At 44.8% G+C, this 237,410-nt stretch overlaps 2 protein-coding genes and 1 non-coding gene across 9 annotated transcripts in view; 1 reads left to right on the forward strand and 2 right to left on the reverse strand.

The window, feature by feature from the left end:
- The first annotated feature begins 24,443 nt into the window (after positions 1–24,443).
- LOC135460425 (ubiquitin-conjugating enzyme E2 R2) lies at positions 24,444–145,262 on the forward strand. 2 transcript variants are annotated; one of them, XM_064737242.1, is made up of 6 exons: positions 24,444–24,707; positions 29,077–29,181; positions 102,987–103,073; positions 133,217–133,314; positions 140,754–140,888; positions 142,291–145,262. In XM_064737242.1, the coding sequence occupies exons 1-6, from the start codon at positions 24,531–24,533 to the stop codon at positions 142,508–142,510; spliced, it is 822 nt and encodes a 273-aa protein (XP_064593312.1). In that variant the 5' UTR covers positions 24,444–24,530; the 3' UTR covers positions 142,511–145,262. The 2 variants fall into 2 exon arrangements, with proteins under 2 accessions (XP_064593312.1, XP_064593313.1); XM_064737243.1 differs by lacking the exon at positions 29,077–29,181.
- A 2,382-nt stretch (positions 145,263–147,644) lies between these two features.
- The window catches only part of LOC135460424 (ubiquitin-associated protein 2-like), a 211,888-nt gene continuing 122,122 nt past the window's right edge, over positions 147,645–237,410 (reverse strand). For 3 of the 6 annotated variants that reach the window (XM_064737240.1, XM_064737236.1, XM_064737237.1), the window contains 16 exons: positions 235,924–236,195; positions 234,659–234,831; positions 232,711–232,918; positions 224,579–224,618; positions 213,921–214,104; positions 209,559–209,625; positions 208,076–208,262; positions 206,736–206,827; positions 205,771–205,821; positions 156,259–156,337; positions 154,601–154,815; positions 152,079–152,178; positions 151,888–151,995; positions 150,372–150,439; positions 149,471–149,659; positions 147,645–147,986 (listed from right to left, as the gene is read on the reverse strand). In XM_064737240.1, coding sequence (XP_064593310.1) covers positions 147,894–147,986; positions 149,471–149,659; positions 150,372–150,439; positions 151,888–151,995; positions 152,079–152,178; positions 154,601–154,815; positions 156,259–156,337; positions 205,771–205,821; positions 206,736–206,827; positions 208,076–208,262; positions 209,559–209,625; positions 213,921–214,104; positions 224,579–224,618; positions 232,711–232,918; positions 234,659–234,831; positions 235,924–236,195 — 2,126 coding nt within the window. In that variant the 3' untranslated portion in view covers positions 147,645–147,893. The remainder of the gene's footprint in view (positions 147,987–149,470; positions 149,660–150,371; positions 150,440–151,887; positions 151,996–152,078; positions 152,179–154,600; positions 154,816–156,258; positions 156,338–205,770; positions 205,822–206,735; positions 206,828–208,075; positions 208,263–209,558; positions 209,626–213,920; positions 214,105–224,578; positions 224,619–232,710; positions 232,919–234,658; positions 234,832–235,923; positions 236,196–237,410) is intronic. The other 3 variants (XM_064737239.1, XM_064737241.1, XM_064737238.1) reach the window with 3 other exon arrangements.
- LOC135460427 (small nucleolar RNA SNORD121A) lies at positions 235,140–235,222 on the reverse strand. Its single transcript, XR_010443232.1, has one exon. It is a non-coding gene; the product is annotated as a small nucleolar RNA SNORD121A (small nucleolar RNA).

Consider the following 237,410-nt stretch of genomic DNA (forward strand, 5'->3'; position numbering starts at 1 on the left):
TCAAAAGGAATATGGTCCACACAGTCCATATTTCCGTGACCTTTAAAATTCTGAACTAAGTAAGACTGTGGTAATCCCACATGATTTAAAACAGCTTTTTTCCTGCCTCATGACCTCCACGGAATTCAAATTATGGGAAGTAGCATGGAAACAACTGCTAAAACATGCTCTCCCAGGCTTACACGCTGATCCAAACACAGCAAAAGACAACAGTGGTAGCCCTATCACCATTGAGCACCTCTGTGGTGAGGGTCAATGGTCTTTGCCCTCAATCGAAGCTAATGCAATTCCTGCAGAAACACTCGAGAAAGTAAAAGAAGCAGCTGAAAAAGCATTCTTTTCCTTCCACCCTGAGGGGCCTTTTGAGCCCTATAGTAAAATCAAACAGTTACCATCAGAGCCCTTTTTGAAATTTGTAGAAAGGTTAACTAGAGCCATTGAAATACAAGTTAAAAAAGTGAATGCTAGGGAAGCGATTTTGGAGGAAATGGCGTTTACAAATGCAAATGAACAGTGTCAAGCGGCAATCCTGAGCCTTCCTATAGAACCTCCCCTACACTAAAAGATATGCTTCTAGTCTGTAACAGGAAAGTGCCTCTGATGAGTGTGGCTGAAGACACCAGACCAAGGCTGCTGCCAAGACCACCTCAGCGTGTCACCGTTGCCAGCCCTGCGCCTTTTCCCTCAGCACAGCAGTACCCTGGGCAGCAGCAGAGACCAGCAATGGTTGAGCCCACAAAACCATGCCTGCTTTGTAACAACCTTGGGCACTGGAGTAATCAATGCCCCCTGAAAAAGCAATTTGATGAATTCAGAAATGGCAGGGAAGGAGAACTACAAGCCCTCCCTGGGGGTCAACAACAACAAAAAAACTGAAAATGGAGCGCCCGCCTGCCAGGCGTGCAGACATAAAAAGAGCAGGCCAAGGGAAAAAGGGTAGCAAAACAAGTCAAGTGCACGATAATATTAATATTTGTGTAAGTGAAGCAGGTGCTTCAAAGACCAAGTCTGCCGGTCCACTGTTGAAAGTGAAACAAAATAACCTTTGTTATGATTTAGGTGATCCTGTGTTAACCACGTCTTCTGTCAATGAGCCTTAGAGGTTGCAGCTGACAGAGTCACTCCACCTGAAGGACACTGACTGGCATTTTGTCTCTGTAAATCCTGAACAGAAGGGTACTTGGAACCGAATTCGTTGTAAGTACATCGTCATTGAGGACACCAAACACACACCACAAGAGATCGAGATTGCTCCAGGAATGACAACATCAGATCCCGAGCAATTTGTTCTCGGCCTGCACTGTTTCCACCCACCCCTGTTTCTTCCCAAGGGACAAATTGTTGCACAAGCTATCCCTGTGCCGTCTTTACCTGAAAGTACTGAAAAACAAGGGCCCACAGTTGCCCGGGTCCAAGTTATTGGGAAAGATAAACCTAAATTATGGTGTAACCTCAGTGGGGGTGGGGAGTCAAAACGCATTGAGATGCTTGTAGACACAGGTGCAGACTGCACAGTGATTCCAGTACAAGACTGGCCAGCACATTGGCCTTTGCAAAATGTTGCCGGTCACCTTCGAGGTGTAGGAGGTCTGCAATTGGCAAGACAATCTAAAAGCATTGTTCAAATCGAGGGACCAAATGGACAATTGAGTAATATCCGTCCGTTTGTGTTAGATGATACGGAACCTTTGTTAGGGAGAGATTTAATGGCCCAGTGGGGTGTCACAATCGATATTCCAGACTCTCCACAGCATCTTTGTGCAGCAGTCATTGAACAACAGCGCCCCATCCAAAAACTAAAGTGGAAAACAGACAAACCAGTTAACGTGAAACAGTGGCCACTCAGTAAACAAAAAATAAAGGTGCTTGAAGAACTAGTAGAAGAGCAACTAAAAAAGGGCCACATTGTGGAGACCATGTCCCCATGGAACTCTCCAGTGTTTGTCATCCAAAAAGCTGACAAAAAGAGATGGAGACTTTTTCACGACCTCCAACAAATTAATAATGTAATTGAAGATATGGGTTCTCCCCAACCTGGTATGCCATCCCCAACAATGCTTCCCCAAGATTGGAAATTAGCTGTTATTGATATTAAAGATTGTTTTTTCCAAATCCCCTTGCACCCTGATGATGCACCGTGTTTTGCATTCTCGGTCCCTTCCACCAACATGGAATCTCCTATGAAAAGGTAGCATTGGACTGTTCTTCCTCAGGGCCTAAAGGTATCGCCAGCTATCTGCCAGTGGTATGTCTCTTCCCTGTTTTCCCCAGTACGTGCAGCCGCAGAGAAGGCCATCATCTATCATTGTATGGATGATATCCTCGTGTGTGCCCCCAATGATGATTTACTCACACATGCGCTTGACCTAACGATCCCTGCATTGATTGTTGCAGGGTTCGACCTCCAGGAAAAGAAAATTCAAAAGATGCCACCTTGGAAGTATTTGGGCCTAGAAACTGGAAATAGGACCATTGTTCCTCAAAAACTAGAAATCAATCCAAGGATCAAGACCCTTGCGGATGTCCACAAGTTGTGTGGGTCTTTGAATTGGGTAAGACTGTGGCTTGGTCTGACTAATGAAGACCTTGCCCCTCTCTTCAATTTATTGAAAGGGGGAGAGGACCCAGGTGCTCCTAGGTCTATTACCCCAGAGGCACGGAAAGCTCTAGAAAAGGTTCAGATTACAATGTCCACAAGACAGGCCCACCGATGCCGGCCTGACCTGCCATTCAAATTTATCATTCTAGGTAAGTTGCCACACCTCCATGGAATTATTTTCCAGTGGGAGGAAAAACAAACACCTAAGGCAAAGAACACACCAAAAAAGGACCGGGACCAGAGGGACTCTCTCTTGATCATAGAATGGGTTTTCCTCAGTCACAAAAGGTCCAAGAGACTGACAAAGCCCCAGGAGCTGTTAGCGGAACTGATCCGGAAAGCATGGACCCGGATCAGGGAGTTAGCAGGATGTGATTTTAAGTGCATTCACATTCCAGTGGAGTTAAAATCAGGTCAAAATACTATGAAAATACTGGAACAATTGTTTCAAGAAAATGAAGTGTTGCAGTTTGCTCTGGATTCCCACTCAGGACAAATTTCAGTAGCTCGGCCCGCTCACAAATTGTTTGAACAAGATGTTCAATTTACTTTAAAATTGAGAAGTGCTCTAAATAGGAGACCTTTATAAAGGGCTCTGACTGTCTTTACAGATGCGTCCGGGAGGTCGCACAAGTCTGTTATGACTTGGAAGGATCCTCAAACCCAGCAGTGGGAGACGGACATTGCTGAGGTGGAAGGTTCACCTCAGGTTGCTGAATTGGCTGCGGTTGTTAGGGCTTTTGAAAGGTTCTCAGAACCATTTAATCTGATTACAGACTCTGCATACGTGGCAGGAGTAGTATTCAGGGCAGAATAAGCAATACTGCAAGAAGTGTCTAACATCGCACTTTTTGAATTGCTCTCAAAACTGGTAAAGTTAGTCACTCACCGAGAGCAACCCTTTTATGTGATGCATGTCAGGTCACACACTGACTTGCCAGGGTTTATCGCTGAAGGCAACAGAAGGGCAGATGCTCTTGCTGCACCTGCAGTGATGGCCACTCTCCCAAATGTTTTTGAACAGGCAAAAATCAGCCACCAGCTTTTCCACCAAAATGCACCTGGCCTGGTTCGTCAGTTTAACATCACTCGAGAACAGGCCAAAACTATTGTGGCCACGTGCCCAAATTGCCAACAACATGCACTCCCTACAGTGAGTACGGGAGCAAACCCAAGAGGACTGAACAGTTGTGAACTGTGGCAAACAGATGTAACACACATACAAGCTTTTGGACGGCAGAAATATGTTCATGTTAGTGTAGATACCTTTTCTGGAGCGGTCTATGCTTCTGCCCACACAGGAGAATCATCTATCGAGGCTATTAAGCACCTCTTACAGGCTTTTTCTTTCATGGGCATCCCCAAGGAGCTGAAAACTGATAATGGGCCTGCTTATAAATCCAAGGAATTTGGGAGCTTCCTGCAGCAATGGGGAGTAGAGCACAAAACTGGCATCCCCTACTCCCCTACCTGTCAAGCCATTGTAGAAAGAACTCACTGGGATATTAAAAGGGTCCTGGACCAGCAAAAACAGGTTCTGAAGGTGGAACCTCCCCACATCCGGTTAATCCAGGGCGCTGTTCACAATCAATTTTCTGAATTGTTCTTTTGACAGCCTGAACCCACCCATTCTATGCCACTTTGGGGGGAGCAGTCATAGGTTGATGAAAGAAAAACCTCCAGTTTTAGTAAAGGACCCTGAGACTTGGAAAATGGTGGGACCTTACAAATTGGTTACTTGGGGACGTGGATACGCCTGTGTGTCCACCCCCTCTGGTTTAAGGTGGGTTCCTTCCAAATGGGTAAAGCCCTATGTTCCCAAAGTTTCAGAGAAATCTACAGAAGCACTCCAGGTTGCTCATGCTGCCTGGAGAAGAAAGCGCCGCATGCGTTCTCTGGAGGAAATTCCATTTAAGCCTCCTATCTGGAATAGTTTGTAATATATGTTTGTTTCAAGTTTTTGTACCAGTTTAGATCCCACTATTCGTGTGTAGCCTCGAGATGCCATGAGACCGAGCCTGCTTCTCATCCTACTCATGATCATCCCACCTGCGATCTCCTGCATAGTGGCTCAGTCCAAACCACGTATGGACTACCTTGGCAAAAGCTCTCGGACATCAACAGAGAAACTGACACCGGGCTGAATGGACTGTTCAAAGGCTGGGGACTCTCGGGCTGGTTGGGATCTATTCTGAAAACTGTGTTTTTAGTGCTGTTTATTTTAGTTATGGTTATTGTAGTTGTTAGCATTGTTTTTAGACTAATTAAACACATGGTTCTCTGTTGTGGTGTGTTTTTAGCTTCTGGGTCCCTTTCTCAGGTGTGCCAATATTCCCTTCTCCCTTCTCCCTTCCCCCTCGCCCCTTGCTGAGTGTGCCCTGTCAATCAGGCTAACATACCAGCAAGGCGTCGTGTGGTTGGTCAAATTCAAAGGATGCTCCTCAGGCCTGGGGGACATTGGCCTGTATAGGTGTCCCTAGTCCCTTGAGACCCTGCCCCTTTCACCTGGTTGGTAGCTCACCTGTCCCCTCCCCTTCCCCTGTCCCCGAGCTTAAAAGGTTAATCAGACCATGCGGCCAGATTCTGGTTGGAGCAGTTGCCCCGGTTCAGACCTCTGTAACCATGGAATAAACATCTGGATATAACCCTCCAGCAGAATCCTCTCCTTTTTCTCTTCACCATCGCCAGAAGCTCTCTCTCCTGAGGTAAACGGAGTCCCTGACAAGCCTGGACTTGCTCAGTGACCTGCTGCAATCTCCGGCAGCCGAGGTATCTCTGGGGTAAAGCACCACAGAAGCTGCCTTTGGCTCAGCAGCGAGGGTCACACTGACCCGGGCACCATCTAACTGGTAATATTGGGATTCATATTCCAGTAGGTCTCAAATTAATTTCAAGCTCATCTCCCCCTTCTGAAGTCTACCATTTTGAAGCCCTCAGTGCCCCAATGGATGACCTGGAGGCCTCAGTGGAAAACACTGACCCTTCTGTAGAGGAAGAATTGATTTACCAACCATGGTTTGGCAAGCATTCTGCACTACAGGCCCAGTCCTCTTCTTTTTAAACAAAACTAGGGGGAGATGTTGCGGTGTGTTGTAATGTCCTGTTTTAGACTTCCAAGTTTCCTCCCAGGTATGGCAATACCTCTCTTCCCCTTCCCGTTTGCCCCTTGCTGAGTGAGTCTTGTCAATCAGGCTTAACATTCCAACAAGGCGTCGTGTGGTTGGTCAAATTCAAAGGATGCCCCTCAGGCCTGGGGGTCATTGGCCTGTCTAGGTGTCCCTCGTCCCTTGAGACCCCACCCCTACCACCTGGTTGGTGGCTCACCTGTCCCCTCCCCTCCCCCTGAGCTTAAAAGGTGAATCAGGCCATGCGATCGGGATTCTGTTGGAGCTCTTCCCAAGATTCAGACCTCTGTAACCATGGAATAAACCACTGGATTAAACCCTCCAGCAGAATCCTCTCCTTTTTTCTCTTCACCTTCGCCTGAAGCCTTCTTCTTGATGTAAACGGAGTTCCTAACAAGCCTGGACTTGTTTAGAGCCCGGCTGCAACCACCAGCAAGCTAAAGGTGTCTCTGGGGTGATGCACCACAGAAGCCGCCTTTGGCCTGGCAGCGAGGGTCAGACTGGCCCAGGCACAATCTAACTGGTAATATTGGGATTCATATCCTAATAATATCTGGGAGTCAAAAATCTTGGCCGAACTATTCAGCATCGGGAGGTGCAATTCTAGGATTCTATTACGATCTTGAATGCTGCCCAGAAATTGATGGGTGTCATCAGTTGTTTGCATCCTTGGAACTAACTGACAAACAACTCTCCCCAATGTATGATACTCTAAAGGGGGACCCTCACCTGAGATCACCTTAGAAATTGACTCCTGAGGCACGACGAGTTCTGAGGGAGGTCTAAAAGGCTGTTTCTGCTTGTCAGGATTATCGAGTAGACCTTTCCATTGACATCACTGTCTTCATTACTAATCCAGGTTTTTATCCTATGGGTATCATTGGCCAATGGAGTGACAAATGACCTGATCCTTTGCACATTTTGGAATGAGACTTCTTGCCCCATCAGCCGAAAAAGACAGCACCCACATTATTTGAACTGATCACTTATTTGATAATCAAATGCTGTCAACAGTGTTTGCAATTAATGGCAGCTGATCCTGCAACAATCATTCTTCCAGTAGAAAGGGTAGACTTTGAATGGAGCTTTGCTAACAGTGCTCCTTTGCAAAGTGTGCTGCAAAACTTTTCAGGGCAGATTACCTATCATATGCCCAGTCACACATTATTGCAGTGGGCAAAAACAACCAATTTCTCACTGAGGTCAAAAAGCAACCAGGTGCCAATGTAAGGACCCACTGTCTTCACTGACAGTTCCAGAAAAAAGGGGAAAGCCATTGTTACTTGGAAGGATGAATCTGGATGGCAAATGTTGGAGGGCTGTGAGTCAGGCTTGGCCCAACTGGTTGAGTTAAAGGCCGTTGCCATGGCGTTCCAGAAATTTTCGCAAGTGGGTCTGAACTTGGTCACTGATTCTGCCTGTGTTGCAGACATAACCAAACATTTGGATTGTTCACTCCGGAAGGAAGTCAATAACACAGTTTTGTTTCAGTTATTGAGAACCTTGTAGAGTGCAATTCAGGCCCGAGTTCATTCGTATTACATCTTGCACATTTGGAGTCACACCAATTTTCCAGGTTTCATAACAGAAGGTAATGCCAGGGCTGACAGGTTGGCTAACCCTGCGTGGGTAGCACCTCAGCCTGACAAGACTGTGCAAGCCAAAGCATTGCATGATTTTTTCCATCAAAGTTCACATACCCTGCAGAAACAATTTCACTTGATACCAACTGAGGCTGGTGACATTTTCAGTTCTTGTCCTAACTGTCATGGACTTGCTGCACCTTTACCAGCAGGGTTGAACCCCAGAGGCCTAAAGACCATGCAGCCTTGGCAAACAGATGTTACTCACATTGCTGAATTTGGCCGACTTAAGTATGTGCACATGTCTATTGACACCTCCTCTGCCATGTGGGCCTCTGCTCACACGGGAGAAAAGGGTCACAATGTGATTGCCCATCGGAGGATGGCTTTTGCAATCTTGGGAATACCTTCTTCTGTGAAAACTGACAATGGCCCTGCCTATGTCTCACAGAAGATATGGCCTTATTTGTTGAAGTGAAGGAAGACGACCCACCTTTGTTGATCAGCATCGACTTCAGTTTATTGATCAAATCAGACACCTTTTATAAGTGTTAATTCACTTCATGCATATTGCAAAATCTGAGCTCCCGATAGGCTGTAGAGAAAACTTCAACTCCTCCTTTTGTTTACAATACCTGAGGTTTGTTTATTGAAACCAAGATCAGTGTTCTCACCATGATATGAAAAGTTCTCAAAACCTTTATATCTGTTCCCAGAACGGCCATCTGTTCCCAGAGCAGCCAAGGACAGAATATTTGCCTGTTTTTGAAAAGACGGTCTGAGAATCTTGTTGTTTATATAAAAGGTGGCTGAGAACCTAATTATTTACAGAATCAAGCCTGGGAACTGCTGCTTTACAGCTGCCTTTTATTTTTCCCTTAGCTGAATACCTTCATGGCCTCTCTCTTTAAGCCATGTTTGAACCAGGCTCTCCACACTTATTAATGCTTATAGGGAGTGTCACAGAAACTTGGTATCCTGCACTCTCCAATGGGCCAGGCCATTTCTGAACACACTCATGGTACCTTAAAACTTGTTCTGGACAAACAAAAAAGGGGAATGCCTGGGGAAACCCCACACAGTCAATTGGAAAACGCTCTATACACAATCAATCATCTTACAGTGCCACAGAAATCAGAGAATCCTGTCATTCTAAATCATTTTCTCTTGTTGCACTTTTCAGGTGAGGCGCACCTGCCTTGAGCGAAAGTCTGGATACGGGACCTAACCACTAATAAGTGGGACGGCCCATACGACCTTATCACTTGGGGCCACGGGTATGCCTGTGTTTCCACAGATACTGGGGTACGGTGGATACCTGCGAGTTGTGTACACCCTCACTTGCAGCACCAAAAACAGAATGTGGCCTACAGGCAACCTCTGAATTATGATCAAGATGCCGACCATCAATCAGATGGCCCCTTTACAAGTGGGGAATGAACATTCTATCCTTTCCTTGTTTTTGGAAAAGGACTGTTGACAAGTTAAGACTGTCAGTTCTTTGAACAAACTAACAATAAGTTCTTACTATATTAGAATTAGTATTGATATTGTATTAGAACAGGTAACTGATTTTAAGATTAATAGTGTATTTCTTCTAAAAGGGAATCCCAAGATTTGATCTCTCCTACCATTTCAAAATTGTGTCCGATTGAGGTTCTGACTGATAACTAGCAACTGCTAGAGGAACCTCTGGAGCTGTGTTTGTTCTCCTTTCTGCAAGGGTCCCCGCAAAGGATTACAAACTCTGCCTCCTCCTTTAAACAGAAAGGGAGACCTGTGGATGTGACAGCCTGGTCAGAGAGCAAGAAAACTAGATAAGTTTTCTCAGAATCAGCCTGAGAGAGTTTAGGGAGTTGAAGATAAACAATGATAGCTTGTTATCATAAAAAACCTGCAGGTGTTGTTTTCCTACTCTCTGTTTTCTTGTTTGTCACAGACATCTTTTGCGAAAAATCCTTTCTTGGGATTTTTCTCCCTTCTGAGAAGCTGTGGCCTCAGCAACAAAGTGTAAACAATGGTTATCTGCTGCTGTGGAATGCAACAGGTGGATCCGTGATTGGTCTCCTGTGGATGTTTGGATTTACTGACCACTCACGGCAGAGCTGGGTTTCGCTCTCTGCTGAGACACAGACCTTTGTTAATAATTCCTTTTCTATTCTTAGCTTAGCTAGCCTTCTGAGAACTTTCCTTCTATTTCTTTTTAGTATAGTTATAATGTAGTATATATATCATAAAATAATAAATCAAGCCTTCTGAACATGAGGTCAACATTCTCGTCTCTCTCTCACCCTGAAGACCCTTGTGACCACTGTCACACTTGTTTTTCTCAAAGATTGTTTATAAGAAAGGCATCATGGTAATTAGCCAATCAGGTGAAATGTATCAACTAAATGAACAATCAAATCTACCTGAATCGGAGCAGTCTATAAAAAGGAACAATTCCAGATATAGGGCAAGTTAGGCCAATCAGCTTTCTGGTGAGTCTGTGTCATTTCTTACTCAATAGTGACAACCCCCATATTTGGATGAGCCCATAGGGTTGAGGGAAAAAGGTAGAGGAATACTTGGGAAATGCAGATTATACATGGAAGGATTGGTATTTTCTTTTGGGGATTTTGTTTGGGCAAGCTTTGCAGAAAATATTAAGAGAGTTTACTCCACCCTCAGTGTTGTATTGCACTAAATAGTTTATTTAGTTGTTGTTTGCACTGGGTGATGGGAAGTTTGTACTGAGTAAGGTATGTCATGTAGATTATTCCCCCTTTCTCATCACATGGTCTCTCTCCCATGCATTCCTTTCCACATCCCCTGGTGGTCTGTCCCACGGGTGGCCCCTCCCCTCGCCCCTCCCCAATGGTATCCCATTGACCCCGGTCCTCTTTCCCCACCCCCATCCCCTTGGGTATAAGACCCTACTGCAGGTGTGGGTGGGTCTCTTTTTCCACTTGAGTGGTTACCGCACCAGCAGTGTCCTAACCCAAGCCAATAAACTGGACACATCCCCACGTGGAAGAAGAGCGCTTCTCGTCTTTTACTTTCAGTCCATGCAAGTCCGTGTGGGCAAGGGTTCAAGCTAGCTGGATTGGACCCATACAAAGCCCAGAGACCCACGGATTACTGCACCTCAGGAGTTAGGTTGTTGCAGTATGTGGATGATTTGCTTTTTTGAGGGAAACAGGAAAAAGTGGTTGAGGAGGCTACTGTAAAGCTGCTTAATTTTCTTGACAAAAAAAAAAAGAAAAGGCTTTTTGGGACACATTCTGACTGAACAGTTACGGGGTTACGGTGTATTGACCCAGACAGAATACAAGGAATTTTACAAGTACCATTACCCCAGACAAGGAAAAGAGTTGTCGTGGTTTCTGGGGTTGGTGGGGTGCTGCAGAGAATGGATTGAGGATTTTCTCCTTGTGGTCAGACCTTTGTGTGACTTTTAAACACAGGTTAGTCCTGGTGTCATGGTCTGGACCCCAGAAGGAGAGCAAAGTTGTGGAGAACGGGAAGACAGGTTGGTTGATACCCCAGTCTTGGCTCTTTGGGACCCAGAGAAGGAATTTGAACTATATGTGGATGTTGAACAGGGTCATGCTAAAGAAATTTTGGTGTAAGCACATGGAGGAACAAGATGGCCTGTTGCTTATTTTCCAGAATTGTTAGACCAGGTGGCCAGAGGTTGGCCTCACTGTGTACAGAACTGTGAAGCCACAGCACTGATGGTGGCTGAGGCCCTAGGGCTGAAGGGGGGAGGCTATCTGATTGGTAAAGTTTCAAATCAGATTAAAGCTTTGTTGGCAGAGAGATCCTCTGAGTGGATGACCAGTGCTTGGTTATTAGAGTGTGAATCTTCTTTGATGGAGCAGGAGGATTTAGAATTTGGAAGTGGGAAGGGTTCAACCCAGCCTCCTGTTTGAATAGCTCTGGAGAAGGGCCAGGAAGAGGAGACCCATGGCTGTATTCAGGTGATAGATCTCCAAACAAGGGCTAGGGAAGATTTACGAGATACTCCCTGGCCTGAGGGAGAAAATGTGTTCATTGATGGATCTTCAAGGGTGATAGAAGGGAAACACTTTACAGGATACTCTATCGGGAATGGAAGGCAATTAAAGGAAGGGAGGAGGTTGCTGCCCACTGGGTCAGCAAAAACAGCAGAACTGTGTGCACTTGTGAGAGCCTGCAAATTATACCAGGACAAGACAGCGAATGTTATTACTGATTCCAAGTATACATATGGGATGATACATGCATTTATGAGGCAATGGGAAGAAAGAGGTTTATTGGCCTGCAGGGGAAGGAGTTAGCTCATGAGAACTTAATATCTCGTCAGTTGGAGGTGGTGAGCTTCCACAAAAGGGGGGCAGTAGTGCACATTGCAGGGCTGGGGGGGGGGGGGGGAAGGCCGTGTTCTTGGAGGAGGCAGTGGTAGGCCAACTGGCTGATGAAGAAGCTCAGAAAGCTGCATTGTTGTCAGGGATCTCTGGAATCCTCTCCTTGCTCCCAGCGACTGCACCACTGCCAGTGTGTCATGGTTTGACACTGGCACAATGCCAGTGTCCCCATGAAAATATATGCTCCCTGGTGTCTGCTGTGAGATGTGACCAGGAATAGAGCAAAGCAGGCTCCAACTTAGGAATAAAGAAGAGAAAACTCAATTAACCTACAACGATATATAAAAAGAAACACACACAGAATTCAGAATGAAAACCTTCCAAAAAACATTCCTCCTCCCCCCACCAAATTTCCAATACATCCACCCCTCAGATCACCAACTCTCAGTCCATCACCACCCTTCAGATAATCAATTCTCAGTTCATCAAGGAGAGGGAGTCCTTCTTGTACCATAGGCTTCCCCTGGAAACACAGTTGAAACCTCTTGTGTTTCCTGTCACACGTGGCACCGCCCGGAGAACATGTGCCATCGTGGCATCTTCCTTCCATGTACAGTGCTCTCACCACTGTGCATGGACCAGAGCTGCTTCTAGGGTTCCCCTTTTAAGGATGCTTTGCCCAGTTCCAAAAAAAAGCACAGTCTCTCACTTTTGGGACACTTGTCCACCCCAAATTCACCCCCTGGGGCCGAGGGGTCTTGAGAACAGAGATCTTCCCCGAAGACGGAGGGCACCACCACCCTCCTCACCCATTGTCTCTGTTCACGCACTCCTTCCCATAACATCACTGCACTGTCTTGGCTCCAAGCCATTGCCTCCCCCCTAAATGCAGTCTCTGTGTCACAGGAAAAATGGTTCTGTCCATGGCTATACAAGAAAAGTCCAGCCAAAGGCCACTCCATCACCTTTTCTCACCTAAGATTCTTCTCCTCCTCAACTTCACTTGTGGCCCATTTCCTCTTATCTCTATCTCTCTTCTCATTCAACTCCAGGAGGATCAGCATTTGTAAGGTTTCCATCATCCAAGAAAAGGGTTAAAAAATCTCAGACTCTGTCTGTCCAGAACTCCCACGCTGCCTTGCCGGGCACCTTCTCGCCATACCCCCCCCTTCTCGGCCGGCCGTGCTATCAAATTTCAAGGTGGCACAAGCACAGGCACTGGCTCTCCCTCTCTCCCGGGGGGTGGGGGGCGGGGGGGGGGGGGTGGCTGCCCGATGCCTCTCAGGGCTCCTCCACCCTTCCATCCTGCAGGGGCCTTCACCTCCCTTCTCTGTCCAAGGCTCCAGCCTATCTCACCCGTCTGCATGGCTTCCCTTCCCCCTGCCCAGCCGGCAGCTGGGCAGGGGAGGTCTGACCTCTTTCACGGATGGAACCCAAGAGAGCTTCCCCCTGAGAGTTCTCTGCTTTTAACCCCCTGTGTTCTCAGAGGCGTATCCATGTCCTCAGTGGCCACACCAGGTGCCAATATTCAAATCTGAGCACCTATTGGTTTGACCACAGCATCCCAAAAAAACTCACTTCCTTTTCAAACCAGGACACAGAGAAATGGCTTTTTCCACCAGAAGAACTTGAGATAATTAAGAAGAGAGGGGCAGAAGGAAAAGGGGATAATTGGTTTACAAGGGATGGTAAGCAGCGGATGCCAAAAGCTCTGGCCTTGCAATTGTTAAAACAACTTCATGAAGGGAGTCATTGGGGCTCTCGAGGACTGGCAGAAGCCTTCCTCAAAACATATGCTGCTGTGAGTCTTTTTATTCTGGCTAAGCGAGCTATTGAGGGTTGTTTGATTTGTGCTACAATCAATAACAGAGTTACAAAGAAACTTGCCAGGGGAAGGAGGCCTTGGGCTGTACGTCCCTTCCAGAGATGCCAGGTGGATTTTACTGAAATGCCCCGAGTGACACAATTTAAATATCTTCTGGTAATAGTATGCCAGTTAACAGGGTGGCCAGAAGCATTTCCAGCCATTTCAGCAACTACAGGATCAGTTATTATTTTTGGAACAAATAATTCCAAGATATGGGATTGTGGAAGCAATAGACTCAGATAGGGGAACTCATTTTACAGGAAAAATTCTTCAAGGAGTTGACTGCTTTAGGGATACAATGGAACCTCCATATCCCCTGGCACCCCCAGGGTTTGGGCTGGGTTGAAAGAATGAATGGAGAAATAAAGAAACACCGCCTGAAACTGGTGATAGAAACTAAGATGCCTGGGTACGGCTCTTGCCACTGGCTTTGGCAAGAATAAGGGCCAGACCCAGGAGAGATATTCAATTATCTCCCTTTGAATTGATGTTTGGAATTCCTTACCCTTGTAATTCTCAGCCTAGTGAGGAGGTAGAGATAAGTGATGTATATTTGAAACAATATGGGGGCAGAGTACTCTCTCTAGTGAAATCTCTTCAACAGGAAGCTCATCTGGTACAGACCCTGCCTTTGGACTTTGCTGTTCACAACATCCAGCCAATAGATTGAGTCCTAGTTAAGGAGTGGAAAGAAGCAGCATGGGTGGCGAAGTGGCGTGGACCTTTCCAAGTGTTACTGCTCACAGAAACAGCTGTCAAGACAGCTGAACACGGGTGGACCCATCACACTCAGGTCAAGGTCTCTGAGGCCTTGGAGATTTGGACATCTCGGCTGGAGGAGAAGGATGGGAAGCCGCAACTGACACTCGGCAGGGGTGGAATGGAGCAGCAGCCAGTGCGTCGACATTGGGGGAAGCCTTGTGTGCCAACCCACAGACTGTCTGCTGAAACAGTTTGTGCAGGCATCCCTATTCTTGGATCTCCAGTCATTGGGGGCCAATCCTCGCTATCATTGTTTTCTTTATATTAAGCTGTTTCTGTGCCTTCTCTCACCACAAGTGGTGCGGAAGACAACGTGGAAGTGAAAATTAGGTCAGGAGATTAGATTACACCATTGGAATGTTTCTCCTAATAATCTTACCTTTATATTATCATTTAGGTTGGGGGCAAAATGGGGGAAATAATTCTTTTAACTTTGGGAGAAGAAGTAGCAAAAACCTTTAACCTTAGCAGTTGCTGGGTCTGTGGAGGGCAAGGAAGATCTGAAAGCTAGCCATGGGTGGCCAGCCCAGTCGAGACTAAATGGTGGGTTAGCACCCTGAGTGAGGTCCATAATGGAATAGGATTTTGGGATGAAGAAGGAAGTCCATGGCGGCTTCATTCTTCTGAAAGAAGTATTTATTGTCTAAATAGAAGAGGAAGCATATACGTGGGAAAAAAGCATTTGTGACTGGACTTTGTCTTTGGGTTTAGATTGTTGGACCCCCAACTGCTCTCCTTATAATTCTTCTGGATATCAAGGCAGATGGAATCAAACACATGTTAAGCTCACTAATGGAAGCTGGGTAGGGTGTTCCTTACATAATTACCAAAAGGATTTTGAAGGCTATAAAGCAGTGGGGAAGGATACGTTTTATGACCCTTTTTTTTACGCTACCCCTGAGATAATTCCAGAAGTAGGACACATGTGGTCTGTGACTATCAGTGCAAGTGGCAACACCGGAACCGAACTCGCACTCGTTTTAATAGGTTCTGGTCCAGATCTAACAGAACATATCTGGGATGTAACTGCGGGTGGAAACCTCATGTGGGTGCTTGGAAGTGCATATACTGGGATTCTTATGGCAGGGGAACTATTGCTGGGGGACCACTAGTCCTAGGAAGCAAGCTGTGTTTTAACCCACCCATTGATGATGAAAATTGGAAAGGTCCCTTTGCCAACAGGACCTGGGCTTTAAAAGGGCATTACTGAATTTGTGGACAATATGCTTACTGCAGGTTACCTGCAAACTGGTCAGGGATATGTTATATAGGGTATATTAGACCATTGTTCTTTCTGCTACCACAAGTTCAGGGAAATCAGTTAGGAATCAAGGTATATGATGGTCTAATTAGAGAAAAGCAGTCAATTGATGTATCCCTGGTTAGAGGGAGCACCCAAAAGTGGGGTGAAGATGAATGGCCACCTGAACGAGTCATACAACACTATGGACCAGCCACATGGAATCCTAATGAATTAATTATCAGTTGCCAGAGAACCCATTTATAATTTAAATTGGATATTTACATTACAAGCTGTCTTTGAAATAATAATGAACCAGACAGGTGCAGCTCTTGACCTCCTTGCTGACCAATCTACTCAGATGAGAAATGCAATATTTCAACATCAGATGGTATTAGACTATTTATTAGCAGAAGAAGCGGGAGTGTGTGGCAAATTGAATGACTCAAACTACTCTTTGCAAATAGATGACAATGGAAAGGTGGTGAAACAAATAACCAAAGGAACAAGAACATTAGCTCATGTACCAGTCTAAACATGGAAAGAATGGGAATGGGAATGAGACATGTTTTCGTGGTTACCTGATGGACTATGGGTTAAACAAATGGGGGTTTTTTTCTCTTATGTGCTGTAGCAACTCGAATCTTTTCACCATGCATGATCCCTTGCTTAGTACAACTTATTCAACATGTGATCAAAGGGATGCAGGGAGTAGCCATGCCTACTGATCCAGAGATGACTACAAAAGCGCAAAAATTGATGTCACTGCAAATAATTGCAAAACCAAAATAAAAACCCAAGGACAGGAAATCAGGTCAATGATAACTAAAGTTTGTAAAGACAATTATTAAAAATAATAAAAGAGGAGGGATTGAGCGGAGTGGTGGATTTGTCTTTACAAACAAGCTGTGGGTCTGCTGGTAGATAAAACTAGCACTGAGAGATAAAAGAAACAATGGAAAGGATTCCACTGATTGATGAATGGAAAAAGATATTCACCTTTACAAACATACTTTAGGTTTGCTGATAAATGAAATTGGATATTGAAAGATGAAAGAAACAATGGGGAAAAACCCTAAATTCCATAAGCATTAAAATTAAAAGGGAGGGTTATACATTAGAGGGGAATCTTTGGTATCAGGTGTTTTGGGAAGTCTGTACCTCTCAAGTACCTCAGGCAATGGGGAAAGAGAGAAGGGGAATGCAGTGGGGAAATTAGGATAAAAAGGAGGGTGCATCCTCCAAAAATTTTAGACACCCCAGGGCAATGCCCCATGGACTCTCCCTTTATTCAAGTAAAGTAAAAGGACTCCTCTGTCTCCTATTTGGACATAAACCTCTGCTGTTTGAAGATTAATTTTCCTGACTTGATGATGCAACTGGTACTCAACATCCTTGACGATCCAGAGGGTTTTCGGTCGCAGCCCTCAGGACTTTTCCAGAAAATATGGATTTCCTCTTGGGGAAATGGAACGCCTGACTCCGACTTAAATCCCGTGGCCAGCAGCCAGTGGAGATGCTTTCAATGGAGCTTAAAAGTATCCCAATGTTCAGGCGCCATTTGTTGCCACATGGCAGGATGGTAGAAATGCTGCAATCTCCCTCAAAACGTCTTCTTCAGAAGCCATTTGGAGTAAGGGCACGACAACCGCCATTTCAAGTCCATGCACACACACACACCACAGGTAGCTCAGCAGAGGAAAGACAGGAAGTGTCTTTGTATGATGTATTCCAGCGAAGGTTTATTGCATCCACCATGCCAAAGGGATCAGGGACAAAGGCACAACCATGTGGTGTACACAGGTGTTTTGGTTTGAATTTATTTTATTTATTTTTTGTTAAGTGGTTTGTTTTGTTGTACCCTCATGTTCTCCCTGAGTTGTTTTACCCCTAGATTTTATCCTCCCTCAGAGCTGTCCCTGCTGCTTGTTCCAGCTCTTTCCCTGCCTGTCAAGGCAACCCAGCCCCTTTTGTGCCCGAACCTTCCCTGCCACTTTCACATCGAGCCAATCCCTGACTGCAACACCCTTTTGGAATTCCCCTATTCCTAAAAGCCCCATTGGCCCATGTGATCCATCCTCTCCACCCTCCTACCCCAATTGGCCCCAGACACTTGATGTAATCCCCTCACTTCTTCCCTGAGGATTCCCTATTGGTTAGCTGTTTGTATCCATCCCCTGATTTGTATCTGTACAAAACCCCTTGCACAGGAGTGCCCAGGGCTCTTTGTTTCTGATCCCTTTACTTGGAATAAACCCTTCCTTGTGGAACTTCAAGACAGAGAGCCTCCTCCTTTCTCTTCTGCCTTGTCCCTGTCATGGCTTGTGTCTGGCACTGTAGAGCAAGTGTCTCTAAAGGTTCTGCCTCTGGTAAATCCCCATACCGAGGCAGTTCCCCACTCGTGGTATGGCGCCAGAGTTCTAAGAGCTAGCCTGGGCTCCGGCAGTCACTTCACAGACTTAAGTTTGGGATCAGCAGCCAATGACCTGAAGACACAGGGGCAGTGCAAAGGGCAGGGCAAAGGGCGGCAACCTGTAGGGAGGATGAGGGATGAACAATTGAGGTGGGCAGGGTCAACTGGCCAATGGGGGAAGCAGTCTAATTTAGATTGGCAATAGTGCTGCACAGCACCATGGGGGAAGTCCTCTCTTTCAGCCTAGGTGGGGAAAATTCTATGGAAGATCTTTCTAGGGCAAAGCCTGGAGGTTTATTATGTTCCCACAGCTCCTCATAGGACTTTCCAGACCCTTCACCAGCTTTGTTGCTCTTCTCTGGACACTCTCCAGCATTTCAATGTCTGTCCTGTGAGAGACCAAGAACTGGCCACAGGATTTGAGGTGCAGCCTCACCAATGCCAAGTACAGAGGGACAATCACTTCCCTGGTCCTGCTGGCCACACTATTGCTGATATAATCCAGGATGCCATTGGCTTTCTTGGCCACCTGGGCACCTACTGGCTCGTGTTCAGCCAGCACCCTCAGGTCTTTTGCTCCTGGGCAGCTTTCCAGCCACTCTGCCCCCTTTCTGCTGCACTGCAGGGGATTGGTGTGACTCATGTTTCCCATTAACCCAGATGCTGCTGACTGATGCTCAAAAGCATCTTGTCATCTCTGTGATGAGTTCTGTCTGAGGATCAACTTGCCCTATTTTTAGGTGAGAGCCAAAAGGTGAATTTTGGACATATCTTTATTCTCAAAGATTCATAGTTGTTTCCATTGAGCACTTGAATGCTCTCTTCCCCAAATATAGAAACCTATATAGGTGCCAATGTAAATGTGAGGACTTTTGTACATCTGTTCTCTTTTTCTGGAGGTGAGAATCACCCCATGCAGCAACCCTGCATTGCTCACTTGGGCAGCAGAGCTGAGAATTGTACTTTGATTTCCCTTGTTAAATGGTCAGGGATTTTTGGGAGGAAATCTTTCCTCGGCAGCAGGGCATTAATGCCTGGGCTGAGAACTGTCACTGTGGTGCTTGTCTGCCCTTTGGTCTGAGACTGAGGTATCTAGTGTAAATAATTGAAGCACTCCCAGATTCTTCTATCACCAGTTCCTCTGGGGCTGAGAAACCAGCCTGTAAAGCCCCGAGTGATGTTTGCCCTCGGCCCACAAGCAATGTGTGCTGCTGTGGTGGGCACAATGTGCTGCCAACGCTGGTATGGCATTGGCTGGAGATTTGCGTCTAGTCTGGATAATGGCACTTCAGGAAGGAGATGGAGGAAATAATCCTGGCCCCTCTCTCTATCTTCCATATCCCCATAGTCGTCTGGGCAAGAAGAAACAGGATGAGCTTCACAGGGAACACACACATAACAGCTCTCCAACAGGGAGGTGAGCTGAGCCCAGAGACACATTGACCTAGGAGAAAGTGAATTTCCACTTCTGGCAGTTTGAAAGAAAAATATTAAAGAATGGGTTGGGCAAATATGTCTTGGTCTGTTTAGGACAACCTGATACTGCCTTGGGGCAGGAGGGTAATGAGGTAGACCTCCAGGTGTCCTGCTCTGCTTCAGTACACCCCAAGGAATAGCTGTCTGTGGTTTGAGTTACAAGGGGCTCTGAAGGGGGCTGTAAGCAGTTCACAGGGGAGATGAGCAGAGCTCCTACTCCCTACCTAATCTTTTCCATCACAGGAGCATCCATCTGATGTGCCAGGGGTGACATGGTGTTAAAGTCCAGCTCAGAGTCTTAAGATCCCTTCTGATGCTTTAGCAGAGCAGAGGAGCAGGGAGGAAGCAGCAGGAGAGGAGATGGTGTCATCTTTTAGCCCAGGCAAGTCCTGTTTCCTAGAGGAAGGAGCAGATGTTTTATCCTTTGAGCCACTCAGGAAAGAAATTGGCTAAAGCACTGAAGAATATTGGGTGAGATGATCTTGCCCCAAAACCAGAGTTGCATATTTGGGACCTACCCCATCTTCCCACCTTTTGTCCTCTCTCTCTGCCAGCTCATGGGGCAGTAATCCTTTAATGTGACACCAAGACAGTGTTTACATTTTCAAAGCTTCTGCTGTTGATAAGCAGAGGAGTTAACTCTCAGTTTGTCATCCTTCAGGAACATGGCTTGCAGGAAGGAGGAAAGAGAAGAAAAAAATCTTAAAAATAGATTATAAGAACAAAGCAGAAAGAAATTGAAGACAAGTTTTCATCTCTGATTTACATCAAGCACTGGTGACATCTTGAGGTCTAGTTTATAGTGGTAAGTTCTGCTGCCAGGATGGGGTTACTGGCACATGTGGCCTATTACTCTCCCAGCGAGACTTCCTCTTGCTGGAGCCACCTGTGGTTACACCAGACCAAATTTCTTGTTCTCTGAGTCCAAATAACAAACTGATTCCTTCAGGTGGAAAAAAAAAAAGAGATGAAGAGAGAACAACTCTACATTTTGATGCAGAGCACACCTCAAAGAACCCTGCTTTCAGGTGAGCAGTGACCATCTGTAGGAGGCCAGCTAAAGGAGGAGGACAAGGCTTCATCCTTTCATTGAGATATATTGGTGCTGATTAGGAGGAGGAAATGTCAAATAAGTCAAAAAGTTATGCCAGCCATAGGGCAGCCTGGTCATGGGGAAGGGGACACCAGGCAGAGCAGCTGAGTCTCCCCTGGTGTGCAGGCAGAAATGCAGGCAGGAACCTCAGAGGGGGCTGCCCAGGCTTCAAAGTGCTCTGTTGCTTTGACAGTTTCTATTCTCTTTGATCATCAGATGTTTTTGTAGGAGAGGGGGAAAAAAATTTTGGGGGAAAAAGACCAATACTCTCTCTAAATGCAGACCTGATGGAAAATTTTCAGCTTGCCCTATTGAAAACACCGGGGCTTGCTTTACTTTCTGCCTTGCATGATTGCCTCTTTCATTAACATTTGAGACAGGCAGCAGGCAGGGAGAAGTCCTAAATAGCTCTAAACCTAGCTTCTCTCATCTTTCCCAGCCTTAGGCTGGTTCAGACAAAGCCTTCACTGGAGGCTGGCTGCAAGGGAAGTTGTTTCAATTACCATAGGAGTAGGGGCAGTGTAATCCCCAAAGGGCTCAGCTTCTGCACATTGAATCAACGCAACATTTTCCTCCAATCTTGAGCAACGCTATGTTTGATCATGGTGTGAGCTGAGATGCTGCATTAACGGATCAGGTCCTTGCTGGCTGGTGTCAACTGGGGAAGGTCACAGCATGGCCCTCCAGGTTGGACATATTATTAGACTCATTAGTAATGGAAACAGGTCACATGGAGGGGCAGCTGTAAGTGGGTGCTGGGGTTGGGGCATTTGGGAATGATGGTGGCCATGATGTGAAACTTGGGCATTTGGGAGGTGGGGATGGAGGTGTGAATGGAGTTGATAAGGTTTGGCGACCAGGGAGCAGTAATGAAGCGTGGGAAGCTGGGACCAAGATGTTGGGATTGGGAAGAATAGAGATGAAGCCAAAGATTCATTACTGACCCCTGTCATGGGGCCAAATTGGATGGGCAGAGGTGAAGAGCTTTTTCTCTCCTGGAGAGAGCACTGCTAAGAGCATCATCTCTGCAACCCTTCCAGATGCGGTTCAGATGAGATGGTTGGTCAAACACAATGGTGATGGAAGTACTTGCTACCCAGGAAGCCTGGCACCAAAGAGCACAGCTCCCAGACCACATATCCTGCCAGTCAACCTGATCCTGTATTGACAAAACATTATGTCCATCAACCCAAGACAATTTAAGAAGGATGTTAAAGTATGTGAATGTCGAAGGAAGGGGACCAGGACACCAGATGGTTCATCACAGGTCCAGTTTATTGAAGAAAGCATCAAACACTTATACAGCAAATAATAAGCTTATGAATATTCTGTAAGCCAAGCAATCTATTGGTTAAACTATACCATCAACTCTTCCTCATTCCTTTGGGCCTACGTTCTCTACTTCTCACGTCTCTCTGTCCATTTCTTTATCATATTCAGCTAGGCCCAAGGACACGCTATCTTGCAGGTGCAGGACTTGGAATTAGCCACAGTCTTGTACTTTTCCATTCTCTAGTCAGCTACATTCCCAACATGTGAATGCATCCAGGAGAAGGCAACAAAGCTGGTGAAAGGGATGGAAGGAATGTCCTACAAGGATCTGCTGAAGGCTCTGGGTTTGTCTACTTTGGAGAAAAAGAGGCTGAGGGGTGACCTCATGGCTCTCTGCAGCTTCCTGAGGAGGGGAAGTGGAGAGGGAGGTACTGAGCTCTTCTCCCTGATATACAGCAGGATCTGTGGGAATGGTTCAAAACTGCATCAGAGGAGGTTTAGACTTGACATTCATAAGCATTTATATGCAGAGAAGGTGGACAAACATTGGAACAGGCTTCCTAGAGAGGTGGTTGATGCTCCATGTCTGTCAGTGTTTGAGGCATTTGGGTATCAAAATGCTTTAACTTTTGGTCAGCCCTGAAGTGGTCAAGCAGTTGGACTAGATGAGTGTTATAGGTCCCTTCCAAATGAACTATTCTATTCTATTCTATTCTATTCTATTCTGACATAAATAAAAAGAATACGGGTCTGAGCTCCTACCAGAAAAAAACACCCAGTGCAGTACAGCCTGGCTTGCTAAGGAGCTCCTCCAACGAACAGCATTTCAGCCATGTAAGTGTATGCGATCCAGCCCTCCAGCCCCCAGGCTGAGGATGTGAGAGCAAATAAGGCAACTTTCTGTAAATCTGAGCTCACTCCAGGTGGCAATTTCTAAAGTAAACACTCCTCGATCCCTCTCTATATTAGCAGCATCTCAGGATCTTTTACCATTTCATCCCTGGACTCCATGTAATCCAATGCCACAGATTTATATTAAGGCATTAGGTGATTTTCACTTTTATTCACCCCCAGTTTTATTTGGCTGCAAGTCCACAGACAACAGAGATTTCCTTCAAATAACTCTGATATTTTGGGGACATTACAATGAGTTTAGAACTCATCACAACCTATTAGTTATTTAAATTAATCCTGCTAGAACCACATTAATTTTTTATTAAGAAATAGGCATCAGCTTTTCTGTCAGGGCTGTTACATCCTTATTACTTCTCCTGTCCTGGCTGAGATAAGATGTCCAGCTTGCAACTACATTTCCATGCCAGACATTTCTTATACAGCTGTGGGGTCCTTTGTGCTGCCAAGCCAGGTGCATGAATTAACATTTCCAGAAGTGAAACCCAGAGTCTTACCATCTGGGGTTGTGCTATGCTATTTGTCCTCCTCCTGAATAATAATTTTTTAAAAAAATAAACTTATTTATTTTTTACAATAAATAATATTACTTGTTAAAGGCTGAATACGGAATAGGAGATCACAAGCATGGTCTGAGGTGCTTGCTCACATTCACAGGTCAATGTACCTTGCCAACTCCGCAAACATTTTCCTCCCTTAACCATATCAACAAATGGAAGGAAAGATTGAAACTGTATTTTCTGCTTGTAGAACCTCACACATCCGTGGAGCCAAGTGAAAACAACACCAGTGGGAGAGAGATAACTGCCAGTTCCTCTCCTGCTTGAAAGGAATGAGAAGGAGGTGTCTTTACATACAAACTCTTGGCCTGATGGTAGATAAGGCCAGATACTGATAGGTGAAAGAAGCAATGGGGGAAACCATAAATTCCATATGAATTCCACTAATTGTTCCACTAATTGACACAGACTCTTACGCACTCAAGGCTGTGTTAAATCTCTGGATTTAGAGAAAAAGAACAGAGACACAAAGAAAAAAGGGGGGGGGGGTGTGCATACATTAGAAGGGGTCTTAGGCTTTTTTTGGAAGTCTGTACTTCTCAAGTACCTCAGCCGATGGGGAAAGAGAGAGGGAAATGTGGCCGGGAAATTAGGATAAAAAGAAGGCTGCGTCCCCTAAAAATTTTGACAGACCCCAGGGGAAATGCCCCATGGCCTCTTCCTTTATTCAAATAAAGTTACAGGACTTCTCTCTCTCCTTTTTGGACATAAAGCTCTGGTGCTTATGGATTAATTTTCCTGACACACTGCTGCTTGGGGGTTGCTGCAGGATTTTTAGGGGACCATGGGTCATGCAAGGTCGCTCCTCAAAACCCATCCTTTCTACAAAAGCTGCTCTTTTATTGACCGTGAATGTCTATCAGTGCAGCAGCACGGACTGGCCGTGCCCCACCCATGACCCTCACAGAAAACCACTCTCTCCATCCCACTCATAGCTCTCCACTCAGCTTCTCTTCCGCTTTACACGACATGTGGACCTGCCCCGTAAGGGCTGATGCAACGCCAGGAACCACACACCTAAGCATTCCACAAACGGTGTGGCGGAGAGCGCCGCCCCTTTAAGTGTGCCGGTAAAGGCGGGGCGGGGCTTGTCGTGTGGTGGGGTGGGGCTTGCTGTGCGGCAGGGCGTAGCGTGGTGCGGCGCATCGCGCTGCGCTGAGGTCAGATGTGAGTGGGCGCCGTCACAAAAGGAAGTGGTGGCGGCGACGGCTGTCAGCGCGGGGCGGGGGGCCTGTCGGGCAGCGCGACGGCGGCGGGGCAGCGGCAGCAGCAGCCTGGGCGGCGGGGGCCGCGCCGCGCCATGGCCCAGCAGCAGATGAGCAGTTCACAGAAAGCGCTGATGCTGGAGCTGAAGTCGCTGCAGGAGGAGCCGGTGGAGGGCTTCCGCATCACCCTGGTCGACGAGTCCGACCTCTACAACTGGGAGGTGGCGATCTTCGGGCCCCCCAACACCCTCTACGAGGGCGGTTACTTCAAGGTACGGCTTTTCCCTGCTCCGCCGGCGGACCGGGCCTCCCGCCGCCGCCGAAGTCCCGGCGAGCTGCCGCTGGGGCCTGCACCATTTCCCTGCCTGCCGGGCCTCTTTGTCGGGTTCGGAGGGGCCGCGGCGGGCTTGCGGTCACTGTCAGCTCCACCACCCTCCGCGGGAGAGGGCCGGGGCCTACGGAAGGAGGGAAGGCAGGGCTCGGCTCCCGTAGATAGTGCCCTGCGAGCTGGCCTTCCCCGCCCGCTGCCAGCGGCGCGGGGACGATCTGCAGGGCAGGCTGGCTGGGTGCCTGCAGGGCCTCTTCTCTTAGGATGCCCTCTGGGAAGAGGAGGCCGTGTTACATCTGTCTCTGTTCTGTTATTTCTCAATTTTAACCCCAAAGAAACGCAGGTATCTCATGGCAGAGAGCAAATTCTTCCCTTTCAACCCTAAGTTTGTTCTCTTGGCTCTAGTCTGTGTATGTTTATTTCAAAGGGGCTTCCCTTGATAGCTTTGTCATGTAGGAGCATCCTGTGTAGGATGACTAACTCAAGATAAAAGCTGTGAGGTTTTGTTTTTTTTTTTCAAAACTCCGTGGACTTCATGACTGTTTTTCATTATTTTTTTCCCTCTGGTTTCCTTTTCTTCCTCTTCAAATTTCTAGAAGGCAGCCTTCAAAGGGTTACAGCAACACGTAATTGGTGAAGGTAGATAAATTAAAAGCATTTGTCTCTGAGTCTTCCTGTTAATCCAAAAATGCGTTTGTGGTTCTCTTGTAAATACGGTGAGCAAGAAATCTGGCACTGCTGCCCCAGAAAAGGGGGGGAACTTAAATTCTCAAAACAATTGGAGAAGGAATTTCATTATTTTTCTTAAAGGAAGCAATTGAAAAGCCATAGTGCCTGCAGAAGATCTGTTGCATCGGGCAGACCCCTTTCCACTTGATGTCTGCTTGGTCTCTAGCAAAATAATGTCCCCTTCAGCTCCCTTCTCCCAGGAGTTATTGTTTTAGTAGTGGCTCCTGTGTCTCTCACTTCATGCCCTTTGATTTCTGTCAAACAGAAATAAATTTTGGGATAATTTCTTTGCTTGGCTGGCATGCAACTTGGCCTCTCTGAGTGTCCTGGATTCAACTGGGATGGAGTTAATTTCTTCTTAGTAGCTGTTACAGTGCTGTCTTTTGGATTCAGAATGAGAATGGTGTTAATAAGACACCAGCGTGTTAGGTTTTTTGCAAAGTTGTGTTTATCTTAAGGACTCTTTTTCCTTGTCTTATGTTCTGCCAGTGAAGAGGTTCACAAAAGAAACTGAGAGGGAGCACAGCTGAGACAGGTGACCCAAAATGACCAAAGGAATATTCCATACCTTAGAATGTCATGGCCAGTATATAAACTGTGAGGAGTTACCCAGAAGGGTGGCCAATCTGGGTTCAGGAAGGGGGGGTGTCTGGCATCAGTCAGTGGGTGGTGAGCAACTGTATTGTGCATCACTTGTTTTTTCCTGTTTTATTATCGTTCTTATCATAATTTACCATGATTACTGTATTTGACTTTCTTTTCAATTAAACTGTTCTTCTCTCAACCTACAAGTTTTACTTTGATTCTCCTCCCCATTCCAACACAGTGGGATGGGGGGGTTTGAGCAAGGGACTGTTTGGTGCTTTGTTTCCAGATGGGCTTCAACCACAATGCTGGGTCAAGGTTTAAGAGCTTTGTTACACAAACCCAGAATTAACTTGTAGCATGTGGAATAATAGATTTGTCTTCTGTTTGGCTTCATTATTTAGAAGGAAGGGAAGGCTTTGGCACAAGGCTTGCTTTTTGTAATGAGTTGGTGGACATGCTCCTGTAGGTGTGATAGGTATATTCTTAGACTCGCCTCCATTATTATTTATTGTGGAAGTTGCTCTAGTCTTGGGTTGGTAATTGGGCCATTTTTACATCTGAATGGTTTGACAGCCTCTTCCTGCATTTACATTACTCATCCACTTTTTTCCAAAGAAATCACAATGGATCAAAATATTTTTGCTTGGGAACTATGTGTATGTAATTGTTCTTGGAAAGAAGTTAGAACAATCTATGAAATAATCTGGGAATGTGCATTAACAAGTGTAGACTTTAGGCAAGGTTGCCAGTTGCCTTACCTCACTATTATGAATGTGATATCTCTTTTGGTATTTTATGTCCTTGAAATGCTGTACCTTTTTTGTAAATCCTTCTGACCAGTCCTGTGATGCGTATTTTGAGAGTGGGAGATGAAGGTCTCGTGATGCCTTCACCCCTCCACAGGAGAGGAATTCTCTTCAAGCATCATGACTGAAGTCTCTCATATGTTGTCTCTGTCCTGCTTTCCCTCCATGGGGAGCTGCTCATGGTGGGTTTTGTTTTGGTAGTATTTGGTCTTCGGTTATTCATCTTAGATTCTGAAAAGTGATTTTTAGACCCTTGTTCTGTCACTAGGGAGAAGGAGTCCTGTGGTCCTGAGAAGTGATGTTGACTTACTTTGTATTGGGCCTTCAGGCAAACTTTTAGATGTGTTAGACTTGGCTTGCTGAATCATTTAGAAATAAAATAAAGTTGGATATTAATCTTCTGGGGTGACTTCTATGATATATTCATAGTATATGCAAGGTGAGCACTAGTTTAGATCAGCATTTGATTTGTTTTTCTGATTTCTTGACTTGAAATATTTAGCTTAATCTTGTTTTGTTTTTTTAGTTTCCTAAGATTAGGTAAACAGGATTAGAAATATGCAATCTGTAACTTTTTTTAAACTTTGTGGCAATGAGTTTGGGAAATTTCTTCCACTTGAGGTGTGGTTTGAGGGTAGGAACTGGAAGGGAAGTACAAAGGCTTCTAGTTAAGCTAAAGTATAAATATTTTGAGAAAAGCCTGTATTTAATGTGACCTTAATAAGGTGTTGGTGCTAGTTGGTTGGGAAAACAAATGCTTGATTTGTGCTCATGAAACACTTGGACCTTTTGACAGGTTGTTTTTTCTTTAATTAATATGACTTTTATCTCTGGGTTGTTGAACTAGCTGAATAAACTGAAACGAGGGAAGTGTTTTCTTTGTACCTTTTTGACAAGAGCTACTGTTGTTAAAGGCTGGTTCAACATATCAACAGATTCTGCTTTCAGTTGCTAATCCTGTAACCAGTATTTGATAAATTGAAGCAGAAAACCTGTCCCCCTAAATGTTTGTTTAAATGGTAGATTATCAGTATCTTAGTGCTGTCTACAATAAAGGCTGGGGACTTGTTAAAAATTCAAGCACAGCATCTAAGCATATTTTATAAACTAATAGAGCATGATCAGATTTACTGCAGTACTTCATAGTTTAGGACCTCCTAGCTTGATGGAAAGGGCAGCAGTCTTCAGAAGCAACCACTTTGTGGAGAGCAGCTTGTATCAGTGAAGGATAGGGGCAGTGATGAACTGCAAGTCCCCTTCATGCAATCAGCTAGAAGTGTAAATCTGCAGTGAAGGTTGTCACAAGCCCAGATGTTTCTGAATGGCTGTCCTTATCCCTGTTAATCTTTACCTTATCTAGTGACTTTATGTAGCTATTCATTATGACTGGGAATAATGTTTTGGGCAACCTTTTGCTCAGGTTCCAGATCACCACCGTCAAGGAAGGAGTTCAGTTATTTCATACACTGGTGACCTCCCATTCTTGTGCTGGAAGCCAATATTTCAGAGAAGGTGCAAGTGAGAAATTATATAAATAGAAACTTCATTATTAGATGTGTAGTGCTGCCCAGAAGCACAGTTTGACCAAGTTTGCTGTGTCAAGGAAACAAGAAGAATGAACTGCATTGTTAGAGTTTGGTAGTTCTTAGGACAATTTATTTCATAAGGTATTTTTGCTATATGAAGGAGCAAATCTTGAAATAAATGGGGGAGGAAAGAACCTGAGCATTATGCTTAATTTTTTCATGTAATTCGGGGGCTAAATACTTGTTAAAGCATTGCTTTCCCTGCTTTTTGTAACTTGTTAACTGTGTGCTGCTTAGAGTTCTGTATTGTTGGATCTCAGTTTCTTCCAAGTGATTTGTTTTGATTTCAAAGCAACTTGCAATATGTGAGAATAATTTTTTTTCAGAACAGTGAATTAATATGGAACTTACAGATAACTGATGGCAAGTATGAGCACCATGCTTAAAAGTTTTGGTGTTATAAGAGGCATTCTAGAGAGCTTAAAATTAAGCAAAAAGAAGTTGTAACTAGTAGAACACAACTCGACAAAAATATTTCTTGGTGCCAAAGAACAAATGTGTGGTACTCTGAGCATAAAAGCTGCCTTCTGCAGGCCTCTGCATTGCAAGGTGCTACAAAGCTTCTCTCTCAGTGTAATTAAACTTCTATTTTTGTTTTCTTTAGGTATTGTTGATGTTAGTAAGCAACCCACCTATCTGTAGGATAGGATCACCTATTGTTGGCTATCTCCAAAGTGAAAGAGACATGAAGCTGTCTGTAGGCAGGAAGGTAAGAAACGTCTGATGTTGGTTCATGGATCATAAGCATACTTTATGATCTCTAACTCTGAGGCCTGGGGAATACCTGACTGACCCTCACTCTGCTGTTGCATGTAGGTTTTTGGATGGTTGGGTCTGTGGGACCCACAGAACCTCCCAGACTGTAGACTCTTTTGGACATCTGCCTGGCTTCTGGAGGCAACAGGCAATATAATGATGGTAGCCAGCTTCCAGCCCTTCCCCGAGGACTCCTCTGATCCAAGTAGGGATATTGTATATGCTAAGAAGCACAGAGGTTTCCACTTCTAATACTGCCTGAGAATAGAAGATTGTGTACACTTAGGTCCTGTTGTATGGCAAGAGGAGACCCTGCCTCTGCCATGAGGATAAAAATAGAAAGCTTTCTATTTGGAAAGGTTGAGCACTGTCAGTTTGCATAATTCATTGTTTGGCTCTATTTCCATGAGTCTGCACAGAGTGATCCTTCGATAAGGTAAAATAAAACATGACTTTTTCTTGAATAGTAATGTGAAGAATTGTGCCTCTTGGGATTTCTTGCAAGTCTGTTCAAGAGCTAATAACTAAAAGCATGTGTATAGCTTTAGATTTGGTTTATATTATGGAAATTAATGGAAGCTTTTGACTCTGTAGTGTTAGAAGGGTGTTCTTAATATTTTGTTTGCCTGGTAAATCTTTGAGATCTCTGCCATTGCAGTGATGTTCTACCAGTGTCTGAGTGTGGGACCACATCTGTAACTTCTCAAAAGCTCAAACATGTTTTTACCTTGCTGTTTCTGAAGTCATGTTTACACTGTCTGTTATTTTACATAGTGATATAGTCACACTGTTTTCTTTTTAATAACACTTTATTGTGTTCCATGATGCTCATTTTACATCTAGAGGGTAGGAAATGCCAGAAAAAAATGCTTGCAGAACTTTGCTTTGTTCTTTGACATCCAGCTTGGCTGTGTAGTTTATGGCCATCATCAGACAGTCATAGTAATGTGTAGTATAGGCTCAAGAGCCGAGATATTATCTTGAACTGAAGTGTATCTGAGTTAGTTGGAAACATAGCAGTTACAGATGAACTGCAGTGTGGCTGGACTAGAGGTCATGTGACTCATAATATAGCATGTCCTCTTATAATTTGGGCTGTGTGTCATCAGATATGTGCATATACATGCATGTACACAAAATTAGCTTCCTATTTACAGGGTGCTACTTCATTTTTTAAAACTTTAGTGTTTTATCTAGCGATTTGAGTTAGAAGAAATGCAATTACTAAGCTGTTGTGGTAGTGACTGAATGTCTCATCTCACCAGATCAGTTTAATAGTAATTTGGCACTGTGTACCTTCCCCCGAAGCACTAGTAGCCAAGATGAGCCAAATTGATTGCCTATCTCCACATTTTCTGAAATATTTGAAATGCGCAAATATCTTGCCCTAAGTGTACTACAAATAGGAGATAAATGATAAAGCTACTGAATTTGGATACATGTATGATATTTTTGAATCTTGCTTGACTTGAAAAAATGTGACTTTCAGACTTTCTGGATGTTTGGGATCTTTTAATTGAGGCCATCACATGGAAAACAAGGGGAATGTAAAAGGGCTGTCTTAAGTGGGTGACACTTTCAGATACTGTAGTATTTGTTAATCCCAGAGAAGGCTGCCTGGCAAGCAGGCTGTGTCTTATTCCTTAAGGTTTTAGTACTAAAACATGACATGATGAATTTCCATTAGGCTGTTTTGTTTTCTTAAGATGATACAAGTAATTGAGAAATCTGGGTAAAGGGCTTTTGCTTGGGAGAAGAAACTTAAGTTGATAGCAGTAGAGACATGTTTACAATAGCTATGTGACTCTTCCCCAAGTTAAGATATGTATCATAGTTAAAGTATTTAAGGCATATGTTTTCATATTCATTGTAGCAAAATATTTGGAAGTGTTAAGATGCAAAACTCTTTGCCAGAGTATTGGAACAGTGTAAGGACCAATGTTTAGTCAATTGTGCCACTTGGTCAATTCTTGTGTGATAGACATTGTGCAAAAATGCTTGGTTTTAAATTAATCTTCAGGCATCTCTACAGCTTGAAATCTTTTGCTGTCAGACCTAGGCAAAGGCTGTGAATAATATTCTCTTTTGCAGCACCCTCTTTGGCCTTGTCAAAACAAAAGCCATGCAATGGAGTAGCTTTGACTTAAAATGCATTCTGTGAATATGTATTTGGTCTTGCATAAAGTCTGCTTGTGTAACCCTCTAATTCATGGGTATAAGCTACACTGGTGTGCAAATGTTTGCTGATCTTGGCTAGAATAACTATCTGTGAAAGCACTCACCTTTATTAAAAGAATGGGCATGTCAGAATATATTGACGAAAACTGATTTTCATTTCTGTGCTCCCAATTACTTCTCTTGCAGAATATTAACTCTGCCAATACTTGCACCACCATAGCTGAATGCCTTTCAGTGGTGTGTTAAGCTTGATAGGTTAAGGCTTCTTTTATACCTCCTTCAGTGTCTTGTAGTTATTATCTAAATCCCTTCTAATTTGTAATTAATGTGGTAACAAAATGCCCATACACAAATGTTTGATGAAGGCTTTGTCAGTTCTTAATGATATAGCTACTTCAGTGAGATCTCTGCCTTATCTCTCATGTGGTTTGTTTGGGATTTTTGTGACCATATGTTATTCAAAATGCTAAGCAGAAAAGGCATTGAAGCTCAACTTTTGTTAAAAAATTAGATTTATACAACAGAAAAAACATTACCATCATCTATTGAATTTGAATAGTAATCGTCAAATGGCTGTCTCTTGAGGCAACTAGTCATGTTAACAAGTCCTCTGTAGAGAATTATTTGTCACTTTTTTGAAAGACCAGTTCTTGTCATTTAGCAATGGTATTCCCCAATTTATTATTCCCACTGAAACATCTCAGACCATGTGCTGCTTGTTCCCTCCTGTGGTGGGATGGAGAGGAGAATTTGAGGCACAAAAAGATCACAGGTTGTGAAATGAACTATTTACTAGAAACAGTAATAAAATAAGAAAATTACAGTAACAACAGCAATACTAATAGAGAGAAAAATGCCACTGCCCTCCATCCCTCCCATACATGGTGTGAGGTGGTATCTAATAACCTCAGGGTCTGGCTATGCCCCTCCTGGCTGCTGCGAAAATTAACCTTGTCCTGGCTGGAATTAGGACATTATCTGCCCCTTTTTCTATATCATCTATGTCATGTCCAGATCCTGCAACATCTAAATATATATATATTTCTATATGTATATATACACACACAAGCATGGGTATCATTCCCTTAGACAATGGCTGTCCTTCCAAGATGTCTGTTCAGTTCATTTAGTCCATGAATGTGGGTTCTATCTGTCCTAGATGTCTTCCAGGGAAGGAGGGCTGGTGTGCTATCAGCTGGTCGCTGCATCAGGAGCTCATGACTTGTGTATCTGGAGCAGTCCATTCGAGTTATGACATACAGTGGCAGTGTCATTCAGCAACCAATATTATACAATTCAACATAAAAATCACTCAAAAATCAAATCCAATTGAGGTACACATCATGTTTCCCCATCCCTCTGCATTACCCACAAGTGAACTCAAATCCTTGAGCAAAAACAATCCCATGAATGGGTTTGCCTTTCCTTGAGGCAGGACTAATCCAAACTCTTCCCTAACACATTCCTCATAGGCACGTGGATGTTTTTATTGGGCAGGGCCAGCTTGATTGATAGACCCTCTTGTGTTAATTAACCAGGTGGCCTTTGCTAAACGTAGATCCCAGTGTTTGAAGGTCCCACCACCTATTGCTTTCAATATGGTTTTTACCAGTCCATTGTACTGTTCCATCTTGCTATTTTATTCCAAAAAACTGAATTTCCTGGGCAGATCCCTTGACCCAACTTGGCTTTATGGCAAAACTGGCCTTCAGAAGGGTATGGATTATCTTCTCCCCTTTCTCAAAAACATCTTCTGCTGTGTTGCCCCATATGATGATGTCATCAATGTATTACAAGTGATCACTACCTGTTCTTTGATCCTCTGAGAGTTCAGGTGAGGTATTCAGCTGCCTAATTTCCTCTTGTCTCCACAGCAGCTATCCCAAAAGCCCAACAATGCCCTTTTAGGCCCTTAAAATACCCTCTCCCGATGTAATCTATGCCAAGGATGGGGTGTTGTCCTGGGGTGACTTTATGATGCTGAATTGTATCCCCATTCATCTGTTTACCACAGCAATAAGTTTTTGTCCTGGTTCAGGGCAAATTTAGGAGAGAACCCCCAAAGGGGTTCCTCTAGAAAAGCAAATTTAATTGGCCCCTACCCCCAACCGGTTCGGGAGAAAATACCTCCTTGGAGAAAAGTGAAAAAAAGCCTGTTTATTAAACAATAAAACCTCTTGCTACTCCAAAAGAGATTACAAACTCAGAAAAGTCCCTTCCCTGGGTTGCAGCTTGGCTCACTCAGTCTCTTATCAGTCCCTCCAGTGCTGGAAATGCTGCGGCCCAGGCCTGGCCTGGTGGGCCACAGGTGCGAGCTGCCAGTGCTCTTCTGGTTGTTCAGTCCAGAGCAGGTTTAAACAAGTCCAAAGAAAAGGGAAAAAAACCCCCATGGTCTGGGGAACTTCTTTGCCTCAGCTAGCTAAAACTAAAACAAAGGAGACCTCTACCTTGCTGTCTATCCATCCACAGACAACAACAGTCCAGGAGCAGGAATGTGGAGAAGTGAGTGCAGTGTCTGGAAACAAACTGCGCGCTTCTTCTCTCCCCCCTTCGCTCTCTGGAACAAGTCTTAAAGGTGCAAAACTTATTATTCAGCATAAACAGAACAGATGATTGGGGATAAAAGCATCATACATTCAACCCAGGACACCTTTAAAACTAGATCTGAGAGTGAAGGAGGGGAGAAGGAGAGGTGGTAGAATGTCTGAGGTGGCTGTATTCCAAAACATAGAGATAAGAGCTTGAGTTTTCCTCCTACCCACAGACGGTGTTGTCTGCAGCCCGGACAGCAGGAGAGAGCTCTCCTTTGCTTTTAGTTAGATTTTAGCTAGCTGAGGCAAAGAAGTTCCCCAGACTGTGGCTTTCCTTTTTCTTGGAACTGATCGGCCCTGCTCTGGACTGAAAACCCAGAAAGACACAGGGAGTTCGCACCTGTGGCCCACCGGGGTCCAGGACATAGCATTTTCCAGCACAGGAGGGACTGATAAGAGACTAAGCGAGCTGAGCTACACCCCACAAAAATGACTTTCTGAATTTGTCATCTCTTCAGAACAGTGAGATGTTTTATTGTTTAATATTATTCATTTTTTTATGCTTGTGAATACTTTGAATGTTAAACAGGTTTTTCCACTTTTCTCCAAGGAAATCTTTTCCTGAACCAGTTAGGGAGAGGGGCCACTTGAATCTGCTTTCTAGAGGGACCCCTTTGGAAGTTTCCTCCCAACTTTACCCTAAACTAGGACAGGTAGTTTTGCCCTTTATTCTCAGCCAGGCTCAGTTCAGCTTCCAGTACAGTCAGCTGTTGGGATCCCCCTGACACTCCAGAAATGGAGATGGATTTTGCCCTACTATCTCTTGATGGCATCAGGGTACATTGTGCACTGGTGTAAACTAAAGCCTTATACTCCTGTGGGTCTGATGTGTCAGGCCATCAGATCCACACAGTCTCATAGATCCGACTGTCCCTTTCCTACACCTGGCTGGCCCCTCTAGTTCTGGTCATGGTACTTGTTGCTCACTTGTTGTAAATATGATGAACTGCAGGTCCCTTCAAGAGGATTTGAAGTAACATCAGCACCTTCCATTCTGTCTGAGGACCTGCCCACTGGAAACTGGAGCAGCATTTACCCTTGAAGAATTTCCCATGGTGGTTGTTCTTCCTCTCAACTCACATACCCATGGCTCCTAGGGCAGAGGTGGGTTTTCCATCCTACTTCCTCATGTCTTCTCCATGGTCATGCAGGTAAAAGCACAGGTTACCTACCTCATGGTGTGTTCCCTCTCTCTCTTGAGCAGGGGTGTGCTTGCTCTTAATAGCAGAGACTCTGGCCTGTACTGGCAGGGCACAGGACAGTTCCTCTTTAAATTGCTGGAGGTCCTTGGACAGTCTTTCTGTGGTTGAGATGCAGGCCCACAGGGAGGAAGAGAGACTTTCCTCATATTACCAGTTGAGCAACCAAATTATCCACTCTTTGTTCTCCTTCTTTCCATGACATCACCGCCAATGAGCTGGTGTGCGACGATGGCGTGCTCCATAGGAACTTTTGCCACACAGGTTGCGTGCCCTAGGCTTCATCTGGATCTCTAGGGGACTGCTTGTTACTTGAATCCTTATAGAGTACCTCCAGTGCAGCTAATTCTCTCAGGTGCTGGATACCTTGCTCCATGGTGTTCCACTTATCTCAGTGCACTGATAGATCATCCATGAAAAGATACCTTTCCCTTATGCTTGATAGGAGTCATCTCCAGAGGCTGAGTTTCTGTCTTTATCCCAATCCCCTGGTCGATGCCCACATCCCAGGACAGGGATCCCAGCTGCATGGCTTCACTACCATCTAGTTCTATATCTTGGGTCATGATATCCCAGCATTGGAACAGTCAGGTCACCATGGGCTCACCCTACTGGTGGCTGAAATCATATCTCACAACTCACCCAGGGATAGGGATCAAATTACTATCTCTGCCCATGCCTTTTACTCTTGTTGTGAGGACCCTACTTCCTCTTCATCCTTCACTAAGTGACCTGATTTGGTCTTGGATTTTTTCTTTTGTATAGGGGTGACTGCTACCAGCATGGGTTGTTCCTCTGGTTCAGCTGCAGTTTGAGTGGCCACAGTGCCAGTTGCTCTGCTTTTCTCCTCCTCCCCTTGAGGATGCTGTCTAGTAATGAGCAGTGTCTAGTAAATAGCAGGCAGAGCCTAGCAAATGCCATAATTTTTCCGCCTCTTTGGAACTGCCCGCAGCATTTTTCCTTTGCATATTTTATCACTCTAACAGGTCCCTGTGGTTGTTCTGGGGTGAACATCCAAACCATTGGAGGAGAGTAGTCCTCCGAATAGTGGCCTGTTTTCTGCCACATTCCATGCCACTCATTACTCTCCCACCCTAGCCAAAGATCTCTGAATGGCCTTCGTAAAATTCTCTTTCATCACTCTAAATATGGTATGGCTGGTGATGCCTTGGAGTGGCTACCTGAAGACAGAGAGACTCATGTCTGCTGGGTAAAGAACCTACCTAGAACAGAGGCTAGACAAGATTCAGAGAATAAGAGTAGGTATTACATGACTTGTGAGGGTTCCTCAGGGTGAGAGTGATAGACGAGAATCTTGCTTCATGATCAGAAGGCTGGATTTATTGATTTATGATATATGATACATTAAGACTATATTAATAGGAATAGAGAGAGAAGTTTCAGAAGCTGCTAAGCTAAGAATAGAATAGGAATCTCAAAACAAGAGAGCTCTCTGAGAATCTGTCCCCGAGCTTGGTCCTGTGATTGGCCCTTAATTGTAAACATGGAACATGAGCCAATCACAGGTGCACCTATTGCATTCCACATCAGCAGATAATTATTGTTTACATTCTCTTTCTGGGGCCCCAGCTTCCCAGAAGAGGAAAAATCCTAAAAGAAAGGATTTTATGAAAAAATGTCTGTGACAAGTAGGTATTTATTAAAGGCCTTCAGAAGGTACACCTTGGGCAGTCAAACCACTGAGAGGCACTACACCCAAGATGGGCGACGGTCACGAGTTTTTCAGAGAGATATAAGTTTGGTCCATTTACATATCAGGGGTTAATCCTCCAATTACAGCTTCAGGTAATGAAGTAATATTCCCCCAGTTTGCTTCCCCAGAATTCACTTACGTTTATACTTTCCAGGGCCCGAGGCAGTCGGGTGTCCTTGGATCTCAGGCCTGGAGGGTTTGTTTTGTCTCACCGAAATGTGAAGACATTTAACTAACACTTTATATTGAGTTTAGAGTTATGCACTAATGCAGTACAGGATTTGAAAAATATAAAGGCTAAAATCTTAAGGCATCACTGGTACTGAGTAGACATAGCAATATGAACATGCTTTCCTTAACATCCAAAAGAAATTAAAATATCTCAAATTTGTTGTAACAAACCTGAAGGAGAAAAGGGGGTAAAAACGGGGGGAAACCATCCTCCCCTGTATCCCTACAGACTGAGTACCATTATTAATGAATTCCCATAGATAGCACCCAAAGCTGGGGCAGGTGAGCAACACTAAATATATATCCCAAAATTATCCTCAATGCCCTTGATGTATGTCCATAACTGATATCCCACAGTGATGCCTCAGGTTTTAGCTTTTATATTTTTTAGCTTCTATTCTGCGTTAGTGTGTAAGTCTAGGCTTCATATTAGGGGATAGTAAGCTCTCTCCACAGAATAGGTACACAAAACAATTCCTTCTCTAGCTGGGGACCCAACGACAGCCCATCCACATCTCAGACCCAAGAGCATAAACAATGGTGGACCAAAGAGAGAAAACAAGAAGGATGGGACTTAATGGGCTAAAGCTGTAATTGGACAATTAGCTCAAATATGCTAATGGACCAAAACTTATAAAAATGTGTGAAAAACACGTTCACTCTCCTGTGAAAATTTAAACAGTTTGATATAGGACAATAGGAGACAAAGACAGTAAAGCAAAGACTATGGCCAGGTGTGTTTTGGCACTCAGCCAAGAGCACACAGTCACCCTCAGGGATACCCTGTAAATTCCTTTTCCATTACATCAGCCTGTTGCATATTCATAGACCCTTATGCATATCCATAAACTAGCTTACATATTCCAGGAACTATTTTACATGGCCCCTTCTTGGGTCTGCCTTTCTAGAACATGCGTGTTTCTTGGCTGTGGTTTTGGCTCCTTCTTATCACTTCCAGTTTGGGCCTTGGTACATACTTTCTTCAGTGCTAGTTGGCATATCAATAGAAGGATCCTCATTACATATTCATTGGATGTTATCCTGACCAAACAGACAGTTCAGTCATAACTATATCAGCTACCACTACTACTATGTCTAAGTTTTTGTTAATAGCAGAAATAAAAGCAAAGTTATTTTAACATTATACATATAACATTCATTCTAATATTTGCAAAAAGCCAACAACATAATATGTATTTATAACAAGTATGAGACCCCATGACCTGTTGTCCATTTTTTGGCCATTTTGGTTTGTGCTGCCCAGCGTGGATCTATCTGAGACTTCTTAATAAATACCTACTTTACTCTTTAGCTCTGTCTAGTCTGCTCTAGGTCAGCCTTCACAAGACATCAACAGTATAGAAACAAAGCAATCCTGATCCCTCTCCCTGCTCTGAAAAGCATCATGAGGATCACATAGTGCATATATGGGATTATATACAGGGTTAGGAACCACAACTATGTGAACAGAGGAAGCAACATTATAACCAGTGGCTCCATACCTATTACAAATTCTTAGATCAAATTTGTTTCCCACCTGCTCTCAGCAGATTGTTATCTCAACCATTTGTGCCCCACACTGGGTGCCAAATAAGGTTGTCAAGGTTTAGGAATGGTATTCCCCAATTTAGTGTTCCCACTTGTCTTGGTTTCAAAGACAGGTGTCTACTAAGGAAGGCAGGAGCCTCCCTTGGAATGGAAAATATAACCCACTTCCCTCCCAATTGTTATAATTTTTGAAATCAAGGGGCTTTCAGACAAAAATATGGGAAAAGGAATAACAGTATTTACTTGTATATATAACAAGCCATCAAACAACAACAGTGGTAGCGACAACACACAAAACAAGAAACCCAGTAGCAGCCTTCTCTCAGCTGTCACTTTCCCCTTTGGTATAGTTATGGTCACAGCTGGCCAGGGTGCTGTTGGCTCCCAGTCAGGAAGGACAGGTGTGATGATTCCCCTGTGGCTGAAGGAGATGCTGTGGTATGGGTTTTGGCTGTCTCCCTCAATGCAGTTATGGCGGACGTGGCTGGCAGAAATGGATGGAAAAAAGGCTTCCATTATGAACTCACAGGGAGAGCCAATCCTTGTGCCCCCTTTGGATAGCAAAAAGAGCTGTAGCAGGAACCTCGGAGTAGTAATCTCGGAAGGCAGAGATGAGCAAAGTCCTGGAGTGGTAGGTGAGATGTATCAGAAACACGGTAGCTGTAGCTGAAACTGAAATAAACAGGGCCAGGAGACTTCTTCTCCTTTATAATGCCTTTATTAAAAGTGATCAGCTCAGGATTGGGCGTCTCCCAGGGCGACTCAGAGGAGGAGGATATGCACAGCTCCGTCCACTAGGGGCAGAGCCGGGGATCCAGTCATCGTGGGAGCCTTTAGGGCCTGATGTCCCCGTCAGATGTTACTTTCCCTGGCTCGGTCTCGTCTGGTCCCGGCGTTGGGACCACTCCCTGCTCAGGGCGAGAGGGGCTCCGAAGGTGTTCAGCATCTCTGCAGGCTCAGCACTCGACTCCTCACGTCCAGACATCACTTTAGTCTCTCAACTCTTATTTGGCTCGTTGTTTTTGGGGTTTTTTTCTGTGCCTCTGGAGTCGGGGTCCCACAAAGCATTCTGGACTTTGGAGTCACTTTGCATAACCCCCCCCACCCTCTCGGGTGTCTTCCCTATGCTGGAAGAGAGCACTGCCTCGGGGAAGGGCAATCTACCGCACCCAGCCAGGTTTTTACTAATACAAAAGAAGAGATAAGCCTTAACGACCCGGTATTACAATAACAAAGCACTAAGAATCCTGGCAGAGACCGATCTGGCTGCGTCTCTGTAACTCTTTCTCACAAAAAAAAATATTAACCGATTTTTTGTTCATAACAGAAACCATGGGGCATCCCGTCAGGGCAGGAGGTGTGAGTTACAGTGTAGCAAAGAAACTTTGGAGTAGTGGCAAAAAACGGCAGGGCTGAGGCAGGGGCAGCCCAACTCCCAAGCAGGGCAAGGGAAAGGCTCCCTGGGAGGGGAAAAGGGTCAGGAACCTGGGGTTTTCCCTTAAGGCACCAGAGCAGATGGTGAAGGGTCCTTTGTTTGGTGAGGTAGGGTGTTAATAAGGTCCCAGTGCAATGGCTGCTCTTAGTGCGTGCGGAGCTCCACTCACGGTAGGAGAAGGCAGCAGAAGACAGAACCCTGCAGTGGTGGTGAATTCTTTCCACAGCAACTGCAGCCTCCTTCTCCGAATGCTGAGAGTGCAAGGGCTTGCAGTTGCCCCAGCCCCTTCTTTTTCCAACCCAATTCTCGAAGTATCTCTACCCTTCCCAGAGAAACCCCCAGGTAAAAAGAGGGAGTAGCCAGCTGGACCCCTCCCCCAACCTGTGGCCACTTCTTGTGTTTTTGTTATTGTTCTTTTGTCTCTCTTAAATATCCCATCGTTTTTGTCTCCTAGCAACACATATGGGGGAAAATTCTTTTCAAGAAAGAAACAAAAGAAAGAATCTTAAACCCCAACACTATTGAAATCCCCCAGACCACGAATGGCTCTCTAACTTTCCCCCTCCCCCGAGGCAGGATGGGGAGGAGAATTGGAGACACCAGGAAAGGGTAAAGATCGTGGGTTGAGATACTAACAATTTATTAGAAACAGCAATGAAATAAGAAAGTGAGCCATAACAACAACAGTGTGTACAAGACAGGCAAGTCATTTACACGCAATTGCTTACCACTTGGAACTCAGTGCAACTTGACTGTACACCCCGGCAAAACAGGAGAGAATATCACCCCACTTTGTGTCGTCCCCCCCTACCATGCATGGCAGTGTCTAATAACCCCAGGTTCGGGGTTGTGCCCCTCCTGGCTGCTGCAAAAATTAAACCAGTCCTGGGCAGAACCAGGACACCAGTGAACTTCTAAATGAAACTAGCCATTTTATGTTACTGTGTGATCTCCATTGGAACATATGAAAATTAGAGTTCTAAGACCAACATGAAATTATTTCCATTTCTCAATGCGTACCAGAAACCTGAAGACTTATGTGCTTTAAAACTTGTCTAACACACTTTATTCTTTCTGTGAGATTTAACTTTGCATGGAAGAAGCTTGGCTGCCTTTGGCCTGAAATGCAGCAAGTGACCCTACTGGGGGAAGCAGGGTAAGTGGGCTGGACTTTATGGAGACTATGAATATTTGGGCTTTTACACTTTGGAACTGGCTGGATTATTCTCAAAAATTTGTTAATACTGAAGTTTGTTTTGACCTCCCGAGGATTAGGCGCAGATTCATTAGAAGTGAAACACCAGCCATGTCTCTGGTGTGAATGATATGCTTATGCTTGGGCTCTTCAACCAGGGACCATATTTTGCCTGCAAGAGGCAATTAAGTAACATGCTGCCAATCGACAAAAGCTATGAAAAGCCATACTGCTTAATGGTAATGTCCGTGAGATCACATCTGGACTGGTTGCTGTAGGTATGTGCTGCCTACTTAAGCCAGGGAGTTTCCTGCTTGAAGTTGTAGGTAGTATTGCTAAGTGGCAGATCAGATCAGGTTGAGGTATGGGTAGTGAGTAACCATCCCAAAGCATGCCATTGCCTGTTCCCATGCCTCATGGGCATATCTTCAGTAATCTTTGGACAGTACACCATACTTGATCTTGCCTGGTGTCCAAGTAGCTAACGGTGCATACTGTGGGGTCAGATCTGTGCAATGGCAGAGGCATGGAGGAAGGCTCTAGTATGTTTGGCCACAAAAGACCTGTCATTGTGATGCTACCAGGCCTCTTCATCTGTCTTGGGGTCTCTGGGAATCCAAGCCCATCTTGGGTGTCTCCCTCTTCCTATACTGAACCAGCTGTACTTTGGGCTGTGACTGAGGGCTGACATAAGGTCAACACATGACCTGATTACAGTTCCTGGTGTCTCAGCCTTGTTCTCCTTCATCTTTCCCTCTGCAGTTATCAGCTTTGCTGAGCATGTGGGTGACTTTCACCTATTTTCAAGAGAACAGTAAAGTATTTTTGACATGCCTACTCTTTACCAACACTTCTAAAATAGCTAATTTCTGCTATTAAAACAAAAGTAGGCTTGCTGGTGATGCTAGGGGAGAGCCCGAGAGTTATACTTCAACAAATCTAGCAAAGCTCTGGATAGAGGCTAGTGGATAGAAACTCTTGAGATGTTGGAAGGCTGCATCAGTTCTATATCCTTAACTTTTGTATCCACCAATTTCTTTGTGATATCCTAGTTGTTTTGTTCAGCATTTTCTTCAAATTTGGGGATTTTCCTTCCCTTTTCTTAAGTATAGAGTAGTGATTTCTGTACTCTGGAAAGAATATACGCAGTATATTTCCTGGAACAAACTCTATATGAATAGCATTTTTTTGTTTGCTTGTTTTTGCATTGTTCTAATTTAAACTCTCTCTTAAATAACTTTATTTTAAAAAGTATATGTTACGAGGGAGGTGTGTTATGGAAAAATGCCATGATAATTATTGCAGCTGGAATAGCTGCTAATAAAGTCCAGGGTAAGGAAGCAAAAAGGGCCTTTACATAGTATCCACAGATGTTTAATTCAGGCGCATGGTAAGATGTTCAGGGTCCAAGGGCACACTCATGGGGAGAGTCCAGGTTTCTGTATCTGCAGAGGTAGGAGCTGAACAGTGGTATCGGGGCAGTACAAAGATACGGGCCAATGGAGGAATAGGGAGGGAGTGGCTGAGGGACATAGGAACAAGGGAAGGAGCCAACAGGGTCTTAACAGCCTTTGAAGAAAGCTTCTTGTGTCTCCCTAACCCAGGGAATGCCTCTCAGGGTCTCCACAACTCCCCATTTCAATATTATTAAGAAAGCTTCTCTGAAGGATCAACTGAATCAACACAAAATTACAAAAACAATCAAAAGTGCTCATAAGACAATTTTCAAAATGGTAACAATTCTGAGTCCCCAATGTCCAAACAGATTTTCTGGAGTCTTAGAGCTGGCAGGAGGGATGTGGGGTTTTCTTAGCACGATTTATCAGGAAACTGAGTCAGGAGAAGGTTTCTTCAGCAGGAGCTGTTTCTCTCTCTCCTGTGGTAAAGTGGTTGGCTGTGATAGACTCTGCACAAGGCAGTGTAGGTGGTGGTATGCCTGTTGAAAACTCCAAATAGAAATCATAAACTTTTAAGAAGAAGATGGTTACTTTAGAGAAACTTTCCTTTCTTTCCTTCCCAATCACCCACCCTCTGGTATTGAGAAGGAACTCTGGGAAAAGGGATTAGTGGAGGGAAACCACCATGGAAGGGGGGAAAGGGAGGTAGAAATTTGTGGAAACATAAAAAAGGGGTAATAGGACAATGGAAAGGAAAAGGGGAAAGTGGGAGGGAGGCAGGGAGGCCACAGGAATTGGGGAAAGGTATTTGAAGAAGTGGGACTTATCCAACTGGGAGGTCCTGTAATTATGGAGGTGGACTTTTGCATGCAGGACGGTTCATCAGTTTTCTGTGCTCTTTTTGCTTTTAGGCTGTCACTGGGGCTTGATGGCTGTTGGTTTTGGGTTTTATTTCCTTGGTAGTTGTGTGGAAGTCTTCTATGACGTGGATAATATTTTGCATGTTTGCAGTTTGGTGCATGTTTACTAGCTTGCACTGGAACTCGCCCAGGTCCTGCTACATTGGCTGCTTGGGGGCCTTTTATTCCTTGTATTATATTAAATTCCACCATTTCTCCATCTCTTAAACTGTGGAGATATTTCCTGGGATTATTCTTTTTTTAGCAGTCTGATGAACAAACACATCTTCTTTGTTATCATTCCAGGTTATGAAACCATATCTGTTTTTTACATTGAACTATTTCACTGTCCCCAAAATGTTCATGACAAGGACTTTTTTACCTTTGCCAGTGAATTTGTGTTTGTGTTGTTGGTGCTGGACTTGTTGCCGGTGCTGGCGCTGAGGCGCTGCCATGCGAGGTTCGTCCCGCTCCCGGTGCTGGTGGCTTCGCTGGGGCCCGGCTCCTTCCCGGGGGTCCGTCTCAGCTGGTGCCCGCGGGCACTGCTGATGTGGGGCTTCTAGTGCAGCAGCAGTGGTGTGAGTCCCGCAGGCAGGTGGGGGGCGGCAGTGGCTTTGCTGCAAGGACTGCGGCCCTGAGTCATCCCCCAGTGGGGCTACCCACCCGGCTGGCGATGGCGGCGTCCCGGGACCACAGGGCCGCAGGCTGCTTGTGAGGCAGGCTGGGCAGCGTGTATCGGCTGGCTTGCTCTGGCCATGCAGAGTGCCGACGGGACAACTGTGGGTTTTGCGCAGGGGCAGCTGTTCGATGCAAGGGGAGACGACTCTTGCCGCCGTGCAGCTTCTTGTAGTGCTATAGCAGCTGAGGTAAACATGTCTGTTCTTTTGTTTACTGTCCTTTCCAGCACTGCAAGGCTGATTAAACTGTGCATTTGGAAAAGGCTCGCACATGAAGTTTCTTTCCCATTGGTTGTAAGGGACTGGTGCAGCTGTAATTTGCCAATCAGAGGCCGTGCCTCTGATTCCACCACCCTCGGTCCTGGGACCGGGACTGTGGGAGGAGGCATGAGGACCAAAGGGTGGAAGGGGAGACCCCGTGGCCCCTGCCATACCGTCTCCACCATCTTGAGCATGTGAAAGTGACCATGCGGCCGCAGCGATGCAGTGAGAGCCAACTTAGTCAGCAGGAGTAAGGATGGGTAAACCTGGAGGAGTCTTTCCTTGCAACAGGGGAGGGGATGCAGGGGCATGAAGAGGGGAATACAGAGGAGAAGTTTTCAGCTGGGGTTCACAATTTTTTAAATGTGCCTCAAGATTCAGAACACATTTTATCATCATATTAAATAAAGGATGGAATTCTTTCTTAGTTCCTAACTTTTCCCAAACTACTTCCAAAAGATCATCTGTTAAGACTGAGTTCCTCGAGATATAAGGAAAATGCTTAAATAACCAGTGTACAAAACATTTCAACTCCCCCTCTGAAAAACAAAATCTTCTTGAAGAAAAGACTTTTAAGGTGGAGGTAAACTTCTTGTTGTGTGTGGGTGAGTGTTGCTTTCATCTCAACCCAAGTCTCTTCCTAACACCCAAGAGTAAAAGTAAGAAAGAACCAAAAATTTAAACTCACCACACTGGGGTAAAAAACCCTAAATTCTTGGGGTGGTCTAGTGCAGATGTTTTCCAGGAGAAGAGGTCCCTTTTCGGGTGCCATTTGTTGCAGCCAGAATATCTGCTAATAAAGTCCAGGGTAAGGAAGCAAAAAGGGCCTTTACATAGTATCCACAGATGTGTAATTCAGCCACGCGGTAAGATGTTCAGGGTCCAAGGGCACACTCATGGGGAGAGTCCAGGTTTCTGTGTCTGCAGAGGTAGGGGCTGAACAGTGATATCAGGGCAGTACAAAGATGAGGGCCAATGGAGGAATACGGAGGGAGTGGCTGAGGGATATTGGAATAAAGGAAGGAGCCAACAAGGTCTTAACAGCTTTTGAAGAAAGCTTCTTGTGTCTCCCTAAACCAGAGAATGCCTTTCAGGGTCTCCACAGATGATGACACTGGGAACAAGAGTCCCTGTGCTTGTAAGGGACTTCTGTTTTGTTAGGCTACTTTTATGTGATACATAACTTCTGTAACTGTAGTGATGCAGAAAACCTGAGGATGACTAAATTTAGGCTGAGCCTAAAACCTACTAATAATGCTTCGTTGACATGTTGAATTTGGATCTTAATTTGCAGATTAATAACTAGATAATGTCAACTCGAAATAAGAGTATTATGAGAAATCAGTATCTTCTTTCCAAGAAAAGGTGTTGTGTCTGCTGCTACATGCTCATATGGTCAACAATATATTGTCTTCTGCCAGGTAGCAGTCAACAAGCTTTCTTTGGTAAGTTTAGTTGAGCTTTGTTTGGTAGAGCTATTGAATATTGCTTTGTCATATTTACTCTGAACATGAATTCCTACAATCTGATGCCAGACTGGGTGAAAGGGATATACAGTTTCGAATTTGTCATCGTTTAGGCTCTTTGTGTGAATGAAGCATGGCACTTGTTGAGAATAGTCTGTGGATGTTACACAAACAGGATGAGAGCCAATAAAATGCATTGTTTTAGATCTGTTGGTGACTGTAAGAGATGCTCATCTGAAGGACACAGGACTAGGATTGGAGTTGTGTAGACATATGGGGGGTTTGTACAGCTTTGAATGCAAGATAGCATCAAAATGTTCTTTGACAACAGTAAGAGGCAGTATACTTTAGTGAGCAGAATAGGGATCAAAAGCATTCTATCTATAATGGATTTGTATGCGTGATCTTGAAAAAGTTGACATTTTTTATGTAAAATGGATACATTTTATAATAGCATAGTTGACTAAATCTCTAGGTAAGAAAGCATTTTGCTCTTTATAAAGAGCATATGAGGAAGCTTTCTTCCAAAACAAATTCGACTTGCATGTTTGTAAGTACAGTATATAAATTTGAAATAGCTGAAGAAATTGTCAAGTGAATAGCTTCCAAGCTGCTTAAGCACAAAAACAGTTTTTTAAATAAGAATTTCTGCTTATTCCTGATTTTTAAAACTAAAAACCTGAGCAGTTTCCTGAAGCACCCCAGCACAGTTCCTGATGTACTGACAAGTCACACTCCTCTGCACAGACTGTCCACATGGCAACTGCAGCAATTCTCTAAGTGCAAAAAATGAGGCTGGGGTTGTGTAACTTACCCTGGGGGAGGAGGGGAATATTCCTGGTGTTGAAGAGAAAGACATCAAGGCCTGGGTATGTAGACTTGCTATATGCTATGCAGGCTTCACAAGTAATTTTTAGATTATTGGGGAGAATCTGGGTAAACTTGTTGGAGGAGGTAAAGCTATGCCTTGGCTACCTCATCATTTGAAATATTGGAGGGATCGACACTGATTTTAGAGCTATATTGTTCATTTTCTGTGCTGGTGAATGCTTTGCCTGTTAAATAAACAGGTTTTTTCCACTTTTCTCCAAGGAAAACTTTTCCCAAACCAGTTGGGGGAGGGGCTGCTTGAATCTGCTTTCTAGGTGAACCCATTTGGAGGTTTTCTCCCAAATTTGCCCTAAACCAGGACAATGTACTCCAGAGATTTGTTTTGAGATAAACACTTTGAAGCCATAAAATGTACTGGATCTTTAGTAAAGCTGACCGCATATTTGCTTTTAGCACAAGATCCATCTTGCCAGCAGGAGAAAATACTACTTCTTATAAACCCCAAATGGACTGAAATGGTTTTGGTTGGCTGCTTTTGAGGGAGTGTGGGTGTGGTTTGTTGTTTGTTATTTTTAAAGCACCTGAAACTGACTCCAACTAGTGTTCTTGTGTTAATTTCAGCATCTGATTCTTCCTTTTTCTGTGATCACAGATGGATACTTTGAATGATGTTCTATTGGGAAGAGGCCAACTGAAAACACTTGATCAGCAAACAATCTACTCAAATGAGACTAATCTTTGCATAAAAAGAGTAAAAGAGCATATTTTGAAACTTGTCTCCTTTTGCAGGAGGCAGGCAGTGCTGTTGGCATATTTTAAGGGTTATGTGTGTTAGTGCTTGTCTAGTGTCCAGTACAATGAAGCTGTGATTTGCTAGGTGCTCTCAAACCTGCAAAGTTAACCCAGACCATAAATGCAATAAGGGTTATCTGACTACTAATGAGATGCAAAAATGATGGTTACTGTACAGCTTCCAGTATGCAAATATAAGTAAATTACAGCTTTCTTGAAAGCCCAGTATAATCTGAAGGGTGATAATAGGTGACTTTTTTTTTTCTGTAACTAGACTCTATAACACCTGGCTTCTGGTGAGTCCTTTTTCCAGTCTCAAATAGTTAAACATGGGATGTTAATTATATGCTCTGTAGATGTACGTGTGCTGCTGAAGCTGTAATTTTAAAATCTACATTGTAAGTCAAGTGATCAGTCTGGTCAAAAATTGTTGGCTTAGCTTTCTTTATCACTAAACAAGCATGTAGGTTGCTGTCCTGGGTTTGGCCCAGATCACTGGAGGGAGGGGGGGGGCTAGCTGCATCAACATGGCCCATTCCTAAACCATGACAACATTAATTAGCACCTAATGTGGAGCACAGAGGATTGAGATGATCACAGATCTTCCCAGAGCAGGATGGAAACAAATTTGATCTAAGCATTTGTTGTATTTGGTATGCAGTCACTGATTAAAGTGTTGCTTGGTCTGTTCATGTGCATGTGGCACCTAACCCTGTATATATTCCCATATGTGCTCCTTTCAGTCTTGTTTTTCACATTAGGGAGAGGGATCAGGATTGTTTTGTTGCTGTACTGTAAGATATCAGTTTATGACATGGTAACATCAAGGTCAATGAGGGTCATTTAGGATGTGTATATGGTGTTGCTCTCCTTCCCTTACCTTGGTTGCTAGCTTTGGGAGTCCATGAATAATAGTACACAGTGGGGGGGTGGGAACTGGGCAGGATGATTTTCCTCAGCTTTTCACCCCCTTTTTTCCTTCAGGCCTGTTACATCAGCTTTTTAGAATTTTGAATTCCCATTGGATGTTAAGGAAAGCATGTTATTGTTGCTAAATTTGCCAGGTCTCCTCAGTGCAGTCCACACCATGAAAGAGACAAGAAGGAGTTCTAGGGAGGATAGTCAGAGATTTGCCACGAGGGTGGGAGAGTAATGAGTGGCATGGAATGTGGCAGAAAACAGGCCACTATTCGGAGGACTACTCTCCTCCAATGGTTTGGATGTTCACCCCAGAACAACCACAGGGACCTGTTAGAGTGATAAAATATGCAAAGGAAAAATGCTGCGGGCAGTTCCAAAGAGGCGGAAAAATTATGGCATTTGCTAGGCTCTGCCTGCTATTTACTAGACACTGCTCATTACTAGACAGCATCCTCAAGGGGAGGAGGAGAAAAGCAGAGCAACTGGCACTGTGGCCACTCAAACTGCAGCTGAACCAGAGGAACAACCCATGCTGGTAGCAGTCACCCCTATACAAAAGAAAAAATCCAAGACCAAATCAGGTCACTTAGTGAAGGATGAAGAGGAAGTAGGGTCCTCACAACAAGAGTAAAAGGCATGGGCAGAGATAGTAATTTGATCCCTATCCCTGGGTGAGTTGTGAGATATGATTTCAGCCACCAGTAGGGTGAGCCCATGGTGACCTGACTGTTCCAATGCTGGGATATCATGACCCAAGATATAGAACTAGATGGTAGTGAAGCCATGCAGCTGGGATCCCTGTCCTGGGATGTGGGCATCGACCAGGGGATTGGGATAAAGACAGAAACTCAGCCTCTGGAGATGACTCCTATCAAGCATAAGGGAAAGGTATCTTTTCATGGATGATCTATCAGTGCACTGAGATAAGTGGAACACCATGGAGCAAGGTATCCAGCACCTGAGAGAATTAGCTGCACTGGAGGTACTCTATAAGGATTCAAGTAACAAGCAGTCCCCTAGAGATCCAGATGAAGCCTAGGGCACGCAACCTGTGTGGCAAAAGTTCCTATGGAGCACGCCATCGTCGCACACCAGCTCATTGGCGGTGATGTCATGGAAAGAAGGAGAACAAAGAGTGGATAATTTGGTTGCTCAACTGGTAATATGAGGAAAGTCTCTCTTCCTCCCTGTGGGCCTGCATCTCAACCACAGAAAGACTGTCCAAGGACCTCCAGCAATTTAAAGAGGAACTGTCCTGTGCCCTGCCAGTACAGGCCAGAGTCTCTGCTATTAAGAGCAAGCACACCCCTGCTCAAGAGAGAGAGGGAACACACCATGAGGTAGGTAACCTGTGCTTTTACCTGCATGACCATGGAGAAGACATGAGGAAGTAGGATGGAAAACCCACCTCTGCCCTAGGAGCCATGGGTATGTGAGTTGAGAGGAAGAACAACCACCATGGGAAATTCTTCAAGGGTAAATGCTGCTCCAGTTTCCAGTGGGCAGGTCCTCAGACAGAATGGAAGGTGCTGATGTTACTTCAAATCCTCTTGAAGGGACCTGCAGTTCATCATATTTACAACAAGTGAGCAACAAGTACCATGACCAGAACTAGAGGGGCCAGCCAGGTGTAGGAAAGGGACAGTCGGATCTATGAGACTGTGTGGATCTGATGGCCTGACACATCAGACCCACAGGAGTATAAGGCTTTAGTTTACACCAGTGCACAATGTACCCTGATGCCATCAAGAGATAGTAGGGCAAAATCCATCTCCATTTCTGGAGTGTCAGGGGGATCCCAACAGCTGACTGTACTGGAAGCTGAACTGAGCCTGGCTAGGAAGAGATGGTAGAAACACCGCATTGTGACTGGCCCAGAGGCCCCATGTATCCTTGGCATAGATTACCTCCGGAGAGGGTATTTCAAGGGCCCAAAAGGGCATTGTTGGGTTTTTGGGATAGCTGTGTTGGAGGCAGAGGAAATTATGCAGCTGAATACCTTGCCTGGTCTCTCAGAGGACCCTTCTGTTGTGGGACTTCTAAGGGTCTCTTATCAACAGGTGCTGATCGCTACCACAACTGTGCACTGTCGACAATACTGCACCAACCAGGATTGTTTCCCCCATCCATGAGATAATTCATGAACTGGATAGCCAGGGAGTGGTCAGCAAGACCTACTCACCCTTTAATAGCCCCATATGTCCCGTACGTAAGTACAAGGGAGAACGGAAACTTACAGTGGATTATCATGGCCTGAATGAAGTCACACCACCACTGAGTGCTGCTGTGCCAGACATGCTGGAACTTCAGTACAAACTGGAGTCCAAGGCAGCAAAGTGGTGCTGCCATCAATATTGACAATGTGTTTTTCTTCCTTCTTTAAGCAGCAGAGTGCAGGCCAAAGTTTGCCTTCACCTGGAAGGGCATCCAGTACATCTGGAACCACCTGCCCCAGGGATGGGAACATAGCCCCATGATTTGCTGTGGACTGATCCAGGCTGCACTGGAAAAGGGTAAGACTCCAGAACACTTGCAATACACAGAGGACATCATCGTATGGGGTAATACAGCAGAGGAAGTTTTTGAGAAAGGGCAGAAGATAATAGAGATCCTCCTGAAAGCTGATTTTGCCATAAAACCAGGTCAAGGGACCTGCCCAGGAGATCCAGATATTAGGTGTAAAGTGGCAAGATAGCTGTTGTCAGATTCCAATGGACATAGTCAACAAAATAGCAGGTAATGTCCCCACCAACCAGCAAGAAGGAAACTCAGGCTTTCCTAGGCGCTGTGGGATTTTGGAGGATGCATATTCCAGATTACAGTCATATTAATTGCAACCCCTCTCTATCACATCACCTGAAAGAAGAATGATTTCAAGTGGTGTCCTGAACAAGAACAAGCTTTTGAATAAAGTAAACTGGAGATAGTTCATGCCGTAGCCCTTGGACCAGTCAGGACAGGACAAGATGTGAAAAATGTGCTCTATACTGCAGCCAGGGAGAATGGTTCTTTCTGGAATCTCTGGCAAAAGTATCTGGGGAGACTCAAGGACAGCCCCTGGGGTTCTGGAGTCGTGGATACAAATGATCCGAGGCATTTTACACCCCAACTGAAAAAGAGATACTGGCATGATATGAAGGGATTCAAGCTGCTTCAGAAGTGGTTGGCACTGAAGCACCGTTCCTCCTGGTACCCCAACTGCCAGTGCTTTGCTGGATGTTCAAAGGGAAAGTCCCTTCCACGCAACATTCCACTGATGCTGTGTGGAGTAACCTGATTGTTCTGATCTCACAGCAAGCTCCAATAGAGAACCCCAGTTGCTCAGGGATCTTGGAAGTCATCTGGAACTAGCCCAAAGCTGAAAATTTCAGACTATCATCAGAAGAGGAGGAGGTGACACATATTGAGGTGGCCCCACCATATAATCAGCTACCTGAAAATAAAAAGCAACATCCTCTTTTTGCTGAAGGTTTCTGCTCTATCATAGGGATGCATTAAAAAATGGAAAACTACTGTATGGAGTCCTACGTGCTGCATCACAAAAGCTATTGAGGGACAAGGCGGATCAAGTCAGGTTGCAGAGCTGAAAGATGTCCAGCTGGCTTTAGGTATCGTTGAATGTGAAAAGTGGCCAGCACTCCACCTCTACATTGATATTGAAATATGTATCCCAATATAACCAGTTAGATGGTGCCCAGGCCAGTTCTGACCTTCGCTGCTGAGCCACAGGCAGCACTGCGGTGTTTTACCCCAGAGATACCTTGGCTGGCGGCAGAGTGCAGCGGGGCACAAGACAGGACTCCGTTCTCCTCAGGAGAGAGCTTCTGGCGATGGTAGAGAGAAAGGGAATGGATTCTGCTAGAAGGTTGCCAGATGTTTATTCCATCGGTACAGAGGTCTGCACTGGGCCACTGCTGCTAACAGAATGGAGGCCGCATGGTCTCATTAACATTTTAAGCTCAGGACAGGGGAAGGGGAGGGGACAGGTGAGTCACCAACCAGGTGAAGGGGCAGGGTCTCAAGAGACTAGGGACACCTATCACACGACGCCTTGCTGGTATGTTAGCCTGATTGACAGGGCACACTCAGCGAGGGGCGAGGGGGAAGGGAGAAGGTAAAACAGGATATTGCAACACACCACAACACATTGACTCATGGATGGTAGCAAATGCTCTGTGGGGGTGGCTGGACTGATGGAAAAAGACCAGTAGGCAGCACAGAGGGAAACTCATCTGGTTTGCTGAATTGTGGCAAGACATTGCTGCCTGGGTAGAGAAGTTGACTAAAAGTCCCTCATGTAGATGCCCACATACCCAGGAGTCAGGCTACTGAAGAAGATAGCAACAATGGTCAGGTGGATCAAGCTGTCAGGATTGAAGTGGATCTGGACTGGTGACTTGATTTGAAAAGACAGATGTCTGTTTAGGAAGGCAGTAGCCTCCCCTGAAATGGAAAATGTAAACCCCCTCCCACTGAATTATTATGATTTTTGAAATTAAGGGGCTCTCAGGCAAAGATATGGGAGCAGGAATAACAGTTCTTTATTAGGGACGAAAATAAAAACAAAAATAAAAATGTAGTAATACAAAGCAACACTGACAGAGTCAGAACATGACCTGACACCCTGTTAGTCAGGGTGTTGGTAGCAGTCCAATTAAATGGTGGCTGCAGTCCTCCTAGAGTGACAGATGTGGTTCTGTTGAGGCAGTGATCCTGTAGAAGGGTGTAGTTTTCCTCTGAAAATCCAGTGGTGGTGTAGATGGGCCTGGTCTTCCTCTGGGAATCCAGTGGGAAAAGGCTGGCTGTGGTCTTCCAATTCTCAGATTATATCCAGGTAGGAATGCTTGGCTCCTCCCCCTGGGCAGATCATCTCACAATGGGATGATGTAATTTCATCAGTCATGCAGTGAGACTCAATGGCCTATTAATAGAAGATATCTCCCAGGTGGGAGGATGGGTGGTGGAAAAGATGAAGAAAACTGCCCCACCTGTTTTTAACAGGTGGCCCAATCAACAGTAGATAACTGCCCCACCTCTAACGGATGGCAGTAGAATACACGCCCCCGGCCACATCTTGCATTTGCAATTTAGGACATGCTCCTACAACCTATGGAGTGTACAATTAGGGACACTAAATAATTAGTCCCTATGTATGCCAGAATGCCCCCTTCCCTGTGTGAGATGTGTCTTGGTTTAAAAGACAAATGTCTGCCAAGGGAGGCAAGAACCTTCCTGGAATGGAAAGATGACCCCCTCCCTCCAAATTATTATAACTTTGAAAGCTACTGGGCTTCCTAGCAAAAATGTAAGAAAAGGAATAACAGTTCTTTACTAAAATATATATATAGCTATATCAGAACAGAGCAAACGACAAAACATTAACAAAAGTTTCCCAACTGCTAAGCACTATTTTTCTCTTTTGGTGTAATTATGACAACAGCTGGCAGGGGATGCTGGCAGCTCTGGCAAGGCAAAAGGTGCAGTAGCTTGCTCACAGCCAGCAGGGGGTGCTCTGATGCAAGCTCAGAATTTATCCAGGGGGTAATGGTAGCCCAGATGAAAAGAAGGAAGAGGGTGATTCCACTGAGCACTCACACGAGCAGCGACCAGTCTTAGCAGTGCCAACAGCAGCAGGCACAATTTGGGGAAAATAGGCAGGGCTTGATTGTGGTGCTGAGTCAGTGTGCAGAAAGAGATCTAGCGGAGACTGCCCCAACTCCAGGCGGCACCCCACACAACGGCTCTGGATTCCTGAGCAGAAGGGAAGAAGGACCCACCTCCCAGCCAAGTCTCGGGTCAACCTCACCTCCTCTCACGGCATTGTTCCGCAATTCCTGAAAAAAAACCCCAGTTGGAAGAGCCCATGCCCCAGCTAAAACTCCCCAGCCCCAAAATGACTCCATTGGAATGCCAGAGCCATTGGCCACTTCCCCTTGGGTCTTAATTGCTGACTATTCACCCAGAAAAGCAACTGCCTCCCCCTTCTAGCATCTCCCTGATAGCAATGGGAAGAAATTCACTGAAAAACCTGAACTCACCACAAGATGAGATATATTATGTAAATTAAATGCACAAGTAACCTTTTTAGAGAATTCCATGCAGTTCCACATTCCACCTGAGACAGCATGGAAAGCTCAGTTTTGCTTGCTAATGAGCAAGCCATTGGAAGAAATCAGAAAACCTTCCAGGTGCTATTTCAAGTGTGGTGACTCCACTGGTATGGGCTTCAGAAAAAACAAGTAAAAGTGACTCCAAGTAAGATAAAATTGAAACCAGGAGCTAAACCAGTAAGAGTGAATTGATATCCTATAAGAATAGAAGCATAAAAAGGTTTGTAAACATCACTGGGTCTCTCCAAGACAACTGGCAAAAAACAAGCTATGCTAATGGAACAGGGAGATGTAAAGGCTCTTTCTCTTCAGTAGGTAGCCAAGTGGCTGGATTTAAAGTTGATGTCATACACATGGCTACAGCATGGCCATCTGCATACCATAGAGCAGGTATATGCAAGTTGACCAGATTTAAGGGATGAATCTTTGCATAATCTGGATGAAGAACTCTACATTGATGGCAGCAGCTTTGTGCAAAATGGAGTAAGAAGGGCAGGATATGCAATAGTGACATTAGGGGAGGAAACAGAAGTGAAACCTTTGCCCCTGAATACCTTGGCCCAAAAGGCCAAGATTATTGCACTCACTAGAGCCGTGGAGATTGGAAAAGAGCAGAGGATTGATAGATTTACTGATTCAAAATATGCCTTTGGAGTAGTACATGCTTATGGGACTATATGGGAAAAATGAAGACTATTGAATTCTTAGGGAAGCGGAGGCAGGAAATTTTGAAGATTCTGCAGGCAGTACTGGAACCTAAAGAAGTGACCATAATGCACATCAAAAAGGACAGAGCAAAGTGATTCAGGGAAATAGAAAGGCAGACTTAGTGGCAAAACATGCAGTGGATCAAAACCAAATAACTGGAGCTTTAATACCTGAAACGGAGATGAACCCCCCTGAATATTCAGAAAAGTAAACTCAATTAGTGGGACTAAAGTGCACTAAAAATACAGAAGGATGGTGGGTGACTCCAAACTAACAGATTTTAACTAATGCTAAAATGATGGAGGCACTGCTCAAGAAGTTATATGAAGAGACCCTGTCTTGGTTTGGAAAGACAGGAGTCTGCTAAGGAAGGCAGGAGCCTCTCCTGAAATGGAGAATGTAAACTCTCTCCACTCTTCTGAATTGCTATAGATTTTAAATTAAGGGGCTTTCAGGCAAAAATATGGGAGCAGGAAATAACAGTTCTTTAATAGGGAAAGGAAAAAAAAAAATAAAAGGATAAAATAAACAATGCAGTACACTAGAACAACACTGACAGAGTCAGAACCCAACCTGACACCCTGTGGGTCAGGGTGTTGGTAGCAGTCTAATTGGAAATGTGGCTGCAGTCCTCCTGAAGTATCAGGTGTGGTTCTGTTGGAGCAAGGGGAATCTGTAGAGAAGGATGTATTCTTCCTCTGAAGATCCCGTGGAAGAAGAAGACAGCTGTTGTTTCTCTGGGGAATCCCGTGGAGAAAGCCATGCCAATGTCTCAAAAACCTCTGGATTATATCTGGGTAGCAATGCTTGGCTCCTCCCTCTGGGCGGAGCATCTCACAATGGGATGTTATAGTTCTTATCAGTCATGCAGTGACATTCAATAGTCTATTATCAGCAATGTCCCCTCCCAAGGGAGGTGTGAATGTGGTCACTCAAAGGGAGAGATAAAGCAAACTGCCCACTTGACAAAGATAATCTGCCATGCAGATGGTAATTGAAAACATCTTGCATTGCAATCTTCAACAGACCCATATGGGAGCCAATGCTATGATAAGTAGACATCAGAAGACATGCTGTAGGATCAAAAGTGCAATTCCTTGGGGATATAATGACAAAATGTCCTGTCTACTGTGTAAATAATCCTAAAATCCAAAGAAATCCCCCAGTGGAAGAGGTAAAAGGAGGAATAGCTCTTGGGGAGTATTGCCACATAGTTACTGAGTTACCAAAAGCATTATAAATAACACTATAAATGTTAACATTATGAAATGATAATATTATACTGTCGTGGTTTGACCAGGAAGGAGCGGGAATTCTGGGAAGCTGTGGTCAAACCAATGAAGGTTTTGGGTTTGAGACTGGCGTCCGGTGTGGCCAGTGGGGTTTGGACACACCTCCGAGAATACACAGGGGTTAAAAGCAGGGCACTGCCCTTGGCACTCCCTCTTGGGACATCGGCGGCGAGGAGGTCAGATCTCCCCCCCGTCCAGCCTTGCTGCTGGGCGGGGGAGGGACGGCCATGCGGTAGGCCCGGGGCCTGGACAGAGATGGGGGTGAGGGGCTTTCAAGGATGGAAGGGTGGAGGAGCCCCAAGAGACATCGAGACATCGGGCAGCCAGCCCCCCCCCCCCCCCCCCCCCCCCCCCCCCCCCCGGGAGGGAGAGCGGCCGGCCGCAGCAGCAGCACGTGTGGGAGTATCATCTCGTCCCAGGACAGACAGAGACTGAAAACTTTTAACCCTTTCTTGCATGATTGGGGCCTTGCAAAAATGCTAATCCTCCTCGAAGCTGAATAAGAAGGGAGATAGGAGATGAGATGAGACAAGGACCTGGCCCGGAGAATGTGGAGATGATTGGATGGGGAGAGATGATTTGGAGTGGCCTTTTGGCTGGACTTTTCTCGTGGCTATGGACTCAGTTGTTCCTGTGACACAGACTGCATTTAGGGGGAGGCAGTGCCTCAAAACCAGGAAGGTTCTTCGTGAGGACCCCCCGGCCCCAGGGGGTTGGAAAAATATGGGGGGGACAGATGTCCCAAAAGCAGAGACTGTGCCTTTTTGGAGTGAGACAAGGCATCCTTGAAAGACAACCCTAAAAGCAGCTCTGGCCATGTCTCAGTGGTGAGAGCACTGAGCATGGAAGGAAGATGTCACAAGCGGCAAAAGGACTTTCCGGGCGGTGCCGAAGTGACAGGGAAGCACACGAGGTTTTCAGTGTGTTTCCAGGAGAAGCCTATGGAACGAGAAAGACTCCTTTCCTCTTCATGAACTGAAGTTTGAGTATACTAAAGTGTCGTGCCGGGCTGGGCAGTTGGTGTTTTTTTGGGAGAATGTATCGGATTGGGAAAGTCAGGGAGTGGGGAGGAGGAAAGTTTTTTTGTAAGGTTTTCAATTTCTTTTTTTTCTTTCCCTATTTTCCTGTAGTTTAGATAATAAAGTGTTCTTTATGTTTAAGTTAGAGCCTGTTTTGCTTATTCCTGGTCACATCTCACAGCAGACACCAGGGTGAGGCATTTTCATGGGGGGCACTGGCTCTGTGCCAGGCTCAAACCATGACATATACGTATCTCTTTGTTTTAGTGAATACCTTTGCAGGATGGCCAGAGGCTTTCCCATATTGTAACAATTGAGCTAGGGAAGTTGTTGGTCTTACTAAAGGAAATAATCCCTAGGTTTGGGATCCCCAAAGGCCTATCCTTAGATAATTGACTCTATTTTGTTTCAGAGGTAGTTCAGGGAGTATCAAAATTTCTCCAAATTAAATGGGATTCACACACTGCTTGGACACTGCAATCAAGTGGGAAGATAGAATGAATCAGTCTCGAGGCAAATCACAAAATTATGTCAGGAAACACAGCTTAAATGGGTAGAGGTTTTACCTTTTGTGTTGATGAAAATTAGGATAACTCCATGGGTTAGGGAGGAGTAAGTCCATTTGTAGTATTATATGGAAAACTATCCTGTTAGTGATATGGGAAATCAAACTGTCCAAATGCACTTAAAAGGGGAGAAATTGATGAGAAATTATTTCTTGTCTCTTTCTTAGGTATTATCCTCCCCATACAGGTATTAACCAGTGAACTTTGCTTCCTCTGAACACTCTGGTTCATGATTTCAAACCTGGAGACCCAGTCTATATTTGAACTTGGAAGGATGAACCATTAAAAGAAAAGTGGAAAGGACCCCATTTGCTACTCTTAAATACCTACACAGCAGTAAAGGTAGAACGAATTAACTCTTGGATTTACTGTTCCAGAGTAAAGAAAGCTGCTTTGGATCACAGTGGACATCAACACCATTGGGGCCATGGAAAACAAAACTACACAAAGAACCTTAATTAATTGTACCTGGGAATCTGAATCCCCTTGAATTAGACTGTCCTTAAGGACTATTGCCATTGCTTTTGTGTATTAGTGATATTGTTACCTATAGTTATAGTGGTAATCTATAAAAATAGTAATTTGCTTAAGCCTGGAAATAATAATGACAAATGGTATAAGGAAAGTAAAAGTATTACATGAAGTACAAAGGGATAGCATATCCTTAGGTATTGCTGAAGTATGGGAGTGACTTTCATTTTTGTTACCAGACTTGGGGAATTGGTTTAGGAGAATAACAGGACTAATTGCCATAGTGGTGCTAACTGCTGATGAAGTCCAAAAGGAATTTTACTTAAACTTTGTGCTAACCTTTAGTCATTAGCATAGTAAAATACCTGCCCATAGCCTGTAATTGCCCCTTACATAAACCCCTTCACATGTTATCATAGAACAAGTTTGGTAGAGCACTTGTGTACTATATCTTTAAATGGAGATCAAGGAAAATACAGCCAATGACTATAGCTTTAGATTGTGGGTACAGGGGAAATGTTAATCTTTCACTGTAGTGTATAAAAGCAGGTCGCTAGCATACTGAGGGTGTGCTGGCTTTGTGGATTCACCACCTAGCACCCATCTCTGCACAGACATGAAATAAGTAACTGTGTGGATTAGCTTCTTGCACATGGAGTAGAACCCATATTTGGGACAACAACTTGAACTTTGTAACACATTGAAAAATAATGTTGGACTAATTATGGCTTTCTAAAAGCATCCTTTGAGAAGAATTCAGGAGTCAAAATGCTGACTTCTGGAGTCTTCTGGAGTGTGGGTAGTTGGTTTGGTATCTTCTCTGTACAAATAGATAAAGGCTTCAAGGCTATGAACTGGCAGACTAAAATGGTACACATGGTACCTGAAATACATTTGGATTTTAGCCTAAAAGAGTCTATGTAGACTATTTTATGATTGTAATGACCTAATAGTTCAATTAGGACATTAAAATTACAAACTAAATATTACCATGTAGAAACCCTTCCAAACAATGTGCTTACATTTTAGGGAAATTCCTGAGTTACATGGCCAAGGGGTCAACAGGGCCAGTTCTGAGGAAAGAAACCAAGTTACCATCTAGCTTGGGATACCCTGGCATCATGTGCTCACTTACTTCATTGTGCTACTCTGTGCAAGTGAGCTAGATTTTATACCACTGTTTCTGCAAATATGTAGTCTGACCTAGCTAAAACAATTCTGAGATGGGAATGTCCTGACTTCCCAGACATACTGTGCTTTTGCATGTGCAGTTCATGCTTAGCATCCTATAGGAGAACTGCTGCTCTTCTTTGTAGATGCTACTTAGTAGTTGAAGAAATGCTGGTTATTAGGATGGGATTGCAAACATTTCTGCCATAGTACACAACTTGAATCAAGTAGCTGCAGCTGGTTTCCTGGGATATCGGAGCAGAAGCCATGAATAGTTTAGATGTTTTTCTCCTTTTGCTCTCGGACTCACAGACTAGATTGTCAATGTTATCTAATTAACTTACATTGCAGGTTTGTTTAAAGTGTACAATATTTGGAATGGATTAGCAAAATCAGTATGATGTAACATTTTGTAGCACATGAAGTTGAAAACTGGTAATGCGGTCAAAGGCAGACATCATGATGTGCTCTGGTTTTTATGGTAGATGCAGGACACCTGAATAATTTTAGACATAACTGTATGAAGTTCAACAAAGGCAAGTGCAACAAAGTCCTGCACCTGGGGAAGAATAACCCTCTGCATCAGCATAGGCTGGGGGCCGACCTGCTGAAAAGCAGTCCTGCAGAGAAGGATCTGGGCATCCTGGCAGACAACAGGCTGTCCATGAACCAGCAGTGTGTCCCTGTGGCCAAGAAGGCCAATGGGATTCTGGGGTGCATTGGAAAAAGCATTTCCAGCAGGTCAAGGGAGGTGCTCCTGTCTTTGGCTGTAGTGCCAGCTGCAGATTGAACTCTGGGTGGTGGGAGCCCGAGGCAAGAGGGTGTGAACTGTCAACCCTTTGCATAACAAAGGACATGGGGACCTGTGGCCCAGCCAGGTGACTTGATACTCAGGGACAGAGCAGGAGCCAATGACCCCAGACTATCACAGACTTTGAGGGTACAAAAGCCTTGGTTGGGAGTCCTTCCTCAAAGGCACCAGCTTTAGCTGTTTCTGTTACTGCACGGTGAATAAATTGCTTTATGGAACAAGACATCTGAGACTCTGCTATGGGAAACCTGGGATGGAACCAGAAAGGAAACCTGGTTTGACTGTGTGTGAGTGGGGTGTGTAGGGAGTCAAGTTGGGTACCTGTCATCTCACTGGAGCCACCCATTGTGAAGGGGCTTTGGTCCCAGTAGTTAAAGGCCCTGGCATTGGGAGTGACTGCCAAAGTGTCTCATGAATGGTCAGACTGGGAAATTTCCTTAGCAATCCTGCCCCTCTACTCAGCCCTGGTGAGGCACATCTGGAGTGCTGTGTCCAGTCCTGGGCTCCTCAGTACAAGAGAGACATGGAGCTCCTGGAGCTGATCCATTAGAGGCTACAGAGATGATGAGGGGACTGGAGCATTTCTCTTATGAGGAAAGGCTGAGGGAGTTGGGCCTGTTCAGCCTTGAGAAGAGATGACTGAGAGGGGACCTCATCAATGTCTGTCAGTGTCTTCAAGGAGGGGTCAGAGGGTAGACCAGGCTCTGCTCTGTGGTGCCAAGCAATGGGGCAAGAGGCAACAGGCAGAAACTGATGCACAGGAAGTTCCACCTGAATATGAAGAAGAACCTCTCTACTTGCTGGGTGACTGAGCACCGGAACAGGCTGCTCAAAGAGGTTGTGGAGTCTCCCTCACTGGAGATATTCAAGAACTGTCTGGACACAAACCTGTGCCATGTGCTCTTGGATAACTCTGCTTGGGCAGGAAGGTTGAACCAGATGACCCACTGTGGTCTATTCCGACCTTACCCATTCTGTGATTCTGTGACATCTACTTGTATAACTCCCGAGTATCCTGTTAGGAAGGTTAAGGATTCCTCACAATGCTGTATACTAGTGTCAATATTGTCAGTCTTAAAATGAGACACAGGATAATTTGTCAGGTACTCTGATTTTCTTTGATACCCAGATGAGTTGCATGCTGTTTTTTAATACTGATGCTGAAATGGAATAACCTCTGACCTGAGCACTTCAAATGTTGTGAATATTAAATGGCCTCTTGAAAAAAAAGTGATTATTCTTTGTTTAGAGCTTCTCTTTTCACATAGTGAATACTGAACAGTAACCTTCAGAACAAAACTTGCATACTTTCAGTAACAGGAATTCTCTTGATGTTTGTAGTGGTGATTGGAGGGGTGGACGAGACAAGTTTTCTAAACTTCAAAGCATAGCATGCTAATTTGGAACTGTGTTGAGTATCTTGAATTGCAGACTGATTGAGACAAATACTCCTAAAACCTAAGCTGGTTTGAATGCATATATCTAATGTTCATGATGATGATAATAAACTAGGAGTTAATATACTTTAGAGTCCTTCAGTAGTGGTGTGGCCAAGAGATGAGAAGACCAAGCATCAAGAAATCTGTAGGGTACCCTGTGGAGTCCCTCAGTTGGGCTTTAGGTTTGTGCCTGGTGTGCAGGAAACAATGAGCACAGAGTTGTGTCACTGTTTAATAAGAAATGACAGAGTCAGTCAGAAGGCCAAGTGGCATAAGCACCATGACTTTACTGAAACTGGTTCTTTTATACACTGGTCGGATACAGGTAGACCTGATTGATCATTTAATCAATACATTTCACCTGATTGGCTAATTACCAAGACACCCATTTGTAAACAATCTTATGAGAATAACAGAAAAACAGATATTAGAAAAACACCACATGCAGGTTGTTTTTAATAATTGGCTATAATTGTTTATCTCCAGCTCCCTAAAGTCTCCCAGGCCAATTCTGGGAAAACTTATCTAGCTTTCTTTCTCTCTTACCAGGCTGTCACATCCACAGAGTTGAGATTCACCTTCTAACCTTTAATGTGGTTCTATGCAGAAAGGAGTGCTAGGTGATAGTTTGCAAAGCTAGCACACCTCTTTGGAGAGTTGGCAGGCATTTATACAAGATAAAACACAGAAGTTGCATAAAACTTGTTCATTGGTCAGCTTAACCAACTCATTTCTGTGCATGCTCCAATTAGTGACTAGTTCAATATATGAGGTTGGTGTGACATTAGCATACAAGGTCCCTTCCCAGGGGTATGATTTTTTTTACCATGCTAATTAGTCTTAGGTTACCTTTTGTGCAGCCTTATCCCTTTCTGTCGCAATAATAAGCAGATGGGACTCAGTTTCTTCATCTAGAAAAGCCAAATCTTTATTGCATAGCTCATACTTTTATAGGATTATCAGAAGGCACCATGTTGGATACAATTGGTTAACAATACACTGACACTCAGTTTATTGGTCGATAAATGGTATTTTGCATATCCATCAAATGTCTCTATTGTATCTTCACTGAGTCTCATGGGATAGATTTACTGTTTTTGCAGGTGCAAACGGTTCTCTTACCAGAATGGATTGTTGTATTAACTGACTTTCATTCCTTTGATTTTTTTCACATGGGAACTTACAAACTAGCTGCTCTCTTAGCCAGAGTAGCAGGGCCTAAACCATATTTTCACATGGCCTTTCCCTTGCAAGATATCACCCATATGCAACACCTTTCTTCCCCATCCCCCTGGTCCAGAGGAGATTAATCTTTGTTGACATTAGCATATTCTTGTAATTTTGCTGTTATCATAGAATATCCTGAGTTGGAAGGATCGTCAGAGTTCGACTCCTGGCCCTGCACAGGACAGCCCCAAGAATCCCACCCTGTAACTGAGAGTATTGTCCAAACCCTTCATGAACTCTGTCAGGCTTGGAGTTGTGACCACTTCCTGGGGAGTCTATTCCAGTGCTCAACCACCCTCTGGATGAAGAATCTTTTCCTAATATCCAACCTAAACCTCCTGACACAGCTTCATGCCAGTCTCTAGGATCCCGTCACTGGTTACCAGAGAGAAGAGATCAGTGCCTGTCCCTCCGCTTCCCCTCCTGAGGAAGTTATAGACTGTGATGAGGTATCTCCTCAGTCTCCTCTTCTCCAGGCTAAACAAGCCAAGTGACCTCCGCCATTCCTCATGTGCCTTCCACTCTAGACCCTTCACCATCTTCGTAGCTCTCCTTTGGATGTTCTCTAATAGCCTTATATCTTTCTTATTGGGGTGACCAAAAGTGCCCCCAGGACTCAAGGTGAGGCTTCCCCAGTGCAGAGTAGAGTGGGACAATCACCTCTCTTGACTGGCTGGTGTTGCTTTGCCTGATGCCCCCCAGGACACAGTTGGCCCTCCTGGCTGCCAGGGTACTGCTGACTCATATTCAACTTAGCATCAACCAAGACCCCCAGGTCCCTTTCTGCATTGCGACTCTCCAGCTTCTCATTCCCCAGTCTGTCTGTACATCCAGGGTTGCCCTGTCCTAGGTGCAGAATCCGGTACTTACCCTTGTTAAGCTTAATATGATTGGTGATTGTCCAGCCTTCTCATTTGTCAAGGTCTCTCTGCAGGGCCTCCCTGCCTTCAAGGGAATCAACAAGTCCTCCCAATTTAATGTTGTTGGCAAAGTTACTTAGTATACCTTTGAATCCCGTTTCCAAGTAATTTATGAAGATGTTGAAGAGAACTGGCCCTAAGATGGAGTCCTGCAGAACTCCACTAGTGACAGGTCACTAGCCTGTCACCCCTTTCACTATAACCCTTTGTGCCTGACCTGTCAGCCAGTTGCTCACCCACTGCATGATGGTTATCTAGCACACAGTTGGATAAACATATCATTTTGTCCATAAGGATCCTGTGAGAGACAGTGTGGCAGCAGCTCTCTGGCCACAGAGAGCAACACATAACTTTCCCAGGCCTTTCTGGGAAAGGCTGTGAGAAGATGAGAGAAAAGAATAAGAAACATTTCTTATCTTCACTTGCTGCACCTGTTATTGTGAACATGTGGAATGTGTTATGGAGATTTGTTTGCCAAAGGGTGGTTTCTTAATTAGCCAATGGTGATGGTGTTTGGATTGGTGGACCAATTAGGTCCAGGTGTATCCTAACTGTCTATAAAAGCAATGGGTTTCTTAATAATGAAATATAGAATAATATAATAAAGAGAATGATCAGCCTTCTGTGAATCATGGAGTCAATACTAATTATTACCTGACCGGGGACCCGTTGCAATGGCAGGACAGTATCAAAATTTTTACTGAAATCCAAAAAGATCACAACTGGTTTTGCGTGGTCAACTAGGTGGGTTACCTTGTCATAAAAGGAAATTAAATTTGTCAAGCAAGGCTTTCCCCTCATTAATCTGTGCTGGCTGTGACCAATGACTGTGCTGTCCTTTGAGTGTTTTTCAATAACTTCCAGAATAATCTTCTCTGTAACTTTACCAGGCACTGAAGTGAGACTGACAGGCCTACAGTTTTCAGGGTCATCCTTCTTGCCCATCTTGAAAACTGGGGCAACCTTTGCTAGCTTCCAGTCAACTGGGACCTCTCCTCTTACCTTGCTGTGATTCTCCACCTTGAGGAACACACTGTTTGGGAGGTGGAAATCCTTGTTGAGCAATGTTTTTTCATTTCCTCCAATTCTAAATTTGACTTGAAGCAAAAGCACGTATAATGTTGCAGATATGTGGATTCTGCTACTTCTTGGGAGAGTAAGTGCTTTAATTTTTTCCTTCCTAAATTCACAACAGTGGTAAGTGTGCTGTCTTGCTTTCCAGCAGGTTTCAGAAAGCACCAACTTCTGCTGATCTAATTGATGCCAAAGATTATAATTTTGTTTCTAAAAAGATCAGAAGGCAGTCCTTTTAAAGCAGATGATCAGGACTGTACTAGTAAGTAGGTGCAAAGTGGGAGTTAAAAGGAATTCTCTTATCTTTGTATGATTGCTTAGCTATTGCTATGCAAGGGAGGAGAGCTCTTCTGTTACTGTAAAGCATTTTTGTAGTAAGGAGATGTTTGTATTAAAATATAAGCATTGCATCTCGGTGTGTTCAAATGCACTAAAGTATTTAAAAATAAAGTGGGAGATTGCATTTTTATTTTTGCACTTCCCAAAAATTTTCCATTTATAAGACCATTGTGAAGATTTTCTTTAAAATGAATTCTAGTGATATTCCTTGTCCATGGGTTTGGTGTATTAGAAAAGATGCTACCATTTCATTGAACCACTTGTCCTTTAAAGTCTGATAGAGCTGTTGAGTTTGAGGTGTTTGGCATTTAAAAAAAACAAACTTGTTGCCCTTGTCCTTCAAGTAACATAGTGTAAACTGTTTCCAGTGTGTCAGTTAAAGGCCAAGTAGTTTTGGATATCTGCAGAATAATTCTGTATTGCACCAGAATGAACAATGTTAGAAATAAATTAATATAATACTGAGCAGGCAGTAGTAATTTTAAGGGTCAGATATGCAGAGGTCTTTAGAGAGTTAAACTGCTGTTGGTTGAAAATTATTTGCATATCCAATGCAGAAAATAATTGTGGTGGCATGGACAAAGTCCCTGGATGTTAATCCTTTTTTGTAATGGGTGTGTAAATGTATTTTGCAGTTACAACCCAAAATCCTGCCTTGGTGTACTTTATAGGCATTGATGGGGCTGTTCCTAAGAAGTGCATGACCTTTGTTTCACAGGGGACAGTTCAGGATCAGAGGAATATGGAGGCAAATTGTACTGATCTGAAAATGCATAACCCTTTTGGTACAGCAAAGGAGATACTCAACTTCCCAGACTGCCTTCAGTGTCACCCTTGAGCCAAGAATGGCACAAGAACAGATGAGAGACCCAATTGCAAGAGGAGAAAAAGAAGCTTTATTGCAAAGGATTCTCTGGTTTATATAGACTGATAAGATACATTCTACTTGATTGACTAGTTAATAAAAAGCATCTTCTCACACACCGTCCTTTAGAAGAACAGGAAAACAAAGTAGAAAAACACCACCTGCAGATTGTTTATACTAACAAGTTAGCACATTCCTATAACTCCCTAAAATTCTCAGAAGCCACTGTGAGAAACAATTGCCATTTCTCTCTCCCTGACCAGGCTGGCATCCACAAATCCCCCTTTTGTTTGAAGATGGAGGCGGTATTTGTAGTCCTCTGTGGGGCCCCTTGCAAAAAGGAGAATAAACACAGCTCCAGAGGTCCCTCAATCAGATGCTGATTAAAATGTCCAGAGAGATCGGGTCTTGTGATTGTCTCTTATAAAATGCACTATCGATCCTAAATCATATATTTATCCTAATTCAAAACAGTCATTTTCAGAAAACAGAATGAAGTGTTCAGTCCCCACTCGTGGAAGGGCCATCGGATTGATGGTCATCATCTTGACCGTCATCTTGGTCATCATTCAAAGGTTGCCTGTTGGACACATTCTGGTTTTGATGTTGCAAGTCAGGGCGGACACACCTCGCAGGTACCCATTGCACTCCAGTATCTGTGGAAACACATGCATACCCATGACCCCAAGTGATAAGGTTGTATGGGCCTTCCCACCTAATGATGGTTAGATCCCGTATCTGGACCTTCACTCAAGGCAGGTGCGCCTCACCTGAAGAATGAAATGAAAGAAAGTGATTTAGAATGATAGGGTTTTCTGAATTCTGTGGCACTGTCAGATGTTTGATTGTGTATAAAGCCTTTTCCAATCAATTGTGTGGCCTTTCTCCAGGCATTTCCCTTTTCTGTTTGTCCAGAACACGCTTCAAGGTACCATGAGCGCATTCGAAAGTGGCCTGACCCTTTGGAGAGTGCGGGATACCAAGCTTGTGTGACACTCCCCATAGGCGTAGGAATTGCCGCGTCTTCTGTGAGACATAGGCAGGGCCATTGTCCATTTTCACTGAAGGAAGGTATTCCCAAGACTACAAAAGCCATCCTCCAATGGGCAATCATGTCACAACTCTTTTCCCCAGTGTGAGCAGATGCCCACATGGCAGAGGAAAATGTGTCAATAGACATGTGCACATACTTGAATCAGCCAAATTCAGCGATGTGAGTGACATCTGTCTGCCAAAGCTGCAAAGCCTTTAAGTCTCTGGGGTTCATCCCCGCTGGCAAAGATGCTGCGAATCCATGACAGTTAGCACAAGAGCTGATGATGTCACGAGCCTCAGTTGGCATCAAATGAAACTGTTTCTGCAAAGTATGTGCACTTTGATGGAAAAAATCATGTGATGCTTTGGCTTTCACAATCACACCAGGCTGGGGCGCTACCCACACAGGGTTAGCCAACCTGTCAGCCCTGGCATTACCTTCTGCTATGAAACCTGGAAAATTGGTGTGACTCCGAATGTGCAAGATGTAATGCAGATGGACCCGGGTTTGAATTGCACTCCACAAGGCCTTCAGTAACTAAAACAAAGCCGCATTATTGACTTCCTTTAGAAGCGAACAATCCAAATGCCTGGCTATGTCCACGACATAGGCACAATAAGTCACCACATTCAGAGGCACTTTGGAAAATTCTTGGATTGCCATGGCAATGGCTTTCAATTCAACCAGTTGGGCCGAGCCTGACTTATGGCCCTCCAGTGTCTGCCATCCAGATTCATCCTTCCAAGTAACAATGGCCTTCCCCGTTTTTCCAGAGCTGTCAGTGAATACAGTGGGTCCTTGCACTGGCACCCGGCTGCCCTTTGGCTGCAATGACAAACCCATCATCTTTGCCAGCCACAGCAACTTATGACTGGGCATATGGTAGGCAGTCTGCCCAGAAAATTTTCCAGCACACTCCGCAAAGGAGCGCTGTTAGCAAGGCTCCATTCAAAATCTTCCCGCTCCACAGGAAGAGTGATTGCCACAGGATCGGCAGCCATCAACTGCAAACACCATTGACGGCATTTGTTTATCAAACGAGCAATCAGCTCGTACAATGAGGGCACTGTCTTCTTTGCCTTATGGGGCAAAAAGACCCATTCCAAAACATGCAAGGGATCAGACCACTTGTCACTCCACTGGCAAATGATACCCGTAGGATAAAAATCTGGATTGCTAATGAAAACAGTGACATCAATGAAAGCATCTATTTGGTGAACCCAATGGGCAGAAATGGCCCTTTGGACCTCCTCCAGTGCCTGTCGCGCTGCAGGGGTCAATTCCCAAGGCAACCTCAGATCACAGTCCCCTTACAAAATATCATACAACAGGGACAGTTGTTTCCCAGTCAGTCCCAAGTAAGTACACAACCAGCTGATGACACCCATCAACTTCTGGGCATCATTCAAGGTCCGAATGGAATCTAAAAATTTCACCTCCTGATGCTGAATGGTTCGGTCAAGAATTTTGACTCCCAAATACTTCCAAGGAGGGTGTTGCTGAACCTTTTCCGGGGCCACCTGCAGCCTGTAAGCATGCAGAGCAGTGAACAGCTGAGGCTGTATCCTTAGCAACTCGTCCTGGGTGGGTGTCACCACCCGGATGTCATCCATATAATGTGTCGGAGCGAAGGGAGACAAGCACATCCTATTGATGATCATTGAGTCTCGAATTTATTGATCCGGCTTACATGCTTTTATAATAGTGTTAATTAAGCTCATACATATTGCAAAAGCTAAGCTCATCATTGGCTACAGATTAAATGTCAGCTCCTTTTTTGTAGCTACATTCTCAGGATACTTTGTGGTTTTCTGTTGAGGCTAGTACTTGTTTTTACATCCTGCTGTTGTTGTCTTACTACCTGCTCAAGGACACAGTGTTGATGTTTTCTTGAAATCAGAAGGCTGAGAACTTACTGCTTACAGCTGCATTTTTACTGCTTAACCAGCTGTATATGATCATGGCCTTTTTCCTCAAGCCACGTCTGCACAAAAACTCTCCACAATAATGATAACAACATGCATCAGGAAACTGATCACGAACACTGGACAAGGCCTGAGCCACATACCACTGGCAAATAATTGGGCTGTTGCAACAGCCCTGTGGCAAAACCTTCCATTGATGCCTCTGCGCAAGTTCGGCATTGTTGACTGAAGGCACTGTGAAAACAAACTTTGGTTTGTCATCAGGATGCAAAGGAATCGTGAAAAAACAGTCCTTCAAATCAATGACCAAGATCAAGATCTCCCACCCCGCAGGGATCATGGTGGGCGAGGGCATACCAGGCTGTAATGCCCCCATGCTTTCCATCACTGCATTGATTTTTCGGAGGTCTTGCAACATCTTCCACTTCCCAGACTTTTTTTATTACAAAGACGGGAGTATTCCAGAGACTCATAGAAGGCTCAATGTGTCCCTGCTGCAGCTGTTCCTGAACCAATTCACAAAGGGCGATCAGTTTCTCTTCCGTCAGGGGCCACTGATGAACCCAAATGGGTTTGTCCACCAGCCACTGTAAAGGCAGCGTAGGATCCCTTTCACCCTCCAACGCAGTGGCCCCTATTAAAAATCCGCCCCAATTCGCACCCCTCAGGCAGCCAATACATCCCACCCCCACAGAGTGATGGGCCGAAACAACATAGGGTCGAACTGCAGCCACCTGCCCACTTGCATTGCTGATGAGCACAAAACATTGGCTCATCATGGTATGTGCCGGACCACTCACCCCTACAATGGGTGTTTCCACGGGGGCCAAAGGCCACATAGAAGGCCACACAGAGAGGGAGATGACAGTAAAATCCACCCCCGTGTTGATCAAACCTTGTAGCTTGATCTTTGGCAGGTGGGGACCCGGTAGGGTCAGGACACGCACCGTCTGGGGTCACTGAGTGGAAATGGTCGCAGACCAGAGGGCTCGTGGCAGTCCCTTGGATCTGAAGCCACCAGTCCCACTAGTCTGCAGGTCAGTCCTGCGGACACATGACTGAAAAAGCACAAGTTGAGCAGTCCGAGTCCCTGCCGGAATAGTGACAGGGGGAGATGGTGTGAAAACTGTGGCAAAAACCAGTCCTGAAAAGGCAGAGTCAATGAGTCCCAGGTGGACAAAGATCCCTTGGTGGGTGACGTTAGATGTCCCCACCAGCAACGTGCCCAGCCCCTGCTCCAGAGGTTCGAGCACGTCCAAAGGAACCTTATGCTCACTGCTGGATTCTAGGATGACCGTGCCGGTGGTACATACATCCATGCCAGCAGAGCCATGGGTGATGTCTCCGAGTCGGCTAGGCAAACCTAAGCTGGCGCCATGCCCTGAGGAATCACTTTTGTTTGGGGCGCAATTCCTCTTTGCACTCTTCCTCCCGTTTCCCGGGCCTGCCAAAGGCTGGCCATTTGTGTCAAATTTTGACCTGCATTGGCTGCCAAGGTGATCTGCCTTAAGGCATCTAGCGCACAAGAAGTTGGCACCCATACCTGCCGGCTTGGGTTCTCCTTGCTGTTTCTTGCCCTTATTTTTGTTCTTCCAGCATCCACCCCCTGAGGGTACCTGGCCTGGCTGCTTAGCAACCACCAGAGTGGACACTCTGTGATCCACAGCACCCGCCTTAACACATGCCATGGCCATGTCCACCAGTGACAGGTCGCCAGGAAGAGCATCTATGATCCTCCGGCATTCACTGTTGGAATTGAACCGGGCCAATTGTTTTAAAAAGGATTCCCTCGGGTCAGCCTCCTAAATCTGCTTCTCCAGGGCATCAATAAGCTTCTTGACAAATGACACAGAAGGCTCAGCCATCCCCTGCATTACCGTTGTGCATTGGGGCCTGGGGGAGGCTGCCTCAATGATATTCAACAATGCAGCAAATACCACATTTTGACACTGCTCAAGAACAACAGTGTCCCAGGTAGCCTGAAAATCATGATTGGAGTAAGCATGCTCCCCAAGGAGAGCATCTACTCCCACGCCATACCTAGGGTCAGCCTGAGGCAGAAGCCTGTTGCTTGCTGCAACCTTTGCAACATCTGGTGACCAGAACGTCATGAACATCACAAATTGCAGAGGTCGGAAAGGCACCTGAGCAAGATGCTTGATGTCAAATGGAGAGAGAAGATCTCTGGCTATCACCCTGAGAGTTTGCATAACCTCCTCTGAGCCAAGGCCATGTTTTGCAAGCTGGCCTCTCAGTTCCTGAATCACCCACCAGGCAAGCACCCCATGCTTGTCGGCTTGTCCTGAATTTGGCGACAGCCTTAAACACAGGATGAACCTGCACCTCGCCTTGGGGCAGAACATGGCCCTCCCAAACCACCCGCGCCCCTCCCCCTAAGGCGGGCGTGATGTCATTGGCCGCATACCGTGACCTTCCCACTCCCTCCAACGGATCCTCATCCCCAGCCTCTGAGACCCACGCTTTAACCATGTCCCAAAAGCTGCGGGGATTGTTGGGGCTCACAGTCACCCTACAGGGAGGCAGTGTCCAGAGGTTATGAGCAGACGCCAACTCTGCCTGCCGGTGCCAGTGGTCTACCACTGCGGCATGCCCCCGCTGGGAGACTGGCTGCTGGTCATCATCACTGTCCGAGTCCCCACCTAGGAATGGGGAGGGCGCCCAGCAGGTAACAGGGGGTGGCATGCTAGCCAAAGGGTCCGGTTTTGAGAAGCCAACCACAGACTGCAAGACCAAAGGGTTAGTTACAAGCCAAGATGCACAAGGTCCAGCCGCTGGCACCGCCATGGCCAGAGGTGGGGCAGCGGGCAGCGCAGCTGCAGTTGATGGCACCACCACCACTGCAGGCTACCTTGGCGCAGGTGTAAAAGATATTAAGTCACCTGAATCGGCTGCCGCGCCAGAATGAGGAAGAGACACTGCCCCTGCAGCATGATTTACCATTGGGAGAGACGGTGTTGGAGCTGCAGTCACAGCTGTTGCCGTCTGCACAGGTGCCATGGAGAAAGAGGGGAAAACTGACTGGGAGCACAACGCTGGCTGGAGTGGGCAGCCACCCACAAGCACTGATGATGGGAGTGGCCGGTACAGCTGCGCAGACTCCATGGCTGACAACAAGGAAGCCGGCGGAGTGACCTGTGTTTTCTTGGCGACCGCCAAGGCAGGAGCCAACCCCACTCCCTCCTGCAGTTCAGGGGGGGCTGCTGGGCTGGAAACTGTGGCTCCCATTGTCTGGGACAATGCTGGCCCCTGGGCAGCAGAGGGGGAGAATGAGGGGGGGAACTGATTTGCTGGGACGGGGGGGGGCAGGCCGAACTCGGCGCAGGCAGTGAGCCACGGTCTTCCAGGTGCGTCAGAGATGCGGCGACCGTCCCCTTTGGCGATATCACTGCAGAAAGAGAAGGCGGCAACCACCCAGAAACACAGGAACCAGGGCTGGTCGTTGGAACTCCATCTCCAGACAAGAGACGGGTTCCGCGGGGAGTCCCCATGCCTCCCGCCAGCCCACGAGGAGTCGAAAGAAGGCTGGCAGCCAGGGAGAAACTGGCCACCGATTGGTCTGACAACTGTCCCTCCGAAGCTCTGGCGCCACCCCTGCCCGTCAAACTTCCCATCTCCGAAGCACCATCCCAGTTCATGAGGGTGTTGAACAGGGACCTCCACACAGCCATGAGTGGGTGCACAGTATTGTCCCCTCCATAAAACTCTTCAAGCCGGTCACCCAGTGCCTGCCACTGGACCAGGCTAAAAGCAGTGGCCATGCTCACTGAGAACCCATGAGCCTTGGCCCACCCAAGCAGCTCACAGAGCAAGTTGTCCAACACCGAGAACCCCCTATAAGAAAGGAGGTCTCTCCACATAAAAAAAACCACCAGCTTCCTCCTCATAAGCTTGGTCCCCCACTGCGGAAGCACCGGCACTTTGCCCCAGCAATTCACGAACTGTCCGCCATTTTGGGGAGTTTGTCCCCATCTGCAGGTCTAAATTATTAGGGTAGCCCCACGGACTGAGTCCGATATCGAAGGACGTGGGGAAAAGTTGTTATCTCTCTGGGGAAACATAGGGTGTCCAAATGTGGGCAAACCCGTGCGGGCGCCGTGCACCCCGGTGGAGGTCCGGTGGGGGTCCCGGGCATCTCTGCGTGCTCTGCGAAGGGCCAATCTGTGCAATACACATGTCGAGTCACCAGATGTCACCCTTGAGCCAAGAATGACACAAGAACAGATGAGAGACCCAATTGCAAGAGGAGAAAAATAAGCTTTATTGCAAAGGATCCTCCGGTTTATATAGACTGATAAGATACATTCTACTTGATTAACTAGTTAATAAAAAGCATCTTCTCTCACACCGTCCTTTAGAAAAACAGGAAAACAAAGTGGAAAACACCACCTGCAGATTGTTTATACTAACGAGTTATCACATTCCTACAACTCCCTAAAATTCTCAGAAGCCACTGTAAGAAACAATTGCCGTTTCTCTCTCCCTGACCAGTCTGGCATCCACACCTTCAGTGCCACTGAAGGTTACTGCTGTTACAGTCTCTGATGGAGACCATTTTGCTTGACTGAAAATGCTTTTCCCTAAATGCTATGAAAACTAGGACAAGGTGAGGTGAGTGGGACTGAGCAGTGGTTCTAGTGAATCATGCTGAATGTTCAAAAATTACACAAAGGGAACTTTGTGCTGGGTTGTTTTTTTTTACCAACATCAGTTCTGTTTATGATTTGATTTTGGGGAGATTTTACTTGGCATATCAAAAGGTGTATTAAGGAAGATAGCGACCTATAGTTGTCAGACAAATCCTTCAGGTGCTAAAAACCAAACCTCTGAAGTACTTTGACAGCAGCTAGTCTGCAATTATAATTGCAAAGTGCTGAAACAGCATTAACTTTTCAGTGTCTGAACTAAGGGACAACTCTAAATCAACTGCCCTTGTCCTTATGGGGAACTTCATCTTGCCTGATGTTAACTGAGAATGCCACACAGCTGGTACAAACAGGTCCAGAAGATTCCTAAAACACCTGGATGATAACTTCATGGTACAGGTACTAAGAGAGATGACTAGGAAAGTTGACCTCCTTGATTTGTTGCTTGTTAACAGAGAGTGGCTTGAGAGTGAAGTGGTGATTGGTGGCCATCTTGGCCACAATGACTACGAAACAATCGAGTTTAAAATCTCTGGCGAGAGAAGGAAAGCAAAACTTTAACCCTGGACATGAGGAGAGGAGACTTCAAGCTGCTCAGGGAGCTAGTGAGTAAGGTTCCCTGAGAAAATGCTTTGGAAGGTGCTGGGGTCCATTAGTGCTGGTCACTTCTTAAGCACCACCTCCTAAGGGTACAGGCAATTCCCAAATGTCGTAAGTCAAGCAAACAAGGCAGAAGGTCAACTTAGCTGAGCAAGGATGGTCATCTGGAGCTAAGGCAAATAAAGTGTATGGTCAGTAGAAGCATGGACAGCTGATATAGGAGGAATATAGAGATGCTGCTTGCCACTGTAGTGAGAAAATTTGTGTGCCTGTTGTGTTTTGACACTGGCCCAACACCAGGAACCCACAAGAGTCGGTTGCTCACCCTCCCCTGCTACAGCTGGACAGAGGAGGGAAAAAAGGAAAAAAAAAATAACAAAGACTTCATGAGTGAGATAAGGACCGGGAGAAATATTTCAAGGGCAAAGCAGGCTCAACTTCAGTTGCAAAGTGAATTTATTGCTAACAGAATCAGAGGAGGATAATGAGAAGTAAAATAAGCCCTTTTTAAGCACCTTTCCCCCCCAGCCCCTCCCTCCTTCCCACTGACAGCACAGGGAGACAGAGCATCGGGGTTTTGGTCAGTTCATCACCAAGATTTTCTTCCGCTTCTCTGGGAGAGGAGATCTTCCCCTGTGAGGCCATGGGGTCCCTCCCACGGGAGAGTGTCCTGTGAACCTCTCCAGTGTGGGTCCACTCTCACAAGCAGCAGCCATACCGCACCTACTGCAATGTTAGCCCCACCCATGGGCACACAGTCCTTCCAAAACTGCTGCAACATGGTTCTCTCTTCCCATGGGGTGCAGTCGTCCAAAGACAGGCTGCTCCAGCCTGGAAGCAAGGGCCCTCTCTCTCCACCAGGTCTTCCACTGGATCACAGCCTCCTCCAGGCATCCACCTGCTCTGGCTTGGGCACCTCCCCCACAGGCTGCGGGTGGATCTCTACATCTCCCATGGACCCCTGGGCTGCAAGGGGAAAACCTGCTTCACCATGGTCATCACCACAGACTGCAGAGGAATCTTGGCTTCAGCGATTGGAGCACCTCCTCCCCTTCCTTCACTGACCTTGGTGTCACCATGTTGTTTTCCCTCACATGTTCTCACCTTCTCTTCTCTGACTAGAAGCAAAAACCTGTGGCTTTGTTTTGATTTTCTTCTGAAACATGTTATCACAGAGGCATTACCAACCTCTCTAATTGGCCCAGCTTTGGCCAGCAGCATGTCCATCTTCAGAGCCATCAGATATTGGCTCTGCCGGACATGATGAAAGCTTCTAGCAACTTCTCACAGAAGCCACCTCTGTGGCCCCCTGCTACCAGAAACCAGGCTGTGCAAAACCAACACACTTGTTTAAATGAATGCTGGTATGCCAGCTTGAGGAGTGAAGGAACTACTGCTTGCTGCGCTGAGAAAGGCGAAATTGTCTAACACCGAAGCACCGTATTATGGTTTGCACTTACAATGCCATAAATATTCCTTTCCTCTTGCTGCTTATGAAAGAGAGGACTGCATCAAACCTTGCACTGTTTTTTTACCAGTGCATGTGACCGGCTGTCCCTTGAGGATAGCTTTCTTGTTGCATCCAGCCTTGTTTGCATACAAAGAGAATCAAGGCACTTAGTCATTCACTGACTTATGAATGGTGCTTGTTTAAAGAATTGTTCAAAAATAGCTAAAACAGGTTGAAAGAAAGGGTGTTGTTATATTGAGCTAGTTTGGACATCACTCAGCAGATTCAAATGATATGGCTTGCTTCACTGAACAATAAAGCAATGTGCTATGTTTTGGTAAGTATGCAAATGGGAGAATGAATAAGCGAGTTCACTCTGTTAAGTCTGATGCAAGATGCTATGAAACGGACGTGCTTTGGTCATGATTACTTTAATTTGAGCAACCTAATTTTGAGAAATTACCTGGATAAATCCAAAGTACATCATACTGTCTCATGCTCAGCCATTCCATAGACATGCCAGCATGCAAATATGCTTCAAGGAAGGAAATTACTCATCCAAGTAATGAATGGTCAAAATATAAGACTGAACAGGATGCTGAAGATGTAGACTAATGCAGTTACCAGTGAAAGAGACAATCTTTTGGATCTTGGAGCCTCGCAAGTGGAAGCAGGTGCCCAGGATATCAATCTCGTACATACATAACTGGAGAACTTCCACGCATGTTGCCAGAGATGTGAGTAATGTAACAAGATACTTTGAATAAGTAGCCTCAAATATTCCTGCCACTGCTCCAGCAAAACTCTATTGGTAAATAGAAAGAGTTGGAAAATTGTTTTTTCCGAACTGGGCACAGTTTCTAGAACAGCTGCACTAGTGTTAGAGCTTTCTCAGTTCAGGTACCAGCATCTTCAGTTATACCTTCAGTAGGACTATTTCAAGTGCCAGCTTCTCTAAAGCAGACCTAAGAGGAGATGTATGATTTGTAGTAAACTTTAGGTGCAATGTTGCCAATTGTCTTTGGCTCCTTCAACAAGTATTAGACACTAAAGGGAGACTTAGGTTTCACACAGTTCACAGAATCACAGAATCACTAGGTTGGAAGAAACCTTCAAGATCATCGAGTCCAACCCATGCCCTAACACCTCAACTAAACCATGGCACCAAGTGCCACATCCAATCTTTATTTTTAAACACATCCAGGGATGGTGACTCCACCACCTCCCTGGGCAGACCATTCCAGTACTTTATCACTCTTTCAATAAAAAACTTTTTCCTAATTTCCAACGTTAATTTCCTTGGTGAAGTTGAAGTTGTTATTCCTATTTTGTCCAAAAGAGGAAATCAGTGTGTTTGTTCAGGTATAAATGAGAATGGAGCCATCTGTTTCTGCCTGAAAAATAGTCATACTGTCTAATCTCTGCATAACACACACCCAGTGAACCTGATTTCAAGCCATACAACTCATATACAATCTGTGGGCAACCACACATTAGCCTAATGGAGGTGAGTGCTCCTGTAATCTGCTTGTTTGTCTGAGCTCTGAGGGTTTTGACCTGAAGTCTGGGGAAAAAATTGCTTAAGTAACACTTCTGCATCTGAATGGTTTATACTAAGGAGTTCAGAAGTCTAGACCTGTGTGGAAATGCTCTTGTTTTGCCATTATCACCCTGGAACATATTGCTGAGGCAGGAAAAAAACTCTCTGTCAAACCATTGGCACTACAGGACTGACCTGTGCACCTACTGGCCCTGTGCTGGTGGGACTGTGCTTGGTTGTGCAACCAGGGAGATAAACAGCTTCAGGAGTGTTCAGGTGGCCTCTCTGCCTAAGGTAAACTTCTTATTCAACTTTCAGTCTCGTCCAGAGCTTTATGTCCCCAACAAGCTCTCCACACAAAAGCATTACAACTGCCTTGTCTGAAACTGGATGCTTCCTGATTCAAGAGTACTGACAACGCATGTTTCTTGCCAGAGCCAGAGTGGTTGTTGCATTGTTCAAACTGAGCAGAACAATTAACTGGACAATACCATGGACTGTCATTGTAGTAAAATGCACTGCAAGAAAGAAATATTTTCTCTAACTCTAGAACTGTTTAAGATCCTAAATGCATGTCCTGGTTCCAGCCCAGATCAGTGGGAAATGATGCCTAAGATTTTTAGCTTTTTTATATTTTTTATATGTTTTTAGCTTGGTAGATTGCTAAAGCATGGATGTAGCTTCTAGTATTTTTCCTATCTTTCTTCCCTACATTTAGGAACAATAAGATAACCTTCTAAACACATTCCTAAATATTGTTTCATCTTATTCCAAGAAGAGAGCCAACTACAAGGATGTTCTGGTTTCCAACCAGAATCTGGACCAGACATAACAAAAGTGAGGCAAAACAAACCTCTGGACTGCTTCCAGTGGGGAAGGACCCCAGGAATTATTACCTAACCTACTAACCTTTAAACTGGACAGTATATGATAAGTATACTAATTGACTAACCTTATAAAAATTGTGGAATTATCATACCACATGCAATTTTTGCCATATTGTGTACCTGAAAGCTTTCAAGTAAAGGTTTGCTTTTATATTCACTCTAACTTTCTTGGAAAGATTTATTCTATTTTCAAGGCATCAGAGGGGGCATGACCAAGACATTGTGTTATTTGATAAAACCTTATGTCATTGCCTGGGGTGGGAGAGGGTCTGTCGGCCATTGTTTTTCATTGTCCTGGGCTTGGTGAGCATTTTGCATGCAAATCACACTCTCTTAGTATGTTTTTGTCATTAGTATTGTTGCTATTACTGCTTGTTTTCTTATCTCATTGCTATTTCCAGTAAATTACCTCAACCCACGATTTTCACCTTTTGTTCCTCCAATTTTCATCTCCATCCCCAGGATGGGAAGGGGGAGGGGAAGTTGAGGGGAGCAAGAGAATGGCATCTGGTTTGGGAGAGTCTCAGTGGGGGCGCTGAACTGGGGAGTACCATTTCTAAACCACAACAATGCAGCTGACTTCTGCAGGCTATTTCAATCTCTAGATGAGTAGCACTGCCATTAGCAGGTATTGTCATGAAGGCTAGCACCTCCAGACTGAACTTCTAGGTTAGCAAAGGGAGTGTTATAAATGATCAAATCGTGAGCCAAAATTATCAAAAGTTTAGCAAAGATTTATTAATTTGCCTGTGAGGCCAAAGCCAAAGTTCAGTCTTCGAAACCACCATAGCCAAAAAGACAGCGTTGAGCCAAGGATCGGCGCTGGGTGAACTCAGATATGACCTCCCGAGTGTCAAAGTCTCCCCTGTTCACGCTTGTTGCTTCGCGCAGCAAGGTTTTATACAGTTTATTCTGCCCATACAGTTTATTCTGCCCGAGGCAAAGATGACCAAATTTTTTTTGTGTCTCTTCACATGCATGCTGTTGCTTTCCACGTGCAGAGGTGGACAAAAGCCTCATCCAGGTGTGCCATTGGTGTCAATTGGCTTCGGAGGAGCTGTGTATTCAGATGTATCAGGGTGGCGCTGCTGACTATCTTGATAGATGCAATCAGCAAGGCAATAATCGCTTTTGGGTGGCCCCTGACAACTCAGGAAACCAATGATCATCGCCCTGGAAGCTTCTATTCTTACATTAAAGCATAGATGGTTATATTAACATACATCCGGGAGCTAGTTGAATCTGAATAAGACAGCTGCTCCTGGCCAGGGTTGTCAGAAGACATGGTCTGGATTTCACAATATTTTATACCATACATTAATAGCATGAATTTTCCCTATCATATATTACAGGAGGCAATAGTGAAAAAAAATAGTTTGAGTACTGTTAGAAGAAAATTGTTTGATTTCCAGGAACTGCTTTTTCAGAGCAGTTTTATTTACTTGGATACCTTGAGAAATGTCCCAGGCAACAGGAATGTGAATGTATAAGATCATAAGAGCTTGAATGCAAACCAGTTTAACAACCCTGTACTAAATGCCTCCCTTATTCAGCTCAACCCTGTCTTCCTGTCTATTGTTAGTCCTGATTTCAGATCTAAGGAGTAAGAAGATTAATATGTGGGTGAAAGCACTATCTTTAAATGTGTAATTGTAACTTTGACTTTCACACTGCAGGCTTACTGCTTTGATTTGAGTTGAGTGACTTAATGTCCCAGCTTTATGAACATAGCTACATGGATAGTATCATGGTTTAACCTCAGCCAGCAAACAAGCCCCATGCAGTGCCTCGGTTCCCTCCTCATCAGTGGGATCAGGGAGAGAACTGGAGGGGGGAAAAGTGAGAAAACTCATGGATTGAGATAAAGACAGTTGAATAGGGAAAGTAAAAGCTGCACACTGAAGCAAAGAAAACCAAGGAATTTGTTCACTCCTTCCCATGGGCACTCAGGTGTTCAGCCATCCCCAGGAAATCAGGGCTCTGTCACGTGTAATGGTGACTTGTGAAGACAAATGCCATCACTTCAAACGTCCTCCCCCTTCTCCTTCTTCCCCCATCGTATGTACTTAGCATAATGCCATTTGGTCTGAAATATCCCTTTGGTCTGTTGGGGTCACCTGTCCCAGCTGTGTCCCCTCCCAGCTTCTTGTGCACTGGCAAGGTGGAGTGAGAAGCAAAAAAGGCCTTGGATCTGTGCAAGCCTATTAACTCTATCCCAGCCAAAACCAGCACAGCAGAGAAATATTTAATAACAACTTTCTGTTCAAAGAAGTTTTGATAAATGGAAAAAATTTTTACAAGAAGAGTCCTTTTTGGAAGCCACAGCTTTTAGAAATGACCCAGATAACTAAATTACTAAGTGCATACAAGGTATGATTAGTGTGAAACAAGAATGGGCTTCTGCTTGTCAAACCAGTCTCTGTTTAAGTTAAACTCACTTGTTGACTCATCATTGCCCCATTGACTTGTGGTTCTATTTTTTTTCTTGTTTAGAAGCTTCACATCCTTTTTATGAGACCTAATTCACTCTTCACATTCAAGTCTTTGATATAAATTCTTTATTTAACAGTGCAGATAATATAGGGGTCTGCTGCTGTTAGTGTTCATATGTCCACTGCAGCATCAAGAGAGTTTTCAGGACTCAAAAGATTTAATTTATCTGGTCACTCATCTTCTAACTTGGATCAGAGATGTGGTCCTAATTCTCTAAAAGCACAATGAATGTAGATAAATATTATTATGGTGCTGCTAGGAAATTAACCCAGAACTGGGACTAAATCACCAGGTAGGTGCCCAGCTCTGGCACAAGAAATTACTTTGGACCCAAGTCATAATAGCTGAAGCTGAAATAATAATGTGTTTACATTCATTTTTACTTTTTCAAATAGTCAACAACACAGTGTGGCTAGCTATAATGCTACTTTGCAGGTTCTGAAACTGCATGATATCAAGGTGCTTTAAATCTACCTCACTGATGTAAGAAACAGGCTGCTAGTACTAACTGAATGTTTTTTCTGGCACATTTAATACTGCATACTCTAATCCCAGCTTAATGTGGAAGAGGAGCATCCATTAGATGAATTGTATGCTTGATGCACTAGAAGCATTAAAGGGAAGTTTTTGGGATTAGATATTAACACTTAATTCAATAGTGCCCTGTAGTTCCTGCTCTCATTGGTTTTCTTGTGTGTTAAATGTGTGATGTAGTTAGCAGCATGCTGTCAGGAGCCATCATAAGGCATGCAGCAATGGGAAGTGATGATGTGCGTAGTGAGGAGCCTGGTCATGCAAAGAAAGATGAGGAAGCCTGGTGCTGTCTTCAAGTGCTGTAACTCTTACCAGAGCAGAGTGGGTGATCTGTAGGAGACCTTGGTGGTACCTGCACAGGGTCAGTAGGAGTTTGTCTGTGGACTGGTTGTAGCAGATTGTTACAAAAAAACACAAAATACTTGAAAAAGTCAAATGCTTCCTTCATACTTGAACTTAAATATAGTTTTCAAAGGATGTTCAGTTTCACTGATGCTGCATTTTCACAGAGCTTGCATTAAGCTTGTGATGTTTTAAAATGTAAATTATATTTAAGTGGTGCTTCCAGAAATGCTGAGCAGCTGCAGTTTTGCTGCTGGTGCTCCTGATTTCCTCAAATCAGGTCAGTTCTGATGCTGGTGGCTTTCCAGGAAATGTGTACTCTTTCCCCAGCAGCCTCTCTGAAGTGAGCAGATAGGATGGATTCATCATTCCTACCCTTGCTGCCTAAAAACTGGGGATCTAGGTTTTGTTAGCTTGAGAAGAGTAGAAGAAATCAGTGTTGGACTATAGAAGTGTCATATACAGTGATGCTGGAATAACTACTGAATTTCTTGGCAGCTGAAGCTAGGATGTAGTTCTGCCTGTGTTAGTGGTCCCTGAGAGGGAGATGATATTAATATATGTGTCAAGTCACTGTAGTAGTTATTCATAGTGACTGAATTAGGATTTAATTCAGTGGTTGGTTGATTCAAAGGAATCTATTCCACAGTAAGGTACTGTAAAGTAAAGCACAACTTTATTGACCCGGCTGAGGGGAATATGCAGCATGCAGGGGTTAACAGCACACCTCCATGTGCATGTCCACTGTGCTCATCTTACAGAGGTTATTTATACATTTACAAGTTCCGTATCCGCCCTTATTTCATTCATTTAACTGAAAGTTACATTCTTAGGGGTTGGGGTCTTATATAATGTCATGGTTTTGGCCTGGCACAGAGCCAGTGCCCCCATGAGAATACCCTCTCCCTGGTGTCTGCTGTGAGATGTGACCAGGAATAAGCAAAGCAGGCTCCAGCTTAGAAATAAAGAAAACTTTATTAACTAAACTACAAGAAAAGAAGGGAAAAAACTATAAGGGAAAAATTGAAAACCTTACAAAAAACACTTTCCTCCTCCTCTCCACCAAAATTTCCCAATGTAATACATTCCCCCAAATCACCAACTCTGAGTCCAGCACCACCCTTTAGAATACTCAATCCTCGGTTCATGAAGAGGAGAGGAGTCCTTGCACCATAGGCTTCCCCTGGAAACATGCTGAAACCTCGTGTGCTTCCTTGTCACTGAGCACCGCCCAGAAAGTCCTTTGCCATCGAGACATCTTCCTCCCATGCTGTCCTGGGGTGACGTTATGATGCTTGTATATTCCCATTCATCTGTTCTGTGCCTTTAAGACCGGCTCTGAAGAGTGGAAGTTTTGTTTGGGTTTCTCTTATCAGGACAGAGACAAGCGGTACATAGGGCTGTTTTTTGACTTCCAGCTTCAGCTTGCTGCTTTTGCTTGCTCTCTTTTTCTGCTCTTGCTTCTGCTCTGCTTTCTGCCTCTGCTTATTAGCTAGTTCTAGCTAAACAGTCCACATTGCTTCCTGGACTGTTTCTCCTCTCCTGTTCCTGTGACCATCTCGAACCTGCTCCGGACTGGGACCCGGGAACACCGAAGGTTCGGCTGCAGCGGCTGGCCCAGCGCCGGAGGGACTGAGAACAGAGCAACCACCCCCCACGAAAGAGACTTTCTGATTTTGCCATCTTTCTCAAAGTGGTGTCATCGGGTATTGTTCATTTTGTGTGCTGGGGGGTGCGGGGCCAGTCAAATAAACAGGTTCTTTCCACCTCTCTCCGAGGAATTTTTTTCCCGAACCGGTTGGGGGAAGGGGCCGTGTAGGTTTCGCTTTCTGGAGGGGCCCTCCTTTGCAGATTCTTTAACAAATTTGCCCTAAACCAGTACAATTTTTTGGCGCCCAACGTGGGGCAAAAGAGAGAGAGTGGAAAAACCCTGTTTTGACTGCATTTTGGCTGCTATTACTCTGTGTTCGTTTAAATCAGCTAATAGCCATGCTTTTTGGATTCCTAATGTCTGTTGGGGTGAAGGTTTGCATGCATTTCTGGTCCCTAGGGTTTTTTGAGATTTTAATATCTCTCTGGTCCCTAGGCTTATTTTCGTATCCAGAAAAAGCTTTAATATTGCCCCTAATACGTAGTTTTTACATCAGAGGGGCAGTGACCAGAATAGCTATCCTGCTGGGTTTGGTGGCAATAATGTGCAAGAAGTTTATAAACATGCTGGGGTCTGCTCCAGGTATGAATGGTTCATGGCTATGGTTATGCATCCAGTTTGTCGCAGGAGGAGCAGGAGGGAATGAGGTTTTTCAGCCTCTGCTTTCCTCCTTCTTCTGTGAATCAGTTGCATCACTAGTGAAGGATGTTCAGTTTCCCCTCAATGTTAAAGAAACCATCTTCCTGGTATTCAATCTGGTAACCTTCCTCTATACAGCCTGCTGCTTCTCTAGAATGAGGGCTGAGATTTCTAGACGGGCTGATGAGACCCCTGACTCAGGAGTAAACCCTGGTGTGGAAAATCCTAAGTGGTGTGGGAAATGGGAGGATATGGGCCAAATCCTGAAGGAATTCTCTGACCCTATAGTGTGGGATTTTCCCCATGAACAAATTCAGAACCCAGCTGAGGTGGGGAAATATCTGAAAGAGAAGTACCAGGATGAGCCTAAGGAGAGGAAGGTCATTGCAGTGAGCTGGGCCCTGGCATATGCTTATCGCACACTGCTAGATACTCTAGGGCAGCAGACAGAGGCAGGGGGGCAGGGAGATAAATCAGCAACTGTCCCGGTGACTCAGGCTGTAGCTAACACTCCAGGCTCGAAGCCAGCATCTAAACCCATGGCTGTTGCTACCAGCACTAGAAGTGGGAAATGCACAGCCAAGACCAATCGACCAGTGGACGATTATGATGATGATGATGATGATGCAGGAGAAGGAACCTCAGTGCCTCCTGACGTAAAGTCAGGAGTCAAAGCAGCAGGTGCAAGATCAGATGCTAATACTGAGTCCTTCTCCCTGAAGGACCTTCGTGGCCTACGGAAGGATTACACTCGAAGGTCTGATGAATCCATAATTAGTTGGTTGGTCCGTCTCTGGGATGCTGCAGGCGAGGCTACCGTTTTGGATGGCACTGAAGCCAGGCATTTGGGATCCCTGTCACAGGATACTGTCATAGACCAAGGAATGATGAGGGGGGCTAACTCTCACAGCCTCTGGGAACGGGTCCTAAGAAGTGTGGCAGAAAGATACCTGTGTGCAGACGATCTCTATATGCAGCAGACTCAGTGGAAGACAACAGAGCAAGGGATCCAACGCCTGAGAGAAATGGCCGTGGCAGAGATTATCTTCTCAGATGATGTAACAACTAGGAACCCAGACTTAGTACCATGCACGTCTGTGATGTGGCGAAAACTCGTACGACTCGGGCCACAAGAATATGCTTCTGCCTTAGCCATCATGAAGAGGGATGAGAGGGGTGAGACTGTGCTTGACATGGCAAGGAAGCTCCGAGCATATGCAGATGCTGTACATGGCCCGACACATGCCAGAATCGCAGCGGTAGAAACACGTCTGCAGAACTTAGAGGATAAGATAGAGGAGAACCATAAGAAGCTTAGAGAGGAGATTAAAGAAGACCTTCTCCAAATTTCAGCAGTACAGATCCGAGGTTCCGGTATCCAAGGCAGACGTTTCCCAGATGGTGAGAGAAGATACACCCCACGAGCTGAGCTGTGGTTTTACCTGCGTGATTGTGGGGAAAACATGAGAAGGTGGGATAGGAAACCTACCGCTGTTTTAGCACGACGGGTGCGTGAACTGAAGGAAGCCACCAGGAGGAAAGCAGCTCCAGTTGCCCGTACCGAACGGCCAGGTATGATGATGATGACATGTCTGATCCCCTCGAAGGAACATCCAAAACATACACCCAGGGAAAGAATGATAACCAGGCTTACAGGGGCCCTGCCTCTAGCCAGGTAGAGGCCAGGGAAAATCGTGTCTTCTGGTCTCTGTGTGGATTCGTTGGCCTGGCACATTGGAACCACAAGAGTATAAAGCTTTGGTCAATACTGGTGCGCAGTGCACGTTAATCCCATCAAGACATGTGGGGACAGAGTCTGTTTCTATTGCTGGTGTGACAGGGGGATCCCAGGATTTCACTTTGGTGGAAGCTGATGTGAGCCTAACGGGAAATGAGTGGAAGAAGCATCCTATTGTGACTGGCCCAGAGGCCCCATGTATTTTGGGCATAGACTACCTTCGAAGTGGGTACTTCAAAGACCCAAAAGGACTCAGATGGGCATTTGGAATAGCTGCTGTAGAGACAGAGGGCATCCAGCAATTGAACACCTTGCCTGGGTTGTCTGAGAATCCATCTGCAGTAGTATGCCTGACGGGAGAAGAGCAACGAGTGCCAATTGCCACTTCCACAGTGCATCGACGGTAGTATAGAACCACTCGAGATGCTGTGATCCCCATCCATAAGATGATCCAAGAGCTGGAGAGCCAAGGGGTGGTCAGCAAGACCCACTCACCCTTCAACAGCCCCATTTGGCCTGTGCGAAAATCTGAAGGAGAATGGAGATTGACTGTGAACTATCGTGCATTGAATGAAGTGACTCCACCACTGAGTGCTGCCGTGCCAGACATATTAGAGCTCCAGTATGAGCTTGAGTCCAAGGCAGCAAGGTGGTACACCACTATAGACATAGCCAATGCATTTTTCTCCATTCCTCTGGCAGCAGAATGCAGGCCTCAGTTTGCCTTCACATGGAGGGGAGTGCAGTACACCTGGAACCGATTGCCCCAGGGGTGGAAGCACAGCCCCACCATCTGCCATGGACTGATCCAGACTGCACTGGAAAAGGGTGAGGCTCCAGAACATCTGCAGTATATTGATGACATCATTGTGTGGGGAACACAGCTGCGGAAGTGTTCGAGAAAGGGAAGAAAATCATCCAGATCCTCCTGGGAGCTGGTTTCGCCATTAAAAAGAGCAAAGTAAAGGGACCAGCTTGTGAGATTCAATTCCTGGGAGTGAAGTGGCAAGATGGACGGCGTCAGATTCCTACAGATGTCATCAACAAGATCACAGCAATGTCTCCACCCACCAATAAGAAAGAGACACAAGCTTTCTTGGGTGCAATAGGTTTTTGGAGGATGCATATTCCTGAGTACAGTCAGATCGTGAGCCCTCTCTACGTGGTCACCCGCAAGAAGAACAATTTCCAGTGGGGCCCTGAGCAGCAACAGGCCTTTGTCCAGATCAAGCAGGAGATTGCTCATGCAGTAGCCCTTAGCCCAGTCAGGACAGGACCAGAGGTGAAGAATGTGCTCTACTCTGCAGCCGGGAACCATGGCTTGTCCTGGAGCCTTTGGCAGAAGGTGCCTGAGGAGACTCGGGGTCGACCACTGGGATTTTGGAGTTGAAGCTACAGAGGGGCTGAAGCCAACTATACTCCAACAGAGAAAGAAATCCTGGCTGCCTATGAAGGAGTCCAGGCTGCTTCGGAGGTAATAGGCACTGAAGCACAACTCCTCCTGGCACCCCGACTACCGGTGCTGGGGTGGATGTTCAAAGGCAAGGTTCCTTCCACTCACCATGCCACCAGTGCTACATGGAGCAAGTGGATTGCTCTCATCACTCAGCGCGCCCGTATAGGTAAACTGAATCGCCCTGGGATTTTGGAGGTCATTACAAATTGGTCCGAAGGTGAGAATTTTGGTGTCACAGATGAAGAGGAACAAGAACCAGTGACACGTGCTGAAGAGGCTCCTCCCTATAACCAACTGCCCCCAGAGGAAACACGCTACGCTCTTTTCACTGACGGTTCTTGTCGCATCGTAGGGATGAACCGGAAGTGGAAAGCAGCCGTATGGAGCCCTACACGACAGGTTGCACAAGCTACCGCAGGAGAAGGTGGATCAAGCCAATTTGCTGAACTCAAAGCTGTTCAACTGGCCCTAGACATTGCTGAGAGAGAGAAGTGGCCAAAGCTCTACCTCTACACTGATTCATGGATGGTAGCCAATGCTCTGTGGGGATGGCTGGAGAGGTGGAAAAAGGCTAACTGGCAGCGTAGAGGGAAACCAATTTGGGCTGCTGGTGAGTGGAAAAACATTGCTACCAGGGTAGGGAGGCTACCTGTGAAAGTCCGCCATGTAGATGCCCATGTACCCAAGAGTAGGGCCACCGAGGAGCACCAAAACAATGAGCAGGTAGACCAAGCTGCAAAGATAGGGGTGTCCAAAATAGACCTAGATTGGGAACATAAGGGAGAGTTATTCCTAGCTCGATGGGCCCATGATGCCTCAGGCCACCAGGGCAGGGATGCCACCTATCAGTGGGCACGAGACCGAGGGGTGGATCTAACCATGGACAGTATTTCACAGGTTATCCATGACTGTGAGACGTGTGCTGCCATCAAGCAGGCCAAGCGAGTGAAGCCCCTCTGGTACGGTGGGCGGTGGTCCAAGTACAAGTATGGGGAGGCCTGGCAGATTGACTCCATCACACTGCCCCAGACACGCCAGGGCAAGCGCTACGTGCTGACCATGGTGGAGGCCACCACTGGATGGTTGGAAACCTACCCTGTGTCTCATGCTACAGCCCGGAACACCATCCTGGGCCTGGAAAAGCAAGTTCTGTGGAGACATGGTACCCCTGAGAGGATCGAGTCAGACAATGGGACTCATTTCAAGAACAGCCTTATCAACACCTGGGCTAGGGAACATGGCATTGAGTGGGTGTACCATATTCCCTACCATGCACCAGCTGCAGGGAAAGTGGAGAGGTACAATGGACTACTAAAAACCCAGTTGAAAGCTTTGGGTGGGGGATCTTTCAAGAATTGGGAGCAGCATCTGGCAAAAGCCACCTGGTTAGTTAACACCCGAGGTTCCACCAACCGAGCAGGTCCTGACCAGTCTGAGTCCCTGAATGTAATAGAAGGAGACAAAGTCCCAGTGGTACATATCAGAGGTTTGTTAGGGAAGACTGTGTGGATCAATTCTGCCTCGAGTACAGACAAACCCATTCGTGGGGTTGTCTTTGCTCAGGGACCAGGTTGCACGTGGTGGATAATGCAAAGAGATGGAACAACACGATGTGTACCTCAGGGAGATCTGATTGTGGGGTAAGAATGATATGGGGATAAGGGGTGAAATGTCCTGGGGTGACGTTATGATGCTTGTATATCCCCATTCATCTGTTCTGTGCCTTTAAGACCGGCTCTGAAGAGTGGAAGTTTTGTTTGGGTTTCTCTTATCAGGACAGAGACAAGCGGTACATAGGGCTGTTTTTTGACTTCCAGCTTCAGCTTGCTGCTTTTGCTTGCTCTCTTTTTCTGCTCTTGCTTCTGCTCTGCTTTCTGCCTCTGCTTATTAGCTAGTTCTAGCTAAACAGTCCACACTGCTTCCTGGACTGTTTCTCCTCTCCTGTTCCTGTGACCATCTCGAACCTGCTCCGGACTGGGACCCGGGAACACCGAAGGTTCGGCTGCAGCGGCTGGCCCAGCGCCGGAGGGACTGAGAACAGAGCAACCACCCCCCACGAAAGAGACTTTCTGATTTTGCCATCTTTCTCAAAGCGGTGTCATCGGGTATTGTTCATTTTGTGTGCTGGGGGGTGCGGGGCCAGTCAAATAAACAGGTTCTTTCCACCTCTCTCCGAGGAATTTTTTTCCCGAACCGGTTGAGGGGAGGGGCCGTGTGGGTTTCGCTTTCTGGAGGGGCCCTCCTTTGCAGATTCTTTAACAAATTTGCCCTAAACCAGTACACATGCCCAGTGCTCTCACCACTGCACATGGACCAGAGCTGCTTCTAGGGTTGTCTTTTAAAGATGCCTTGTCTCATTCCAAAAAAGGCACAGTCTCTCCTTTGAGACATCTCCCCCCCCCATTTTTTTTCACCCCCTGGGGCCGAGGGGTACCCACACTGAACCCTCCTGGTTCTGAGGCACTGCCTCCCCCTAAATGCAGTCTCTGTGTCACAGGAATAAAAATGGTTCCGTCTGTGGCCACACAAGAAAAATCCAGCCAAAAGGCCACTCCATCTCTCCCCGCATTCAGCCAGTCTTTTCCACTTCCATCGGGCCTGGTCCTTGTAATCTTACCTCTTATCTCTCTTCTTATTCAGCTCCGAGGAGGATCAGCATTTTTGCAAGGTCCCAATCACGTAAGAAAAGGGTTAAAAATTTCAGTCTCTGCCTGTCCCAGAGCTCCGGAACTCCCACGCTGCTCTGGCCAGGCACCTTCTTGCCGCACTCCCCCTTCTCCTCCTCGGCCGGCTGCTATCACATTCTGTCACCAGCTCTCCCTCTTTCTCTCCTGGGGAGGGGGGGGGGTGGCTGCCTGATGTCTCCCGGTGCTCCTCCACCCTTCCATCCTGAAGGGCCTCCTCATCCCCCCCATCTCCTTCCAGGCCCAGGCCTACCACATGGCTGCCCCTCCCCCGCCCAGCAGCAGCAGCTGGACGGGGGAGGGAGATCCGACCTCTTTCCTTTGAAGTCCCAAAAGGAAGTCCCAGGCCCAAAGCTCTGTTTTTTAACCCCTGTGTGTTCTCAGAGGTGTGTCCAAAACCCACTGGCCACACCAGGTGCCAATATTAAAATTTGAGCACCCATTGGTTTGACCACAGCATCCCAGAATTCCCACTTCTTCCTGGTCAAACCAGCACACATAACTTGTAGTTTCCTTATGTTAGGGTTACAAACACAGTGCACTATTCTTATGTAATACATTAATCACACACCTATTTTGCTAATACACGCTTAATTTTACTATTACACACTTTATCGCTATATTAGTTATACTTCATCTATAATTGTGTATTGATTACGTTCCTATTCTTTATTACATATAAAAATTACATTTTTCTACCCTTTGTGAGAGCTCGCCCATTTGTCATTAAAACAGCAGTTAGCATGCTTCTTCCTACTTAGCCCACAGGGGCTAAGCCCTGGTTCTGCAGAAAAGCAGTTAGTAGGACACATTGGCTCGCATTCCTTTTTCTTATCATCTTAGTCCACTTGGGTTTGTTTTTTTCAAAAGCAGTTAGGTTTAGGCACAGCATCTAGCATGCTCTTATCATCATAGCCCCTTCCAGGGCTAGGCTTCTTGTCTTGCAAAAACAGCTTGTTCTGCAGAAGGTAAACACTTTAATTTTATTAATCTATACTTTATATTAAGGTGCTTATGTTAAAGGAGTCCTGTGTTTCAGGTAAAAACATTTAGGTTTGTATTTTCAGTCAAATAGCATGGTATCTTGTAATACTTTTTTTTTTTTTGACATATGCAGATTTCACTATGGCTTTGCCCTATCCAAATAGAAGAAAAATAGCAAACTGATATGTGTCTCCTTGAGCCAGGTCTTATAAGCTCTTGGAGATTTATATCACACTCGAGATAGCTCAGCCGCCTCAGATGGCATAAAATCACAGGATGGCTTCTGTGGCAGTGTTGGAAACAGAAAAGTTTTAATAAAAGGCAAAATAACAAAGCTCTTTACAGAGAAAAACCAAGCCAGGGCAAGAGGTTCTTGCTCCTGGTAAAACATCTCACAAAAGTGATTATTTCCTTGGTTCTCTTCTTTTTCTAGTAAATTGCTCAGGCGGGACTTTTTGGCTTCTGTCCAATTGGCTATCCTTAAGTTTGAGGTGACGTCCCCAAGGTCCTATGAGGTGTCTTTTTACCTAATTGAGGAGAGAAACTTCTGGGCTTTTTTCCTTTTTTAAGGAGACAAAGGATAATTTTGTCACTCTGTCAACAGGGGGCACATTCCTACAACAAACCTGAAGTACAAGTACTAATAAGGATGCCAGGAAGTAAGGCAGTAAAAGAGGAAACAAAGTTACTGTGCTGGTAGCAATATTCTTAAATTATGTGTTAGTGTAACTTAAAAGTTGAAGTTCTTGTGCAGTAGCTGTAAATGCCTATAAAGGGCTGAATCTTCTTCCGGGATAATCTATTTGTTACCAAATATGTGAAATATCACAATCAGACTCTCCAACACTAAAATTGTGTTAAAGACAGCATAATTTATTCAGGCCTGAGATGCACGCAGGGGATTCTAACCTAATGTATGTTGCTATTGAGTAAGAAAGTGGCACAGACTCCAAGAAGGCTGATTTTCACAACAGCAGCTTTAATACAAAAATCTCTTCTCTTTATATAGACCGTTCCAATACATTCCACTTGATTGGCTAATTAACAAAAACACTTTCCTCACAAACAGTCCTTGAGAAGAACAGAAAAACAGAGTAGGAAAACACCACGTGCAGGTTGTTTATTATAAGTTATCATTGTTTCTCTACAACTCCCTAAAAGTCTAACAAGTTCGCTGTGAGAAAACTTATCTCGTTTTTTCGCTCTCTGACCAGGCTGTCACATCCACAAATGTGGACACATGATTCTACAAGAGGGTTACTTATATACAGTCATTACATGCATAGTACAATTTACCTATTATCATAAATCCCACCCCATGTTCCCTGAGATTCAGTCCTTTGTTTTGTCTGTCACTGCATTCTTGGGCCAGACATGTTCTTATCTCCCAACTGTCCTTGCTGGAAGTAGCTTTCTGTTCTGGTTTGACATTGGCACAAGGCCAAATGCCCACATGAAAATACACCTTCTCTGGTGTCTGCTTTGAGATTTTGACCAGGAATAAACAAAGCAGGCTCTCACTTGAAAAAGAAGAAAAAGTTTATTAACTAAACTACAAAGACAATTACTAAACTACACACAAAAAAAAGAAAAAGGAAGAAAAAAGAAAACACAAGGAAAATGAAAACCTCACAAAAACACTCTCCTCCTCCTCCTCCCCCCCAAATTCCCAATACAATACAATCCAAAATCAATTCTGGGTCCAGCATCACCCTTTAGAATGCTCAACTTCAGTTCCTCAAGAGGAGAGGGAGTCCTTCCATGTGTCGTGGTGGCCTTTTCCGTCCTTGTTCCGGTGCTCTCACCACCGGACCAGAATCAGGGCTGCTTCCAGGGTTGTCCTTTTAAGGAGGCTGTGTCCAGTTCCAGAGAAGCTCAATCTCTCACCTCTGGGACATCTGTCCCCCCATATTTTATATACCCCCTGGGGCCGAGGGGTACCCACACTGAATCTTCTTTGGCTCTTGGACATTTCTCCCCCTGGTCTCAGTCTCTGTATTCCAGGGGAACATAGCTCTGTCCATGGCTACACAAAAGAGTCCAGCATCAAATGCCACTCCCTCTTCTCCATCTTTCCAACATCTCTCAGTCTCTCTCTCTGGTCCAGACCTTCATCACTCACTCATCTCCTTCGTCCTCCTCCACTCATCTCTTGTCTAGGAAGGGTTAGTGTTCTGTGAAATTTTCATTGTCCAAAGAAAGGGTTAAAAACTCCTCCAAGCCGCTGGACTCCTGGCTGCACCCCCCCCACCATCTCCTCAGCCGGGCTGCCTGCTGCCAGCACATGTTTACTGCTTTCAAGGTAACGGCACACAAACACCGGCTGCACTTTCTCTGTCTGTCTCCAAAGGGGGGGGGGGAAGAACAGGCTGCCCATTTTCTTCCTTCCACCCTTGGGGCCAGGCCTACCTCTCCCAGGCCGGGCCGCATGGCTTTTCCCCTCCCCCAGCCCAGCCAGCAACTGGGCCGGGGGAGAGACTCAACTCCTTCACCGCCAGAAATCCAAAGAGCAACTGCCAGGGGAGAGCCCTGCTTTTACCCTGTGTTCTCGGAGGTGGATCCCATTTGCCCAGTGGTTAGGCCAGATGGCAATATTCAAAACTGACCACTCATTGGCCCCATCCACACAGCATCCCAGAAATCCTGTTTCCGGGTCAAACCATGACACTTTCACAGGCCTTGTTTCTCTGCTAAAAGTTTCACAGGCCCGGTAGAAACTGAATGAACCCTTTTTGTATCAATTCCCCCCTTTGAAACTTTAAAAATTCCTCAAGGGCATTCAATAAGTTTAAATTCAATTTCTATCTATAGTTGCATACATCCTCATGAGATCATGATTGATTATTCTATGAACACAGATAACAAGACTAGTAGTTACTACAATAATTACTATAATAGCAATTATAATTATGATGGTTTCTAGTATTCCAGCCATCATCTCAGCAACTATCCCCTTATTTCTTGAAGAATTTTATTAAGCCAATTAGTTTCAAAGGCCTTTGGGATAGCCTTTCTATCTTCAGCAGATTGTCACATTTTGTCCTTAAGAAGGCCATCTCCCCTTTGCCTACATCTCTTCTTCTCATCTAAATGGTTGGTGATGTATGCTTTTGCTATTGCATTATATTGCATTCCTCACGGAATAGGTTCCCCAGCTAAACCAGGGATAGGGAGGCAGGCTGTAATGCTGGACAGTTTGTGCATCTTACCTTGAACTGAAGTAAATATTAAGTTTTCTTAAACCCTCCCCACCTAAAGACAAAAGATTCCCATAAACATTAGCCTATGCATTTCACTACTTGTCTACAAATGTCTTTGAAGTTTTCACCTGCAGAGGTCCAGTGTTTTCCACTGTCCACTCTGAATCGAGACCCTTCTAAATTCTGGTGTGATGAATCCAGGAATTAAGTCCTTTCACTTTCACTGCCATTCTTGTAGTCACCAAAACAATATAAGGTCCTTTCCACTGTTTCTGGTGTATACTTGATCTCTGGGATGAAATGAATGAACTGGGCTCTAGGGTAAGAAATTCTGAGAGAAAGATAAACCTTCTAATTCATTTCCCCAACAAAATTGCTTACCAAGTTGCTACAGCATTTTAAATACTAAATGAGGTCCTCTATCAGATTACTTCCTTATAGGCAATCCAAACCCTGATGACTTCCTTAGACTTCTTGGTGTGGCAGGGAAAAGCTTCTGGACACCCAGAAAAGGTATCTACCAACACTAAGAGATACTTGTATCCTTGTTGATGTGGTAGCTCAAAAAACTCAATTTACCAGAAAATTTATTTTGGGCTTTTAGATAATAAGCTAATTTTAAATCTGCCTGACTATACCCAGGAATAACTTCTGGAAGTGAAATAGGTATTAATGCCAGGATACCTTGTTGTGCAACCTCTCATGCAGTATTATCTGCAAGTCTATTTCCTATGCGAATTTGAGAATTCCCACATTGGTGTGTTAATCAGAAATCCCTGTGTTGTTGAAAGACCTCTTTCTTTCCATATAGCTCCATGGGCATGAACAATGCTAAAAACATATTTTGAGTCAGTCCACATATATTTACCCTTTTTCCATCTGTGTCCTGGTTTATAGCAAATTTGGGAGAAAACCTCCAAAAGGCGCCCCTCCAGAAAGCAAACCCAAACGCCCCCTTCCCCCCCCCCCCCCCAACCAGTTTGGGAAGGATTCCTCAGAGGGAAGTGGAAAAAACCTGTTTATTTAACAGGCAAAGCACCCCTCAGCACACAAAATGACCAATACCGGATGGCAATATTCTCTCACTGCTCTGAAAACGATGACAAATTCAGAAAGTCTCTCCTGGGAGTGGTTGCTCTGTTATCAGTCCCTCCAGCACTGGGAATGGCTGCTGCAGGCCACAAGGTGCAAACTCTTGATGTTTCCCAGGTCCCAGTCTGGAGCAGGCTCGAGTGGTTCCAAGAAAGGGAAAGAAAAACAGTCCAGGGAAAATTTGGACTGCCTAGCTAAACTAACTAACAAGCAGAAGCAAAAGCAAGAGCAAAGCAAAAGCAAGAGCAAAAAGCAAAAGTCGCACTATGTACTGCCCCGTGTCTGTGTCCCGCTGACTGTTGGGGGAGTGAGCAGACTGATAACTGATAACAAAACAAAACAAAACTTTGCTCTTCAGAGCCAGTCTTGAAGGCACAGAACATAATATCCAGCATAAACAGAATAGATGACATGCATCATAATGTCACCCTAGGACAAGCTGTCAATTCCAAGGGCCTTTCATGATGCTGTGAGCTCTGCCCTTTTTGTTGAGGTGTCCATGAACAGCGGTGCAGCTTTTATTACCTTGGTTATCATGACTACTGCATAGCCAGCTCCTCGTTTTCCATCTTCCACCAAGCTACTTCTGTCTGTAAAGAACTCTTATCTCTGGGTTATCACTGAGTGTGTCTTGTAGGTCTGATTGACCTGCATCTGTAAGCAATCATGGGTTAGTTGCTCTTCTTGCATCAAGGTGTTTAGGTACACATCAACTCCACATCTTGCTCTGTTAAAACAGTCAGATATTTCAGCATACATCTTGGGGAAAGACAGTGAGCCCTCCTCCCCTCCCTTTTGGCCTAATAAAGTGGTTATGGTGTGCGAGGTGTATATTACTACTTTTTGTCCCAAAGTCAATTTTCTGGCCCTTTGGATGAGAACAGTCGCTGCTACAGACAGCAGGCATCCCTGGCTAAATTGTTATTTTGAAAAGTACCCTGCAGGCCTCTTGAAGTCCTCTACCTTCTGAGCTAGAACTCCAAGGGCCTAGTGCTGTCATTCATGTACAAAAAGCTCAAAAGGCTTTGTTAGACATCAGGGCTATCTTCAAGTTACAGATTGCATGTTCACTCTCAGGCCTTTTGAGGCATCCTTAATTTGAGACCATACCTCCCAAGAATGCTGTTAAATCTTGGCCAGTCTCAGGTTGGGGTATCTGGCAGATGGCCTCCTTTCTGTCTGTTCCAAATTTCTGCTGTCCAGGAATTATTTCAAACTCTAGGTAGGTAACTTGCTGTTTCATGAACTGAGCTTTTTCCTGAGGTACTTTGTAGCTTCCTTGGCCTGGGAAATTTAGAAGACTGATAGTCAATTCCATGCACTTTTCATTAGTTTCAGTTGCTAGTAAGATGTCCTCAACCTACTGCAGGACCAATCCTTTGGGATTCTCCCTCTTCCAAATCTCTAATTCTTTTGCCAATTGATTCCCCAAAAATTGGTGGGCTAATTTTAAATTCTTGTGGTAATACAGTCCAGGTAAGCTGAGTCTTCTGACCACTTCTGGGATTTTCCTGTTCAAAGTGTGAAAAACACGTTTACTCTCCTGTGAAAATTTAAAAAGTTTAATAAAGGACAATAGGAGACAAGGACCATAGAGCAAAGGTTATTACAGCCAGATGCATCTTGGCACTTAGCCAAGACCACACTGTTATCTTTGTGGATACCCCTTAAATACCTTTTCCCTTACATCAGCCTGTTGCATATTCATAGACCCTTATGCATAGTAAACTTTTCCCCAAACTAGTTTACATGTTCCAAGAATTGTTTAGCATATCTCCTCCTTGGATCTGCCTTTTTAGCGCATGCTTATTCCTTGGTTGTGGTTTTAGTCCATTCTTATCACCTCCAATTTTTGGGCCTTGGTCTACACTGTCTTCAGACGGTGAGTGCTGATAGTTGGCATATCTGTAGCAGGTGTCTTCTTCATATGTTCATTGGATGTTATCCCATCCAAGGAGGCATTTTAACACAAGCATACTTATATCAGCTATTTCACTACTATGTCCAAGCTTAATTAACAACAGAAATAAAAACTATATCTTTATAACAAAGTTATTTTAACACTACATATATAAAATCCATTTTAATATTTGCAAAAATCCAATATTATAATATGTATCTATAACAATAGGCAAAAATGCCCTAACTTTACTTATTGGGAGATATGCAAAAGAAAGCATCCTTCAGATTTATTACTGTAAACCACTGATGACATTTTGTTAACTGGCAAAATGGATCTGTTATATTATGATTCACATTCTATCACTAATCCCAATTCCCTGAAATTCTCTGTTAGACTCTGGATTCCGCTTCAACTTCTAATTTTAAAGGATATTGTTTCTGCCTGACCGGTTTTGATACAGGTTTTAGGGTCATGTAACATGCAGGGGATTCTAACCTAACATGGACACGTGATTCTACAAGAGGATTACTTATATACAGTCACTACATGCATAGTACAATTTACCTATTATCATAAATCCCACCCCCTGTTCCCAGAGATTCAGTCCTTTGTTTTGTCTATCACAACATTCTTGGGCCAGATGTCTTCCTCTTATCTCCCAACTGTCCTTGCTGGAAGCAGCTTTTGAAGGCCTTTTTCCTCTGCTAAAAGTTTCACGGGCACAGTAAAGATCAAATTGACCCTTTTGTATCATGTTGAGTATAGCATCAGGGGAGTTTATTCTTTTTCTAGGGACTATAAGCATGATATCTATTACTGGGGAAGGGGGGAATGGGTTGAGGACTGTCATCTCTACACGCTGAGTATGTTCAGTGGTGTCAAAGAGCTATGGTGAGCAGGCAGCTAAAATCAGGACACCAAAATAAGATTTCTTCAGCTTAAGCTCAGCTAGAGGAGTTAAACATAAAGTGAATGCAGTAATGGTAGGGTATTTGTAGGCAGGGGGACTGACTTTACTCCTCCTAAATTAGTTTGTCTCACTGTAACTGACCTAACAACAAGCTGCCCTAAAACTCTTACACTCTCTAGTATCTAGTAGACTGGCTGAAGTAAGCTCAGATAGCTGATTTGCCTTTCATCAGTGAAATTGTGGGATGTAAAGGGATGTAAATGGTTCTGTGAGCTACTGCTTTATTTAAAAAAAAAAAAAAAATTATTGCCTAATTTGGTCTCTTTGTCTCAACAGATGTTATAAATGATCAAATTGTGAACCAAAATTATAAAAAATTTAGCAAAGATTTATTAATTTGTCTGCGAGACCGAAGCTCAGTCTTCGAAACCTCCACAGCAAAAAAGACAGCATCAAGCCCGGGATCAGCGCTGGGTGAACTCGGATCTGACCTGCCAAGTGTCACAGTGTCCCCCGTTCACGCTCACGGCTTTGCACAGCGAGGTTTTATACAGTTTATTCTGCCCGAGGCAAAGATGACCAAATTTTTTTTGTGTCTCTTCACATGCATGCTGTTGCTTTCCACGTGCAGAGGTGGACAAAAGCCTCATCCAGGTGTGCCATTGGTGTCAATTGGCTTCGGAGGAGCTGTGTATTCAGATGTATCAGGGTGGCGCTGCTGACTATCTTGATAGATGCAATCAGCAAGGCGATAATCGCTTTTGGGTGGCCCCTGACAACTCGGGAAACCAATGATCATCATCCTGGAAGCTTCTATTCTTACATTAAAGCATAGATGGTTATCTTAACATGTGTCTGGGAACTAGTTGAATCTAAATAGACAGCTGCTCCTGGCCAGGGTAGTCAAAAGATATGGTTTGGATTTCACAATATTTTATACCATGCATTAATAGCATGAATCATCCCCTACCATATATTACAACAGAGAATTGGGCTTTTTAGTGAAAAAACTGATCTATAATCATGGCTGCTGCTGCATCTTTTTTGTTTTTGTTCACCTAGAAGCTATATCTGTGTGGAAGACACAGGTTCTGCCAAGAAAACTTACAGTTAGCTCAACCCTGAGTTTTGTTGTGTCTTGCATTTTTAATCTCAGGACTTGGGTTGTTTTTATTATGTGTTGGATCACGTGAAACTGCATGTAAGCACAGTGTTATAAATTATCAAATTGGTAGCCAAATTTATAAAAAATTTAACAAAGATTTATTAGATCAATAACAAAAATAGAAATTTCGAAAAAAAGGTAAAACCACCACAGCCAAGACAGTGTCAGCCCTGGGTACAGACGCTGGGTGACCTAGGGTTCCAGCTGACAGAGAGACGGCGTTTCCCCAGAGGTACACCCTGAGTGCTTCCAGTGGCCAGCTTATATACAATTTATTCTGCCTGGGACAGGGATGACCACATATTTCTTTGTGTCCCTTCACATGTAGAGTTGGATCGTTGGATCGTACAGGTGTAGGAACAGACAAAAGCGAATCCGGAGATGCAGACGAATGTCTGAGTATCCAGGCAGAAGCTGCATTCACATGTAATAGAATGATACCAGTTCCTGAGTACCGTGATGAAATCATGTCCAGGTGCAGGTCCTGTGAGCTCCCCCAGACATTCCATTCCAGGAAGGTCCAGATGCTATCTCCCAGGTGTAGGAGCCAGAGGAAATCCCCCCCTCCCCCCCTAATAGGCCAGGACCGTCCCATTCATATGGTAACAGACCTGATATTATCTTAACACTGTCCGGGAACTGGTTACAATAAGAATAGAACTCTGTTCCCAGCCAGAGTGGTCAGAAGCTTAACTTTGGATCTTTACAATATTTTATACACATATATATCTATTTCTATAGCATGAATTATCTCTACCATATACTACAATGGGAATGGGCTTTCCTGGGAAAATGCCAGTGGTCTGGAGGAATCTGTAGCTTATACAATGCAAACACTTGAGCTGAAGTGAATGTGTTCTGCCTGGGTAAATCTTTGCTCTGCTCCCATTGTAGGGTGGCATGTAGAGCTAGGCACGTCCTTGTTGCCATAGCCATAGACACTCTCTTCTGTGGCGGTGTGGTGACAAAAGGCATTAGTTTGCTGCTCTTAGAGCCATGCCATTTGTGTAACTGACCTTGAACTGTGGGCTAGGATTGTTTATACAGATCATAAATATTTTGCTTGTGAGGGTGCTGTGGCAAATGACTGAGGCAAGAAGTCAGTGGTGCTGTAACATATCCACATAGAGTCAGTATCATGAGTAGGCATGTACAGACTGTAAAGCCACATGAGATTCTGAATTTGTTTCGTAAAGGTGAACAGAAAAACCTTTTCCTGCGTATCTGGCACTCTGGCCTCATAAAATTTGGGTTGCAAGGCAAAAGCATATACCAGTCTAAGTAAAACAGTAGCCAAGTTATCAATGGCTCTAATCCAATCTGTTTGCCTGGTCCTGTTTCTTGGAATAAAAGTTCCCATAGCTTGTCCTGTTTAACAAGGTCAGCACCCTGCATCTAAGTTGTATGGTTAAGTGCTTAAATGGAAGAGGGTGACCCAGGATTCTGCTCTCATTGTATGTGACCTGCTTTTGGGGTCTCTTTTTGTATTCTCAGTTGATTGTGAGTCTAGCTGTGGTGCAGGTGCCAGGAGATGCTTCTCTGGAGATGGCACATTAGACTGATGGGACTTTCTTGGTGGGTTGAGCAGTGCCAAGGGAAGGATCTGTGCTCCACAGTGCAGAAAGTGGTCTGTGAGTCCTTCTTTGAGGGGAGTATTTTTGTCATTAATTACTCCAGATTCAGCTTGCTTTCCTACTGGCTGGCTGTTCTAACTGCTGTGAATGGCAGAACAGCACAAGGAAGTTAATATTCAGTGTTAGGACTTCTGCAGCCTTCCCACAAGTGACTTGGCTCTCAGTCTAGCCCCACATCTGCCTACTAATCGGAGAGGTTCGGGAAGGTAATTTTGCTGTCGTTGCCTATTAATATTTGGTTCATCAAGTTATGCTGACTTATTAAACAAACAGATGGTATTCAGACTTGGAGAATGCTTTTGGCGGCAAGAAATGTAGTATTAGGAACACAAGTAGATGGACCAGTGTCCCGGTTTGAGACAAATTTAGGATGAAACATCCCGAAAGGGTGTCTCCTCTGAAGAAGGCAGATTTCAGCAACCCCTCCTCCACACAAGGCTCAGAAAAAATTCCCCTGGCGAAAGTAGGAAAAAGAACTGTTTATTTAACAAGCAAAGTGTTCACAGGCATGAATAGAATAAATAATGTGAAATAATAACACCTCTCGCTGCTCTGAAGCAATAGTAAATTCAGAGTCCTTCTGTGGTTCAGAGAGTCCTTCTGTGGGTGTTCCTTGGCTCTCTCTATGTCTCTCTCCCCCCTTCCCCCGGTGCTGGGCTACAAAGTTACGACCAGTGTGGTGTGGGAGGGGGCCCCAAGCGATGGTGTTCCAGACCGGAGAAAAGCTGAAGAGTTCCAGAAGAAGAAGAAGCCACAGTCCCAGGAAAACATTTTTGCTTTAGCTACTAGAAAAACTAGATAAAAGCAAAGAAGAACTCTCCATCTCTTTTCCCTGCTGCAGGGCTGCGAAACTGGAAGAAAAACCCGAACCTTTATCTCTGTTTTTAAACACAAGCAGGGAAAGGAATTTCTACCACTTCCCCCGCTTCTCTCTTCAAGCTTGCTTAAAGGCACAGGACTTATATCTGCCATAAGGCAGACAGTAGGGGATTCAATACAGCATCATAAAGTCACCCTAGGACCACCAGTTTAACTTGCACAAGAAAGGCAGAAAAAACCCCAACCCTTTAGATCTTAATTGAACAGGTATTCAATAATTTTTATTTTCCCACACAGAAAGAGTAATTAAAAATTTTTGCACTGGCAAATGTAGAACAGGTGTTAATTGGTATACACAAGACAGATGATGGACCTTGGACCTGGCTAGCATGAGATTTCATAACGGGATGCCTTGGCAAGAACAAACAGCTTTCAAGATTGAAAGAAGATTAAATCAGACTGGTTTACTGGAAAAAGAAAATTACATCAACTTCTGCAAGCAAAAGGAGTTTTAAATGTATGAGTTTGTTTATGTGATGATTAACCCAGTCATTGCAGTAAAACATTACTAGTCTTCCTAGAATAAGTATATAAGCAGTTGTACTTCATAATAAATTCAGATTCTTTGACCATCACACAGTCCCCATCTTTCTCCAATCACCGATAGTCTTTTCACCTTAGCAAGTTTTTTTATCCTGCAAGTGTTTTGAAACTAGCAAGAGTGCAATTATATCTTGAGCTTTAGCTTTTCAAATCTAGCTTATTCTGTTGAACAACAGTTGTTGGATAGTACTTCTTGAATTAGGATTTAGTAAATTCCTTATGGATTGTTTTCTGAGTGTTACCAGCCCAAGTAAGGCCTGGTGTTTAGATTTTTCTTGTTCAGTTAGTATTGTCTTCATAAGAAATTGTGTAGAGTTATACTGTGGGTCCACATGGGCACTAATATATAAAACAAGCTATTTAATGGACATATTGGAATTTTTTCCATGTTTTTCACTGCAATGATTGCTTGTTGATATCTTTGTTCTGTTTCATAATTAAAATATTTTGCTTTATTTTCCAGGCTCACATTAAATTTCCTATTGACTATCCATATTCACCACCTACGTTCAGATTCCTGACCAAAATGTGGCACCCCAACATTTATGAGGTAAAGTGGTTTTTAAGCTAATAATTTTTTTCCAGTATGTGAAAAGGTTTCCTATGTCCTTAATTTCTGGAAGTATTGAAGGTACTAAACATCTTTAGCCATAACTAAAATGCTTAGCTGTTTGTGTTTAAATGTCAGCTTCATGGTTGCAGAGTTAAATCTAAATATTGTAGGAAATGCTGTTTCTGTAGGCAGGGATGGAGCCTTTCTCATACCTGCAAGTGCAGCAAGTACCCCCAGCTGAAGAATCATGTCATGGGTGTTGGCAGTTTTAGGGTATTCTTGGATCCCCTAAACTGGTGTGTGGAGTCATGCTGTACTGGGATACTTAGACAACTAGTTGTTTGTACACCTTTCAAGTACATTTTTAATTTGAGTATATCCTACAAAATTTTGTGATGAGACAAGAAATGTTAGGGAAAAGTCTCCTGCAGCAGTTAACCTATGATAAAGGGATTTGGACTTGGGGTGCTCCAACTGCAGAAAGAACCAGAGCTGGAGTCCAGCTTCAGGAGTCATGCACAGCCTTGTCACCCTAAGACCAGAGTGAACAGATACCGTTTGACTTAATGTCTGCTAATCAATTTGAAGAAGCCCTTAGTTCAGTGCATATATGAGTGGTGTTCAGAGTGTAACACTGAGCTATCAAGTCCATGATTGGATCATGGTACAACTACATAGCAAATTCAGAAGGAGAATTATTTTATATAAAAGTTTTTTAGAAAGAAGCACTCCCTGGCTTGAAAACATTTTCTTCATGATGCTGAGCGTGGACTGCTTGAAGAGATTTAAAGTTGTGAAGGACTGTCTTAGGCTGGAAATGGGGGTGTGTATTCTATTCCCATCTGTTAGAGGTGGAGCAGTTATCTTCTGTTAATTGGGCAGTTTTCTTTATCTCTTCCACAAACAATCCTCCCACCTGGGAGATATCTTCTGTTAATGGGCCACTGAGTGTCACTGCATGACTGATAAAAATCACATCATCCCATTGTGAAATGCTCTGCCCAGGGGGAGGAGCCAAGCATTCCTACCCAGATATAATCAGACATTTGGAACAACAGAGACAGCCTTTTCCCACTGGATTCCCAGAGGAGCAGCTGTCTTCTCCACTGGATTCCCAGAGGAAGATCAGGCCCATCTACACCACCACTGGATCTTCAGAGGAAAACTACACCCTTCTACAGGATCACTGCTTCAACAGAACCACATCTGCCACTCCAGGAGGACAGCAGCCACCATTTAATTGGACTGCTACCAACACCCTGACCAACAGGGTGTCAGGTTGTGTTCTGACTCCGTCAGTGGTTTGTTTTCTGGTTTCTTGTACTATTGCATTTGTATTTTTAATTTTCCTGGTAAAGAACTGTTATTCTTATTCCCATATCTTTGCCTGAGAAGCCCTTAATTTCAAAATTATAATAATTCGAAGGGAGAGGGTGAACATTTTTATTTCAAGGAAGCCTCCTGCCTTCCTTAACAGACACCTGTCTTTTCAAACCAAGACAGTGAATGCTGATATAAGGGTGGCTCTGAGAACTTGTAAGTCATTTCACAGAGGGCTGCAGGAGGCAGCAAGCCTGTGGGGCCTGGAGAGGCCAACATCTGCTGTCTGGCCCCAGGCCCCATCTGCACTTCCACCTCATCTGGCATTGAGACCCCACGATCCTCTGGAGTTAACTTCAGTGAAGACTCTCATCTGTGGTAGATACTGCTATAGCAATCCTGCAAACTACTCATGTCAGAATGCTATTGGTGATGAATAATTGGTTTTATAGGCATCTTAAAGTGTCTAAATGGTAGGCATTATAGAACTTTAAATCTATCTTCAGGTCATAGCACTGTGAGTAGATTGATACAGACTGAGGATTATGTAGCTGTATGGTTTCCATATCCTGCCAAAATATTCTTCCTCTTGCATGCTGGAAGGGATTTTCAGTGAAACCTTCAGAGAGCATCTCCTGCTTTTTCACCTGACATTTTGAACAGCTGTGTCCTAGGAAAGCAGTGTAAGCCTGGCTTACGCCATCTGTTCAACATTCTTGTGTCCTGAGAGAAGCATTGTTTTAATACCTGAGCTAGTATAGTGTGCTCAACCCTTCAATTAAAAAATTCCTGGAACTAACTCAGCTACCAATGATGTGGTGGGTTGACCTTTGCTGGATGCCAGGTGCCCACCAAGCCACTCTATCATTCCCCCTTCTCAGCTGGACAAGGGAGAGAAAATAAGATGGAAAATGACTCATAGGCTGAGATAAGACAGTTTACTAAAGCAAAAGCAAAAGGTTGCACACACACAAAGAGAAAAAAAAAGGATTTTATTCTCTATTTTCCATTAGCGAGCAATGTCTAGTTGCTTCCCGGGAAGCAGGGATTCAGCATGTGTAGCGATTGGTCTGGAAAGCATTGTAAAATAATGAATGCCCTGCAGTTCTTCTTCTCTCCCTTATCTTTTATATCTGAGCTGATGTCATATGGTATGGAATATCTCTTTGGTTAATTTGGGTCAGCTGACCTGGTTGTGTCCCCTGCCAGGATATTGCCCTCCCCCAACCTACTGATGGATGGCAGAATGGTGAAGAGACAGTGCTGATGCTGTTCCAGCACTGCTCAGCAGTAGCCAAAACACTGGTGTGTTATCAGTACCTTTCCAGCTACCAAAGTAAAGCACAGCACTCGGAGGGCTGCTATGGGAAAATGAACTCCAGCTCAGGTAGACTCAATATTATTCCATTCCAGTATTATTCCACTTCACCCCTTATTCCATACCATTTGTGTCATACTCATATCTCACATAATTTAAAACATATATATCTTAACTATTCCATTGTATTTAATACTCATTACTGAAATCCCTTCTTACCAACTCTTACAACACAATCTACGTTTTAAAACCATCTCTATACCAAACATACAGATTTATACATTTTCATTTACTATCTCCCATCCTTTTACAGATAGATATTATTTTCCCATTCCACTTTTAATAGATTTTTCAGATACTTATACAGTCAAAACCCATAGAAATCCATTGGTTCAATGTTCATTGGTCCCAAGTTATGAAGTATTTGATTTCCTATTGGCTACCAATCTCTGCCTCCATGCTAATTAGGTCCTCATTCTTATCTCTCTTTTCCCAGATCAGGTGTCTCTGACTATGCCATTGGTCATGTGTGGAGTTGGTGGTCATAATAGTCCTTGATGGTCATTATCTTTTGTGTATCTTCTGTGCTACTCCCAGTCTGTTGAGACGTTAAGCTCATCAGACCTCACCTGGTGGACCAATCCCTTGAAAAGAAATTTCAATGCCCTTCCCCCATGGCAAGAGTGAGCAAAACTGAATAAAGCTACATAAAATATTTTAATCTTTGTGGCATTTCTAACAGCATGGCTTACAGGGTGTTTCCAGCCAGCCAGTTATTCCCTCCAGCATGGGGAGTATGTAGCTCTTACCTTGGTATACTGGTGGCAGTGGTCCAATGTAGTCAATTTGCCAGGCCTCACCACATCAGAAACCCAGCCCATGCCCTCTATTCCAAGGAGATTCTACTTGTGAGAGGGCTTTAAACTAGGTTTGAAGGGCTAAGGGGATGAAGTTGGGCTGTCTGGAAGAAGGCCCAAGGGTGGTAAGCCTGAGATAGGGGTGAAATCAGTAGCCCAGCTGAGGTGCATGTATACTAATGCATGCAGCATGGGTAACAAGAAGAGCTGGGGGCCATGGTGTAGCAGCAGAGCTATGATGTAATTTCCATCACGGAAACATGGTGGGACGATTCACATAACTGGAGCACTGCACTGAATGGCTACAAGCTCTTCAGGAGAGACAGGAAAGGGAGAAAGATGGAGGGGTGGCCCTTTATATTAGGGAGGCTTTGGACGCCATAGGTATTGAAACTAATGACGATGAAGTTGAATGCCTATGGGTAAGACTTAGGGGGAAGGCCAACAAGGCTGACATCCTACTGGGAGTCAGTTATAGTCCACCCAAGCAGGAAGAAGTGATGGACAACTCATTCTATAAGCAGCTAGAGAACATTTCTGGATCATCAGCCCTTGTTCTTGTTGGGGATTTCAACCTGCTAGACATTTGCTGGGAACTTAATACAGCTGACAAAATGCAGTCCAGGAAATTTTTAGTTTGTGGAGGACAACTTTTTGTCGCAGCTGGTGGGTGAGCCCATCAAGGGAGGGACTATGTTAGATCAGTTATTTGCAAATAGAGATGGGTTGGTGGGAGATGTGGTTGTTGGAGGCCACTTGGGGCATAGTGATAATGAAATTATAAAATTCTCAATATTTGGTGAAATCAGGAGGATCATTAATAAGACTTTTACATTGGACTTTCAGAGGGCAGACTTTGGCCTATTCAGGAGACTCATCCAGAGAGTTCCTTGGGATGCAGTCCTTAAAAACAAAGTAGTTCAGGAAGCGTGGGCATGCTTCGAAATGGAGATCTTGAGGGTACAGGAACAGACTGTCCCTATGTGCCGAAAGATGAGTTGATGAGGCAAATGTCCAGCTTGGATGGGCAAGGAGGTTTTGGAGGAACTTAGGAATAAAAAAAAGGATGTATTATCTTTGTAAAGAGGGTCAGGTCTCTCAGGAAGTATTTAAGAGGGCTGCTATAGTATTTTGGGAAAAAATTAGGGAAGCCAAAGCTCAGTTTGAACTTAAAATGGCAACTTTTGCAAAGGATAATAAAAAATGTTTTTATAAATATATTAATGGTAAAAGGAAGAGTAAGACTAACCTTTGTTCTTTATTAGATGCAGAAGGAAACTTAGTAACTGCAAATGAGGAGAAGGCAGAGGGGCATAACACTTTCTTTGTTGCAGTTCTTAGTGGGAAGACTTGCCTTTAGGATAAGTATCCTCTTGGGTTGGTCGATGATATCAGGGAGCAGAATGGTCCCCCCATTATCCAAGAAGAGGCAGTCAGAGAACTGCTGAGACACTTGGATATTCATAAATCCATGGGACCAGATGGGATCCATCCCAGGGTGATGAGGGAGCTGGCAGATGAGCTTTCAAAACCACTCTCCATCATTTATTAGCAGTCCTGGCTCACTGGTGAGGTTCCAGATGACTGGAAGCTGGCCCATTCACAAAAAGGCTGGGAAGGAGGATCCTGTTAATTATAAGCCAGTTAGCCTGACCTCAGTACCCTGTGAGGTAATGGAGCAGTTTATATTGAGTGTCATCACACAGAACTTACAGGATGGCCAGAATTTAAGACCCAGCCAGCATAGTTTTGGGAAGCGTAGGTCATATTTGACCAACCTGATCTCCTTTTATTACCAAGTGAACCACCTGGTGGATGAGGGGAAGGCTGTGCATGTTGTCTACCTGGACTTCAGCAAGGCCTTTGACACTGTCTCCCACAGCATACTCCTGGAAAAGCTGACAGCCCACGGCTTAGACAGGAGCACTCTGCTGGGTTAAGAACTGGCTGGATGGCCGGGCCCAGAGAGTGGTGGGGAATGGTGTTGCATCCAGTTGGTGGCCAGTCACCAGTGGTGTCCCTCTAGGATCTGTGCTGGGGCCAGTTCTGTTCAATATTTTTATTGATTATATGGATGAGAGTATTAAGTCTTTCATTAGTAAATTTGCAGATAACAATAAGCTGGGATGGTGTGTGGATCTGCTGGAAGGTAGGAGGGCTCTGCAGAGAGACTTGGAATGGTTGAAGCGATGGGCAGAGTCTAATAGGATGAAGTTTAATAAATCCAAGTGCCGAGTCCTGCATTTTGGCCACAATAACCCCCTGCAACGCTATAGGCTGGGGGGGGGGGGGTGTGGCTGGACAGTGCCCAGGCGGAAAAGGACCTGGAGGTGCTGGTTGACAGCCGACTGAATATGAGCCAGCAGTGTGCCCTGGTGGCCAAGAAGGCCAACGGCATCCTGGCCTGTATCAGGAACAGTGTGGCCAGCAGGAGCAGGGAGGTCATTCTTCCCCTGTACTCGGCACTGGTGAGGCCGCACCTTGAATACTGTGTCCAGTTCTGGGCCTCTCAGTTTAGGAAGGATGTTGAGACGCTTGAGCGCATCCAGAGGAGGGCAACTAGGTTGGTGAGGGGCTTGGAACAGAAGCCCTATGAGGAATGACTGAGGGAGCTGGGGTTGTTTAGCCTGGAGAAAAGAAGACTCATTATTACAGCGACTTTAGACGGTCACTGTGGTGAGAGAAGGACGAGAATCTTGTTTCTTGATCAGAAGGCTGATTTATTGATATAAGATATATAATACATTATAACTATACTAAAAAAGAATAAGAAGAGAAGTTGCAGAGAGCAGCTATGCTAAGAATAGAATAGAAAGAATGAATAACAAAGTTCTTTGCCCAGGGAATCTGTCCCTGAGCTGCTCCTGTGATTGGCCTTTAATGGTACACAAGGAAGATGAGCCAATCACAGGGACACCTGCTACATTTCACAGCAGCTGATAACAATTGTTTACATTCTTCTTCTGGGGCCCTTTGCTTCCCAGAAGAAGGAGAAATCCCAAAGAAAGGATTTCTATGAAGAAATGTCTGCGACAACTCATCTGTGACCCTATCACTCTCTACAACTTCCTGAAAGGTGGCTGTAGTTAGGTAGGGGTTGATCACTTTCACCAGGCAGCAACTGACAGAATGAAAGGACACAGTCTCAAGCTGCATCAAGGGAACTGTAGGTTGGATATTAGGAAAAAGTATTTCATGGAAAGAGTCATAAAGTTCAAGAATGGCCTGCCCGGGGAGGTGGTGAGGTCACCATCCTTGGATGTGTTTAAAAAAAGACTGGATATGGCACTCGATGCCATGACTGAGTTGAGGTGTTAGGGCATGGGTTGGACTCGATAATCTTTAAGGTTTCTTCCAACCTAGTCATTCTGTGAATTCTGTGAATTCTATGAATATTTCATGGGCTCATCAGGCTATAAATAGCTCACTCTTCCATTCTCAGTCTAAGTCTACCTGATCTATTTCAATTTTGGCAGCCTTATCTACCACTTCATTGTTTCAATGTTCTTCAGTGGTGCAGCTTTTGGGCATGTGAGCATCTAAGTACCTTTGGAGCCATATTTTCTACCTGTGCAGCAATGTCTTGCCACAATGCAGCAGCCCAGATGGGTTTACCTCTGCCCTGCCAATTGGTCTTTTTTCATTGTGGCAGCCACCCCCATAGGGCATTAGTCACTATCCAGGAGTTGGTATAGAGTACAGGCCACTTTTCTTGTTCTTCAATCTCTAAGGCTGATTGGATGGCTTTTGCTTCTGCAAATTGAATTGACTCCTTCCCCTTCAGCAGTCTCAATGATTCCTCATGTGAGACAGCAGCTTTCCACCTCTCATAGTTTCCTATCACACAGCAGGATCCATCAGCAAATAGTGCAAAACCTCCTTTGTTTTCTAGTAATTCATATTGTGGTGCCTCTTGTCATGAGTCACCTTTTCAGGCAATGCTCCAAAATGTCTGCCTTCCGGCCAGTCTATAATCTCTTCCCGAAATCCTGGAAAATTAGTTTTCTCCAGCTGAGCTCACTGTGTGATCAACTCTTGCTCCATGTAGCGCTGGTTGTGTGATATTTTGAGGGGATGTTTAATTATTCTGAACATCCAGTGTAGCATGGGCAATTGCAGTGCTAAGAGGAGACACACCTCTGAGGCAGTTCAAATCCCCTCATAGGCTGGTAATATCTCTTTTTCAGTTGGAGTATAGTGGGCTTCTGATCCTTGATAACTCCAGCTCTAAAACCATAATGGTAGACCTCAGGTTTCTCCTAATGTTCTTTGCCAGAGGCTGCAGGTGGGACCATGTTCTCCAGCTGCAGTGCAGAGTATATTTTGCATGGCTGGTCCTGTCTGAACAGGCCCAAGAGCTACTGCTCAAGCTATTCTGTTTGATCTGCTCAAAGGCCTGTTGTTGTTCAAGGCCCCATTTAAAATGGTTCATCTTCCAGCTATAGCCTGGAATGTGTATTCTCGGGAACCCCACAAGGCCTAGGAAAGCTTGTGTTTCCTTCTTGTTAGTTGGTGGAGACATAGTTGCTATCTTGTTGACCACATCCATAGGGTCATGATGGTGTCCATTCTGACATTTTATTCCTAAGAACTGAATCTTCTTTGCAGGTCCCTTGACCTTGCTTTTCTTTGTGGCAAACTCAGCTTTCAGAAGAATCTAAATTATTCTTTTTCCCTTACCAAATACTTCTTTTGCCTTCTTGCCCCACACAATTATGTTGTCAATATATTGTAGATGTTCAGGGGCATCACCCATTTCCAGGGCAGTCTGGATCCATCCATGACAGATGGTAGGGCTGTGTTTCCACCCCTGGGGCAGTTGAGTCCAGGTGTATTGGACACCCCTCCACATGAAAGCAAACTGTGTCTGCACTCTGCTGCCAAAGGAGTTGAGGAAAATGCATCGTCAATGTCAGTTGCAGCACACCACTTGACTGCCTTCAACTCCAGTTCATATTGGGACTCTAACATGTCTACTACAGTAGCACTCAGTGCTGGTGTTATTTCATTCAGGCCACGATAGTCTACTGTTAACCTCCATCCTCCATCAGACTTTTGCACTGGCCATATGGGACTATTAAAAGGTGAGTGAGTTCTGCTGATCATTCCTTGGCTCTCCAGCTGATGATTCAGATCATGGATGGGAACCAGGGAGTCTCAGATGGTGCGATATTGCCACCAGTGCAACAGTCCTGGTAACAATTGGTACCTGCTGGTCTTCAACTCACAGCACTTCCACAATGAAGGGATATTCTGAGAGGTCAGGTATGGTAGATAACTGTTTGATCTTCTCTGTATTCACAGTGGCTACACGAAAAGCCCATCAGTACCCCTTTGGATCCTTGAAGTACCCTCCCCTGAGGGAGTTGATGCCAAAGATACAAGGGGCCTCTGGGCCAGTCACAATGGAGTGCTTTTCTCACTCAGCTCAGCCTCTAATACAGACAATTCTGGGCATCCCTCTGTCACTCCAGAGATCCAGATGGGTTCTGTGGCTCTATATGCTGATGGCACCAGTGCACACTGTGCACTAATGTCTACCAAAGCATTATACTTCTGTGAATCTGGCGTGCCAGAACATGGAACTCACATAGTCCCATATATCTGGTCATCCAATTTTTCCTCCTGGCTGAAGACAGGGACCCTCCATTCATGTTCCTCACCGGAGTGTTCACTGTCTGACCTTTGCAATGCCAGATCCCCTCACCAGAATGAAAGGACATGATTTCAGTTCTTCTATGTGGGAGATCGCTGATTGCCTTCTTGTGTCTCTGCAGCAACGATACTGACAGTCATATTGAGTGACCCCTTCTTAACAGCTCTCTTCCCTCTCAGTTCACATATATGGGCTTCTAGCTGAAAGGTGGGTTCATCACCCCACTTTACGTCCAACTCCTGGTCAAACAGGAAGAACCAGAGTGCACCATGGGACATGTGCCTAGGGCTTCCTTTCCCTCTGACCAGGGTAGGAGAGGACCAATCTCTTGGGCAGATCCTGACAGCTGAAGCACTGGCCTGTAGGGATGAGGAGGTACAAAGATTTTCTTCAAAGTTTTTCAGACACGAAGCTGCTCTCTCCACAGTTGGCGTATCTATTTGCAGGTAATACATTGCTGCCAAGCTGTTAGAATATGATGCAGGAGTGACTTGAACCACCTTCCTCCACATGGCCAGTGTTCAAGGGACATCCTCTGGATCTTTAGAGACCTTGTCACTTTTTAGATCGCTATAGATGACTTCCAGCACTGCTAATTCTCTCAAGTACTGGATACCTTCATCTGCAGTGATCCACTTCCCTGGGGAATTCACAAGATCTTCTTTAAATGTATATCTTGCCCTCACACTTGAGAAGAGCCATCTCCAGAGGCTGCAAATTGCTGCCCCGTTTCCAGTTCCTCTTTCAATTTCCTGATCTCTAGTAAGGGATCCCATCTGTTTGGCTTCATGACGTTCTAAGTCCTGACTGCTGGCCCCGTTATCCCAGCATCGAAGCAGCCAGGCAGAAATCTGTTCACCTGGCTAGTGGCTGTAATGTTTTTGCAAGTCTCAAAGTTCTGATGAGGTCAGGGACCAAGTAACTTTGGTTTCCTGTTTGAATTGTCTCACTCCTTTCTTCAATTTCCTTGTTGAAGGACTGGCTTCTTGATCAGATGCTTCCTTTCCTGATTCTTTCTCCTCCTCTTCCTCCCTTTCTAATTGATGGTATGGATGTGTTGTTCACTTTGTCCACTTTTTCATTACTGGGGAAATTATTGTAGTTGTTGTGTCCCTGTCTCAGCCACAGTATCCTCAAATGCAGTTTGGGCTCCTGCCTCAACTACAGTCCTCTAAGAGTACTGAAATGTGGCTCAATAGGCACAGGCTAGGCCCCAGTACAGGGTGAGAAGCTGCTGGTTTTCATTGGGGTAGGTAAGGCACCCTTCTATCAGGTGATGAGTCAGTTTATCAGGGTTGATGACCTGTTCAGGTGGAAAGTCCCAGGCAATGGGAGGTGATGACCACCCTGGGAACCTGCTCAAATCCTGCCACCCAGGGACCGGGTGCTTTGGGCACATTTCAATGTTGCATCACCCAAAATTTGTTTTCTCTTACACCAGGACAACACCAGATTCCACAAACCCCATAATGTGCCAAAAGTATTATTTAGTGGTATTAAACATATCACATAACAATGAACAAGGACCTCAGGAGCCTACATAATAAAACTATCCACATTAATCTAAGGGAGGGAGAGGGAAATCACAGAATCACACAGAATCAACTAGGTTGGAAAAGACCTTTGGGATTATTGAGTCCAACCTATGACCTAACACCACCTTGTCAAGTAGACCATGGCACTAAGTGCCACATCAAGTCTTTTCTTAAACACCTCCAGGGATGGTGACTACACTGATGCCTTGGAGTGGTTACCTGGAACAGGGACTAGACAAGATTAAGAGAATAAAAGTGGGTATTTATTAAAGGCCTTCAATAGGTACACCTTGGGCAGTCAAAGCCTCCAACAGGTTACACCCAAGATGAACAATGGTCATGAGTTTTTCAGACAGATATCATTTTGGTCCATTTACATATGAGGGGTTAATCCTCCAATTACAGCTTCAGGTAATGAAGTCATATACCCCCAGTTTGCTCCTCCCCTCAACTCACTTTTGTTTATACTTTTTGGGGCCTGAGACTGATGCCGAATTTTGCCCCAAAAGGCGAGAATAACTGCCTAAGAGACTCAAGTAAGTCAGCATAGACAGGAGGTATTTTATTACGACGCGTCGGAGAAATCACAAAGGGATTTCTAGCTATCTCATAACAGAAGCAAGCTTTTATACAATCTTGGGTGCAGGGTTACATCATATTCATAAGAGGCGTGGTGTGGGCGGAGCGTGGGCGGAGACATCTATTTTGAGGATTATTCATGGTGGTCCTTCGTTGCCTTCCTCATGGGCGCGGGTCTTCTGATGAGTCTTCCTCTTTAAACTTTTGAACTCCTATCCTAATATGGTCAATTCCCGGTGTACTTGGCTTGGTTCCCATGGCTTGGCACGGCTCTTAGGGTCAGCTTGACACTGGCACGGCTCTTAGGGTCAGTTTGACATTATTAGCTCTGATCATGCTTAGCTCGACAATTCCCTTATCCCTATCTCTCTTTATTGTTTGCCCTGCTTACCAAACTTCAAACAGAAGGATCCACCAGGATTGCTTCTGGATTAATGAATAACCTATCATACAGCATTATCAATAATTCCAGGATTGCTTCCGGATTAAAGAATAACCTACCATACAGCATCATAAGCAATTCCTGAGTGTGGATGGGGGCGAATCCCCTTGTACCTAACATGAGACCACCCGCCGGTGATATGGGATATGGCTCCAGTGTTAGGGGTCGCGTGAGTAACTAATGGGATGGGAATGGGATAGGACTGCTCAGGGTTGATTTTCAGTCTGTGGCTCTGCCTAAGCATTTTGATAACAAAATTATGTTCTTGTACAATAGTAAAATGCTGATCGGATGGGCAGTTTGGGGCTTCATTTCCCCCCTTTTCTTATAACATACGAATTCTTTCGTCTAATTCTATTCCTATAGGGCGCTGATACGCTCGTACCATAGCCCAAACTATTTGAGTTCTTTTCATTATAATCCTTAGTCTCCACCACATGCAAATATTTGTGAAAGTTAACAGTAGCAGAGCTACAATTACTATTAGCATTGGGTGCACCAGGTAGTTGAAGACCTGTGTAGCTGTTGGGGAATATCCTGTAAAGATATCCCACCAATGATGCTGACCTACTTGTTCTACTTTGGTCAGGACATTCTTTATTTTCTCTGAATTATGTTCCACCTGCCATATCATTCGTTTAGTCGTTTGATTCACCTTTTGCACCAATTCCTTCACTTTAGGATGTACGAGCATTGCTTTAAGAATTTCAACGTCCATCCCTATTTGTAATTTCGGTATCTCTTGATATAGGTTAAAATCTGCGTTAATTAGCTGTTGGGTAGTTATTGGGACAGTATAATGAAAATCACAACCTATTATCTTGGTAAAATTGCATACACAAAAGTTAGTATTGTTAGTCTCTTCTTGGCAACCATCTATAATGACGTTGTCACAAGCTGTCCTCACGCAAGCACACCCATTCCCTATATAGTAGACTTGTGACTGTGTTCTATTATGCGGAAGCATTTCAAAGGTGCATACACTATCCTCGGCATCTAAGCATAAATCTTCTGCTTCTACCACAGCGTTTTCGCAAACATAGCCTAACTGTCCCCTAGGAATGCATGCTTCTGTGCTAATCGACTGCCACCTCTTTTTGGTATAATCATAACTAGCCCAGACATTATGGTCTATTGGTTTGACAATGACACCCTGATGTATTGTCCCTAGAGTGAGGATGGGAAAGATAGCTCTTTCCTCTGCCGCACTGATGGTGAGGACATAGGCTTCAATATGTTCTTGTTGGGGTTCATAAGTGAAATTTACTAATTGCCACCAGGCTTGGTGGTCTTTCTCGAATTGTGTGGTGTGATTGTCCTTTAATATCGTTTCCCTTATTTCTTGAGGTAATATACCTGACGTTCCTTCTCTTATTATTCCTGCCGCTACTGATTGTACCCATTGTTGCGTTTGAGGGCATTGGATGGCGAGCGCAATGTCTTTGCTAAATTCCCCTGTATAATTAACAAGCTTCACAAAATCCTCTGCAGTATGGTTCGCTACCATGGTTAGTAATTTTACTACTAGCGATTGTGTTTCTGCTAATGTAAGCATGGATGAACTGAGGGGCATCTTAAGCTTTCCCAGGTTCGTCGTGACGGTGCTTAATTTGTTCACTAATACCTCTTGATCTATCGTGTTTAATATACCAAATCCGGTGCCGACCCACCCACTAAGATCTCTTTGTGCCCTCCTGTGATAAGACCTTGTCGCTAGCCATGCATTCCATCCCTTGAGGCTTTGCTGTATAAATGGGCGGCAATCCTTCTGCAAATGTGTAACATCGGTGTGGATGTTCATCTGTACCTTCTTCAGAGAATAAGTGGGGTCTAATAATAATTTTAGTTCATTAGATTTTCTTATCACCTGAGGCCCTATAAAGGTCAGGTTATGCACTATTTTACATTCCACCGGTGGAGTGATTTCTTGGGGTAAGTCTAGATCTGGATACAATGGGATCATGTCTTCCGATAATGCCACCTCATATTGGACAGCCCGTTGAGGGAAGCTAATACCTCGCTCCAGCGTTTTCAATTCCCTTTCGCATGTGAACATCATCGACTGATCTAATCTAAATGCCATCTCACACTGTGCCCTCCCTTCCTCAGGACCACTAGATACTACGATCTTTCCCGCAGGAGAGAGAAGAGGGTAGAGGTCAAGGGTTATGTTTCGAGGATGTAGTTCCCCATGCGAATCTTCCGCATAGATTACCGAGTTTCGCGGTTGTGATCCGGGTGGATCTTCTCGGAAGTCACTCCACTGACATGAGATTGGGCTCTTTTGCTGGGTCCAGACAGTGGGCTGGCCCATCTTCACTGGACTAAAGGTAATTAAGTTATGTTCAGGGGCTAGCATCAAGGGTTTAATTGTTAATACTAGCCGCCTTGTTCTCCCTTCTACCGGGTCAAGTTCTCGACACCCAATTTGGATTTGGTCTCCCTTGTATGCTACCATGGAGGACTGATCCCATACTTTACTCGGGTATGGCTGATTGTTACGCAGAGCATAAACCTCGAAATAGGGTCCCTTCGTTTCCAACTCTGGGTGGATACACTGGTGTGCATAAGACCATGGGTCTATTGGGGCATAGTCTTGGGGAAGAGCTATACTTATCGAGAGTCCAATGATCAAAGTTGTAAGGGTTTGATGTGGAGTCAGGATCATGATGTCTGCTCTTGTTTGTTCTCCGGAGCTTTCTTGACCCGTGAGTAATGGATCCACGCAGGTCGCTCCTTGATCCGAACCGCGGTGAAGGTAGTCAGCAGCACTTGGAAGGGTCCCTCCCACTTCTCTTGTAGGGGTTTTCCTAAAAGATTCTTAACATACACCCAGTCACCGGGATTAAACGGATGCAATTTGCAGTCAGGTTGTTTAGGTTGGTGCTCTATCATTACAGTAGCATTCTTATCGAACTGTTTCCCCACCGTAACTACATAATCGTAAATGTACTGATTACCAATTTGGTCTATAGCGTCCCCATTTACAACTTGCATAGCATAAGGTCTACCATACAGAACTTCAAATGGGCTTAACCTTTCTTTTGACCTTGGTTTGACTCTTAGCCTCAGCAGAGCAATAGGCAAAGCTTGATACCACTGCAAATTAGTCTCCTGGCATATTTTGGCAATCTGCTGTTTGATAAGATGATTCATCTTTTCTACTTGCCCACTGGCCTGTGGACGGTAAGGCGTGTGTAATTGCCATTTAATTTGTAATGCTTTGCTTATTGCTCTCACTACTTTTGCACAGAAATGTGTACCCCTATCTGAAGAAATAGTCTTCGGTACTCCAAATCGTGGAATAATTTCATTCAATAACACTTTTGTTACTTCTCTTTCCTTATTTGTCCTGCAAGGGAATGCTTCAGGCCACCCAGAAAATGTATCAGTTAATACCAACAAGTACCGAAACCCCCCTTTTCTTGGGAGTTCAGAAAAATCAATTTGCCATACTTCACCTGGGAATTTACCTCGATTTATTGCTCCCTGGTGTATCCTAGTCCCTGTATTCGGGTTGTTCTTCAGGCATCGCTCACACTGGGATGTGACATGTTTTATGGTGGTAAATAATTTTGGCCCTGCTATCCTAGCTTGCAGGTACTGATAGAGTGGATCCAAGCCCCAGTGGGCTTTTTCATGTTCTGCTTTTACAAACTGCCACATCACGTTTCCTGGTATTACTAGCTGTCCCGTTTCCAATCTACCCCAACCATTTTCTAGTATTTTGCCCTTATTCCTTTGAATCCATCTATGATCTGATTCCTGGTAATCTGGCTGGATATTGGTATCCAGTTCTCCTGGTATTAGGGCCATTACTTTCACTTCCTTAGCCCTTGTGGCAGCCAATTTAGCTTCTGTATCTGCCTTCCTGTTCCCTATTTCTGGAATAGTATTACCTTTCAGGTGTCCCTTACAATGCATTATGGCCACTTGTGCTGGGAGTTGGACCGCCTTTAGCAATCGTAGAATCTCCTCTGCATGCTTGACTGTTTTCCCTTGCGTAGTCAGCAGTCCTCTTTCTTTCCAGATGGCCCCATGGGCATGCACAACGGAAAAGGCATATTTAGAGTCAGTCCATATATTAATTTGCATGTTCTCTGCCAATTCCAAAGCTCGAGTCAGAGCTATCAGCTCTGCCTTTTGGGCTGAAGTCCCCGCAGGCAAAGAGTTTGACTCAATTACTTCTTCTGTGGTAGTAATTGCATAGCCAGCCAGTCTTACTCCCTGCTTCACAAAGCTGCTGCCATCTGAGAACCAGTTGTCTGCATCTTCGAACGGCTCCTCTTTGAGATCCGGACGACTGGAGTAGACGGCTTCAATTGTTTCCAGGCAGTCGTGTTCAATGGATTCTGCTGGGGCTCTTCCTTCTAGAAATGAAGCTGGGTTCACAATGTTAGTTACCTGAATAGTTACATCATCTGATTCAGCCAGGATGGCCTGGTATTTTAGGAATCTGGAGGGCGACAACCAATGATTGCCTTTCTGTTCCAGCACAGCCGACACAGTGTGAGATACCAGCACAGTCATCTTTTGACCCAACGTGAGCTTCCTGGCCTCTTCTACGTTAATTATCACTGCGGCTACTGCCCTCAGACAGCCTGGCCATCCTTTACTTACTTCATCTAGCTGCTTGGAGAAGTAGGCCACAGCTCTCTTATGTGGTCCCAACTGCTGTGCTAGGACTCCTAAGGCCATTCCTTGTCGCTCATGGGAGAACAGCCAGAATGGTTTTGATACATCTGGGAGACCTAAGGCTGGTGCTCTCATTAGTTCCAGCTTTAACTTCTTGAAGGCCCCTTCTGCTTCGGGAGTCCACACTAGGACATTCTTGGATCCCTTCAACAAGTCATACAATGGTTTAGCGAGTATTCCGTACTGGTAGATCCATAGCCGACACCAACCTGTCATCCCCAGAAAGGCTCGCAGATCTCTCACCGTCTCTGGTCTAGGCATCTGGCAGATGGCCTCTTTCCTAGCTGCTCCCAGGGATCGCTGTCCTCTGGAGACTTCGTATCCCAGGTACACCACTTCCTTTTGCACCAGCTGTGCTTTCTGTTGAGAGACTCGATATCCGCTTAAACCCAGGAAATTTAGCAAGGAAATGGTCCATTCAATGCATTCTTCCTCTGTCACTGTTGCTATTAGGAGGTCGTCTACGTACTGCAGAAGGGTACCATCTCCCAGCGGCCTTTCCCACTGTTCTAATTCTTTGGCTAATTGGTTCCCAAAAATCGTGGGGGAATTGGCCCATCCTTGGGGTAATACCGTCCAGGTGAGCTGGGTCTTTCTCCCTCTATCTACAGACTCCCACTCAAAAGCAAAGATCTTTTGACTCTCAGGGGCTAGGGGAAGGCAGAAGAATGCGTCTTTCAAATCTAATACGGTAAACCAGGCCAAATTATCCTTTAGTCTAGTTAGAAGTGTGTATGGGTTAGCAACTACTGGATGTAATGTCTTGGTTATTTCGTTTACTGCTCTCAGATCCTGAACTAGTCTGTAAGCCCCACTAGGTTTCTTTACTGGCAGGATTGGTGTGTTAAAATCCGATTCGCATTCTACCAATAATCCTAATTCCAAAAACCTTTTGATTATGGGCTCAATCCCCTTCCTGTCTTCTATCCTTAAAGGGTATTGTTTTCTTTTTACCGGTTTTGCCCCAACTTTAAGTTCAACAACAATCGGTGCTGCTTGTTTTGACCTTCCCGGTATATCAGTAGCCCAAACTAATGGGTATGCCTCGCTCAGGATTCGCTCGGAATTGTGACTCTCAGGTTTGGGTTCCACACAACTGATTGTTAGGCTTAAAGCTGTAATCAGTTGTTCCTCATTTACTTGAAATTCCAATTTGTCTTTATTGAACTTTATTACGGCTCCCAAGTTTTCCAATAGGTCTCTCCCCAATAAGGGTCTTGGCGAATTTGGTAAATACAGGAACTGGTGAATTCCCATTTGTTTCCCAATTTTGTATTTAATAGGTTTCAAAAAGTAAGCCTTTTCTGGTTGGCCTGTTGCTCCCACAACTTGTACAAATTCATCACTTTTAGGTACCAATTCTTGATTTAAAACCGAAAAGGTTGCTCCCGTGTCAATCAAAAAGTTCAATTCCCTTTTACCTTCCCCTAGCTCCATTTTAACCAGTGGGTCTGCTAGGGTACGGCCCACCGGTCCCCCTCATTCACTATCTTGATGTGTGGTAGTAGTGGTGGCCATCACCCTTTCCCTTAGTCGGGGGCATTCTTGCTTCCAGTGTCCCATCTCTAGGCAGAATGCACACTGATTTGGCCCTACTCTAGTTGGGTGGGGTTGGAACCTCCCCCTGCCTCCTATTGGGTTGCCTCTACCTCTTCCCCTAGTTCCAGGTTCCGAGTGACCTGTCCTCTGAGCTGCCACTGCTACAGCCACTACTCGAGCTATCCTCCTGTCCTCCTTTTTCTTCTCCTCTACTTCTCTATTATTGTATACCTTCCATGCCTCATTCAGCAGTGTCTCTAGGTTCTTATTTGCTGGATGTTCAAGCTTTTGTAATTTCTTTCTGATGTCTGGGTTACTTTGTCCCATCATTAACCCTAGCAAGTGCTGTTTCCCTTCTTCTGTTGCTGGGTCCAGGGGTGTGTATTGTCTCATTGCTGCCCTAAGCCTATCCAGGAAATCCGATGGGGTCTCATCTTTTCCCTGTCTGATGTCATATAGCATTGACCAATTGATAGCCTTAGGGATCGCATTACGCAAGCCCATCGCTATCAGTTTCCTATACTGCACTAACCGCTGATAGTGCTCTGCATTGCCCGGGTCCCACTCTGGTTTACTGATGGGAAAATTATCTTCTAGTCTCCCTGATAATATTTGGGCGTGTCTTCTCCCTGTTTCCAATACGAGTTCCCTTTCTGTATCCGTCAACTCTGACAACATCACCTCTATCTCCTCCCAATCAATATCTAGGTTCTTTGCCATTAACTCAAACCTCTTTGCTACTCCCTCTGGATTCCTCCTGAAATTCTTTGTCTCATCCCTCCAATTATTTAGATCACTTGTCGAGAACGGCACCTTTACTCTAGTCCTCTCCCCCACCATTGGCATAAGTTGTCGGAGAGGAGCTATCGTATGGTTCCCTTCCTCCCTTTGCTTTGCTTCCTCCCGTGCCACAGATCTGGTATAATATGAGTGACTGGTCCCTTCTCCGGGATCCTCTTCCTGGGCCTCAATGTCTTCCCTATTCTTTCTCTTCTCTTTCCTCTTTCCCCCTTCCTGTTCTTCACCTCCTATCTTTACTACACAATCCATTCGATTCTCGTCCTGCATCTGTTGCCCTTTTTGTATCTGCCAGCTCTTTTCCTGTCCCGGGCTGCTGTCCCCCTCGTCCTCTGCTCCTCTTCCATCCCTCTTGTCTTCCATCCGAATTATTATATTCAGTTTCTGTGAGTTGTTCTCTACCTCCCTTTCACATGTCTCATCATTCTTTTCATTATATCTCAATTCAGAGATGTCGCCCCTCAGTTTAGAGAGGTCGGTTCCCAGTGAGTTACTTTTGTCCCCAGTCCTTGGTGTGCCGGTTTCCATTCTACAGACGCCTCCACTTCTGGGTGTGTTGTTATCCCCATGTGGACTGAGTTCGGGCAAGCTACGTGTCTCCCTTCGGCTCTCCGCTCCTGGTGTACTGCCTTCCTCCCCTTCGACTTTTAGTCTGGGTGGGCTGTCAGCATCCATGTAGCTCCCCGACCCCTGCGATCTATCTAGTCCCCGAGGGCTGCCTTTCCTCTCATCGATCCCCGATTTTGATGGGGTACCCTCCTCCCAACTGTTGTCCAGTTTCTGGGGGCTGTGCCCAAACTTAGACTTCCACCATCGATCCAGTTCCTTTAATGGACTAGGTTCCCCTTGTTCCTCTTTTGGCCTGGGAAGAGGCCCTTCCCGCCCTGGAGCCAAGGGATGGTATTCCCACAGGCTTATTTCGCTCTCCTTTCCACTATCCCTTCTTGTTAACTTAAGACATTGTTGCCCAATGCTACATGCATCACAGCAACGTTCTTTAGGCTTTGAACCTTTCTTATCTTTTTCCAGGGCCAACACTAGAGGGTCCTGAGGTGCTACGTTTACCCCACACTATTTCTGCCACTCCGGTTTATTTCTTAGGGTAAAGAACATGTCAGCGTACATCACCGTCCCATTTATTAAGTCGGCGGAGGAAAAGCATCAGTTGTAAAATAGTATTATAATTAGTTGTTGCCTCCAGCGGCCATTTCTCATTGTCATCTAATTTGTATAATGGCCACCACTGTGTGCAATATTTAAGGAGTGCCTTTTTACTTATGTTTCCCCCTGGAATTCCTCCCAAGTCCTTCCAGTGCTTTAGGATACATCCTAAGGGGGTTTTCATGTTTACGTCCTTACTCTGTTGACCTCCCATGGCTATTCCCTGCGTCTGTGTTTTCGGTTTAGTCTCTTTCTCGCAGGCACTATATGTCAGTTTATTTTAACACTTCATACACACAATTTCCGATCGCTTTGTCCGTTTCCGACCTGGCTTCTCGCGAAGAACAGGAAATGCGGAGCGGGACTCCCTCTCGCTTCGCAGCGATGCTGCGTCTCATTCACTCTCACTCATACCCACACTCTTTTATTCAAACTGTCCTACCTTTCCGGTCTATCAGAGTACACCGCTTTACCACAAGATGTCGCTGGCAAACCGTATAGTACCAATACTGGTCAACTTCGGGCTATTACACACCCGTAAAACAGCTGTAAACCAAGGTACAGTTTGCAGATGATATCACAATAAATTCTTACACACAAAAGGTTACAGTTAACACAAAATACCGAATCCTTTACGAGATTCTTGCAAACAACATAACAGTTAAACAAAGGTGTAGCACAAATGTATCTCCTCAAAACCTTATCAGGGAAAGGGAAAAATTGGACAAGGTCCCGGACCTGGCTGGATACGTTCCCAGGCGTAGTTTAAAAATTCAAACAAAGCAACAACGCTTTTAAAAATTCAAACAAAACAACAACATTAAGGAAAAACATACACCCTTTTAACAAATACTCTTTTCCTTTCCTTTTTTCTTTTCCTTCTCTTTCTTCCTTTTTTTTTTTTTTTCCTTTTTCCTTTTTTTTCTTTTTCTTTTTTTTCTTTTTTTTTTTTCCTTTTTCCTTTTTTTTTTCTTTTTCTTTTTTTTTCTTTTTTTTTTTTTCCTTTTTCCTTTTTTTTTCTTTTTTTTTTTTTTTTCACTCTTTTAACAAATACTCTAATACCAAATGGGGACTCAAACCCCAATACCAAATGGGGACTCAAACCCCAATACCAAATCCAATACCAAATGGGGACTCAAACCCCAATACCAAATGGGGACTCAAACCCCAATACCAAAACCAATACCAAATGGGGACTCAAACCCCAATACCAAATGGGGACTCAAACCCCAATACCAAAACCAATACCAAATGGGGACTCAAACCCCAATACCAAATGGGATTATGCCAAGGCGTCCCTATGGCTCCCGTCGGGCGACTACGTCTAGTCCCCGTTTCCCAATTAAAGCGCTTTGTTCCAAATTCAATATGCAATAAACAATTAAAATACCTCTTAATTGGAGCAGGAGATGCAGGAAACCCCTCGTCCACCGAAGAGCGCTGGTCCGGGGGGGGAGTCTCTTCTGACAAAAATCTGTCAGGGGCGCCCGAGGGTCCCGGCCCCGGACCCAGCTCCGGAGGACGTTCAAGGGTCTGCTCTCCCGTCTAGTGTCCCATCTGGGTCGCCAGATATGATGCCGAATTTTGCCCCAAAAGGCGAGAATAACTGCCTAAGAGACTCAAGTAAGTCAGCATAGACAGGAGGTATTTTATTACGACGCGTCGGAGAAATCACAAAGGGATTTCTAGCTATCTCATAACAGAAGCAAGCTTTTATACAATCTTGGGTGCAGGGTTACATCATATTCATAAGAGGCGTGGTGTGGGCGGAGCGTGGGCGGAGACATCTATTTTGAGGATTATTCATGGTGGTCCTTCGTTGCCTTCCTCATGGGCGCGGGTCTTCTGATGAGTCTTCCTCTTTAAACTTTTGAACTCCTATCCTAATATGGTCAATTCCCGGTGTACTTGGCTTGGTTCCCATGGCTTGGCACGGCTCTTAGGGTCAGCTTGACACTGGCACGGCTCTTAGGGTCAGTTTGACATTATTAGCTCTGATCATGCTTAGCTCGACAATTCCCTTATCCCTATCTCTCTTTATTGTTTGCCCTGCTTACCAAACTTCAAACAGAAGGATCCACCAGGATTGCTTCTGGATTAATGAATAACCTATCATACAGCATTATCAATAATTCCAGGATTGCTTCCGGATTAAAGAATAACCTACCATACAGCATCATAAGCAATTCCTGAGTGTGGATGGGGGCGAATCCCCTTGTACCTAACATGAGACCACCCGCCGGTGATATGGGATATGGCTCCAGTGTTAGGGGTCGCGTGAGTAACTAATGGGATGGGAATGGGATAGGACTGCTCAGGGTTGATTTTCAGTCTGTGGCTCTGCCTAAGCATTTTGATAACAAAATTATGTTCTTGTACAATAGTAAAATGCTGATCGGATGGGCAGTTTGGGGCTTCAAGACAGTAGGGTGTCCTTGAGTTTCAGGCCTAGAGAGGAATTGTTTTTGTCTGAATAAAATGGGAGAACAGTAGCTGACAGGCTATGGAGTTTTAGAGTTATACACTAAGGCAGTACAGGATCTGAAAAATATAAAAGCTAAATCCTAAGGCATCACTACCACCTCCCTGGGCAGCCCATTCCAATGCTGAATCATTCTTTCTGTGAAGAATCTTTTCCTAATATCTAGCCTAAACTTCCCCTGGTGCAGCTTAAGACTGTGTCCTCTTGTCCTGTCACTGGCTGCCTGGTAGCAGAGCCCAACCCCCACCTAGCTACAACCTCCTTTCAGGTAATTGTAGAGAGTGATAAGGTCTCCCCTGAGACTGCTTTTCTCCAGGCTAAACAACCCCAGCTCCCTCAGTCATTCCTCATAGGACTTGTGTGCTAGACCCTTCCACCAGCCTTGTTGCCCTTCTGTGGACATGCTCCAGCATCTCAACATCCTTCCTAAATTGAGGGTCCCAGAACTGGACACAGTATTCAAGGTGCAGCCTAACCAGTGCCAAGTACAGGGGAAGAATCACTTCCCTAGTCCTGCTGACCACACTATTCCTGATACCGGCCAAGATGCCATTGGCCTTCTTGGCCACGTGGGCACACTGCTGGCTCATGTTCAGCCTGCTGTCAATCAGTACCCCCATGTCCCCATCTGCCTTGCCACTGTCCAGCCACTCTGTCCCCAACCTGTAGTTCTGCATGGGGTTGGTGTGACCAAAGAGCAGGACCCAGCACTTGGTCTTGTTAAACCTCATCTTGTTGGATTCAGCCCATCTATCCAGCCTGTCCAGGTCCCTCTGCAGAGCTCTCCTACCTTCCAGCAGATTGACTGTCCCCCTGAAAATTGGTGTCATCTGCAAATTTGCTAATGGTAGACTGGATCCCCTCATCCAGATTATCAGTAAAGATACTAAACAGGACTGAGTCCAATACTGATCCCTGGGGAACACCACTAGTGACTGGCTGCCAATTGGATGCCACACCATTCCCCACCACTCTCTGGGCCTGGCCATTCAGCCAGTTCTTTACCCAGCAAAGAGTGCACCTGTCCAAGCCATGGGCTGCCAGCTTTTCCAGGAGTATGTTGTGGGAGACAGTGTCAAAGGCCTTGCTGAAGTCCAGGTAGACAACATGCACAGCCTTCCCCTCATCCACCAGGTGGTTCACTTGGTAATAAAAGGAGATCAGGTTGGTCAAATATGACCTGCCCCTCCCTGAAATAAACAGGGCAGGAGACTTTTTTCTCCTTTTAATGCCTTTATTATAAGTGATCAGCTCAAGATTGGGCAGCTTGACGGGTCTGCAGTCTCCCGTCATCTCTCCCAGGGCGACGAGGAGGAGGAGGATATGTGCAGCTTTGTCCACTAGGGGCAGAGCTGGGGGTCCAGTCCTCGTGGGAGCCTTTAGGACGTGGTGACCCCTTCAGATGTTGTTGTTGGCTGCTTTGCTCTGTCCGCTCCCGGTTTCGGGACGACTCCTGTGCTCAGGGTGAGAGGGACTACGAAGGTGTTCAGCATCTCTGCAGGCTCAGCACTCCGTTCCTCACGTCCAGACATCACTCCAATCTCTCAACTCTTAGTTGGCTCATTGTTTGGGGGTCTTTTTTAGCAAGCTAGAAGCAGTAGCTTCTCTTGGCATGCTGGTCTTGGGGTTATTTTGCATGTCTCCCCCCCTCCTAAGTCTCTTCTCCTCACTGTTTGGGGAGGTCCCCACCCTTCACTGTCCCAGAGAAGAGCCATTAACTCGGCCCCAGTCAGGGCTTTTACTGATACAAAAACAACTATTAACAACAACGACCCGTAATTACCATAACACACAAGCAGCATCCCAGCAGCAACCGTGGTAACCTTTTTCTCACAAAAAAAATTGACAGATTTTTGTTTATAACACCCACCAAGCCACTCTATCATTCCTCCTTCCCAGCTGGACAGGGGAGAGAAAATAAGATGGAAAATGACTCATAGTTTAAGGCAGTTTACTAAAGCAAAAGATTGCGCACACACAAACAAAGGGGAACAAAAAAGGGATTTTATTCTCTACTTCCCATCAGTGAGTGATGTCCAGCCAATTCTCAGGAAGCAGGGCTTCAACACATGTAGCAGTTGCTCCAGAAGGCAAACATTGCAAATAACAAATGCCCCCCTTCTTCCTCCTTCCTTTAGCTTTTATATCTGAATTGATGCCATATTGTTGCAGTACAATCTGACTTGTACTGAACATAATCCATTTACAAATAAGAAACCCAGTCCAGTTCCATAAACCAGTCTCTAGGCTGACTGACAGAGGTCTCAACCAATAACAAGTCTCCTAAAATACAAGCATTTGACTGGTTCAGAGTGTGGGAGGCATGGGGATGAGACCAATGGCTGTTTAGGAACCGGGAGCTTTGAATTGCCTTTAAAAGCAAGCCCCGAAGAATAAAACATGCTGTTTGGCTGATGACCAAAGGAGGTCTGTTGTGTGTTAAGTCTCAGGCACACGAACACCAACGTGTTACGTGGTGACCCTGGTGTGATGACAAGCAGCCCAAACTTTTGGCCTGCAGGTAGAGCAGAGAGAGAAGAGAGAGACACGGCAGAGCCTGCTGAGCCTGTCCCTACAGCAAAAAGCTGGAAAGAAAGAGGCAGGGAGAGCCCAAAAGCAGCAGCAAAGGCTGCAAGTCACAGCCCAAGTGCTATGTGAAAAAAGAAACCGGAGAAGCTTAAAATAAAAGAAAATCCCCACTGGAGACATGGGAAACTTTATTTCTACACAGGACCACCCAGTACTAAAGGTATGGAAGCTTCTTCTTGAGGAATGGGACATAGACTATGATGAAAAAGCATTATTAGCATTAATGATGTGGGCTTGAAATAAACAGGGCCAGGAGACTTCTTCTCCTTTTTAATGCCTTTATTAAAAGTGATCAGCTCAGGATTAGGCGGCTCGGCAGGGCTGCAGTCCCCATCGCGTCTCCCAGGGCGACTCAGAGGAGGAGGATATGCGCAGCTCTGTCCACTAGGGGCAGAGCCGGGGGATCCAGTTCTCGTGGGAGCCTTTAGGGCGTGATGTCCCCGTCAGATCTTGCTTTCTCAGCAGTCGGTCTTGCCTGGTCCTGGCGTTGGGACAACTCTCTGCTCAGGGCGAGAGGGGCTCCGCATCTCTGCAGGCTCAGCACTTGGCTCCTCATGTCCAGACATCACTTTAGTCTCTCAATTCTTATTTGGCTCGTTGTTTTTGGGGTTTTCTCTGTGCATTTTGGAGTCGGGGTCCCACAAAGCATTCTGGTCTTTGGAGTCACTTTGCATAACCCCCCCCTCCTCCAGGTCTCTTCTCTTCACTGTTCTGGGAAAGGTACAACTTAGCCTCGGGCAAGGCTCTGCTGATACAAAGGGAGCGATAAGCCACAACGACCCGTGATTACCATGACAAAACACGCAGAACCTTGGCAGGGACAGTGGACTGGCTGCCTTTTTGTAACTTTTCTTCACAAAAAAAATATTAACCGAATTTTTGTTCATAACAACCTTGGCATGAACCGGTCAATATATCATCAGGGCAGCCTTGAAGGGAGAGGAAAATGCAATACAAGTTATAAACCCATGGAGACTTATTGTGGGAAATCCAGGACTCCCGTACAACTGACCAATATGATCAAGCAGAAGCCGTTTATTGTTTATATTATACATGCTTTTATAGATTCTACACACTACTAAGTAGACCCTTCATGATTGATGCCTTTGTCTTGTTCTCTGCCTCCATTTCTCAGCATCTGTGATTGGTTACAGTCCAGGTGTTTCACAGTCCTCTGTTAACTAGTTCTTGAGATCCTGGTATGCGATCCTGGTATGCGGTTTCTCAGCTTCTTTGTTCTTATTTTAGCACAGTTAATGTCTCAGTAACCTTGATGAATTCCACAGTGCCCTGAGAAAATTCTGAAAAGAACAGTTACAAGTGCTATAGCTGGTGCACACTGAGGCCTAAGTTGTTCAGATACATTGCTACAGGGACTTATCTTGGATTTAATAAGACTGGTAAATACTGAAATATATGGTGAGGAAAGCACACCAGATGAGTTTTTTGGGGGAGTAGGTGCCTTTCCAAACCCATAGAGCACGTGGCTGGAAGAAATGGCCAGCCATGCTGTTCCTTGTGGCTTAGCTACCTTAAATTCCCCTCCCGCACCGGCACTGTTCCTGAGAGAGCCATCCCCCGCATTTCCCCTCCCTCAAAGGGGGACACCACCACGCAGTGAAACAGAAGGGGGCGGCAGGGTCCTAGCGACGCCGGGACGTCCAGTGTCGGCACCGCGCAAATGCTACTCCGTGTCTGCTCCTCAGGGTTCCTACAGTGACTCGAGCCCTGTCGCCATTTCACAACTGCCTGTGACCATGACTCAACCCCATGCTGTTCCCGAGACCACCCCCCCCTCCCCCGTAGCCAGGGCAGCCCACGCCCCTCATCGCCATGGAAACGCCCAGACCACCCCTGCCCAGTGCTGGTCGGCTCAGCCCCAGCCCCGCACCCCCCATCTCCATAAAAACACCGAGACTGTGTCCTGAAACCGGGTGGCTCTGTCCCAAGGGAACACCAGCAACTTCAGGGAGCTTAACCACGCCTCCGTCGGAGGACATACCTACACCCCTGATCCAGCCTACGTCAGAGGGCAGGGCTCCGTCCCCAAGCCAACCTTCGGAGAACACAGCCACGCCGCCAGTGGGCATGGCCCGCCCCCAACTCTGCCTCCAATGACGGATCTGAGAAAAGCTGCAGACACCAAATCAAGAAGCAGAACGTGGGAAAAGTCCCTGCAGGGAGCCTACCCAGCAAAAAGCAGTTGAAAGAAGCGTGTAGGGGTGTGGTGCCATGGGAGTAATAGCAATCAAGCCATCCTGAAAAGATGGTGCTGACCATATGGCACAGCCGTTTTACAGCAGCTAAGAGCGAGCCACTACCAAGTCCAGTGGGAAACCAGCACCTCCCTGCATATGGACAGTGAAAAAGCAAACAAAGACCAAATTCATACCCCTTAAACCTCAACGAAACTTCACAGCCACCCTGCCTTCTGATATTTCAACTATAGAAAAGTTCTCATATTCCACAAACTCTAATAAACTAATAACATGTGCTAAGGGTAAAAATATTGAAGGGTTGTCACACAAGGGTTACAAAATCACACAGTAGTTTACTAAATATGCCTTAGAACTCATAGTACAATATTTATTATTGTTTTTTGCATTTGCTAAAACCAAAATTGATAAGCCTGTGATAGCTGATTCTGCTAAAGTTATTAAGAAAATATTACATTTCTGTCTCAGGTATGGGCTACTCTGTCTCAAAGAGGTCCTAGGATGTATGTCAACAAGTCTTGGTGTACTCCTAGTTTCTGCCTACATTGTTTCTAAATCAACCTGGAAGATTCAAAGAATATCCTCATCCTAACACTCTAGGTCCACTAAAGCATACATAGAACATTAATTTACTAACATCATAAACAAATTTAAGCTGCAAATTTTTTTAACTGAGAATTTGCCACATGTCATCATTTAAAAAACCTAAAAGTCACCTGTTAAATCAATAACAAATTTCTAACCTCTAACAAAAATAAGAAAGGTATATTACTTGCACTTTTACCGTAGTAACTAGAACATTTAAATACCTCTATTTCTTTAATTATTCATAAGTTCTTCATGTTAAAAATTTCTTGCATTAGATATTAATACAAGCTTGTTTTTAAAATATAAAATACAGAAAATCTCCCCCAACCAAGTCATGGCCTGATCAAGCCATGAACCTGGCTGGTAAAAAAAATATATTAGTATACAAACTTTACAAAAACTAAACCCTTTTCCCCTTGAGATAAACGAGAAAGCCTTGTCCAGAAGGGGTTCTTTCAAGTCCTCATAGTGAAAAAGACACCTCTCAGCAACCCTCTAGATAATAGTACCTTATTAAAACTGTTCAAAGTCCATGTTCTGATCCTAATTTTAATCATTAATACAAAGAAAAAAAGGGGGGGGGAAGGTTGGAGTGAATGTATACCCCTCTCTAAGTCTAAGGTAATGTCTTTCAATCAATCATATAACAGTACAATAATCCTATGATAAATACATTTCCATGGACTCTGGAACATGCTAGACACCTACTTGATGTATCCAGCCTGAACTACATCCTGCTTGGAACCACAGTATCAACCCAATGTCCTGTCAACAGATATCACAGAACTGTGAAACCAGAACAATTAATAACTACCTCAGAAATCTGAGACTACTGAAATAACAGTTCATATAGAGACTCTCATTTGCTTACAAATTGCTTTATCTGTTAAGTTTGCTTTTTTCTTACAGTTTGAGAGTTGAATATTTGAAAGTTTTTAATTTCAGTTTAGAGTTAAGATATAACTTACAATTTTGTTTACAAATTATTTTTCAAGTTTACAAACTTTTTCTGTTTACAAATTGTTTTTTCTACTAGTTAGACTTTTCTTTAATAGTAAAGTAGTTTGTTCTTTTTTGTCTTGGTTTGGAAAGACAGGTGTCTGCTAAGGAAGGCAGGAGCCTCCCTTGAAATGGAAAAATGTAAACGCCCTCCCTCCGAATCATTATAAATTTTAAATTAAGGGGCTCTCAGGCAAAAATATGGGAGCAGGAATAACAGTTCCTTATTATAGAAGAAAATAAGAATATAAAATAAACAATCCAGTAAACTAAAACAACACTGACAGAGTCAGAAGACAACCTGACACCCTGTTGGTCAGGGTGTTGTTAGCAGTCCAATTGGAAATGTGGCTGCAGTCCTCCTGGAGTGTCAGGTGTGGTTCTGTTGGAGCAGTAATCCTGTAGAAAGATGTAGTCTTCCTCTGAAGATCCAGTGGAAGAGGCAGCTGTTCCTCTGGGAAATCCAGTGGAAAAGGCCATGCTGGTATTCCAGAATCTCCAGATTATATCTGGAAAGAATGCTTGGCTCCTCCCTCTAAGCTGAGCATCTCACAATGGGATGCTATAGTTCTTATCAGTCATGCAGTGACATTCAAAAGCCTATTATCAGCAGATGTCTCCCCAGAGGGAAGATTGGTTGTGGAAGAGATAAGGAAAACTGTCCACTTAACAGAAGACATCTGCCATACAGATGGCAAATAGAATACAATTTGTTTGGCAATCCAGGACATTTTTAAAGATAAATTATTTGTAACCTAAACTTTAAGCCTGTAACATGCTAACCTGAATTCTTGCCTACAGACTCTGAACCAAAATGCTTCAGCTTCACTAATATATAATTTATGAAAATTAAAACCATGCTGTTTTCTGTCACCCTGATTGCAAGGGACCCTTGCAAATAGATGTCAGAGAGCAAGTTACAATTTTAGTAAAGACAAAAGGGTGAGATGTTGCAGTACAATCTGACTTGTACTGAACATAATCCATTTACAAATAAGAAACCCAGTCCAGTTCCATAAACCAGTCTCTAGGCTGACTGACAGAGGTCTCAACCAATAACAAGTCTCCTAAAATACAAGCATTTGACTGGTTCAGAGTGTGGGAGGCATGGGGATGAGACCAATGGCTGTTTAGGAACCGGGAGCTTTGAATTGCCTTTAAAAGCAAGCCCCGAAGAATAAAACATGCTGTTTGGCTGATGACCAAAGGAGGTCTGTTGTGTGTTAAGTCTCAGACACACGAACACCAACGTGTCACCATATGGTATGGAATATCCCTTTGCTCCATTTGGGTTAACTGGCCTGGTTGTGTCATCAAATCTCTGCCTCAAATCAGGCTATTCTCAACTTTTGTTTCTATCTTGCAGAATGGGGATGTATGTATTTCAATTCTTCACCCACCTGTAGATGACCCGCAAAGTGGAGAGCTGCCCTCCGAGAGGTGGAACCCTACCCAAAATGTCAGGTAACTGTGAATCTGTGATGTACAACAGTGACCTCAAAGGCCTGTGATCTCTCTCCAAGACTATGGCCTGTGTTGGGAAAGTTCTGGAACAGAATTCAAGACTTTAGGAGCTTTAGGTCCTTAACTGGGTGCAAACCAGACTTAAGAAGTTGTCTAAAGTGCTGATGCTGAGGTGTGCTGATGATGGAGTAACAATGTAGAGAATTCTGTCCTGTTTGCAGGCTTTCATGCTCCCAAAGCAACTGATTTCAAATTTTCTGCCCTTCCCTGGTTATTGTTATCCTATAGTTGGGGTTTTCAAACTCTTCCAAGATACCACTAGTGGAAAATAATATTTTTGGGTATTTTGCACTGTAGGAGTAATTTTGTTCATAATCCTGCCTGCTGTTTGCCTTACAGTATTTGTGTGTCTCCTGTCCTGCAGTGTGATATCTTGAGTGGTTAGCCAGGTAGCTTTCTTCCTGACAAAAAGACACAAAGGATCACTAAGTATTAGAGGCATTTGGGGCTGACCTGTCCTTTTTTTTTCATTTTAAACACCAGCTGAATTTCATTCTTATTACAAGACACTGCCAATAAGGAACTGATAAAACTCATATCAAGTAGCAGTTTACCTGTGCAGCTGGAGTAGTAAGTGATGTAGTGAAAAAACTCTAAGGTACTTCCTGTTCTAACATTTTAAACTGATTTATTATCCAAATAAGGTTAAAATAATTGCCTCTAGATTTTTATCATATGAGAATTATTCTTGCTCTCAGATTTATTAGGTGCTGGTTCCTCAACTTGAAATCTGTTATTTACTGGTAAATCCAGTAAGGACATCAGGACATGTGAGGGAATATAGTGATTTGAAAAATATTGTCTGACAGTTTAACTCAGCTTTCATCTAACTTGGCTTCACAAAATTCATTTGAAAGGATTCTCTATCAAAGCAAAGATCTAACAAAGGGGATTCAATGGATTCTTGACCCTTGAAATATGATTGTAACACACATTGCAAAGTACTGAACTAGAGCTAACATAGCAGGAGACTAGGAATTGTAGCAGTCAGCAAATTATAACAACTGATCTTCCCTCTAGAGCATGCTACTTGAAGGTTAAAAGGGCCCAAGAGAAATTGTGTATCTTAGCTGCATGAAGTCATGAAGGGTTGGTAATCTGATCCTTAGAGCTTGAGGTAAAGGTTATCCAATCCATCTGTAACAAATACACATTCTAGTTCAGATTTATAAAAAAGAAAAATAGGCTTAAATACTATCTTAATTTGTTATATTGCTAAGCTACATTCACCTGTCCCTCTTCTCAGATGGCTATTAAACTGTTTTTTTCAAACATCTGATATGGTTAAGACTCGGTGACAAGCTTCAACTTATAGTTAGAAAACGGCTTTGGGTATTAGTTGCTTATAATGCGCACACATTTTGAGTATTTCACAATATACAACCCTAAATATTGACATGAAACTTCTTATGGTACTAGTTCTCTGATTTCTGCTCTCCCTTACCATGGTGCAGTTTTTGGTGCTTACTCTTGGAACATGTTCATCTTAACAGTGATATTTGGAGAGAAAACATTCCTCAGCTGTATTAGCAAGCAGAAAAAAACCTTGTCCTTCACTGTTAGCCTACTGCCTGTGTAACCTAGGGCTTCTCGTCAGCTGCTGAATTTTGTAAATCCGCTTACTACAGATGACTGTGGTTGAAGTGTCTGGAGTGAGGAATGTAATTCTTCAACTTTGAGAGCACTTGTGCATCTCTCCACCTAATGGTTTCAAGCATGCTCATTCATTTTTCTAAACACAGTCAATATGGACTTTCCCATCACTTGGAGCTAGATGAGGCTGGCATAAGTAAATATAGCAAACTTCCATCAAGAAGTGAAGGAATGCAGTCGTGATCTGTATGGCAGAATGTATTGCTTTTCTTATGTCCCATAAAGCTGAGGAAGTGGTTGCAGGGCTATGGGGTTGAGGCTCTTTGATAAATTTTAGTTACCTTTCTCCATCTAGCCTGGCCTCACTCTATCTTTTAAGGTGCACACACAGGCCAGAATTCAGCACAATATTCAAGATGTTGGTATATCTGTATCTTGTGCTGATATGTGGTGCCTCATCTTACTATTGCTTTGTTTTCTGAGGATACCCATTTTTGCTGTTATCGTAGGGTCAGAGACAGACACACAACACAACACCGGTGGGTCATCAGCAAACTGTGTTTTATTGTTCAGAGCTTTCTTTTATAGGGACTTCAAAACTCCGGGGTCTAGACAGCCATTGATCTGATCTTTTATGCCCCTCAGATCCTGGACCAGTGATATGCCTGCAGCTTAGGATGGAATGTAATTGGTTGAGGTTCCTGTCTTTCAACCCAGAGACTGGTTTTATGGAACTGGCTGGGTAGCCAAATTATTGCCCAGTACAAGCCAGCTTGTACTGTGATATAATGTGGCAACATTTTGTTGGCTTTTTCTGGCTGCTTTAGTGCATTGAGCTGTTTGCAGAAACTGTTCAGATGTAACAAAACTTTCAGTACAGGCTAAGTCTGATACTTTTGTTCATACATGGTGAGAAAAAAATGCAGTTAACGGTTCTGATTCCTTGATCCACTACTGGCTTCTCTCTGCTGATAAAGGCATGTAGAGGAACTGTCCTGGTTCCAGCCAGGACAGAGTTAATTTTTTTTTTGCAGTAGCAATGAGGGGGTGGAGCCTGGACCTGTATGGGCAGGGCTAGGAGATTATTTTATACCACCTCACATCATTGCCAGTGTGGGGTTAGGGTACTTTTTGGTTTCTAAGAAGGATGGGATTTCCAGTGGAGAAAACTGTGGTGTGGCAGGAGGGGGAAACCTGCCCACCATTTCTTCATTGTTCCCCAGGATTCACGGTAAGCATTTTTGCCTGTGGATCACTCTCCCTTTTGTACACTTTTGTTATTTATATTGTTGCTGTTATTGTTGTTTTCTAATGTCATTGCTGTTTCCAGTAAATTGTTTTTATCTCAACCCGTGATCTTTTGTGCCTCCCATCGAAGGGGGGAGGCAGCCAACTGCAGGTCATGGTCTTTTTAGTGGGAGTACTAAATTGGGGAATACCATTCCTAAACCAGGACAGGCACTCACTCTGAAGACAACAGCACTGTAAACACAAACCAAAGAGATATGCCAGCTGATGAGCACACTGTTCCCCAGAATGGGGTGGGGAATATAAGAAAGCAAAGGTGGGCTTTAAATACCCACTCTTCTTGCAAACAACTCACATGAAACCACATGCTAGAACCTCACCTAAGGGAGAAACAAATCCATAACTATACTGGAGAGGGTCAGTCTGTACCCAGTCTGGTGCAGTTTGTATGTGATGCTAAGGATGTTTTCAGTCACACATGGTTGAACTTTTCTGTGGTTTCTGTCCTGTCAGATCCCCTGTTCTGGGATCCCTTCCTGTTACTGTACCCTGTTCTGGGATCCCTTCCTGTTACTGTACCTTGTTCACCTTGCTTACCCACAGCAGCAGGGTTTGAGTTAAGGAGAATGGCCAGCTCTTAAGGATATGAGCAGTGATGGAGCTGATCTAATGTGCTGGTCAGAAATGAAAAGTGCACAGTGTCTCACCTCTAATAGACAGTAGATAGATTGTAGTAGAGTGGGTGCTAAATCCAGATGTGAATTCCTGTCCTTGGCTTTCTCGATATTTTGCTTGCTTTACAGTAATGATGCTGAAGCGGATGTGCTGGCTTTGCAGCCTGATTGCTGATAATTCAAAGGCTTTTAAGTGAATTCTTGAATTGAAGTAAAAGATGTTTTATTTTCTGCTCAACGTTCCAGTCTGACCAGACAGCTTTTTCCATAGCTGCTGTTCTATTTCCTACTGAATTACATTATTTGGAGAGTAAATTGTATATGACTCTCCTGATAGCTATGCTGAACAGTCTGGCCAGATGTGTTTAGTTTCAAAACCTTCCTATAAAGTTGTCATCCAAATGGCCAAATGTTTCCTGGAATTGTATCCCAGATAAATTATTCTGTGAAAAACTGAGCTTATTCTTTGAGATTTTTAAAAGATTAATAAGGGATAAAAAGGGACAAATATCCAGCACTGTCATGTTTTTGGCAATTGGCAAAAAAACATACCTTTAGCTTAAAACAATGTTCTTCTATATTGTTACATGACAGGGGGTACATGCATATTCATGAGAGTTTATACATTATTCAAACATTCCTGGGAGTGAAGATGTTCCAGGAATTCTTTTGCTTGGTTTTAACCTTTGATTTGTCTTCATGACATCTTGTAGATTAAATCAATATATTTTATTTCTTCTTGTGATTCCATCTTGCTGTTTTTACACGCCTTGATAACAAACAATCAATAAATTCTTCTCTTGGTGTTCTGGTTTTTGTCCCTGTTATCTTATCCTTCAGATAAGATAGTCCACAAAATGTGGGGAACCATCTAATTATCTTACACCATTCTCTGAGTTAGTTATGTGAAAAAGCATTTTAACATCACATAGTCATAGTCTCTATTTTAATATTATGCTACAGTCTAAGATATATTTACCACACTACTATTTATATAAGCTATATGGTGCATACTTAAACTGACAGATTATACTATACCAAAAAGCAGTTAAAAGGAAATATAAATTGTACCATATCAAAATCTTTGTGATTAATAATAATATGCCAAAGCTAATACATAAATGTGAAAGCTAATACTATATTGTCATTTATAACAATATGCTTGTAGATATGCTCAGCGTGCATTGCTCTGAATATGCCTCTAAATCAATTCAAGTACAGTTGGGGCTGTAGTCTCCTTTAATCATGTTCTGCAAAGCAGTTGCTATGTACTGCTGTAATTCAAGACTTATTTCCTTGTCTCTTGTTCTTCCCTTCCATTTAAATTAAAAGCTGTTCAAAGCAGGACCACCTCAGACGCAGGAAGCTATTGCAGTGGTAGCTACAGCCAGGTGGCCAGGTGTGTAGAGCTGCCTGATGGGATTTGCTGTTGAGTTTTGTGCTGGTTGTGACACTGTGTGAGGAACAAAGGGCTAAATCTCTGAACTGCAAAGAGCTGTAGGAAATGCAAAAGGGTCTGGCCAGCAGAGGGAGGTGATGTTTGTCCCTGATAAATGCTAGCAGAGCAGGGCAGCTGGCTAGCTCTGGGCTGCTGCTAGAAATCCAGGAAGGCTGTCTGTCTGCCAGGAGTTACGTGACTGGCTCATGCTGGCTTTGCTGAGTACCAGCAGTTCAGTCTTGCTGGGCCCTTGTCGGTTTGCCTAAGTGTTGAGTACAGCAAGAGGAAGGCAGTGCAGATATTTTTCAAGTACTGCTACAGCAGTCTTGGCACACAGGCTGAGGAGAAGGGACACCTGGCCACAGGTCCAACCTCTTAATACACTGTGGGGTAGGGAAGGCAATGCAGCCTCATCTGATGGCTTTGGGTTGTATCAGTCAGGATAAGCAAAGAGCCTGGCTTTCTGCTGTGAGGCTGAATGTCATGAAGAACAGGCTCACTAAGCAGGTTTCCAACCCTGCACTATCTATGGGTGGTATGAATTAACAGAATTCTGGTCTGATGCAAGCTTTACCTGCTGCCCTGTCACAAATGTGTACTGACATGACAGTCTGTCATCAGATTAGGTCTTTGAGGTTTGTATTGTGTCATCTTCCTTATGCTGATCACCAAGGTCTGAAGTTCATAAGTATTTGCTCTTACTTCAACTATTGTCCTGTTGCCTTTTTCCCAACCTGGAAATGAAACTCGAGATAATTTTAGTAAGGAGGTAATATAAAGGGGGATCTTTATTTGAAGGCTTCCAGAGGCAATTATGGAAAGATGTCCACAAAAGCCCACCCCCCCACAGGGGTGAGTACATTTTTATAGGAAATTATCATAATTAATAAAAAGCACCAATTAGGAGGACAAGTGGTGATGCAATTTCCCCCCAGGTTAAGCCCCTTCTCATGAGTCCCTCCTTCAGCACTAGTTGTACTTTGTCCATGAAATGTATCTCGAAGAGTTGTTCTCAACCTTGGTTCCCAGAAAGAACCAAGATAGCATTGGGGTCTTGTACATCCCGGGGCTTGGAGCTCTGGAATTTGTTTTGTCTTTCTGCCTAGGGAAAGGCCATAGAAAAGTACTGGGAAATCTAGTCACTTATACAATAGACTACACAGCTACAAATATATGTGTGAAGAATATAGAAAACATAGAAAAAAAAAAAGGCAAAACCCCAATGGCATCAGTCCTTAGTGTATTGGGTTTGCATGGCCAGGTTTTGACAGCAAGGGGGCTACAGGGATGGCTTCTGTGAGAAGCTGCCAGAAGCTTCCCCCATGTCCAGCAGAGCCAACACCAGCCGGCTCCAGGATGGACCCACTGCTGGCCAAAGCTAGGCCAATCAGGAATGATGGTAACGCCTCTGTGATAACATATTTAAGAAGAAAGAAAAAAAAGTGACTACGCAGTTGTAATTGCAGCCAGAGTGGGGTGAGAACGTCAGAGGAACAGCTCTGCAGACACCAAGGTCAGTGGAGAAGGGGGGCAGGAGGTGCTCCAGACGCCAGAGCCGAGAATCCCCTGCAGCAGATGGTGAAGACCATAATGAAGCAGCTGTCCCCTTCCATCATGGAGGACCCCATGCTGGAGCGGAGGGATGCCTGAGAGGGAGTTGTGAACCTGTGGGAGGCCTGTGCTGGAGCAGGTTACTGGTAGGGACCTTCAAACCCATGGAGAGAAAGGAGCCCATGTTGGAGCAGGTTTCCTGGTAGGACTTGTGATCCCATGGGGGAGCCACACTGGAGCAAGTGGTGCCTGAATGACGGCACCCCATGGAAAGGGACCCACACTGGAGCTGGAGAACTGTCTATGGGATGGACTCATGTTGGAGAAGTTTGTAGAGGACTGTCTCCTGTGGGAGGGACTCCGCATTGGAGCAGGGGAAGGACTCCTGTCCCTGAGCAATGGCAGAAACAATGTGAACTGACCATAACCCCCATTCCCATCTCCCTGTGCTGCTGGGGGGAGGAGGTAGAGCTGGGAAGGAGGGTGGGATGGAGGGAAGGTGTTTTATTAAGGTCTTATTTTACTTCTCATTATCCTGCTCTCATTTTGTTAGTAATAAATTCAATTAATATCCCCAATTCAAGTCTGTTTCGCCCGTGATGGTATTTGGTGAGTGATCTCTCCCTGCCTTTATCTCAACCCATGAACCCTTCATTATATTTTCTCTCCCTTGTACAGTTGCAGAGGGGAGTGAGAGCAGCTTTGGTGGGTGCCTGGCATCCAGCCAACATCAACCCACTACACTTAGATATCTTTAATTATTCATAAGTTTTGACTTTAAACATGTTTCTGATGCATCACCCACAGAAATTGTCAGCATCCAGAATCTGTGAATGTGTTAGCTCTGACTTTGCTGTTGTGATTACCTGTTTCAGGACTATCTTACTGAGTGTAATCTCTTTGCTTAATGAGCCCAACACATTCTCTCCTGCCAACGTGGATGCATCAGTCATGTTCAGGAAATGGAGGGACAGTAAAGGAAAAGACAAGGAGTATGCTGAAATCATAAGGTAAACTTTGCTCTGTGTGATGCTGTGCTACTGGCCTCCCACTTTGAATCCGATGAAATAGGCTGATTTCAGAATTTGCTAAAACCAGCTTCTCACTGTGGTTGCTCCTTTCAAAATGAATTTTACAGCTTTATTCCAAGTTCATTCTTCTGGACAGAAATGGTGCAAACTTGTGTCTTTGTATTGTTCTTTTTCAGACTAATCTGGCACGATACTATGCAAAACCTATTAGCTGCTAGTAAATTCTAGTCTAAGTCCCTGTGTACCTTTGAGGACTGCTTGCATTGCTTGAGATGTGATTCAAACTGCCTTCATGCTACTAGTTCTGTGCTTAATTCACTCATGAATCATAATCTTGTCCCTCCAATTTGAAGGAGTATCAGTAGGATTTGGCAAGTGCTTGCACAGCTGGGTTTGATTAGCTGGAAGTGCTGTTTAGTCATGACTGTCCTTTTCTGAGAAATTCATGGTTCATCAGGTGCTGTAGGGAGATGTAAACTTGAGCCAAGATTGCTGTGGAGTGAAAATGGGCAGCCCATACTGCAGTGGGACTGCTGTCATGCTTGCCTGGGGCAAGACCAGGTATACCTTGACTGCTAGCTGGATATACCCCTGGTTGGAGCTACGCAGGGCAGTCAGTCACTGTCCTGGGCTGTGCAAAGAGCCTTGCTGGGAGGTTATTTTAGTCCCCTCCAGCTGCATTGGCTTCAGCTGGATGTACTCCATAAACCGAGTATGGCAGACTGAGCACGTGGGTGGGAGTAAAGGAACAGGCTGCCATCTGCTCCTCTCCCTGCTGGGAGGCAGCAACAGTTTGCAGCTCAAATACTGCTGAGGCACCAACCAGAGCCCATCCTGGAGCAAAGGGAAACACTTGTTTCCTGCTATCCTTGGTCAGTGTTGGGGTTACAGCTGCATCTCAGAGTGCAGCCACCTGCTCTTACCCTCCAGGGGGAGCTCAGAGCTGACAAATGCTTGTGGGAATTAGAGTTTTGAGCATGTTAGGGTAGAGTCATCAGTGGTAGAGAGTGGCTGTGGATAGCATCTCTGGATGGCATTTCCTAAGTCATCTTAGGAAATCTGTGACTATCCCTTCTGTAAAAAATGTAATGGAATTTGCTTTGAGTTCTGGCAGATCTCTAATACAGAGTCCTGTAGAATAATTGATTTCATATGTTGCTGAGAGTATGTGTGCTGCAAACACCCTTGAAGTGCTCCCAAGCTTGGGGCTGCAGGAACTAAATCTGTTTCTAGTGATGCTTGTGGTGCTTCAGCCAAACATTAGCTCTTCTGACTGAGCTGCCAGGAGGGCTGGGCAGGGGGTGGTTGGGAGGTGGGGAGTTGAGCCACACTGCTGCCAGTACACGGCCTTGCTCATGTTGCTGTGTCCTCCTCCCCACAGGAAACAGGTTTTGGCTACCAAAGCTGAGGCAGAGAAGGATGGCGTGAAGGTCCCCACTACACTGGCAGAATACTGCATCAAAACTAAAGTGCCTTCCAATGACAACAGTTCAGATTTGCTTTATGACGACTTGTATGATGATGACATTGATGACGAAGATGAGGAGGAAGAGGATGCCGACTGTTACGATGATGATGATTCTGGCAATGAGGAGTCGTGACCTGCTCCCTCTATGGCCCTGTACTGCCCTGTCAACTCAGGCCAGAAGGGAGCAGTGGTAACCTAGCAGGAGTCCAGCAAAAACATAGTGGTGGGAGGGGGGGGGGGGGGGGATAAAAAAACCTGTCTCCTGCTGTCTCCTGTTGTATGGATCTGTTTGCTCCTTTTTTATGGACCTCTTAGAGACCCTCCACAGAATGTCTGAATTCTTGCATTCTTAACCCTTTCATCACTGTATTATGATTTCTTTTTTTAAAAGAAATTCCCTTTTTCACTTCTACAAAATGCTCACAGTGAAACATGTTTGCTTGTGTTTAGATTCTTGAATTAAATACAGTCTTGCATTGAGATGTTTAATGTATTTAAAGCTGGAACAAACCCACTGGAAGACGAATTTTCAGGAGCTCAAGTACTGCATTTACTGGGAAGAAAAAAATCCACACAAAGCAAATTGCCAGGGTTTAGCTGCTCCATTTATAATAGTAGCGTGTGTACATTTGTTTAGCCTTGTGGTGGTGGCTTTTCCTTTATAAGGTGTGGGGTGGAAAGTGTAAAGCTACTGTGTGTTGAGCTTGATGGGATGTTACTGAAAGGTACAGGAATCTGTTTAGCCTGATCAAATTAGGAAGTAGCTGGCCCCTGGATCCCCAGAGGGCACAATCAGCTTTGTCTCTGAAAAAGGCTTGTGATATGAACCCTAAAATAAACACTTAACACTTCACATCTGTACAACTGAGCCCTGGGTTGCATTATTTTTTTAGACTAGGTCTGGGTTGAAAAAGTTTCATTTAGCCATTCTTCTGGGATCTGCTGTTAGCTGCCCCTCTACTGAGGGAGGAAAACAGAAGTGTATCCCACTGCCCAGTGGGCCAGCATTCATCCTGAACTTATTTTTGGCAGTGGGAGAATCTCCTTCTCCAGTGCTTGCTAGTAGCCCTTGCCTCCTGCAGCCCAAGTCCAGTGCTGGCCTGAGCCTTCTTTCTGTTGCTTATGTAGGTCACCTGCTGGTCAATGCAGCTCTGCTGTAGCTCTGTGGGGTTGGCAGAAGATAAAGCTCCCTGGGGCAGCCAGGCTGTTCCTGTGCCTGCAGTGGCTTCTGGGACATAGGGCAGAGAGATGGATGGGTGCTGGGCTCTCTCCTGCCTGGCTGGGGCACAGATGGATGTGTGTAGCCCCACAAAGAGAAGGGTACACAGTGTTTTCAGGCTGAAAAAGAAAGCCAGCAATCAGGGTTTGACAGCCTATTTAGGAGTATGCTTCAGCTGATGCCCTGAGCTCAGCCTCCTGTATTATTTTGGGAGGTCTTGGCAGAGCTTAGGGCCCTCAGCACCCTCACCCCATTGCAGTGTGCTGTAGTTCAACTGTAGTGCAGTTCCCTGAATTCACCTTTCACATGGATTGGCAGCCAGCCCTGCCCTTCTGTGCTGAGCCCTGGCAGCCCCAGGAGCAGATCAGAGGTGCTGGCCCTGCTTGGGCGAGACCCTCTGTTCTCACAAGAGGCAGTCACCCTGATAAGAACTGCAGGGTCAGACATTTGGTATAGCTTGGTGGTTTTAATGATACATCACCAGCTGCAGTCCCTCAAGAGGTACTTTGGTGGGAGTAAATTTTGTTCTGTGATCAGCTTGGTGGGAAGCAAGGAGCAAGATGAGAGTGAGCAAGTTTAAAGTGTATTGCCTGTAGGGAGAGGAGGGGAAGGCCTGTGGGGCTCTGTTTAAAGTTATCAGAATGTTGCTTGGCTGGGGTTTGCTGCAGCAAGGACAGTCCCTGTCCCTCTGCCCCAGCTTGTGCTAGTGTGTCCTCAGCAGAATGAAGGCAGCCCAAGTGGTAATACCTTGTCCCCAGTGTGTTCTGTGATGGTCTGCTCTGCTTGCTTTTTACCTGGGGAGGCAGCTGGAACCCTCCTCAAGTGTCCCACAAGGGCTCCTTCAGGTCATCCTTCCATCAAGAACTAACAGCCCCTGGTGCTTTTTGGAGCCAGCAGTGGGCCTCCCCCTCAGCTCCCAGCTTCACACCAGCCCTGTGAGAGTGATGCTGGTGTTGGTAAATGGGCCTCTGGCACTTGATGCAAGACTGGTCTCAAGGTCACACTGGGCCAGGAACATCAGCCTCCAGCTTTGAGGGGCTGTTGGGGGCATGAAGGAACAGACTATGGCAACACTGGCTGTGCTGACTTGGTTTGAAATGATACTGCAGCTTTCAGGATTTCCCTTGTATTTTTTACTGTCTTCACTGTTCACTGTATGCTCTCCAGTGAGTTGTATTTTCAAGCTTGGTGTTGTAAGATGCATTATCTCATGTTAACCTTTTTAAAGACAGAAAGCAATCTATTTTGAGAGCTCTGACCATAACCAAACTAATTTCTCTTCCCCACTGTCCTGTTCAGTGTCATTGCTTGTTGACTTGCTGGTTTCATTTTTTGAGATATAAACTGAAATGAGGGTATTATGTTTGGGTTTTGGGTTTGTTTTGGTGTTGTTTTTTTTTTTGAGCTTTTTTTACCTATTTAAGAAATTGTGGAAAAATGTTTATCTGATCTTTGTATTCTGTTTTTTTCTTAACCTTTTTCTCATCTCAGCCAATATTAGTGTTTACATTAGCAACTACCTGCCCTTTCAAATACAGTTTTACAGTTTTCAACAATTCTGAAACCAGCAGGGTACACTACATTTCTTAGTAGTTTTCTTAGCTGAAATCCCAGATGGTTTCCTTTTTTTTTCAGTATAATTTACCAGAAACAATTAACTGATGCATTTTTGTGTTGTCTTCCTCTTCAGTAGTTTTGTCTTTTCTGCACATCTATTAATAAAAATGTGAAATGAAAATATGCCAGTACTTTTACTTCCCTGGTGATTGAGTTAGTCTATTTGCATGGGTTACTTAAAGCTTTGAATAACAGCTGTTCACAAATTCAGTGGTGCTCCAGTATCAATACCTATACATGTACGTAAATAATCTACAAGGTTATTGGAAAACTAAAGCTGCTGTTTGACAGCTGTCTATACCTTAAAGAACAAACTGATTTGGAGAAGCACTTTGGCAAAAAGCCATGAGATTTGCTGTTATATTTATTTACTCATCTTAAGTCAGCAAAGAGGAGACCAGGGAGAAGACTGTTAGCGGTATCATATGACTGCAGCAGGATGCAAGGACTTAGAGTAATGGTGATGCTGGCATGGGGTTGGGGTGCTGCTGGAGGCCAGTTTTCTGGGGCAAGGTGCTTTGACTTCATGCAGAAAATCGGCAGAGGAATTGAGGTAATCACTGCCAACCACCCCTTCAGGGTGCTTACCCTGCCTGGCCCATGCTGTTCCCTCCAGGCTCAAGAGTGGAGAAGTATTTGTTTTTGCAGTGCTGAAATTAGCAGGACACATGTACAAGTGTTGTATTTGCTATACAACATTGTTTGCAACACAGCAACAGCCGAGTCAAATGTGTTTGGGGCCTGAATGTTTCTGCTTCACAGCCATGCTAGAGGAGTGGTTATGGCATTGCAGAGCTGACTTCCTAGAGGAGTCTCCATGTTGGGGAATGAGACGGTGCTGTCTGGGCCTTCTGACTGGGATCAGGCCTGCTTGTAGCTCCTGCCTGCCTTGAGCTGACAGTAGCTTCTTGATCTAGCAGGTGTTGTACCAAAACCAGGACAAACACTCCACACTGCCCTGTCACTGGACAAACCTGGCTGCCCCTTGTGCAGTGGTTGGGGGTTTTTTTCCTCCATTTACTTGATGGCCAAGTGCAGCAGAGAAACCTTGGTTCTACCATCACTATGGAACAGAGACTTTAAGAGAAAATTCCCACAGAAGAGCCCGGTTGGAGCAGATGATAAGGGGAAAACATCCTGTTTAGGCTTGCAAGGGGAGGGAAGGGAGGCAATAAGTCTCCAGCCTGCAGAAACAGATTGTTGTATTCCGAGTGCAGGACTGAGCACTTCGCTTTATTGAACCTCACCACAGACCTTCCTCCTGATGGAGGCCCTGGACTTCATGGGCAAAGCAAGGAAGGATAGTGTTGCTGTGCTCCCTCCTTAACATTCCCAGCTGTTCCACAGGGCCTCAGACAGAGCACAGCAAATGCAGAACATGATGCTTGTGGCAGAAGTCAGGGTGCTGCCCAGGATCCCAACCCAATGCAGCTGCCTATGAGCTTTCAGTACCAAGGTGTGCTCACCTTTGTCACAGTATTCAGCATCCCCAGCATACCCATCTCTTGCTCTTACCTTCCCAGCAGGAGGAGGTAGGGACAGGCTGTAAAAGCAAAACTGCTTGAGGCCTTTGAAAATGCAAACACTAGTGATACACTCAAAAATTTATTAGTTGGAGGGAGAGTTAAAAAGAAATAAAACTCCTAAAACATTCACTGCACTGGTGTAAAACAAGAAAGACGAGGAGTTGCCTCCAGGGTATTGTTTTAGAAAAAAGTGGGGAGGGACAGGTGAAGTTTCCATCAAGTAGCTGTGTCTTTTCTGGGCAGGGTGGCTCAAGGCAAAAAGAGGAACAAGACACTGCTTATACTTTAAGAAACCGCTACATAGTTTTTGCCTCTAATGATAGAAAGCAAGTTGCAGGACCCACTGAGCAATCCAAAGTCTCTTCCTAGAGAAACAGAAAAACCCCAACCCAATACCAAAACACATAACCACAGCCTCCCCCCCCCCCAAACAAAAAAGGCCTTTATTATTAAAAAAAGTGAAAAATAAAAAGGTGAGAGTGCAGCTCAGGGCCACAGTGAACAAACTGCCCATGAGAGTTCATCTTCCACAGCAGGAAGGAATGAGGACATGAAAGAAAGAGGAAGGACCCACAAAACTTTTTTTTCCCTTACCCCAGTCTGTTTTTTATCTCTTTCAAGTAACAGCTATATTGAAGGGCTGAGGGCAGAAATCAAATAAACAGGACACATCTTGACTACTTCTTTTTTTTTTTGGGGGGGGGGGGAGCAGGTCTTATTTGCCTGAATTTAGAATTGCATTAAATAAATGGGCTCCAGCTCAAAAAAAAAAAAAAAAAAAAAGGCACAGTTTGTCTTTTGACAGAGTTATAAAGCTTAAAAAACCAAGGAAGGATGATCTATCTGATGCAGATGGGAAATTCATAATAAGTTTCCCTACAAAGAAAATAAAACAGGCTGCAAGATGCAGAAAACAACATTTAGCCTCTATTGCATTTACAAATACATATATAAATATATTACATACAACAGCAACTTCAAGAGGAAGCAGGCAAGTCACACTGAGAATGGCTGCCTGGCTGCAGTTCTCCCCCACAGATGTTTGGCTGAGCAGTAATTTCTCCTAATAATTCTAGGAATGGGGGTCAGCTTTTTATTTTTCTCTTTTTTTTTTTTGCCTCCTCTCATTCTCTCTCCCCTCCCCAGTTTTGGATTTAGTTTGTCCAGTATGGAGAAGTACCATAGGTTTTGGTAGCCTGAGACTTTTGCTGCATGGTGCTGGGTTGATTGCGTTGGCCAGATCCACCCTAGAAAGAAAGGAGACATGAGCACCAACACTACTAGGAAGACAAGCCTGTCCATACATAAGCAGAGGAGCTTCCACCAACACAGTGATGCTCCCCCCCCCCCCCCCCCCGACAGATCTGTTTCTGCTCTGCAACATCTCTACATCCTGCAATCCAGGACAGTCACAGAGAAATCAAACAGAAGAGCAAGGACCACCATCCCACTCCCTCCCATTCAGGTTTAATGACAAGGAAGAAGAGGAGCAGGACTGGGGACAACAAAGGAACTCTCCCAAGGTGAACAGAAGCAGTACACCAGCCAAAGACGACACACATTAAGAAACAGAAATAATTTCCTGTTTCTTGATTCCAAGGCAGAACGTTTTTTTTGGCAACATTTATAGTAAGGAAACACATGGGCTGGTAAAACCAAACCAGAAATTGGAATTAACATTCAACCTGCAAGGGGATGATTTCCCTGCCAGAATTACAGTACAAGTGTTCACATCTTGCTCTTCTGCCACAGCCAGGGGACATCAACACTTGCCTGGGCTTCACACCTCACAGCCCATCTCTCCATGCCCCACATCAGGATGGCCTCTTCACAGAATCACAGCCTGGCTGAGGCTGGCAGGGACCTCTCAAGGTTTCTTGCCCAATCCTTCTGCTCAAGCAGGGTTGTTCAGACCTATGTCCAGATAGCTCCAAGGATGGAGACTCCACAACCTCCCTGGGAAACCTGTGCCATGCTTGGTAACCATCCCAATAAAAAAATGTTTCCTGATGTTCAGAAGGAACCTCCTGTGTTTCAGCCTGTACCCATTGCCTCTGGTCCTGTCACTGGGAACCACTGAAAAGAGCCTGGCTCCATCTTCTTTGCACCTTCCCTTCAGGTACTTATATATATATATATACATACATATATTGATGAGATCTCCCCTGAGCCTTCTCCTCTCCAGGAGGAACCGTCCAAGCTCTCTCAGCCTTTACGGATAAGAGATGACCCAGTCCTTTCATCATCCTTGTGGCCCTTTGTTGGACTCTCCAATACATCCATGTTTGTCTTGTACTAGGGAGCCCAGAACTGGACATGGGACTCACCGGTGCTGAGCAGAGGGGAAGGATCACCTCCCTTAACCTTCTGGCAGCACTCCTGCTAATGCAGCCCAGAATGCCTTTGCAGCAAGGGCATAGTGCTGGCTCATGGTTAACTTGGTGTCCACCAGGATGCCCAGGGCCTATTCTGCCAAGCTGCTTTGGCCCCCAGCATATACTGGTGCATGGGGTTGTTTCTCCCCAGGGGCAGGACTTGGCATTTCCCCTTGTTGAACATCATGAGATTCCCTCCCCAAGATGGCCAACAGTATTGAGTCTGTCAGTCTACAATTGCTGTCAAGGCCCTTTCCCAATGAGCAAAGCAAAAACCAGAAGGAAGCAAAAACCCCCAAGCCCTTGCTAGGAATCTGCCCTCAGGCACACTGAAGATGATGAAGGGGCTGACTCACCTGCCCATCTTGCTGAAGGTGGTGATGCAGCATCTGGGAATGAGGCTGCTGATGTGCAGGGAGGATATGGAGAAATGGGGCTGGAGCATAACCTGGGGCAGCAGCAGGGTTCAGCCCAGTTGATCCGAGAGCAGAGGGTAGGCTAAAAGAAGGTGGTGTGCCAGCATGGAATCCCTGTTTGTCAAATGTCTGCACAGGAGGCGAGGGGGACAGCATCAGAGACTGGTGTGAGCAGCCCCATGGTGACCAAACATGAACAAGAGTGGCCCAAACACACATCACCTGAAACTTTCCTCAACCCCCCACAGAGCAAGCCAAGCTACACCTGCAAGCACTTCAGCAGATGAGCTTCAGCTCCTTTTGTCATCCATTCTTCTGAAATAATTACTCCAACATTTCATTTTTATTTCCACAGCTACTATGCTCCTTTTTTCCCTGACCTCTTTTTATTCAGTGGGACATGGGATGGCAGCAGTTGCCTGAAATCAGTCCTTCACACATTATGGGGTCTCAGGCTGAAATTACAAAAGCAGAAGAACCACTTGCAATAAGATTTTTTTCCCCCTGACCAAAGCTCAACCCAGCCTCTTGACTCACTTGCTTTGAGGGATATTTTGACCAAAGATATTAGTGCCATCACACTTCATTTGCAACCAGGACACAGCACACGTGGGGCAGTATGGGCAGCGTAGAGTGCCCACACCTATGCCAACAGCTGCCATCAGGAGCAGTGGGACAGAGAGTGAGACTCCTCTCCAAAAGCAAACAGCCAGCATAAGAAATGCCACAGCCTGTTGACTCGGAGAACCAAGTGGCTTGGGAATGACCCCAACCTCCTCCACAAAGGGATCTATCGGTCAGGCCTCAAGAGCACAGGGGAGGAGAGTCCAGCATTGCTCACCTGAGTCTTGTTATAGACTGAGCCACTGATATCAGGCACACCCGTGTTACTTGAGGTCACAGAAACACCTGGAAAACAAAAAGCAGCCACCAACAATGGGAAAGTCAACCATCACCTAGCATGAGCCCCATGCTTTGCTCCCAGCACCTCTGACAGCCTCAGTGGATGCACCTTTGTCTGCAACCACTGCACCCCACACCCTGCTGCTGCTGCTGGCCCACCCAGTGGGGTTCTCCATGCTGTCAGACCCACAGCACTGGACATGGGAAGAGAAGAAATGGTTACGGTTCCTCACTCCCACTGCAAAGCAGGAAAACAGTCAACTGGAATAAATCACCCACATTCACAACCCAGTGGTTACCACTTGGATTCAAACGCACTTCACCAGGCAGCAGTTTGCTGCATCAAACACTCATTTGAGCTCACAAAAAGACAGCTTTCCTCTAGGATTGCACTGAGCAATGAGATTCAGCATCTGCTACACATTTGAAACCTTGTCCTTTTACATCCTGCAGAAGGGTGAGGTCTGCAATGTTCCTCTGCCCAGAGAAAATTAATATCACTGATTCAGGCTGCCTTCCATCTAGACAGTCTGGTGCCATATCAGGCTCAGGAACACTCACCAGCAAGGTGATTTTCACATCAGCCACTTATTCAGTCTTATAAAGACTGTCTCTAATCATTTCACTTGGTTCAGAATAAAATTAGCTGTTCCTTTGGCCAGTGAATCAGAGGACTGGGCTCAGAGGGTGTGCACTGCTTTATGGTTGTTCCCTTCCAAGGACATTGCTCCTTTTTGTATTGCTCCTCTACAGATGAGAGCGAGAGCGTGATCAGCTCTTGGCTGAACACAGCATTTCAAACACACAGCAAATGCTTGGTACTTTCTGAAGTCCAAGGATGAACTAGTTTGTGCTAAGCAGCTAAGTATACACTTCTCAGGTCTAACCAGCATGAGCAGAATAAAGCTTTCATATGAGCTATATAAATTATTCAGCCTTTACAGTCACAAAGGAAACATTTTCAGGCACAAAATAAAGTGATGACTTACAGGGTGTACAGACAGAAGCCAAACAGCCCAGAGACCTGTGAATTGCCCTGTTCAACCCTAACACACGGCTACCTCAAGTGACTGCCAAGAAATCCAATTTAGTCTTCATTTGGCAGAGGACAATTTCAGCAACAGCATCCAACTGCTTAGGCTTCAAAAACACAGCACTGTTGCAGGATCACTATATTCTTCAGCAAAGAAAACTTCAGCAGAGGAAACAGCTTACCATTTCTCCCATGTATAATTGTGGACAAAGCTGCACATCAGCCACACAAATCCTTATGCAAAGTTCAGCCATGATGTTTAGAAGGAACACTTGGGCCATTAAAAAAGCATTTTGTATATGGGAGATGGACAAACAGCTTGGATCGTGACCCTGTTTAGAGCTGGCTGCTGTGTTGACTGCACAGCACTGGGAGTTGGCCCTACTAAATCCCACTCAAGCAACCTCATGTTTCATGTTACCTTTCCCAGGTCCAGTGCCAGCAGATTTGTTTTGTGCTTGAGATGACCCACTGTAGCCTCCTTTGCTGTAATCTCCAGCTGCTGTTCCCTGTGTTAAGTCATCATAGCCTGCCAGTGTGTACAAGACAAGGTGTTACAGTGAGCAAACAGCTCTACAGATATGCATGTGAAAAGCACAGTGGTAAGCATACCTGCCCCATAGCCATGCTGCCCATAGCCACTCCCTTGCTGAAAAGGAGTCAACGTGGTGTTCAGGTTGACTCCATGCTGTTTAGCAGATGTTGGAGGTACCTGGACAAAGGAAGGAAACAAAAGACTGTTCACCAGAGAATGGCACACAAAACACAAGGTCCCTCTGCCATCTAGTGGAGAAGGCACCTTCACCTTGTGGGAAATTCAATCTGGAGTTGGGAGCACTGGGCTGACATGGGACATGGCATTCATGCTTCCAGAAGTAAATTGCTGTAGTGGCTTTATGCAAGCTCCAAGTTTTCTGCCAGAGCTGCCCCCCGATTACATCACAGCCCTCTCTCAAAACAGGCTGTGTATTTCTTTAGAATAATAGAATCATTAAGGTTGGAAAAGACCGCTAAGATCAAGTCTAACCTTCAACTGAACACCACCTTGTCAGCTAAACTATGACACTAAGTGCCCCGTCCAATAATTTCTGGAACACTTCCAGGGATGATGACTCCACCACCTCCCTGGGCAATCCATTCAAATGCTTAATCACCCTTTCTGTGAAGAAATTCTTCCTGATGTCCAACCTGAACCTCCTCTGGCACAGCTTGAGGCTATTTCCTCTTGTCCTGACCCTTGTTCCCTGGGAGCAGAGCCTGACCCCCACCTGGCTGCACTCTCCTGTCAGGGAATTATAGAGAGTGAGAAGGTCTGCCCTGAGCCTCCTTTTCTACAGGCTAAACATCCCCAGCTCCCTCAGCAGCTCCTCATAGGACTTAGTCTCTAGACCCTTCCCCAGCTCTGTTGCCCTTCTCTGGACACCACCACCTCAATATCTTTCTTGTAGTGACGAGCCAAGAATTCAACACAGGATTCGAGGTGTGGTCTCACCAGTGCTCAGTACAGGGGAATGATCACTGCCCTGGTCCTGCTGGCCACACTATTGCTGATACAGGCCATAAGGCCATTGGCCTTCTTGGCCACCTGTGCACACACTGGCACATGTTCAGTGTGGTAATCACATATCCTCTGAACAGAGAGAGACATAGCTGTCCCAGGATTTTCCTAGGAAGCTGTGAGAAAATTAGAGAAAATAAAACAATTATTATCTCTCTTTCTGTAACTGTTGTTTATAGATATGGTTCTGCAGAGTGTGCTATTCATAGTTCACCAATAGTGTGAGAGGTTTTTACTTTGAGACCAATCAAGTCTCAGCTTAGTGAGTTGCATTATAAAAGGACCCGCTACTTTCATTAAATGGGCCTTCTGATTCACCTTATGAAGACTGGAGTCTTTCATTCTGTCCCTGACTCAACAGCATCAGTTCAGCTGGCTGTTGACCAGCACCCCTAGGTCCTTTTCTGCTGGGCCACTTTCCAGCCACTCTGCCCCAGCCTGTAGCACTGCAGGGGTTTGGTGTGACCAAGTGCAGGACCCAGTACTTGGCCTTGTTGAATCTCTTTCATACACTGACTGTAAACAGCAAATTGTCACCCACAGAATCAAATGAAACACCAACTTCTGTCCAAGTCTGTTTCATAAGACACAGTCATACAGGGTCCTAAAATAGAGTCATCTACCCTTCTGCTTGGAGCATCCCTCTTCCCAAATAACATTTTCCCTCCTGAGACTCCCTGCTCTCTGAATTAATCCAGTCTCCTCCATCCTCAAAAGGATTTCTTAGGCATTCTCGGCTCTCTGACAGCTTTGGATCTCCCTTTGACTATCTGGAGGGCGCTACAGGCTTTCAGGAACACCAAGTCCAAGAGCTGCAGCTGTCTGCTATTTATAGTAACCTGCACAGGAATCTATGAGCTCTGGCCTTTTAAATTTCCCATTTTCTTGAGGAAGAGACTGCAGCTATTTTCTCATGCTTGCATGTTTTTGGAGATCCCTTACAGACGGGGAAAGATGACTGTTCTGCTGCCATGAGACTCCACCTGGAGTACCATATCCAGTTCTGGGGCCCCCAGTACAAGAAAGACCTGTTAGAAGAGGTCTAGAGGAGGGCCATGAAAATGATCAGAAGACTGGAGCACCTCTCCTTTGAAGAAGGGCTCAGAGAGTTGGGGCTGTTAAGCCTGGAGAAGAGAAGGCTCCAGGAATACCTTATTGTGGCCTTTCAGTACTTAAAGGGAGCTTATAAGAAAGACACAGAAACATTTTTTTACCAGGATCTGTAGTGACAGGACATGGGAGAATGGCTTTAAAGTGAAAGAGGGTAGATTTAGATTGGACATAAGGAATATGTTTTTTCCAGTGAGGGTGGTGAGACACTGGCACAGGTTGCCCAGAGAAGTTGTTGCTGCCCCATCCCTAGAGGTGTTCAAGACCAGGTTGGAAGGGGCTTGGAGAAACCTGGTCTAGTGAAAGGTGTCCCTGTTCATGACAGAGGCATTGGAACTACATGATCTTTAAGGTCCCTTTCAACCCAAACCATCCTGTGATTCTAAGATGTAGAAGGTTTGGGCTGAAGAGAGCAAACACCAGAGAGGCACACAGGGAGGGTTACAGTTTAGGCTATCTCACTTACAAACATGGTTGGCCCATATTGGAATGCACTCGGAACACCGGGCACACCAGCATAATAAGGTAACCCAGTGTAGCTGTACCCTGGGGGCAGGGTCGGATTGAGGAATGGCTGCTGAGTTGTATGGTGAGTCTGAGTCTGGTTCTGCTGTGACTGAGTGAGCGTAGTAGCAGGAGCAGGGGAGGCAGAATCCCCACGGCCAAATTTTGTTACGTCACCTGCAAAAGAACAAACTCATCAGAAAAGCTATCAATGCTACACCAGAAGTGGAGAATTCAAAGGATTCAAAATCTCTGAATACAAGTAGACAACTACAGAAGAGAACACATCCTACATTTGAAAGCCTGCAGTTGTTCATGGGAAGCCCTCTCCCAGTCTCTGTTCCTGATTGCTACAGGGACATTGCTTGTTAGTGGCAGAGAACTCCATGCCATGGCTAATCCATTGTTAAAATGGAGATACCAATACTTACCTATCTCACACAATCTGAGCAGATTCATTATATCAGATCATTGCAATAAAACATGCTAAAAGCAAAACTATGGTAAACAGCCAAAGAGCAGATAGTTGTTGGGTTAAAATGTGACTCTCCTAGAGGTTAAACTGATTAGCCAAGCTTCATGGGCTGAAACCAAGTCAGGATTTACAGGAAGTGATAGGCATATTTTTGTCAGACTGTTTATTTGCCAAGCATGACTAGAGTTAACGTCTGGTTCCTCACACCACCAAAGTTCTGGAAACAATAGCTCAAGGCCAGGAAAGCAAGACTTGCATCATGGCTCACCTTTTTTAAGAAGTAGGAAAGGAAATTCGGTTATTACTCCAAAAGCAGACTCCCAAGAGAAATGATTATGCAGCAGAAAAACTCCCGAACACTTGCATTTTCTGGTGGCCTACAGAGCACCATGCTCACTTGTTTTTAGGGAGGTGACATATATCACTCATATCTATCTCATTCCCAACTAATATTCCTTTATATTGGTTACCAAAAAGTATGACAACACTTAAAATCATCGTTATAGGAATTATAACACCTATAGCTACAGTTTAAAGCTGTAATCAGATTGTAGTGAAAGAAAACCACTGTCTGAAAATCCTGGATAGCATTAGAGTCGTCTTTGCACAACAATAACTGAAGAGTAAGAGCAGGAATGAACAAGGGCTTCTTAGACCAGGTGCTTTTGGGAATGAAGTACATTAGATTTGGAGAGGGTGAGAGGGAGCCTGATAGAGACAGCTCCTGCTGAGAACATACAAGTATTAAAATAGCAGTAACATAGGAAAGCAAGCCAGTCAAATTTCAAGAAGAATAATTAAGCTATGAAATAGTTTTCAAGCACCTATATGCACTTGGGAAGGACAGTAGATGACACTACCATTCAAATTTGTAACAATTTTGCACTTAATCTCAAAGGGAATCCAACTTACTCTCAAGAACCGCTGAGTCACATATGAATTACCGACCAAAACCATGAAGAAAAAGAAAAAAAAAAAGAAAAAAAAATCAACATCAGTGTTTAGAGAGAGATGCTTGCTTTTGTTTGGCTAGTTTGGCCTGATGGGTTTAACTACCTACAGAAGGGGCAAATGACTGCTTTTTCAGCAACAGCAGGATGACCAGCACATCTCACTCACCATCCTCATGTTTAATTAATACTCACCTGAGAAGGGGTTGTTAGCAAGGCTTCCATCTCTGCCTGTCAAGGTTGCAGGAGCAGGAAATGTAATTCCGTAGTAATCCTTAGAAAAAGACATAATCATTTATTGATAGCTGAAATGATAACTAAGCTGGACAACTCTTATGAACCCTTATATTTTTTATAATATAACCTGACGAAGTGAAGGGAGATGACCCATCCTAATTGATCATCATCGAACTCCCGTTTATTGATTCAATCAGTCACTTTTTATAACAGTGGTAATTAAGCTCATACATATTGCAAAATCCGAGCTCATCATAGGTCACAGATTTAAACATTAATCCCTCCTTTTGTTTTCAATACCTGTGGTTTGTTATTGAAACCAAGATTTGTGTTCTCACCCTGATATGAGTGGTTCTCAAAACTTACTTTTACTTTCCCAAAACAGCCAAAGATAGTCACGTGTTATGAGAAAACTGCCTGAGAACCTTGCTGTTTATAAAAATGTGCCTGAGAACCTTATTATTTACGGAAACAGGCTTGGGAACTGCTGCTTACAGCTGCCTTTTACTTTTCCATCAGCTGTGTATTTTCATGGCCTTTTTTCCTTCAAGCCATGTCTGAGCAAAATTCTCCAACATATTCCCGCTTTTTTTTTTTCTTTTTTTCACAAGGAGGTTAGTATGCCGGGTTTCTCTATCATTCTACTGACCATATCCTAAATACAACCAAAAATACAAAGCGAAATAAGTAAAAGCATTATAAGCACTCTTAGTATCTCTATAAGGTAGTCCCAACAAATGCAAATAATAAAATAAACACCTAGCATAAATCAAACTTAACAGCACTTAAAATATTGAAACTTAACAGACTTATTTTCAAATCAACAGAACTTAACTTAGCAGAACTTAACTGACTTTAAATTCTACATAACTTAAACCTAATATAATTTTATCTTAACAGAAAACTTAACAAAACTTAACCTCAACAGTATTTAATATTTAATGGCACTTAATAGATAATTTAACTTAAACTACTAAACAACTAATAAAACTTACTATAAAAATAAAAATAGCATTTACTATAACTTACTTACAGGCCTGATTCTAAAATACTAAGCTAAAACAACTTTTTTCACATGTTTGCTATAGCATTTTTATACCAAAAAGCACACTCATAACATCTCACTCATACAATCACTCCAACATCTTTAACATTTTTAAATTTTTCAAAATACAGTTTTGGAGTCTGATGTTCTACCAACTGAGCTATCCGGGCTTCTGATGTTCTAAAGTCTGTTAATACAGGTGATTTTAAGACAGCATAACCAATGTTGAGCCAAAATCGGTCGAAATTTGACCCACGCATTCACTGCTGATTCCTGTTTCACAGTCTCTGCTAGGAAGAACAAAAGTCCCTTTGACTTAGGTGGGAAACGTCCTGATAGGCCTTGGTGTCGTCTGTCCACCATCACTGGCCTCTCAATTGCTGACAAAAGTCACAACTATTACGGTTGTTAGGTCTCAAACTGTAGCTTTTGCCGGCTGCGGGGTGGAGGGAGAAGTGCTCCCGCTGGAAAAAGTGCTCCAGTCCCACGGTGCATGTGTCGGAGCGGGCGAAACCCCCGCGGTAGCTGCGGTCGCTCCCCCCGCGGCGGCTCCACTCTCCCCCCGCGGCGGCTCCGCTCTCGCCGCGGCGGCGTGGCTCGGCTCCCCTGGCGGCTCGGCTCTCCCCGCTGCTGCCTCCGCTACCGCCACTACAGCGCAGCATTTCAGGTGGTCGCTCGCCGCGGCTGCTCTGCATGGCGCAGCATCCATGCCGAGTTCGGAGCGGCACAGCCCCGCAAGCGCCCTGAGCCGCGGCTGCTGGCTTGCACTCAGAGACATGCAGAAACAGTGCACTGTACGTCACCCGCCATGGCTTGCTTAGCTTCTTGGCAGTTTTATCACTCTCTAAAGCAGCCTCCCATAATAAATCACCGAATTTACGCCATTCCGTTAACTCGTAAACCGTATGGGGGTTAAGGAAAATCCCTCTAGCATAGCCGTAAATCCAAAGTCCTGTTAAATCCTTTTGCCAATCCACCCCCTTAACCTGCCGTTTTTGTAAATATGCTGCTTGCCTTTTCATACCTAATTTGCCAGCGCTGGTTGCAGCCTCTTCAAGGTCCGTGCAGCACGTATCAGTCAGGCTCGCCTTTATGATCACCTGAGGCACAACGTGTATCAGCTTCTTTTTTATCCCTTTTATCGCGTTTACTGCCGTCCCGCTGCTTAGGACCTGACCCGGTTTTCACTCCTCCGTGGTGCGTTGCAGTATCACATCGGTTGGTTCACCATTTGATGAAGTGAAGGGAGACGACCCATCTTAATTGATCAGCATCGAACTCCCGTTTATTGATTCAATCAGTCACTTTTTATAACAGTGGTAATTAAGCTCATACATATTGCAAAACCCGAGCTCATCATTGGTCACAGATTACACATTAACCCCTCCTTTTGTTTTCAATTCCTGTGGTTTGTTATTGAAACCAAGATTTGTGTTCTCACCCTGATATGAGTGGTTCTCAAAACTTACTTTTACTTTCCCAAAACAGCCAAAGATAGTCACCTGTTATGAGAAAACTGCCTGAGAACCCTGCTGTTTATAAAAATGTGCCTGAGAACCTTATTATTTACGGAAACAGGCTTGGGAACTGCTGCTTACAGCTGCCTTTTACTTTTCCATCAGCTGTGTATTTTCATGGCCTTTTTTCCTTCAAGCCATGTCTGAGCAAAATTCTCCAACAATAACCCATATATTTCTTATAGGCATAAGAAATTTTTAAAAGAACTAAAGGAAGTTTGGGCAGAAACTGACCTTATCATGTACAGCATAGCTGAAGGTTTACCTGTATCCTCAACTTCAAAATAAACCTCTTTTACAGACTTTTTTAATATCATAGACAAACACTTAATAGTAAATTAAGGGCAATGACTAAATGTTTACCCCTCCCAACCTGCAGCTCTGAGCTGTCATATTCCAGCGAGACTGTCTGGAGAAGCAACAGACCATCACAGGTCAAAGACCTAGGTTGAAGCCAGGACCATAATCACAATGTGGATGTAGTCTAAGGAGTCTAAAGGTTTTAACATGCTCTGTTTTCTAAAAGTAAAAAACATCAGCTAGGAAAACAGTACAATTATTTTAAAAACTGTTGAAAAAGAGTTATGTGAAAAACACCAATCACTCATTTTTAAAAGTTTAATTGTAATAAAATGGTTATAATAATAGTAATATAATTAGAGTAATGAAAATTTGGACAATTAGGATTGAGGACAATATGAGACAATAAAAGCAAAGAGTTACGGACAGTCTGGGTACCTTTTTCTGGGCAAAATAAGCCCAAAAAAGGACACACATTAACAGAGGATTAACCCCTAAAAACAATAGCCCGTTGCATAGTCATACATCTCATATATGATGCATAAATTCCATTCAAACAAAGGATTCTGTCTGGTCAGTGTCAACTTCTTTCTCTTAATCCTGACGGCATCTTCAGGGCTGAGCAAGGTGGGAAGAAGTTAGTTTCTTCTGATAATGGAGCAATAAATTCTTTTTCTCTGAAAGATTTAGGTGTCCTGTGGCTGCTATCTGGTGCAAGTACCTCATTCCTTTCTTTAAAAAAATATCCAACATACATAGTTTCTACTTTAACATTATGTTATAGCCTAAAACTATATTTAATACACTACTTAAAAAAAATTAATACAGCATAACTTTCTAACGTAACACATATAATATTCATTTTAATATTTGCAAAAAGCCAATAATAAAATATGCATTTTTCACAAGTTACCACCTGATGATTGGAAAATTTACTTAAACTATGTTACAAGAGAACTCAGATCAGTAGTCTCTGAAGTGAGGTGCACAAGACAATCCACTGGGGTGCATGAAGAAATTGGTTCTGGTATAATTAATAAATACAATTTTAAAAAATTAAAATAGAGCATGAAAAAAAAATTGTTCTCATCCTTTTTTTTATTTTCATTCTTTTTTATTTTCATGTATGTTTTATGACATACATATTAGTACAATAGTATACATATATAATTTATAAATAAAAAATATATTGGGAGTGCTCACAATTTTTTTTGCTGATGAGGTGGTGCAATCAAAAAAGGTGGAGACCACTGCCCTAGGTCATTCTTCTACAGGAAGGTAAGAAAATTCTCACCCTAGAAAGCTCTTACTTAGACAGGACATGCCAGCAAAACCAAAGCAATATTTTGTCTTCAGTTTGGGACAAAAAGAGAAAAATCTGCCCTTCCCTTTCTGGGTGAACTCCACATATGAGGCTGGTACTCTACTAAGTAATTTTCCTCCTAATTCTCATGGTTTTCTCCCCACCGCCTCTAATCCATCGAGTATCTTGCATTACAATGCCGGGTATGTATTCTTTCACCACCTATATCACCTTCTGATGAGCTGTTAATAGTCGCTTGTTTGCAACAGCTGCCCAATGCACACAGCCTAAAGGGGGGGGGGGGGCATCCCTGCTAATGGGACATCAAGGACTCACCAGCATGACTTATAGAATTACATCATCCCATTGTGAAATTCCCTGCCCTGAGGGAGGAACCAAACATTCCTACCTGTATGTAATCTGGGACTTGGGACAGCATGATACAACCACTGGACCTCCAAAGAAGGACCAGACCTTTCTACAGGATCATTGCTTGGACAAGGACACATCCATCACTCTAATGGGACTGCTACCACTACCCTAACCAACAGGGTGTCTGGCTATATTCTGACTTTGTTGGTTTAAGTCAATGTTCCTGTAGTATTGCCATTTTTGTAATTGTCCTATTAAATTGTAGTTCTGATTTGGAATCTCTTGCAACATATTTGCGTGGAGTTAATTCCTCCTGCTGGCTTGCCTTCAAACCAGCACAAAGAGTTAATGCTTTAACCATTTACGTATCCATTTTCACAGTCTTCAACATTGGAAAAGCATCCTCCTCCTTCATACTCCTCTCTACAAATTCCCCAGCACCTTCTGCCTTGCTGCATTTCTGCCCATCCCTCCCATCTCCTAAACCCAGTCCTCCATCACTGAACATGAAACCATCTGGCAAGGATTTAGTATTGCATGTGTTTTCTGTAATTTGAAACTGTGTTATATTTCATCCTCCTTTCCTTCCCAGTTGATTCCATCTCAGCCCCTCCAGCATGAATCACTTAGCAAAACAACCAAATTCATATTAAAAATCTTTGCAGGTTACTCAAAAGCAGCACTCCCATCTCATTCTAAGGAACATCATAACGCAAAAAGCAGATTTGGAAAAGAGATCTGAACAGGATTCATTGGACATGAACTGGAACTGACACAGTAGCATTTTTCCCCTATATAAATCAGAAAAAATAAAACCAAATCCACATGAGAACAGGATCTAAGGATTGCAATTATTACCACTGCCCCTCAGGTAGAGGATGTGCTGGTTTTAGCCAGGGTAGAGTTAATTTTCTTCCCAGTGGCTGGTATGGTGCTATGCTTTGGATTTGTGCTGAACACAGGGTTGATAATATAGTGTGGTCTTTGTGAGGGTCCCCAGGACGAGGGAAGAGATGAGAATCTGACCCCATGTTCTCAGAAGGCTGATATATATTATATTATATTATATTATATTATATTATATTATATTATATTATATTATATTATATTATATTATATTATATTATATTATATTATATTATATTATATTATATTATATTATATTATTGCTATAATAAAACTATACTAAAAAAAAAGGATACATCAGATGGCTCAAAAAGAATGATAATGAAAGGTCGTGACTGACTCCTCAGAGTCTGACACAGCTGATGGTGATTGGTCATTAAGTTAAAACAAATCACATGTTTGGATAAACAATCTCCAGACCACCTTCCAGAGCAGCAAAACATGGAGAAGCTGAGGCTTCTAATCTTCCCAGGAGAAGAAATCCTGGTTAAAGGATTTTTCAGAAAAAAACACGGTCACAATATAGAGATGTTTTTCTTATTGCTGAGCTTACACAGAGTCAAGGCCTTTTCTGCTCCTGGTACGGCCATGCTGGGGAGGAGGCTGGGGGTGAGTGGGAGGTTGGTAGGAGACACAGCTGGGACAGGTGACCCCAACTGACTGGAGGGATATTCCAGACCATGAGACATCATGCTCAGCATATAAAGCTTGAGGAAGAAGGAGGGGAGGGAATACATTTGGAGTGATGGAGTTTGTTTCTCCAAGTCCCCATTTACATGTGATGGAGCCCTGCTTTCTTGAAGGTGGCTGAACACCTGCCTGCCCATGGAAAGCAGTGAATTACTTCCTTGTTTTGCTTTGTTTGTGTGTACAGCTTTTGATTTTCCTATTAAACTATCTGTATCTCAGCCCACAAGCTTTCAAGGTTTTACTCTTCTGATTCTCACCCTGATCCCTCTGGTGGGGGAGTGAGTGAGTGACTGCTTGGGGCTTGGTGCCTGGCTGGCATTAAACCACGACAGGAAAACCACATCAGCACTGAATATCCCTATCCCACACACCTGTGCATACACACATTCCAAAAAAAAAACCATTAGAAATTACGAGTGCAAACCAGTTATGTTTACATTTCATTCCCACCCATAGGAAAACATCAGAAGAGATACTCTGCTCATCAAACAACATGGGTATTTCCTGACCTACAGAAGGCATGCAGAAGAAGGTGCCTAAAGTCAAAACTGACATATCAGGAATAGACTCAAAATGCAAGACAGAAAAGGACTGAAAATCAATGTGTTTTGATGTAATAGAAGTAAGTTCCACCAAGCAGCTCACAAGGTAGCACGCACACCAGCTAAGGCATTTATAAGATCTCTACTACACAGGCAGCCTGCAACAGACTAACAGAAAAGACAGCATATCCCAATGTAATATACACCAAAATTAAAACAAACAAAACAAAAAAAACTCCCAAAACACAACACAGTGAGAATTTACAGCATGAACACAGGCATTAAGAAATTGAATTAAATTTTAAAAGGCATACACATACTCCTCCCCAAACTCACTACATCAGCAGCCACCACTACCTCTCTCTACTAAAAGCTTCCCAGGAAGCAGTGATGACTTGCAGTTGGGACTCAGCCCACTTTCACTTTTAAGGTGTAAACAGACCAGCATGTCAAAGACAATTATTTCTACCAGTTCCTGCCTCCCATACATCTAATGTTGCCTAATTTCCACAACCAATTCAAAACACAATAAAAATACTGAAAAATCTAGAAACCACAACCATTGCATGCATAGTTGATGGAAAAACCTTCACAACATTTATGCATTTATTTATAAATATCAACACACTGAGGAGAAACTGGGGGAAAATGACATATGACCCCAAAAACATTCTTCAAGATATTTGCAGAGAGAGAGGAAACATTCTTCCATCAGCAAGGTTGTAGATGTTATAGGGAAAGGTGGGGGCTGTGAAAAATGCGTATTTTATGATTAGCTTTTCGCAAATATAAAAATTAATATTATATGTGTTATGGTAGAAAGTTATGCTGCATTAATTTTCTTAAGTAGTGTGGTAAATATAGTTTTAAGTTATAACATAATGTTAAAATAGAAACTATGCTATGTAAGATACTTTTTAACTAGCTGAAGAAAGAGATGAGATAATCAAGAAATTCTTCGCACAGAGATAACAGCAACAAGACACTAAAATCTCAAAGAGAAAGAATTATTGCCTCCTTATCGTGAAGAACGAGTCTCCTTGCAGACTCCATGGAGTCTGACCATGATTTACAAGAGGAAGGGGGGGGAAATTGACAATAACCAGAGAAATCCCTAGTTTGAAAGGAATGTATGCATCATGTATGAGATATATGAATATGCAACAGGCTATTTGCTTTTAAGGGTTAATCCTTTGTTATCGAGCCATGCTTTTTTAAAGAAAGCATCAGAACATTTATATTCTTTGCTTTTATTGTCCTTTATTGTCCTAACTCTGATAGTCCAAATTCTTATTGCTCTAATTTGTATTACTATTTTTTATAACCATTTTATTACTATTAAACTTTTAAAATTTTAAAACAAGTGATTGGCGTATTTCACAGGGGGAAAAAAAAGACCAATAAACCAAACATTTTTGTCAATAAGAAATAAAAGACAGCGTACATTAACTCATATATACAAATAATAAGAGTATGAAAGAAGAAAAATAGATGTTGGTTGACAAATTTAAAAATAAAACCAAGCAAGACCACTCACAAAAGAGACAAAAAGGAAACCCTAAAATGCATCCCCAGTACAGCTACCCCAAAAGCCTCTGCCACCATGCTTTCATCACCCACTGAACCATAACAGCACAGTGTAGAAAACTGTCAGGCTTGCTGCCTCAAAATGTGGAGAATTGATGAGACTAGTTGAGCAAGAACTTGAGCTGAGCCACTTGCTTATCTTGCACCTGGCTTGAGCAAGGGCATGCTTATCTTAACAACTGAATGATGTCTGGGGTGAAGCAAAGGCCTCAGCTTGATGTCTCAATGAAGCTGGAAAAACAAGTACAGAAGCCTCACAGAAGAGCACTCATGCCTCTCTATCAGACAGTAGCCTCATACTCCCTTATCCACACATAGCAAGTCTTGTTAGAAGTTTATAAATTATGACCTAGTCTCATCTCCTCAAAATTATAAATCTGGTCCTTTGCAAACACTTGGTGGAGAGGAGAAACACCTCCTTAAGAGGCGACACGTCACTGATTGCTGGGCAGATTGACAGTTCTGACTCATTTTCCTTTCTTCCTTAGCAGAGATGCCTCTTTCAGTAAGAAATTGCACTTAGCAGATGACACCCAGATGAAAGTAAGCTTAATTAAATGTGAAGTTAAGCATAGTGAACTGTGGATTCTTAGCTTAATTAATCATTGGCTAGCCTTAGGATATTTAGCATTAACACAGCAAGAGCATTTATCAACGGCAATTCTGAATCTGTCCCCTCAATAAACTATCTATACTGGACTTTGTGAAACTGCCTCAGTGAGTCCTTGAAGATGCTCTGTCAGGCAAAAGTTAAATCCATACTCTTAAAGCAACACACAGGAGCCAGGTTTTCCCCACACTTCAACAGCAGCCCTCAGAAGAAAGTAAACAGAAAGTAAAACTGAAAATTTAAACAGAAATGCTGTCTAGATGATGATAAAAGAAAGGCCACAGAAATATCTAAAGTTGGCTGCCCAGAAGCAATCCAAGCACAGCATTTACTCTCACCCACCACCAAGCCTGACCAGACTCCTGCCATGCAGCACCCACAGCCCTGCCTGCAGCATGGTGCCCTGGTGCTCCTACTCCTCCTGCTGGCTTTTGCCACAGCCCTTGCTTGCTGCCACCTGCATCCCTGTGACATCAACTTCCCCCAGGACAGCTCCCAGCCCACCACAGCACTGCCACCACCAGCATGTGCCATTTGCCTTCAACATCCTCCTCCACATCAACCACCCACAGCAAGCTGTTGCCACTGCCCCTCACATCCTCCAGCACCTCTTGTACATCTTCAGCAGTCCCAGCACTCCCCAACACTGGGATACCCAGGCATGGCAGGACCTCGACAACCTCCAGAATTACATCCACCACCTGGAGCAATGCATGCCAGGCAATGGCATGCTCTTTGAAGGCCAAGGGCCTTACAACCTGCCATTCAGTATCAACAAATACTTCAGGCTCATCCAGGACTTCATCTGCACCTGCCTCTGGGACCATGTCCAACTCAAAGTTTGCGTCTGCTCTGAACATGTGGACACACTCATGTGGCAGATGAAGAGTCAACCAGCTCCTGTCCCCCACCAAGCACACCTGCATCAAATGCCCATCTCGAGCCAACATCAGCAGCCACAGATTGAGTGGAGGCAACAGCAGCAAGGGCTGGGATTGCTCAGCACTGCTCATACCTTTTCCAGTCAGGTGCCTGTGCCAACAGGGAAACAGGCATGACCATGGTGAGGCTGGGGCCAGTCTGTGACACAGTCCATGCACTGGAGAAAATTGCTGTGCTCTAAAGAGAAGAAGGCCATAATACATATGCATGAAGGGCAAAGACAGGATCTCCACAGGCAAGCAGGGATAAGCCTCCCTCCTGCAGCCCATTCCACTGATGCCTCCTGCCCTGGTTGAAGGCTCTGGACAGCAGGCCACTCTCAGGGACCCACCATATCCCTCCAAGTCCACAGACATCTCCCACTGATGCTGGACCCTCAAGCACACACTTGCCCAAACAACATGCTGCCTGCCCTACATACTCCTCCTCTTCCACCACTACCCCTCTCCCTTCCAAACTGTCTCCCACTGCCAAGATATGAAAGCCCATCTCCACCACCCCATCACAATCATTCAGCAACGCTACAGCACTGCTTGTGGCCTAGCAGGGTGGCATGGACAAAGTGCACCTGAAAGAGGCAAGGAAGGGGCTCACCAAGGCCTGGGGAGATTTGGACAAGAAACAGCACCTCAGTGCTACCAAACCCACCCAAGAACCACCAAAAAGCCAAAAAAAAGCATAGGACATGCAGTACTCATTGTTCTCCTACAACAACAACTGGCCCAGGATGCTTCTGCCTGTGGTCACACCAGTGGTCAGGGTACCTGCCTAACTACATAAAGTACATTGGCCTAGGCCTTTCTCACCCCAACACATCATTAGCAAACCAAAAGATATGCCCCCCAAACACTACCACCCAACATGGCTCAAACCAACCAATACAGACAGGCCAGAACAGCATTCCACATGAAGGAAACTGCTCACTCGCTACCAGCATCAGCTGCTCCTTCACCCTCTGTGGCTGTTTCAGTTCGAAACTGGGCGGAAACACCAATTTCATGTAGCGGTTTTGGTTCACCAATTTTTTGTTTCCTGGCCAATGCACCAAATAATGTGGTGGGTTGAGTGCTGGCCAAATGCCAATGCACCCACTAGAATTACTCATTTTCTGCTGCAAGATAGGAATTAACAGGAGAACAAAGCAGGCTCAAACTTTAAAGGTGTTATGAACAAAAATTCAGTTAATGTTTTTTTTGTGGGAGGGAGTTGCAGGGACGCCATCAGTCGGTCTCTGCCAGGATACTTAGTGCTTTGTTATTGTAATACCGGGTCATTGAGGCTTATCTCTTCTTTTGTATTAGTAAAAAGCCTGGCTGGGTGCGGTGGACCCTTCCCCTGAGGCTGTGCTCTCTTACAACATAGGGAAGACACCTGAGAGGGTGGGGGGGGTTATGCAAAGTGACTCCAAAGTCCAGAATGCTTTGTGGGACCACGACTCGAAATGCAACGAGAAAACCCCAAAAACAACGAGCCAAATAAGAATTGAGAGACTAAAATGATGTCTGGACATGAGGAGCCGATGGCTGAGCCTGCAGAGATGCGGAGCCCCTCTCGCCCTGAGCAGGGAGTGGTCCCAACGCCAGGACTAGCCACCTGGGAAGGTCACAGGAGCAACATCTGACGGGGACATCAAGCCCTAAAAAGCTCCCACGAGGACTGGATCCCCGGCTCTGCCCCTAGTGGACGGAGCTGCGCATATCCTCCTCCTCTGAGTCTCCCTGGGAGACGCGACGGGGACTGCAGCCCTGCCGAGCCGCCCAATCCTGAGCTGATCACTTTTAATAAAGGCATTATAAAGGAGAAGAAGTCTCCTGGCCCTGTTTATTTCAGCTGGGGGCGCTCGTCCGGAATAGCCACGCCGCAAGAAGACTCAAGACTGGCCATCTTGGACTTCTGGACAGCTGGCTACCAGGACCAGAGGGATCGGCTCAGGAGCAGCGACGCAGAGGAGCACCTGAACACCGGATTGGTGAGAAAGCCGGTGGCGGGAGCGGGAGACGTGCGCATGTGTGTGTGAATGAGACGAAGGCCGGCAGCCGGACCTTCGAAGTCAGAGTAGACCTCTCAGTACCGCGGTTCCGGACTCCTGCGAAGGATCCGGCCGGGAACAGGGAGCGGAGCTTGGAATCAGCGTGAGTGAGTCGTCTCCCAAGGGGGAATAAAGGGCCCCCCCCCTCCGGGCGTGCGGAGGGAATATTTGTATGAGTGGCACGCACCCAAAATAGGCCCTGACAGAGGGAAGTCAGGCAGATTTGTAAGTCTCGAGAAGGATTCGCGTAAGACTTTGTCAGTCCCGAGAAGGATTCGGGTAGCTCATAAGCCCTGCAGGCAAAAGTAAGTCCTGGCACAGGAGCCAGGCAAAAACCCCAGCGAAGGAGGCTGTGGTTTGCTTTTAAGTCCTGATACGGTGAAGCCTAAAAATTGGCGGGTTAGGCAAACTAAAAATCAGGCAGTTGTTTTTCCTGACTGAGGGAGTCAGGCACGACCCGGATTCTTAGGCCGAGGTTTCGTGTGTTCAAGTCCCGATAGATGTAAGACCTGACGTGGGGAAAGTTAGGCAATCAAGAGATTGGGCAGTTGTTTCAGTATAAAGTCCTGAGCATCAGGCAGAAATTTGAAGTTCAGTGGAGGAGGCTGAAGCTCCTCAAAGAAGGTTCTTTTTGAAATTACCAGTCAGTAAAGGCACCTTTGGGATTTTTTACTGTTGAGACCTGTAAAATGGGAGGGTGTAATAGTAAAAAGACCGGCAAGAGGCTGAGGGACATACCTCCCAATAGTCCCTTAGGAGAACTGTTAGTAAAATGGGATTCTATAGAGGCCACGGAGGGATTAGATAAGGTGAAGATGATCCACTACTGTGTAGAAGTCTGGCCGGAATTAGAGGTGCAAGGAGGATGGCCTTGGTGTGGGACGAAGGATAAGTGGATGTGCCAACAATTAAATAATTATCTGACAGCTCGAGGAGATACTGATCCTGAGCAATTATTGTATGTAGCCTGCTGGTTAAAGAGCGCTGTTGGGGATGAAGGGGTGCGAATTTGTAAGGTACAGAGGAAGAAAGAGGGGAATGAAGGAGGGGATGATAGGACTAGTAAAAGATGGGATCCCCTGGATTATCTGCCTCCTTCTGCCCCTCCGCCTTATAATCCTCTTCTTCAAGCACCTCAAATGGCAGGTCCGGTTCTTCCCCCGGCTGCCATCTCACTACCACCTGTTCAAACTCCCCCTTCTACCTCTTCAGCTTCCGCTATGATAAACCCAGTATCCCCTCCAGTTCCTTCTGCACCACCACAAGTGCCTACTCCACCTGCTGCATTCTCCACCCCTTCTCCAGCTCCACTTAATATTCACTCAGGCTCTTCTCCCCCTCCTATTGCTGTTGCTTTATCTCCTCCTAGTTGGGACGCAAATGCCTCCTTGCCCAGTAAACAGCTATCAGCAAATACACCTGCTGATGTGCAGAAAGTTCAGGGTAACCCAGATATCCCTCAAACTTGTAGTTTGGCATCTGAAGATTGGCCGTACCATAGCACCAGACAAGACCTCCAAGGCGGAGAGACTCTTTCCCCTCAGAGAAGTTCCTATGGGAGGAGTAGCAGGAGGTGTTGGCTTTGTGAATGCTCCCCTAACTGCTTCTGAGGTGAGAGGATTCAAGAAAGAGTTGGGGCATTTAGTTGAGGACCCAGTGGGCATAGCCAACCAAGTGGATCAATTTCTAGGTCCAAATATCTACACTTGGGGGGAGATGAATTCCATCCTGAGTATATTATTTTCTCCAGAAGAGGTTCAGATGATTAGGGAGGCTAGCATAAGAAATTGGGAGACAGATAACCGTCCAGGACCCCAGGTGCCATCAGGCGAACAGAAATTGCCGCTAACGGATCCCAGCTGGAACCCTAACCAGGAGGAGGGGAGGAAGGCCATGATGGAATATAGGTCTTTGATAATACGGGGGATCAAAGAGTCAGTTCCCAAAGGAACTAACACCCAATTGGCATTTGAGGGTACACAGGAGAAAGATGAAGCTCCTGCTGCCTGGCCTAATCGCCTAAGGCGGAACTTCCAGTTGTACTCTAGAATAGACCCAGACACCCCAGAAGGTCAAATGCTACTAAAAGTCCAATTTGTTACCAAATCTTGGCCTGATATAAGGAGAAAACTGGAAAAGATGGAAGATTGGCAAGAGAGGGACATAAATGAGTTATTAAGAGAGGCATTGAAGGTGTATTTAAGGAGGGAGGAAGAAAAAACAAAGGCCAAGGCTAAGATCATGGTTGCTGTAGCTAGAGAAAGTGCAGGGTGGGTGGGACCACCACCAGGAGGAGGCAAGGATAGGCCTCTTGTACTGTCAGGTGCAAGAGGGATAGAGACACCTCAAGTGCCTTTGAGAGGACGACATTGCTATTACTGTGGAGAGCCAGGACACACCAGGAGGTTTTGTAGCAAGCTCAATCTCGATGTGGCAATAGCCAGGGAACAAGATGATGTCTGGAAAGATCCTTAGAGGTGATGAGTAGAGGGTCAGGGGCTTTATACTTTAGGGGACCCGATGCAACATCAAGAAGAGCCCTTGGTAAACTTTGAAGTGGGACCCCTAAATGAGGAATTTGAATTTTTGGTTGATACAGGAGCAGATAAGTCCTGTCTCAACAAAGTAACATCTGAAGTTAGACAAAAACCAGCTAGGTAGAAAGGATATCCAATAGCACCAAAACTGGCCAGTAAAACTAAACTTGTAATAAGTGGTGTGAAAGTAAAAGGTACCTTATTGTTGTCTTGTTGTGTGTGTGAGAGTGAGTCACAAGAAAAGTCAGCCTCAACTTCCTGGGCAGGTGGGAAGGGGGCAGTGGGAGTGTGTGTGTGTATGTGTGTGACCTGCAAACCAGGCTTGTGTCCCCCGGGTGGGTGGGGGCTGTGACCAAAGTGTGTGTGTGTGTGTGACCTGCAAGCCAGACTAGTGCTCCCCAGATGTGTGAGGGAGCCGTAGCTGTAAGAGCGTGAGTGACACGCAGGCAGCCTCACAGGTGAATGTGCACCAGAGGCAACCAGAGTGTGGGCCCTTCCAAGAGGCCCAGAGATAATGAGACCTGTGGGCCAACCCCAAGGTGGGGGGGGGCTATAGGGACCTGTGATTTTCTAGCAATAAGTTTGTGTCTTAAAGGTGTGGAGGAGTGTGTGAAAGTGAATGAGAAATGAGAGAGTGAATATAGATGAGTTAGAATAGAGGTAATGTAGATTGTGCATTACAAGTTTTACCACATCTCCTTAGAAGGGAGTGTATTGTGTAAAAGAATGGTGTAAGAAAAAAAAGGGAAAAAGACATAAAGTGTAAGGGGTTGAAAGAAGTATTTAAGCTGTAAGTAAAAGTAAGAAACAGAAGCAAGAGATAAATAAATAAGATCTTGAAAATAGAACAGAAAACCAGTGAATTAAATACACAGAAAAAATAGGAGAATAAAAGTACTTTGAGAGTTAAGTTAGCTGAGAAATACAACTCCTTGCAAAATACAGAGTATGTAGAAGTTGATGAGACAAGCATACAAACTATGGAAAAAGAGAAATTACTGATAACATTAAACAGAGAAGCTGAGTTTTGATAAAATCATTAACAGTAGACCATTAATGCCTGTGTTTGAAAGCCCGTTTCAGGTATTCTTCATTACTAAGACGGTTGGACTCACATCACTCTCACCCCTGGTATTGGACCAGGATTCAACACCAAGTTTTTCCCTCTGGCATTCTGGTATTGGACCGGACTGCACCCCTTTCTCCCTGGTATTGGACCAGACTCCACCCCTGTCTCCGTCTGGCATTGGGCCAGACTCCCAGTTTCTCCTTGTGGCATTGGACCGGACTACACCCCTGTCTACTTCTGGCATTGGGCCAGACTCCCAGTTTTCCCCTCTGGCATTTAGCCAGATTCCACACCACTCACCTCCGGGCACTGGATAAGGATTCATCCACATCACAAGTTAATTCACCAGAGTATACTGAGATTTAAAGTTGACTCTCAGGAGGAAGAGTCAAAAAGGACTGAACTGTATGGGAAAAATTGGTATCAGAGTTCTAATATTGCTTAAAATGTTTCAAAACTGTTTTGTGTAAATTATGTTGGTAAAAAGTTTAAGGCTGTAAATAAGTAATTCTAGTTTAAGTTCCCCAATATACTTCTAAGGACTCCAGGTTAACCCTCTACAGAACACTCCCCTGGGGGGGAAACTAAAATTTGTAGAGAACAGACCAAGAGAGGCTTAACCAGAGAAGCGGGTAGAAGGGACTCTAAAGAGCTTGGAAGCTTGTCCTCAGAAAAAAAATTCCCCAAGAGGCAAGGCCGGGTGGGCAGGCTGTGCAAGATGACCCATACCGGACTCTTGGGAAGGGTAGTAATGATAGCTCTTATTGCTGGTGGTGCTCTGGGAAGCCCAGCTGAGCTGTGCAGTGAATGCTACCAACCCTGCTATGAAGAGGAGGAAGTGAGCTCCTTGTCGAGAGTCCACATCAGTTCTAACCCTGATGGTGTTAACCTCTCCCAATTGGTCCTTTATCTGAAAAATAAGAGAATGTATTGGATAGCCCAGAATACTGCCACTTTTAGGCAGCCACTCCTAGGAGAGTGCCCTATAGAGGAAGCCTGGTTTGGCTTTGAATGTGATGCTGCTGAAACAAGCTCAGCAGATCTAGTAAAAAGCAAAGAAATGGTGAAAATGGTAAGAAAAACTGTTTGTTACAAGTATTTATATGAGTGTACTGGAAAAGAGATAAACCCCTTTTGGAACACATTTCAGGGGAACTCTAAACCCCTTAGTTTGATCTCATCTGGCAACTGCATTGCTAAGGTGATAACACCAATTTTCTTATTACGCAAAGAAACTGGATCAAGTTTGGGAGTTCCTATATATAATGATTTGGAAGAAATTGAACAAAACCGGGAAAGTGAAATAGAAATTGAGAAAATCCAAAATTGTAAAAGCCAAGTTCGGATCCCAATATCTGTGTTGAACAAAGTCATCTGGCTCCAGGCAGTATTAAAAATAAAGAATTCAATTATTAGGGACATTTCAAACTAAATAAAAGGATTGGCATGTGTAAATAATCAAGATCAAACTCCTACACTTGATCCCAGTGCGTGGGAGAATTTAGAGATTTTCAGAAAATATGTATGGGAAAATGTGGTTTTTCTCGCTGTGTGTGTACTTGGAGGATTGCTCTTTTTACTATGCTTATTTGTCTGTTTTAGTAAAACAGTATTGGCTGTACAAACCAATCTGCAAAAACCTAGAAAAGTAACAAGGTTAAGTAAGCATGATTACCAAAGTGCACAAGAGATTTATAGTAGATTCAAAACAAAAAATTGTGAGTTGATGCGAGCTTAAGAATTTAAGCTCAATCAAAGAAAAAGAGGGGGGACTGTTATGAACAAAAATTCAGTTAATGTTTTTTTTGTGGGAGGGAGTTGCAGGGACGCCATCGGGTCGGTCTCTGCCAGGATACTTAGTGCTTTGTTATTGTAATACCAGGTCGTTGAGGCTTCTCTCTTCTTTTGTATTAGTAAAAAGCCTGGCTGGGTGCGGTGGACCCTTCCCCCGAGGCTGTGCTCTCTTACAACATAGGGAAGACACCTGAGAGGGTGGGGGGGGTTATGCAAAGTGACTCCAAAGTCCAGAATGCTTTGTGGGACCACGACTCGAAATGCAACGAGAAAACCCCAAAAACAACGAGCCAAATAAGAATTGAGAGACTAAAATGATGTCTGGACATGAGGAGCCGATGGCTGAGCCTGCAGAGATGCGGAGCCCCTCTCGCCCTGAGCAGGGAGTGGTCCCAACGCCGGGACTAGCCACCTGGGAAGGTCACAGGAGCAACATCTGACGGGGACATCAAGCCCTAAAAAGCTCCCACGAGCTCCTCCTCCGAGTCGCCCTGGGAGACACAACGGGGACTGCAGCCCTGCCGAGCCGCCCAATCCTGAGCTGATCACTTTTAATAAAGGCATTAAAAAGAAGAAGTCTCCTGGCCCTGTTTATTTCATCATCAGTTTGGTCTTCCTGGTCAGGCAGCCTATAGCAGCTCCTCACTTTAATGTCACCAGTCCCTGCCCTGAACAAGTGCAGAATCCAAAAAAAAAAAAATTAAAAGATTTGGAAAACATGTCTGTCACTGTTGAGGGTTAGGATTTTTCCTATTTTTTTTTCTTTGTCTCTGGGAATTTTGTCCCATTTGTTACCTGGGAGATGATAATGACTGGTACTTAAGAGACAAAAGAAGTAGCCAAAGTGGAGGGGAAGGGTGAAGCTGGCTACTCTCTTAGATGGGGGAGTTTTCTCTTAGGGAGAGCCTAGATACCTTCAGATTTTGGCTGGAGGGTGAGGGGCTGGGCTCAGCTTCTCTCTCTCTCTTGCTCTCAGGATCAGAGTGGAGACAGGTGGGGTTTAGTGCCAGACGGTTGCTGCCCAGAGGATTGGCTGCCACTATGGTGCCTTTGTCCTCCCACTGCTTCTCCTACCAAAGGTGAGTGTACTAGTTTGAAAGCGAACCAGTGGGAGATCTCAAGTCAGAAATACAATTAAATAGGAAAATTAAAATAAATGCAATAGTACAAAACCACTGACAGAGTCAGAATACAACCTGACACCCTGTTGGTCAGGATTTTGCTAGCAGTTTGAGAGGAATAGCAGATTTTAAAAACAAGCTGTGGGTCTGCTGGTAGATAAAACTAGCACTGAGACATAAAAGAAACAATGGGAAGGATTCCACTGATTGATGAATGGAAAAAGATATTTGCTTTTACAAATAAACTTTAGGGTTGCTGATAAATTAAATTGGACATTGAAAAATGAAAGAAAAAATAGGGAAAAAACCTAAATTCCATAATGTAATATATGGAAGGGATAATTCATACTATTAATGTATGGTATAAAATATTTTGAAATCCAAACCATGTCTTTTGACCACCCTGGCAGGGAACAGCTGTCTTATTTAGATTCAACTAGTTCCCAGACACAAGATAAGATAACGATCGATGCCTTAACATAAGAATAGAAGCTTCCAGGACGATGATCGTTGGTTTCCCAAGTTGTCAGGAACCACCTGAGAGCAATTATTGCCTTGCTGATTGCATCTATCGAGATAGTCAGCAACGCCACCCTGATACATCTGAATACAGGGTTTCTCCAGAGCCAATTGACACCAATGGCACACCCGGACGAGGCTTTTGTCCACCCCTGCACAGGGAAAGCAAAAGCCATGCATGTGAAGAGACACAAAGAAAATTTGGTCATCTTTGCCTCGGGCAGAATAAACTGTATAAAACCTCTCTGTGCAAAGCCGCAAGCATGAACAGGGGGCGCTCTGACACTCGGGAGGTCATATCCGAGTTCACCCAGCGCCGATCCCAGGCTTGACACTGCCTTTTTGGCTGTGGTGGTTTTGAAGACTGAACTTCGGTCTCACAGACAAATAAATAAATCTTTGCTAAATTTTTGATAATTTTCGCTCAAGATTTGATCATTTATAACAATCTGGTGTCAACCCAAAGTGATTTGAATTTGGGGTTTGGGATCCCTTCCCCCCTGGTGGGTGCCCTGCTGATTTCAGCGGTCTGAGCGGGATTGGGAGTTTGCAAGACCAATCAAAAATCACCGAACCAAAACCAGAGCCACAGCCAAAGAGAGATAAAAACGAGCCCAGTTCTCGGAATCTCAGCAAAATCCAGGGGATCTTTGAGCCCGAGGTGCTTTTTCCACTAGGAAAATCGATGTGCACGAGGAATCCATGCGGGAAAAGGAAACGTGAGTATCGCATGGTTGAGTGGGGTGTGACCAAGTGTATGTGTGAGACGTGATTCTATCACAAAAGAAGCGTGGGCCCCACGATTGCATTTCCACCATCCCATAAGGGACATGGTCGGTCAAGGGGGGAGTGGAACATTTTTGCTTAACACATGTGGGACCCGAGACTTGCAGGGAGTTCGAGGGGAAAATCGGTCATGGTTGGGTCAGGAGGGGGGAAGAGAGTGTCCTAGAAAATTCTAGGAATCTGTCTGCCTTCTGATCTGGAGAAAACCGGCAAGAAAACCGGAGATCAGTTGAAAAGTCAGCGGAACGGTTCTCCACTTGACCGAGTAAGACTGGCAGCATTTCGCAAGCTCTGGAAATTGACATTGGACAAAGAATCGGGACTCACGATGAGCGTCCCAGCCGGAGGAGACAAGATGAGAAAAATCACAGAAGGGATTTTTGGAAAAATGGGGTTGGGAAACAGCAGGTTTCAGAGAAAATCCCAGGAAAAATCTCCCCAGAGTCCCGGGAAAGTTCTGCCAGAAATCCCAAGAGATAGTCTGTTGGGGTGGATGCTAGAACATTGGAACTAGAGCCCAAGGACAGCAGGCAGATCCAAGGAGAAAATGGTCCATTTTTGTATGGAAAAATGGGGAGGGAAGGAGGTTGGAAAATATGTGGTGTGGCCGATTTTCGGCACATTTGAGGATTGGACTTGTGAGCCCTTGTATGATCATGTATTTGATCGCCGCCCGCAGGATTTTGAGGAAATTGAGTATGCAGAGATGTGGAGGTACGCTTGTACAAGTTTATACCCGGTACGAGCCCTCCAACGCGCGGCAAAAAGGGAAAAGGAATGGAAACCTTTGGACAATCCTCCACCTCCTTACCTTGTTCCTCCACCACAGCCTGGACCAGCTCGGGCACAGCTGGTGCCCACGTTGCCTCTCGAAGCGGGATCCTGCTGGGTCAGGTCTCGGCACTGCCGCTCCCATTGGAGCAGGCTGCGGCGCCTTCCCTTCAATGTGAACAAGTGATGGCAGCACCCCGCTCCCATGTGAGCAAGCACTGCCGCAGACCCTTCCCAAAACCGAAGAAAAACAGGCAACAATCCTCAGAGACAGCTCTCCCCCGGCCCATCGGACAAGGCGGCTAACAAGGAGGGCAACCACGGGAGACAGTGGGGATGAGGAAGAGAAGGCCAGCTTCTTCCCTTTATAGGAGGTGCCGAAAGCTCTGGGAGTGATGGGCTTCGTACATGCGCCGATCCACACCAATGATGTGAGGGCGTTCAAGAAAGAGATGGGAAAATTGATGGATGATCCTTTGAGGGTGGCAGAAAGGCTAGATGAATTTCTAGGGAACAGCACATACACCTACGAGGATCTCCAAGTGATCCTGATATCGCTGTTTAACAGCGAGGAAAGAGACATGATCAGGCAAGCCACGATCAAAGATTGGGAAAAGAGGACCCCTAATGGGGGGAGCGGGAACGAGAGGTAGACAAACCAGAAACTGTCCTGGAATGTCCCGACACAGGAGGGGAGGCAGAAAATGGTAAATTTGAGTAATATGATAATTCAGGGTATCAGGGAGGTGGTACCCAAGGAACAGAACATGAGCAAGGTACTCAGGGAGTGCCAAGGAAAAGATGAGACCCCTACAGAATGGCTGGAAAGACTCCGCAAGGGTCTGAGAATGTATTCGGGGACGGATCCCGATTCTCTGGTCGGGATGGTTTTGCTAAAAACTCAGTTTGTGGCAAAATCTTGGAAGGGCATTTGGAAAAAGTTAGAAAAGATAGATGGGTGGCAGGAACAAGGATTGCAGGAGCTGCTCCGGGAAGCCCAGAAAGTCTACATGAGACAGGATGAAGAGAAACAGAAGATCCAAGCAAAGGTATTGGTGGCTGTGGTAAGGGAAGCACAACAGCAGGAACAGGGTAAAGACACAGCGAAAAAGGTGTCGGTGAAGAAACAGAGTTCTTCACAGGGAAAGGGATCGAATGATCAGAGGAGAGATTTTGAGTGTTATTACTGCAAGCAAAACGGACACAACTGGAGAAATTGTCCCAACAAAGCCAAGGACCAGGCTAGTTTTAAGAAGATTAGGGGTGTCAGGGGCTTTTCAGTTTGGGGTCCGGAACACAGCGGGAGCCCTTGATAAAATTCAAAGTAGGACCCCACAGGCAAGAGATGTGGTTTATGGTAGACTCGGGGGCAGAACGGACAGCAGTTCAACAGCTGCCAAAGGGGTACTCTCTGAGCGACGACTCCATGATAGTAGTCGGGACAAAGGGGGAACCTTTCGAGGTTCCAATCATAAAGGATGTAGAAATAGAAACGGAAAACAAAAAGTGTACAGGAAATATATTACTGCTACGGGATGCAGATTTCAATTTGCTGGGGCGGGACATGATGGTTGCCCTGGAAATTGGCTTGGCGGTGGAAAAGTCACGGCTCAAGGTGAGTATGTATAAACTCACCGTTCAGGACGAAGAGAAAATAGACCCAGGGGTGTGGTATGTCCAAGGGGAGGCTGGGAGGCTGGACATAGAGACGATTTGTGTCGAAATTGAGAGACCAGAAGACCGTATACGGGTCAAAAAATATCCCATCTCCATGGAGGGGAGGAAGGGATTGAAACCAGTGATTGACGAGTTGATAAAGAAAGGAACATTGGAGCCGTGCATGTCTTGGCACAACACCCCAATTCTGGCTGTGAGAAAACAGACGGCAGCTTCAGGCTGGTGCAAGATTTAAGGGCTGTGAATCAGAGAGCTAAGACTTTGTTCCCCACGGTCTCGAATCTTTTCACTTTGTTAAATAACATTTCTCCTGAGGACACGTGGTACAGTGTAATCAACTTGAAGAATGCTTTCTGGACTTGTCCTCTAGTGGAGGACAGCAGAGATTATTTTGCATTTCAGTGGGAAGATCCGGAGACGAACAGAAAGCAGCAAGCCTAGGTGGTTGGTGTTGCCTCAGGGCTTTGTGGACTCCCCGAACTCATTTGGGCTGGCACTTGAGCAAGTTTTAAGTAATTTTGTACCAACGGAGGGGACAAAATTGTTACCATATGTAGACAATTTGTTGGTTGCAAGTCCAAGGGAGGAGGTTGTAAGGACGAGCACAATCAAGCTTTTGAACTTTTTAGGGGAAAAGGGGTTGAAGGTGTCCAAGTCGAAGTTGCAAATTACAGAGCCCGAGGTCAGGTACTTGGAACATTGGTTAACCAAGGGCAAAAAGAAATTGGATCCAGAGAGGGTGGCAGGGATTATAGCCTTACTGCCCCGCAAACAAAAAGGGAGGTTAGACAGCTTTTGGGGTTCTTGGATATTGCCAGCAGTGGATTGAAGGGTACAGTGAGAAGGTGAAGTTTCTATATGAGAAACTCACCACGGACCAGATCAAATGGACAGACAAAGAGGAATTCAGGGGTGTCAAGGAAGCACTCACAGCAGCACCAGTGCTGAGCCTCCCTGATGTGAAGCGACACTTTCAGTTGTTCGTGGATGTGAGCAGTCGCACAGCACATGGGGGGTTGACACAGGACTGGGCAGGGGTCAGGAAACCTGTGGTTTACTTGTCGAGGTTTTTAGACCCAGTAAGCAGGGGCTGGCCCAGCTGCTTGCAGGTGATTCTCGCTGTAGCATTGCTGGTGGAGGAAGGCAAGAAGGTAACCTTCGGCACACCGTTGGTAGTATTTGCACCGCACAATGTGTGGGGCATACTACAGCAGAAGGAAGACAAATGGCTCACTGATGCAAGGTTGTTAAAGTATGAGGCCATTTTGATTCACTTGGAGGACTTGGAATTGAGAACAACAACCGCACAGAACCCTGCACAATTTTTGTTTGGGGAAGCTTCAGAGGAATTGATTCACAATTGCATGGAGGTGGTTGGATTGCAAACAAAAATCAAGGAGGATTTAGAAGAGGAAGAGTTGGATGAAGGAGAGAAGTGGTTTGTGGATGGATCAAGCAGAGTAGTTGAGGGGAAAAGGAAATCAGGATACACAGTCGTGGATGGAAGGACCTGAAAGGTGATTGAAGCAGGTCCCCTGAGTGCGAGTTGGTTGGCACAGGCTTGTGAACTGTACGCAGTTCTGAGGGCCCTGAAGGGACTGAAAGGGAGAAAGGGAACAATTTTTACTGATTCTCGATATGCCTTTGATGTGATCCACACTTTTGGGAAAATTTGGGAGGAAAGGGGGCTGATCAACACGAGGGGAAGGGACTGATGCACGGAGAACTGATCTGGCAAATCTTAGAAGCTCTAAGGGGGCCGGAGGAAATTAGGCTGGTCCATGTAAAGGGACACCAGGTGGGGATTCAGTTCTGGACCAGGGGAAACAATTTGGTGGACCAGGAAGCCAAAACCATGGCGTTGATAACGTTGACTACCTCGGAGATCACAGGGACTGAGGTGCCTGATGATCCTCCTCAGCCCTCCCAAAAGAAGATTGAATGTTATGAAAAGATTGGAGGAGAATTGAGAGAAGGTAAGTGGAGATTACCTGACAGGAGAGAACTAGTTTCTAAAGATTTTACCAGGAGGATTTTGTGGAAACTGCACCAGCGAACACATTGGGGGGCACAAGCCCTGGCAGAACAATTTTTGAAATTTTTTGGGTGCAATGGAATTTATGAATTGGCCAAACAAGACGTACAAGGGTGCCCGATTTGTCAGAGAATCAACAAGACAAGGGCAAAACAGGCTGCCCTGGGGAGTTGCCCAATTGCGTGCCGACCATTTGAAAGAATTCAAGTAGATTTCACAGAGTTGCCAAAAGTGGGGAGATTCAAATTTGTGCTTGTGATAGTGGACAAATTGACTCATTGGGTGGAGGCTTGTCCTAGCCCATAGGCAAAGGCTCAGACGGTGACCAAAAAATTGTTGGAGGAAATTGTACCCCGATATGGGGTGGTGAATTGCATTAGATTCGGACCAAGGGACACATTTTGCATCAAATATTATTAAGTAGATGGCTGATGCGCCAGGCATTCGGTCGGAATACCACACTCCGTGGCATCCCCAGGGTTCAGGACAAGTGGAAAGGATGCATCAGACCTCGAAAGTGCAGTTATCTAAATTGATTTTAGAAACTCGGATGTCTTGGTTGAAATGCCTGCCTTTAGCATTGCTTAATATCCCAATGATGCCTCATTCAGAGATGGGGCTCTCACAGTTTGAAATGTTATATGGAATGCCATATAGACATGGAATGCCGGTGGGACACCCCAGGTTTGAGGACTGCCAGATTCAACCGTATCCGGTTACAATCAACAAAAATTTGCAAGAACTCAGAAAACAAGGGATAGCTGCTCAGAGTGCTCCTCTGGGATTTGCTATCCACAAAATCCAACCAGGTGACAGAGTGCTTGTGAAAGTGTGGATGGAGGTACCCCTCTCTCCTCACTGGGAAGGTCCCTTTCTTGTGCTCTTGACAACAGACATGGCCAGTTGGACGGCAGAGAAAGGCTGGACACATGCCTCTAGGGTGAAGAACGTCGAGCATCAGGAGGAAGCACCCGAGTGGAGGGTCACTTCTTTCTCAGGCGACTTGAAACTCAGACTCCAATGTCTTTGTAAATGACCGACGGCGAGCGGGTAAATTGTATACTGTCTGATTGTGTATGCTATCCATTTGTAGACTTCAAGTGTGAATATTGTCAGGGGGTGTTTATTGTTCACTGTAGAAGGGAACAGTGGCCAAAGGGGCTGTGCACTCAGTGTCTGGAGGAAGAGCTCGAGCTGACTGACCGAATCCTAACCCTAGCCACAAATTTCGGAATCATTGAATTAGATTCACAGGAGTGGTTTCAAATTTTTCAGAACGGGGTGCGTGGAAAGCTTAGATCAAAAGCAGAGATTCTGAATGCAGAGTGCCAGAAGTCAATCAAAGTACCGTGCAGTTCTGATGCAATCAGAGTGTCACGGTGGGGCGCCTTTAAAAGGAGGTATGCGGCTAGGTCTGAGAACGTGTTCCCAGAAGAATACTCCTGCTGCCGCGAAGATGGTCTTCCTCGCCGCTGGTGGCACCCCAGGGGGCCGAGGCAAAGGCGGAGGAGTACGCCTGGTGGGAATCCTGATTGGCCTGAGCCTAGCCATGTGCGGGATGCATAGTCTGCATACTGAGGTCCCAATGAGAGGTGGAAACAAGAGCTCAGCAGATGAGTGTGGAAATTGCACTCAGAGGTCCCAGTTGTAGGGGACGGGAGATCCTCAGCATACCAAGCCCCGGAATAATGTCTGAAGGATCCTGGCAGGTACTGTTGGAAAAATGGCACAAGGGTCAAATTGTGTGAATTGGAAACAGGGATTTGGTGTATCAATCCCGAGGTAGGGCTAAGGAACGGGCTGTCAGATGAGCACAAACACCAGATATGGAAACAAAATGCAGAAATATTGTCAATCCTCATTTTTAACCAATGCAACCGAACTATGCAGGTTGGGGGGAAGACGGAATCGATCTTTGTCGCATATCACCAGGTGAATCCATTGTGTTATGACAATGCGAGGCTGGGGATATGCACGATGAATGGGAAAATGTATTGGATGGAAAGAAATGCTAAATTTGATAGTAAATTTACCTTGAACCGACAACCAATCATATTGGATTTGGCATAGGTGAATGATGATAGGGTGTGCCTGTAATATGACCGGGTGGTCTGTTTCGTGAGAAATAAAGTTGGTGAGGATCCTGAGGGAAGAATGAGAGAAATAACTCAGGAATTGAAACGAAGGGAGTCAGAAATGAGGATGAAACGAGTTGAATGGGAAAGATTAAAAACTCTGAGAGACCAGTATGAATTACTGGAGAAACAATATGCTGATGGGGAATTACCTTCCCCGGACAGGAATTTATTCATTGACCTGATGCACAAAATTGCAACCGAACTAGGATTGTCAAATTGCTGGATTTGTGGGGGGATGAAGTCAGCAGAGAAATGGCCTTGGAAAGGCGAAAGTTTGGCTCCAGAAGAGCTTCTGAAATGGGACAGTCTGAGGGCCTCAAAATTGGCACAGAGGCCTGAGGGATGGATTTTGGACCAGAGGGTGATTGGAACCATCTGCATCAGTCGGGAAGGAAAGGAGTACACCAAAATGGTGGGATACACTCCCTGTGTGTCCACTCTGATGGTGAACTCAAACACCAAAAGCAAGGTCTGGCAGCCAGAACCCCCTTTCGGTTACTGGAGCTGGAAGAACGAGACAAATTGCAAGTGGAACAAAAGGTTAGGACTGTGTTGGGTCAAAAATCCTGGAGCCAACCCTATTCAATCCCTGGAGGGCCTGAAAGAGTACTGGGGAGACCCAGGGAGAATAAACATCAGATGGAAAGCCCCGGATGGAATTTATTTGATTTGTGGGAAGAAGGCATACAGTGAGTTACCCGCAAGGTGGAAGGGATCATGCACTTTAGGCATGATCCGGCCAGTCTTCTTTACTCTCCCTCGAACAAAGAGTAACCTATTAGGGGCTCCACTGTACGAGACCCTGAGGAGGGAGAGGAGAAGCTTTAAAAAGATGATACTGGTGATAAGTGGCAAAGAGAACCTGGGGGGAGGAAGAGTGGCCGACTGCAAGAATAATTGATTATTATGGGCCGGCCACGTGGGCCCAGGATGGAAGCTACAGGTATAGGACTCGTATTTACCTACTGAACAGGCTGATTCGGCTGCAGGCAGAGGTGGAAATTGTATCAAATCACACCTCAGAGGTCCTGGATTTACTTAGTCGGCAGCACACCCAGGTACGGGCATTTGTGTACAAAAATCGAATAGATTTAGACTATTTGCTAGCTGAAGAAGGGGGAGTATCTGGAAAGTTCAATGAATCAGAATGTTGTATTGAGATTGATGATTATGGGGAGACCATAAGAAGATTGGCAGCCGAAATCAAGAAGGTGGCCCATGTCCCCATTCAAAAATGGAATTCGATTTTGCAATCTTCATGGTGGGACAGATTGTTCGATGGGGCCTGGTGGAACAAAGTTATGTTCTTCATGCTGTGTTCAGTAGCTGGAATCCTATTCCTGCCCTGTCTAATTCCTTATTTTATTAGACTGATCCATTCTGTAGTCCAAGGGATGCAAATAGCAATAGTGCTCATGGACCCGGAGGTGGCTTCCGGAGGCAACACATCTAAGATCATGAGATTGGGAGAAAGGAAGTACGCCAGCAATGCTGCCAAAATATTGGCGAAATTTGAGAAACGAGTGAAAACGAATGAAAATAATACTGAGTACCATGGTGTTCCACAAGGGGAGTACAGGATAGTGTAATAAAGGTTACTCTTTTTGTGAAAGACCCTTAATGGTGGTGGGTAGAAGTAGAAATAAAAAAAATTTAGCAATTTGGGTTATAAAAGAAGCATGAATTAAATTAGTGATATAAATGGGGAGGGATTGTAATATATGGTAGGGATGATTTATGCTATTAATGTATGGTATAAAATATTGTGAAATCCAAACCATGTCTTTTGACCACCCTGGCAGAGAACAGCTGTCTTATTTAGATTCAACTAGTTCCCGAACACAAGATAAGATAACGATCGATGCCTTAATGTAGGAATAGAATCTTCCAGGATGATGATCGTTGGTTTCCCGAGTTGTTGGGAGCCACCTGAGAGCAATTATTGCCTTGCTGATTGCATCTATCGAGATAGTCAGCAACGCCACCCTGATACATCTGAATACACAGCTCCTCCGAAGCCGATTGACACCAATGGCACACCTGGATGAGGCTTTTGTCCACCTCTGCACATGGAAAGCAAAAGCCATGCATGTGAAGAGACACAAAGAAAATTTGGTCATCTTTGCCTCGGGCAGAATAAACTGTATAAAACCTCTCTGTGCAAAGCCGCAAGCATGAACAGGGGGCGCTCTGACACTCGGGAGGTCATATCCGAGTTCACCCGGCGCCGATCCCAGGCTTGACACTGTCTTTTTGGCTGTGGTGGTTTTGAAGACCGAACTTTAGTCTTGCAGACAAATAAATAAATCTTTGCTAAATTTTTGATAATTTTGGCTCACGATTTGATCATTTATAACAATAAGAATTAAAAATTAAAAGGGAAGGTTATATATCAGAGGGAAATCTTTGGTATCAGGCGTATTGTGAAGTCTGTACCTCTCAAGTACCTCAGCCAATGGGGAAAGAGAGAATGGAAATGTGGCCAGGAAATTTGGATAAAAAGGAGGCTGCGTCCTCCAAAAATTAAGACACCCCAGGGGAATGCCCCATGGACTCTCCCTTTGTTCGAATAAAGTAAAAGGACTCCTCTGTCTCCTATTTGGACACAAACCTCTGATGTTTGTGGATTAATTTTCCTAACAAGTTTGGTTAAATGGTGATTGAACTGGGACCTTATTAACACCTGACCTTAGTGGAAAAGGACCCTCAACATCTACTTGGGTGCCCCAGGGGAAACCTGGGACTCCAAACCCCTCCAAAGGAGCCTCTCCTGGATGCGTTCAGGAGCCAGGCTGCCACTGCCCAGCTCTGCTGTCTTCTGCCACTACTTCGCATTTTTTGCGACACTTTAACCCGATATCCTGTGTCTGCCCACCTCCCTGTGGTTCCTGCTACAGCTGCAGAGTTTCTGCTTCATTTTGTTTGCCACCCTCAGGGTCTGCTCACCCCTGCCATTCCAGCCTGCTGCTCTGAGATTCCTGCTGAACCCCATCTTGTCACCCGAAGGGACCTCGGGAGAAACTGCCCCTGTGGGTTTGTAAAGGAAACCCCTTTTCTATCTCTTCTACTGGCTTGCCTGCCATTACAGCATGTAGAGAGGAGACTGAGATCAAGCCACAACGCCCTCTGCAGCTGTGGGGGAATCATTGCACCTTGCCCTGCCCTACTTGGAATCACTAGCACTCCTCCTGCCGGCTATGACCATCACTGCACCAAAGGGAAAAGTGCTTGATGGCCGAAAAAAGGCTGTTACTGGGTTTCTGGTTCTGTTTGTTGTTGCTGCCACTGTTGTTGTTTGTTTGCCTTTTTATATATACACACACTAGTAAAGAACTGTTATTCTTTTTCCCATATCTTTTCCTGAAAGCGCCATCATTTCAATGTTGTAATAATTTGGAGGGAAGGAGGTAATATTTTCCATTCCAAAGGAGGTTCCCACCTTCCTTGGCAGACACCTGTCTTTCAAACCAAGACAGTCACCCTGGCAATTCCAGAGAGACACAAATCACTGCAATATGCTGGGGCCCGGCCCAGGCCTACTGACCCCTGCTCAACACCACTCAGTACTCTCAGGGGTACAAGAAGGTCTCTGGATCTGACAACAAGACAACAGGCCCTGCAACTACTCCAACCCCTGTGACAGGCCTTGCAGATGAACCAGAGAACCACCATGTGCCAGTATCAGTTGCCTCTATACAGAAGAAATGTACACAGAAGTCAGCTCATAAAAGAGCTTAGTAATGGAGGACATGGAGGGAGGGCGAAGAGGGTGAAGCAGCAGGATTGTCACAAGTGCAATTCACAGGAACGGGAGGAAGAGGAAGAACAAGTGGTAACCACTATTCAATCTCTATCCTTAAATGAGCTGCAGGAGATATTAAAAGATTTCATCTCTCATCCAGGTGAGTGTATTATTACTGCCTAGCTGTTCTGATGCTGAGATAACAGAGCTAGCAGTTTGGAAATAGAGAGTAAGGAAGTCAAGCAGTTGGGATCACTTGCTAAGGAAGCAGGCATTAACAAAGCAATGGGAAAAATGACATAAGCCCTCAGTCTCTGGAGGCAAGTCCTGTCAAGTGTGATGGAAAGGTATCCCTAGAAGGAAGATATTCCACGTCACCCAAGACTAGACTGCAATTGAGAAAGGTATCATACACCTGAGGGAATTAGCCATGTGAGAGATGATTCATTATGACCTGGACAATGCGTAATTACATAAAGATCCAGACAAAATCCAATGACTACAACCCATTAAGTGGAAATGTGTACAGAGCACACCAACGTTGCATGCCAACCCATTAACAACATTAATCTGGAAAGACAATACATCACTAACAGTGGATGAAGTGGTTCACCATCTCTGGGAATATGAAGACAGTATTTCTTCCTCCCTCATCTCAGCTGTGAAGAAACTGTTCGATAAACTGATCCAGGAGTTCCAGCAATTAGGAGGGATATCACAGAATGGATAAGGTTGGAAGGGACTACCAGTGGTGTCATCTGGTCCAGCCTCCCTGCTCAAGCAGGATCATCCCAGAGCACATGGCACAGGATTGTGTCCAGATGGTTCTTGAATACCTCTAGTGCGGGAGACTCCACAACCTCTCAGGGCAATCTGTTCCTGTGCACAGTCACACACACAGTAAAGAACTTCCTCATATTCAGGTGGAACTTCCTGTGCATCAGTTTCTGCCTGTTGCCTCTTGTCCTATTGCTTGGCACCACCAAGAAGAGCTTGGCTCCATTTTCTTGAAACCTCCTTTCTCATACTATATACATTAATGAGGTCTCCTCTCAGTTGTCTCTTCTCAAGACTGATCAGGCCCAACTTCCGCAGCCTTTCCTCATAAGAGATTCTCCAGTCCCTTAATCATCTTTGTAGCCTTCTGCTGGACTCAGTCCAGGAGCTCCATGTCTCTCTTGTACTGAGGAGCCCAGAACTGGACACAGAACTCAAGATGTGCCTCACCAGGGCTAAGTAGAGGGGCAGAATCATTTCCTTTGACCTGCTGGCAAAGCTCTTCCTAATGTACCCCAGGATCCCATTGACCTTCTTGGCCACTGTGGAAATGCATCTGGCTGGGATGAATAGTGGTTTAGTCTTGGTAGCATATACAGAAGGCATCAAGCTGAGACCATGGGAAGCAGAGTACTGAAAGGGAGATATCTAGTCTGGTCATGGTGAGAAGAGTGTGGTCATGGAAATTAGTATGTTGATGGTATGTTAATGGAACTATTCTATATTAAGTCATGATTCTGGTTCTTGTTCTCAGTTGGTTCGGAACATGTCACATATAAGGTTATGTCCTGTCAGGGTCTGTCCTAGTGGACAGATGACCTGATGGTTCGTAGGAATGATCTCAGAGTGCAAAAACCAACACGGTTCAAGGGGGTTTGCAGTGATAATCAAATCAAATGCAATTTTATTGAAATAACCACAGCAAAAATGCTATAGAGGGATTAAGGGAGAGAAAAACAGAGGGAAAGAGAGAAAGAGAGAGAGAGAGGGGGAGAGGGGATATAGCTACCAACGCAGAGACGAAGTCCTTTAGTCCAGTCCAGCCGAGGGTCCGTCTGCTACGCTGGGGAGATCTCGAAGGCTCTAGCTAACTCAGAGGTTTTTATTACTGAAAATTGTGAGGGGGGAAACAGGTTAAAAATAGGGAACAGATGTAACAGGTAGTCCATGTTCTCAGCAGTAAGCGAGAGCCATTGTTTTCTTGCTCCAGTGGTCACAACCTGCAGGCAAACATCTCTCTTCAGTCAGCTTGCCTCTCCCACACACCTCCCCTGGGCTGGGGGTTTCAGTCCCAGTCCTTGGAAGGAGCAGAGGGGCCTTTTAGGAGTTTCATGTCTCAGTCCTTGGTGGAGAAGCTTCTCACATCTCCGTCTGTCTGTCACGGTGGTTGTAATACAGGTGAGGGTCTTCTGTGGGAGACCACCTGAAACTCAGGAGAAGTCCTGCCAGGCCGAGAGGTGGGACAGCTTCCAGAGCTGCTATTGTTGCAAACGGGGCATGGTGCCCCCTTCTTAGCATACAGCAAACACATTTGTGAAAACAATAGCTTAACACTGAGCTTTCAGGTCTCAGGGCCCATGGCGTGTGACTTTTCCCCTTCAGAGCCAGATATAGACAGGGGGGGGTCTTCTCTTCAGTGGTCTCCCAAGGATGATCGTGAGGCAGATGAGGGAAAATTCTGACAGACTCTCACATGTCCTGAGTTCACGTTTGTGATTGGACCCTTACCTTCAGAATATCCCTATATTTTGTTATGTTCGCCACACCCTCCAGTCTTTGGATCTTGCCCCTCAGACTGTGCAGTTTCTGCGTTTGTTTTTTTGCTATTAAAGTGGATTTTTTGGGTAAATTCATTGTACCCATTCCTCTATTTATGCCACTGTCCCCCCAGCTGGACCAGACTTGGGATTGCAGCGAGCCGGACTTCAATAGACCACAAGGGCACACTGATGGCTCATGGATGCCTAGGTCCTTCTCCACAGTACTGCTTTCCAGCAGGTCGGCCCCCACCCTGTGCTGGTGCACGGGGTTATTCTTCCCCAGGTGCATGACCCTGCACTTGCCTTTGTTGAGTTTCAGATGGTTCCTCTCTGTCCATCTCTCCAACCTGTCAAGGTTCTTCTGAAGGGCAGAACAACACTCTGGAGTATCAGCAACTCCTCCCTGCTTTGTGTTGTTAGCAAACTTGTTGAGGAGGCAGCTGCCCCTTCAGCCAAGTCATTGATTAATAAGTTAAACAATACTGGACCCAGTATGGAACCCTGGGGGACATCATGAGTGACAGGCCTCCTTCAGACAGTTCTCAACCCACCTTACCGTCCACGCATCCAGTCCACACTTCCAGAGTTTGCCTATGAAGATGTTGTGAGAAACAGTGTCAAATGCCTTGCTGAAGTCCAGGTAGACAATATCCATGGATCTCCCCTCATCCATCATGGTAGTTGTTTCATTGTACAAGACAATCAGGCTAGTCAAACATGACTTCCCTTTAGTGAATCCATGTTGACTGCTCCAGGTAACCACCTTGTCCTCCATATGTGTAGAGATGGCCTCCAGATTGAGGGCTCCATCACCTTTACAGGGATTGAGGTGAGGCTGACTAGTCAGTAGCTTCCTGGGTCCTCCTTCTTGCTCTTTTTGAAGATCAGGGTGACATTTACTTTCTTCCAGTCCTCAGGCACCTCTCCTGATCTCCACAACTTTTCAAAGATGATTTTGTGAGTGGCTTTGCTATGGTGTCTGCCAGCTCTCTCAGAACTCCCGGATGCATTCTGTCAGGGCCTGTGGACTTGTGGATGTCAAGTTTGCCTAGGTATTTTCTGACCCAATCCTCCTTGACCAAGGGAATGTCTTCCTCCCACCATTTCATTACCCTGCTCTCCTGGGTCAGAGATCCCTGAGGGCTGGTCTTGTCAGTGCAGACTGATAAAAAGGCAGCATTCAGTAACTCTGCCTTCTCTGCATCCTCTGTTACTGAGGTCCCCCATGGATTTAGTAATGGGCTCACATTATAGCTGGTTTTCCTTTTGTTATTGTTGTATTTGAAAGAGCCCTTATTGTTGTCCTTAATATCCTTGGCCAGATTTAATTCCAGATAGGCCATGGCCTTCCTCATCTCACTTCTACTACTCTGACAACCTCTCTATATTCATTCCAAGTGGCCTGACCCTGCTTCCATCTCCTGTGTGTTTCCTGTTTATGCTTGCGTAGTGACAGGAGTTCGTTATTCATCCATGCAGGTCTCTTGCCACCTTTGCCTGACTTCTTGCTGATTGTGATACATCATTCTTGAGCCTGGAAGAAGTGGTGCTTGAATATTGACCAGCACTCTTGGACTCCTTTTCCTTGCAGGGCCCATTCCCATGGGATTCTTCAAGAAGATCCTTGAGGAGGCCTAAGTCAGCTCTCCTGAAGTCCATGGTTGTGATCTTACATGCTGCCCTGCATCCTCCTTGCTCAGTACTGAACTCCACAATCTAATGGTCACTGCAGCCAAGGCCTTTCTTGTTTATTAGTATAAGGTTAAGTAGCTTGTTGGTTTCTCCACCCCTTGTGTCAGAAAGTTGTCATCAGTGTTTTCCAGCAACCTCCTCAACTGTTTGTACTTCTCTCTCTTTGGGCCCATATCTCAGTGTATTGTGTCTAACTGAGATGGAGTTCATTTTTCCACAGCACCCCTCACTCCTGTGCTTTGCTTTGGTAGCTGGAAGGGTGTTGAGAACACACCAGAGTTTTGGCTACTGCTGAGAAGTACTGTATCTCTAACATTCCTTCCCCCATCAAGGAGACTAGGAGTGAGCAAGATCCCGGGAGGGGACACAACAAGGCTAGATGACCCAAATTAACCAAAGAGATATTCCATATCATATGACATCAGTTCAGAAATATAAAGCTAAGGGAGACAGGAGGAATGGGAGGCATTAGTTATTTTACAATGTTTGCTTTCTGGAGCAACCACTACATATGCTGAAGCCCTGCTTCCCGGGAAGTGTCTGAACATCACCTGATGATGGGAAGTAGAGATTAACTTTTTCCTTTGCTTATGCACATGCAAACTTTCACTTTTGTTCCTTTGCTTTAGTAAGCTGCTTTATCTCAACCTATGAGTTGTTTTCCATCTTATTGTCTCCCCTGTCCCACTGAGGAGTGATAGAGCGGCTTAATGGACACCTGGCACACAGACAAGGTCAAACCACTACATTCAGGAACTGAGAGCAGGTGTTCTTTCATTCTTGAGAGAGTATTCAGAAGGTACATGTGGAAGAAGTTTTACAGCAACTTCTGTGAGCCAAAGAGAAGTTTGATAAGAGGATCCATGTTTACCCCTGAAAGAATTTCCTACCAAGGTCGTTGACATAGAAACCAAGAGAAAAGGATAAATAAGAGAAACATGCAACTGTCTATTCCAATAAGCACTTTGTTTTTCTTTCCTGACCAATGAGTACAGTGTAAACTTAAGAGTTTTGTAAGAATGTATAAAATACATGCATGCTATAATAAAAACAGGTTAGGAGTGTTGCTTTGTATTGTCTCCATCTCAACTACGACAGGTACACACCATGGGATACCCTGTGCTTTTACTTGTGGAACCACAGAGAAGGCATGAGGAAATGGGATGGAAAACCTACTTTGACTCTAGAGGCACAGGGGCAGGAATTGCAGGGAAAAACAATCACAACGCAATCCTGGGTTCATCCAGGAAAGTTGATGCTCCAGTGGGCAGATTCCCAGGCAGAATGGAAGGGCTGATTTCACTACTGATTCAATGGAACCAAGTTTTAATCCATTTCTACAAGAACTAGAGAATCCTGTAATCAGTATTAGAGAGGCCCTGACTCTAGCCAGGAGGAAGAGAGGGACAACTGGGTTTACTGGACTATGTGGATCCAATGGCCTGGAACGTTAGACCCACAAGAGTATAAGCCTCTAGTAGATACCAGTGCACAGTGTACCCTAATATCATCGTGCTATGGCAAGTTGAATATGAGTCAACAGTGTGCCCTGGCAGGCAAGAGGGCCAACCGTGTCCTGGGGGGCATCAGGCAAGGCATCGCCAGCCAAAGGAGGTGATTGTCTCGCTCCACTCTGCACTTGTGTGGCCTCATCTTGAGTACTGTGTACATTTTTGGGCACCACAGTATAAGAAAGATATAAAGCTATTATAGAGCATCGAAAGGAAGGCTGTGAAGATAGTGAAGGACCTTGAGAGGGAGTTGTATGAGGAGTGTCTGAGGTCACTTGGTCTGTTTAGCCTGGAGGAGACTGATGGGAGACCACATTACACAGCTCCCTCACAAGGGGCAGGCACTGATCTCTCCTCTCTGGTGACCAGTGACAGGACCTGAAGGAATGGCATGAAGCCGTGTCAGGGGAGGTTTAGATTGGATACTAGGAAAAGGTTCTTCACCCAGAGGGTGGTTTGTTGGGGCAACAGGTGTTGGTGTAAGGAAAGAGTTAAACAGAGAGCAACAGAAGCACCTGCATCAGCAGCAGAAACGTATCTACTTGAGACAGAACTGGACAAACGAGTCTCTACTTCTACTTCAACATAAAACTGTACACTCTTTGTGTTCATTTACCATGGCTTTGGAGAGAACAATGGAAAATGTCAAGAGGACAGATTTTTGTAGAACTGTGATTGCGTCTGTAAGCTGTAACCAAAAAAAAAGCTCTTAGGAGTAAAGATATATATGCTGGTGCTTCCAAATAAGTCTCAGATTCATAGTCTCTGCTGGTGGGTCTCGTCCCTTCATGTATCACAGTGGCTGAGCACTGGAACAGTCTCCCCAGGAAAGTGATCACAGCACCAAGCCTGCCAGAGTTCAAGAAATGTTTGGACAATGCTCTCAGACACATGATGTGACTCTTGAGGGTGTCCTGTGCAGGGCCAGGAGTTGGAGTTTGATGATCCTTGTGGGTCCCTTTCAACTTGGGATATTCTATGATTCTATAAAGGGGCAAAACACATTTGTATTTCTGGAGTGAAAGGGGGATCCCAAGAGTTGACTGTATTGGAGGCTGAAATCAGCCTGACTGGGAATGAATGGCAAAAGCACCCCACTGTGACTGGCCCAGAGGTTCTGTTCATCCTTGGCATAGACTATCTCAGGAGAGGGTATTCCAAGGACCCAGAAGGGTATTGGTTGGCTTTCTGTATAGCTGCCCTAGAGACAGAGGAAAGTTATCAGCTGCCTACCTTGCCCAGTCTCTTGGAGGACTCTAGTTGTGGGGTTGCTGAAGATTGAAGAACAACAGGTGCCAAGAGTGCACCAGCAGCAATATCACACCAACTGAGACTCCATGATTCCCATCCATAAGCTGACTCATCGACTGGAGACCCAAGGAATGATCGGCAGGATCCACTCACCCTTTAAAAGCTCCACATGGCCAGTGCGAAAGTCTAATGGAGAATGGACACTGACAGTGGATTATCATGGCCTGAATGAAATCACACCACTGAATGCTGCTGTGCCAGACATGTTGGAGCAATATGAGCTGGAGTCAAAGGCAGCCAAATGGTGCTACAACTGATATCGCTAATGTGTTTTTCTCAATCCTGGCAGCAGAGTGCAGGTCACAGTTTGCTTTCACTTGGAGGGGCATCCAGTACATCTGGAATCGACTGCCCCAGGGATGGGCACATAGCTTTACCATCTGCCATGGACTGATCCAGACTGCACTAGAACAGGGTAAAGCTCTGGAACACCTGTAATACATTGATGATATCATTGTGTGGGGCAACGCAGCAAAGTAAGGTCAAGGGACCTGCCCAAGAGATCCAGGTTTTATGAATAAAATGGCAAGATGGACGTTGCCAGATACCAGTGGATGTGATCAACAAAACAGCAATGTCTCCACCAACTCACAAGAAACACAAGCTTTTGTAGGCACTGTAGGCTTTTGGAGAATGCACATTCCAAAATATAATAAGCTCTCTCTACCAAGTAACCCAGAAGAAGAATGTTTTCAAATGGGGGCCTCAGCAATGAAAAGCCTTTGAACAAATCAAAGACGAGACAGTTCATGCTGTAGGCCCTTGGGCCAGTCAGGACAGGACAAGATGTAAAAAATGTGCTCTACACCACAGCTGGGGAGAATGATCCTTCCTGGAGCCTCTGGAAGAAAGCACCAGGAGAGACTCAAGGTTGACCCCTGGGGTTTTGGAGTTGGGGACCTGGAGCCCTATATACTCCAACTGAAAAGGATATAGTGGCAGCTTATCAAGGGGTCCAAGCAACTTTGGAAGTGATTGGCACTGAAGCACAGGTCCTCCTGGCACCCCAACTGCCAGTGCTGGGCAGGATGTCCAAAGGAGGGGTCTCCTCTGCACATCCTGCAGCTGATGCTACATGGAGTAAGTGGGTCACACTGATCATACAACAAGCTCCAATAGGGAACCCCAGTCATCCAGGAATCTTGGAAGTGATCATGAACTGGCCAGAAGGCAAAGGTTTCAGAATGTCACCAGAGGAGGAGGTGACATGTGCTGAAGAGGCCCCACTATATAATAAAAAACAAGAAAGTGAGAAGCAATATGCCTTCTTTATTGATGGATCCTGCCATCAGTTTTCAGAGGTGAAAGCCATCCAGTTGGCCTTAAACACTGCTGAACGAGAGAAATGTCCAATACTTTTTCTCTATACTGATTCATGGATGGTGGCAAATGCCCTGTAGGGGTGGTTGCAGCAATGGAAGCAACAACTGGCAGCACAGGGGCGAACCCATCTGGGCTGCTGCATTATGGAAAAATATTGCTGCCTAGGTGGAGAACTGTCCTGGGTTGACTGCATGATATTTTTATCCCCAATTGTCTGTTCTGTTTATGCTGAATAATAAGTTTTGCACCTTTAAGACTTGTTCCAGATAGTGAAGGGGGGAGAAAAGAAGCGAGCAGTTTGTTTTCAGAAACTGCACTCACTCCTCCACATTCCTGCTCCTGGACTGTTGTTGTCTGCAGATGGACAGACAAAGGGACAGAGCTCTCCTTTGTTTTAGTTAATCTAGCTGAGGCAAAGAAGTTCCCTGGACTGTATTTTTTTTTCTCTTTTTCTTTGGACCTGCTTAACCTGCTCTGGACTGAACACCCAGAAGAGCACCAGCAGCTTGCACCTCTGGCCCACCAGACTGGGCCTGGGCCGCAACATTTCCAGCACCGGAGGGACTGATAAGAGACTGAGTGAGCCAAGCTGCAACCCAGGGAGGGGACTTTTCTGAGTTTTTCATCTCTTTTGGAGAAGCAAGAGGTTTTATTGTTTAATACTGTTCAGGTTTTATTGTTTAACAAACAGTTTTTTACACTTTTCACCAAGGAGGTATTTTTTCCCGAACCAGTTAGGGGAGGGGTCAATTGAATCTGCTTTTCTAGAGGAACCCCTTTGGAGGTTCTCTCCCAAAATTGCCCTGAACCAGGACAAGAACCTGGTTGAAAAGGTACATCACATAGATGCTCATGTACCCAAGAGTCAGGCCACTGAAGAACATTGGAACAACCAGCAGGTGGATTGGGCTGCTGGGATTGAAGTGGCTCAGGTGGCTCTCCATTGGCAACATAAGGGTGAATTATTTCTAGCTCAGTGGGCCCATGACACCTCAGGCTATCAAGGAAAAGATGCAACATATAGATGGGCTTGTGATCAAGGGGTGGACTTGACAGTGGACACTATCGCACAGGTTATCCAGGTATGTGAAACATGCTGCAATTAAGCAGGCCAAGTGGTTAAAACCTCTTTGCTATGGAGGATGATGGCTGAAATATAAATAGGGGGTGGTCTGCCAAGGCAAGCGCCATGTGCTTCCAATTGTTGAAGCAACCACAAGATTGCTGGAAACATACCCTGTGCCCCATGGCACTGCTCAGAACACTATCCTGGGTCTTGGAAAGCACATCTAATGGAGACATGTTACTCCAGAAAGAATTTAATCAGACAATGAAACTCATTTCCAAAACAACCTCATGGACACCTGGGCCAAAGAACATGCCATTGAGTGGGTGTATCACATTCCCTATCACATACCAGCCTCTGGAAAGATTGAACAATGTAATGGACTGTTAAAGACTACACCAAGAGCAATGAGTGGTGGGACTTTCAAACATTGAGATACACATTTAGCAAAAACCAACCTGGTTAGTCAACACCAGAGGATTTGCCAATCAGGCTGGCCCTGCCCAATCAAAACTTTTACGTATTGTAGAAGGAGATGAAGTTCCTGTAGTGCACATTAAAAATAAGCTGAGGAAAAGTCTGGCTTATCCCTACCTCAGGCAAAGGCAAACCCATCCATGGGATTGCTTTCACTCAAGGACCTAGGTGTGCTTGGTGGGTAATATGGGAGGATGGGGAAGTCTGTGTGTGCCTCAAGGGAATTTGATTTGGGGTGAGAATTGCCAATTAATTAAACTGTATGGTGTTAATAACTATATAACACTGATAGTAAAAGGTTTTAAAATCATAAGATTCAGGGAATTAGAAAGAAGCTAGACTTAGTGGGGCCCTGGAAAAATGTTAAAAATAGACTCTGAAAATGTTAGGCTTTGTGTTTGCCAGATCATGTGAAATTGCACCTGCGTAAGCAGTATATGATAAATGATATAATAGTTAGATGTGATGATTGTTTAGTAATTAAATATAATTATTGTTTAATTGTAGGAAGAATCATGAGAAACTGTGTTAGAAGTTTGAGGGGGGCCACGAGGAGCCCATGCTTGGATGAAATCTATGTATACAATAGAACAATATAAGTTTAATAATTAACATGAAAGTTATATAATGATAGAATATAAAAACATGTTCATTCCGAACCCATGTTGGAGTCAGATTTGGGTTTGTACCCCTGACACCCAGAGCTCTTCAATAAAAGCACCTACATATAATCATTCTCGTGATTATGTGTTTCTGAACGCTAACAACACTGTGTATTATCACCTCTGTGGCAGCTATATGCATCATCACGCTGGGTACCTTATGACATCCATCTTTGCCACATCCATTCTGGAAAAATGAACCTGACTTCCCTCTGATTTGCACATTAATGAAGAATGAACTTTCATAAACCAGAACAAGTGCAGTGGTGATGGAATCAGAACTGGCTTCAACATGCAACAATCCAACACTATTCACCATCTTTTCTGCCTGAAAGACTGTTAGGACAGATGGACCCCAAAGTCATGGACTAAATTAACTCAATGAACTTTTATAGGGATGTTTCATAGACTAAGGGAATGATATCTGTCTGTATAGCTATCAAAAAATAGGAAAGGTGATGGGATATTGGGAAGTGTGAGACCTGGTATGATGCAAATGGTATGGAATAAGAGGTAGATACTGTCCTGGTTTCATCTGGGATACAGTTAATTTTTTCTTAGTAGTTGGTACAGTGCTGTGCTTTGGATTTAATATAAGAACAGTGTTGATAACACACTGATGGTTTGGTTGTTGCTAAGTGGTGCTTACCCTGAGTCAAGGGCTTTTCAGTGTCTCATGTTCTGCCAGTGGGCAGATGCACAAAAAGCTGTGAGGGAGCATAGCCAGGGCAGGTGACCCAAACTGACCAAAGGGATATTTCATACCACAGAACATCATGCCCAGTATATAATCTGGGGGAGTTACCACAGTCCAGTGGAATTTTGTCTGGTGTACTAATTCCAAACCTCCATTTAGGCCTGGAATTAATGCCTTCTTGTTTGCCATCTGTGCCTGTTGTGGTGGTTTATCTTATGGGAACTTCCCTCTTTGACAGTATTTTGAGACAAGTAAACCGCTTTTAGTCCTGACAGTGCTCAAGTGCCCAGAGCTACCCCCTCAAATGATGTCTGGACTTGGAGAGCCCCTGAGATTGCCAAGAAATATGTATTTTACAAATCATCCAAAATGTAAAAAAATTATGTATTGACACAAAGATGACAAATATACCAAAATGAAAAAATAAACAAATCACAACCAACACTGGCATATTTCATAAGGAAAAGAGACTTGGGCAGGAAGGGAAATTCAGTGGAACACAATAGGCATCAGAGCTCACTTGGGAGGGAAAGGAGAAATCACAAAAAACCACCAGCAGTAAAACTGCCCCACATGTTGCTATCCCAACACTTTCACATCCCCCACTGAACCACTACAGCCAACCTGCTCCCAACACACCACCACCCTCCCCAAGCACAGCCACTCCACCAATGCACTTCCTGAAGACCACCACAGCCAACAGCAAAAACTGAAAACCACAGCGGGAAACCTGTTGCCCTCAGAAAGCAAGGAAAGGAAAGCCATGACACCACATAAAGCTGCTCACATGGCAGCACCCAAAGCATAGCACCAACCCACATCACCACCAAGCCTGACCAGGCTCACACACCCAGCACTCACAGCCTCACCTAGGCTGTGCTCACAGACCTATAGCCTTGCCTGTGATATGGTACCCTGGTGCTCCTGCCAGGCCTCACCATCACCCGTGTCTCTGCAACACCACCTTCCCCTGGGACAGCCTCCAGCTCCTTCAGGCCATGGCTCCTAGCATGCCACAGCCCTGCCACCACCAGCAGGCACCCTTTCTCTTCCCCAAAATCCTCCTCCACACCTACAGTAACTGCTGCTACCACACTCTGCATCCTTCAGAAACTCTTCACCATCCTCAGGACCCCAAACAGCCCTGCCCACCACCACTGGGATGGCAAGATATGGCATCACATCCAGCACCACATCCAGCAGCTTGAGCAGTATGTGCCAGCCAGTGGCATACTCTTTGAAGGCAAAAGGCCCTGCAACCTGCTGCTCAGCATCAACAAATATTTTGGGTGTGTTATAGATGAATAATGTGATAGTTGGCTCTCACAATTAAGAGATGAATATTATGTATATGTTAAGACAAGTTTTGTAGATATATAGTAATGTTATTGTAATATGTCCTCCCATAGTCTTCTTTCCCCTCCTCCTTGTAATAGCTGCAGTAGTCAAGGCATTTGGGGAGGGCTAGCTTATTACTAGGAGGCACAACATGACAACACCTGACCTCCAATCAAGATGTAAAAACGTGATCTCCACCAATGGATGGCAGAGGAGTTGATTGACAAAACTTTGGAGTGGCTTAGGATATAAAAGGCAGAGCATCCATTTTGTAAACCAGCATATGGCTGCTAGTCATGGAGACTCCCCAGCGTTGTAATTTTTCCTTATTCAGTCTTTGTTGTATTTTTTTGTTAAGGTTTAATAAACCTTTGAAATTTTAAAAGTGAGTGCTGTTTCTCACAGGTGCATCCAGGACTTCCTCTGCACCCACCATCACAGACCCTATGCCTGAGACCACATCTGCCTAGAAGCTCACACCTGCTTCCATCTCCTCAACCACACCCATATCATGTGTGATTAGCCCAACTGCCCTGACCAACACGCAGAGCTCCACCCATGCCACCATCACCGCTTCTGGACCACTGCCCCATTCCCATCCCTATCTTCCCACCTCCACAATCAGTGGCTAGATCCACCACAAGAACAGTCATGGACCCTGAGCCTCCACTGACTACTCATTTATTCTATTTAATTTGACAAGAGTGTTTAACTATTTATTAATTCATTTATTTGACAGAAGATAAAGACCTGTAGCAAAAAAGCATGTTGGTGCCTCTTGTCTCAGGAGCACAGTGACAACAAGCCTTTGGGGTAGGGAGAAGTGACCTCCACTCAACACCAACTCCAAACAGAGCTCTGCAGTTCCCATGCTCCACAACCTTGTGCACTCTTTGTTTTGGCATCTCCCCAAGAATGATATTTCCTCAACTTCTTTGGAAAACCTCTGCCAGGGTTTAGCCATCATCATCAAAATAATCTCTTCAGCCTGTATCTTCTCAACATTTTCCACCTTCCATCCCAGTTTAGACTGACTAATGATTAGCACTGGAGTCCTCAGTAAAAGGAAGGCATGGACTTGTTGGAGAGTTGGAGTTGTTCAGCCTGGAGAAGAGAAGGCTCCAGGGGAAACCTTATTGTGGCCTTTCAGTACTTAAAGGGGTTTTATAAGACAGATGGGGACAGACTTTTTAATAAGGCCTGTTGCAATAGGACAAGAGGTAATGATTTTAAACTAAAAGAGGGTAAATTCAAACTAGATATAAGGAATACTTTTTTTATGATGAGGATGGTAAAACACTGGCACAGGTTGGCCAGAGAGGTGGTGGATGCCCCATCCCTGGAAACATTCAAGGCCAGGTTGGATGGGACTCTGAGCAACCTGATCTAGTTGAAGATGTCCCTGCTCATTGCTGAGAGGGTTTGTCAGAAACGGAATGTTATAATTTATGGCTTAAACATTTTCATTAAGGACTTTTGCCTATTATGGCAAAACTGTACAAAAGCTGCAGAGAAAAACACCAAAACACTGAATGAAGCCCTGGACTGTTTGTTGATGGAGATAAGATAAAGTAACTTCGGAGAAGAATACATTCACAGAGGGATCAAGCTTAGCACCTTCAGGGTGGAGAGCACAGTCCTGGGACTAACAGCTGCCAGGCTTGCACAGACTCTCACACCAAAGGGTGTGGGGGAGGAAGAGAGGTTTTGGGTGTGTAATGAAAAAGTCTCTGGTTCAGAGCAGTGAACACCCATCCTCCACTGTGCGGAGGACCTCAACTGTGGGGCCCCTTCATCCCGGGAAAAGCTGCATCCACAAGGATGCAGATGGGGTGTCATGGCCCATCAAAGGCCCCACCACAAAGGGGTCTCCAGACCCTGCACCAGAGCACTGCAGCCTGATGCAACAGATCCACAGTGTTGCAAGAGACAGTGTCAAACTTGTCCTCCCCAGGGGAGGCAGGTGGGCATTCCCACCTGGCCCAAACATATATTAATCCATGGGATTCTATACTTTGTGGGGGCAGTGGGCAGTGGGGGACTCTCACCACCAAGAAGACCAGATGGATGGGAACAACAAGATGTTGTTGGGACCCCCAGAAGGGTGACATGTTTCTATTTAACCCCTGTTATAGATGAGTAAATGGTTGGCTCTCACAATTAAGGGATGAACATTATATGTATGCTAAAAGAAGTTTTATAAATGTATAGTTATGTTACTGCAATGTGGTCCCCCTAGTAGGTGTTATCGTGGGATGGTCTTGGTAATCTGGACATTTGGGAAGGTTGGCTTGTTACTATGGCAGCACCTGACCTCCAGTCAGAATGTAAGAAAGTGACATCTACCACTGGACAGCAAGGAAGGAGTTGACTGACAAGGCTCTAAGAGGGGCTAGAGATATAAAAGGCAAAGCGCCCATCTTGAAGAGGAGCCAGCCATGTGGTAGGCAACCACGAGAGAGGCTCCCAGGCCTATTTTTCCTTATTTAGTCCTTTTGTTTTGTTTTTATTAAGGTTTAATAAACTTTTAAAATTTTTAAACTGAGCAGTCATTTCTCACACCACTGTCACTCTCTCCTTGTCCCCCCATGCACAACTCCTTTTCTCTTTTCTCTTTTCTTTTCTTTTCTTTTCTTTTCTTTTCTTTTCTTTTCTTTTCTTTTCTTTTCTTTTCTTTTTTCTCTTTGCCTCTTTTACTATAAAATAAAATATATCAAGTTTTTTTTTGCACCAACATCTAACCTCATTTGATTTTAATAATGTTTTTTGGCTATATTTTGAACCTTTCTGGGTCCGATCCGTTTTAGTCACAAAGACTTAGTTTCCTTCGGTCTTTTGTGTTAAACTGGTTTGTAACAGGGATTGAACTAGATGACCTTAAAAGATCCCTTTCAACCCAACCCATTCTATGATTACATGAAGGAGAGACACAGCAGAGATCTCTTTGACTCGGCTGAATTCAGCTACTCATGCCACTTCAGGCACTTTTCATGCCAACTGTCTCATTGTCTTGATTGAAAACACCTTGCAGCATGAGCAATTCTCAGGCAACATAGACAAGGTCCAGCCATGGACCTCCAACACCAGTGTATCTCCTGCAGGGACGGTGTTGGAAAATATACCAGGTTTAAATTTTTTTTATTTTTAAAGTTTAGTCAGGTTTGTTTGCCTCTGTCCCAGGGGAAGGGAATGAAAGTTTCTTCCCAAGGTGTTTTTCTACCAGGTGTGGCAGGACTTCCTCCCCCCTCCTCTCTCTACCACAGATGGCAGGTACAGATGGGAGAGAGAACCCAGGTGGGTCAAAGGCCCAGCAAGGGGTCATCTCATGGTGCCAAAAGGTCTGCAGCCTGGCCAAGAATCAACATCATGATATGGAGAGCAGACGTGGGAAGAGATAAAAGAAAAATAAATATCATTGACTGAAGACACTTCTCTTTATGACTATAAAAGTCATACAGATTATCATGGAGGTAGAAGCCTCTGTTGAAAACAGAGTTCGCTCCTTAGAATTTTTAAAAGTTTAATAATAATAGGATAAAAGAAGGACAATATTTCCAGCACTGGGGTGCTTTTGAAAAACTGCCAAAGAGCACCGGAAAAAACTTAAAATCATGTTCTCTATATACATTGCTGGAGTTACATGCATATTCATTAGCTTATACATTATTTAAACATTCCTGAGAGCTTTTGATATTGCAGGGGCTCTTCTTGGTTTCCCATCCTGGCTTATCTGTATGACACCCTGAGATCAAGTCAATAAATTTTATTCCTTCCCATTATTTCATCCCTGTTGTTTCACACTTTTCAGATAAGAGGAGTTATCAAACTCATTCCCAGCCTCCTCTGGTGCTCTGTCTTGTGTCAGTGTTATCTTATTACTTGGAGAGGTCAGTCAGTGGATGCCCTTACACTGTTAGTGTAAGAGATGCTCTCTCTAAGTGTGAGAGATGCTACTCACTTCCAAAAATGTAGAAAGGTTTATTAAACCTTATCAAAAATACAACAGAAGACTGAATAGAGAAAACATTACGGTGCCAGGGGCAAAGGATTTTTCCTACCATGTGCTCGTCTACACAATGGAGGTTTTGCCTTTTAACCCTTTTGGCCCTCATAAAGTTTTGTCCATCAACTCTTTCTTCTCTGTCCAGTGGTGGAGTTTACTTCCTTAAATCTTATTTGGAGGTCAGGTGTTGACATAGTGACAAGCCGACCCTCCCAAATGTCCCAAACCCAGGCAGTCCCCTGATAACAACACAAGGGGGTACAACATAACTGTTAATCTATAAAGCTTTTCTTAACATATATACATGATATTTGCCTTTTAATTGTGAGAGTCAATCATCGCATTACTCATCTATCGCATTAGTTACACAAAAGCTTTTTCACATTTGTCCTGGGGTGACGTTATGATGCTTGTATCCCCATTCATCTGTTCTGTGCCTTTAAGACCGGCTCTGAAGAGTGGAAGTTTTGTTTGGGTTTCTCTTATCAGGAACACAGAGACAAGCAGTACATAGGGCTGTTTTTCACTTCTTGCTTCAGCGTGCTGCTTTGCTTGCTCTCTTTTCTGCTCTTGCTTCTGCTCTGCTTTAGCCTCTGCTTATTAGCTAGTTCTAGCTAAACAGTCCACATCCCTTCCTGGACTGTTTCTCCTCTCCTGTTTCTGTGACCATCTCGAACCTGCTCCGGACTGGGACCCGGGAACACCGTTCGGCTGCAGCAGCTGGCCCAGCGCCGGAGGGACTGAGAACAGAGCAACCACCCCCGAAAGAGACTTTCTGATTTTGTCATCTTTCTCAGAGCGGTGTCATCTGGTATTGTTCATTTTGTGTGCTGGGGGGTGCTGTGCCTGTGAAATAAACAGGTTCTTTCTACCTCTCTCCAAGGAATTTTTTTCCGAACCGGTTGGGGGGAGGGGCCGTGTGGGTTTTGCTTTCTGGAGGGGCCCTCCTTTGCAGATTCTTTAACAAATTTGCCCTAAACCAGGACAACATTACAGCTTGCAACTAGTCCTTGTGCAGAGAAAACTCTCTGGTCATCCTGTCCATCTCTTGCCTTAGTTTCAAAGTTCAAGGGGCCCTTCTTATCTCTTCAGCTTGGAAATTGCATTCCTTTTTCCTTGACTGAGGCAGTTTTTGTGAGGGCAGCAAAGCTAACAGACTAAACAAGTTCATGTATGTTAGCAAACTACAGACTTAATAATTCAAAGTGGCACATTTCACCTAAATCTGAAATGGATTTCTACTCTGTTAAATTTCCACTCTGTTTCAGGTCCTTTTTTCTTATTGTCCTTTATTAAACTTTTTAAATTTTCACAGGAGAGTGAACGCTTTTTTCACATTTGACAATAGCTCTCGTAGAAGCAAAATGTGATCCTTGCTTTTGGAGGGGACCTTGAAACTTCAGAAAGTGAAACCACCACCTCCTTCTCCTCCTACTAGAGCTCTAACTAGATAAGTTGGTTCAGCTCCATCTTCAGAAGACTCTTGGATATCCCTCCTCTTGGGGCTCAGGGGCTCAAGGTCATCCCAAATGCAAGAACTTTGGCTTACAAAGTCTTATAGGGGGCATTTTGTTCTTTGCTCCCCAGCCATCTCAGGCAAAAAGGTAGAGAAAGCACAATACTGCGGTTACAGGCACACACTCATGGGACCACAGCCAGGGACTCAACCCAGCAGGAGTAGGAGCAATATATATATCCAAAGGAAAAGCCTTTCTTATCCCCAAGAGCTTCAGACATAGGAGCTGGGGCAGCTGTATCCAGGAACACATCCAACAATCAAGTGCCTACACCCAGAGCCACTTCCTCAGAAGCTGCCGCCTCCTCAGAAGCTCCTGCCACAACTGCAGCAATCACTGCTTTCCCCCTCAAGGCCCTCGGTCCAGGAGGGGACTGACCAGGTTCTTCCAAACCACATTTCACAACCCTTCCAATTGGGAAAAGATCAGCTAATATGAAAACAAAGGCAATAAACAAGGGAAAGGAAAAGAGACCACTGAAATGGAGGTTTTGGGGGTTCGCTTAAGTTAGCAATATGAATTAAGCATTTAAATTTTAGCTTGTAGAATTGTGTGTTGAATTTTAACCTTTTACTTAAGAAACCTCTGCCATGGTACAAATGCAAATTTCTGAAGCTTCTTGCATAAAGAACAATACAGGAAGAAGACCATGGGATGCAAAGAACACAGATAAAGGGGCTCCTCTGTCTCCAAGGTCATCAAGACAGACAGACATACTCAGATAAGCACCAAGGGACCAAAAGCACATGCGCAAAGGAGAAAAGTTCAATCATGAGGAAGACCACAATCTTTGGCCTCAGAGACCACCAAAGACCTCTGTGCAACCACCACAGCAAACAATGCATGCCCAGAAGGATGTGGATCTAATTATTATGCGAGGCAAGGACAGGCAGGGCCAGGGGTTGAATATGCATCGAAAGGTTGTGCAGTGTAATGTATATGAAACACCTTTGTGAATAAAGATGTGGCTCAGACCAGGGCTCGGGGCACAAGTTTTCACAAGAGTTATCTCGCTTGTGCCAGGCGCTGAGATTACATACCCACTTCATAACTACATCCGATTGTGGAGTCTATTTATTCCGCGTATCACTTCACAAGCACAGAACACATTTGCTTCTGTTTGCAAATTGACAGTTTGACTGCATCAATTTATACAACATAGAAAACTGGATGATTAAAAAAACAGAATATAGAACATAGAGATAAGCTCTCAGTCACTATCAAATGAATTAATTTGTGTTGCACAAATGATCAACACTGAAGATAACTTCTTTAAAACTAAATAAAGCAAGCCATTTACTTACCATTGGCAGCCTGGGTTGAAGCATCTGGAGATCATCATAACCATAAATCTGCTTAAAGACAGATAGAAAATAAAACATTATAACACATTTCTCTGATGATGTTCAATTTGGGGCTCTGTTTAAACAGTTTGACCTAGGCCCAGTCTATTTTAGAGATGTACAAATATATGTCACATTATGCTATCATGGTGCACTGTAGCATTTTAAGGCTAGTAGAGCAAAGTTTAAAATGGCTTTTCACTCTGATGTTGCTTCCTTGTGACAGCAGTATTCTGAGAATATTACTGCTGCATGTTCAATATGGTTTTTGCAGATGCAGCATTCATGAAATTGTTTAAAATCTACAGGGCATTCAGAATTGGGAGTAAGAGCAACAGTCTTCCTTGCTGTAATAATTACTTCTGAAAATAGCAGAATTTAAGATTCTATTACTAGACCACAAAGCAACCTATGGTATCCCTCTCGCATTCAGTGTAATATAGAAGAATTACTAGAATTAAGTTTCTGATTCAAAAAACAGATAACCAAAAATATGTTCACCCTGGTCAGACACGAAAAAGTTACATGCGATGTATTTAAGTATGACAGACAGGATACATATGGCACATTTCGACTATTACTCTGCATGATTACTATTACATTACTACATAATACTATCTAGTCCAGTAATACAAATCTAAATGGATCTAATTTTATTCAAAGCGCCTAAAACCTGATAACACTGAAAACCACAGCAACGTGCATGTTTACCTACAACAGCAGCCAGATCAGGTCTGTACCAACACTTATACAGTTTACTATCAACAGTAAACCCTCACTGAATACATTTAGCATTCTTCAGCATTTGGAACAAAAATTCCAGGTGGAACATGTGCCAACAGAAATGCATTGGCATAGACAACAGCAGGTCTGTAGGGCTCACTTGCACCAAGGCTTAATCAATCAAGGACAAACAAATTGCTTACTGGGTAGGCAGGCAGAAGTCCTCCAGGTCCCACAATATACTGGTTATGCAACAAGGGTGATAAACCTTGAGGCAGATTTGGGGGAGCTTTGCCTATAGAATTAAAATACAGGCACTTTAACAAGTCTTTAGAAAAGAAAAGGTTTCAGCATTGAGACAAGATAGCTCACAAGTCCTGGCAGCTGCACTGTCTTAGTTTGTAAAAGCAGAACGACACAGAAGAATTTTGTGCTGGTTGATGAAAATGCTCAAAATAGCCTAGAGAGTTTAACCATGCCTCAAGGAAGGGAAATCATAGGCTACTTAAGACTGAAAAGACTCCCATCAGAGAACAGTCTAATTTTGTTATTTACTCTGTCCAAGAGAAATACAATAATTACTGGAAAGTCTCCTTTCCTTGGTCCCCTCCCGAAGGCAAAATTCAGGCATTGTTTTCAGTCTAAGAGCAAATTATCTCCTTTAATTTTCTGCTCTGTCAACACATTGCCACTTATCACCAGCAACAGACTGGAAAGCACTAAATGTTGCCAGCATACTGTGGGTGACTTACTGCACCTGGGAAAAGCAAAGAGGAAATTGAAACAGCTTCAATTGCCTACATGAAGCAGAGCTAGGAAGCAGAAAAGTAAAAAAAATCACTTTGACCAGTCATCAGAAACTTTATTTACAAGCTATGGAAATGAGAAATTCTTCTGTAACTAAGTTTGATCTCAGTATTTAAATCATTCACTTCCCTCCCTAGGATTTCCTTTTAGCAGTTCAGGCTAATTAGAAAAGAAAGAGAATTTAGTATTGCTTTCATTTCAGTGCAAGAAGCCTCCCAACCTTCCCTCTGTGGTTCCTTTTTCTGAAGTGCTATTTTCTGTGGAATGACCCAGACATCAGACACTTTTTTCCTTTCTCTAGATGTGGCAATAGGGAAGTGGCATATGATAATGAGGACACTGCAGTATATTTTGACACTGCCAAATAAATTCAAGTCACAGAGAAGACTGAAATTAAAGCTAATGTGAACTCACAGCAAAGAGCTGATTAAAACCTGGAATACAAACAGGGTCAATCTCCTAGTCCAAAACTTCCCAAGTCAGAATTACTCTGGTTTCTATTTACAAAGCTCTTTGGGGATGGAATATGTTACATAAATGCCACATTATGTCCTAACAAATATCTCAAATACACAAACCCAGGTAATTTTATTTTATAACTCAGAAAATAAAGCATGCTGAAAATGCTAGTCAAGTGTGGATTTCTTAGCGCTGCTATGGCTGGCAAGATGCTCAACTGACAGCCCTGCTGATCGAAGTCCTCTGTCTCTCCACATAAACTGTTAATATTGCAAACCTGAAGACATTAAGGGAGCTGCCCGTGTGGTAGCAGACACACTGGTAACACTCAGGCCAAGGCTAGCTGTAGTGTTCATACTGCTTGCCATGCTGACAACCGAAGAGGTGGTGCTAGTGGCTGAGGTTGAAGCAGTTGAAAAAGTTGTTGAAGGCTGAAGTGAAGTTGTGTTCTCAACACTAGTGTGCTAGAAAGGAGACAAAAAGATTGAGGATAACAGAGCAAATGAGGCACAGTGAAAGATGGGGGGGGGAAACAAAACTAAAAATCAAGCCCAACAATCTTTTAAGTAACAGCAGCACATGTAAAAAATAATGCATTATCTATGTATCAGGCAAGCAATTGAGTCGCATGCTTGTGATTTTTAAGCATTCAAAGAAAATTATTACATGAGACAAATTCAAACTGCTATATCATCACAAAATTATACCACAGTAACTCAAATGTCACTCCCTTGCATTATTTCTTGCCCTTTTTGCTTGTATACTCCTTTAAGCTAGGATTTGTTATGTTAAATAAACTATATTCTTCCAAAAGACAGGACACTGCTACTGTGATTTCCTCAGTGCATTTGTGGAATTTAAAAGATTAAAACTGTAGTGCCCCACAACAGAGTCAATGTGGTAAACTGAAACACAAACAAAATATATTACAGGAACACATGAAGATAAAGGAGTTCCTGGTTTGAATCCAGCACAATACAGTACTTTAGCTGTAAGCTGATCACACCTGCAAAACAGTGTCATCAACACACAGAAACCAAAAAGAACTCTGACAGCAAAAAATGAGTACATTTTGATAAGTGTGATTTTTAATTTACATATACAACAGGGGTGGAGCATTACAAACCAAAATTCAAGCATAAAGAAAAGCAGTAACCTATCTGCACACCTCAAATGGGATTGTAGAGACAGAACAAGGCAGTGTCTGTCTGACTTTCATTTGTGCAACCTCATCTAGAGCACTGTGTTCACTACCATTTGCCTTGTTATCTCTAATACATTAAATACAAAGGTGACAACAATGTCACATGGTAAACTCTAAAATCATCTGTCCTGAAGCATTTGTCATGACATGTACCACTCCATCACCTGCACTTTGCCAGCTAATCTCTCCAGTGGAGTCTGTGAAGGGTCCACATTTTAGAGCAGTTTCAGACAGCCACATCTAAAGTTTTATTTCTTTTTTAAACACATTTTTATAAGAAATTCTTTCTATATTCCATCTCTCCTTGCTGGCACAAAAATTTCCTCTACAGTTGTGTGACTGGCAAGTCTCTGTAACAGCTTGTCCTGATCGAGTACAAATCACAAGTGGTAAAGACTTTTTTTTACCACTAGAGAGCTGGCAGTCCTCCTTCCCTGAGATAAAGCTCTTGTTTCATTAATTAGCATACTGGAACACACTGAACTAAGAGAGGGTCTTAATCATCAGATAAACTGACTATATGCCAAATATCTGTGGAAATGCAAATAGGACTTACCACATGTGATGTGCTTGAAGACAACACTGAGGCAGAGGAGAGGCCGCTCTGATGATTGGAAAGGGAGCTAAAAAGGAATTGCAAAGAGTTAAGGTTATAGATGAGTACTATAATAGTTGGCTCTCACAATTAAGGGATAGATATTATGCAGATGTTAAAATGTATACTGATGTTACTGTAATATGTCCTCCCATAGTAGTCTTTCCCCTCCCCCTTGTAATAGCCTCAGTAGCCAGGGAATTTAGAGAAGGCCAGATTATTACTAAGGCACAGCATAACAACACCTGCCATCCAATCAAAATATAAGAAGGTAATCTCCACCAATGGACATCAGAGAATGAGTTGACTGACAAAACTTTGGGAGGGGCTAAGAATATAAAAGGCAGAGCATCCATTTTGTAGATGAGCATGTGGCTGATAGTTACGGTGGCTCCCAGTGCTGTATTTTTTCCTTATTTAGTCCTTTTGTTGTATTTTTCTTAAAGTTTAATAAACCTTTAAAATTTTAAAAGTGAGCAGTCATTTCTCACAGTTAATAAAATTATTTTTTCCTAAAACATTTTAAATATATATATATATATATACACATACATATATACAAATAGAGTAGGTAGTAGAATATTAGTTAAAGAATAAAAATTGTAGCTATGTGTATACACATATACACACAGTAGGATAATAAAAAAAAATTGTCTGTAGAAATGTGTATATATATACACACACCCCCTACATTTTCCCTTTAACTAATATCCTACTATGGTTTAATTTAAAAAATGAAGTACAGAAACAACTATTACTAACAAGAAACATCTAAAACACCATTCATTTATAACTATCAAATTACTCTATTTTTAGAAAAAAATAACTGCTGGTTCAGGAATTATGTAAAGTCCAAAACCAGAAGAACACTCACAGAAACACATGGCTTGTTTCTCATTCTTTCCATAAGCAACTGTTGCATTTGGTGAGATAGTGCTTTGGTTTGAGTCATTATGGTATTTCTCACATAACCTGTATAACATTAGTTCAACCAATTAGACCTGCAGGGTATTTTCCCCATAACTCTACCAAAGGCCCCAAGGAACTATCAAAAGACAGGGCTCACAAAAAAAAAAAAAAAACAACCAACAAATGAAGAGCATCTGTGAAAGCCCAAAAGTTAGCCTTACTACTATAGAATCTGTCAATTTAATCAAGGCAAATTAATACCACTACACCCTACCAAAACCAATTTCCTCTTTGAAAAGATGAAACAGAACTATTAGTTCTGTTTTATACATACACTGTAAAATATGAAAATAAAGAAACCCCTGATTAAAAACATTTGCAATAGCTTTGCTTTAGAAAGCAACTCTGCTTTAGCACCATCTTTTTTCCTAACTGACAAGGCCTGTGAACTACTGGCACTAACAGCAGCACTGACATACATCTGTAATCCAAAGATCTCCCTGAAAAGTGACTGAAATGGTTTTTTAAACATTTACAGTGACAGAAGTTATACCTTACATTCAAGGTCAAGAACATAACTTACAGCACAATAAACAAATTGAACACTGACAAAGCAAAGATATAAAAACTATGTATGGTTTGGTGCTCAAAAATAACCTCCTCATTTGAAATCAGAAGCAAGAGAGATCCTAACCATAACAAATATTTTAGTGTTCTCTATGGAAATAGTCACAAGAAAATACAGTAGTTTTCATAGCAAAGTTGAAGGCTAAATTATATGCCCTAATTAAAGGGCAAACACTTCTGGCAGCTCTTTTGAGGTGCGGGACCAGAATAAATGTTGGCAGTTCCATAGATTAATTTTACTTTGACTCTAAAACTGTTCTCTGCCTGCAGAAATTACAATGACACCACTTCAAGCAGCAAGGAAAAAACCAGTTCAGTCGTACATACATTTTTAAACCACTCCCTTGCCCACTCTCCCCAGCTCTTCTAAAAGCCTTAATTCACTATCTGACCTATGGTAGAGACAGACAAGAACCACCAGCACAACCAAGCCAGACATGCTTGGAATTCAAGAATCATCTTTCATGGTGCTTTGTATCTGACTAACAGCATCAATCCTCCAACTAAAATTTCTACCAATGTACACAGCTTTTCAACAAACAAATGTGGGGATATATTTTCAACGTGAATGAATTAATTATTGTTGTTTGACACATTTACCATTTTATTCAACACAAAACACTAGTGTATTAAGAGACTATGTCCTAGCTGTCTAACAGAAAAAAGTCTGTGATAGCCCATAAAATTAGTTTCTTATATTAACAAATACAGTACAAAGGTGAGTAATAAAACATAACCAGCACAGCCTCGGGATATCACCTGTCTAAGGACAAAGCTCAAGTAACAGGCACTAAAATATCAGACAGACAGTGTGAATGAGCTAAGCTGTGCTAAATGCACTTCCAGAGACACTAATCTGACATTTCAAAGTGTCTGAAGGAAATGTTTTAGAAAAAGGCACACACTGTCCCTGTGGAACCATTCCTATTTTCTAATTTTAAGAAATACAAATATAAATGAAAACACAATATTTCAAAATTAGCCAGGAAGTAAATTGTTAGGGAATAATTTCAAACCTACGACACTAAACAATCAGCAAGCACTGCAGAAAAAGTAGGAAAAACAAACTAGGGGAATCAATTTAGCTGACATGACTGAAGTAACAGCTACTTGAAACACTAAGTTGTTTATAAACCACTGTCCTGGGTAAACCAAAATGTTATTGTATTCCATATCTATCTGTGCCCAACATTGTTACTGTCTCTTTAAGACGCTGCAGCAGGAAAACAACCATGCAAGGGCTGGGAGGTGCCCAGGTTTTTTGAGGTTGAGGCACTCAGGCAGAACTCTCTCTTGCCTCATGGCTCTGGCTTTTTTCCCTTTGTTCTTGCAGGGAGATAGAGCCAAGGCACCAGTGGGCAGAGGCTCTCTTTTGGGTTTCTTTTGTTTTTTTCCTAGAGGGTTGCCTCAGGTAGTTTGTTTTTTTTTCTGAGAGGCAAATTGAGTGCCTGCCTACAGCTGCGGCATTGCAACAAGAAGAACAGAACAGCCCCGCTCCATACAATCGCTTCAGCCCATGAGCAGTGCCCAGTGGAAATTGGAAGGCACAGAGTCCAAGTTGCCCCAGCTGGCTGCCTTGCCATCTTCTGCCAAGAGGAAGGCAAAGTCTCTTCCACGAGTTCTAGCCCTTGACCAAGTTCCAGCTGCCAGAGTGTGCCAGTCACCTTCACCAATGGAGCTGCTGCTGCCACTGGAGAGAAAAGAGGGAGGAGGGCTGCTGCCATCTTGATCTTTCCACACATGCTTGTCTGTGGAGGGTGCCATCTTGGGGGAGGGGTTACTCTGCCATTTTTAAATTTCTCCTTGTTCCCAGGGAGTCTGTGAGATTCCAGCAATTTTGTAACTAGTGACTATTACTGTTATTATGTTTGCCTGTTTCTGTTTTTTTTTTTTAGTAAACTGTTATTTTTTCACTTATATCTACTCATATTTGTGAGAAATGACCTGTCACTTTTAAAATTTTAAAGGTTTATTAAACCTTAACAAAATACAACAAAGGACTGAATAAGGAAAAAGGACAGTGCACTGGGAGTGTGTGACCATCTGCCAGGAGCTTGTCTACAAAATGGCTGCTCCGCCTTTTATACCCCTGGGGGTTGCATCAGGCAACCTTGGCCTCTCCTAAAGTCTGTCAGTCAACTCTTCTTTGCCATCCATTGGAGGAGACTACTTTCTTGTAACTTGATTGGAGGTGAGGTGTTGTCATGCTGCAACAAGCTTTTCCCATTCCAAACTGCCCCATGCAAGGGGCACATGTACATGCCCTCCCTCCACGTCTCGGACAACCCTGACAACCCAGGTTGTCTGGTGGCAACAATACAGAGGGGGGGAAAGGGGACTATGGGGAGAACAGAGGATGTCTAAACAACAAACTACAATACCATAACTATACATCAATAAAACTTCTCTTAACATAGATACAATGTTCATCCCTTAATTGTGAGAGCCAATCATCCCATTACTCATATATAACAATATTCCTATCTCCTTATTGGTGGAAAGCGATTGGTTAAAACTAAAGGGGAGGTAACTTATTTCAGTGTCCACCTCATAACTTGTCTTAAACCAAGACAACCGTGGGCAGCAGCTGCTCTATCATTAAGAGGCAGCCCAGAGCTCATACTTTGTAACCAGAAACATCCTAGCCTCTTCTGAATCTCTCTCCTAATTCTAGCTAATGTCAGAAAAAGAGACCCTGGTAACTGACAGCCTCATACACAATCACCCTTATGTCTGTCCTTTCCTGACAATTGAACCCCTTTCCATTTATCACAACTCCTACTGCACCTGCTTAACTGTGAGAGTGAGCTGCTGGCCAGATCACTGGACTGAGGCAAGCTGGGCAAAGTTCCTGCATGCTGCAATGCTGAAGGCAGAAGTGAAGCAGTAGTGGACACCATGCTGGGCAGAGAACCAGCAGAAGGTAGTGAGGGAGAAGGTTCTGTCTTAAGCACAGGAACTGATGAAGTAGCTGCAACAAATTAAAAAGAGACATTCAAAGACAAATTCCAGCATACTTGACATATTAGCCTGGATTCAGGAACACAACAGGGTTCTCCCCTTGGTTTACAAAAATCTGACCAGTAAGAACCAATAACAGTATCAAGAATCAGGCTATTAATGAAAATTCAAACAGCAACATAACGATCATTTTTTCCCTTTAGGCTCTTCACCTACAGTAGATTTATAATTTTCAATGCTACGTGTGTAGCAAACTAGTCTTCTGCACTTAAACTCCCACTATCTGGATTACTACCTTTTGCTAATGTCCTGGGGTGATGTTATGATGCTTGTATATCCCCATTCATCTGTTCTGTGCCTTTAAGACCGGCACTGAAGAGTGGAAGTTTTGTTTGGGTTTCTCTTATCAGGACACAGAGACAAGCAGTAGACAGAGCTGTTTTTTTTTACTTCCAGCTTTGGGCTTGCTGCTTTTGCTTGCTGCTTTTGCTTGCTCTCTTTTTCTGCTCTTGCTTCTGCTCTGCTTTCTGCCTCTGCTTATTAGCTAGTTCTAGCTAAACAGTCCACATTGCTTCCTGGACTTTTTCTCCTCTCCTGTTCCTGTGACCATCTCGAACCTGCTCCGGACTGGGACCCGGGAACACCAAGGGTTCGGCTGCAGCGGCTGGCCCAGCGCCGGGGGGACTGAGAACAGAGCAACCACCCCCGAAAGAGACTTTCTGATTTTGCCATCTTTCTCAGAGCGGTGTCATCGGGTATTGTTCATTTTGTGTGCTGGGGGGTGCGGGGCCAGTCAAATAAACAGGTTCTTTCCACCTCTCTCCGAGGAATTTTTTCCCGAACCGGTTGGGGGGAGGGGCCGTGTGGGTTTTGCTTTCTGGATGGGCCCTCCTTTGCAGATTCTTTAACAAATTTGCCCTAAACCAGTACAAATCTTTGGCGCCCAAACGTGAGGTGAGAGAGAGAGTGGAAAAACCCTGTTTTGACTGCATTTTGGCTGCTATTACTCTGTGTTCGTTTAAATCAGCTAATAGCCATGCTTTTTGGATTCATAATGTCTGTTGGGGTGAAGGTTTGCATGCATTTCTGGTCCCTAGGGTTTTTTGAGATTTTAATACCTCTCTGGTCCCTAGGCTTATTTTCCTATCCAGAAATAGCTTTAGTATTGCCCCTAATACGTAGTTTTTACATCAGAGGGGCTGTGACCAGAATAGCTATCCTGCTGGGTTTGGTGGCAATAATGTGCAAGAAGTTTATAAACATGCTGGGGTCTGCTCCAGATATGAATGGTTCATGGCTATGGTTATGCATCCAGTTTGTCGCAGGAGGAGCAGGAGGGAATGAGGTTTTTCAGCCTCTGCTTTCCTCCTTCTCCTATGAATCAGTTGCATCACTAGTGAAGGATGTTCAGTTTCCCCTCAATGTTAAAGAAACCATCTTCCTGGTATTCAATCTGGTAACCTTCCTCTATACAGCCTGCTGCTTCTCTAGAATGAGGGCTGAGATTTCTAGACGGGCTGATGAGACCCCTGACTCAGGAGTAAACCCTGGTGTGGAAAATCCTAAGTGGTGTGGGAAATGGGAGGATATGGGCCAAATCCTGAAGGAATTCTCTGACCCTATAGTGTGGGATTTTCCCCATGAACAAATTCAGAACCCAGCTGAGGTGGGGAAATATCTGAAAGAGAAGTACCAGGATGAGCCTAAGGAGAGGAAGGTCATTGCAGTGAGCTGGGCCCTGGCATATGCTTATCGCACACTGCTAGATACTCTAGGGCAGCAGACAGAGGCAGGGGGGCAGGGAGATAAATCAGCAACTGTCCCGGTGACTCAGGCTGCAGCTAACACTCCAGGCTCGAAGCCAGCAGCTAAACCCATGGCTGTTGCTACCAGCACTAGAAGTGGGAAATGCACAGCCAAGACCAATCGACCAGTGGACGATTATGATGATGATGATGATGCAGGAGAAGGAACCTCAGTGCCTCCTGACGTAAAGTCAAGAGTCAAAGCAGCAGGTGCAAGATCAGATGCTAATACTGAGTCCTTCTCCCTGAAGGACCTTCGTGGCCTACGGAAGGATTACACTCGAAGGTTTGATGAATCCATAATTAGTTGGCTGGTCCGTCTCTGGGATGCTGCAGGCGAGGCTACCGTTTTGGATGGCACTGAAGCCAGGCATTTGGGATCCCTGTCACAGGATACTGTCATAGACCAAGGAATGATGAGGGGGGCTAACTCTCACAGCCTCTGGGAACAGGTCCTAAGAAGTGTAGCAGAAAGATACCTGTGTGCAGACGATCTCTATATGCAGCAGACTCAGTGGAAGACAATAGAGCAAGGGATCCAACGCCTGAGAGAAATGACCGTGGCCAAGATTATCTTCTCAGATGATGTAACAACTAGGAACCCAGATTTAGTACCATGCACGTCTGTGATGTGGCGAAAACTCGTACGACTCGGGCCACAAGAATATGCTTCTGCCTTAGCCATCATGAAGAGGGATGAGAGGGGTGAGACTGTGCTTGACATGGCAAGGAAGCTCCGAGCATATGCAGATGCTGTACATGGCCCGACACATGCCAGAATCGCAGCGGTAGAAACACGTCTGCAGAACTTAGAGGATAAGATAGAGGAGAACCATAAGAAGCTTAGAGAGGAGATTAAAGAAGACCTTCTCCAAATTTCAGCAGTACAGATCCGAGGTTCCGGTATCCAAGGCAGACGTTTCCCAGATGGTGAGAGAAGATACACCCCACGAGCTGAGCTGTGGTTTTACCTGCGTGATTGTGGGGAAAACATGAGAAGGTGGGATAGGAAACCTACCGCTGTTTTAGCACGACGGGTGCGTGAACTGAAGGAAGCCACCAGGAGGAAAGCAGCTCCAGTTGCCCGTAGCCGAACGGCCAGGTATGATGATGATGACATGTCTGATCCCCTCGAAGGAACATCCAAAACATACACCCAGGGAAATAATGATAACCAGGCTTAGAGGGGCCCTGCCTCTAGCCAGGTAGAGGCCAGGGAAAATCGTGTCTTCTGGTCTGTGTGGATTCGTTGGCCTGGCACATCGGAACCACAAGAGTATAAAGCTTTGGTCGATACTGGTGCGCAGTGCACGTTAATCCCATCAAGACATGTGGGGACAGAGTCTGTTTCTATTGCTGGTGTGACAGGGGGATCCCAGGATTTCACTTTGGTGGAAGCTGATGTGAGCCTAACGGGAAATGAGTGGAAGAAGCATCCTATTGTGACTGGCCCAGAGGCCCCATGTATTTTGGGCACAGACTACCTTCGAAGTGGGTACTTCAAAGACCCAAAAGGACTCAGATGGGCATTTGGAATAGCTGCTGTAGAGACAGAGGGCATCCAGCAATTGAACACCTTGCCTGGGTTGTCTGAGAATCCATCTGCAGTAGGATGCCTGACGGGAGAAGAGCAACGAGTGCCAATTGCCACTTCCATAGTGCATCGACGGCAGTATAGAACCACTCGAGATGCTGTGATCCCCATCCATAAGATGATCCGAGAGCTGGAGAGCCAAGGGGTGGTCAGCAAGACCCACTCACCCTTCAACAGCCCCATTTGGCCTGTGCGAAAATCTGAAGGAGAATGGAGATTGACTGTGGACTATCGTGCATTGAATGAAGTGACTCCACCACTGAGTGCTGCCGTGCCAGACATATTAGAGCTCCAGTATGAGCTTGAGTCCAAGGCAGCAAGGTGGTACGCCACTATAGACATAGCCAATGCATTTTTCTCCATTCCTCTGGCAGCAGAATGCAGGCCTCAGTTTGCCTTCACATGGAGGGGAGTGCAGTACACCTGGAACCGATTGCCCCAGGGGTGGAAGCACAGCCCCTCCATCTGCCATGGACTGATCCAGACTGCACTGGAAAAGGGTGAGGCTCCAGAACATCTGCAGTATATTGATGACATCATTGTGTGGGGGAACACAGCTGCGGAAGTGTTCGAGAAAGGGAAGGAAATTATCCAGATCCTCCTGGGAGCTGGTTTCGCCATTAAAAAGAGCAAAGTAAAGGGACCAGCTGGTGTGATTCAATTCCTGGGAGTGAAGTGGCAAGATGGACGGCGTCAGATTCCTACAGACGTCATCAACAAGATCACAGCAATGTCTCCACCCACCAGTAAGAAAGAGACACAAGCTTTCTTGGGTGCAATAGGTTTTTGGAGGATGCATATTCCTGAGTACAGTCAGATCGTGAGCCCTCTCTACCTGGTCACCCGCAAGAAGAACAATTTCCAGTGGGGCCCTGAGCAGCAACAGGCCTTTGTCCAGATCAAGCAGGAGATTGCTCATGCAGTAGCCCTTGGCCCAGTCAGGACAGGACCAGAGGTGAAGAATGTGCTCTACTCTGCAGCCGGGAACCATGGCTTGTCCTGGAGCCTTTGGCAGAAGGTGCCTGAGGAGACTCGGGGTCGACCACTGGGATTTTGGAGTCGAAGCTACAGAGGGGCTGAAGCCAACTATACTCCAACAGAGAAAGAAATCCTGGCTGCCTATGAAGGAGTCCAGGCTGCTTCGGAGGTAATAGGCACTGAAGCACAACTCCTCCTGGCACCCCGACTACCCGTGCTGGGGTGGATGTTCAAAGGCAAGGTTCCTTCCACTCACCATGCCACCAGTGCTACATGGAGCAAGTGGATTGCTCTCATCACTCAGCGTGCTCGTATAGGTAAACTGAATCGCCCTGGGATTTTGGAGGTCATTACAAATTGGCCTGAAGGTGAGAATTTTGGTGTCACAGATGAAGAGGAACAAGAACCAGTGACACGTGCTGAAGAGGCTCCTCCCTATAACCAACTGCCCCCAGAGGAAACACGCTACGCTCTTTTCACTGACGGTTCCTGTCGCATCGTAGGGATGAACCGGAAGTGGAAAGCAGCCGTATGGAGCCCCACACGACAGGTTGCACAAGCTACCGAAGGAGAAGGTGGATCAAGCCAATTTGCTGAACTCAAGGCTGTTCAACTGGCCCTAGACATTGCTGAGAGAGAGAAGTGGCCAAAGCTCTACCTCTACACTGATTCATGGATGGTAGCCAATGCTCTGTGGGGATGGCTGGAGAGGTGGAAAAAGGCTAACTGGCAGCGTAGAGGGAAACCAATTTGGGCTGCTGGTGAGTGGAAAAACATTGCTACCAGGGTAGGGAGGCTACCTGTGAAAGTCCGCCATGTAGATGCCCATGTACCCAAGAGTAGGGCCACCGAGGAGCACCAAAACAATGAGCAGGTAGACCAAGCTGCAAAGATAGGAGTGTCCAAAATAGACCTAGATTGGGAACATAAGGGAGAGTTATTCCTAGCTCGATGGGCCCATGATGCCTCAGGCCACCAGGGCAGAGATGCCACCTATAAGTGGGCACGAGACCGAGGGGTGGATCTAACCATGGACAGTATTTCTCAGGTTATCCATGACTGTGAGACGTGTGCTGCCATCAAGCAGGCCAAGCGACTGAAGCCCCTCTGGTACGGTGGGCGGTGGTCCAAGTACAAGTATGGGGAGGCCTGGCAGATTGACTACATCACACTGCCCCAGACACGCCAGGGCAAGCGCTACGTGCTGATCATGGTGGAGGCCACCACTGGATGGTTGGAAACCTACCCTGTGTCTCATGCTACAGCCCGGAACACCATCCTGGGCCTGGAAAAGCAAGTTCTGTGGAGACATGGCACCCCTGAGAGGATTGAGTCAGACAATGGGACTCATTTCAAGAACAGCCTTATCAACACCTGGGCTAGGGAACATGGCATTGAGTGGGTGTACCATATTCCCTACCATGCACCAGCTGCAGGGAAAGTGGAGAGGTACAATGGACTACTAAAAACCCAGTTGAAAGCTTTGGGTGGGGGATCTTTCAAGAATTGGGAGCAGCATCTGGCAAAAGCCACCTGGTTAGTTAACACCCGAGGTTCCACCAACCGAGCAGGTCCTGCCCAGTCTGAGTCCCTGAATGTAATAGAAGGGGACAAAGTCCCAGTGGTACATATCAGAGGTTTGTTAGGGAAGACTGTGTGGATCAATTCTGCCTCGAGTACAGACAAACCCATTCGTGGGGTTGTCTTTGCTCAGGGACCAGGTTGCACGTGGTGGATAATGCAAAGAGATGGAACAACACAATGTGTACCTCAGGGAGATCTGATTGTGGGGTAAGAATGATGTGCAATATCACTGTTCATTGGATGTTACTGCCATTGTCTGTACATTAAACCATACAGACATGAGATAGAAGGAAATGTGTAAGAGTTGAAGGTCTGGGCAAGTGGAAGATGGAGAAGGAAATGTGTAAGTGTCAAAGGTCTGAGCAAGTGATAGATGGAGCTTTAAGTGACTAAATTGAAAAGGGGGAATCCTGCAGCTCTGTAATATAGGGCCTGGATTCAGTGGTCCAGTGTGGGGATGTGATGAAGGCATGATGGGTATTGCTTGTAATTTTGGGGGAACAGATAGAAATTTTGTATGAGTAATGCATGATGTGTTGTAGTATGTTGATGATATGAGGATAAGGGGTGGAATGTCCTGGGGTGACGTTATGATGCTTGTATATCCCCATTCATCTGTTCTGTGCCTTTAAGACCGGCACTGAAGAGTGGAAGTTTTGTTTGGGTTTCTCTTATCAGGACACAGAGACAAGCAGTAGACAGAGCTGTTTTTTTTTTACTTCCAGCTTTGGGCTTGCTGCTTTTGCTTGCTGCTTTTGCTTGCTCTCTTTTTCTGCTCTTGCTTCTGCTCTGCTTTCTGCCTCTGCTTATTAGCTAGTTCTAGCTAAACAGTCCACATTGCTTCCTGGACTGTTTCTCCTCTCCTGGTCCTGTGACCATCTCGAACCTGCTCCGGACTGGGACCCGGGAACACCAAGGGTTCGGCTGCAGCGGCTGGCCCAGCGCCGGAGGGACTGAGAACAGAGCAACCACCCCCGAAAGAGACTTTCTGATTTTGCCATCTTTCTCAGAGCGGTGTCATTGGGTATTGTTCATTTTGTGTGCTGGGGGGTGCGGGGCCAGTCAAATAAACAGGTTCTTTCCACCTCTCTCCGAGGAATTTTTTCCCGAACTGGTTGGGGGGAGGGGCCGTGTGGGTTTCGCTTTCTGGAGGGGCCCTCCTTTGCAGATTCTTTAACAAATTTGCCCTAAACCAGTACAGCTCACAAGTGAATCCTCACTTTAAAATTCCTTGCATTTGGTTCCACAAAGAGAAGTAATTTGTGCTGTACAAATCTGCTTTTACCTACAGCTCTGCTTCTTCATTGCAACCTACACAGCACCACTGATGTTTAATACCTGGATTGCTGGAGTACAAAGGCACATACAACACATCAGTTCAGAGAACTGAGTCAAATGTTTAATGCAGTAGAATAAAAGAAGCTGTGATAAAAGGCCACAACTGGGTACAGCATTAAGCACTTTTGATGGCTAAAGAGTTGCCAAATATTGGCAACACTGAACAACTCTACTGCCCAACAGAATACCCAGCTGTTTCTACACTTCTCTTGTTCTCTGAAGATAATACACAGAATTAGAGGCACTCATTCACCAATAAAAGCAAAAGAGAGTTGATCCCTGCCTTCTGCTGGACCATGCTTCCATACCATATCAGAGACTACTAGCCAGTGGATCATCACTAACTTGCAATGCATGTAAAGACAATCTTAGAACGGTCACAAAAGAAAATTCACATATACACTCAGAAGGTACACATCACAGTTTGTTCAAGTTACTGGTTTGCTTTCCTCACTAAATGACTCAAGTCGGGTTACTGGATTGCTATACAAACAGAAATCAAGAAGCCTTGGCCTTGGCAATAAGCATGAGGATAACTGACAACAGAGAAGGAAATTCTATAGATCAGGTTCAAGGCCATTTAAGGAACCTGAAATCCATGGGATCTAAAGAGACACATCTGTGGGTCTGGAGGGAACTGGCAGAGGAAGTGGCTAAGCCACTATCCATCATATTTGAGAAGTTGTGGCAGTCCAGTGAAGTTCCCACTGACTGAAAAAGGGGAATGTGGTGGATGAGAGAAGAGTGACTGGCATAATCTACCTGGACTTGTGCAAAGCATTTGACACTGTCCCACACAACATCATTGTCTCTAAACTGGAGAGATGAATTTGGTGGGTGCACCACGCAGTGCATAAGGAGTTGGCTGGATGGTTGCACTCAAAGAGTTGCAGTTAAGGGCTCCATGTCCAAGTGGAGACTAGTGATGAGTGGTGTTCCTCAGGGACTGGTGTTGGGACCAGTGCTGTTTAACATCTTTGTCAGTGACATGGACGGGGGGATTGAGTGCACCCTCAGCAAGTTTCCTGAAGAGATCAAGCTGTGTGGTGCGGTCAACATGCTGGAAGGAAGGGATGCCATCCAGAGTGACCTTGACAGGTGGGCCTGTGCAAACTTCATGTAGCTCAACAAGTCCAAGTGCGAGGTCCTGCACTTGGGTCAGGGAAATCCCAAGCACAAATACAAGGTGAGGCAAGAATGGATTGAGAACAACCCTGAGGAGAAGGACTTGGGGTCTTGGTGAATGAAAAAATTAATATAAACTAGCAGTGTGCACTTGCAGCCCAGAAATCCAAGTGTATCCTGGTCTGCATCAAAAGCAGTGTGACCAGTAGGTTGAGGGAGGGGATTCTGCCCCTCTACTCTGTGCTCATGAGACCCCCACCTGGAGTACTGTGTCCAGCTCTGGAGGCCCCAACATCGGAAGGTGGACCTGATGGAGTGAGTCCAGAGTAGGGACAAGATGATGATCAGAGGGCTGGAGCACCTCTCCTGTGAATACAGGCTGAGAGAGTTGGGATTGTTCACCCTGAAGAAAAGGCTGCAGGGAGACCTTGTAGCAGCCTTCCAGTACCTAAAGGGATTCCAAGAGAGCTGGAAATGGACTTTTCACAAGGGCATGGAGTGACAGGACAGAGGGGAAATGGCTTTAAACTCAAAGAGGGTAGGTTTAGATTAGATATTAGGAAGAAATTCTTCCCTGTGAGGGTGGTGAGGCACTGGCACAAGTTGCCCAGAGAAGCTGTGGCTGCCTTATCTCTGGAAGTGTTCTGGGCCAGGTTGGATGGGGCTTAGAGCAACCTGGTCTAGTGGAAGGTATCCCTGTCTATGGCAGGGTGTTGGAACTAAAATTGAAATGCCTTCCAACCCAAATCATCCTATGAACTAAGAATATTATCAGCACATGCAGAAGGGAAAAATGTCACTACTTTCAAATGTTAAAAAGAGAAAATACATAACAGTTGGGATTAATGAAATAGATACATGGAAGAAGACTGATTCCACTTTATGTGCTTGAAATACAGAAAAGACCAAAAGTGTTCTCAAAGGGGAACTGGCTCAGAAAAAGGGACTAATAAAGCTGTTACAGAATAATTACTAAAATATTAGGAATTCTCAGATCTTTGTTTTCCATAGCAAAAAAAAAAAAACCAAAAAAACTAAAACAAGTCCTGTAGTGAATTTCATACATTATTCATAAATTCTGTACACAAGAGTAAGAAACTTTTCCACTTGAAAAGTTGTTTTTATATATAACAATCTTTCAAGTGGTAACTCTTTGGGCATACACACTCCTCCTGCTCATTAGAATTTAACTTAGCACTAACAAAACATTGTTTATAGGTTTGAATGCCCAACTTCTTTCTACACAGAAGTATTAAAAAAACAGTCTGCCCTATTAGTGACCTACCTGAAGAGATGCTGAAGAGGAAGACAGACTTAAAGTCTTGGAATTCCAAAAGATGTTAATTCATACTGCTGCCCTTGAAAATTTCCACAGAGCAGCACAGGTCAGAAGATTAATTACTAGAATTTGATTTAATTATTTTAACTCCAGGAACAGAGATGTAGTGATGCTACAAGTAAAATACCACATTAGAACCTGGCCAAGATGAAGATAACAGTAATGCCTGTATCAGAGCCAGTATTATGTTATTCTTACTCCACTGCAAGGGAGCAAGGTACCTGACAGAGGGAGCATGTTAGTCACCCTTATTCCCCATGAGCTTCTAATAGGGCACAAGTAGCACTATACCCAATGAGAGGTGCATTCCAAGAATGTCACTTTGTGTCATTACAGCTAAATGCTATTCACAGCTTCCCAACTGAGAACTGGAAGAATTACTAAAAATTTTTGTATTAATTTTAAATTTTATATTTTTTAAAATTTTCTTCTAATTTTGGCAGATAAATTCAAAAGAAAGCAGCAGCAAATAAGCATCTTTAATTCTAAGACTGCTTAGGTTTGTAGATTTAGTAGAGCTGCTTTCACACTTCAGTTCTAGTCAAGCAGCAAGTAGTATATCCTATGGAAATACATAATAAACTCAAGAGAGTCAGTAATAAAATAGTCAGGGAGAACAATGTAAAACCTTAAACCAGACATCACTGCTACAGTTATGCACACAGCAAGTAGTAAGGAAGGATCAGAAAGTCCTCTGCACAACCAAGCTTAGTAAACTTACTGTCAAGAGTTGCCTGTGTTCTAACACTGTTGTGCCCATTCTGTAAACAAAGAAGAAATGGATAAATAAATTATCAAATAGGTATATTAAATTTTCAGACCAAACCACACATAGAACATGCTTCATGCAAAATTCTATATTCATTCTCAATTGAAAGACCAAAAAGACAGAAAATTAACTTTTTTATAGCCTTTAACAAAACCACATAATAAAGTTGTCTCGAGTATGAGGTGTACTGAACATACAGAATCCCATATACTGCCCATAATACACCCATCAGCTGGAGACCATCCCATCTACTGTATATAACATAAACTTCAGGTTCACACTGATATGAAAGAAAGAATTGCTATAACATATAGGAAATGGCTATGTTTCTGATCTAATGCAACTCACAATTTTAACTATCCAAGTTACACAGAGGCGCCAATTTTTTTCCATTGAAAGGTAAGACTTGAGAGGCACCAGTTGTTTTTTGGATAACGCTGGAGTAAGGAAGTGGATAGTCTATGCTTGATCCTCACGAGTAAATACTAGCTAGTGCAGAAGACAGATGTGACAGAGCCATTATATAACAAAGGCTAGGAGTAAATAAACTTACAAACTCTCACAAGTTCCTTAAATATTTGATAAAATAAATTCTCTTAAAACAAACCTACATTCCATATACAAATAGAGTAGGTGCTTTTGAATATCTCCTGAGACTCTCTCTGTCCTAGATTAGATCTCTCCTTATGCTTTTTAAAATAAAAGATGAAACTAATTCCAATTGCAGTTTAAATCAAAAAAAAGAGTAATGTTGGAAGGGCCACAAACAGTTTGGGATTCATTTTCTAGGTGCCATAATAATTTTATAAATAATATACCTTTGGATAGAAATGGTCAAGTTATGGCAAAATACCATAAATGATATTTACATACAGAAATAGTTCCTTTTTTAAAAACTAAGCTTCAGGGAAGGAAACAGCTAAGATGTCAAGTGTTACTTAGAATAAAGGTCAAACAGCAATTTAAGATGTCAAAACCCGTAAAAGCAGAGGCTCTTATATCCTATATACAAGAAATGGCTACAAAATAAGAAAAGAAAAAACAACAGAATGGACCTGGTGTCCTGGGGTGACGTTATGATGCTTGTATATCCCCATTCATCTGTTCTGTGCCTTTAAGACCGGCACTGAAGAGTGGAAGTTTTGTTTGGGTTTCTCTTATCAGGACACAGAGACAAGCAGTACACAGAGCTGTTTTTTTTTACTTCCAGCTTTGGGCTTGCTGCTTTTGCTTGTTGCTTTTGCTTGCTCTCTTTTTTCTGCTCTTGTTTCTGCTCTTGCTTCTGCTCTTGCTTCTGCTCTGCTTTCTGCCTCTGCTTATTAGCTAGTTCTAGCTAAACAGTCCACATTGCTTCCTGGACTTTTTCTCCTCTCCTGTTCCTGTGACCATCTCGAACCTGCTCCGGACTGGGACCCGGGAACACCAAGGGTTCGGCTGCAGCGGCTGGCCCAGCGCCGGAGGGACTGAGAACAGAGCAACCACCCCCGAAAGAGACTTTCTGATTTTGCCATCTTTCTCAGAGCGGTGTCATCGGGTATTGTTCATTTTGTGTGCTGGGGGGTGCGGGGCCAGTCAAATAAACAGGTTCTTTCCACCTCTCTCCGAGGAATTTTTTCCCGAACCGGTTGGGGGGAGGGGTCGTGTGGGTTTCGCTTTCTGGAGGGGCCCTCCTTTGCAGATTCTTTAACAAATTTGCCCTAAACCAGTACAAATCTTTGGCGCCCAACGTGGGCAAGAGAGAGAGAGTGGAAAAACCCTGTTTTGACTGCATTTTGGCTGCTATTACTCTGTGTTCATTTAAATCAGCTAATAGCCATGCTTTTTGGATTCATAATGTCTGTTGGGGTGAAGGTTTGCATGCATTTCTGGTCCCTAGGGTTTTTTGAGATTTTAATACCTCTCTGGTCCCTAGGCTTATTTTCCTATCCAGAAATAGCTTTAGTATTGCCCCTAATACGTAGTTTTTACATCAGAGGGGCTGTGACCAGAATAGCTATCCTGCTGGGTTTGGTGGCAATAATGTGCAAGAAGTTTATAAACATGCTGGGGTCTGCTCCAGATATGAATGGTTCATGGCTATGGTTATGCATCCAGTTTGTCGCAGGAGGAGCAGGAGGGAATGAGGTTTTTCAGCCTCTGCTTTCCTCCTTCTCCTATGAATCAGTTGCATCACTAGTGAAGGATGTTCAGTTTCCCCTCAATGTTAAAGAAACCATCTTCCTGGTATTCAATCTGGTAACCTTCCTCTATACAGCCTGCTGCTTCTCTAGAATGAGGGCTGAGATTTCTAGACGGGCTGATGAGACCCCTGACTCAGGAGTAAACCCTGGTGTGGAAAATCCTAAGTGGTGTGGGAAATGGGAGGATATGGGCCAAATCCTGAAGGAATTCTCTGACCCTATAGTGTGGGATTTTCCCCATGAACAAATTCAGAACCCAGCTGAGGTGGGGAAATATCTGAAAGAGAAGTACCAGGATGAGCCTAAGGAGAGGAAGGTCATTGCAGTGAGCTGGGCCCTGGCATATGCTTATCGCACACTGCTAGATACTCTAGGGCAGCAGACAGAGGCAGGGGGGCAGGGAGATAAATCAGCAACTGTCCCGGTGACTCAGGCTGCAGCTAACACTCCAGGCTCGAAGCCAGCAGCTAAACCCATGGCTGTTGCTACCAGCACTAGAAGTGGGAAATGCACAGCCAAGACCAATCGACCAGTGGACGATTATGATGATGATGATGATGCAGGAGAAGGAACCTCAGTGCCTCCTGACGTAAAGTCAAGAGTCAAAGCAGCAGGTGCAAGATCAGATGCTAATACTGAGTCCTTCTCCCTGAAGGACCTTCGTGGCCTACGGAAGGATTACACTCGAAGGTCTGATGAATCCATAATTAGTTGGTTGGTCCGTCTCTGGGATGCTGCAGGCGAGGCTACCGTTTTGGATGGCACTGAAGCCAGGCATTTGGGATCCCTGTCACAGGATACTGTCATAGACCAAGGAATGATGAGGGGGGCTAACTCTCACAGCCTCTGGGAACGGGTCCTAAGAAGTGTGGCAGAAAGATACCTGTGTGCAGACGATCTCTATATGCAGCAGACTCAGTGGAAGACAATAGAGCAAGGGATCCAACGCCTGAGAGAAATGGCCGTGGCTGAGATTATCTTCTCAGATGATGTAACAACTAGGAACCCAGACTTAGTACCATGCACGTCTGTGATGTGGCGAAAACTCGTACGACTCGGGCCACAAGAATATGCTTCTGCCTTAGCCATCATGAAGAGGGATGAGAGGGGTGAGACTGTGCTTGACATGGCAAGGAAGCTCCGAGCATATGCAGATGCTGTACATGGCCCGACACATGCCAGAATCGCAGCGGTAGAAACACGTCTGCAGAACTTAGAGGATAAGATAGAGGAGAACCATAAGAAGCTTAGAGAGGAGATTAAAGAAGACCTTCTCCAAATTTCAGCAGTACAGATCCGAGGTTCCGGTATCCAAGGCAGACGTTTCCCAGATGGTGAGAGAAGATACACCCCACGAGCTGAGCTGTGGTTTTACCTGCGTGATTGTGGGGAAAACATGAGAAGGTGGGATAGGAAACCTACCGCTGTTTTAGCACGACGGGTGCGTGAACTGAAGGAAGCCACCAGGAGGAAAGCAGCTCCAGTTGCCCGTAGCCGAACGGCCAGGTATGATGATGATGACATGTCTGATCCCCTCGAAGGAACATCCAAAACATACACCCAGGGAAATAATGATAACCAGGCTTAGAGGGGCCCTGCCTCTAGCCAGGTAGAGGCCAGGGAAAATCGTGTCTTCTGGTCTGTGTGGATTCGTTGGCCTGGCACATCGGAACCACAAGAGTATAAAGCTTTGGTCGATACTGGTGCGCAGTGCACGTTAATCCCATCAAGACATGTGGGGACAGAGTCTGTTTCTATTGCTGGTGTGACAGGGGGATCCCAGGATTTCACTTTGGTGGAAGCTGATGTGAGCCTAACGGGAAATGAGTGGAAGAAGCATCCTATTGTGACTGGCCCAGAGGCCCCATGTATTTTGGGCACAGACTACCTTCGAAGTGGGTACTTCAAAGACCCAAAAGGACTCAGATGGGCATTTGGAATAGCTGCTGTAGAGACAGAGGGCATCCAGCAATTGAACACCTTGCCTGGGTTGTCTGAGAATCCATCTGCAGTAGGATGCCTGACGGGAGAAGAGCAACGAGTGCCAATTGCCACTTCCATAGTGCATCGACGGCAGTATAGAACCACTCGAGATGCTGTGATCCCCATCCATAAGATGATCCGAGAGCTGGAGAGCCAAGGGGTGGTCAGCAAGACCCACTCACCCTTCAACAGCCCCATTTGGCCTGTGCGAAAATCTGAAGGAGAATGGAGATTGACTGTGGACTATCGTGCATTGAATGAAGTGACTCCACCACTGAGTGCTGCCGTGCCAGACATATTAGAGCTCCAGTATGAGCTTGAGTCCAAGGCAGCAAGGTGGTACGCCACTATAGACATAGCCAATGCATTTTTCTCCATTCCTCTGGCAGCAGAATGCAGGCCTCAGTTTGCCTTCACATGGAGGGGAGTGCAGTACACCTGGAACCGATTGCCCCAGGGGTGGAAGCACAGCCCCACCATCTGCCATGGACTGATCCAGACTGCACTGGAAAAGGGTGAGGCTCCAGAACATCTGCAGTATATTGATGACATCATTGTGTGGGGGAACACAGCTGCGGAAGTGTTCGAGAAAGGGAAGGAAATTATCCAGATCCTCCTGGGAGCTGGTTTCGCCATTAAAAAGAGCAAAGTAAAGGGACCAGCTGGTGTGATTCAATTCCTGGGAGTGAAGTGGCAAGATGGACGGCGTCAGATTCCTACAGACGTCATCAACAAGATCACAGCAATGTCTCCACCCACCAGTAAGAAAGAGACACAAGCTTTCTTGGGTGCAATAGGTTTTTGGAGGATGCATATTCCTGAGTACAGTCAGATCGTGAGCCCTCTCTACCTGGTCACCCGCAAGAAGAACAATTTCCAGTGGGGCCCTGAGCAGCAACAGGCCTTTGTCCAGATCAAGCAGGAGATTGCTCATGCAGTAGCCCTTGGCCCAGTCAGGACAGGACCAGAGGTGAAGAATGTGCTCTACTCTGCAGCCGGGAACCATGGCTTGTCCTGGAGCCTTTGGCAGAAGGTGCCTGAGGAGACTCGGGGTCGACCACTGGGATTTTGGAGTCGAAGCTACAGAGGGGCTGAAGCCAACTATACTCCAACAGAGAAAGAAATCCTGGCTGCCTATGAAGGAGTCCAGGCTGCTTCGGAGGTAATAGGCACTGAAGCACAACTCCTCCTGGCACCCCGACTACCCGTGCTGGGGTGGATGTTCAAAGGCAAGGTTCCTTCCACTCACCATGCCACCAGTGCTACATGGAGCAAGTGGATTGCTCTCATCACTCAGCGTGCTCGTATAGGTAAACTGAATCGCCCTGGGATTTTGGAGGTCATTACAAATTGGCCTGAAGGTGAGAATTTTGGTGTCACAGATGAAGAGGAACAAGAACCAGTGACACGTGCTGAAGAGGCTCCTCCCTATAACCAACTGCCCCCAGAGGAAACACGCTACGCTCTTTTCACTGACGGTTCCTGTCGCATCGTAGGGATGAACCGGAAGTGGAAAGCAGCCGTATGGAGCCCCACACGACAGGTTGCACAAGCTACCGAAGGAGAAGGTGGATCAAGCCAATTTGCTGAACTCAAGGCTGTTCAACTGGCCCTAGACATTGCTGAGAGAGAGAAGTGGCCAAAGCTCTACCTCTACACTGATTCATGGATGGTAGCCAATGCTCTGTGGGGATGGCTGGAGAGGTGGAAAAAGGCTAACTGGCAGCGTAGAGGGAAACCAATTTGGGCTGCTGGTGAGTGGAAAAACATTGCTACCAGGGTAGGGAGGCTACCTGTGAAAGTCCGCCATGTAGATGCCCATGTACCCAAGAGTAGGGCCACCGAGGAGCACCAAAACAATGAGCAGGTAGACCAAGCTGCAAAGATAGGGGTGTCCAAAATAGACCTAGATTGGGAACATAAGGGAGAGTTATTCCTAGCTCGATGGGCCCATGATGCCTCAGGCCACCAGGGCAGAGATGCCACCTATAAGTGGGCACGAGACCGAGGGTTGGATCTAACCATGGACAGTATTTCTCAGGTTATCCATGACTGTGAGACGTGTGCTGCCATCAAGCAGGCCAAGCGACTGAAGCCCCTCTGGTACGGTGGGCGGTGGTCCAAGTACAAGTATGGGGAGGCCTGGCAGATTGACTACATCACGCTGCCCCAGACACGCCAGGGCAAGCGCTACGTGCTGACCATGGTGGAGGCCACCACTGGATGGTTGGAAACCTACCCTGTGTCTCATGCTACAGCCCGGAACACCATCCTGGGCCTGGAAAAGCAAGTTCTGTGGAGACATGGCACCCCTGAGAGGATTGAGTCAGACAATGGGACTCATTTCAAGAACAGCCTTATCAACACCTGGGCTAGGGAACATGGCATTGAGTGGGTGTACCATATTCCCTACCATGCACCAGCTGCAGGGAAAGTGGAGAGGTACAATGGACTACTAAAAACCCAGTTGAAAGCTTTGGGTGGGGGATCTTTCAAGAATTGGGAGCAGCATCTGGCAAAAGCCACCTGGTTAGTTAACACCCGAGGTTCCACCAACCGAGCAGGTCCTGCCCAGTCTGAGTCCCTGAATGTAATAGAAGGGGACAAAGTCCCAGTGGTACATATCAGAGGTTTGTTAGGGAAGACTGTGTGGATCAATTCTGCCTCGAGTACAGACAAACCCATTCGTGGGGTTGTCTTTGCTCAGGGACCAGGTTGCACGTGGTGGATAATGCAAAGAGATGGAACAACACAATGTGTACCTCAGGGAGATCTGATTGTGGGGTAAGAATGATGTGCAATATCACTGTTCATTGGATGTTACTGCCATTGTCTGTACATTAAACCATACAGACATGAGATAGAAGGAAATGTGTAAGAGTTGAAGGTCTGGGCAAGTGGAAGATGGAGAAGGAAATGTGTAAGTGTCAAAGGTCTGAGCAAGTGATAGATGGAGCTTTAAGTGACTAAATTGAAAAGGGGGAATCCTGCAGCTCTGTAATATAGGGCCTGGATTCAGTGGTCCAGTGTGGGGATGTGATGAAGGCATGATGGGTATTGCTTGTAATTTTGGGGGAACAGATAGAAATTTTGTATGAGTAATGCATGATGTGTTGTAGTATGTTGATGATATGAGGATAAGGGGTGGAATGTCCTGGGGTGACGTTATGATGCTTGTATATCCCCATTCATCTGTTCTGTGCCTTTAAGACCGGCACTGAAGAGTGGAAGTTTTGTTTGGGTTTCTCTTATCAGGACACAGAGACAAGCGGTACACAGAGCTGTTTTTTTTTACTTCCAGCTTTGGGCTTGCTGCTTTTGCTTGTTGCTTTTGCTTGCTCTCTTTTTTCTGCTCTTGTTTCTGCTCTTGCTTCTGCTCTTGCTTCTGCTCTGCTTTCTGCCTCTGCTTATTAGCTAGTTCTAGCTAAACAGTCCACATTGCTTCCTGGACTGTTTCTCCTCTCCTGTTCCTGTGACCATCTCGAACCTGCTCCGGACTGGGACCCGGGAACACCAAGGGTTCGGCTGCAGCGGCTGGCCCAGCGCCGGAGGGACTGAGAACAGAGCAACCACCCCCGAAAGAGACTTTCTGATTTTGCCATCTTTCTCAGAGCGGTGTCATTGGGTATTGTTCATTTTGTGTGCTGGGGGGTGCGGGGCCAGTCAAATAAACAGGTTCTTTCCACCTCTCTCCAAGGAATTTTTTCCCGAACCGGTTGGGGGGAGGGGTCGTGTGGGTTTCGCTTTCTGGAGGGGCCCTCCTTTGCAGATTCTTTAACAAATTTGCCCTAAACCAGTACACCTGGGAATCAAAAATACCACTTGGCTTGGTTAAAATATTAACATATTTGGGTAATACAAGTCTAACACTGATAAGAATATTTCCCTTTTTTCAAAGTCTTATTTCAGAATTTCACTCACTGTAACTGCAACAGGGGTTGGTTGAGATGGAGCCATGGAACTTTCATACACTATCCTACTAAGCGCAGAAGTCTGCTCATAGGAGGAAGTTGTTACTGGGCTGGTGCTCTGGGATGAGCAGGTCACACTGGAAGAGCTGACAGCAGAGGTTGTGTAGGTGGACTCCTGTACTGTATTGGATATTGGCAGAGAGGTATTCAAAGGATCACTGGAAAAAGTAAAAATTATTTATCAACATGGCACACTAGATCTCAAATATCTTTGTGAAAATATCAGCTCCTATATAGTTATCTAGAACTACCTTAAACATGGAGTCAAATATACATTATTTATACTAGAAAATCTAATGAGAAAAAATATATAATTTTACTTTGGTCCCCAGTAATCACTGCTTCAAAACCATCCACTGCACTAAGCATCATTCATCTTCCTCTTGCCAGCCCAACCAAAACAAGAGTTTACACACAAGCACTTTTTTGGTCATGTTATTTTCACCTTCCCAAAGGATATATTAATGAACATAAACTCTTTTTTAAACAAGTAGATCCATAAAGTCTGGTATATGATGAGAAACACAGTCTCTTTTAACAACAGAATTCTGTCATTAAAGTGTCAGTCAAACAGAACTATGTAAAGAGAAAAAATACTTTAAAATATGCAGGACTGTTTTACTTTCTAAACATCTTTTTTTTTAAAGTTTACAGAACTAGAAATTATTGTGAAAATTAATTTTAATAATATTTCTGATTTAACTTTGGGAAACTTCTTTCAGAAGCCAATTTTTGAATGAATAAGGAAGAAAAAAGGGTTACAAGTATGTTGGCATTTATCATCATTTATCATTGGCCATTTTAGCATTTCAGTAAGAGGTTCTACATAATGAAAGATCGGCTTTTTTTCTCATCCCATAGAAGCATCAGATTTATAATCTGGTGCCAATGTACTAATACACATACGTGGTACAAAGATCATCTCTCCTGGACCAAAAATCAGAAGACAAAAATTGTGTTGTGAGGAACAAACCCTCAAACAACTTTGAAAATCAGAAAAACTACACATAACATCGCAATGTTATAAAGGGTAGCTTAATTTTAAGGTTATATACATTCATGTCATCTCCAGCTTCATACTGACCCATCTAGGGAGATTTTGATTGTAATTAGAAAATAAATTTCTTCTTTAAGATGTCATCTACAGAAAACACTTTACAGAATCAATTAGGTTGAAAAAGACCTCTGAGATCATTGAGTCCAACGTATAACTAAATATCACCTTGTCAATCAGACCTTGGCACTAAGTGCCACATCCAGTCTTTCCTTAAACACCTGCAGGGACGGTGACTCTACCACCATCTGGGGCAGCCCATTCCAATGTCTAATCACCCTTTCTGGGAAAAATTCCTCCTAATGTCCAACCTGAACCTCCTCTGTTGCAGCTTAAGACTGTGTCCTCTTGTTCTGTCCCTTGTTCCCTGGGAGCAGAGCCCAACCCCCACCTGGCTGCACTCTCCTGTCAGGGAGTTGTAGAGAGTGAGAAGGTCCCCCCTGAGCCTCCTTTTCTCCAGGCTAAACATCCCCAGCGCCCTCAGCTGCTCCTCACAGGACATGCACTCCAGACCCTTCACCAGTTTTGTTGCCCTTCTCTGGACTCACTCCAGCACCTTAATGTCCTCCCTGAATTGAGGGGCCCAGAACTGGACACAGGACTCGAGGTGTGACCTCACCAGTGCCAAGTACAGGGGAAGAATTATTTCCCTGGCCCTGCTGACCACACTATTGCTGATACAGGCCACGATGCCATTGACCTTGGCCACCTGGGCACATGTTCACCTTATATGTCATCATATTTCTCCCTCTCATTACATGGCAATTGTGCCTTGACATTTTTGGCACAAACTTGACCCCTTAAAAAAGGCATGCAAGAATGTAGGAGGGGAGTTCAGACATACTTGACAGATTTTGTGTACAAGCTATTGTTGGTTGCCTGGCTGGTATTCTCACTGCTTGAAGTTGATCCAAATTCTGTGAGCATAGGCTCTGATCCAAACTCCATAGCTCCAAACTGAACATTTAATCCTGTCACATCTGCTGATCCAGGCATCTCCACTGCTGAGGCAGGAATCTTAAAGGAGGACAAAACCCAAGATAATTCCTTTTCATGCACTATCTGTATTAAAGGTATAAGTAACTGTCAGTCTTGTCCCTTAACTACAGGCTTCTTCAGTTACTGGCTCAGCCTTTGCTGCTAACTAGATCTGTGACAACCCCCCATCTTACATAAACTAACTACATTATTGTAACCTGAAATTAATTCATTGATTCTGTGCCCTGATCTGGAGCTGAAAGAGTAAGCCATACTATTCGACAATATCAAAGTGTCATCTGTTATCATCCCCCTCAGCCAATATTCATCTTGTGGCTACTAAGTCAATCCAAAAATCACATAGTAAGAGTCATTTTCCACACAGAACAATTAGATATGTGCTTGGAAAAGACATCACTGTATTTTGAACCTAAAAACTATTCAGCTTTGAATTTCCTGCTTTATAAACAAGAAACAGACCATGGTCCTTGCTCTCCTTCTTCCTAGAAACTTATACATAGAATCATTAAGGTTGGAAAAGACCCTTAAGATCAAGTCCTACCATTACTCTAAGTCCACAACTAAACCATGTCTCTAAGCACCACATCTACATGTTTTTTAAAAAACTCCAAGGATGGTGACTCCACCACCTTCCTGGGCAGCCTGTTGCAATGCTTGACAACCCTTTCCGTAAAGAAATTTTTCCTAATATCCTATCTAAACCTCCCTGGACACAACTTGCAGCCATTTCCTCTTGTCTTGTCAATTGTTACCTGGAAGAAGAGACCAACCCCCACCTGGCTCCATCCTCCTGTCAGTTGTAGAGAGGGAGAAGGTCCCTCCAAGCCTCCTTTTCTCCAGGCTAAGGCCCCCCAGCTCCCTCAGCTGCTCCTCACAGGACTTGTACTCCAGCCTCTTCACCAGCTTCATTACCCTTCTCTGTACTTGCTTCAGAACCTCAATATCCTTCCTGAATTGAGGAGCCCAGAACTAGACACAGGACTCAAGGTGTGGCCTCACCAGTGCCAAGTACAGAGGGAAAATCGCTTCCCTGATCCTGCTGGCCATACTATTGCTGATACAAGCTTTTATATGCGTATATGTTTACTATGGACAAACTCAATTACCCACCTTGGATGCTGGAATTATCCTCCGTTTTGGTGGTTTTAGCTGCTTCTGCTGGGTTTGGTGGGCAGTCACTTCCTGGTTATCCATAGATATAGTGGGGAGCTGTAACATTTTGCTAACAGCGGTAGAGGTGTCTACTGGTAATGGCTTGTGGAGTTTTACCTGGGAGAAGGACTCCAGCCCAGGAGGAGGAACAGGGGCTGTCTGTGTTTGTTGTTGCTGCCGCTGGGTCAGATGGATTAGAACTGGGGATGGTTGAGGCTGCGATTTCAAGTCTGGTCAGTGTTGGGAAAAAGAAACATCAAAATTAAAGTACTGAACTCTGCTCTTCATGCTTCTGCCATTTATGAAACAATCTGGGTGACCTGACACACTAGACAGCTATGATTTCATAGAGCACGCAAGTCTCTTTCAGACATCACACAAGCTTCATACTGAACATTACCACTGTAATAATAAAGCTAACACTTGATATTCACTACTTTATATTGGAATATAATCCCAATATTACCAGGTGGAAAGTGCCTAGGCTCTTCTGGCCCTTGCTGCTTGGCCTGAGGTGGCAGCTGTGGTATTTCACCACAGAGATACCTCTGGCTGGCTGGATGTTGCAGCTAGGCAATGGAACAAGTCCAGGCTTGCAGGACCTCAGGCTTTACCTCTGATGGAAAGGCTCCAGGCTAGGTGAAGAGTAAAAGGAGAGGATTCTGACGGAGGGTTATATCCAGAGTTTTATTCCAAGGTCACGGACACCTGAATCTTGGTAACAGCTCCAACAGAATGCTGACCACATGGTCTCAAGGTCCTTTTTAAGCCCAGGGGGAGGGGGACGGGAAAGGACAGGTGAGCCACCAACCAGGTGGGAGGGGGTGGGTCTCAGGGGGCAAGTGACACATAGACCAATGACCCCAGGGCTTAGGGGCATCTTTTGAACTTCTGCCAACCAGACGACACCCCTGCTTGAATGTTAAGCTTGATGGACAGGAGGCAAGGGGAGGGGAAAAGGTATTACCACACCTGGGAAAGGACTGGGAAGTCTAAGAGAGGAAATAGCAACACACTGCAACAACTTTAAATAAACAGCTGTGGGCAAGCATTATTTAGAATCATTGAAATGTTTAGGTTGGAAAAGACCTCTGAGTCCTACCACTAACCCAGCATTGCCAAATCCAACATTAAACCATGTCCCTAAGCACCACATCTACACAGCTTTTAAAATACCTCCAGGGATGGTGACTCCACCACTTCCCTGGACAGCTTGATAACACTGTCCATAAAGTAATTTTCCCTAAAATCCAATCTAAACTTTCCCTGGAACAACTTAAAGCTGTTTCTTCTTGTGTTGTTATGTGTTACCTGGGAGAAGAAACTGATCCACATGTTGTTACAACCTCCTTTCAGTTAGCTGTGGAGAGCAATAAGGTCCCCTGAGCCTCCTTTTCTCCAGATTAAACACCTCCAGCTCCCTCAGCTGCTCCTCATAGGACTTC

This window comes from Zonotrichia leucophrys, unplaced genomic scaffold, assembly GCF_028769735.1.
Source record: "Zonotrichia leucophrys gambelii isolate GWCS_2022_RI unplaced genomic scaffold, RI_Zleu_2.0 Scaffold_44_408678, whole genome shotgun sequence".
Classification (NCBI taxonomy): domain Eukaryota; kingdom Metazoa; phylum Chordata; class Aves; order Passeriformes; family Passerellidae; genus Zonotrichia; species Zonotrichia leucophrys.

Excerpts from the sequence above, each read along its gene's own strand:
- LOC135460425 (XM_064737242.1), top strand. The coding sequence starts at position 24,531 with ATGGCCCAGCAGCAGATGAGCAGTTCACAGAAAGCGCTGATGCTGGAG. Across the intron at positions 29,182-102,986 it reads AGCTGTCTGTAGGCAGGAAG|GCTCACATTAAATTTCCTAT; the intron begins GTAAGAAACGTC and ends TTTATTTTCCAG. Across the intron at positions 140,889-142,290 it reads GAGTATGCTGAAATCATAAG|GAAACAGGTTTTGGCTACCA; the intron begins GTAAACTTTGCT and ends TCCTCCCCACAG.